This window comes from Polypterus senegalus, chromosome 15 (genome assembly GCF_016835505.1).
Source record: "Polypterus senegalus isolate Bchr_013 chromosome 15, ASM1683550v1, whole genome shotgun sequence".
Taxonomy (NCBI): domain Eukaryota; kingdom Metazoa; phylum Chordata; class Cladistia; order Polypteriformes; family Polypteridae; genus Polypterus; species Polypterus senegalus.
Window position 1 is genome coordinate 26,364,186 of NC_053168.1, and position 219,341 is coordinate 26,583,526.

The following is a 219,341-nucleotide window of genomic DNA, read 5'->3' on the forward strand; positions in this document are numbered from 1 at the left end:
CAAGTCCTTTATGATGCTGGATGTCTGCCACAGACTTCGAGAGGTGTAGATGTTCTCCAAGTTAGGAAAAGTTGCGTTAGTAATTTTCTCTCCTGTTTTTATGAATCTCTGCAGAGAAATTTTTGTCAGCTGCTGAGCTGTTCTTGTACCATACACGTATCCTATGAGTGAAGACACTGTTAATGGAACAAAGATAGAAAGACACCAGAAGCTTTTGTGACAGATCAACCTTCCTCAGATTTCTCAGGAAGTAAAGTCGCTGTTGTACTTTTTAACCAGTCACTTTGTGTTTATTGACCATGTGAGATCGTCTGAGAACTTCTGAGGTACTCAAGAACCTAAAACCAGAGACTTTGTCCACTCTGTCACCGTTTTTATACAGTGGCCGGTGTTCATCCTGCTTTTTCCTGAAATCAATGATACGTTCTTTCATTTGTTTTGGTGTTAATTATTAAGTTATTTTCTATGCACCTGTTCCATTTACTCTCATTTCTCAAAAGCATGTAGGTCAGTGTAACTGGTGACTCCATGCTGTGAGTTGGACTTTTCATGTGAGTGTTCCCTGCAATGGACAGGTCCCCTCTCCAGGGTTATTTTCTGTCTTATATCCAGTGATACTGGGTTAAGTATACTCCCTGCAGTTAAGGTACTCCCTGCAGTTCTGTATTGAGCCAAGCAAGATAAGAATGTTAATGAATGGAGGGAGTAAAACATTTTTTTTGCCTACAATGTATTGTAATAGTGTGGTTTTTACAATGACCCTACATCTTACTTTCTTTGCTGTGTGGGAGCATAGACAGTAGAAACTCGGTTCACGACCATAATTCGTTCCAAAACTCTGGTCGTAAACCGATTTGGTTGTGAACCGAAGCAATTTCCCCCATAGGATTGTATGTAAATACAATAAATCCGTTCCAGACCATACAAACTGTATGTAAATATATATATATTTTTAGGTTTTTAAGCACAAATATAGTTAATCAAACCATTGAATGCACAGCTTAATAGTAAACTAAATGTATGATGTAAATATATACTAAATGTATGTAAATGAACAATACAATAGTTTGCGCTACAATGCTACCAACCGCTGGCTAAAAGCACTTTTTTTAATGAGTTTTAAGCACAGGGAAAAAAATGAACATTTGAAAAAATCAGTAATTTAATAAACCACCAAGAAAAATAACATTGCATCAATGCACGCTACGAACCGATCGCTGGAAACAGAAGTGAAAAAAAAATCAAGCCCAGTGCATTCTTTAACTGCCTTCCTACCTTAATGCATCAAGCTCTCTCTCACATTGCCTGTGTGTCTGTGTCTCTCTCTCGCGCTGCCTCTGTGTGTGTGTGTCGCACTCTCTCTCGTGCTGCCTGTGTGTGTGTCGCGCTCTCTCGCTCTCTTTCTCGTGCTCGCTGCAAAGGAAATGCACAGGGAGAGACTGAACATGTACAAACCGAAAGGGAAAGTGGCTTGTTCGTATACCGAGTGTGTGGTCGTGAACTGAGGCAAAAGTATGGCAAACTTTTTGGTCATAAACCAAGTTGTACGTGTACCAAGACGTTCGAGAACCGAGGTTCCACTGTAGTCCAAACTATAGCTACATAAGGCGCTTTGACCTGGACAGGATTGTTAGCCACAGTAATAAGATTCAACTACGTACAAATCATCTCTTGTTCATATTTCATCATACTAGACTTGAGGATCTTTAGCCATAGGGTACCTACTAGGCAGCTGGGGTTTCAGCCACTAAGGTTTATCCTTACCTACAGTGCTGTTTCACTGAATACTACACCACTCACAGACTGTCGGTATCATGTTCACGTTTCTACTTACCATTCTTGAGCATCATTAGCCATAGCATGCCCACTAGGAAGCTGGCGTTTCAGTCTCTAGGGTACATCCTTACCTACAGTGCTGTTTTGCCCAAGACTACACCATGCACAGACCACCCGTATCATTTTCATGTTTCTGCTTAGCAGACATAGCATGCCCTTTTGGAAGCATGAGGTTTTCCTGGGTTGATTGGCATCTCCAATATAAGTGTATGTTCTCTGTGATGGACTGGCCTGCCTCTGTATTGAGGTGAATTTGACTGGGATGTATAATGGAATAAAACATGATCTAGAAAAGAATGATTTGTTATTATAATCTACATTTGGCTAATGCTGTTATGGCAGGTGACTTGCAGGTTTAAGAAACATACACTTTTTAGAATTGAAGAATGGGTGGGTTAAAGGATAAACAGGGGGTCACACTGCAACCTTGTGTTTTAAAGTCCATTGTCTTAGCCAATACACCACCTGCCTGTTGATTTACCAGAAGATTATGTAATTGTGTTAACGCCCATTACAGACTTTCAAGGGTATGAAAAATAATGGGTGCTCCACACATTATACAATGCCTAAGAATAGAGGAAAATGGGTTTTTGTAGAAAAAAATGTAAGATGAGGCAGTGACATAAGGTGATGACTTCACTAGTACAATATTTTCATTGAGCTCCATACAGCTGGCAACATGGTATATTTACAAGTTGGAATGAAAAAGAAACATAGAGGCACACACACATAAAATAGCTTACAAAGACACACTGGAATCACCTTCCATTGTAAGATAGCTGGCACAGACTGAGTAGTATATGACTCACGCCTGAATCAGAAAAGAATACATGCCAAATCTCTCTGACTTAAGGCTTTGAAGCAGTTTTTTTCACATTAACTAAGTCTGGAGGAAAGATTTTAGGAATATCCTGAAAGATAAATATAGAAATTTTATATAACTAAATGTTTTAAATTAATTAATTATGTCTTCCAGTGACAGGGGAAAATTGGCTCTATTAGAGAGTTCTTACTTGCTGAGCATGAAGAAGATTAACATTTTTTTATAACACATAAGGAAACCTCTAGTTTTGAACCTTATGTCTTTATTCCCTCTACCTTACTACTTTTAGATAGCTAGATAGATAGATAGATAGATAGATAGATAGATAGATAGATAGATAGATAGATAGATAGATAAAGGAGCTATATTTTTAACTAATAGCCAAGCTGTCCCAGTAACTCATTCAGATTTTTGTTACAGGTTGTCAAGCTTTCTGCTTCAACTCCATGTCTCGGTAGTTTGTTACAGAGTCACACAACTCTTTGCACAAAGAACTACTTCCTGGCTTCAGTCCTAAATGCACTTCCCCTTAATTTCTACTGATTCCCTTTGAGTAAGTGATTTACCCTCAATCTGAAAGAATGGTGCTGGATCTACTCCATCAAAGCCTTTGAGAATTTTGAAGACCTGGAATAGGTTCTCACGCAGTCTCCTGTGCACAAGAATTAACAAGTTTAATTTTCTAGGTCTGTCAGTGCAGGACATGTCCCAAAGTCCTGGGATGAGGCTGGTTGTTCATCTCTGCAGTTTCAAATGCTGTTGTATCTACCTTGTACTGTGATGACCAGAACAGCACACAATACACCAGATGTGGTCTTATTAGTGCATTATTTAGTTTGAGCATAATCCCTTCACTTCAACTTTTTATAATATAACCTAACATTTTATTTGCCCCTTTATTGGCTTCAGCACATTGCTTAGACAATGAAAATGTTGGGTCAACATGAAACTCTAAATCCTTTTCAGAGGTTGCTTCCTGTATGACATTGTCTCCCATCTTGCTTTTTTAACTGATCTTCCTTTTACCCAAATGTTGAACTTTGCAGTTTTGATAGTGTTTAGATGCCGATAGATAGATAGATAGATAGATAGATAGATAGATAGATAGATAGATAGATAGATAGATAGATAGATAGATAGATAGATAGCACTTTATTTGTCATCGGTGTGAAATATAGATTTTTTTACAGAATCTCCATAAATAAATAAAAAGTCTGAATTAGTGTAAGCCACCCTAATTGAGAGTGTTCATAAGAAACTTAATGACTTACTTCATGAGGTAGACGTATGGTACATAATTAACAAGAATAGTTGTGGCAGATGTTTGAAATATTAAAATGTGAGCTTCAGTTTAAATGTTTAAAGTCAAATATTTTTAATTTTAATATAAATGTGTCATTTTTCACTCTTTGATCGAAGTCCATAGTGAGCTAGATACCTAGTAAAAGATCAATAATAAAAAATAACATCATATTCATAATCACTGATCCTGAAATAGTTTAAAACGATACCCTCACATGTATCATCGCAATGTGTCTTTATTAACCTTCTAGTAGTGGCTCTTAAAGGGCTAGGACCACTGGTATAGAATCACATATTTTAAATATTATTATATTCATGATCTGAAACCTCAAAATAGCATAAAATGCCACTCCACAGGCCTTTCTTACCAATTCTCATTTTTTTAAGGGTGAAATTCCCTGCACAAAATTTGGGTTTAAAAAGAGCTTTTTGGGTCTAGAGTGTCTAAAACAGGGAGAAATCCCAAAAAATTCAACTTCTTGCATTATTAGACATCAGTACGAGATAAAAGGTATATTATAATAATCAGACAAAAAAACTAAAGTGATTTCAACGTGTTCATAAGTAATTCTTACAAATTTATTATATTATAACAAACAACAGCCCTTCTCTCAAATATACACCTGAATAACTAAAAAGAAAGAAAAACTTATGACTTGGCTAAAGACAAAGAAAGCAGTAAGAATCATCTATTTCTGGACAAATCTCAGGCAATAAACAACACTTAACACATTTTACTTTATAATTATTTAAACCAATGAGCTATTGTGGTATTTGGCATGAAAGATAACAGTTTCGTAACTAAAAATAGAAAATAAAATATTCTTTGTTGAAATTGTTAAATGGGTCACATTGCTCTTTGTTTTTAGTGTAGTTCCATCTTTAGGTTGTCTGCTTTTTATCTCTTAGACCATGCTTTGGGGTGCTCTAAAGGGAAATAAGTTGCGTGCTGAAAAAGCAGAGTGACAAAATTGTGCAATTATGTGAAAAAACAAGAGGATACTTGAAAGAAAGGCCATCGATGAAGAAGATTTTCTACACTCCTCTGATCTAATGAGGTTGAAATAAAAGGTCCAAAAGAAGTCCAACACCCTCACCATACTTCGTCCCTGACTCTTTCCATCCATTAATAAGAAATCTGATTGTTGCGAAAAATACTTCTAGTAAATAAAAAAAGTCTTGAGCCATTATCATAAAGGAAATCCAAAAATAAATATACCAACTGGTGGAGTCCCCCATGCTCTCGTTTAATGTAACATAGCAGGCTGAAAAAATATACCAAAAAGCTTCCTTTAGTCAGCTAGGTTCATTTACATATAATGGCCATAAAGCATTTCAGTTACATCAATCAGCATACAGATAAATGGTATATGCTTGATCAGTGGTTCTTAAACTTTTTTCCCATAACCCAACTTTGCCTTTTTTGCGTCTTTGTGTCACACAATCGATGCCAGTGGATCCATCTCCCTTTTTTAATTGCCGTGGTGCAAACCCTTGGAGAAATGCTGCCAATCAATGCCCCAGTGGTGGTGGCGGGGTGCCTCACCTGGAGAATCACTGCTAGTTGTCCTCACAGAGTGGGGGGATTGGGGGACGGTATTACCTTGCCTGTGGCGACCGCTGCAAGGCATTCCACAAACTGTTTGCATCCCTTTACCTTTCACTACTATTGTGATTCACGACTCACCACGACCCCTAGTTTAAGAAAAACTGCTCTAGATACACCTCATGCCATTAAGTATTATTTAAAATCCCAAAATAGATGAATATTAAGAGTCATTGTTAAAAGAAATAAGACTTATATGTAAACAGTTATCAAAATGAAAAACAAAATATACAGTTAAACAACAAAATAAAATATAAAGTTAAATATTATTTATGATCTTATTTTCTAATTTAAATGTGCTGGTACAAATTAAGTGAGGATGTCTAGTTTAACAGGCAGGCAGTTTGAAACACTTTTTTTCTTTTCTCTAACATTATTTAATGTTGGAATAGTTAATAAAAACATAAATTAAAACAAAAAAGTAATTATCCAAATTTAACAGGCAACCCTAACACAACCAACAAATTATTATGAGTTCCACAGCTTTAAGAATTTTACATATAAGCTACATGAATAGACAGCTCAGACAAAAACAAAATAGGCCAGTTTAATTTAACGATGGCAGGAGTGGTTTGTGAATGAACTGGCAAAGCAGGTGTAAACGTTTGCAACTCCCCGACATGCAAAACTAGTACAGGTTTATTGTTGGGGAGGTCCCGTTCATTGCTGTTTGAAAACGGTCCTTATCTTGCTTCTCCATCTGCTCACTGAACACACCGATTGAGAAGGCCACCTCTCCCTGTGTGAACCTCTTCACCGATGATCAGCCATTCTTTTAGGGACAGTTGCTACAAGGACCTGTCAGTATTCATCGTTTTCATTATACATTAAATAATATATGTTAATGGTGTGAATCTTCGATGTATTTTCTTTCTTCATTTTGTTGATTGTTCTATAACCCTTTTAAAAGACTGTCAGTGGCAGAAAAAATGGTGACCATAGCAACACTTAACATCTACCTTGGGAACAGTCATTGAGATAGGCTGTCATTAGGACCTCTACTATCCCATACAATTATCAGATAACATCGAAATAATGAAGCAAGATGACAGTACAGGCAGCAGAAAATCAAACTTAGCTGATTGTATGTATTGGTATCCATAAAAAGGAAGAAAATAAGGCTGCATACAATATTCTATTTTAACCCCTCTTACATTTTGCTAGGATGGAATTTCCTATTTATTAGATATGCTTTCAGCTTAAGTTGACTGTACTATCAATGACTGCATCAATATGTATTTGAAGACAGAGCTGTTTTAAGCACATACCGTGAAAACAATCATTTGTACGCTGGTGAATAGCAGGGCTAAAAAATGAAGCAGTTTTCAACGTGGCAAAGTAGTAGGTGTTAAACACGCCAGCAGGCCATTCAAAGCACATGTGGTCATCGTGGGAGATTGCATAATAAGAGACTGAATGAAAGGGGCTGAGAATACTTAACATGACTTCACTTAACTCACAGCTGAGTACCACAAGGAGAGCCAAATGGGGCATAAAACTCAATGTACCTTGCTACAGTTAGGATTTAGCGGTTGACTAACAAAATTCTATTTCTGTCAATGCAAAACAATATTCTACTTATGGTTAGACCAGGAAGTAGAAGAAATAAAAAAGAAAAGAGTTCATGCCTAGTTATCAGAAACATTGGCTGGTTGTGGGAGTGCAATGGTGCTTTCGTGACCATGTTGAGAACAGATTAAAGTCCATAATACAGTAATCCCTCGCTAAGCGCTTCGACTCTTACAGCTTCACTCCATCGCGGATTTTAAATGTAAGCATATCTAAATATATATCACGGATTTTTCACTGGTTCGCGGATTTCTGTGGACAATGGGTCTTTTAATTTATGGTACATGCTTCCTCAGTTTGTTTGCCCAGTTGATTTCATACAAGGGATGCTATTGGCGGATGGCTTAGAAGCTACCCAATGAGAGCATGTATTACATATTAACTAAAACTCTTCAATGCTATAAGATATGCTTCCCGCGCGGTGCTTGATTGTTTGCTTTTCTCTGTCTCTCTCACTCTCTCTGACATGCTCTGCGCCTGACGGAGGGGGTGTGAGCAGAGGGGCTGTTTGCACAGAGGCTGTTTGCCTAGAGGATACGGACGCTCCTCTACAAAATGCTGCTTTATCCCGGTGCTTCGGCATACTTAAAAGCACGTATTGATTTTTTGATTGTTTGCTTTTATCTCGCTGTCTCTCTCTGACATTCTCTGCTCCTGACGGCGCTCCTCTGAAGAGAAGATATGTTTGGATTCTTTAAATTTTGAGAAAGAACTGTCATCTCTGTCATGTCATGGAGCACAGTTTAAACTTTTGACTAAAGGGTGTTATTTCATGTCTAGAGGGCTCTAGTAATGTTAACAGTGTGGGAGAGTTTATAAGGGCTTAAAATATATAAAAATAACCATACAAACATATGGTTTATACTTCACGGATTTTCATCTATTGCGGGGGGTTCTGGAACGCAACCCCCGCGATCAAGGAGGGATTACTGTATTTGCACTGTTTCTAAAGTATCATACCCTGTTAATATGTGTGTGTCCAGATTGTTTGAGTACTACATACTGTAAATGATCTGGATAAGAATATAATAAATAAGTTGGTTAATTTTGCAGATGACACCAAACTAGGTGGATAGACATATAATGTAGAGTCTGCTAAATTGTTACAGGGGGACCTGGATAGCAAATAGACTTTGGAGTAGATGAAATTTAATGTAAGCAAATGTTATGTATTACATGTAGGAAGAAGAAATGTTAGATATGAATTCACAATGGGAAGTTTGAAACTTGAAAGTAGACCTTTTGAGAAGGACCTTGGAGTAATAGACTCATTGCTGTCTGCATCCAGAAAGAGTACAGAATTAGAATTAGAATTAGAACAATCTAGACGAGAACAGGCCAACAAAGCTCGCCAGTCCTATCCACTTGTTTCCTCCAAGAAAACATCAAGTCGAGTTTTGAAAGTCCCTAATGTCTTACTGTCTACCACACTACTTGGTAGCTTATTCCAAGTGTCTATCGTTCTTTGTGTAAAGAAAAACTTCCTAATGTTTGTGCGAAATTTACCCTTAACAAGTTTCCAACTGTGTCCCCGTGTTCGTGATGAGCTCATTTTAAAATACAAGTCTCGATCCACTGTACTAATTCCCTTCATAATTTTAAACACTTCTATACAGCACTTATATAGCCTTATATGTTGAAAAATTAATAACTTTAACTTTTTAAGCATGCCAAATTAGGAATGTGCCCCTTAGTTCAGGTTGATGTACTATTCACTACCATATCCATAAGCAATCAAGAAGGCTAACAGGATGATAGGTTATACAGTATATCATGATATGTGGAGTAAATGTCAAAGAGGTTATGCTTAAAAGGTCATATACAACGATGGGTGGTATACAAAATTAAGTTATGTAACGTATTAGTGAGGCTTCACCTGGAGTATATTTTTGGTATCCATTTTAGGATCCCCTAATGGAAGGATGGAGTAACTGGGGGGCAATACCCGGCCAGGACACCATATTATTTCTGTCCTGTGGCAATGCTTCTCATATAGAGTCCCAGTTTGGACACCTGCAGGGCTGCATGCGAGTCCGGAAGTGCAGCCCTGTAGGGATCCCTGGGGGACAACAAAGGGACCTGCCTGGGGAGGATCTCCTTGGTTTGTATATAACGTGGAAGTACTTACAACAGGCCACATTACATCACTGGAAGTACTCCCAGGTTCATTTTAAAGGGAGCCCCCTACCATGGCTTGGGGAGTCAGAGTTAGAAGGCAGTGGGCGAAATTCAAAGGAGGTGGAGAAGGAGGAAGGATTGTTTTGATTTAGCATTTATTTTATTGTTGTGGCTTGTGATTGGGAGAGAATTGAGAACATGCCTGGGAGAAGAATAAAAAAGCATTTATTTTATTCTATTTACATGTGGTGAATTGGTGGATCTGTGGTTTGGGGCTCTCTGGTGCCCTCGTGTGGTCACACCATATTACAAAAACTGACATAGCAGCTCAACAGAAAGTCCTAAGTGAATAAGAAGGATGAGCTTGCCATTAATGAATTGTCATAATTGTTCTAATGTTTTAGACACATGCTTAATTATTTATGCAGCTCACTAGTGAGTCTTCACCTGGAGTAGTATGCATACTTTTTGTCTTCATATTACAAAAAAAGACATAGCAGCACTAGAGAAAGTCTAGTTATGAGCAACCTAGGTTGACTCCAGACCGAGAGCTATGCGTTGAACTTTTTCATTTTAAGCAAACAGAGATTAAGAGGTGACATGAATGAAATCAATATAATTATGAAAGGAATTGGTACAGTGGATCATAGTTGTTAGTTTAAAATAAACTCTTTAACAAAAACATGTGGACATGGAGACTTAAGAGCAGATTTATCACAGTTTTTCTTCCACAAAGAATTATATGCACATGTAACAAATTACCAAATGGTGTGGAAAAGACTAGGGGTCTCATGCATAACGGCATGCGTAGAATTCACAATATGACATGGCGTACGGACAAAAATGGAAATGTGCTTACGCACAAAAAAATCCAGATGCATAAATCTGTGTGAATGCCAACTTCCACATTCTTTCGCTACATAAATCTCGGTGGGCATGAAAAGTAAAGCATTTGCACACGCCTGCTGCCTCACCCCAACTCCTCCCAAAATTATGCCTCTTTGAATATGCAAATCAACATAAATAGCCCTTAAGCTCAGTGTTCTGTGAAAAGGCAATGGCAAAAGCATAGGGGCAAATAGAAGAATTTCAGCGAATACCAAGTGGAGGAAAGGAAAAACGTAGTATTTGTTGGTTTAAACAGTGATATAAACAACAAAAGGAAGTTGATCATGTGACAGAGTGTCGGAGAAACTCAAAAGCTCAAGTTCACAAAGTCGCACAGTGCCTGAAATAAAAAAGAATTTGTCAGATATGAAAGTCACAGTGAGAAGGCGAGTCGTAGCCCACCATCTGAGAGTCATATGGAAGCTTATTAGGGTACAGAAAAAAGAATAGGGAAAAAAGCACAAAATGTCAACTTTAATCTCGAAATTTCCACTTTAATCACATAGTTTATTTTGTGAATAAAGTAGAACATCATAAACTTCATCCTTAAATCGTTTAATTTACTAGTTTCTCAAATCCCATCGTAACAAAAGTAGCATGTTAAATGCTTTGTTTTATATTTGATCTTCTACGTGCTCTATGTGTGTGAATCACTATGTGCTTCTTAAACTGGCCTTCTCTTCCTCCAACAGGACACAGAATCCATTACATTCATGATATTACAGCTCTCTGAATAATTAAAATACTGAGATGTATACTTGATATCATTTTCATGATGAAAGGAGTTAAAGCATGTTATTAAACATGGGAACATGGTGGCACCGTGATTGTTCATGCCTCACGCAAGATGCTTGCTGCGCCGTGTGCGACCTTCAATGAAATAATTTATTTCAGCAGTACTGTCTCTTTCAAATGTACTAACCTCCAATTCCTGTCCTTACCGTTCTTTCTCCAAATATCCAATCGCCACACAATCAGTTCTGTAATAGACATTAAGCCATCTGTAAGCTTAGAACACTGATTCTTCAAAAACCTTTAAGGAACATTAAAATATCTTCATAGTACGTGTTTAATTATTCTACCCATCTATCTTTCCAGTGTTGCGCCAGCCCCAGTAAGAATACAGTGCGAGGCAGGAACAATCCATGAATGGAGCGCCAGCTCCTTGCTAGCTCTGCGGCATCCTTGTCCTCAAATGTTTAATTATTAACAATATAGATTATTTAAATGAAATTAAAGTTTTATCTGTATAATATAATAAACATATTTTGCTGCATTTCATCTTAAAAATAATATTGTCATCATATGTAAATATGCGCTTTATAAAGTGGCTCAGATTGTACAATATTATAACTGTATCTCAAGTTTACATTGAGGTAATTGTACTTATAAGTACAAAGCATTCTACAAGGAGCACTTGATGGCCTGATTGAGTGCATTTATAGTTCTGGGGATGAAACTGTTTCTGAACCGCGAGGAAAGGCTCTGAAGCGTTTGCCGTATGAGATCAGATCAATAGACAGTATGGCTGAGGCAGTGTGTGCTTGATGCAGTATACCGATAATTCTCTTTCCAGTCAGCTGCTGTAGAGCTGTGATTCCCCACTCAGATACAGTGATATAAATACTCTGAGTGGTGCAGTGAGAGTAATATGGAAAAAGATGATCCGCTTTGGCAACCCCTAACGGAAGCAGCTGAAAGAAGAAGAAGGTGCAGTGAGAGTAACAACGCTAAAGCAGCTATTGTATTTAGAACAGTTAGAACATTCTGTGGACTATTATATTGTTACAGGTTAATTACAATCAGATGCATTCAACTAGTAAACAATATGCAGTTAACTTCAGTGTATTTATAAATCTGTGTCAGGAATGTGGATCTAAAAAAGAAAGGGAAACCACACTGGAACAGTAGTACTGCTTTGACGCTGGGTGCCACCAGTTTGCAAAACCAAGCGGAGAACTTGCGTATGCCAGGGTTGGAGCTACCGTGAAAATATCTGTGGCTTTACACCAAGTTTAGGTTTTATACATTGTGATTTGAGCATGGAAACGTTCATTTACAACATTTTTGTCCGTATTCACTGTTTATACATGAGGCCTCAGGCCTTTAAGGACCTTCAAATCTCATGATGTTATTTTGGACAATCTAAGTGATAAAGAAGGACCAGGTTGTCATTGATGAATTACCTGTTTTCACCATAATTGTTCTAATGTTTTAGACACAAGTTTAATGATTTATAAGAATTTATAAAGTAATTCTTTTCTCCGGAAACATTTCATGTTTGTCAGTATATCATTACATTAGCATTTCCTTGGACGCCAGATGTAGTGGTAAAGTAAGTTAGCCCTGATATTTTACATTTACAGGAATGACAGAAATGAACAAGTCTGTTATTAAATTTTATCATTGTAGCTATCTATTGATTTATATGACCCGGTGTTGTTGTGTTTAAAGTTGAAAAAGACATCATGTGCTACTAGAGAAACACATCCAATGATGAACCAAGGGCACCATATCCACTATACACTATTAGGATGGTAATGTGAGGATATGTGAATTTGTAATTTTGTAGCTTTCACAGTCACTCTTGCTATAATTATATCAACAGCCTGGAAGCTCATAATAACCCCTGTAGTCCTCTGAGTTTCTACAGCTGTTCAAAGATATGTAGGAGCAGTGAAGTGAGAATGAGTAAATGACTGTGTTTCCAGTGAAGAAGTGTGTGATTTAAAAGATCATTGTTATAGTTATAGTTACCTCATTGGTTATATCCATCCATCCATTATTCAACCCGCTATATCTTAATTACAGGGTCACGGGGGTCTGCTGGAGCCATTCCCAGCCAACACAGGGTGCAAGGCGCCAGCCCACCGCAGGGCACATACACACACACCAAGCACACACTAGGGACAATTTAGGATCACCAATGCACCTAACCTGTATGTCTTTGGACTGTGGGAGGAAACCCATTGGTTATATGTACTTGTTTTTCTTTGGTGGCAAATCCAGGCGATCATCTGTGGGGGTTTACAGCAAATGGTAAAATGTTCCACAGGCATACTCCCTGAGGACAACCTCACAGTCTGTCTAACTCTAACAAAACAAATTCTTGTGGGGACTCCGGTTAAAAAATCTTGGCTTGCAGTCAGAATTCCTTCTCTTCCCTCTCCAAATCAAACTTTACAAGACTCTAACCTTAAGTTTGCCTGCTAAATGTAGAAGAATGCTATTCAGGATCATCCCCAGAAGGGTGCTGTTTGGAGCTACTCAGTCAGGGTTGTGGACCCTTATTATTATTAAGATATTAATTTCAGTTTCAGATAAACTTGCCCTTCAACAGTAGAAATATTTGGAATTTGTCCCTTTTAATCATTATTTATCAAGAAAACCAACATTTTGGGGTTTGATGGGAATGGAAGTACAGGGTAAGAGAAAGTGAGGGCAGCCAAGGAGGAAATAGATAGAGAAAGTAAAAGGGTTTGATAGGGAGGAGTTGCAGGACCGAGTTTGGAGAAGGATGTTCAAGTGTTTTAAACCTCCCATAGAATTGGGAAAAGATGAAGAGGAGTAAGAAGAAGATTAAATGATGAAATGCTATCAGAAGATTATGGCTCAATAAAATATCAGTATCATGTATACAATTTGTGAAACGTATTTCTGAGAACCCCAGCAGATTATTTTCAATTATTTTAATTGTTATCATTTCAATTATTTAAAATTCTATTTTTGTAACTTTCCAAATTTTCACTACAGTGAATTCTGCTATTAAAGTATCATAACCCAAGTGTTCTGATTCTTATTATAAATAGAGGTTATGGCCAATCCATTCAGTCTCTCCTGAGAGGTAGTTTTCCTGAAAAAATTTAAACTAACAGAATTCCCTTAATTTGAACACAGATATCCCTTATTGCGAAAAGCTCATGAAAATGATAGTGGCCTAACATGACTTAACCATTTACCAAGCCTGTTAAACATCACATCCTGTCCTTTCCAGTGCAAAACAAGTGAGAGTGTGTCAGATTTGCCAGTGAACTTGATTAGGATGGACAAATATCAAATGAAATTAAAATGTGGACTGTTATCTTACAAAGGGAACTGATCAGTAGTGATAAGCAAAATGGTGTTTTTTTGCAACAAAATTTGCAAAACAAAGTGCGTTTTGCTTCCAGTGAAATTCATGCTACTGACTCAAGAAGATTCATGTTTAGTTCCTGTCTGGAAGTATTTACATGCATTAATTCCACATGTTTCTACCCATCTTTTAGTATAAAAAAAAGATCTCTAGTATGAAAAAAATCACCAGACACAATTTGTGTCACATGTAGACAATTTATTGAGCAGCCAGAAGTCTTCTGTCAATTATGTCGACAATCTTGGCAGACACAATCCTAAAGATGCATCAGAGACTGAAAAACAACTTGAAGCTCCATGGCAACTGGAGAGTTCTTATCATCAACCTCTTCTGCACAAATCAAAAAACAGGAAAGGGTTGCTGTTAGGTAATGGTGAACTCGGGGTTAGGATGGGGTTGGGGGATTGAGGTGGCTTCGTGTTTACTGAGATTTTCCTGTGGAGAAATCAAATTAATGTGCATGATCGTGGTGTATCTTTATGTAGAAAATATGCAGTACATCAAATCTTTGAAAATTGCACTGTGATCTTCCATGGTGATGTGAATGAGTGGCATTGGATTGCTGCAATTCTCCTTTAAATGGTCTTCAAGCCCCAAATATTAAAATATAAAATTTGTTGAAAAGGTTACCCTACGAGAATTGATTCAGACCAAATTCAGTTAACACATCACTCTTTGCCTGACTCGATTTTATGTCCCATACTAAATTTTAACTCTTGTTACCTAGTTTTTAGCTTGTGACACCTCAGCTGTCACTGGGTAACTCATATCCATTTGTCTGTCATCAGATATCCTCTGATGGTGGTTTTCTTGTTATCCCATAGCTCTGTTTTACAACTTTCAGTGAATCTCCACATAGCTTTAGGAATTTTAATCTGGAGTGCTTGCCACGGCTTCATCGATGTTTGTGACTGTCAAGGTGACTGTACCTATATTGTCCCAGCTGAGTTTCCCTGCCTGCAGAACTTACGCTGCATGCTCTGCTGTTTAACATCTCCAAGTATAAACCCATCTCTGTGGGCCAATATCTTTATTAATTTATATGTTGTGTTGACATTTGTAGACTTTTCCCAGTTTTAATTATTATTCTGTGTTTAAATTACTTTACCTCATATTATACTTTATTACCTTAGAATTGTATTTTTTACATGCTTTGTGTGTTACAATGGCTCACTTGGTGAAAGATACTGTTTAAAACAAATCAATCGCTATCTCTTGCTGAATGATGACACTAAATTCTTACATTTTTTGACTAATAAATACAGTAAAGCATACAGTAGCTAGATAAAGCTTTTTTTTTTATTAGGGAATGAAAAAAATGTAGCACAGGCTATGCTATGATTAACACTGATGCCTTACAACTTAGGGTTCTGAGTTTACATCCTTCCTCTGTCTCTGTTTATACAGTGGATTGTATGAAGCATTCAGAACTTTATTGTGATTTAGATTTCATTTCAAATGGATACGTTTGCCTTTTTTTACCCATGAAATCTCTTCTTTATATAAGTATCCAAACCCCTTTGACTTCTATACATTTTATTGTTTTGCAGATATAATTTAAAATGTCTGTGGTGGGCTGGCGCCCTGCCCGGGGTTTGTTTCCTGCCTTGCGCCCTGTGTTGGCTGGGATTGGCTCCTGCAGACCCTCATTGACCCTGTATTTAGGATATAGCGGGTTGGATAATGGATGGATGGACAGAATTTAAAATACATAAATTTGCCATTTTTCCCATCAATTTACACTCAATAACCCAAAATGACAGGGTGAAAACATGTTTTCAAATTTATTAAAAATCAAAAACTGAAATTACTGACTTATATAAGTATTCAAACCTTATCTATAAGTATTCAGACCCTTTGCTGTGGCACTGCATATTGTGGTCAGGTGTATCCTGTTTGCTTTAATTTGCCTTGGGATGTGTCTAGAACTTGACTGGAGTCCACCTCTGGCAAACTGATTTGAATGAACATCCTTTAGAAAGGCACACATGTACCATTGCACGCCCAGCCTACCTGGAAGGGTGTCTCTGTCTGAATTGGCCTTCGCAAAATTTCTTCCATTTTGTTTTTCCTTACAAGGGTTTTGTTTTTGGAGGGGATGTTTTCCTTGTCTTCTTAGGGAGTCAAGGTGGGGGGCTGTCAAAAAACAAGGCCTATTAAAGTCCATTGTGGCATTTCTTGTGTGATTTTGGGCTACACAAGAAATAAATCATTGATGTTGTTCTTGTAAGGTATGTAAGGTCCCACAATTCACACTGCACAAAAACCAAGCCACAAAGTTCAAGGAACTCTCTGTAGATGTCCACAATAAAAGTAAAGTGAGGAATATAAATATAGATTAGGTCAGGGGGAGAACACCATTTCTGAAGGTTTGAATGTTCCTAGGAGCACAGTGGCCTTGATAATTGTGAAACACAAGAAGTCTGAAACCACCAGGACTCTTCAGCAAATGGGTAAGAAGGGTCTTGGTCAGGAAGGTGATCAAGAAACCAATGGTCATTATAACAGAGCTTCAGAAATCCTCTACTGAAATGGGAGAACCTATCGGGAGATTGACCATTTCAGCAGCACACCATCAATCAGGCATTTGTGGTCAAGTGTGTAGGTGGAGGCCATTCTTGAGTAAAAGGCATATGACAGCCCATTTGAAGTTTGCCAAATGGCATTTAAAGATTAATTATTAATAGCACTGTCTCTATACAGTGCCCATACAAAGTGTTCGCCCCTCAATGGAAGATTTCACATTTTATTGTTATACAACATAGAATTACATTTGGCTTTGTTGACACTAATCGGCGGTGACATTAATGTCTCTGGTGACTTTTCCTATGAAGTCAGTAGATGGTTTGGGAGAGCACGTGGGTTCATGAGGTTACAGGAAAGGGGTGTGTGATGCTCCCAATTTCTTTGCAATTAGATGAAGGTCCAAGTCTTCCTTTTTTGCTATATGGTTTGCGAGACATGGACGCTAACCTGAGACAAAGACTCAATTCCTTCGCTACATTGTCTTTTCAGAGAATCCTTGGGTATCGGTGGTTTGAGTTTGTGTCGAATGAGCGGTTGCTCACGGAGTCCCGAATGAGGCAAATTACCTGCGTTGTGAGGGAATGTCAGTTACGGCACTACACCCATGTGACGAGATTTCCTGAGGGTGATCCAGTTCACACGATCCTCATTGTTGAGGACAAGAGTGGCTGGACCAGGCCAAGGAAATGCCCACATAACACCTGGCTGTGGCAGATAGATGCTTAATTCCCAAGGGTGAGACTTGGGAAATGCCAACCTGGAATACACAGGAATAGCTTCAAAACAACAATGTTAATGTCCTGCAGTTGCTCAATCAGAGTCCAGATCTAAATCCAATTGAGAATTTATGGCTAGACTCAAAGAAGTCTGTTCATTCCCAATCAATATGCAACCTGAACTGCTTCAGCAGTTTTGTAAAGAAGAATGGGGGAAAATGGTAGATGTGCAAAACAGATAAGAATCTGTACACAAAGACTCAAGGCTGTCAAAGGTGCAGCAGCTAAATGCTGACTTGCAGGGGATGAATACTTATGTGATCAGTTATATTATGTTTTATATCGGTAATTAATTCAGACCACGTTGCAGAGCTCTGTTTTTACTTTGACATTAGCCTTTTTATACTGATAAGTGTCAAAACTCCACATGAACTCCCCTGCTCACCCTCATGGGTCTACTCAGGATAATACTCCAATGACTGCAAATGATCTGTGGTTAGCCTCAATGAAGGATGGCTGTGCTAACTTTTCTTGTCCAATACCACTATAAAGTTCTCCGCAGAAGCATGACATTCCTCTCGCACACTTACACTCGCGTTATCTGAGCTGCTCGATTTTAGTAAAATACTTGCACATGCTCTGATCTGCCACCGACCCTGGATAGGCTACACCATTTGGTCCCATGTATGGAAGTGTTGGGGAATCTCCACCGATTAAATGACCTCACTGGTGACCTTTGGGAGTGTGTAATTCTTGGTCTGCTAGTTGGGTTTCACCCCGAGAAAGAACATAACAGGGCACAAGGGGCTGCTTGTTCATTTCCCCAGGTTTCCCTTGTCATGGCTCTGACAACACAATTAGTGAACTGTGATAAAACATATAATATACTATATACACGTGTAATATATATTTTTTTGTATGCATTGCATGTAGTTTATATATTTGTTTTTTAACATTACTTTCTGTGTTTACGCCATTTCATTTTTCATATTCTACTGTATAATATTGTATAGCACCCTGGACTCATAGATCAAAGTCTTAAACTGTATAACAATAAATTGATGTGACTGAAATGGATACAGACAGTGACCTGCAATAATGCAGAGTTTTCAATGCCTGGATCTTTTTGAGAACAATTTCACACTTGTAATCAATAGCATATTATTATTACCTTATTAAGTTAGGAACAACTGCATATGAGGAAATCATTTTATGAAATTCTGCTTGATAAGAGTACTAACTGGTATAATTTATTAGAAAATAATTATAAATAATTTAAAATACTATTTACATTTATGATGGAATTGAAATTTTTAATAAACTTATTTATGGCTATCACGAGCTGGGAAGCATAAAGGAATTTTTCAAAGCTATCCTTTATAAAGCACAACTTTTGGTCTACCATGACTGAAGAGTGATTGAATTCTTCATGCATATTGTCTCTAGAAAATGACATTGCAAGAAGGCTCTCATATGACAAAACTGTACATGATATACTGCTATAAAAAAAAAGAAAAAAGAGTTTTTTGTAAAATGTTCTTCATGCAGTATACATTCTCATAGATGTCTGAAATGAAATCTATTCACTGTGGTCTTTTCTATTATTTATTTAATCATTTTATGATGCATCATGCATGTAGATAACATTTGCCTAATTTTCATCCCTCCATAACTATCACGCATAAGGAATGTTTATTCACACCAGCAACTTTGACATTTGAGATAATCCAGTACAGTATTCAAAATCTGAGATGTAGTGGTTAAATTCTACAAATATTTATGGTGATCTGCCATGGAACAGAAACAAAGCAAAACTGAGTGCCATTGTGAAAGATGCTGCACATCCTCTCTGTGAAACACCAGCACTGGGGACTTTCAGCCAATGAACTGTTCAGCAGACCTGTATCAAGAAACACAGAAGGGGGCTCATTTATACCAGCAGCAATACATCTGAATAAAGCCTCACTATGACTGGGACTGCCAAGTCGGAGTGTATTTGTTATTCATTCTATTTCTGTATTTATTTATTTAAAGAGCTTCAGTAGAAAGACAAATTTCCTTCTGAGGACACATAAAGTTCTATCTATCTATCATATAGTGCATTTCATATCTATCTATCTATCTATCTATCTATCTATCTATCTATCTATCTATCTATCTATCATTTTGAACCCAGGATGCTGTATAGATGAGATGGAAGTGATACCCACTGGTGACACCACACAGCCCTTTCTTTTTATTTTGAGCATTTCAGATTATTAAATAAACATCTTTTTGTTTTCAGTACAAACACTAGCAACCTTTTGTGCATTGATTACATATTAATATATTCAAAGTCTTCTCAGAAATAGTATATGCTGCGTGAAGAAGCTTTTATGTGGAGAATTTATTTTATTGTCTGTGAAATTTAATGGCTAAATTTACTGAGCTGTTTTACACTTTAAAGTGTTCCCTCCTGTATAAAACACTAGTTATTGCTAAGTATAAATATTTTAAGGCTATTAATTAGGCTTCCACTAGAAGAAGATTGAATTCCCTAAAGATCTAATTATGATTTTTTTGTGCCTTAAAATACCCCGTTCCTTGTTAACATTGATAATGCAAAAATATTAGATACTGGTGAATAAAAGCAAGTACTCAACCAAATATAGGATAGCCTGAAACGTATTTCCTTTAAAAAAGAATAAAATCTACAGCATAATGATAATTACAAAGCCATCCAATGTTTTGTTGTGTTTTTAAATGAAAAATAAACGTTGATGACATTTAAATATTTTATGCTATCCCTCAATGTAATGTCTACTTTCAGTTTCATCTTAATCTGTCAGTGACTTTGTGCACATGAGGAACATCCACCTTCCTAGCCTTGCTGAGGTAAGAGATTCCACTCCAGGATGAAAGGTGGCACTGTGGCAAACCGTAAGTCTCTTTTTCACCCACAGTTCTGAGAAGATGCCCATGGAGGATGCTTAGCCCCTCCCATAGTGCTCAGCACAGGCTCCGCCCCATCACTCAGACACTGTAAATGCAGGAGGTCCATGGTAGGCAGCAATTCATTTGGACCATATAAGAGAGAACCTAAGTGGGTTGATTAGAGCCCCACATTTATTTCATACTAGCAAAATACCCGCGCTTTGCAGCGGAGAAGTAGTGTGTTAAATAAGCAATGAAAAAGAAAAGGAAACATTTTGAAAATAACGTAACATGATTGTCAATGTAATTGTTTTGTCACTGTTGTGAGTGATGAGTGTTGTTGTCATATATATATATATATATATATATATTTACACACACACATAAACATATATATATATACATATCTATACATATACACATATATACATACATATATATCTACATATATACACATACATATACACACACACATAAATCCATACATACACACAAATACATATATATATACATACATACACACACACATATATAAACATATATACATATACATACATATCTACATATATACACACACAGCTATTTCAGATCAGTGCAATACGCTGCATTTGTTAAAACGGATGACTCCCGCCTTACGCAAGTCTGCGTGGATATTATGAACTATCGATTTGTTCAAGTTCTATTTAAATTTTAAATAGAAGGAATTTTTATTTAGTCGACAGAAATATCTTTGGTAGGAATGGTAAAACAGACAGGAATATTATTCGTGAATAAATCAACTCAAACCTTAAACAACTTATAATATTTTGCTCTCCATAAAAATATATCCTGTCTAAATTATACAAGTTAGAAATAAAGTAAACGTTAAAAGAACAAACATTCAAATTTCTTTACTCTTATGTAATTTTATATAAAAATAAACTTAGATTTTAAATATCCCAAAAGATTTTGCTCTCCATAAAAATATATCCTGTCAAAATTATACAAATTCAAATATGAACATGCTGCATAACAAAACCTGGAAATATAAATAAAATGTGTTCCTTTCAGCAATAACAAATCAAATCATTCAGTTGTCTTTGCTCATATGTCATTTTAGAGCTGGACGCCTGGCATCTTTTTGGCACAAGTTCGTTTCTGTTTGGTGTGAGGTTCTGTGTTGTGGAGATTCTCAGGATGGATTGCAGGTGCTCATCAGTGAGGCGACTCCTGTGTGCTGTTTTGTTAGTCTTTATCACTGAGAAGAGCTTCTCACACAGATATGTGCTACCTATCATGCACAAGGTTCGAGCCGCATGTAGACGGACTTTTTGTTCTTCAAAGCTGCAAACTCAGTGCGCCAGTTTATCAGCAAAGTGCGATTTGGGAACACCGTAGTGACGACTTGGTTTAACATTACTTGGCAACAGGGAAAGTGGGGCAAGGTGCACTGGTGCATTTGTGTCTCCCATAAAAGCAGCTTCACTTGAAATCACTTTGTGATTGTGCACGGGTTAAAACGTCCGCTGAAGTGTCAGATTCTTATTTAATTATGCTGCTTTCTGTATCTTCTGCATTGCATTCAGGTTACCCTGATGTTTTATCTCATAGTGCCGCCTTAGATTAAATTCTGTAATTACAGCCACATTAGCTCCACAAATGAGACACACGGGTTCAGTAAACATATACTCAGCCTCCCATCGGTTTTAAAGGCTCTATTTTCAGAATCAACTTTTCTTCAGCATCGTGTGAGCTAGCTTCGCAATAACTTGTTCGGCAAGGCAGCTGAAGCGCTGCATTATGGGATCTGTAGTTTATTGTGTTACCAGCGCTTCATATACCCGGCTTTAATAACAATAATACAGTATATAAAATGATCTCGGGCCGGATATAATTACACGCCGGGTGGATGTGGCCCCTTGAGTTTGACACATATGGACTAAATAGAACTTGAAAAGATATATTTTTTCAAATGTGATCGCAATTCAGATAGAGTTGACGCCAAGACTGCAGCCTGCATCCTCCCTCGCTGTTACTTTTTACCGCTCATCTAATGAATACACTGAGTATGGCTTTACCAAAACAATCATTGATGGTGAATAAAGTATCCATTATTCGAGTATGTAGATCGGATATATATATATATATATATATATATACCCGCTGATCGCAGCGAGAAGTAGTGTGTTAAAAAGCTAGAAAAGAAAAGGGAACATTTTAAAAATAACGAACATGACTGTCAATATACAGTATTTGTTTTGTGAGTGTTACTGAGTGTTGCTGTCATCAAGGATTTGATTATCATTATTTCTTTCAATCAGGTTCGTATTTGTAGGATGTGTTGTGTTCAAGTTACATTCCGTGTTTGTCAATCGCTGTAAAATGACAGGTTTCATTCATCGATTCGCTTCTTACTGCATCAATAAACAGCTCGCCTTCTTCTTTATCTGAGACCTGACACACTGCATGCACGGTTTTTTTACACTGTCTTCCTTTAGCGGACATTGACTTTTTCCAACCGTGTGCTTTGTTTCCGCAGTAGCTGGATTTATGAATATGCTTATCAGACGCTTCATATTTTTTGCTGCCTTTTCAATTGTGTAATTCGGTTTTTGTTCAGCGCTCTTTGGAACTGTTGCTTTTATCTGTGCACTGCGCCAGTTCACGGAGCCGCCGTGTACATGCATCGAAGGTTCCCAGCTGTGCTGGTGCCATCTCGCTATGTCCATGGCTGTATTTAATGTTACCTTAGTCCTGGCACTTAAAACTTTCTCTCGCAGTTTCGCTGAGTTTGTGTCAAACACCACCCTGACCATCTCATCTTCCTCTCCATAAGCACAGTCCTTCACCCGTGAATATTTAGTGGGAGTTTGCTATTGGATTGCCGCTGATGGACGGCCTTATATGGGCAGGCACTAAATTACAAACGCCAGCGCAGCCTGTCTATGAACTTAATTTAAAGTGTAGGTTTACATCGCTTTGTTTCAAGTAGCAGAACTCATGAATATGGTTGTATATGTCACCGCCGCTTCTTATTGTTTCGCTGCCTTCTCAATTATATAATGCATGTTTTCTTCAGCGCTTTTTCGAGGTCTTCCTGGTTTTCTATGTACTGCGTGATTACGTGGGAGGTGATGATGTCACACGAAACTCCGCCCACGGCGTTGAAGCTCATCTCCATTACAGTAAATGGAGAAAACAGCTTCCAGTTATGACCATTACGCATAGAATTTCGATATAAAACCTGCCCAACTTTTGTAAGGAAGCTGTAAGGAATGAACCTGCCAAATTTCAGCCTTCCACCCACACGGGAAGTTGGAGAATTAGTGATGAGTCAGTGAGTGAGTGAGTGAGTGAGTGAGTGAGGGCTTTGCCTTTTATTAGTATAGATATATTTGTATCTCCACAGCTGAATATTGTGCTTTGCCATGAATTAACAGCACATGTGATGAAGATTGGTGCTCAATTAAATCTATACTAATAAAAGGCAAAGCCCTCACTGACTGACTCACTCACTGACTCATCACTAATTCTCCAAGTTCCCGTGTAGGTCGAAAGCTGAAATTTGGCAGGCTCATTCCTTACAGCTTCTTACAAAAGTTGGTAGGTTTCATTTCGAAATTCTACGCCTAATGGTCATAACTGGAAGGTATTTTTCCATTTACTGTAATGGAGTTGAGCTCGAAAGCTGTGGGGGGCGGAGTTTTGTGTGACATCATCACGCCTCCCACGTAATCACCTGAACTGACTGTCAACACAGTGCGCAGAAAACCAGGAAGAGCTCCAAAAAGCGCTGAAGAAAACATGCATTATATAATTGAGAAGGCAGCAAAACAATAAGAAGCGAGCGAGTGACATATACAACCATATTCATGAGTGCTGCTACTTCGGAAACAAAGCACGGTGTAAACCTAAAGTTTGAATTAAGTTCATTGACAGGCTGCCGTCATGCCCACGGGTAATGCAGGATACAAGTTTAATGAGAGGACGCAGGATATAAACGAGAGTTTTGATCACTTTGTAACTAAGTTAAAATTGCAGGTGAGGGGCTGTGCTTATGCAAATTCCGAGAGACTGTGTTTGTGGGGATTGACAGTTAAGGCGGGTGGGGGAGTCACGTCACATCTCCTCCCATTTACCTCATTTCGCTCTGAGCTGAGCTCCGCAGCTAACGCACGCAGTGTTACGGAAGCGACTTTGTGACGCTGCCACCAAATACTCACAGAAAAATCCACAAGTTAATACACACGCTGTCTCTACAGTTTCTCCACACTGAATCCTCCAGGCACTAATTACAAAAGGTTACATTGACAATCATGTTACGTTATTTTTAAAATCTTTCCTTTTCTTAGCACAAGCACAGCTGAGAAGCTTCAATGCATGTGCTCCATAACGCGTTAAAAAATCACGCATTTAATCACACTTTGCAATACAAGCAAAGGGGAACTTCTGTCAATGCATGATTTCCTGGTTCACCGATTACATTGATCAGCGCTTCCCGATTCATTTTACCCTCGCACCCTCTTGGTTTGAGAAGAAGTATGACAAAATATGAGGTTAACACAGAAAAACAGATCACCAATTGAAGCTTTATGAATAATCGATTTGCCATCAATAATTGTTTTGGTAAAGCCATACTCAGTGTAATCCTCCTTCCATTTTATAATTTTTCCGGCACTAGCCATGATTAAATGAACGGTAAAAAAGTAACAGCGAAGCAAGGGTGACTTATTTAGGCAGGCAGGTGACGGCTCAATAGCTCGAATTTGGATATAAGTAGGTTCTATTTAGTCGCCAGAAATATTTTTGTTAGGAATGGAAGTTGAATTTAGTCTTTAAATTTCTATGGTAAAGAAAAAGTTATGCAATGATGACTAAATTTAACTATATAAAGTCAAAAGTTTTATATATAAAGTCATTCCCGAATATATAAAGTCAAACCTTGATTATATAAAGTCACTGTCGGAATAAATAGTCAAAACTTGAATATATAAAGTCAGCGCTGGAATATATAAAGTCAAAACTTGAATATATCAAGTCATTCCCAAATATATAAAGTCAAAACCTGAGTATATAAAGACAACGTTGGAATATTTCTGAATATATAAAGTCAGCATCGGAATAAAGTCAGCGCTTTATATATTCTGACACTGACTTTATATATTCAAGTTTTCACTTTATATATTCCAGAGATGACTTTATACATTCAAGTTTTGACTTTATAGATTCCAGCACTGGCTTTATGTATACCAACGCTGACTTTATATATTCAAGCTTTATATATTCTGACTTTATATATTCAAGTTTTGACTTTATATATTCAAGTTTTGACTTTATATATTCGGGAATGACTTTATATATTCAAGTTTTGACTTTATATATTCTGACGCTGGCTTTATATATTGACAAAATCAATGTATTTGCCTGTTTAGCACCCCATAGTATATGTGTTTGTGTGTATATATGTAGTTGACAACATGTATAGGATTTTTGGTAGACAGTATATATATATATATATATATATATATATATATATATATATATATATATATATAGATATATATATATGCCCAGTCTCTTTCTTATGGTGGAGTCGTGAACACTCATGACAATGACAAAACAATTACATTGTCAATCATGTTATGTTATTATTAAAATGTTTCCTTTTCTTTGTTCCTGAATTTCTTTGGATCTTTCTAGCTTTTGCTTTTGGTCTAAGCAGCTCCTATTTAAGTGGATATTTTCAGGCCTGGGGTGGCTACGGAAATATATATATATACAGTGGAACCTCAGTTTCTAATGGTTAAATGTGTTTGATGATCAGAGCATAATTGTTCCGTCAATCATGTTATGTTATTATTAAAATGTTTCCTTTTCTTTTACTTCTCCGCTGCCAAAAGTGCTCATAATTAATCCAAAGCACTAGTATATCAAAGCGAATTTTCCATTAAGAAATAATGGAAACTCAGATGATTCGTTCCACAACCCAAAACTATTCATATAAAAATGATTAATACAAAATATAAAGTAAAATACATAATACAAATTAACCTGCACTTTAAGAATCATGGCTGGTGTAAGTTTCTAAACTCATGTGGGATTCCACCCAAAGGGACGACACGCGGAAGAGCGTCCCAAAGCAATCGCAGTCTCCCAGCGCTGTAGCAGTTCGCCGTATAAGCGCATCCAAAAAGATTGCAGACATGCTATAAGCGCCTGTCGTCAATGGGTCATACAAGGAACATTATAAAGATCCCGTACAATAAATAACAGCGCTGTTGCTGTTTCAAGCTGAATAAAGCTGGTGTTAAAGTACTGAGACTCAGCTTCGTGTTTTGGGGAGCAAGATGCGGACTCGCACTTCACATCGCACACACACACAGTCACAATGCTGTAGTAAACAGTATACGCTCGTACAGATGTTGATTATATGAGTGAGGCACACAGACTCAGAAAGAGAATAGGAGACGATTGCCAGAGAGAGAGAGAGAGAGACGCTGGGCGGCGAGATAAGAGAGAGAGAGATGCGCTGGGCGAGCTAGATAAGGAGAGAGAGAGAGACGCGCTGGGCGAGCAAGATAAGGAGAGAGAGAGCTCAGTTGTGATCCCATGACACTCAGCAGACAAAGTGTATCCATACTCCTCGTATTGCAAGACATTGCTCGTTTATCATGTCAAAATTTATTCAAAATTTTTGCTTGTCTTGCAAAACACTCGTAAACCAAGTTACTCGTAACTAAGGTTCCACTGTATATATATATATATATATATATAGATAGATAGATAGATATGAGAACAACACTCATATCAATGACAAACCAATTACATTAACAATCATGTTATGTTATTTTTAAAATTTTTCCTTTTCTTTTTCATAACTTCTTTAACACACTACTTCTCCGCTGCGAAGCGCAGGTATTCTGCTAGTAGGATAATAAAGATGGTCACTGGCACAGGAAAGTGCACCTCTCTACACTGGCTACATATGGACATAAGAAAATTTGACAAACTAGAGGAGATTATTCAGTCCATCAAGCTTATTTGTTACCCAAAGAGGTAAGCTGTGCCAGTATCTTATCCTGATACCTCTTAAAGGTTGTCGAGGTTTTTGATTGAACTTCATGTCTCGGGAGTCTCTTTAAAAAATGTCTTCTGGCTTTGGTCCTACATTGAGTAACATTGCTCCTTTCTATCTTAGAAGACAAAATGCTTTGGTATGATTATATAACAAAATAATAGATAATGTGGGTCTAACAATTCATATGGATACCAAGAATTCACAAATCCAGCAGCCAAGAATACACTCGAGATACCCAGCAATATCTAGCAGACAGGGATGGCAACCAACTAAGATGGAATGGTGATTGGTTGGCAAACGCCCTGCTGGAATGGCACTTAAGAAAACAAGACTCAAACCCAGCTGGTTTTGACCTGGCTTGACATTCCTGTTGCAGTTTAAATCAGATCAGAACACACCATGGGCGATGTGTAGACTCTGGGGTGAAGTGGGGTACACCATGGTAACAACTGAATATGACTGTGGAGCACAGCTACAAACCATCCACCACATAGCATTTTTATGCCCTTTGTGAAGACAAAGGTGATTTTATCAGCCCAACTCTAAAACTAATTGAACGGTTGAGAGACCTGGAAATGAAACACTAGCAAATTAACTAATGTGCAATAAGTTGAACTTTATACATTGCATTGTATATTTTTATACTAAATTATTGTATATATGCACATGATATTTTGTACTGAAATTCCCTACACTAAAAACCATATTGATTGACTGCCTACAGTTTCTGCTTTGTTGTAAACTTGTCTCACCATAAGTTGTGATCATCCGAATGCATAAAGATGAACTGCTCTTATAAATAAAATAAGCTAATTGCCACCTTTCTTGCAAATCAGAGGTGTTACTTCTTCAGAAAGTGCATTAAGTCGCAGTCATCACACTGACTGACAAATGAAGCTCATTTAGTTTGCTGCACATTGCTGTAGCAAAGTACAACGAGAAGTTTAATACATACAGAATTGTGTTCGTTTAAACAAGCTTTTCCATTTATTATTTCATAAAATAACTTTTCTTTTAATTTAATAAAAATTCTGAGTGGGGGTATACTTTTGATTGTTCAGATGAAACAGCGATCTTCTGTCTGAAAAGCTTGAAAACAATTCTGGTTTATCTCAAGCTATTGACAGGTAATCCACGGGCGAATCTGCATGTTTATCGCATATGTTTTCCAGATGGTGGTTTCTGTGAAGATTTGATCTTCTCTCTTTATATGAGGCGCTTACTGATTTTAATTTCATGTATTTAGCTAATGAAATGCATAATGACACATTAATATTAATATGGCTGAAAACAATATACCAAGGTGCATTCATTTATTTTATTTTGGAATATGTTAAAAACTCTGAGTGATCTGAGGCAGCATAGTCTAACTAATTGAAGTCTTTCATAATCACCTTTTCCATTTCTCGACAAAGTAGCTTTCCTTATTGACAGTCGAATGGGTGCGCCTTGTTATATACAGTAAGACTGCAGGTCAAAAGGAGCTGACTACTATCTCAGGTTCTTCCAATATTGTTCATATTTGTACCGTCTTTTAAGTATAGAAACACCTCAGTTGGCTGTTTCTGAGTCAGCTCTGAGTAAGTAGCTGCTAGCTTGGAGCCAAGTCATTAACATTCCTTTTGTGTTACAGATCCATAAAAACTACAGTGGGGTTGAAGTGCTTGTCAAGAATTCTGAAGGTCAGTAATGTATCTCCCAGTAACCTGATTAACAGATCACGGATTTCCATAGAATGTCCACTAACAGTGTTGTTTTTGTATGCAGCAAGTGGGCATTGCCTAGTGAGGTAATTTTCTCATCTGTTGTTACTATAGGAGCTATACTGTAGTGCCAGGCAGGCGCTCGCAGGTGTCAAGTGCCAGTTGATTATTGCTCTTTACATTGCTCTTTCACGTAGCTCACTATCACTAGTTGGAATTCATATGCAAACACGATGGAAGGTCTGAAAATTGAAAGTAAACTTTACGAGAAGGATTTAGGAGTTGTAGTGAACTTGTCTCTATCAACTGCCAAATAGTGGTCAGAAGCCATTAGGAAGGCTAACAGAATGTAAGGTTATATAGCGTCCTGATGTGTGGAGTACAAGTCCAAGGAGGTTCTGCTCAAGCTTTATAACACACTGGTGAGGCCTCATCTGGAGTACTGTGTGTAGTTTTGGTCTCCAGGCTACAAAAAGGACATAGCAGCACAGGAAAATGTCCAGAGAAGAGTGACTAGGCTGATTCCAGGGCTATAGGGGTTGAGTTATGAGGAAAGATTAAAATACCTGAGCCATTTCAATTTAAGCTAAAGGAGATTAAGAGGAGACATGATTGAAATGTTTAAAATTATGAAGAAAATTGTACTGAGACTGAAAATTGTACTGAGACTGTTCATTTAAAATGAGTTCTGATGCTAACCCTAACCCCCCATGATGTGTGTTTGTGAGTTTGTATTTGCATTTATTCTACCATGGACTGGCCCCCTGTTCAGGTGTTCTTTCTGTCTTGTACCCAATGCCTGCTGGGATAGGCTCCAGCTTTCCCTTGACCATGCTCTGAATATATGGGCTTGGAAAACAGTATTATTAGTAGTTAGTAATAGTAGTTAGTATTATAAAAGTATTATTTCAAATATTAGTAACATTTGTAGGAGACGTATGCTTGAAAGGAAACAGAAACTTACCTATTAATGGTTCTGTTGTCAGCATGGCAATAATTCTCTTGGGTGACAATATGGTACTGATTTTCTAATTTGGGTCCTCAGATTTAAACATTTGGGAAACATAGATTTAAAAGAATCAGAAAGAAAAAAAAAACAAACTTCAGAATTGATTAAATAACCCTCAAAATTGTGTAAGGAGATGAAAATCATGGAAAACCCTCCATTAATTATGACACTATCTATCTATCTATCTATCTATCTATCTATCTATCTATCTATCTATCTATCTATCTATCTATCTATCTATCTATCTGATATCAAATATATAATATAGCATCCATTCATCACCAAAGCCATTTAATCAATTTTAAGAGTACAGGACCACCAGCATCAGGTGTAAGGAAGAAAGGAAACAATCCTTGACCTATTAGCACTGCCACACTGACACACAGTGCTGCGATTTCCTCTCATTAGCAAATCTATCACTCATATTGTTGTAAAGAATACTGGTGGACCTACAGAAACCAAGGAAGAACATGCAGACTGACACAGACAGTGGTGATCAGGTGAGAAATTGATTCAGGTCCTTAAAGAATTGAGACAACAATATTAAAAAATACTTGTTATTATCATTTTTTTTTAATAAAGATTTTAAATAATTTGACATTTTACATAGTATTGTTAATACAGGAGTATGAGGAATCTGCAAAACGAGAAGCAAGGTTTGTTCAATTTAATAAAATGACTTTGGGATTTACAGCAGAAGTTAATCTGCAGCCATACTCCAACAAACAGATTAACAAAGCACCTAAGGTCGTAATAATTATAATGGACTAAATTTTCTGCAACAGCTGTTATCCGATACAGCAGTATAGTAGCGGCACGGTGACCAGGCAATTAATAGAAAAATTGATGTCATTATCATTTATGACAATGTGTCAGAAATTAATCAAGTGTGCGCAGTTCAGGTGAAATGTTGACTAAAGGGGGCTCCCCAGTGGCTTAGTCTGGAAAGGCACCTTCTACTCAAGTAGTGCATGGCACAATTAAATTACAGACCCTCATTATCCCACTGCCTGGCTGCAAAATACAGAAATCTTTTCAGCCTCGGCTGCAACAACCTCAGGAAGAGCTGTAGTTAAATGTAAACTTGCTAAAGATGAAAAGATGTGAATGCATTTGTTGATGAAAAGTACTCGTGGATCTGGTTCATTGATGTTATTTAATTCAACTATGGCATGCTGTACAGTAAATTAAATGAAACATTAAAGATAAATGCTTTTGCTGAATGTTACTGATTAGAAAAAGTACAATGTGTTGTGTTTAAGGTGTTGGAGTTCTTAGTGCTGCTGTCTCACAGATGCACATCCTTGGTTTGAATCCTATGCCCAGTTACCGTCTATGTCGAATCTGCATGCTCTCCCTTCTTCTAAAAGGGGTTTACTTCTCCCCATCCCAAAGATGGGTGTGTTAAGTTATTTATTTATTTACTCACTAGCCGTCCCCTACATAGTAGTGAAACAGGACAGTGTGGAGGGCCCTGCCCAGCTCCCCACTCCTGACATCACGCTTCCCCCTCCCCTCAGCCTGCAGCCTCCATCTTGGATTAGCGCAAATATATCGCTGTTGCACGTGATCCATGATTCTTAGTGCAATGACAGAAGTCACAAAATAAACTGGAATGTTCAAGAAAATTATAGAAAAAAACCTGACCTAAATCCGTTAAATAGTTCTCTCGTTTGCTAGCTAAGCGTAGGTAAGGTACACACCGAGGCTGGCATATGAGTGAGGAGGGTCCCATCCCCCTCCCCTCGGCCTGCTGCATGTCTCTAAGATGCACGCAAATAAGTCGGTACCACAAGCAAACTATGATACTTAGTGCGATGAGAGAGGTCACAAAATCACCAGAATGTTCAAGCAAATAATAGAAAAAACCCGATCTAGTAGTTCTCTTGTGAAAAGCAAACAGACATACAGATGCTGGATTTTCAATACTGTATATAGAGATGTGGGTTAATGTGTGAGTGGACCCTGCAATGGACTAGGACCTCATCCAGGACATTTCCTGGATATTGTTAGCCACCTTTACTCCCTAGGGGTTCCTGACAAGTTTATGCGCAAAAACTAATTCTGAATTTTGTTTTCTTGCTAATACTTTCAGATCTATAATTTCTTGCATATGTGAGGACACAAACAATGATAAAGAGCTGGGGCACCAACTTATAGGTATAAAGGTATAAATCAAATAGAAAAATGCAACAATTGTGGTAACATTTTTAGAGATGCAAGTTCATAACACAACTGACTCAAGATGGCTGATTTCCAGGATGAAACTGAAGCACTAGAACATTAGAACACTCTAGACGAGAACAGGCCATTCAGCCCAACAAAGCTCGCCAGTCCTATCCACTTGTTTCCTCCAAGAAAACATCGTCAAGTTTTGAAAGTCCCTAATGTCTTACTGTCTAAGGTAAGTAAGTAAGCAAGTAAGGACTCCCAAATATCGCAGCTCCCTCTGGCGGACCCCATAGGACCCAACAGTGTTGTTCCCTGGGACCACAATACCCAGAATTCCTTGTGGGCACCCATATAGGGAGCCCATCCTGTGTTGGCTGCCATGTAGCATCCTGGGGAGACAAAGTGTAAGCTGTCTCCCACCTGTCTTTCCAGGTTGAGTGCATCCCGGCTGGGCAAGGATGCTGCCCATCCCTTACACTACTTAGAAAAAAACTGATAACATAAAAAAATGTTTGTGATAATTACTACAAATATGTTTAGCATTTCAAGACTATTTGGGGCTCTGAGTGGCATATCTGTGTTGGTTCCACAATGCCACCAAACACTAGCTACAACACCCAACAAAAAGTCTTCTGCTAATGAAAATGTCATTGAATTTACTGATAACACTTTATAAATGTCTTTGTTTTTCTATAATAAACCTTTACAAGCCTTCACAATGCATGAATTGTTGCAACTTTTACTTTGGTACCGAGAAAAGACAGATAACTAATGAATAAATACTTTTTAAGGTATTTTTATGTAATGGCTGTTAATGACTAAAACGACTTTTATTAATAAAAGCATTACCAATACATGAATTTTCAATTAAAGACATTTACAATTTTTAAAACATGCCCAAATTCATAAGCTGTTATTGTTTGTTAATTATTTATTAATGTTAGTAGGGTAATGCAAGCCTTGCAGAGAAATGTTGCGGTGCCAACCGGTCATCCACATTTATTTCAGTCCAGGAAAAAATAGCAGCTGTGCAAATCAGTACAAGTAACAAAAAAAATAAATAAAATAAAATAAAATAGGAAATCTGTCAGGCTATAATAATAATAATAATAATAATAATAATAATAGGTTTTGAGGAGCTCTGTCCTATGGTGCAGTCTGCCTAAAACTGACCGCCCCCTTCCAGCAGCTTCAGGCTTTATAGGTGGGGAACCAGAAGGGGTGGAGTCAATTACCCTCACTTGGCATCTTCTTGGCACTGCAGAGTGAAGAAAAATGCAGAAGGTTAGTGTGAGTGCCCCCTTCTCGACCCTGGGTGGTAGTTAGTTCCTACTTCCAAAGAGTCCAGAGGGTGATCCACAGACATGCATGTGTGACAACTTATATAAAATGTTATCAATATGTTAATGATCAAATAATGACATTTACAATAGTATAAATACTGTGTGTCTGAACCAATGGACTGTTAATGTTTGTTACTTTGTGTTACCAACACATGAATTATCAATTAAAGTCATTTATAATTGTCTGAATAGGCCTGAAGTAATAATCTGTCAAAGACTGTTAAAGACTTGTATTTATGAAAGTCATATAAAGTTTTAACAACACAATAATTATTGACAATTGAGTAAATATGCCTAAATCGATAATTGGTTAATGTTTGTTAATTACTTATTAATGAAGATTATTATTAAGTGTTGCATTCTTCCCAAAAGCATAATAAATGCATCATAGCTACTGTACTGTAAGATTTTCTCCAAGATATAAAGTAACAACACAATGCATTATTGTTAAAACACCATTTTCTGTGCAGATTGAGGACCAGATGATTATTTCAACAAAAGGAGGATATGCAAAGTCCATGCCGACAAAGAAATGTGTTGAGAAGTGAACTCGGGTCCTTAGAGCTGAGAGGTAGCCAGTCCATCACACTGTTTCCCTGCTGCTTAAGTTCATACAGAACTTGAAACGGTGAGCACAATGTGGACAGGTAGAATTAAGTGTGGCAAATTTTGAAAGTTATTTTGTTTTTAGCTAAAAATTCAATCTACATTGTTACATACAGTATGTGAGAATGTTATGTTATTATTAATATTTACTCAGGCAGAAATTGGGAGTAAACAGGCATCACATTATTTACTTTGAAAACTGCATGGCAAATTTAATACTAAACACATCAAAAAACTTATCAGAATTACAACTTAAGGCAGGTTTTCAGCTAGCTAACTTAAACATGTAACGAATTACTTAAACCTTGTAAATGCATACCTTTACAGCCAACCACCATTAATTGTATTAATCGCCTCTGAGGACATTTTAATGAAACACCATAATTAGTGTTTTTTTTTTTTACAAAATACCAAGAATTTGGAGCTTCTAAAAGTCATAAAATAAAACTACCACCCTTGTAATTCCTCTGGCCAATCAGAAGTCTCTGCCAGTGCAAGCTCTGCAAAAAAAAAAGTGTGCCTGCATTTCTTAAAACTTGTGTCATCCCCTGAGTTGGTGCTTTCAGCCTTTAGACACCATGCAGACTAGTTAGAATTGGGATATCCCCGGTTTTCATCTTCTGCCCTGGCTTCCTTGATTGCATATTTTTCTCTGAAGGATTAAACTTGGAAAAAAACAGAAATGTGTTTAAGATCTAGGTAAGCCTTTCAATGGACAGTTGTTGAAATGGTAACTTATTTCTTTAAATACCTGATTTAATTTCTTTCAGTTTTATTTTTGGTCATATTGTTTATAATGGATATGTTTTTATGTATTTGTAAAAAGAAAGGTTTCAATAATGTTTCAAGTTCAAATTTCAAAGTTGCTGATTTATGCGAGATGAAGTACCTTGACCACTTTTCTCGCTTTGATGAATAACAAATCCTACATTGAAAGTTTGCTGTCTGTGGAATTTATTTCAAAGCAATGAAACTCAAAATTAGAAATATTTTTATGATGTCATTTAATGTTAGAAAAAAAAAAACTTAAAAAGAAGGTAAAAACAAATGTGATGTGTGTCGAAGTATTCATCCCCACCCTTTATAATATCTTGCAGAGGCGTCTTTTGGGTTTACTATCCCCCAGCTTTGCACATTCAGTGCTTGGGACCCCATCGCTCCAGGCAGATTTTATATTAAGGTTAGTCAGATGATGCTTGTGCACCACAATTTTCAAATTGTGTGACACAAGCACCACAAAGTAACAATTAATTATAAAACAATTTAAGGATGAGTTATTCAGTAAAATGAGTGAGTTAGTCAAAGGGCTGAATACGTAGGAAGGCACTTTATTTTATTTAAATAGGGCATTTAGACCAGGTAAGTACATTTTCATTACCTCTTTGTAAAAAACTAACATCTTTAGAAGTGCACCATATTAACTTTCTTGACATTTTTTTTTAATTTTAAGATTACTTTGTCAAAATAGCATTCCTTAAGAGTGTCAATGCCACTTACATTAAAAAGACCTAATTACCACAATTTATTATTACAGTGACTAAAGCTGTCATTAAAATGAGGATATACTTTATTTAACCACTTTTCTTTATTTCTTATCTTCTTTTTGTGATATTGTGATGTGAGTGAGCAATTTGAAATGAGGCAGGGGTTCAAGTAATGTATTCTTCTATCAGACTTTGAATGACTTTTCTTGAGTTTTAGGCAATTACATTCAGCCCAAATAAAAAGTCTCTGAGTTAGCACATTTGCTGTGGAGTGCTAAATGCATAATATAAAAATGAATCTCTTTTTCCTATTTTAAAATAAAATGAATAAAGAAAAAGCATGTTAATGCAGTTTTTAGTGCTGCCGACTCCCAGTTGTCCGTGTGGAGTTCTCAGACGTGTCGATTCGGCTGACTGACTATGCGAAATTTGCCCTCTGCGAGTGTTTGTGTGTGCAAGTGTGTGTGAGTATGTGTGTGTAAGTGTGCCCCGTGATGGACTGGAGACCTGGGCTGTTCCCTGCCTTGTGCTCAGTGCTGCCAGAATAGAATTAAGTAGTTTGAGAATATATAAAAGAATTAATAACGAAGTTATGAACTGCATAATTTAATTACAAATTATGTAATTCAATAACAATATAACTGACAGACAAAATACAATTGAATTACAAATATAATATGCAACCTGATCAGTTCTTTTACCTGCAGATTAAGACACTTTTCTCATTCATTGCCAGTTGCTTGTACAGGTAGTCCCCAGGTTACGGACATCCGACCTACGACTTACGAATGAGGCCACAGCTGCGACGCATGCCTCTCAGTAACTGCCGCTCCGTCATCTTCAGCCTGGGGATGCTGCAAGTGGTGGCTGGAGGGGGGCAATTTCGCTGCTCGCGCGGTGTAGTGTCCCTCAGGCGGCTCTCGTCGGCAAGCGGTGACCTGTGGTCCATAGTCACTGGGGCCACAGCTATCGCTCGTGTGCAGGTCGATGGCTCGCTGCCCACCCACTACGCCACCACAGCTACTGCTCTTGACTGGACGCAGGCTGGATGGAGAGGAGGGGCCGTTTCACTGCCCACCCAGCACATGGCTGCTAATGCTGCAAGCGCTGACTCGGTTGTGGCTGAACGAAGGCCATTGAGTGTGAACGGGGCAGCAGGGTTAGCATTGTAGTGTGCCTCGGATGGCTGCCTGTTGAATTGGGGTAGGGTGATTCACTACCCGCCTTTGGCCGCACCGTCTTCGTTCTTGGTGGGTGGACACTGCAGGCAGCATACTGTAGTGGAGGTGACTGTGTGGTGGGTGAGTGATGAACCCGCCCTTGCTGCCCCGAGTCATTCTCAATAGCAAACCTGCTTGTACTATTACGTACATAACAGGAAGTTGTCTCTTTTCAGTACATCAGACGTGTTGATGACGGGTGCCTTCCTACTGTGATAGCGTGTACTGTATAGCGCTGTGCAGAAGAGCTCATCTTAACCTTTTGTCTTCACCCTTCAAGAATGTCTCTGAAACACAAATCTGATATAAGTGCTGGTGATATAGTAAAGAAGAGAAAAACCATCACCATGGAAAATAAAGTAGAAATAATGAAAAGGTCAGAGAGGTGAAACTCCATCATTCGTTGGCAGAGCACTTGGTTGCAGTCAGTCAACAATAGCATTTATTAAAATAATGTACCTGTTCCGACTTACATACAAATTCAATTTAAGTACAAACCTACAGTCCCTATCTCGTACGTAACCCAGGGACTGCCTGTATTATACTGCTGCCACTAGACTGTGGGAGACATGCAAGGGAGAATTGTACTGTACTGCGTGTACATAATAATAATCTTGAACCTGAAAGTTTATTTTAAACAATATTCAATTGTCATTTCAGATGCTTCGCTTTTTGTTTCAAAACTATCATTTGGCTTTACGTAGTTTGGTACATTTGCACAGCTAGTAACGTTGGGTTCTTTATAGCCTTTTTAACTTGGTGTCATTACTATGAGTAGAACTTCTTGTGTTTCCGGGGCTTCCTCCAGCAATCTAAACTCATTCAGTCACTTTGATTGGGAATTTTAAATTAACGTGGCATGAGTGAGCGCGGGTGCGTACGTGAGTGGATTGCCATTGGCTTTTGACTTGGACATTATAGTAGGATAAGATCTGACACTCTGCAACCCTCAACAAGGTTAAAGTCAATTCAGAAAATGTAAAAATAAATCAAAAAGCTGCTGGTTTAGCCTATGCCACTAATTTCACTGTCTCAACTGGAGCAATTCACCTAACCTGCCATAAGCTGGCTCTGGCATCCGTGACCCCAAACTGGACAAAGTGGATGAGAAAACAGATTGCTGAATGGACTTCATAAAAATGTCATACCTTGAAATAAATATTTTAAAACTTGTCAAAATCAAAATGTATGTGCCGCTTGCCATTGTGCTGCTTCAATTATCAACAAATTAAAAAAAAAGGTTCTTTATGCAAAATATGGAAAAGTCATGTACCTAAAACTTATTTTAAATTAAATCAACCTAATTCAAATGTGTGTAGGGGAAATGAGAATACCATGTTTTGATTATTAAATTTGTGTTAGATATTTGAGTAAAGAACATCTCCCTAAGGCTGATTACACTTCTGTATAAATACTAATAATTTAATAGTTTTGTTTTAACATCATTTAATTGTATTAATGTGACATCTAAGAAAATTTATATCATGTCATTTCCTAACTCATTTAATCCAGACCAGGATCTCATGGAGTGCTGGAGCCTATCCCAGTTTACATAGGACCAAAGAGTGGAACAAACCCTGGATGGGACGCCAGTCGATCCTAGGGTGACACCAAATGCACACTTTGCATTGCCAACTCACCCTAACCTGCATGTCTTTGGACTTTGGGAAGAAACCCATGCAGACACGGAGAGAACATGCAAACTTCACACAGGGATGACCTGGGACATGACCCCTGGTCTCCTTACTTTGCTGCCCATTTGAGAAAATCACGTCAAAACAACTAGAAAAAGCTATGTAATATCAGCAAACATAATTATTTTAGGGTAAATTAACCTAAATTAGATACATAAAGTAAACAACCCATTAATTCATTTTTTTGAGTGTATTTGTTATCAAGTTAAAAAAATCCTAGTCCTGATCACATAAGACTATAATGCTACAGTTGTAAGAATAAGCCACTTCTTCAAAAAGGTAAGAAGAATCATCAGGGTAATATAAAGAAATAGAAGAGTCTCTGTCATATTAAATGTGACTGGGCGGCATACTGGTGCAATGGTAAGATTTGCAGACTCCGCAGCTCTAGAGCCACCAAGTGTCTGAGCCCGAGGTCAATCACTATCTGAATGGTGTCTGCCCATTTTTCCCAGGTTCATGGGGCTTTTCTTTGGCATTCTGCTTTCCTGCCACATGTTATGTGCATGTAAGGCTAGTTGTTCTGTCTAATTGGCATTATATAATTGAATGTATGTGTGTCAGAGTGGGCCCTGATCTATAACGTGTTAAAAAATATGTTTCAAGATACACACATGTATATATATATATATATATATATATATATATATATATATATATATATATATATATATATATATATATATATATATATATATGGTGGTGCAGTGGCTAGCACTGCTTCTTAATGGATTCAGTTTCCTGGATTCAAATCCGTTGCCCTATGTTGCTCTATACGGAGTTGGTAAGTTCTCCCTGTGTCCCAGTTCTCCTCTTGGTATTCTGGTTTTACTCTGAACTTTTAACAGACATACAGGTCAATTTAACTGGCCATTTTACATCTCCTATGTCAAGTGTAAAAGATAGCCGGGCCACAGACAGACACGACACCAAATGTCCACAACACACGGTTTATTTTACCTTTAAATCCTGCTCACAACACAACGACAGTGCACAAAACCCCACACTAAACTCAGTCCTTTCCTCTCTTCAGCCGCCTTCACTCCTCTCTCACATGCGCTCTTTGAAGGGAGTGAGGCGGACCCTTTTACCATGCCCCAAATGTGCTCCAGTTGCTCGGTGATGGTCTTCCGGCAGCACCTCCTAGTGTGGTGAAAGTGCTGTCCTCCAGGGCTCTAGGACCGTCCAGGCGGCCCCTGTTGGTGGCCACGGGTCCCCTCAGGGTTGAGCTCCCCAGCTCCATTTCCGTGGCCCTGATGGAATTCAGGGGGGCTGCCCTCTTGCGCCCAGGGAAAAACAGTGCCCCTCCCGTGGTCCAACCCGCTTCCAGGTGTCCCAGTGGGGCAAGATCCCTGGTCTTCTGCCACACAAGTCAAATCAAGTATGTTATTGTCATACCATCCATACATTGTATTGCCGCAAACCGTGGTATGAAATAACACGGTGCAACATATACATAACCACAGGGCAAGTGCAAGACAGGTAAAGAACTATACTATACTACAAATAGCTAGCAATAACTTGAAATAGATAATTAATATAATTAATAATAAAAGAAAATAACAGGTTTAGCAATGTCTTGCATATAAATAAACTACTAGGAGCAGATCTGAGGGCGGGGGGGGGAGTGGGGGGAATAGCACAGAGTTCGGACAGCTAGGGGGTAAAGGCTGTTGCATAACCAGGCAGAACTGGTTCAGATGAGAGTGTAATGTGGTTTCACATGCTAGTGGGCTCCCCAATGGACTGGCAACCCATTTACTGTTGGTTCCTACTCTACATCCAATCCTGCTCAACCCAGGACCCTGAAATGGACTAGGTGGGTTTGAGAACATTAGGTTCCATAGATATTATCATATTGTACCAAATCATAGAGAATATTTTGTATGCTGACAATGTTTAGGTGAGCATTGTTTTTGGAATTTTCAATGAGTCAGTAATCTGAATTAATCTTCACTTAAACTAGGGGGCTTTGCCCCTGCTCGCTTCACTCGCCAACCCCCGCCTTCACTATGTGTCAGCAACTTCATGTCTCTGCCACATGCATATGTGGATTTTACTTTCACCAAACAACAAAACTTTTAATTCTCACGGATACGCCTCTTCATTGAGAAGAAACACTACTTTTCGCTGAAGGCAACACAAATTAGACAATCTACAAGTCTCCGACTTATAGTTTAAAGCCAAACAATATCTACACACTTCTGTTATATCACCTATGTCCATATATTCAATCTCGTTTCGCTTTTACCTTTTCATTAATATTGCATTGAATTTTGTTTCTGTGTTTGGAATTACATCGTGAGAACACAACATATAACTGCCCGTGAGTGAATATCGGACTTTTCCAAATCTCTTTGCATAAGCTCTTGTCTCACGGGGCTTGAAATTTTCTCTCGCGGGATTTCACTTTCACCAAACAACAAATCTTTTAATTGTCATGAATATGCCTCTTCATTGGGAAGAAACACTACTTTTCCCTGATGGCAACACGAATTATACGATCAACAAGTCTCCAACTTAAAAGTTTAAATCCGAACAATATATTCGATCTCTTTTCATTGTTTCATTGTTTCACTGAGTAATAATTTCCATTTGTTTGCGGTAATGCGATCTTTACTACCATTTTTTTGAGACTTTCGAATTTTTGTACTTCCATTATTTCTAACCTGATATGCATGTGTACCGTGCCAACATTTTTGAATTCTTTATGACATTCTACTTTATCATCTACTTTTTGTCTTTTATTTCCAGCCCCGGGCATGATTAAATCTCTTGGCACAATGTCTCGTCTCACGGGATGTGAAAGTGTCTCTCTGAGAAAATCACGTCTCGTCTCCTTCCAAGATTTCTTTTTATAATCAAGAAATAATTTAATTGAATGAAGAGTAATTGAAGTATTTTTGGGACAGCTTAGCTGATAGCTATACCAATGAGCTTGGTGGACTGAATGGACTTCTCTTGCTTATCAGACTTCTTATGTTCTTATGTAAATATACATACATACCATTGAATCACTGAATCAATCTGATTGCCATAAACTAATGCATATTCTAAAGTATCCATTCATCCAGACAGCAAACCCTTTAATTCAGTTTTAGTGTCAAAAGCCAGGCTCATCCATACTGGGCACAACACATGAAACACACATTTAAGCCACTTGTGTGTCTATTCCATGGCAAATGTGAGAGTAAGAAGGCCCATCAGTCGAAACTCCCACTCCAGTTTTCTGATTCTAAAACAGGACCACTAAAATAGTCACAATCATTTTTGACATTTATGCAAAATATATATACATATATAATTTTCCTGACTATTCAAATCAGATAACAACATAATTTTAAAATAAAAAAAAAGAATATTTAAACATTCAAAGCAGCTTGCTCTTTTCTAAAATGCGATTAGGGTTGACATAAATGCAGCTAAGTTATATCAAAACATGATAACTCTAAAAATAATGGGCATACTGTAATGAAAAACGTTTACATTTAAAATAAAGTGAAAAAAAAATCTTTTCCAAGGGTAAAATCAATTTGTCTGTGAGTCATGAGGCCCATGTGCTGGAAATTCTGATGTGATGACACAAATGCCCAATATATCTTAATTCTGCAATGTCATCAATAGCTATGGGGCTGAAAATGTAAATTGTGACCTTACATCCTGGGCAAATGATTGTATACAGCACTGTGGATTTATATTAAAATAGTTGCGTATTTGTGGTTCTAATCGATACTGTAGAAAACTAAATTGATATATAAATACTATACAGATGCTACATTTTAATTTAACAGCTAAGGATTTTAAAATGTTATCATATCACAATAATTCATTGAAATTGTTACTATATATACAGTGTAGCTGGTTACCACTTCACACCTTTTGTACCTTAGTTATATTCTAAGTGGGTTTGTATCTTCTGCCCATGTTATAACCGTCATGTACTTACATCAATTGCAAATCTATTTATTGGGAGCAAGGGTTGGGGTACCAGACTGGCAATCCCCCCGGTTGCTTTCTTTCAAAGTAACAATGTATACTGAGCAGAGGAGCTCCATCTCTCTCTTAGTCAGGTACCTTCAACGAACACGCTCTTCTAGGTAATGAGCTGACTATATAATAACTGTCCTGGAAGGGTTGGGGCTCTGGGATGGGGGTGTGGTTATGGATCTTGTGGCATTTGCTTTTTAGAGCTGCAGGAAAAAAGGAAGCAGTGGTTAGTGACAGCGTCCCCTGTCGTCCTGGGGTGGAACTGCATATCTTTAAAAATCATTGACAATGCCCCCTAAGCATACAAAATGGACAAAGCCGCTTTAGAAAAAGTCCAGAGATGGATGAATAGGCTGATTCCAGGGCTACAGGGGACGAATTATGAGGAAAGATTAAAAGAGCTGAGCGTTTTCAGTTTAAGCAAAAGGAAATAAAGAAGAGACATGATTAAAGTGTTTAAAATTATGAACGGAATTAGTCCAGTGGATCGAGACTGTTATTTTAAAATTAGTTCATTAAAAACACAGTGACACAGTTGGAAACTTGTTAAGGGTAAATTTCACTCAAACATTAGAAGGTTTTTCTTCACACAGAGAAACACAGGCACTTGGAATAAGCTACCAAGTAGCGTAGTCGATAGTAGGACTTTAGGGACCTTCAAAACTAGACTTGATGTGTTTTTAGAAGAATTAAGTGATTAGGACTGGCGAGCTTTGTTGGGCTGAATGGCCTGTTCTCGTCTAATGTTCCACACATGTGACACTATTTATCTATGTTCTTCAATTAACGCCCATTTCTAGGTAATGAGCCAGATATACAGTAACTGTCCTGGAAGGGTTGGGGCTTTGTAAGCCCAGACAGGGGTTTGGTTATGGATTCTCCAGCACTTGATCTTCAGTGCTGCAGTAACAAAGGAGGCAGTGGTTAGCTACAGTGTGGGGTGAAACTGCTTATCCTAAAAAAATCATTGAAGTTGCCTCCAAGCTCACATGTGTGACATCCTCTAGCTATCTATGTATAGATCTTTCATGTTTATTTCATTTAGAACTAAATTCTTTCTCCATTTATTTTCTGCACCTTTCATTTCCCAGCATTGCCATAGCCTGCACTGGCATTACAGAGAGCAGGTCAAGGACCAAATCTAGGCAGGACACCAGTGTGTTGCAGTGCACTGATCATGGCAGCCCACTTTACACTAACCAATTAACAAAACATGCAAATCTTTGGGATGAGAGAGAAGAATGGAGTACCCTGAAAATAAATTATACAGACACTGAGAAAACATGCAAACTACACTCAAAAAATTGCCTGCATTAGTTTAGATTGGAACTGAGCCGTCACTGTACCAATACTGGTACTTTAAATGAAACTTAACAACAAATTTTGGGTATTATGTGTAAAAAATGTAGTTAGTAAAACATGCGCCTCTTATTCTTTAAATGTTGCTTGCTTTCAAACACTTAATCAATGCAAGAAGGTCACACGTGTTTTACCATGTGAATAAAATGCTATAACCACAGGCCATTAAGAAAAACAAAATCAAAGCCATCTTTAACTGTCAGAACATTTCCTGCTGTTTGCTGAATTCCTCTGCAGGTAGTAATTACTCCGCTGCATGATACAGCTAGTACATTAGACATCCCCATCCCAATAATTTAAAGGAAATGTATAGGCTTGGATTAGCCTAAAGACACAACCTCATTCTTGAAAACAGTCCTATATTGCATCACACGTCTCTCTCTCTCTCTCTCTGTATATATATATATATATATATATATATAGATATATTTTCATATATATATATATATATTTTTTTAATTTTCATGACTTCTTCTCTGGCATGATGTAATGAAATGGTTCTGTTTTTAAGCATTAAGTGTTCATTTGCGGAGTTTGAAAAGTCATTCAATAATTCTAAATACTTTTAAATTCAAGACAAAGTGCTCGACAATTAAAGGCCTAAAGCAATATGCATTAAATAGTTCAGCTCCCCACTGCTAAACTATATGGTGACTTTTTTCATTAATACTTACACATTTTAAAGCCTCAGGTAAACTGAAAGATTGTTAATGCTTTTATATTAGATTTTAATAGCATAATACAGTTGTCCAAGACACCAAAATAACAATATCCATTTTATACTGTGTACTTTTAGAATCTAAAAGTAAACATTTTCAAAAGAACATTTTTTAATTAGATGATTTAAGACCAGCTGGTGGCAGCCACCCCCCCTTCAGTTTTATTAATTTAGGATCTCTCTGTTATTATTGTCTTCACAGGATTGCCAACTCTGACACCCAAAGGAAACAAAGCGTAGGAACAGTTCATTAGACATGCAGTATAAAAAAAGAACATGCACACAAATGACAATATGTCTTTGGCAGTATTTCCATTAAACAAATTGATTTTAAAAATAAAATACAAGAAAAGTTCCTTTTACCCAGGTGAGAGGCTTGGGGATGTGAAGACATGCAACAGTAAAATGAAGGCGAGCCGTACGAAGCCGCATGTAACCTTTGGTTGCCAAGTGACAGAATGCAGCATACTGTGCATGATGATCTGTACCTAAAATTTATTTGGAGGCGTGGTTAGATAAATTTAGAAATTAAATAATAAACATTTTAGTTTACTTAGTTTATGCATAAATGGATGTAATAAGGAGTTATACTTTTAAAATAATATATACACACATTAAAACCAATATGGTAAGGTTCCATTTTTTCTAACAGGTATGATTCTTTTCTGAAATACAGTATGATTAGGCATGAATTTCAACTTTTCTTTGAAAGCAAAGGCAACAATTTATTTCCTGTCTAGCCCAAAATCACACAAGTTATGCCCCAATGGGCTCTAACAGGCCCCCAGCCTCAACTCTCTAAGAGGATGAGAAAAAACTCGCAACAAAAACCTTTATAAGAAGAAATCTTAGGAAGGGAAATTCAGAGAAAGACCCCCTTCCAGGTAGGATAGACATGCAATGGATGTCAAAAAACGTGGTAAATACAATACACAAAATAGAACACAAGTGATCCTCTTCATAGAGCTAGAAGGTCAGTCTATCATGGCCACTTCAGAAATACAATACAACAATTAAACAATAATTTATTCTTGCACAGCAGTCCTCACCAAGTGCAGATGCAGAGCACCACAACTCCCAAGACAAAATACAAGAATAGACTAAACAACTCACTAAATAAAACAAAAAAAAACTATCACATATTAAAATACAGATTTGTTCAAACAACAAAATCTGTCTATCAGCTAATTTTAGAACCACGGCCAGATTGTAGAAAAGGAGTCAGACAAACCAGACACAGTCAGAATCCTGGAGATCTCAGGCAACTAGACCCCCTCTCCACTATTGGCCATTCTACAGCTGAGTCAGCACTGGGCCAGCCAATCAAATGAAAGGACCCTTCTACTCCATGGTTCCTGTGCTCCTTTATCTGAGATGATGTTTTCATTGGCAGGCAAAAACAATTATATTGTCTATTCTATAGTCATGTTTTAACTGATGCTGATTCTGTGGAAAGGTTAAGCAACATACAGACATTATAGAGATGCTAGATTTTAATGTAATACTTTAGCTAAAGTTTATATATATATATACTGTATATATATATATCCATCCATCCTCTTCCGCTTATCCGAGGTTGGGTCGCGGGGGCAGCAGCTTAAACAGAGAAGCCCAGACTTCCCTCTCCCTGGCCACTTCTTCCAGCTCTTCCGGGAGAATCCCAAAGCGTTCCCAGGCCAGCCGGGAGACATAGTCCCTCCAGCGTGTCCTGGGTCTTCCCTGGGGCCTCCTCCCGGTAGGACGTGCCCGGAACACCTCACCAGGGAGGCGTCCAGGAGGCATCCTGATCAGATGCCCGAGCCACCTCATCTGACTCCTCTCGATGCGGAGGAGAAGCGGCTCTACTCTGAGCCCCTCCTGGATGACTGAGCTTCTCACCCTATCTTTAAGGGAAAGCCCAGACACCCTGCGGAGGAAACTCATTTCAGCCGCTTGTATTTGCGATCTTGTTCTTACGGTCACTACCCATAGCTCAGTAGCTCACTCACCATAGCTCAGCGTAGATCGACTGGTAAATTGAGAGCTTTGCCTTATGCCTCAGCTCCTATTTCACCACGACAGACCAATATATATATATATATATATATATATATATATATATATATATATATATATATATATATTTAACAATTAATACAAATTGTCACCATTAGACAGTGAAGCCATTGGGGGTGAGATTAGATTTGCCAGTTCACATCTCTTGGACTTTAGTTACATTCTCACTCTCAGATTGGTTTCTTCTCCACATGTTTGAGAGGATTTGTTCTTGGGGTATTTTTTTCTTTTTTCTTAAACAAATAATGTTACTAGATTTATTGAACACTAAATTAATTAAGGGCGAGGATATTTCAGAATGTGCCGTACAATGTACTGGTATTCATTAGCGATGGGCATTTTGATTCAGTGTATTGATTCAATTTTTTTAAACTACCTGTTTTTAATGAACTGATTCATTCAATTCATCAACAGGATGCAGGACCTGCAGCATTACAAAACCCTTTCTGGTTCCTCTCTGAATAAATCACTAGATTGCTGATAATTCACATTGTACAACACTGTCCTGTTTGAAAGCACAAAGCATGACAACATAGTTTAAATCCATAGTTTAAATAAGGAGACACAAATTTAATAAATGAGAATTGTGGGCTTCCTTCTCCAGGTTATGATTCAGTTCACAAATCAAATGAATGAGAATCATGTGCCTTGTTCTCGGGTAATCATTCAGTTCATAAGTCAAATCAACCAAAATCTTGTCTCATGTTCTCGATAAATGATTCAGTCAATGATATGTACCTGGTGTAGTCAATGAGCCAGTAAAATTGGTGTTAAAGTTGAAATTATATAATGGTTAGAAATTTGAACATTATTTTTTTAACATTTAATTTGACATGACTAATCTGTTGAACGTGTTAAAGGACAAATCCAACAACAAATTATACAAAATAAATAATTAATACATTCTAATATAAATGTGTTTTTGCTGTAGTGTACTTGCAAGATGAAAAAAAAGAATCAGTGACAATCGGGGGGGAAAAAATGACATTTTCAGTAAATCTAGATTCTACTTGTATGATGTTCAAAACATCGACAATAGTATCGTTGGAAAATTAAAACTGGCAATTTCAGAAAATGATGTAGGTTATTACATTCTGTAGAGCTCCTTGATGACTATAACCTAGAAAAGATACAAAAATTTAGAAAAGTGCTTTTCAAGGACCTGAATGCGGAGTCTAATGTACGCAATAACAAGTTGCATCATATTTGTCTTGTTACAGGCTCCAGGCCAATTGTTGTTGGTTGAGTTTGATCCATTACATATCCCCATATCTTTAAAAACATTTTTACTAATGATAACTGGAGTAGATTTGTTTGAAATCTGTTCTCTTTAGCTGTGGGCCCAGGCCTATTGATTTGTAACATTTTTGCACAAGTACTTTTTGAGACACATAATTTATTTAAATTCTAGCTACGCTGCCTGTCAAAGACAAAGAGAGATAATAGAATGATTAAAATAATATTTGCTATCTCTTGTCCTTGCTCTTTCAGCTATTTCCTCAATATTCACACGTTTGTGAATGTTTCTTCGTTGGTGCTCCCCCCCTCTTGAGTGCATTCCTGCTTTTCAGACTCTGTCATTATCTTTAAGGTAGCTTTCTTACATTTTGTTTATTTTTATACTGGCCGACTTTGAAGGTAACTCTCTGTATGCTTCCCATGCCATTTCTCCTCCTCGTGTATCTCACACCCACACTTTCTCTTTTGTTGTGTCACCAAAGCCAAACTGACCAATCAGATTGCTCAGAGGGACTAGATGCACAGATGTTAGTGTTTTATTATATAGTAGATATATATACTTATGCATAGAGACACACGCATGTACAGTGACACACGCAAGCACATGCGCACATGCTCATTCACTCAAGGAAATTTACACATGAAAACAACTGAGAGCTTGTTTGTCATATCAGAGCACATGCAGGATGATAAAGAGAAAGAGATGAACACAAGCAAAGGTCGATGTGGATGGAGGCATTAAGCCACCCTGGACTAATCTATCCAGCTTGTTTAGTTCATTTGACCCAATGTTTTTAGTATCAAATTAAAGGTATTGTTCGTTTACATTATAAATATCATATAAATTAATGTACTTGATTATATTGCACAGTGCAATGGATTGCACTGTATTGTAAAATCTTCCACTAAGCAATTCCTGCGGGATTTGTGAAGTGTAATTTACCTTGAAGTACTGCATAAACCATTCCATACTTGATTTTATAAACTAGTAAAGACTAAATTGTAAAATATTTTCCTACTGTTGTTTGCATAAGGCTGGTGTCTGAACTGCCAGTAAAAGTCAATAGGATGATAAAAATTTTTAAAGATTAAATATAAATGGACAAATACATACCGTTCAGAATTTTTTTCAAAAATGAACCCCAAGGGGTAACAAAAATAGTAAAGGTCAGCAATCAGGAATAAAAAAAAAACAAGGAACAAAATTTCTTTCATAGCTCTGCCAAGCATAATCCCTGTATATCTCTAGGAATAAAGGCACTTTTTTTTGCTACTACATGAAAAGTTATGCATACAAAACAATTAGTGATAAATATGTGATCACTTACTTATTTCTGACACTTGATAAGTAGATGGTCCTGCTTTCTGGGGAGTTCTTCTCCCTTTTTAACCCTATTTGCATTTTTGTATCTTTCACAATTGTAGTCATCCTTCATGTTTTCTGATACTTGGAATCTTCCTATCATTATCACCAATGTTTCCTCACAATGATCAGATTTCCTAGGTTTTGCCGTGGACTCAGAACATGGGTCATCTCAGTAAGCAGATTTGAACTCTGAAAACTGTCAGTGGCCAACAGTGGACCCCCAAGGTCTGAATTACAACAACCGAATTAACTGGAGAACACCTGTGCTCTTATGAGCAGGAACTGTTTCTGAACACCCTGTAACTGGAAAGCTTCCTGGTGACAGCTGAGGTCTCTCTCTCAGATCCCAGCATTTTGCACTGCACCGCATCACAATCCAGTCCTCCATAGAGCACAGGCTGTTGACTATGCCAAGTGTTTGGTTGTGGACTAACATTACCAGATATCTTAGTTGACACATCTGCACCATCGAAAGCCATGCCATGAACCCACAACCTCTGGATTACAACAGCCCTCGGAGCCGTCTCTTACCAGCCTGAGCTAATGGGATAGCTCCTTGCCTCGGCTCTGCAGAAACTACTTCTGAACGCTGCGAGCAGAGTACTTCTTGGTGACAGCAGGTGAACTCTTTCAGCCCCCACCATTTTCTCCTCTACACCCAGCTATATCACCTTCTGTGTGGACTTTCTATGTTTGTGTCTTTCTCTAGTGACTCTCTTTACCTTTTACAGACAGTTTTATTGGGAACTCCAAATTGCTACCAAAGTAGCATGTGCTCTTGATAAACGACTTGAGGTCCATTAATGTGATTTGGAGGTAGAAGTGCAAATTAGAATTTGCATGTTTTACACAAATTTGTTTCATTTTTCAGGTTGTTACATTGATTGATGAATCTAAATGATCCCTTTGTGAATTTGTTGTGTGCCTCAGAGCGTGAAAATGGAAGTCCCAACAAGGTATACATTGTTGCTTTCAAGAACCTTGTTCCTATGTAATGTTAAAATGGGTTCAGAAAATAATGGATGATGTGAACACAAAACCAAAGTTACATAGGTTTTAATCCTAATAAATAAGATTAGAATTTCCCTAACCCGGCTCGGAGGAGCAAAAAAACTGTTCCAACAGATAATATTCAATTTAATTCAATGCTCATTTCTATGATTAAATGCTACTAGAAGCTGTAATATTTGCACTGTATACTAAAAATGTGCTCGGAGAAGAAACTAATATTCTGTTTTTTCAATCATGATAGTGTGAACAGAGTTGGCAGTGAATCAGTAAGATGAAATATGTAGTGGTTCTTCAGAATGATGCTATAGGGGAGCCATTTTGGGTTCCCAAAGGACCCATTCCAATGAAGGTTCCAGAGAGAAACTTTATTGATTTAGATCTGTAACAGGCTCCATATAGTTATAACCATGATGGTAACAAATTAGTGAAATACTAATGGGTCATAATTCTAAAGGGCTCTTGCTGCATACAATACAACAGGTTAAGTGCAGGTTTTAAGCTGTTAGTGTCCTATTTAGTAGCCTACCATACATTGAAGATTTATGCTTTTTTTTACATATTAGAACATTTTTCAAAGCAAAAAGAACCAACTTCTCATGCAGAGAAAACGTCCCAGAATGAAATGGTGCCTTTTCAAGTAAAGGTTCAAGAAGTAACCACACAACCCATTAAAAAACAGTAAAGAGACATTAACCTCCGTAGCGTTAGACCCGAGAGTCACTCAGGCTGTAAAAACAGTTCTAAAAGCATGACACTTGGGCAATGGTATAGACGCATCTCGCGTAAGACACGGGGATTACTCGGGCTGTAAAAGTGCCAACAGCGTTTGTGTCAAGCATTACTCGGGCATCGGTATAAGAGTGTTTTGCATAAATGTCAAGCCTGAGCGTTACCTGGGCAACAGTGTAGACACATCTTCTCCTAGCCTCAAAATGGCGTCTCGTAAGAAACGCCTCTCATCAGCAGTGATGACAAAGTGAATCTCTCTTCTGGCAGTCAGAAACTGAAACAGTCAGTGAAACCGAAAGGGATTCTGGGAATCTGAAAGTGACACTTACGTTACTTGCACATGTACAGTGTGCTGTTCACATTATTATTATCATTAGTCATCATCATTATTATTAGTTCTATCTTTATCATACTTTCTACAATTCTGACTTTGTGCTTTTAGTGTTTTGCATGTTTTAAGGTAGAAAGATGAGATTTAATAAAAATGCCATTTTTCAAGCCAACAAATGCAATGAAATGGTTTTTTGAGAAAAAATGTAAATCTAAACAGGTTAAAGAACCATTATTTTTAAGAGTATGATTAGTGTGAAATGTACACCATTGTGCTGATAATGTCACTTGCTAAGTAATGGCTCCTCAAAATGGCAGTGCCTGCCATAACCAAGATGGCGTCAAAAAAGACACAAAAATACTTCAATTAATTTAAATAAAATTCAAGTGAGAAAAATGGTTAGAAAATCAAAATCTGCATTTTCAAAAAGCTCTCCAAAACACAATAGGAGAGCAGAAAAATATTAAATTGTAAGAATATTATAATACATTAGCAGTGCTTTTACATTTTTTTAATTAACTAAAATTATCCAAAGACCTGTCTGCATTTTGCTTTTTTATGTGTTATATTCAGACAATATTAATACATAGATTAGTGAATGTTTTAACAGTTTACTACTCTAATAAAGAAAATTGTATTCATATTGCAGCCTGAATGGCTGTACATCTTTGATTTAGAAAGAACAGGTATGGCTGACTTTTTATTTTAGCTAACATTTTATGACAACCAGACCGGTGCTGCATGAGTCACTTTTAATGAAACCACAGAGGAATAATTTCAGTGCATTCCAAGTGCACCCAGGGATCTGCCAGTTGGAAACAATAAATGATTATTATTTCTACTCAGACCTTAGTGTTGAAAAGTGGAGACAATTGGAAGAATTTAACAGGTGTATGATAAATTGACTTTTCCATTGGTTAACAAGGAGGCTGGCAATTAACTGCACAGCTTACATCTTGTGAAGTGTTGGGCATTCTGACGTCACAACCCAAAAATAGAGCCACCACAGTGGAGTGAGCCATGCAGATCATGGAACAAAGCATATTGTCTTTAAAATGGCAAAAGTAATCCCCTAGAATGCTAAAGCTCTAATAAATCAAAAGGATGAATTCAGCTCAGACATGGTGCAATTAGGTAGACATATGATGAGAGAGGAAGGTGAAGCAGTGCAAATGAATAACTTTCAGGGTTATAGGCAGTCTCTCAGTCTGTAATGTCTGCAGTGTGAGATAACACTGTCTGCTTGAGGCTGTAAAAAATTATATATGTATGGCTAGAGGCGTGAACACAGAGATAGCACTCTCAACCAAAAAAAAATGAATCTGAGATTTCTGAAGACGTTAAATAGAAGGTTATAGTAGTTCACTTTAATATCTCCTATTAAAGATTTTACTTGCAAAAGCTTTGTAATATAAACTCCTAGTGTTGAATTTGGGCTGCCATCAGTCTGAGGGTAACAGCCCTGACTTGCTTTGTTTAGAAGGATCGGTACATCAGAATCAGAATCATATTATTGGCCAAGTATGTACGCATACAAGAAATTAGACTCACGTTTTGGTGACTCTCCAAGTATTAAGTTACATAATTGACATACACACAACTGTTAATCACACACCTGATATAAAAAACAAGACAGAGAATATAAATATATACAGTATATGCATACAAAAAAATGCAGATTGCAACTCAGTACAAGAAATGCTGAAATAAACACTGAAAAACAAATATTAACAATATGTAAACAGTATTGCAAGACCCAGGGTGGCCTCGGCCTGATTAAGCTGAATTAACCACTTGTGAGCGTGATGGCCTGTGGGTAGAACTGTTCTTATAACTGCTTGTTTGGGGCATATATTAGTCTATAACAACCGTGGCCTGGACTCTAGAATATTACAGGTTCGAACGCAACGCACAGTATCAGTGTTCCTGTAAGGTGGGCAGACTGGCACCAGTGATATTTTTGGTAGACCTGACTATTTATTTTAGCCTGTTTTTGTCATGTTTAGTTACTGATTTCATCCACATGGTTATGAATGAACTGAAAACAGACTCAATGACTGCTGTGTAGAACTGAATCACAAGATCCTGTGGATGATTGGACCTCCTCAGCTGCTGGATGAAGTACATTTGCTGTTGTGCCTTTTTAATAATCGACCGTACTTTGGTCTTCCATTTCAAGTCATGGGAGATTATGGATCCCAGAAACGTGAAAGTTTTCACAACTGTCATAGCAGTATTAAGTATGGAGAGGGGGGATAATATCATAGGATCTCTCCTAAAGTCCATTGTGATCTCCTGTATGCAGACTCATCACCATTCCTGATGAGCCTAATGATGGTTATGTCATCCACATGAAATACATCATTAAAGGCATTCACTGCCCTTTCAAGGACCAATGGGTTTGCTGAACATTTCTAATGAACTCATAGAACTTACAAAACACTGAAAATATATACAGTAACTGTCTACCAGTCGTTGACATCGACTGAGAGAGTTTTCCCCACTCTTCTATGCAGAACTCTTTCAGTTGAGATGTTTGAGGTGCATCTTGTGCACTCAGCCTGTTTCAAATCCCCCAACAGTATCTCAATGGGGCTCAGATCCAGGCTTTGACTTGACCATTCCAGAACTCTCCATTTCTTTCTTTTCAGCCATTCCTTACTGCATTTACTGATGTGATTAGGGTCATTGTCATGGGGCCAGGTCAACTTTCACTTGAGTTTCAAACACCTGACAGATGTTCTTTCATAATCCTCAAGCACATCTGGGGCAATGAGGAGTTCATAGTGGATTCTTGTGTTGGTGAACTTCCCAGGCCCTGATGCAGCAAAGAAGCCCCAAGCATAGAATTTCCACTGCCATGCTTTACAGTTGGTATCAGGTTCCTCTGGTTAAATGTTGTTTTTTGGCTTTACAAATGTGTATTCTGGTACGGTGGCCAAATAACTTCTTTTTTGCTTTATATGTCCAGAACACATTGTTCAAATAGTCCTGCTCTTTGTCTAGGGGTTCATGAGAAAAGTTCAGTCTTGCACAGATGTTCTTTCTGGATAGCAGAGGTTTCCTCCTGGCACACCTCCCATGCAGATCTAATCAACAGAACAAGAGTTACCTGTAGGTCCTGTGGTGTAATTCTGGGGTTCTCAGAGTCTTCCTTCATTATCTTGGGTTCCGTTCTCAAACTCAACTTGTTGGGAAGGCCAAGCACAGACAACATGGCCATTGTTTGAAATGTCCTCCACTTGTTGATGAACTTCTAGATTTTTAATTATTTGGAGTTATTTTAAAATCCCTTTCCAGACTCATAGGCATCTATAACATAATACATAATTTTTTTTTACATTACAGATTTTACCATCTGAAATGACCTTTTATTGGCTAACTAAAAAGATTACAATATGCAAGCTTTCGAGGCAACTCAGGCTTGCATATTGTAATCTTTTTAGTTAGCCAATAAAAGGTGTCATTTTGCTTGGCTTTTCTCTACATTCATAATGGCTAACACGGTACAACAACCTAGTACTACCATCTGAAATACAAATGTTCACCTTCAACAGAGTTTAAAACATCATTAATTCATCATTTTTCTTGAAATTCTTCAAGTTGATTCATCATTTTATAATAAGCAAATTCCCCTTTTCATTAGTGTCTCATTTCAGACCTGACTGCAGTAATGAATGCTAAAGAGAGAGAGAAAGTGCGTCCCTGAAAGAGCACAGATTCAAGGGAACAGTCCAAGAAAAGAGCACTAACTAACATGTTTTCTTAATACATTTTTCTTTTTTATGTTGGAATTAAATGAGGTTTTGCCCAGTTGGCAACCAATACATTTTTTTTGCCCTTATATACACTTGCGTTAATGAGGATTGCCTTTTTATCAACTATGTGGACAACATAACCATCATAAGTTATGTGGTACCACCCCAGTACGAGAGGGGGCAATGTCACTAACAGTGTTGTCTCCCGGTTTACCTTACAGCCTGGAGAAACCAACACTTGAGGGGCTCAGAGCCAAAGAAGCCCCACTCCTTCTGGTCCGACTGGTATAAAGGAGAGATACTCCTAGGAGGTGGCATCTCAAATTGGACCTGACATGCTATGTGGAAGGTCACAGAGAGACCTCGAAGCTTTACACATAACTGCAACTTGACGATCTTTGCAGCGCCACTTAGTACATATTTTTGCTAAAGATTTACTTTTTAGTTCTTTGAGGCAACACATTAAAAGGGGTTTTGCCTAGATGTCACCCCAACTATTTTTGGTCTCACTTTGTGTCATCCCTCTCCATGCTACAATACATAGATAGATAAGACAAAACACTGTTACCAGTATAAGGGACTAGCTGTTCCCCATGGCTCCGCCCACCTAGTAGTGAAACAGGACAATCTTTAAAAATCAATAAACAAGCAGGTATCGCTAGCTAGGCAGAGGCAAGTTATGCTCCAAAATGTGGTGAAAGGTAGACTGACTCGAGCAGTGGCTGGTGCATGAATGAGGAGAGCCCCGCCCAGCTCCCCACTACTGACATCCCACTTAGTGAAACAGGACAAACTTTACAAATCAATAAACAAGCAGGTATCACTAGCTAAGTGGAGGCAAGTTATGCTCCAACACATCGCGAGAGGTAGACTTACTCGAACGGAGGCTGGCGCATGAGTGAGGAGAGCTCCGCTTAGCTCCCCACTCCTGATGTCCCGCATAGTATTGAGACAGGAAAAACTTTAAAAACCAATAAACAAATAGGTATCGTTAGGTAAGTGGAGGTAATGTATGCTCCAAAATGTAGTGACAAGTAGACCAACTCAAACGGAGGCTGGCACGTGAGTGATGAGGTCCCCATCTAGCTCCCCACTCCTGACGTCACACTTCCCCCTCCCATCAGCCCGCAGTCTCTGACTCAGATTAGTGTGAATAAATCGCTCCTGCAAGCAAACTATGATACTCTGTGCGATAAGAAAAGTTGAAAAATCAACTGGAATGTTCAAGCAACTTATAGAAAAAAATCAGATCTAAATCCGTTAAGTAGATCTCTCGTGAAAAGCAGACAGACAGACATTGGATATTATATATAGAGATGTATTCAAATTCAGGCTTTCAACAGTCTTCCTCATTAGTAAGCATTCCTAGGCACAATTTGAATGATGAACTCTTGTGCAATTGTCCATATGTCTGTGACACACATAATTAATGGACCAATCTTGAAGACTATTAATGAAATGAAATCAGAGCAAAATCAGAATTTTCAAAAAAAGTCAGAACTTTGAGCTTACTACAATCAATTTCCATTTATTCATTTGAATTGACAACATTCTTCTTCTTGTTTCGGCTGGTCCTCTTAGAGGTTGCCACGGCCGATCATCTTTTTCCTAAAGAAAATATTTCAGATAAAAAAGAATTCATAGAATCAAAAAATCTACAAATACCATTTAAAGCCTGTTTAGTGTTTCCTACCATTGTAATTTACTGTCATTTAACTTTTGCCTCTGAGGAAAGAGCTGGCATTTATTTCACTTGGGATTTCTTTATTTGAGAAAAAATGTTCCAAATTGAAACAGTCAAAAACTGTCTGAATCTAAAAAATAGATTAAATATAAAAAGATTATATTTTTTTAAATCTCAACTGTTTCTAAGCAATAAAAAAAAATCAAAAACAACTGGTAAGAAGACCGAATGTGGCCACTTGGTGATATACTGTACTGTTCATTTCTCCCTTCTACAAAGTAAACATTTATACCGTGTTTACTTCTCAGGTGAGCACCAACGTTGGTTTTAGGAGTTTATAGGTTTGGATCATAGAGTGCAGCTCTTGAGACAGTTAACATAATCATAGTTTATAAAATGTTTTGTGAACCCTGGGCCAATGTTTTTTCTGTGTGACGATAACAATAATATATTTTGTTGCATAATACAGTATGTGTAAAATAATAATAATCATTCATTATTAAATTGCAAGTTATTTAATTAACTCCAAATAAACAAAGTGATTTCAATTAGTATGACAAATTCTCAGTTTTAAAGTGACGTTGCAAGAATAGAAAGACATAAAGACAAAGTATAATTGATTAAGAACTGCAGTTTGGATTTATTTTTAAGAACCTGCACTTGATATTAATGCTGCAGCATTCATTGTTTGCACAGGCTGGCAGCTCTCTGGAAATAATAACCTTTGCCAGGCTGCAGCAGTCTTCTTTGAATTACAGACTGGTATCTCCTTGAGAAACAACAGGCTTCCATACAGTTTGATGCTGCATCCCCAGGGAAAGACTCTGATGACTAACCTATTAGTCACTGCTTGAGCTCTCCCACCTAAGAGCGCTGTGATGTAGGCCCCGTGAACTCTCTGATGACAGATGTATTTCTCATTATTAGGGTGAAAAGGTAGGCAGCACACTGATATCACCAGCTGCATCAAAACAAAAATACAATGTGTGTAGACATGAGAAAACAGAAGAAATAGAATTTATATTTTACTTTAGTAATAATAATAAGGCTGTGGCAAAGTCTTTTGGAAATTAGTTAATAGGCCCTTTTAACTAATTAGGCCCTAGCCTAAAGTCATTCGATTGTTTACCTCTTTTGTGAGTTGCTTTGGATTAAAGCGTCTGCTAAGCAAATAAATGTAAATGTAAATGTAATATGAGTCAGGCATGAAGGTAAATTTCATTTCATTTGATGCCTGGGCCTTTGTAATATACTGTATCTATTCCATATGCATTTGTAATGTGAATTCTTATTTGAAAAGGAAAGCAGATTCAGCCTAAGTGAGCTTATTCAATTTCAATCCAATTTAATTTATTTTGTTCTTTTCTAAGTGTAGGCTCAACTATACAACTTTAATACAAGTAAAATAGAATTTAGATTCATAAAAACACAAATCAGTTTAAACACACAGTGAAACAGAAAATCCAGTTTGGTTAGCATGACCATCATGACAATATACACTTGTGGCCAAAAGTTTTAAAAGTGACATAAGTGTTGGTTTTCACAAAGTCTGCTGCTTCAGTGTTTTTAGATCTTTTTGTCAGATGTTTCTATGGTAAATTGAAGTATAATTACAAGCTTTTCATAAATTTCAAAGGCTTTTATTGACAATTTCATTTATACAAAGAGTCAACATTTGCAGTGTTGGCCCTTCTTTTTCAAGACCTCTGCAATTCGCCCTGGCATGCTGTCAATCAACTTCTGGGCCAAATCCTGACTGATGGCAGCCCGTTCTTACATAATCAATGCTTGGGGTTTGTCAGAATTTGTGACTTTTTGTTTGTCCACCCAGCTCTTGAGGATTCACCACAAGTTCTGAATGGGATTAAGGTTTGAGGAGTTTCCTGGCCATGGACCCAAAATCTCGATGTTTTATTCCCCAAGCCACTTAGATCTCACTTTTGGCTTATGGCACCGTGCTCCAGCATGCTGGAAAAGGCATTGTTGGTCACCACCCTGTTCTTGGATGGTTGGGAGAAGTTGCTGTCGGGCAGATGTTGATTGACAGCATGCCAGGGCGAATTGCAGAGGTCTTGAAAAACATTGCAAATATTGACTCTTTGTATAAACTTAATGTAATTGTCAATAAAACCCTTTGAAACTTATGAAATACAGTATTTGTACATATACTTCAGTTTACCATAGAAACATCTGACAAAAAGACCTAAAAACAATGAAGCAGCAAACTTTGTGAAAACCACTAATTGTGTCATCCTCAAAACTTTTGGCCACGACTGTACAATCATTCTCAGTTTTAGGATGAAATGGCAGAAAAAGAATGACCACAAATGAATGAACCACTGGAGGTGAGAGGTACACTGTCAGTTGTAAAAGAAAAAGTCCCAGACAAAGTCTGATGACCTCGGCCAACTGTCTGCTTGACCCCTGCTGGGCATTCTATGTATAATTTTATAAAAAGAAGATTAAACACTTACATCCTTGGATTCCCAAACTCCTGGTATCCCTGGTGTCTGTATTTTGATGGACAGAAGGGAGTATGAACTTACAGTTTTGATTCTGTTTATTGCACTTCATGTAGGGTAATTGAAGAGCTGAGTTGCAAAATCAGCTAAGTACAGGAGACAACTTTTTGTGAAAAGGAGAAAAATAATTTTTAAGTATTTGAAATGATATTTTTTAAATTCTTTTTGCAGAATGTTGGTTGTTACATTACTGAAGGTCAATTGCTGGACATCTCAGAAATCTGAATATTTTACATTTTTGTAAAAAATAGGAAAAAAACATACTTTGCAGGTTTTGACGCTAAATCAATGCTATTCCATAAACCTATAAGTAGAAACTTTTATCAAAAGTGCTCTGGATCTTGAAATATTTTTATTATATAACAAAAGAAATTCAGAGCTTTTAGTCTCTAAACTATTTAGCTAAAAAGTAATGCTAAAAGTCATGAATTCCTGTTAAGCATTGTTTAAGTAGTAAATTAAACAAGTTATAAGCAATCTCTAGAATGTCAATATTCTACATCGTCTTCATCATATATTTCAGTATCACTGTCTGCCATTGGTTTAGTGTTTTTGTTGGCTGTTCCAATGACTGGGAGGTAGAACTCTTTAACGTTTTCTGATTGCGGATTGTCCATATTGACTCCCATTTTGCTAAGCAACATTTCGACATCCTTTGCTTTTACTGGATTAACAAAACAATTCAGTGGAAGTGGGTCAGCTGACACGTTTTTTATTTTGCTGCCATGTTTCACAATACTGTGACTGCAAAAGTCGCCCGAATACGTGGTCTTTATATTTATGTTACTTCTTGTTATTTCCACCACTTGAACTTTTGTCAAGTGAAATGGGAGCTTTTTTTTGCAGACTTTTGCAGTTGCAGACTTGTAGTTAAGCACCTGCCAGTCTCTTCCTAAAACTCACAGTGTGGCATATTGAGATGATTGGCTGGTGTACTTAGCAGCTTTTGGAACTAAGGTGGTTATGTATTTAACAGGTTTTGGAACTCACATCAAAATTTATAGGACTATATTTTGGTACTTAGCAGGTTTTGAAGCCCACTTCAATGCCAAGCACATAGCCAACCCTTTGATGAGTCACAACCATGCTTCACCTAAAGTTCGCCAAAAAATGTACTTAGCAGGTTTTGGAACTCACCCCTTGAATTTGTTATTTTTCCTATTGAACTAAAATGCCACATTTCATACATTTATGATCTTTCATGTAACAGAGTAAAACACATACAACATGTAACCAGTCAGAAACAATTCACATACAGTATGTAGCGCTCTTACCAATGCTCCTATTCAAAATAGAACTTAGTTACTCTTCTCTCCTGTTTCATTGAGTTAGGGTTAAAAAAAAACCTGGATTGAATAAGCATTTAAGAATTAAATAAATACATAGCACCCACATTCTCATGCATATAAAAGAATACAATGTACCCCAACTTTACATCCACCTTCTCATGTAACATGAAGCTTCATCAATAAACAAAAACATACACGCTTATCATTCGTTATTCATCAGGCATTCCATTCTTAAATCTAGACGAATAAAATAAACATGCGCTATTCCTTGTAGCACTTTAAATTCTGTAAAGTCCATTGCCCAGATGTGAATATTCAAGATCTGTTTAAGAAGCTCTTCTTTTTTGACTCTAACAGAACAGGCCAACCGTCACTTCTTCGTCACTTCTTCAACAATGCCAAATCCCAAATACGTCTTCAAAATGGCTAACTAACATGTTCGAAACTTCCATGTCTTGCTGACATCCCACATCTGTCATCTCTTTTCTTACTCATTTATTATTATTATTCTCGTTCTTTTTCATTTATCCTGACCTGAGAAGAAAAAAAAAAGTAATAACAACACACCTGTAAACACCACCAAATTCGCCTGCTCCATGTCCCCTCAACTGTTTTATTTTACAATGTTCATGATTACCATTTGTTTTTACATCATTGTGTTGCCTCATCGTCATGTCATTAGTTAACTTGCCAAGGGTGAGTTCACATGGGTTATGACCTCGACATAAAGTTTAGAAAAATTTTAAACAGGTCTAACCAAGATTGCAAATACATTCCTAAAAGACTCATCACATTTACATTGCTAACAAAGAAACATTATATACAGTATACATGTAAAATAATGACTAAACAAAATAGCATTCAAAACATGATTAATCTAATGATAAAAAACATCATTAATAACATAATATACACAAAAATATGTGTTTTGTGGGTGGTTCTACAGGAGGTGGGGGCCATCTGCCAACTACAGGAACTGCCCTCTGCCCTATAAAACCAGAGAGTCTTCCACAGTTCCTGGCAGTTCATTGTGAATTTGCTCTGGAGTTGGCAAGTTATCTGTATTTTGCTCTTCTGGTGCCCTTTGTATATTTTGAAATTTTGATCTTCTGGCTGCTTATTTGACCACTCCATTTGGATTCTGTACTGGGAATAAATGTTTTATTTTATAAAGATTTGGTGCTTGCCCTTAGTACTATCTGGGGTATGACTGTGATATTACCCTCAAGTGAGAATTATTGGAAGTGTTTGGGACTACGTGCTCTGGAACTCTTTAGTGCTTTGGGTCTCCTAGTTCACAACCGGTTGGTTTAATGGTCTGACCTCATGATAACTGTTATGATTTATTTATAACATGTTATCTTTTTAGGATTACGTAACGATGCCATCATCAGCTCCACCATTTTGACTTTTGGTTGCTATGAAGCTGCAAGTCACTAAAGACATGATTTACATACACGTGCATATGTGTTACGTCATGACAGTCATCTTATTTAAGGAAAAAGTGTGGTCAATTATTAAGTGAAAACTTTAACAAAGAAAAAAGCTTTATTTTATGGAAAAGGAGTCTCTCTGCCATTTTGTTTGAAGAGGTCTTGCTTTCCTTTGTACTTCCAGACCATCCTTTTCTATTGATATGAGAGCTGATATGAATTTTGGAATGATTGTAATATTTTCAACAGCATACTTATGATTATTATTATATTATATTATTATATAATTATTATGCAGCCTGATCACTGACTTCAAACATAAAACCAAAAACAAACATTGAAAATCAAATGAAATATGGGGTCAGAAACCTGTTAATGGTTATCTTATTTTGCCCACTTTCATCCAGGTGTGGTACCACATACTCTCAGTTAATTTGCAGTCAACCTAAGAAATAATCTTTTTCACTAATAAATTAATCTCATGATTTAGAGCCACCCCCATAAAAAGAAAACACCCTCAATGAGGCTAGCAAGTCAGTGGCATCATGGCTTGAGCCCTGCATGTATCCTTTTTATTTTATTTTTTTTTTATCTTATTTGTGTTTCATATACAAACACATATGCAGGAGAATAATTTTCAACATTATACAAGTTACATGAAAAATTTTTATTACTATAAAATCTTTTAGCATATGATAAATAATGTCCCAAATTGTTCTAAAATATTTAGGACATACACATAGTTCAGTTGTACTTTGTACACATTTCTTATGGCTTAAGATGTGCAATTATTTTATATTATTTTATTATCTAGAAGCATAACAATATCTCTTGACCTTTGAATTTTCCATTGCTGTATTCTGATTATATTACAAATGTCCCTTAAATAATGACGTGCTGTGCTTGCGCCATTTTGAACAACTAAGCTGAATTCTGTAATATTGTAGAGAAACAAAGTGCCAGTATGCTTGTCTCATTTGGACTGAAGCTCTTTTTTCATGGCTGTTTTTATTGTTAATTTTCCTGACAAAGATATGCTTACCCAGTAATTAGAACTAGACTGACAATTGTCCATTTGCTTACTTTTGTAAGGTGCACCTGTGCAGGATTTTGATGGCTATTACATTTATATAATGATTACCAAATTACTGCTATGATTTTTTCTACTCAAATGGCACAGCTTTTGTTCTTGCTCTCACTGACACAGTTGCCAGTGTTATCGTTAAAATTTTGTCTACCTATATATGTGTATATATATATTAATATATAAACATCTATGCATGGAAGTGTGTGTGTCTGTCTGTCTGGCTACAGCATGAAGCTCAAAGAAAGCCACTCTGTTACCAAAGTGAAACCACCGAGAGGAAAGAAACTCGCTTAGCCTCTAATACACAACTGAGGCGAGCACATTGGCAAAATGAAACGTCGCTTAACCGCTGAAAGACCGGGGAGTAGGGGGCAAACATGTCAACAAACCGAAACCGCAGATGAAAGAGAACCACAGACTACTAGGAGCCCGAGCTTTTTATAGCATACTGTATATATATATATATACAGCATATATATTATATATATATATATATATTTATATATATATATATATATACTCAGCAAAAAAGAAACGTCCCTTTTCAGGACTGTGTATTTCAACAATAATGTTTTAAAAATCCAAATAACTTTACAGATCTTCATTGTAAAGGGTTTAAACAATGTTTTCCATGCATGTTCAATTAACCATAATCAATTAATTAACATGCACCTGTGGAATGGTCGTTAAGACCTTAACAGCTTACAGAAAGTAGGCATTTAAGGTCACAGTTCTAAAAACGCAGGACACTAAAGAGACTTGTCTACCGACTGTGAAAAACACCCAAAGAAAGATGCCCAGGGTCCCTGCTCATCTGCGTGAACGTGCATTAGGCATGCTGCAGGGAGGCATGAGGACTGCTGATGTGGCTAGGGCAATAAATTGCCATGTCCGCACTGTGAGACGCCTAAGACAGCGCTACAGGGAGACAGGAAGGACAGCTGATCATCCTCGCAGTGGAAGACCACGTGTAACAACAGGATCGGTACATCCGAATATCACACCTGCGTGACAGGTACAGGATGGCCACAACAACTGCCCGAGTCACACCAGGAACACACAATCCCTCCATCAGTGCTCAGACTGTCCGCAATAGGCTGAGAGAGGCTTGACTGAGGGCTTGTAGGCCTGTTGTAAGGCAGGTCCTTACCAGACATCACCAGCAACAACGCCGCCTATGGGCACAAACCCACCTTCGCTGGACCAGACAGGAGTGGCAAAACTGATGAGTCACGGTTTTGTCTCACCAGGGGTGATGGACGGATTCGTGTTTATCGTCGAAGAAATTGAGCACGTCTGGGACCTGTTGGATCGCAGGGTGAGGGCTAGGGCCATTCCCCCCAGAAATGTCCAGGAACTTGCAGGTGCCTTGGTGGAAGAGTGGGGTAACATCTCACAGCAAGAACTGACAAATCTGGTCCAGTCCATGAGGAGGAGATGCACTGCAGTACTTCAAGCAGCTGGTGGCCACACCAGATACTGACTGGTACTTTTGATTTTGAGCCTCCCTTCATTCAGGGACACATTGTGAAACATTTTTAGTTTATGTCTTATGGCGTTGACTCTTTTAGTGTTCATGCAAATATTTACACATTAAGTTTACTGAAAGTAAAAACAGTTGAAAGTCAGAGGACGTTTCTTTTTTTGCTGAGTATATATAGTGAAAATAAACCATCTTGGCACAGGAAAAGGTTTGGTGTAGCCACCTGTATACTTGAATAAGGCTGCAAAGTGGAAGAATTGGTAGTACCTTAGTGTACACACTGAGTTCAAAAAAGGAGCTGAGAACTGAAGGAGGATGTCTGGCTTTTAAGGCACGCCAACGGAAGTGACATCATAAAGGCCGGAACTGGAAGTGGCGTCATCATGGCCCAGGCAGAATTTTCCTTGTTTGGTCTGCAGGAATAACAGAGAAAGGTTTACTGCACCCAGGCCTAGCATGGAATTACCTTCTTTAGGTCCTTCTAGTTGCCTCCCATGCACAAGTGTGTGACAATATATACTGTATATAAGACTATGCATTAGGATGTGCCAGAATGTTGTTAAACAGAATTTCTTGTCATGTTTATGGTCCATCCATTTGAATGGGGCCTGCATCAAATGCCCAACCTGCCCACCTGCAGGCTCCAACACTGATTAGTTCACAATTCTGACTTGCTGTGGCTTAATTATCTGTCCTTGAAGTTTAAATTAATCACTCCTGTCCATAAGCGCATCATTAGTATTCTATAGATTATTATTATCCAAGTTAGTAGTATTAGGGTGTTGTACCATGTTAGCCATTATGAATGTAGAGAAAAGCCAAGCAAAATGACACCTTTTATTGGCTAACTAAAAAATTACAATATGCCTGAAGAAGGGGCCTGAGTTGCCTCGAAAGCTTGCATATTGTAATCTCTTTAGTTAGCCAATAAAAGGTGTCATTTTGCTTGGCTTTTCTCTATATTATCCAAGTTAAAATCCCAAATTTCACAGAGGTAAAACCCTTTGCGTGTTTTTATTGCTCACACAGTCCTTCTCAGGAATCTGGCACACTTCAGTCACAGCCTATTGCATCTTTGATCCACCAAGTAGGTCTGAACTGCACTGAACTCTCATGGTGCCTTGCCCTTCTGTGGGAGACAATGGGATGAGCTCCTTCCCTAGATGTTGCCTGCCATCCAACCCCATCTCTTAGACACTTTCAAACCACAATTCATAAGGTTGCCACAGTTTCAAGGGTTCCTTGTCCATCTCAGGATGATGGTATGCTTAAGCATCCCACCTTCTCACTCCTTGGGCAGTCTACCACTCTGCTGATGATGAAATGGCCATGCCATAGAAACTCTCCTCAATACTCAGTCCAGCTCTCTGGTAAGTCACCAGCTCAACTGACGCTGCTCTTTCTGTTGTTATACCCCATCTATGACCGGCAATCATTTTGGCCTGAATTCCAGCTGAACACAAATACCACCTTGTCTACCGGTAACCCATTTTTACTTATATCCATTGGCTCTTGTAACAGCTGGTGCCTGCTGATTACCACGCATCCTACCCAAACATCTGTCTAACTACATCACAATGAAAAGGGAACAGCAATGAAAGACACAACAAAAAATGGGTAAATGTGTAATGTCCATCTTGATAATGAAGAAACAACAAATCAACCCACGTCCCCTGAGTTACAAGATGGCAGCGGTAAGCAGTGTACAACTGAGCCACTCCCACAGGGGAACAAGTACATTTACTTAAATTAATTAAATGGTAAATTGAAAACAGAAGGCATAACATCTCTGAGGAGTGAAGTTAGCCAGAAGGGATTATGTCTGTATAGTCTTCTGTATTTCACTGGTAAGCCTCTTGCATATTCTCTGACGTGATATAAAGTATGGGTTTTTGTTACATACAATATATTCTATTGTGATAAATTACACGACTCATAAGAAGTAGTGAAAACAACAAAATACATTTATATGATTTCTATAGGCAAATTAGATGCAAGAACTCCAACAAGTGTGTTAAAGTGCTTCTCTAGAGAGAGACATCTTATTGCATCACAGGATTAGGATATGAACACCGACAATGAAAGAAGAGAAGGCTTGGAAGCGGTTCTTACCTTGGGGTGCAATGCGAGTGCTTTGTCAGTGAGATACCTAAGGGATGATTGAGGTGTTAGGTAAAATTGATTAAGGCTCTTAGCTGTCTCCTAGAAGCAGAGAGTATATTTGAGACTGCCTTACATCTGCATCAGATATCAGCTTTGGGAAACAAACACACATACATTTTATATAAATTAGAAAATGAGACCCAAAAATTACTATAACATGATTTATAACAGACACATGCTGTCACTTTAAGGTACTATATAAAAGTCAAACTGGAACTACAAGATGATATAAATGTAACCCCCTTGTACGTCCTTTCCTTCTTAAGCAGTGTGCAGGGCCTGGAGGTCTTTAGTTTGGTGTCACCACCCAATAGTTAAATTTACTTTCAACCATTTAGCTCATTTAACTCGTAACAAATCACACCTTTCACTCAGTTTAAAGAACACAAAATGTTCTCTTTACTTGAAACCAAGAAACAGACGACCAAACATTTGCATATTATAACTATGTACAGTATGAAAAAAAACAAAAGAATGATAAGCTGTTTACAAAACTATACGCCGTCCTTTCAACACTACTGGTGAGCTCACTGTTAGTATCTACTGTATATCGTTTTAGAGCAATTAGTCACTCCATTGGGGGCCCCAAATGCAGCTTGGGTGTGTAATGGCCAACAAACAAAACTGTACTGACCCCTTCATTTGAGCTTTAGCTCAAGCCACAAAAATCAAACAAATAATAAAAAAAAAAAAATACACACACACGCAGACCTTGGGTGGATGAACTCTTCCTCCTTGTGTCCATCCTTTGGTCTTTTGTCTCACCCCTGTCTGGTATCAGGAAAAATTCACCAGTGGGTTGCACACGTGTCCTACCGACTTTCTCCTCGTTTATTTCCTGCACACTCCGGTCACCCCTGCTGGACACATTTTATCCGATAGTGCCTGTTAGGGAATGGCGTTCACTTTTGTCCCACTAAATTGTTTAACAGCTTCAGTTTTCTACTCCTCCCTCTCTTACTCTCTCAAAAAACCATTTTGCCATACGTTTCTTTTTTTCTTTTTCGTTTCTACATTTCAATATAGTATAGATTTATCGTCCTCGTCAGCGTTATGCTTCTACTTCTCTTCTACTAGTTAGGCGTTTTGCTAAAGCTGTCTCCTTAAAGCTGTGTCTCACTTCAGCGTTCCGCTTAAGTTATCCTTCCTCTCCTAACAGTGTTCAACTCTACTCCAAGTGTGTCCCCTCTTTTACTTCTGTGTTCCTCCAGTCCTCTCTTTTTCCTCCAATCCCATCCCTGTATCTACCTGACACAGCCTGAGGATGGACCAATGAGGGAGCACTAACAGGTGTTAAGCTAGGCTTTATGCCCCTGCTCTGTTTTGAGTTACAATTCGCAACCACACTTATTTTAATTATGACATTATCTTTATTAACAAAATACATTCTGCAAAATCTACCCTGGTTAAATAAAGTTCACATTTGCTTTTACTTTACCTTGCACACACACACGCACACACACATGCATAAACTTTGACAAGATAACTGGATGCTTAAAGTAATTTCCCCCCTACTAGTAATTCTTAAATAGATACTAGTCACACTCTAATTTAAACAAGTGGTCCAAATTTAAAGAGGTTCAGCACCAATGTCTTTTTGCCATATGGCATCTGTGAGGACTCAGTTGGCACAAAAGACAAAAATGCAAGGCGTGCCACTGAATCTAACCGTTTTGCTACGATAGAAAAATATACAGTGGATTCAGCAAGTATTCAGACCCCTTTACTTTTCTCTCATTTTGTTATGTTGCAACCTTGTGCTAATACCATTGGAATTCATTTTTCCCCAACATTAAGCAACACACAATACCCCAGAATAGCAAAGTGAAAACAGGACTTTTTTTAAATAATTGCAAATTTGTTAAAAATAAAAATCACCAGAGGAAAAAAGGATCAAGAGAAGAGATATTGTCAAGAAACATACAAAGATAGTAAACAGGAGATCAAAAGTACAAGCACCAAAACTGTGAGATGAATTTTAGAGATCAAAGTCAAAAGGAGAGGCAAAATTTGTTACCAAAGTACAAAGAAAGGATCAAAGGTTGTTGTCCACAATCTCAGATAGAGATCTGACCTTAAAGATGACCTTTTATCCCATTATCTCAATGACATCATGGGCCACATGCCTCTGGGTCGTTACCAAGGAAAACCAAAAACAAATGGCGTTGAGAACCAGTAAACAAAATAACAACAGATAAAATAAATAAAAATAAAAAAATCTTGCAAAAGCCAGCATAATAAATGGAATCCTTATATTCCAATATGTAATTAGGGAAAGAAAAATACAAGTAAATACTGTGTGAAAAGGCCAGAATAAATTAAATATGGAACACCTATGTTACGTGTATATACTTAATATAGCAGCACTACATGGTGAATCCTCTCATACTCCAAAACTAACAAAAATAAAAGAAAAATCAAAACCTAAACTAAGGTTAAGTACACATTATGTTAAGGGATCATTTGAACACCCCTAAATCTGTGGATTCACTGCATCAAAAATTGGGAACCAAACACAAACGCACAAAAAGAAAAACCTTGCTAAAAACACAAGCCACACACAAATGGAGTAAATCACTAGAAAGCTGTAGAGTCAACAAACATCACAAAGACAGCATTTGGGTAATTAAAGAAATCAGAAAAGGGAACAACTTACCTGTGTCTCTGAACACCCGTGATGTCACAGCATATCAATTACTGATTTGTGTTTATTACACCATGTTGAAATAGCTGAACTACATATTGACACAGTAGTCAACAATTCTCCCTCACAGATCCAGACACCTAGGATACATTCTTAACCCGGTCACTGTTTGTGTGGAATTAATAAATTCTCTCCCTGTTCATTAGATTAGCTATACATTATTAATCCCATGGGGATTCAAAATGAAATTTTCTTTTTTGTTTCTTTTGTTAAGAGGGGTTTTTCTTTTGTTAGGCTGATTGGAATTCTAAATTAGTGAAGATAACTGCATATGGATGCACGTGTGAGTGTGCATTGTGGCATATCATCCAGGACTGGTTCCTGCATTTTGCCTGAGGCAACTCTGATAGACTCTGCCAGTGGTGTAATTACAGGCAGTTGAACTGCTATCCATGGGGCTTGGGGGTCCAGAGTGACTTTCATCTCACATGAGAGTGGAGTAAATTCTTTTTTACACTGGTGCCCATCAAGTTCTAGTTAGGTCTATACTGCTCTCCTTGTTTGGAATAATTAGGTTTAAAAATGGATGGATGAAGACATGATTTAATTTAATATTAATGGGAGATTTCAGCAATTGACAGCCTTTTTGATGAGTATCATTAACTATCTGACTGTTCTGACACACTCTGCTTAAAACTACAGTATTTCAGAGTATGGAGTTCTAAACAGTTTTACATTAGTGTTTATTTTAATGTAAAATTAAACTACTTACTGATTATTAAATGTCAAATTAGCTTCAAGTAAAAATCTTTTTTTTTTTTTTTAATTTATCGTAAAAAGTTGTCTTTAAAAATGGATACCCAAGGAAAGGAAAGCATGTCAACTATTTAAAGGAATAATTTTCTGATTATGATAATTTGCCTGTCTATCCTTTACCCTTTATATTTGACTTAAGTGAATACATAAGTTAATAATATTTTTTAATTGTTTCTTATTAGAAAAAAACTTTGGCAGCTATCAAGTTCCATCATTCTTCTCTCAGCTCTGTGGACTCTTGGTTTATCTCGTAAGTAGCTCTATTATCATCTCATCTTATTCTCAAACCCACTTAATACAATTCAGAGTCACATGTGGTGTGTGCCCTATCCTGGCACCACTGGGCACAATGAAACAGCCAAGGGCACATACACACACATGTTCATAGGAATCAATTTGGAATTGCTGATTAACCTAACGACATTTGGGATGGTGGCCCACACACACACACACAGAGTGATTATGCAAAATCCACATGGAAATTGTTCAGGCACAGGACTCAAACCTGGGATGTTGGATCTGTGAGAAGCCAGCAATAACCAAACTAATTATGAAAAATTATAATAAACTCAAATAAATATTAAGAAAAATCTATAAATTACCAGCAAATGACAATCGTTCTCTGCTGAATCATAAGACTCAATTATTGCTGGGATTTCTGTTAACATACCACACATTTTAAAGACACTTAGGATCATTCGTAACATAAATTAATAATACATGTTCGGTAAGCAACTCTGGTGCAGGAGGAACATGATGACTCCAAGTTTTCATTTCTTCCAGTTTCTTAATTAGAATACAGCATTTTTGCGCTCAATGGTGCATGTCGTTTAATTGCATAGTTTGATCCATTTTTCATTCTGCAGTGACAGAAATTCCTCCAGTCAGGACTTTATAGTTGTTGGCAAATTTGGCATCTTGCAGTTATTTATATCTCCCCACAGAACAATAAACTCATTTTAGTCATGCCCATTGAGTTAGAGGAGTAGGCCTACTCGCCAAGTCTGATTTACTGTTAACTTTTTAAGTGAGGACATGGTGTCAGTCATTACTTCTACATTCTACAAAATTGCTCATTTGAGTCCTGTCACATGCATATGCTTTCTTTTTCTGAAAAAAAAAAAAAGTTTTATGAACTGAACTTCACAAGTACTCCGCTCTCCTGATTTCGTTCAAAATAATGGAGTAGTGTAAATGCTGACAACTGTCTATTAATTTTCATTCTAAAATATTTACACTTCATTGTTAACTTTCTGCTTGTTGGTTCAGGAAAATTAAACCTATTATACAGCAGATTAACATGGCATGCTGGCACAGTGGTTACTTCTGGACCAGGTCACCACACTTTTGTGTAGGTACTCCACATGGCAGCAGTTTTTAAATAATGGAAGGTCGGAGAAAGCAAGCTAAACTCATAACTCATTAGAATTTACATTCCAGACATAGTTTGTTAAGAAAGAAGAAAGACAGAGTAATCCATGTAATTGGGCCACAACAAAAAACATAAATCAGGAATAGAAAAGATTTCGAAACCGAGGAGCCTTTCAAATGAACAAACCAACAGATAGCTTCGTCTTTTTAGTGAATACAAACTTGGAAAACCAGGGCCACAATGCTGAACTTTATAGCCCTTGACTTGTGATGTCATGCTGTCAGTGACCCTTGACATTACTCCTAGCAACCATATAGCAACTGTCAACACTAAAGTCCCAAAACAACAACACCAACAACAACATGTATTCATATTGCATGTTTTTGTACAAATGATGTAGCTCAGAGTGCTTTACAAGGTGAAGAAAGAAAAAAGAAAAATTTAAAAATAAAATTAGGTAATGCTAAGTAAGAAAGAATAAAGTAAGGTCCGATGGCCAGGAGGACAGAAAAAGGGTGGTGCCCATAAAAAACAAAATGGAGTATTGGGATAAAGCCAATTGACATAAGAAATGATGCAATGAAACAAAAAATAAACGTGACCACTGGATTCCAACATTGCATACGTTATACTGTATTTACAGCCCAAGGAACCATTAAGAAAAATCAGAATCAAATCGTCACACTTTGTGGAGTTTGCACTTTCTCACTGTGTCTGTGTGAGTTTTCTCACGGGTTCTGTTATACTAGCAAGGACTTGCAAAAATATTTTTTGAGCAGGATCAGGAGATAAGACATAGTCAGAAGTCAAAAAAGGGTTAAAACTGTGAGATTGAGTAATCAGAAATCAGAATTGAAATGAAATTGAAATGAGGAGCAAAAACTGAAGTCAAAATATTTGCAAGCAAAGTGTCAGCACCAAAAACACTACTGAGTTTAGAGAATATGCTCATCAAGAAGGGTTTTGTAACTGTAAAAACCTGGATTAGAAAGTGCTCAAAATAGCAATCTTTTAACCTTTAATATTGTAATCAAGAGTTCATGACCTTTGAGCAAACACCCCTAACGATGTGGATTCTCATCTAACAATGGCTGACAATAATTCACAACACAGCACAAAAAGTAAGCAGTGTTTCAGTAAACTGACCTCAATATTGGATTCCTTGCCATGAAAAATCCAGAATGGAGTGTTAGGCCATACCTTTGAATACACAAACACTCATGAAATATTTTGAACAATCCAACTCATGACATGTTTGCTGTTGATTCTGAATTCTGGTTGGTTGTGCGACTGGGCCATACAATCGATTGGCAGCCTGTCCAGAGTTGATTCTTGGCCTGTGCCTGACGCTCTTGGCTGTAACCCCCCCATGGTACTGAATTAGATGAAGCAGGTTATGTGATGTAATGCCATCTTATGTTGCAGCATGTTAACAGGCAGAGCTATTTTGTCCCAGCATACATTTAAAAATATCAGTCCACATGTGACTCTTGTAACCTTCAACTTTATCAGCAGTAGCTTTACATACAGTACAGAAATCTTTAAATGAGCTGTCATGTCTACTTAATTTCCCAAAGTCATAGACAAAATAGTGCTGTAATAAGAAATATCATTTTTGCTGCAAGTTTATAATGTGATTAGATCTGTCAAAGAATGGTAAATGTATCCCTGTTTTTTCAAGTAAACTGCTTTTTGGTGTTGAGACTCACCTCACTAACCTTACCTTTACCTTCCCTCAGAAACAAAAATTGAATTCAACCCTAACAGTTTAGATGACAGTACCGTGTGTCCGAAGATACGAGTTGGGCAAGATGACCTCCCAGGTAATAACACTAAATTACTATGACTATATACTGCTGTGAAAATATTAAACATAAAAGCATAAGGCTGTTTAATAGCCAAGGTATACAGGCCATTTAAGGTGTTACAAGAATTAGGGTATGCACAGGGAGTCTGAAAGGGGTCTCTGTCAGCTCTTGGTTCCATAATGAACGTCTACTTTTCTGTCCAAGTAGGTCCTTATAGTGGAAGGAACAGAAGGAGTGAAGCTAGAGATATTACTTCAGCTGTTCTTTTCAGTCTTCAGTTCTAGAAATGGGAAAGGAAGATATGTTAGTAGCTGCGTTACATTAAAATCCATTCTTGGTGGTGCATCCTTAAAGTCCGTCTCTGTAAATTTCACATTGTACCCTCTTATTAGACAATATATATGTGACAGCATAAATTATATATATACTCAGCAAAAAAAGAAACGTCCTCTGACTTTCAACTGTTTTTACTTTCAGTAAACTTAATGTGTAAATATTTGTATGAACACTAAAAGAGTCAACACCGTAAGACATAAACTAAAAATGTTTCACAATGTGTCCCTGAATGAAGGGAGGCTCAAAATCAAAAGTACCCGTCAGTATGTGGTGTGGCCACCAGCTGCTTGAAGTACTGCAGTGCATCTCCTCCTCATGGACTGGACCAGATTTGTCAGTTCTTGCTGTGAGATGTTACCCCACTCTTCCACCAAGGCACCTGCAAGTTTCTGGACATTTCTGGGGGGAATGGCCCTAGCCATCGATCCAAATCGATCCCGCTCCAGGGTACAGGCCTCGGTGTAACGCTCATTCCTTCGACGATAAACACAAATCCGTCTATCACCCCTGGTGAGACAAAACCGTGACTCATCAGTGAAGAGCACTTTTTGCCACTCCTGTCTAGTCCAGCGAAGGTGGGTTTGTGCCCATAGGTGGCGTTGTTGCTGGTGATGTTTGGTAAGGACCTGCCTTACAACAGGCCTACAAGCCCTCAGTCCAGCCTCTCTCAGCCTATTGCGGACAGTCTGAGCACTGATGGAGGGATTGTGTGTTCCTGGTGTGACTCGGGCAGTTGTTGTGGCCATCCTGTACCTGTCACGCAGGTGTGATATTCGGATGTACCGATCCTGTGCAGGTGTTGTTACACGTGGTCTTCCACTGCGAGGATGATCAGCTGACCTTCCTGTCTCCCTGTAGCGCTGTCTTAGGCGTCTCACAGTGCGGACATGGCAATTTATTGCCCTAGCCACATCAGCAGTCCTCATGCCTCCCTGCAGCATGCCTAATGCACGTTCACGCAGATGAGCAGGGACCCTGGGCATCTTTCTTTGGGTGTTTTTCACAGTCGGTAGACAAGTCTCTTTAGTGTCCTGCGTTTTTAGAACTGTGACCTTAAATGCCTACTTTCTGTAAGCTGTTAAGGTCTTAACGACCATTCCACAGGTGCATGTTAATTAATTGATTATGGTTAATTGAACATGCATGGAAAACATTGTTTAAACCCTTTACAATGAAGATCTGTAAAGTTATTTGGATTTTTAAAACATTATTGTTGAAATACACAGTCCTGAAAAAGTGAAGTTTCTTTTTTTGCTGAGTATATATATATATACACTGTATATAATTTTATATATATATATATATATATAGTATATATATATATATATATACAGTATATATATATATATATATATATATATATATATATATATATATATATATATATATATATATACACTGCTGCTGGAGCTGTAAATGACCTCAGAGATTCAATAAAACATCTATCTACTATATCTATTGTAAAGAAAAGGAGAGACAACTTCAAAGTTTTGAGTGACCTTGCGGCCAACCCCATATAATTATAATGAAAAGGTTTAAAAAAAAAATACAAAAAAAAAATTGTGTAAAATGCAAAAGATCGATTCATCTAGATTGTTCTCTGAGACAGACTGCCCAAGATGGCGGTCTTCTCCAGATTTCATGGATTCTGGGAGGAAGAGGCGGGTCCAGGTGGACAGACCCTGGAAGTGACGGCAGAGATGGAATGGTGTCAATTAGAACACAGTGCCACCTCCAGTCTTGGTGGAGTATTACCATCACCTAAGCCTTCAAGCTGTTTCCTATGCGCATGTGCGTGACACTATCCATATAATATGGCTGCTGCAAGGCCTTCCTTATACATCTGAGGGCGCTAAACCCAAAACTGGCAACAGAACTGCTCTATTGCATCCAGTTTTGGAGAGATGAAGATTTAAAACAAAAATACAATTTTTAGAAAATTATAAATTACACATATAATTGTTTAAGATATAATTATTACTTTAAAATAGCCACTTGGTAGGCTCTCTTTCTTATAACCCTCTGAAGGTGTTTCATGGTGGAATGACCAACAGGTATCAGCTCACATAGACTCACTCCACTTTCCACACTACCATCTCTACATTTGAGCGACACTCCGGTGAAACCTGTCTCCATGTTCTTCAGAGACCACTCAGATGTTCTCGGGGAAAAATTACAAATGAGAGTGTAGGAAATGGGTTTTTAAAGACATGTTGCATCCAAGTACATTTGAACAACAGCTTTTTCTGTGCTGGACAATCAAAATTATTTTTATAATGTTCTAAATATGAATTGCTGGTTATTTTGAAGTATTGAAAAGGAAAATAGTAAAATACTCAATGAGAGCAATAATGTGTAGCAAATACTTGATTGTGGGTTGTTTCCAACGCAACTGACATTACAAATGAGGAAAACTGCCATTTATCAGCTCAAACCTTACTTCAAATGATATTGTGAACATTAAGAATACTTATAACATTAAAAACTTATTTTTTTAAAAAAAGGAACGTTTTCAAAATTCAGAGTCAGAGATCTCACAGAAATGGTTTGTAGTCACGAAATTCCACCACAGTATGTGAATGCACAAGAATACCTCACTTCAGACTACAGAACTACCCTGCTGACTTCTGTGAGGACAATGTCCGAACTTAACATCAGTTCTAAGAGTTAATGAGACTGCGCATCACCCATATCCAGCCCCGCCCCAAACATCTAGATCCAACCCATTCTGCAGGCTGCAATGAATGGTATTAAGATGAATGGTTAGATGACACGGTTTTATTGTCAGTGGCACATTTCTGAAAATCATCCCAGATTCATCTTATAATTTTTCTAAAGTGGTGGAAGTCTACATGTTAGTTAACTGACTGAGTAAACCATTGTGTTTGTGTAGCCCTTTTGTTTTTTGGTTTAATACTGCAGCAACAAGTGTCTAGCAAAATACATCAGAGTAAAAGTGGTCATTTGCATTTGAAAATCTAGTGAAGTAAATACACAGAAAATTTTATACCCCGGTAAAATAGAAATATTCTCAAAATACAATCAAGTACAGTAACAAAGTATATCTACTGTACATTGTTACTTTAAAGCACTGGTGAATGACATACTCAAAACTGTGCAAAAAGCAATGGAATTTCTGAATGAAAGATCCTAACAGTAACCTTTTTCCACCCACTCAAACAAATGCAGTTTTCAATGCCTGGAAAACATTTGGGATTAAATCACTTAGAGATCTGTACATAGACGTCTTTGCATCCTACGAACAATTACACTCCAAATTGAACTTTCCAGCAACACATTTCTTTCACTACCTTCAAATTTGAAACTTTGTGAAATAGAACCTGCCCAATTTTCCTCACCTCCCACCTACCTCTATGCTGGATGAAATATTGCTAATTCTGGAGGACTCAGACGGCATTTCTGTATTATATTAAACCATATTACAGTCCCATCCTTTCAAAGATCCAAGAAAACAGTGGGAAAACGATCTCTCACTCAACATCTCAGAAAAGGAGTGGAAAGTAGAAATACACAGAATTCACTTAAGCTTCATATGCGCAAAGCACTGAATTATTCAACTCATAATTATATGTTGAGCGCATCTCTCTCGTTTAAAATTGTCCAAAATGTTTCCAGGGCAAGATCCAAACTGCGAACGCTGCAATCAAGTTCCAGCCTCACTGAGTCACATGTTTTGGGCCTGCACCAAATTAACATCATTCTGGACAAAAATCTTTAAAAACCTCTCGGACAGACTTGGTGTCACAATCCCTCCTAATCCATTAACAGCTGTGTTTGGTGGACTCCCAGATGAGCTTAAAGCCGAGAAGGACAAGTAAACTGTGATTGCCTTTACTACACTACTCGCACGTAGACATATCTTGCTCAACTGGAAGAATCCTAACTCTCCTATTCTAACTCAGTGGGTAACCAATGTTATATATTATTTGATACTGGAAAAAATCGAATTCTTAATTACAGGATTCTGCACAAAACTTTTTCAAAATCTGACCGGATCTAATCAATAATATGTTAGAATAAGCATTTAAATTGAAAAAGAAGGTTCTCTCCCCTCTTTCAATCCATTTATCTTTATTCATTTATTAATTTATCTATTTACTTATTTTTACTAGCTTAAAATTTTACTCTGCTGGCCTAGCTCTCTTTCTCAGGGGTGGGGGATGATTTGTTTTGAACTTTTTTTTTTTTTGTGAAACTTGAGTTACAGTATTTGTATTATTTATATGGAATGTTATTTGATTTTAACAAAATCAATAAAATTAAAAAAAAAGATCCTAACAGTAAGTTTTACCATGGCTTATATTTTTCAAACCACCTCACATAATTAATACTTACAGTTTCTCCAGAGTCTGTGAATGTAGTAGGTACCACTGCTCAGATGCTTGCCTGTTCCTGTTTGAATATGGATGCTTCTTATAGATAATCAATTTATTTTTTTTCTCTCTCTCTTTGAAACGTGTGTGCGACTTACTGCAGGTAGAATCATTACCCATTGATGATACAGTGCTTGGACCAGACACAGAAATATAATTTTCCGGTGTGAATTAATTATATATAGAGATAAAGAACAGTCATACAGTTATTAGCTCTAACATTTTATTCTACTTAATTTAGTGTAAAATACTTGACATGGTGAAGTCTCTCTTGTCCCAAGTGTTTAATGCTTTCAGTGAGAAGTTCAGAGATAGAAACTGAGCAATTGCTGCGGTACTGCAGGCCCGTTTGACAAGGATATTAACTCACCATATACTCTTAAAAATAATTTTTTGGTTCTTTTCTGGGTTGTATGGTTCCACATGCTTGACAAAGCACCATTTCATCATGGGAGGGTTCTTTGCATATGAAGTTGTTTCTTTGTGATTTGAAAAACTGCCTAATATGTAGAAAAAAATCTTTGATGTATGGTAGGCTACCTAGATGACATCAAGAGATTAAGAAAATGGGGATTTAACCTTTGTTATTGTACAGTATGCAGCAAGAGTCCTTTTAAAATCATGACCAATTGGCATTTCACAAATCTGTTACCATCTACTGCGCTGGGCTGGCGCCCTGCCCGGTGTTCGTTTCCTGCCTTGCATCCTGTGTTGGCTGGGATTGGCTCCTGCAGACCCCCGTGACCCTGTAGTTAGGATATAGCGGGTTGGTAATGGATGGATGGATGTTACCATCTATTCATGGTAAGTTTTGCATGGATATAAATAAATGGTTCTTTCTGGAGTCTTCATGTGAATGGGTCTTTTGGGAGCCAAAAATGGTTCCACAATTACATCACTACTCTGTCACCTTTATTTTTAAGAATGTATGGCAGTGTTGTGTCAAATGCTGCCTATTCTCTCCATGATGGGTTGTCCTTAAGCATCCTTATATACCTCATTCCACTACTAAGAGATGCTTCTGGGATTTGCATTTTACTTATTGCTGTAGTCATCGGACTGTACTTCTTCCCATTGCTCTCATTTTCACACTCGTCAATTATAACAGACATGTTGCCATTAGTGTGTAATGTAGTAGGATTTCCTTTATACATATCCATTATTTATTTATCCCCAAATTGTCCACCAACCAACATCCGTATTTCAGTTAACACCAATTCCTTTGCGGTGTTTGGCATACAAACAAAAAAAAAAATGTCTAAACCAAAATATATTTATATGTTGTGCAAGAAAGTAAACTTTCTTAAAAGTCATTCCGAGCCCACTGTATCCAAGGGGTCAATGATGACATGGTTTGTTCAGTTGTTTCTATTAAGCACTTAGATATTTCAGTGCCTATCCTATCCTGTCTATATAAAGCAGCTCCTCGCCATTTAAGGTGCATGCAAGGCCAGACTTCTGCATGGGTTAACCAGAGCTTGGCTACTGTGGCCCCGAAATTAATGCTTTATGAACAAAACGTGTTCTGGCCAATCCAGTCCTATTTAACCACTTTCCCGTGATAACTCGGCCACCATTAATCTCATCCCTCAGTTTACACGCTACAAGTGAACTTTAGCTAGCGGTAAGCACCTATTAGGCAGCATAAGCAGCAACAGGAGAGTTGAATATGGGCTGTCGGAATGGAAAGTGAGCAAAGATCAAAGCTGTTTGTCGTGTTATAAAAGTGTTAGTTAATAACAATGGCCAGTGACAGCATTAAAGATTCTACTGGTCAAACTCGTATGAAGGTGATGATTTTGCATAGCCACTTCTAAATAGGCATTTGTATCAGGCGTTTTGGGAGATTTTCAAAGCTGTAGTTAACTTTCCAGGACACAAGTCAGATTTTTCAGATGCAGGTGATCCTTTTCAGTTCATTTTTATGTGACAAAATATTACCTTTAGTTGTTACTGACTTAAAAAACAAACATTCACAGCAGCCCATCCAGCTCTGCACGCTGAGACTAAATTACAGATGCTTATGTAGCCTGCCGCCAGTTACGATGAGCTGCTGGCTTTCTTTGCACTTACATAATAACTGAAAAGCCTAATGTTGAAATGTGCTGATTCAACAAAAAATGTTTTTATTAATGCCGTATGGACCATCCTGGATATGGATCATGAGTTAGAAATGTTTCAGCTTATTTGACAGGTGTTTGCCTTTTGTTAACAACACCTTACCACCTGTGACTTCTCAGACAAGTGAAAAGTTCATTTTGAAAATAAAATCATTCTCTGCACTTTACATACCTGAGCTAAATTCTATGGTTAGCAAATCACATTGTCTTGAAAGGCAGCTCGACAATGAAGCAACAAAAACTGTACCTCGCGCAATTACTCAGTTGACAGTGTTTCTATTGAACAAAAGATAAAGTTTATTGGTATATGGATAACAATTTCCAGAGTCTTCAAACTGGTGAAAAAGTAAACCTGGTACTGTGTTTCTACTTTTATTTTTTATATAATGTTATCATAGCCTCCTTAGTATTATGCTTACCCATTGAAAAATGAGCCAAAAACTTTTAATTTTTTTCAGCAACAAAAATGGTATTATGTGTAACAGAAACATGTAAATAGCAAAATGCCACCATAAATATAGTGTGAAAGTGTGTCTAGTATCCACTGCTATGCTGATGCAGATTTAGCACACATCCTTCGTGTGATATGCTTTGAAACAGTCACTGACGCACATCCTAATGATGCAGTCAGGACAGTAGAAGCATGTTTCTTTGCACACTTTTCTTATAATATCTTTACTGTTGCTTGCACACAAGAAAGTAGAATGTCAGTGCCTGAGCTGCATGATCGACACATGCCTTCTGTTATTGTCAGCTACCACAGCACAAGGCTCAGTGACTTCCGTATTTTCCCGGTACAAAAATTGACAGTGGTGCTTTGTGAACTGTGTTTAGGTGGCCAATATCGTTCTTGTTCTTCCACTTGATTTCGATCATTTTACCTTTTTGTCATGCACAACAGTGAACCTCAACACAATCGAATTCATCAGACATATCATGGCCATTCGGTCATACAATTGCCATAGGCATCAGTTTCACTATCCGTTTTAACTTCAAATGACAAATTCTCATCGCTATCACTATTGCTTGATTCAAATAAGGATTCTGTTTCAGTTTGTTCTAAAAAAAGGATTTACAGCTTTCCATTAACATGCCAATGTGTATTTTGGCTGAAGGCTCCAGCCCAACTCATGAACATAATTGAGCTACAACAGAGTGGTAAAACACATGGAAATATTCATAATTTTTTTGCAGTACAGTAATCCCTCCTCGATCGCGGGGGTTGCGTTCCAGAACCCCCCGCGATAGGTGAAAATCCGCGAAGTAGAAACCATATGTTTGTATGATTATTTTTATATATTTTAAGCCCTTAGAAACTCTCCCACACTGTTTATAAATATTCTCCGCACAGTTTTACAGTAAACCCTTGTTTATCGCGGTTAATCCGCTCCAGACAGATAAATGAATTTCCACGAAGTAGGATTCTTTATTTATAAATCTAATATTTTCTCAGTTAGAGCATAGAAAACCTGTTTACGACCTTCTAAATACGTTTTTTAACATTATTAGAGCCCTCTAGACATGAAATAACACCCTTTAGTCAAAAGTTTAAACTGTGCTCCATGACAAGACAGAGATGACAGTTCTTTCTCACAATTAAAAGAATGCAAACATATCTTCCTCTTCAAAGTGCGCGTAAGGAGCGGAGAATGTCAGAGAGAGAGTAAAGTAAATAATGAAAAATCAATAGGGCTGTTGCGCTTTTAAGTATGCAAGCACCGCGATAAAGCAGCGGCAATGAAGAGATCAATGTGAAGGTAGCCTTTCAGCATTTTTTACAGGAGCGTCCGTATCTTCTAAGCAAACAGCCTCTGTGCAAAAAGCCCCTCTGCTCACATCTCCTCTGTCAAGCGCAGAGAACGTCAGAGAGAGAGAAAGAGAGCTTGAGATTAAAGCAAACAATCAAAAAATCAATAAGTGTGCTTTTGGACGCACCTCGATAAAGCGGCATTTCTTAGAGGAGCGTCCGTATCCACTAGGCAAATAGCTTCTGTGCAAACAGCACCTCTGCTCACACCCCCTCCGTCAGGCGCAGAGAATGTCAGAGTGGTGAGATAGAGGCAGAGACAAGCAAACAATCGAGCACCGCGCAGGAGGCATATCTTATAGCATTGAGCAGTTTTAGTTAATATGTAATACGTGCTCCGATTGGGTAGCTTCTAAGCCATCCGCCAATAGCGTCCCTTGTATGAAATCAACTGGGCAAACAAACTGAGGAAGCATGTACCATAAATTAAAAGAGCCATTGTCCGCAGAAATCCGCGAATCAGCGAAAAATCCGCAATATACATTTACATATGCTTACATATAAAATCCGCGATAGAGCAAAACCGCGAAAGTCAAAGCGCGATACAGCAAGGGATCACTGTATTATGTTATTTTCTCCACTAGATGGCAGCAGAGTACCATCCCAGGCGCTGTTCGGACCGTATGCTGTCATTGGATCATAACAGCTTATCCTGACAGACATTCAGAGTTAACCGTTTTTACATGAAATTCCAAGCCTGAGAGGGGCTCTGGTTTAATGCCAAGGAGGTTACAGCTGAAAATACCTGATCTTGTGAAAATAACAACAGGTGCCAGAATATTTTTTCCTGTCCATCTCAAAGTAGAAGTGTTTTTAATATTTGACATGACATACTGTGCTCCGATGGTGATCAAGTATAACTCTAAGCTTCGGCATCCTTTAATCTTCTCATGCTCCCTCTCTCTCTATATATATATCAATGATAAACTCAGATGCTGTTTCTTTGGTTTTAGCTGCCTAACAAGTTTTTACACCAGTGGTTCTCAACCTGTGGGGCGGGCTCCCCTAGGCGGATGCAAAGTAACAAAAAGGGGGGCACGAAGATGTGAAAAAAAGAAATAAAAAATATGAAAAAAACATCTGTTGAAACCAAGACAAATTAACTTAAACTACATTTTGATACTAGAACAATAAATATAGAGTTAGATAAATGTCGATAAAAGTTAAGTAGGTTTAATAAAATATGCATCTACATTTCAAAAAAATGTTAGGGGCGGCGCGATTAAAACTGTTATGAAAATTTGGGTCGCAAATACTTAAAGGTTGAGAAACGCTGTCTTACACTATCGTATATACTCACGTTTAAATCGGGTCTTGAAACCCGAAAAATAAATCATAAAATCAAACCGACTTACACGCCCGTTCAAAAATGCAAAACTAACATTTTTTTAAAACATCTTCTTGCCTTCTCCAATCTTGCATTAGTTTCTCAGACACATTGAATTTTGTTGCAGCAGCGCAGTTACCAATTTCCTTTGCTACTTCAATGATGTTTAATTTAAAACCAGCTTCATATTTTCTTCTGATTGAAGTTCTGACATTACATATCAGTTATTCTGTGGTTCCCTCAGAACACCTACACAGGGCCCAAACAATAATTCAAACCCAGAGGTCACCTCTGTCCTTAGTTTGCCATTGAAAATGTGGTTTGCTGGAGTGATGGGTATTATACAAATGTATTATAGTGATGTGTCATGAAATCATGTCAGTCTGTATAAACTAGCTCTCCCTGTATCTGGTCAGCATTTGTCATAGTGGACTCAGGGTGTTTGTTTTCTGGATGCTCCATCAGATCCATTGTAATAAAGGAATGACCACTGGAAACACTGCTGTGGGGATCTCTTTTGTTATTTTAAGGAAAATTCCCAAACAGGAAACAATTTCTGCCTCTAAGTTACTACATTAGGATGCTTCCTTTCCCTAATGAATTTCCCTCAAGCTCCTCTGCGAATAAACTTTGATGGCACTATGTTAATGTAATTAAACTCACTGCCTAGTAGTGGCATCCTGTTGTCCACACTAGCGTCCCATACGGCTCCCTGTAAAGTACAGGGCTCCCCAGACTCTCTCAGAAAATGGACCACCTTCTGTACTGGCAAGGTGGCAGTTCCTGACGGTTGTAGCAAGCACAAGTAATACCAGCTAACAAGATTTAGACAGAAAGTCATAATTTATAATTGGTTTTCCGTTCAAGGTTAGTTCCCTTTTGGCACCATATGCACCCCATCACCCATAAGCAGGATTAATTGAGGTCACATAATAAAAAACTGACTGATTAAATAATATTTTTAATTAATAACAAACTGACTTCACTACTGGAATAACATACTAATGAACCCAACAGTAGTGGAAGAAGCCAGAAATCACAATGGAACAAAACAAATCCAGTAAGCCCTCTATATATCAATGCTAATTGCCTCTGGTTCAGATACTGTTCATTAGGACTTTTTTTTTTTTTATTGCAGATCTACCACTGCCATTTATTTCTGGCGTTCAGATTTTGTTTTCTCCCTGCAGTGGCTATGCTGCAAAATTTTAAAAGGCTCCTGCAGTGATTTTTTGAAAGTCATTATTTCTGTTAGCCTATTTTTATGCTGCCAAGTGAGTTTAAAAATTACTTTCCTCTAATAGATCATTATTTTCACAAATTGCACACCCCTGCTCCTCTAAGAACTGCTGAAACAGCACACTACAAAGGAACCAATAAAGTGAACCCAAACAGATGTTTTCCTTTTCATTCTGCTCTGCTAAAACATTATCTTTGCCAAGTGCTTCCCTCCATCAAAGACGGCAGCTTAAAGGAAGTTTACTATTTATTTCAATTAGAGTTAATATGAAATTTTATAATCAGAAAAATAGACAGGCTTTATGAGAAAATCAGCTGGATATTAATATTGTTACACTAAAGGCAATTCATGTCTTTTTATTTGGCTAATTAAGGCTCCTAAAAATAGATTATTTGATGACTTTCTAACAGATTTGTGGCACAATTTTTAAAAGAGCATTTGTCTTTGTTTCGTAGAAATGGGAACGGAGGATTTTTTTTTTTCGATGCTTGTTTTAAATCAGGAGGGTGGGGGGCATAGGGACTGTAGTTTATGTCTGCCACCAAATTTTCTGCTAACAAAACATGTTTTTTTTAAAAAACTATATGGCTTTCTAATGCTGTAATTCTACCAAGTTAGACAATTCTAAAATATACAGTTTTATGAGAGAATTAATGTTTTGTGGAAAGGAGCAAATTACTTTTTTCTCATTTATTATTTTTTTTTCTTCTAGCTCTTTTATTGAAATGAACAGTTTATGATGAACGTGGTTAGTTTCACATAACCCAAGGTCATGTGTTAGCTGTTGATTTCCCTAATTTTTGTATTTAAGCTTTAAATGGCATCTGGTTAAGAAAAAAGAAGCAATTATGGGTTCTGAATCTTAATTAGCATGTAGGCTAAATTAAACCTGAAAATAAAATTGTTTCAGTGGCAGCCATAATTTCCTTATAATTAAGACATTTGCTGAAACTAAAACTTGCAACCACGGCACTGCAGACTAATCAGGTTGCTTACTTATCATATTACATATTCACATTTTAGTATTAAAAAAAACAAAAACGTAATGTATATAAAGTATTATAAAATTTTAACTCAAAATCTTTGGAAATTCTCAAAACCTTTAAGAAAAGAAACGTAAAACAATATGAGAAAAAATTTTACAGAGCTTAGATTTAGGTCATTATTACCTGGACATGTGTTAGGATGTTGCAGGTTTTTAAATTTTATTTCACAGCTAATCCCACATCTTTCAGGTCTTTTTTTCTAAATGGCTCAGAATTTGGAAATGTGCAGAATTTAAATATGTGTTTTTTAGTTTGTGTTTTGTTTTTTTTAGATATTGATATTTCTAAATCTTATATTGGGGCTTCTTCTGAAAGTAAACTCCTAAAACCAAGATGGAATCAGATATATGGCTGCAGATATGCAGTCTGTCAATGTTGTCAGTCTGTCTGTCATCTATACTAATAAAAGGCAAAGCCCTCACTCACTCACTCACTCACTCACTCACTCACTGACTCATCACTAATTCTCCAACTTCCCGTGTGGGTGGAAGGCTGAAATTTGGCAGGTTCATTCCTTACAGCTTCCTTACAAAAGTTGGGCAAGTTTTATATCGAAATTCTACGCGTAATGGTCATAACTGGAAGCAGTTTTTCTCCATTTACTGTAATGGAGATGAGCTTCAACGCCGTGGGGGCGGAGTTTCGTGTGACATCATCACGCCTCCCACGTAATCACGCAGTACATAGAAAACCAGGAAGACCTCAAAAAAGCGCTCAAGAAAACATGCATTATATAATTGAGAAGGCAGCGAAACAATAAGAAGCGAGCGAATGACATATACAACCATATTCATGAGTTCTGCTACTTTGGAAACAAAGCACGATGTAAACCTACACTTTAAATTAAGTTCATAGACAGACTGCCGCTGGCGTTTGTAATTTAGTGCCTGCCCATATAAGGCCGTCCGTCAGCGGCAATCCAATAGCAAACTGCCACGGGTAAATATTCACGGGTGAAGGACTGTGCTTATGGAGAGGAAGATGAGATGGTCAGGGTGGTGTTTGACACAAACTCAGCGAAACTGCGAGAGAAAGTTTTAAGTGCCAGGACTAAGGTAACATTAAATAAAGCTATGGACATAGCACGAGATGGCACCAGCACAGCTGGGAACCTTCGATGCAAGTACACCGAGTGGCTCACGTGAACTGGCGCAGTGCACAGATAAAAGCAACAGTTCCAAAGAGCTGAACAAAACCGAATTACACAATTGAAAAGGCAGCAAAAATATGAAGCGTCTGATAAGCATATTCATAAATGCAGCTACTGTGGAAACAAAGCACACGGTGGAAAAAGTCAATGTCCGCTAAAGGAAGACAGTGTAAAAAACCCGTGCATGCAGTGTGTCAGGTCTCAGATAAAGAAGAAGACGAGCTGTTTATTGATGCAGTAAGAAACGAATCGATGAATGAAACCTGTCATCTTTACAACGATTGACAAACACGGAATGTAACTTGAACACAACACATCCTACAAATACGAACCTGATTGAAAGAAATAATGATAATCAAATCCTTGATGACAGCAACACTCAGTAACACTCACAAAACAAATACTGTATATTGACAGTCATGTTACGTTATTTTTAAAATGTTCCCTTTTCTTTTCTACCTTTTTAACACACTACTTCTCCGCTGCGATACACGGGTATATATATATGTATATATATATATATATCCCGCTCTACATACTCGAATAATGGATACTTTATTCGCCATCAATGATTGTTTTGGTAAAGCCATACTCAGTGTATTCATTAGATGAGCGGTAAAAAGTAAGAGCGAGGGAGGATGACTCATTGAGGCATGCAGGCTGTAGTCTTGCGTCAACTCTATCTGAATTGCGCGATCACATTTGAAAAATATATCTTTTCAAGTTCTATTTAGTCCATATGTGTCAAACTCAAGGGCGGGCCACATCCGCCCGCGTGTAATTATATCCGCCCGAGATCATTTTATATACTGTATTATTGTTATTAAAGCCCGGGTATATGAAGCGCTGGTAACACAATAAACTACAGATCCCATAATGCAGTGCTTCAGCTGCCTTGCCGAACACTTACCGCTTACTAGAGTTATTGCGCACTGAGTTTGCACGGCGCTTTGGTGACTTTGAAGAACAAAAAAAGTCCGTCTACATGCGGCTCGAACCTTGTGCATGTTTGGTAGCACATATCTGTGTGAGAAGCTCTTCTCAGTGATAAAGACTAACAAAACAGCACACAGGAGTCGCCTCACTGATGAGCACCTGCAATCCATCCTGAGAATCTCCACAACACAGAACCTCACACCAAACAGAAACGAACTTGTGGCCAAAAAAGATGCCAGGCGTCCAGCTCTAAAATGACATATGAGCAAAGACAACTGAATGATTTGATTTGTTATTGCACGTAAGAGCGGAGTCAACCGTTTTAACAAACAGCGTATTGCACTGATCTGAAATAGCTGTGTGTGTATATATGTAGATATGTATGTATATGTATATATATGTTTATATATGTGTGTGTGTATGTATATGTATATATATATATATATATATATGTATTTGTGTGTATATATGTGTGTGTATATATGTAGATATATATGTATGTATATATGTGTATATGTATAGATATGCATATATATATATGTTTATGTGTGTGTGTGTAAATATCTATATATATATATATATGTATATATATATATATATATATATATATATATATATATATATATATGACAACAACACTCATCACTCACAACAGTTACAAAACAATTACATTGACAATCAGGTTACGTTATTTTCAAAATGTTTCCTTTTCTATTCATTGCTTCTTTAACACACTACTTCTCCGCTGCGAAGCGCGGGTATTTTGCTAGTTATTTAATAAAACACACAATTTAAACTCATTAAAAACTAATACAATCATCTTTAACATATTATAGAGGACATTTCCAAAAATATGTGAAAATCTCCCAAATATTTCAGGTTTATACCTCAGCAATACACCACTATTGCAGCCCGACTTGAAATAATACAAGTAAAGCGTAGTAGCCATAGTAAAGTGATCCACAAAACAGTGAAGTCTGACCAAAGTCAAAACTTGAGGTAAAGGCCCATTGCAGCACTTTGCGCACTCTTTTGTAATCATGATTCAGGGAAGACATTGGTCTCTACACCAATACTAAAAAACTATTTAAAAAACTGTGGCCAGTTTTGAATTGCACTTGTGAAGCAAAACAATTTAAGTTCAAAAATTACAAAAGCACAGTAAAATATAGTTTTGTATTTGCAAGATTTTTTAGAAGATTGTAAATAATCAATAAAAAAAAATCGATTCTTGTACTGGAGAAAGGAAAGAGTATTCTCTCTGTCATCAATGTACCATTGATTGCAGACTAGCAAAATACCCGCGCTTCGCAGCGGCGAAGTACTGCCTTAAAATTTTTATTAAGAAGAAAATTAAACCTTTTTAAACTGAAGGAAAATATACCAATAATTATTTGTTAAGGATCTCTTTGTATACCACATTCTGAGTTCGGCCCTCCGGTTGTAATATGACCAAGCTGTGCGCTGAGCTTACTCTTGAGCATGCAACGTACAGTTGGCCATGAGAACAGTAATCTTGTTTCAAATCTCACAGCTTGGATTGCTGCTGTCATCGGTTTGAGTTTCATGGTTTGTTTCAATTACGACAGTATTTGTAGGACTTGTGTTGAAGAGACATTCGGCATCTGTCAAGCGTTGTAATTATACAACTGGTTTCATCGATAACTTTACATCCAGCTTTTGAGAGTTTAAACATTCATAAACATCAAAGTGTCCACTACTGAAATCGTCACCTGTCAATCTAAGATGTTTAAGAGGCATTGGCGGTTGTCAAAAGGTGTAAAATATTTGGCCATTTCGGTATACTTGAAAGCGACAACCGAACAGTTCACCGGCAGCCACTTATCTCACATGCAGATGCATAGGTGAAGGGCTTAAGCATTTCACTCTTATAGTGCTCCTGTGTAGAATAATTATCTCCTGTACTGTCATCAGTTCACACCTTGAACCTGTCCCAGTCATTCAATACATAAGACACAATGTTCCTCCGGATATCAAGAGTGAGCCTGATATGGCCGTGCAATATGTAACAAGGAGAATGGAAAAGGTAGGTGCCATCTCTGGGCATGGAAACCCCTCGGTAATTGACAGTTCTTTGATCGATGGTGATCACCTCGATAGACATGTTAATGGGGGTACGGTTGGAATGATAAAGGAAATGGGTACCTGAACAATGTAAAGTAAGTCTAAAATACCTAAACAATAACTATAATCGTAATAAATGAACAATAAAACAGTGGAGAAGCTATGGATTAAATAAAAAGGCTATAGTTATCAGCAGGAAGATGTGAATCCCGTGGCGAAGCAAGGAAGGGAATGTAGAGACTGGAGCGACGGATGGCCTTATATAGGCAGGCAGCCAACAACGTGGGAGGCGTTGGGATGGGGGACCCAACGCCACCTCACACGGTGACCGAGCTGCGGGCTATGGACGTATATATGTACGTAAGTAGGATTCAGTTAGCGTTGGGAACCTGCGTACAAAATTTCTTGAAGATGGGCCCATAAGTAACAAAGACTGTTGAAAAGTTCAATATGGCGGCCGACAGTGGCATCATACCACCGAAATAAGTACCAAATTTCAGCCTTCAACCTACACGGGAAGTTGGAAAAATAGTGACATTGGAAAGTTCAATATGGCGGCTGACAGTGGAGTCATACCACCGAAATAAGTACGTATATTGGTTTCGGTTAGTGCAGGGAAGCCGACTACCAAATTTCGTGAAGATGGGGCCATGATTAAGAAAGTTCAACATGGCGGACGTTGTTGACCGTTATGACCGTAACGCGTAGAATTTCTAAATGAAACCTGCGTAACTTTTATAAGTAAGCTGTAAGGAATGAGCCTGCCACATTTCAGCCTTCTACCTACACGGGAAGTTGAGAATTAGTGACGTTGGAAAGTTCAATATGGCGGCCGACAGTGGCGTCATACCACCGAAATAAGTACGTACATCGGTTTCGGTTAGCGCAGGGAAGCTGCCTACCAAATTTCGTGAAGATGGGGCCATAAATAAGAAAGTTCAACATGGCGGAAGTTGTCGACCGTTATGACCGTTACGTGTAGAATTTCGAAATGAAACCTGCTTAACTATTGTAAGTAAGCTGTAAGGAATACGCCTGCCAAATTTCAGCCTTCTACCTACACGGGAAGTTGGAGAATTAGTGATCAGTCAGTCAGTCAGTGAGGGCTTTGCCTTTTATTTAGTATAGATTTCAGTTGTGCATGCAGTGAAAGGTACAGATTTGTTCTAAATACTGTGAATTTTTAAACAACTGATACAAGTTGGATTATGAGCACGCATGCTTCAGTAAGAAAGCCAACAAACATAGAGAAGTTACATAAAACAAGGTCCCAAGGACAAACAGGTCGAGAACCACTCCTTTTGATCATTCCATGTTTTATTTATGTGTACTACAGATGGACAACAGACTGAAATAAACATACACATAAAATCTGCCCCAGAGTATGTATTTCTGTAGTATTTGCCAGAACAAAGGTGGTAAAAAGTGACTATGCAGGATGGCTGAGGTTCTCAGCCAACCTATCCTCTTCTGGGTTTTCCATAGTGGAGTCTGTGCTGCCCATCCAGTCTGATGAGAGACTCTTTCCATCCGATGACTCCAACATTCCTTTATGTGAATTGACTTTTCTTTTTGCAGGAAAGCAGGCTAGTAGTAGAGCAGTGGTACCAAGTGCTACATCCAGATACCAAGAAGAGAAACAAGAGAGAGGAGGGTTACTAACAGTTTAAAAATGTTTTCATACTTATATTTCCGTACAAATGTCTAACAAGCAGAAATGCAGTGTTCACAGCTATATCAGCAGCTCTAATCAGGGTATGCTAGAGTAAAATCATGATCATTCCACAGCTCCAGGACCCTGTAACTAAAAGCTCAACCTCCCACGGTTTTGTTAATCCTTGGAATCTTGAGTAAGCTGGCATGTTCAGATCTCAATTTGCACTCTGGTTTTTAATTAATGATAAGTTCAGATAAGTAAGCAGGGTCTTGGCCATTTAAGGGTTTTAAATTTAAAAGGAGGATTTTGAAATCAGCTGTAAGCTTAACTGGGAACCAGTGTAAAGACTTGAGAACTGGAGTTATGTGTTTGTATTTTCTGGCTAGTGTAATAATTCTTGCAGCAGCATTTTGAGTTACCAAAAAACAAACAATTTGGGTAGTCAGTGAATAACGCACTGCAGTAGAAATAAATGAATTAATTTATCAGTATCTTGCATATTTACAAAATATCTTCAAATATTTTTCAGATGAGAGAAAAAAGAAAACATGTCTTGGACAGTTTTGTAATGTGTGTTTTAAATGAGGGTGGCACGGTGGTGCAGTGGGTAGCGCTGCTGCCTCGCAGTTAGGAGACCCGGGTTCACTTCCTGGGTATTCCCTGCGTGGAGTTTGCATGTCCTCCCCGTGTTTGCGTGGGTTTCCTCCCACAATCCAAAGACATGCAGGTTAGGTGCATTGGAGATTCTACATTGTCCCTACTGTGTGTGTGTGTGTGTGTGTGTGTGTGTGTTTGTGGGCTGGCGCCCTGCCCGGAGTTTGTTTCCTGCCTTGCGCCCTGTGCCCAGCAGACCCCCGTGACCCTGTAGTTAGGATATAGCGGGTTGGAAAATGGATGGATGGATGTTTTAAATGACTGGCTTTGTAAAAAAAAAAAACCTCCTAAATTGTGTGCCGATTCAGTAAAACTAATGGCAATTTCAACTTTGTTAAAGAGTGGCAAGAGTTCTCATCATTCCCTCCAATAAATAACATTTCTGTTTTTTTCTGTATTCAGAGACAAGGTGTTCTCATTCATCTACTCCTCTAACTCACAATTAATTAAGAACAGCATCGGGGAAATGGCATTTGGTCTAAAAGAAAGGTGTAATTGGGTGTCATCTGCGTACAAGTGAAAATTGATGCCATGTTTTCTAATGATAGTCTCCCATGGAAGCATGTAAAGTGAAAACAGTGAAGGCCCGAGTACTGAGCGTTGTGGAACAACATATTTAACTTCTATATATAATGGAATACCGTCAGTGTAGTGTTTGAGCACAAAACCCCAGAATGTTGTGGCAGACTCCGGCCGCGATTCCCCTTCTGTATATAATCCGGGGGAACGGACATGGACTGCACAATACCTCCCCCAGGTTGCTAGATGGCAGCCCCCCGGATGGCAGTGGTGCCTCAGATTCCCGCAGGGCTCTATGGGAAATGGAGTTCTCCACAGTCCTGTGGGGACCCGGGGTGGCCACCAGGGGGTGCTGTAGGGCTACCTGAGTCCGTCTGGGTAGTTCTTCAGCCACTCCCAGAAGTGTAACCAGAAATGGGTGATCAAGCACCTGGAGCACTTCCGGGTGGACTATAAAAAGGTGCCAGCAGCCACCACTCTGGGAGCCACAGTTGTGAGAAGGGAGACAAAGCTGCTGGGAGGGGTGGAGGAAAGGAGAAGAATAGATTTGTGTGTTGCCTTTAGTGCTTATGGGACTGTGTTGTACTCGAGGGACATGGGGAAGACGTGGCCCCCAGGTGAAGAAAACTAAAAAGTTTTTTAATTTTACGTGTGCCTCCGGTGTTAGTCTGTGTCGGGTCGGCACTCATATAGCGCCTTTTATCACAATGCAAATATTTATTTTATGATTGGTCTAAAAAGTGGGATTGGAACTTTTCTTTTTTAATGTGTGATACATCCTGGGTTTTCTCAGAAAAAAAGAGAGAATGAGAAAAATAGAAGAGTGAGCATCTCTGAGGTTTGATAGAAATAAAAGTTTGTTTGTTGAAATTAAAAGTCTGCCGTCCATGTCTTGGCCATCAAACTGTTAGAACCACCACCCCCTCGGCAAAGAAAGATAGGACAGTTAGCCCATTTCTTTACATAGTGGTAATGATTTCATAAATAACTAAACCAGACAAGCACAGTGCATGTGAGCCATTAAAAACAGTCATTAAACCTAACGTCTGGACAAACTTGTTAAGAAGGCAGGCTCTATTGTAGGAGTAAAGTTGGACAGTTGAACATCTGTGGCAGAGCGACGGGCATTAAGCAAACTCCTGTCAATCATGGAGAATCCACTGCATCCACTGAACAGTGTCATCTCCAGGCAGAGGAGTAGCTTCAGTGACAGACTGCTGTCACCGTCCTGCTCCACAGACAGACTGAGGAGATCGTTCCTCCCCCACACTATGCGACTCTTCAATTCCACCCGGGGGAGTAAATGCTAACATTACTCAAAGTTATTGTCTGCTTTTACATGCATTTCTATTACTATTTAATTTAATGTTGTTTTTTGTATCAGTATACTGCTGCTGGATTATGTGAATTTCCCCTTGGGATTAATAAAGTATCTATCTATCTATCTATCTATCTAAACAGAGAATCGTCAATGGTGTCAAATGCTGCGCTTAAGTCTAACAACATAAATTACAGTGGGATTTCCTTCAGACAATATCAGTGTCATTTTCAACATGGGTACTAGGACAAGTGCAGAAGCCAGACTGGAATTTAGCAAATAAGTTGTGATGTATAAGGGGAGACCGAAGCTGCATGGTGACTACTTTTTCAAGAATTTTAGAGATAATGGGTTTATAATTATTAAGTGTATATTGGTAGTGGCTTGATATCTGACACTTTTAGTTTATCAGGAACTGCTCCATTCAACAATGAATTATTGATAATGCTAAGAATGACCTTCTCCACCGCAAGACATCTCATCATTGTTGGTGATCGGGCCTAGGATGTGGCATTATGAACCAATTTAATGATGGACTTTGGAATGTCATCTGTCCATGCTTTTCCAGCTGAATAAGGAGAACAGAAGGGGCTTCAGCTCATTCCTTTGTGGAGTTCCTGTGTTGAGGATGAGAGCTGAAGAAATGATGCTGCCAATCCTCACATAATGAGGTCTACCATTTAAGAATATGAAAACCCCAGTGTGCAGAAAGTGCTGCTAAGTCCCAGGGAGACTGGTGATGAAATCTGAAGGTTCCACATTTTTAAATGCTGAGCTGCATGTTTCAGGATGGGGTGAACTGCAAGGGATATTTCAAACCAGAGGTGGTCCACATCTAGAATATGCTGTTTAGTGTGTTGCAATGGGAGTGACTACCACCAGTTGGTAATTATGAAGACTATTCACTTTGGTTTTATTTGATACAAATACACTGATGTGATTTTAAATCCTCTATTGTAATTTGTATGCGTGTAATAGAATATGCAATAAATCACAGTGAAAGGAATTGTCTTTTTTTTTAGGATTTGACCTCATCAGTCAGTTTCAATTGGATAATGCACCAGTGAAGGGCGTGAGACGAGTCGAAGGCTCAACACCACTGCAAGTCGCGTACAGACTTGATAAAGAGGCAAAATATCAAATTCCCACAAGGTAAGGGTAAAGCGAGCAGATGTTTTTCCTTCTCTACTACAGTAGCAGGTGTCGCCGTACATGCATAACAGCTTATTAGTTGCTAAGATGTGAGTTCACACTGTTTAATTTACCTTCACCCGCGCACTGGGAGGAACTTGTACTGTATATCTCATTGGTATGCCACCTTAGTGCAGGTGGTGCGCAGGCGACATCCCAGCTTTAGCCTTAGGTGACTTACTGAGGTATGATTAAAAGTATCAAAACATGTATGATTATGGCTCTCTGTTTTATTATGATTTTTGTAAAGATACAACCCAGTGCAAAATAGTTTCAAATTTGATTACATTAGAAGGTTACTGACAGATGCTTCCCAATTAGACACCGAGGGAGAAGAAAGAAAAGACAAATGAAAACTGTTTGAAGTGTTTACATTCTTATATTTTTCTATCACCCAAAAATATTCTTTATATTAATGGGAGCTTCTTAGTATTGGCTAATTGCTTCAGATTGAATATTGCTGAAATGTAACTTTTCAAGGTATAATGGTAAAGATTGTTGAAGTATTTTAAAATGATTTTGCTTATTTCATTAGCCTACAGGAAACTTTGGATTTATTGCAATACCTTGATCCTTTTACAAGTTGCTGAAAACTGGCTGCAGCTTGTCTACATAAAAACACCACCCATGAAGGCTTTGAGACTGCCATAAAACAGCACGAGGCCCCGTACAAGAGGCGAACAGATAAAAACACCCGTTGACATGAAATAGTTCATGTAAAAAGTTTGCAAGCAGGCATCGATGGTGATCGCCTCTAGCAATTATATTTTTTATTATCCCATATGTACATGACAACTGGTACTACATACAGCAGCAGGTCATGAGGTTACAATGTTAAAAATGTATATTTTATATTTTATCAGACAAGCTTGAGCTGCCATTAAGGAATTTTTCCAGAAATGAATACTACTGCTAAGAGCAGTCAGATCTCAGATTTGAAATTAGCTGTGTTTCTACAAGTACTCATATGCACAAGGAATTTTTTATGGTGTGTTCAGTCCAACACAGCTATGCTCATATTTTGCGATAAATTGCATTCCACATAAATAGCATGCGACATAAGTTCATTCAAGGAGTAAATGTAAAACATACAGTGCAGTGCGGACACAAGACTTTTATATTCAGAAGGACAATGTCAGGAGATCAGTCTTGATTGCGCTAAGCGATATTGTGCTTCTTATCATCATATATAAGAAAATCATATGTCTGTCTGCATGTTATGCGACTACAGGCAAACTATTGGGGCTAGAACCTTGGTCTTGTTTTTAATCGCAAGCTCAGGACGTGATAGGCTCTGAAAATTCAAAAATTGTTACATAGCAGCAACCTCGACAAAGTTATCTGTAGTCGTATACACATTATGGCCAACTGAGCACACAACCAAGTTACATGTAGTAAAGACAAAAAACAGCAGAAACATCTGTTGACCATCAAGTAAATTGCAGAAGCTGTTTGCATGATGAAGAACAAAATAATGATAAGAAAAAGTACAGCAACGGCACCTGCTGACCATCAAGCACATCAATGATGCAGAATAAGAAAGAATAATCAGACAAGACGCAAAACCAAACTCACAAGCAAGTAGTAATCCTGAATATACACCAATGGAGCAGCAGGCAAGCGCAGTGGCTCATGGGCATGCAAGACAAATTCCAGGATACAGAATGTAAGAATGCCCCAGAGATAGAAATGGCGAAAATGGAGACGATCAAATGTAGCCTTTGGTACTATTTACAAAATAAGAAGTATCAACAGCTTTAACTTTTCATTTGCCTTTTATCTTTTGACCATACAGTAGGTCTGTGTGTTTCACTAGTTATTATTATTATTATTATTATTATTATTATTATTATTATGTAGTAAATTAGGTTTACTGCCATAGAAAAAAGGCAGAAAAAAAATAAATTTCAGATAGAATAGTTAGCAGTTTAGCATAGCCCACTTTCTTTTTCCCTGCAACAAAAAGAAGCTGACAAAAAGGGATCAGGAGATGGGTGATAACCTTGAAAATAGCAAAAGTTAAAAGCGGAACATTAAGTGATCTATGATGATCTTTGAATCATCTTAAACCAATGGTCACTGAACTTGATTTTTTCCTAATCTACAAATAATCATCATAATAACAGTAATCTGGACATAATCAGTTTAACCGAAATTTGACAAACATGCTTTAAATTGATCTAATTCTAGAGTAGAATTCAATATATACTGTATTTTAAGTAAGCACACTACTGCCATTATTTTAGCAGATGCTTTGTTCCAACGTTACTTACAACAATATAAATGTAATAATATGAAAGTTAACAAGCAACAAAGTTTTAGAAACATTATAAAAGTGTTTAAAAGATGAGCCTGTGATGGTTTTATAATTCTGCTGCTCCCAAACAAGTACAAAACTGTGGACCCTGGTTGATTAGCTTAACTGTATTATGCCGTTTCTGAGGTTATTTGTAACTTGAATAATAGAAAATAAATCACTAGGAAACTCTGAGAAGTACAATGGATTTAGAAAGTAGTCAGAGACTCTTCACTTTCTGCACACTTTATTGTAAATTCAATTTAATTGCATTTGCCATTCCTTAGATCCCAAAATGTGTGATGTAGCAGTCTTAAATGGGGGCAGGCAGTTGGCAAATATTGAATAAGAGCAAATTATATTAAAATGTCAGTGAAAAAATCTCACATTCTGCAAAATCAGTATGTCTGTTATCCAGTTGTAAGCTCACAATGTTCGGCACACATGCATTTTTGCTAAAATGTTATTAAATGAATACTTTTAGAAATGTAGAGTTATCAATGAACAGGAAGCACATTCAGTCAGCAGCCCAGAAACAAAAAAGACTTCAGAAACAATGGTGTCGGTCCACTTTTTAGAACTCAAGAATGCTGGATTGGAAAGCTGCAACATTATAGCAGCTCGAAGTAACCCATTTGGTTTACATTTTTATGTGCATTTGGGTGACTTACCATAACAGATAATTGAAGAAAAGGCACTGCACGTTGGAGTGACACCTGTAAGATTTCATTGCTAACTAAATGTGTTTTTATTTAATTTGTTGTTGTTACTCACTTGTGCCGACTGGCATTTAGCTACAATCTGTACAACAAACGAAACCATGGTATTAACATGTGGTACACACAAAAAAAGAAATTATATTGATTTAATTGGCTATGTTGACCACTAGTGGCGAGGACATAAACTGCTCGTCTAATTTACTGTACAGTACAGTAAATCTGTAAATATACATTATTGCATTCTTCCTGTTTTTCATTTTACTTTTATTTTACATCAACTTTTCCACTTTAAACATATTGTATAGTCCTTCATGCTGATAATATTGCTTATTGACTTTACTGTTTACAGAACCATGCCATTAGGTGCTGGGGCACAAGGCAGGAGCAATCCTTGAGCAGGGCACAAGTCCATCACCCTGGTGAACACACACCACACACAGAGTAGGGTTAATTTAGCATCACCAGTCCACATAACCTTCATGTCTTTGGACTGTGGGTGGACATCTATGCGGACATGGGGTGAACATTCAAATACCACGCAGAGAGAACTCAGGGCATAAACCCTGGACTCCTTACTGTGAGGCAGCAGCACTACCACTGCACCACCATGCCTTGTCTGTTTATAACAGTATTAATTAACCTCCTTCGCATTAAATGCTAGAATGGTTAACCACAAGTCAGACTCTGGTTGATGTGGAATGATCTGCTTTACCTTATTAAATATGAATGGCTTTCCAGACAGTATTCTGCTGCCATCTATTGGATAAAATAATATGCTGTTAAAAATCAATATTTCTATGTTTTCTACAACTTTATTGTAACTCTAAGTTAACTCATCAATATGTATGAGTGGTTCGGAGCCACAAATGATAAACACAATGGCAAATGGAAAGCTATAAAGGCAGTTTTAGAAAAAAATAAAACTGAACTGTTGCTGGAATCCAGCAATAGTGATGATGATGATGAATAGGTCATCAGATGTTGACTGTGATATGCCCAGTGAATTTGGTCATGTGAAGTTTCATCGTGGTGCAGTGAAACAGCAGCTACGTGACAAAAAGGCAGTAAGTGCAAGGCTAAGCAGGAGGTTAGACCCGCTAAGCACTGTTTACAGTGTGGCAGCTGTCCATGTTTTGTCAGAGGAAATGTGGAAGTCACCAAGTCTTGTGCTGTGGTAGTGTACAGTAAGTAGCACAATAGGCAAGTCGATCAATTGGATCAGACACTAAGCATCTATCCTACCCACAAAAACATAAGGAAGGTGCTTATAGAAACACACTTCTACTCTCCCGATTGCAAACACGGGCTGTGGGTTTGAGACGGTGTCAAAGTATATCAAATGAATGAAGTGTACATCAGTACAGCAGTGGACGATGGACATTCCTACTGTATTTATGGCCATCCAGCCTGATGAGAGAATATTTCCATCTGATGACTCAACACTCCTTTATCCAAGATGAATTTTCTGTTTAGGTAGTTGGGTAGTGCCTGGGTTAGGCACTAGGAGCTGCCAGGATCACACTCCCCTGACTGATGGAGGTTCCAACTGAGCCTGAAGTGCCTCTTGGTGGATATGTTGTTGCACTGGAAGGATTCCAGGTTACAGGTTGAAAAGGAACTGCTCCACATCCCCCAGGAGCATCATAGTCGGGAGAGGAGGGCGACAACTCTCACCTGGGAGGACTGAAGGAGGAGAAAAGAAGGATAGGAAAAGAAACAAAAGACAAGAATTGTATTGTGTTTTGTGGAAGAAGGGGTCTAGTTGAAGATAATTTGTCAAATAAAAATATTCAGACCTGAGTGGATGAAGTTGTATGTGGGGTTTGGGGCTCTGGTAAGCCCCCGACAGGTCACAAGGTTTATAAAACACTTGTATGCAGACCAGACAACTGTCATATTCAGAAGAATTACAGTCAAACTTGAACTCAATGCAAACAGGGAGTGGGCCTTGAATATATCAAACACACTGGAGCTACTACACCTATCAATTATGTACCAGGGATGTTCAAAAAGTTTCTGTTCTGTTATATTTTCGTTGGAAACGGTGAAGGCAGGAGGAGTAGTAATTAGGCATTAAAAAGTTGGTACGACACTGGGAAAATTACATCGCAAATGAAGGCGACTATGTAGAAAGGTGATGTAATTTGTTTTTGAAATTCTTAATAAATAGAGTTAAAAAAACTGCAGAAAGTTTTTGAACATCCCTCTATAACACAACACGGCATTCTGAAGCCTGGCTAATCGATTTAAGGGTAACTGTGTTTTGGGCAAAGCTTATTCTAGTATTGTCAGGCAAAAGTAGAAGTGGCACCAGTCTACTCAAGCATACACCCAGTTTAGATCTGTCAAATAACGTACTCATCTTTTTTTAAACCTTGTTTTTATTGATATTTCACATTCTTTTGGTCGGGACTTGATGACATGAATGGCTTCCTTATTGTAATGCTGTGGTAAGCACACCTGCCAGTCAGTGAAATAATGGGCACCAGAGTATTGAAAAGTGAGAGGTCACAGTGGCTCCTTTTGGGGACTTTGCCTTAAAATAAAGACATGGCTAATGACATTCAGGATTAAGATTTCCATTTATGCACTCTCACATTAGGTTTTTTGTCTTGTTTCTTTTAAGACTGTTTGTCTGGTCCTCACTAAATTGTTTGGCTTTTAATGTCTGTCTATTTAACATTCTAAACATCTGCCAGTCTGATTCATTAGAAAATAATTACCAGCGAAGCATTCTTCCTTACAATGTATTCTCATTGGTAGCACCTAGTAATTATTTTACAATTATTTTAATAATTTGGGCTAACAATGCTTGCGTACATACAATTCATTCTTTTTTTTTATTTATTATATCTTTAAATAAAGAAAAGGCTTTATCACAAATAAGTATGGCAATCTTTTTTGTTTGTTGAAATTTTTAGGTTTAAAGTTTCATTTTTATCACGTTTCTCATTATCATTTTTGTCTTGATTCTTTTAAAACTGATCATCTGGCCCTTCTAATGTTTTGGATTTTATTTTCTATTTAACATATTAAACATCTGTTGATCTGGTGCAGTATAAAATAATTACTAGCGAACCATTCTTCCTTACAAAGCATTCTCACTGGTCACACAGTAATTTTTTAATACTCCCTTGAATACTAAAAAGTAATTTTTGTGCTTATAATTGCATATATTTTTGTAAAGCTAGTATTGATTCTAGGACTTCTTTAATATTGTGGCCCAACAGTGCTTACTTAGGTACAATTCAATCACTTCTTATTCCTTTGCCCAGAGGGAACTGGGCGGTCTCATGGTCTGGAATCCCTACAGATTTTATTTTTTCTCCAGCCGTCTGGAGTTTTTTTGTTTTTTCTGTCCCCCCTGGCCATTGAACCTTACTCTTATTCAATGTTAATGTTGATTTATTTTGTTTTATAATTATGTCTTTCATTTTTCTATTCTTTAATATGTAAAGCACTTTGAGCTACTGTTTGTATGAAAATGTGCTATATAAATAAATGTTGTTGTTGTTGTTTTCAAATTTTACCTTATAATAAAGAAAAGACTTTTTCCCAAATAAGTATGAAAAAGTCTTGCTTGTTAAATTTCCAGGTTTTTGATTTAAACACTTTCACATTACGATTTTCGTCTTGCTTCTTTCAAGACTATTAAATGTTTTAAACATCTGTCAATTCAATTTAATAGAAATTAATTATTAGCGAACCATTCTTCCTTACAAAGCATTCTCATTGATCACACACAGTAATTATTTAATACTTCCTTGTATAGCTAAAACCTTTTTCTTGCTTATTAATTTATATTACTTTATATTTTCGTAAAGCTATTATTGATTCTAGGACTTGTTTAGTGTTGTGGACTAACAATGCTCATTTATGTACAATTTGTTCACTTTAAAAAATTTTTTTTTAAAACTTCACGGTAAAATGGAGAAAAGACTTTACCACAATTAACAATTAAAAAAGCTTTTGTTTAAGATTTTTAGGTTCACGATTTCATTTCTAACACTTTCACATTATCAATTTGTATTGATTCTTTTAAGGCCTCGCTAATCTTTTGATCTTTATTGTGCTTAACATTGTCGCAGTAGGGGGCAGTAGTGCTCCCTTGAACCCTCAGGTACCACGCCAAACACCTGGTAAAATTGCCACAATAATTATATTATAATAATGTGCACCAAGCACCCTCCACAAAACTATATTCATAAAGCACAATAACAATAATAAACCAATAATCAACAATCCTCCACTCCCAGACGCGTTGCCCTCCTACCACCCAGCTCAGCTTGTTGTCTGGGAGTTCCCAGAGTCCTTTTATTCCTCCTGACCCGGAAGTCTTTCTGCCCAACAGTTCCACAAGTCCTTATTCCTTCTGGGTCAGGGTAAACAGTACTTTTCTTCACCCTGGAAGCCCGTCGCTCTTCCTGTGACGAACTTCCAAGTCATGGTGCCCAAATGAGTCCATTGGCCTCCCGACAGCGACTCCCAGCGGCCCCCAAGGTATCCAGCAGGGCTGTGTATAAAAACTACATAGTCCATGAGGCCCTGCTGGAATTCGGGGCCCATATATGCTCTCGGGAGAGCTCCTCCTAGCGGCCAGGGGGTGAGGGCCGGAGTAAAATGCCGGCAATCCACCACAACATCTTAAACATTTGTCAATATGGTTCAAAAGAAAATAGCTACCAGTGAAACAATTACATAATCTTCTTCTTCTAAAGCTTTTCCCCTTTTCATGCAGGGTCGCTATATTACACCAGCCTCCTCCATTTTTGTCTGTTGTACACTTCCTTTCTCCCCTAGATACCCTTGACACCCTTTTAACTGCGCAGGTTTCTTATCCATACAACAATGCTGGTCTGACGGGTGTTAAATAATCTTTACCCTTCACTCCTTTGTCGACTCTTTGGTCACATGACCCCCGATACCCTTTTCCAACCTGACTGCATTGTATGGTCAATTTCTAGGTCTAGCTTGGTGTGTAGGCACCCTCTTACATATCCTTACCTATCATTACATCCTTTTCTGTTACCTAACCCTAACCCTTCTCTCTCATACATCCCCACATTACTTGCCAGGGATTCTATCACATGTCTTCTTTAATTTCATAAATTCCATGTCTAGTCCTTTCTATTTCTCATACTCTTTTTAGCCCCCAAGAGCAAACCGATGTCTTTTCTATGTTTAACAGACTGATTTACCCAGGTGGCTTCCCCGAAGAATACTCATTTGTGGTCACATTTCGCATGGTCAGAAGTACAACTGGCAAGGTGTGGAATGTGTGGCAGTTAGTGGATGAGGAAGGCTACAAGCAAGTGGGACTACGGCTTAATGGAGATCAGCAAGCAGTGGAGTTCTTTCTCGTGGGTCAAGATGGCAATCTTCAAGTTGTCACCTTTCCTGGGGTATCACAGCTTTTCAACACAGCATGGCACAAAGTGCTGGTGGGCGTTGAGCGGGACGAGGTGACTCTTTACATAGACTGTCAGCCTATTGGTGTTAAGCCAATTAAGGCTAAGGGAAATGTCAATACAGAAGGACCAACCCTCATTGGAAGACTGGATTCAGATCCTAATACATCAGTTGTGGTTTGTATCTACCAAAATTTGTCTTTATATATCTTGTGGTTTAATACACAAAGTATTGTCACTGCATCTGAAGGCCCCATTAGGTTGAACAGTTAATTCAGAAAGTATTCAGATCCTTTCATTTTTGTCATATTTTGCTGTATTGCAGCTTTGTTGTAAAAACACAATAGGTATGAAGTGGAATTAACTATTCAATGACAACTCTTTATTTTTAATAAATATATTTTGATAATCTTTATTATTACTTTATTTTTCAGTTTGAGTTGCAATGGATGCTGATACACTGTGATCCCCACAGAGCACAGAGAGATTCCTGCTCAGAGTTACCTATTCAGGAGGTATGATTTATATACCTGTGTTTGTGTTAACAGTATAGGTGATGAATGAAGCACTTAAGAAGAAAGAAAAAACCAATAGCAGACTGAGCGATGTTATGGACACAATCCATCATATTGTAATGCAGTGCTAAATATGTACTGACATCATTTAAATAGGGAAGTATTTCCAATGAACAAGCTAAGCCAATTTGATATTTCTCTCTTTTATTAACCTTCCTAGCAGTACTATGTATGCAGATTAGCTGTCTTTACAAAATTCTCTTCCATTATGAAATGAAATGTATTTTCTGAAAGAAAAGAACACATCTTTAGTGTTGACGGTATAACATGTGATTCCTTTAAAAATCACATTCAAGTGATTTTTTTTTATTTTCATTGTCTTTTTTTCTTAGTTTTGGAGATTTTGATTTAGCAGAATCAATTTTTGTCATTTGAAAAAAATAAAAATATATTGAAAAGGATGGAAGGACAACCGGAGTCGCAAAGAAAAGTTGGGGTGCTATCCAGGCCACCTCGGTTAAGGCAATAGTTCAGAAATCTGGAAGAAAATAAGCGCTCAGTGGGGCAAGAGAAACAAGGTTTTTTTAATTGCCTCCTCAGTCAACTTGGCTCTCTTTTAGAAATAGCTTGTTTCAATTGGTCTGTCACAGGGAGTTGTGTCATGTAGATGCGTTTCCCTGAAGTGAGACAACCTCATCTGGGAGCATCTCAGTTTTATAGTATCATAGGTGGAAAGGGCGGGGCTTCTAGGAGGCTGGGGGCGGGGTCCAGTGGCTCTCCTAAGGAGTCCTCTTGGCGCCATAGGCAAAGAAAGAGGCAACACAGTTAGTGACTACACCCCCCCCCTCGCTCCAGGGGGGAACTACATACTTTATCAGAGTCCGGAAGGTCATCCTCAGATGCTCATGCATGACTATACATAAATAATTAAATATACAGTATATGTATGTTATTTTTGTTTCACATCTTTTTTAACGCCATATTAAGTTACATGGCTATTGCCATTTTGTTTCCATGGGATTGGTATGACCAGAAATGTGTGCCGTTTGACATCTCCATCATGATGGGTAAAAGGTCAGCACTTCCTGGTCATCCAAAAATACAGCAATCAAAACAAATCCCTGCTTACTGATGTGAGATTTTGCATTCTGACTGCTCTTGTTAAACGAATTCTTGCTCTTCTCATTTTTGACCGCAATTTCTGGTTATTGGTTTGGCTTACACGAAAGATAGGACAGACTTTAGGTTACTGAAATTAATCTTAGTTTTTCTACACTCGTTTTATTGTCTTGTTGATACCCTCTCTAAGTAGAGGGCGGAGTGGTAGGTCTGAGGCTAGGGATCTGTGCTAGCAATCGGAAGGTTGCCGGTTTGAATGCTGTAAATGCCAGAAGTGACTCTACTTGCTCTGTTGGGCCCCTGAGCAAGGCCCTTAACCTGCAATTGCTTTGACATTAATCTGCATCCAGCCCTGTAAGCATATCCTCCAATTTACAGGGAAAACCTGGGGGTTGGTGGCAGGATTGGCACTTCACCCACCATCAAAAACTTCAAACTGTTCCAGCGTGGTGCCGAGGTGTCACCCGCTGCACTTGGGTCCCAATCCAGGTAGTCTGTCATGTTGCACTATCAGTGCACGCTCCCAACCTTTCCTCTATCCTCTCTAAAGTCTATCTCTGATAAATAGTGTAGTAATCAAGTGTTATTTGATTCTCTCATAGTGTAGCTTTGAAAACACTAAACAGAAATTAAGTCAAGCTAAGGTTAATAAACTGAGTTTAGACCCAATGTTCCTCATGGTTTTCTGAAAAAGTATAAACATACTAGCAGTGCTGTCTAAGGTAGGTTGAAATCTAAGTAATCTACATAGACTTCAGCATGCACCATGACGTGCATATGTCTCTGTTACATGCCATTTGATTTGGGATTTGTAAAAGCAATGTTAATGTTTGTCCTGAGCTATCTGTTGGAATGGAAAACGCAACACATTTCATTGCTAAAAATGTCTGTAAAAGTTGCAACTTTAAGGCTAACTTAGTGAATATTTGTTATTATCATCGGTAATTTGAGCTTGTCAGTTTAAGATTATTATTTTAGAATTTCTGTATGACGGCCTTTGCGCAATTGTTTTCAAGGTGCTTCACATGACTGATCAGACTTTGTTATTACTTTCGCCACTCCAGAATTTGCCACTGAATTGGACAGCGATGATTACACAGAACTGAAGGCTGCATCACATTCACCCCTGTACCATCCAAAAATTTGTCATTAATACTTTCATTACATTTGACACATTTGAGTTGTCATAATTCGATTTTATAAGCACAATGAACATAAATATAGTGTTTGCTGATTCAATTTCAACAATTTAATATTCTGCTTTAGCTGTCCGGCTGACTGCACAACTCCAAGATTATGAGCTTCCATTAAGGCTTTACAGGTTGTATCATTAGAGATTTTTCCAGGTGCTGCAAAGCTTTATGAGCTGACATGCACAAAGGTTTTGGTAATATAGTCAAGTCATTTTGAAATATGAAAGAAGTTTCATTTTACAATAAACACAGGCAGAAGCTGATTTTGTTGCTGTTGTAGATGGACATGTGCAAAAGCGTCACCCTATCCAACTTCACCTGCCCTGTGCCTAGTGAAGGCCGTGAATTGGATACTTTTGTTATAATATGGATGATGGGGGTAGTTAGACAGACAACTGTAGCCATGCTCATTACAATCACAAGATAATGTCTTGCTTACTTTATCATTGTGCTCTATGAAAAGTTGATTAATCGGCCCTTCATTTTAACTCCCTAATTCAAGTGTGTGGCTCTGCAAGTTAAGACGACTTCAACTGACATCTGATTAGCAATGTTCCCTCTAAGGAGTAGCATATAGTGAGCAAAAAACATTGTTTATGAGCGCCATTTTGTTTAAGCCAAAAATTTATGAGCACCAATTTTCGCGATAAGTATGAGCGACGCCGTCGGAATGAGCGATCGTGCGGGAAGTATGAGCGACGCTCTGAATTCGTGTGAGCGATCGCTGACGCGCTCAGCTTAGAGGGAACATTTCTGAATAGTCACATCATTATGCCACATTTTTGTGTATCAAATATTTTTATTTATTTTATTTATATTTACGAAAATATTACATAAATGAATGAAAATGTTATGAAAAACTTTTTTTGTTGAAAGCATTGAAGGACTTTTATGCTTCTGAAGGTGGAATTGGAACTGCGGCAGCTTCTCTCTCTGCTTTCATTTGTGCTTACCACTCCTGATTTTTTATTTTTTTTGTGTTCCCTCATTTACCACCCAATAACTCTGCACATATCACAAATGCAGAACCACTGCTTTAGATCAGCCTCCTGTAAATTGATACTGTGCATGGACAAAAATATTTTCCTTTTGAGTACATATTAGTAATTAAGTATGCAATTTTCATAACTGATTTTGGTTTTCTGAAGCTGGGTTTTTTGCTTCACCTGCATAATAAAGAATATTTTAAATGTCTGACAGTACTGGTGTTAACTACAAGTGTGTTGGGTTAAACGTTTTACAAAGCTGTTGGGTCTATACTTACAGAGGATTGTTAACCATAACTGTTTTGTAAATCTTCCTTTTTGTTGGGGCTTTTCCTTGGTTAAAGGGGACTGTTCCACTAATTCATCTTTTTTTTCTTTGTCTTCTTTGTTTTCCTCAGAGAGTTATTCCCAATGCAGAGGTATTTCTTTTTTACTTCTTAATACAGTCTATGTCAGTTACCAGAGAGTTTCTTTTTTCCAGGGGTCTGCAAAGTCAGAGGCTGCAGGTTTCTGTTCCAACCCAATTTTGTTTTATTTAGAATTTGATTATTTGCTGTTGAATCACTTATTGCTCAGGCATCAGTTTGATGTTTCATTTTACTTGTCTCGATTGTTAAGATTATCCATCTTTAATGAATTACATTAGTTACAAACAGCAGAAGTCACCATTTTCTGTTTATTTGCAATAAGATGCAAATAACAAAGGAAACAGCTATTCTCCATCTGCCTTGTTTCCATTTAGACCTGTTTGCATTTGTTGTGAACTGCAGTATGTGGTTTAATAAGATATTTATAAAAAAACTGAAGGACTGAGATTTACTCAGCTGCTTCTGGCTACAAATCATTATGTTTTACTCACCAAGTTTCATTACAGCCTTGTGTTTGCTAACCAACAACGGAACAGGAGTGTAAGCCATTAATCTGACTCTGATTTGCTGCTTTTAGTCCAAAGGCCAATTTTATGATATACAATAGTTATACGTTACTGTAATATTTGAGTTAGCTTGACTTCCTATTGCTTGAAATGCTTTAGTTGAGTGACGATAGTCACTTTCTATCGGTAACCTCAGAAGATAAGCATTATTCAACTAGTGTGTGCTTTATAGCTTTCTTAGCGTGGGTCACATAAATATTTCATATACAACCCCAGAGGCTAAGCATCACTCCTTAGTGTGTATTTCAGAATAAAACCTCAGAGGCTAGTCAGCTTCACTAGACGTGTATTACATTTAATTCCAGGCCTAACTATTAAAGAATACTCACTAATAGTGAATATTCAGACTGCAAACCTTAGAGGTTAAATTCTAGCATGTGCCCACAATGATGCTATAGCTTTTTAACATTAATTACAATATGAGGTGAGACACAAAAATAACTAGATTGGTAAAAAAAAATGTATTGCTAAATTCCAGCATTCTAAACATTGTCACCTTCTATATACTCCCCCTCCCGATCCAATCTCTACGCCGCTCCATATGTATCTTTCTTTGATTGAAACAGTGCTGGAAGTCTTCTTGCTTGAGGCTCTTCAGCAGGCTTGTCGTTTTTTGTCTTCACGTCATCCATTGAAGAAAAATGTTTTCCCTTCAGGTCACTTTTGATTTTCGGGAAAAGTGAAAATCGCAAGGAGCTAAATTGGACGAATAGGGAGGATGATCGAGGACAGGAATGTGTTTGTCAGTCAAAAACTGCTTTACGGAAAAAGAGAAAATTCGCAAAAAATTTGATGTTGATTCACTGTTCGATTTTTTCACCCGACATTATCGCGGCAACTTGTGTAGTGATTGTTGTGCAAATACTGACTGGGCTATTATTAAATTTGCATACAGTAACAGAATAGAATAAACTGACAAAAATAGTGAAATAAAAAATACTAAAAACATATGGACATGCATTCCAGAAGACATAGATACTCATCTTCCCTTTGTTCATCCAAACGTATCCTTCTTAAACAAAGTGAAATTGCTCCTGAGAAATACAAAGAGAGGGGAAATTGAGTTTGAACACTGAACGTTATAAAACCCACAGCTTTACCTTGAGAAAGCATAATTGGTATCCACTGCATTAATATACATAATTATAGAAAGATTTATCAGAGATGCAATAACAGAAACAGCCCACAAAGATTCATCATAACATATAGAATTTCTTAAATTCATTCCAGTGAACTATGAAGACATAAAACTAGTTGAATGTCCATTTTCCCAGCTGCTGGAAGACTTTCAACAGCTGTGATCTTAGGAAGAGAGCCCATCTTCTCCTAAAGTAAAACAGTTCTTGCAACATTAAAGGAACTCTTAGTTTTCTGTGGACAAACTGAGATTTATTTTGGATTCAAATGTTATTTCTCTTTGCCACATGCTCCAGTTTCCTACAATTTGGAGGATATTTTTGGAAAGGAGCAAACCTACAATATAAGTATGACCTGACATGGTAGAATAAAACACTAACAAGCCATAAAATTAAATATGATCTATCATTGGCAAGGATTGGTTTCTAATTAAGCAATCAGGTTGGAATAAATCCCTGCAGCCACTAAGGCCCTCCAGGATGGACCTTTCAGATCTCTGCTTTATATTATTAACATTATAAGCATATGCAGCATCTACAATATTAAAATGAAAATAAATCTAGAAGGAAAAGTGTTTGAAGCTTGAGAAGTGCTAGTTATTCTATTTTCAGCCACAGACAAAAAAACGGGTAGCCTACCTACCATAATACTGCAATGGCAACTGTCTTTCTTTATTCATTTTACTTCTGTTATCGTCTGCACTACTTAAAAGAAAATGACAAATTTAACATTCCTCATTCCTGTGTCTTCACAGCTATGATTAAATATTCTGAGTTAAAACATCCGTAGCTCTTTTGTATGAACTTTCAGTTCATCAACTGCAAGTCATTTTGATTGGCAGAAATCTTGTAATATTAATATTTATAATAAGCGGCAGACATTTAATTCAGACAGCGCTTTATTTTTGGTGTTTCATTTTACTATCTGATGATGCTGTATACTGTAAAATGGTGATCTGTGCTAATTGAAGTATACTGTATACATTTTCACTTTATGTAAATGCATATGCTATTTATAAGACATAACCTGTTTAAGTTAGTATAAAATGTCCAACTTAAGTAGATTTATTCCTTTAATTATAAGAAGGATATCTTCTGTTTCATTTTTATTATTATGAACCCCTAAATTAAAGATAAAGATAGTATGAAACTTAAATTACCATTAATTGGAATTGCTTTTTCACATTTTAGCTTGACAAAGATGTGCGTTCTGACGAGTGTATGTGTCATCTCATGACTGGTTATTTAAATTTTCCTAATCTACTCTACTCTGTATACTTCAGTTACAAATACACAATATTTTATATAATGTATTGAGGACACAAGTCTTGGCATACTGTCATATACCATCTGTCACCAGCACTCATTCTTTTTGTTTTTTGTTCTCTCCAACATCCATGTTCCTATCCCTTCAAACTTGCTTGGTCCAATTCAGGGATGCAGAGGACCAGAGCTTATCTGGTATGCATCGAGTGAAAGGAGGCAAAGTGGCATAGTGGTTAACACTCTTGACTCAAGAATTACTTATTTCAGTACATTAGGATGTACTTAGCCATTACATCTGAATAAATATGCAACCATCGTAACCAGAAGTGTTAATAAAAAAGTGTGGATTTGTGGCTAGTAAAACTACCTGCTTATTACCTGATAAATAACCATGGATCACTTGTGACATCCAATGAAGGCTTACGGTGACAATGCCAATATGATAACATACAAGAAATGCAGGTACAAGCTCACCAATGCAATTAAAATTGCTAAAAGTCGATATCGGGATAAACTGGAGACAGCACTTATGATTCATGTAAAAAATGGCAAGGAATACAGAGGCTTAGGCATTACAGACTAAAGACTAATTTAATCAGATTCATCCCGTCTCTCCTTAATACGCCTAACACCTTCAGAGTCCTCCCATGTGAATGCCTTCAGCACAGCATGATTTGTCCTTCTCATGATTCTTTAGATGACATAAGGTGGACTTTTAAAAGACTCAAAGTCCATAATGTATTCAGATTGAATTTCAAAATGCATTTTAAAAACCTGTACTAAACAGGAAATTGTTAATGCCTCTCTAAGACAATCAATGGTCAACGCCTTTGAAAACACAATAGCGTCCTGTGTGAAAGAAAGTAAAAATCTCAGTAACTATAGACACTCGCTTCCATTGCGATCTATGTGGATTTTAGTGGAAAACACTAAACAGGACATTCTAGAAAGATGGCCGACCTCCATGTTGCATATCCCCTTAAACTTCAACATTGAAGCATACTTCGGTTTACAAAAGAGTGGTGCCAAAGTACTGTTTATAGACTAGTTGTACAGTCATCAGTGGTCACTGAGCTCCTTTTGGGCTTTCTAACTGACAGACACCAACACTGTCTAGTGTGGCAGCATTTAGTCCTCCATAATGACCCTCAAAACAGATACCCCACTGGGCCTCCTGCTTTACACAAAGGTTAACAGAATGACAAGTAACCAAGTGTAATGGCTAGGAAGGTTATGTTGTATGCAAATCGGTTTATGGTTATTGTTTCAATTCAGTTTTAAGAAAAAAAAGTGCACATTTTACGTGCTTATCTTACTCATCAGAAGTGCATACATTTAAGTTTTCTCTGTCCACAGCATTAGGAATGCAAGGTGAAATGTGTTTCTGTACACCGTATGTGTTTCCACTTTTCAGACAATGCTCTTGAAGAAGGTGCCTACATAGGATTATTCAGTAAAAGGTTTACAGATTTATTGTGTCGTACTGTAGATAGAAATTTAATGTCTGCCTGCACGTTGTTAGCCGGTTAGTTTGCCTCTTGACTCCAATTTACAGACACACATTTTCTAATGAACTGATTACCTAAGTCTTACAGTTAATTACTAAACCTTTGAGAAATTAGAATAAACAAACATATTTCTGGAATTCCAATTGATATTTAATGCTAGTAACAGAATATGCAAAGAGAAACTGCTTAGTGATCTGAATAATTAGTAGGCTGATAATCTATTTGTCTGAAGTGTCTTAAAGGTAGATTTGAATTTTTGAATTCTACTTGGCAATAACTTGATGATTTCTCCCACTGCTCATAAGTAACTGTCGTAATTAACAAATTATATAATGTTTGAGGCAAATACTGCAGGCATTTCTATTTCAAAATACTTTCATTTAAAACATTTGTCCAAAAATGACACAATCATTTGTCATAGATGGTGAAAAAATTCTCAGAGGTATTGTTCAGACTCACTGCCACACAAAAAAGTAATATTGTTTGCTGGAAGCATGACATGTGCTGCCAATTGTTCTCCAAAATAATATGACCAGCGGATGAAGCAGGAATACTAGTCCTGGGGTAAAACCATTCAGCCTTGCTGGCTAACAAAGCTGCAAGCCCTGTGGATGAGATGACAAGAGCTTCATTTGCTCATCCAAATCTGTGAAACAGAAATTAGCCCCTAAGTGAACTAAGTCTTAGTCAAGTCTGTTGTCATAAAATGACAAAACTCTTACTTCTACACCTCCTTAAAACAGTTGACAATAAAACACTACAAAAGTAAAGAAAGTATAAACAGCAAGATATATATATTATAATAAGGCGCTATATAGCGCCCGACCCCGCACAGACTGACGCAGAGGCACGTACAAAATAAACAGACTTTATTTCTTTCTTCAGCCGTGGGACACGTCTTCCCCGTGTCACACAGCCCAACACAGTCCCAAAGCAAAACACAACACCAACAAAACACTCTCTTCGTCCACCACTCCTCCTCATCAAGCTTAGTCCTCCTCCTCCCGACTCTGGCTCTCAAGTGGTGGTGGCTGGCCCCTTTTATAGCCCACCCGGAAGCGTTCCAGGTGCTTGACCACCTGGTCCCAATTGTACTTCCGGGTAGGGCTGAAGACTTGTCCAGCCAGGCTGTTGACTCCTTGCGGCACCCCGTAGCGGCCATCCCAGCTCCCAACCAGGCAGTGGAGGACTCCATCTCCCATGGAGGCAGGCGGGAGGCTGGGGAATCATCGTCGGCCCAGGAGGCTGCCACCAAGCATCCTGGGGGAGGTATTGAGCTGTCCATGGTTGCTCCCCCGGAACATATGCTGCAGGGGCGTCCTGGCCGGGCATGGGACCCAGCCTTCCATCACAATATATATACACATACATATATACACACACACACACACACATATATATATATATACAGTATATATATATATATATATATATATATGTATATATATATATAGTATATATATATATATATATATATTTTACTTTGTTCTGCAAGTTTGGCAGGGTGAGTGTCAGTAAGAAAGCCTTTCCTTAAAGGACAAAGTAAGGCCTTGAAATACTGGCTGTGGACTTCTGCAGACTGGACTGAGTCTCCTCTTAACAGTAGAAACTGAGACTTCTTTATTTCGACCTGCACTGTTAAGCTGTGCTTGAAGCTCTTGTGTTGTGAGGCGCCTGTGATCACACAAGCTGGTGACCCTTAGAAACTTGTCTTCTGATTGGGTTGTGGCTTTGACCCTGACGGATCTCTTCCTAACATAGCTTCTTTCAGTTTCCAATTGCTTTTGGATTGTGTAGGCCACCACATTTTCTGACATTTTGATTTTTTTTTTTTGCAATTTCTCAAAATGAATGGCATACACTTCAAAGGGTACTAATGCTCTGCCTCATTTCTTTTGTTAATTTCCGTTTTCTTGCCATTATCAGTGGAACTTTCTACAATGTAATATTGTCCAAGTAGTAACACAGTTTTTTCCAACTCTGCTTTAAGACACACACAGAAGGTTTTTAAGTAATCAACAGAAGTTAGGACACCTGTGCAAATTGTTTGCTTCAACTTGCTAGGCTTCATTTACTTAAATTGCTGCTGAGCATGTGTAGGCTGTAATCTATTAGTTGTTCCCTGAAGGAGGCCTATCTGTAATATTTGGATATTTCCCTTTTTCCAGTTTTTGCTAACCTAAACCTTACCATTTCACCAATTAATTGCTTTTCAACTGATTAAATCTAAAAAAACCTGGACAAACTCAGGTATTGTAATACTTTTCACCAGTAGTGTATACACATTACACACACACACACACACACAAACATACATATACTATGAATAAACATTAAGGAAACAAAAGAAGAGCTGGTGCTCCTGGTTTTTGGAAGGAAAAGTCAGTTTAGTTGAATAAAGGATAAACGTTATAGCTGACATATGGTAAGCTGCTGTAGCTGTAGAGTAGCTTCCAGGTGCATGGAGATCCTTCCTCTTCAGAAGTTAGGTCCACAATGAATGGCTACTTCCTGTCAGGCAACTGTTTAAGTAGCAGAAGACACATAAGAGCGGGGCTAATGATGTCCACACCAAAATTCTCCCACGTAGAAAACTCCTAATGCTATTGTGTATGTAATATTGCCAAAAGTGTGTGGACACCACTTCAAATTATTGAGTTTAGGTGTTTCTTTGTTAACAAGTGTATAAAATCAAGCACATAGTCATGCAATCTCCATTGACAAACACAAGCATTAGAATAGGCCATAATGAAGAGCTCAGTGACTTTAAATGTGGCACTGTCATAGGATGCCAATTTGCCACAAGTTGATATGTGAAATTTCTGCTCTGCTAGGTCTGCTTTGGTCAGCTGTAATTGTTGTTATTGTGAAGTGGAAACATCAAGGTGCCACAAAGAGGTACACCATGCAAACTCAGAAAGTGGAGCTGCTGAGTGCTAGAGCATGTAAAAATAATGTATGCTGTAGTTCATCACTCACAACAGAGTTCCAAACAACATCAGCATAAGAACTTTGGTTTTGGAGCTCCATGAAGGAGGTTTCCATGGCCAAACAGCTCCACCCAAACCTAAGATCACTATGTGTAATGCAAAGTGTCAGCTGGTGTGGTGTAAAGCATATCACCATTGGACTCTGGAGCAGTGAAAGTGTGTGATGAATCACACTTCACTGTTTAGTATTCTGATGGGTGAATCTGGGTTTGACCGATGCCAAGAGATGTCTGCTTTTTGGACTGCACTGTAAATTTTGGTGGAGAATGGATATTTGGTACTGTTTTTCAGGGTTTGGGGCTGGGACCCTTGGTTTCAGTGAAGGCTGCTAATAATGCTACAGCACACAAAAAATTTTACATATATGTAGGCTTTCAACCTTGTGGCAGAACTTTGAGGAAGGTCTTTTTTGTTCTGGCATGACTGCTTCTGTTCACAAAGCCAGGTTCATAAAGACATGGAGGAGCTTTAGTGGCATGCACAAAGCTTTGATCTCAATCCTATTGAAGACCTTTGGAATGAATTAAAATGATGATTGTGAGCCAGGTCTTGTAATTCATTAGTACCTGATCTCACAAATGCTCCTTTGGTTGAATGGGCTCAAATTTCCACAGACACACTCCAAAATCTTGTGTAAAGCCTTCCCAGAAGAGTAAATGTTGCTGTTGCAACTTCATATTAATGCTCATGGCTTTAGAAATGGAATTCTAACAAGCTCATATAGTGATGGTCAGTTGTCCACAGACCTTTGTCAAGAATATACAGTATATATGTAGTATATGAAGATATAAGAGAAAAATCTAATAGGTAGAGAGAAAGCAGGAGTGCAGTCACAAACGGCAAGTCAACAATGCACATTAATCGGCTGAAAAACTTGACATGATAACATAAACGTCTAGAGACAACCTTGGAAAGTTCATCAAAAATAAACATATGTCAAAAAATGCTTTTTTTTCAATCTCCATTTATAACTTTCTTTCAAAATGTAATCTTTAAGGTCACTACTACTTAAAGAAAGAAATTACATTCAGTAAAGAGAGAGTGTTTTGTGAATGATTCTGTTCAAAATCAGAAGATGTCCAGCAATTTAGGAGTTTACAGTAAAACTACCACATTTGACGGCAATACGCTTTTTACATCCCAGAATCATGTATGTCACAGACACATGCACACACATTATGCATGACGCTGGTAATTATCAAATCATACTCAAAGATGCCTAAAAGCTCTAAATCCATCAAAGCTTAAAAGCTGAAAATTTGAACCTCAGTATTTTTATAGCTCCACATATACAGTACTACCTATCAACAAAATGTATTTTTAAAAATTTATCATGTCAAACTTTTTAGAATTATCTGCCCCTATATTCCGGCTTCATAACAGAGATACAAAGTTTGTTTTTGAATTTTTCCATTTATTCTTTCTAAATCCTTCATCATTTTTTTTCATCCTCTCTTTACAATAACAATTCCATTGTCTAAATCCATTCTATATTTCAAATGTTTCACTCCATATCCTTTTATTATATAATCGTTTCCTCGTCATATTTCAACAATATTGATTGTGTTAAATAACAATAACAGTGACTAAGCATTACTTTCTTGTCCACCACATATGTACAGGAACAGTCAAAGGTGTGTTTGCATACAAATAAAATTGTTGGTCGTGTATGGATTCTTGGCATCAGTATCCAGTATCCATCCACCAAAAAAAAGTCTTATTGTACTATAATTTCCATTTAGTGTCTCATTACTGTGATTTACCATCTCATAATTACAAATGTTGGGTGCGTGAATGGGTATACTGTGTAATGGACTGGTCTCCCATTCAAGATTGGGTTAAGAATATTCAGAAAATAAACAATGCAGGGAGATAATTGTAATTAAAAATATGCATGGTACACTAGCGTCAAAGTAAAGATTATAGTGGGGAGAAATATATTTTTCTTTACATTATTAGTTAAGTAATTTCACACTTTCTTATATTTAGGTACCCAGTGTGTGATTCAATGCACTTTCACATATTGCACCATCGTATGCAGAATAAAAAGAGACGTTATTTTAAATTAAACTTGTATTGTAACATATTCAATATTTTTATTATGTTTCAATGAGAACATGTATATTCATATTTCTTAACATTTCTACTGTTTGCTCTCTGTAGCCTGACATACGGGGACCAGTTCCAGGTCCTGAAGGTCCTCAAGGTCCCCCTGGCCCCCAGGGGCCACCAGGAGATGATGGCAAACCAGGACGCGATGTAAGTATCTCTGTTTCAACAACAGTTTTATAATTCAATACTTAATCATTGGAACAACAGCTAACAATTAACTAGATATCAATTCAGAAAACTCCAAGCTAGTCAATTGATGAAAACTCTAAATAATTGAGAATTATTATTCCAGTATTTAAGAAATTAACAACTCATTGTGTATTTTGCAGAAAACAACCCCATTTTTTTTTTTAAAAATGATTTTTTCTCTCACTGCCTACTGCCAGCCTAAAACACACCTCAGATGTAGCAACAAAACACTCAGACATTAAAGAAAAACAACTTATTTAAAATTTTAATGTTAGTTTAAACTTTTTTACACAAGTCGCTTCTCTCACCCGTTTCCTTCTGGGGCGCACTACACGCCAGCCACTTCGTGTTTGGGCTGAACGCACGCTAAGGAAATGCGGTCAAATCAGCTGCTGGCTTGCTGCTGCCACCGAGCTGCGTGTTCTGCTTGTTGCGCTGCTCATCGATCATTTAAAAGCCTGTACAGTAGCTGTCCTCTTGCCACTTGAGTTTCTGCTGCTTGCATTGTGTGGGTTGGGTGCTGAATGTATGCTAAGGAGATGCAGTCGGATCAGCTGCTGGCTTACTGCTGCCTTGTCTCACGGGACGTTAAAGTGTGTCCGAGAAAATCATGTATCTCCTTTCAAGCCTTCCAAGATTTTTTTTTATAATAGAGAGAAATGCTGTTGAAGTACTGAAGTACTAATACATGAAACAAAAAATAAATCTGTTTTGTTATCACAATCTTTCTTAGAGGATGCCTGTTGAAAATGAAAGAAAAAGGTTCCAAAGCAGCAGTTCAGAAAGGTCTAGGCGATGTAGTTGCCAGGTTCAGTAATAGCATCCTTGAGGTCTGACCCCTATTGGAGCTGGAATCACTTTGAATCCCGACTTCGAGTCCATTTTGTGGTTATATAGACGGGCAGGCGGAAGAAGCAGAGTCAGAATTGTTCTTCCAGAAAGGACTTCATAAATCTTCTGACTGGTGTTCCACCATATTAAAGGCAGAAACAGACAAGTAGTTATTTCCTAAGTTACACCCTTATCCTTCTCCCTTTAATCCCATGTCAGGTACCTGTTAACACTCCCAAAGATGATGTTCCCCACAGTTTGTAAATCTATATACTGTGTATGGTGTAATTCACTGTGAGGTTTTGATTATATTTAATACATACTACACATTGCATCATTAGTTACAGGTGTAGAAAGGATGCAGTATATTAACTGCCACTAATTATATTTAGTAAGAAAGGCACAACAGCAACAGCTTAGTTCTGCTACAACATGCCACACAGCTAAATGTTGAAACACAGTACCAATCCTTATATGCCTACATTTATAATGTAATATTTATGTGTGGTGCCCTTGGACTCATTAAATAACATGCTAGAACAACATTTATTTATTTAGCACATTTCATACAACAACGTACAGTAGCTCAAAGTACTTTACATGATAACAGAAAGAAAGTAACAAGAAAAGAAAAACAAGTAGGATTAGTCAATAATATTAAAGAATAAGTAACAACAAAACAAGGGAAGGTCAGTTGGATGGGAGGACAGAAAAAAACAAAATCTGCAGGGGCTCCACTGGGCATTCTACCTAACATAAATGATCCTAAATCAAACTTCTTAGTTTTCATGCTTCACATGATTGTATTTAATTAAGTTGGTCTTGCCAAGACTTTGGATCGGAGAGCCAAGAACGTCAGGGTCCTCAGGCACAGTAGATAAATAGAACTGTGTGGCCAGCATGCTCCCTCTATTCTTCATCTTGCCATAGAAACATTCCTTAATTATGAAAAGCAAAAAACAATCCTGATAAAGAAATAGATGACAGAGGGACAGACAGACAGAAGGATGGAGTGTCTGAATATTTGAGATACAGTATATGCACACACACCATTCATCATCAACAAATAATTCTGAATACTTCGATTTTTGTAAGATGTGGTGGCACAGACCGATGAATGCAAAGCCATCAGCTAATACAGAAAGTAAAGAAGCTATAAAAAGATTTAATTTTTTAATTGCAATCAATTGTAAAAATCTCATTAAATTAGCCTTGTTTGATCGCCTGTACTGTCAAAGTGCTTTTGGTTGCTCATTGATGCCCAGTCGTCTCATGTGAATTTCACTGCTTTACAACTTTTTAGCTGCTCAAACTGTGAAGACTTCTTTCATATGAATCGTCTATACATGACATAATTTTCCAATGTAAAGTTAATATTTAAGAATTGTCCAAATTTATTATCTGAATGATGTCTCTCGACACTTTATCATCAACTACATTTTGAGGTCTGCAGTCTGATTCAGTCAATTTCTGAATACTGGTCATTAATGCTTCAGATTTTGTTTTTTTTTTCATAGACATGGATCCATTCACAGATTGTAGCTTGGCATGGATTTTACTAATTAAATGTTATTTTATTTATTTTTTTAAACACTGGCATGTTTTGCCATAAGGTTATAGGTTAATACTTTTAACTTTAGAATTTTAAATGCTAAATTAACATAATCAACTATTGCTGAAGCCATTGTAAAGTCAAATAGCTCATTTTTTACCCATACCCTACAAATAAATGGTGTTCATTTTGCACAGCTTTTTATTTTTACTAAATATAGCCTGACTGCTGAACTGCACATGCTAACATTGCTCACACTCTTGTTTCTTAATGAATGCCCTGCCTTAGTTTACAGTAGTATGTGCCTTAACAGCACCATTTGAATTCAAATTTTGCTTTCGATGGGAAGAAATGAAAAGACTTCTCCATCTCCAAAAACATTATCCTTAACAAAGCCCATGGGAAAAATAAATAAAGCTGGAGTCTGTGCAAATCTGACAGCTAAAGGCTATATCACATTAGATGACTTTTCTAGTGATGTTATTTGTGGCCTTAATTTACCTACTCTTAGCGAGTTTGGAGGTAGTCTGCAGCACACTCCTGAGAAGCTGACCAGGTAATGTGACATAGCCAGCGCCTCAGTCCAATTAGTCTACAACTCATTCTGATAAAATCAAACTGGTCTTTATTGATAGGCATGAGAGCCGACAACCAATGAATGCTTATCTTGAAGTACAAGTGCATAGACTGCAGCAACAAGGAAAAAGGAACATGGAAACTTTGCACTTCACAAACAGAACAGAAGCCCATCTGTCTGATGAACTGATACGTAAAACACAAGACACACAATGAAAAATAGAAAGAAAAACCTTCAGTACCTACATACATCTTAAAATAGCTGGAATGAAGTTAAGACCAACTTACCAGTATTTTGGCCAATAATATTTACCTTTTGTACTGTATATGTAACTCAATGCCAGTTTTATCTGCACATGAAAGGTTTTAGAGTTGTGTGACTAAAACCAGGGGTGTATTTGCATCATAGACAAGTGTACTGCGTGGTCAACTAATGTCTGCTTTTGTTTTCCTTTAGGGTGTACCCGGTCTTCCTGGCACCCCTGGCCATCCAGTGAGTTTAAGCAACATCTTTCTTTATTTATGTATTTTTTGTTGTTAGCTACAGTATAAAAGTTCATTATTTCAATACAAAATAAGCACATATGCATATTTGTATATAAAACGCATCCTCATAAGAAAACAGTAAAGAGTTGAAAAGGAACATGTCAACAACCACATTATGTCCTTTTGTTAAATCTTGTTAAGTTATTCAATTAGTTATTATATATCAAATATTTTTTAATTCTATAAATGACTTTTCTTGATATTTATAAATACATATTATTTTTATTGTTTTTTGATAGCATAGTATATAGATGCACAGTCATTGAAGTTGAGCAACTTCCACGTCACTTGCAGAAATTCTCAGATGACTCTGCAGTTATGGGTTATATTTATAAAGAGGATGAGACAAAAGAGAGGTGTCAGGGGGAGAAGTTTGTTTCTTGATGCATAGAATTGTCTGCATCTTAACATCAGTAAAGCCAAGGAACTGGTTATTGACTTGACTTTCGCCAAACCAAAGAACCCTTATGCCTGGTCACTATTCAAGAAGTGGATGTAGAGTTGGTGCACTCCTACAAGTATTTGGGGGTCCACATCAATGACAGATTGGACTGGTCTCGGAACACAGAGACACTATATAAGTAAGGGCAGAGCAGGCATTTTTCCTTAGGAGATTGCATCCTTCACATCTTCTATAATTCTGTGATGGCCAGTGCAATTTTTTTTTAATCTGTGGCATGTTGGGCTGGTAACATCACATCAAGTGAGGCCCACTAAATCAACAAGCTAATTAAAATGAAAAGCTGAATTATGTTCCCCCTAGAGGTCATAGTGAAGGAAAAAATTAAAAAAAAACTGAGTGCCATTATGAACAATGCTGCACATCCTCTCTCTGACACACCAACACTGAGGACGTTCAGCAAATGAATTATTTAGCAGAAGTGTGTCAAGAAATGCTACAGGGGCTCCTTTATATCAACAGCAATACATGTGCGTAATGCCTCACTGTGAATGGGACAGCCAAGTCAGAACTTTTCTTTTTTTTTATTTTTTTTGCTTTATAGTCATGCCAGTGTGTGTTCAGACCAATGTGTATGTATATTTATTTACTTACTTATTTATCTAAAGAGCTTCTGTATAAAGCCGAATTTCCCCATGGGGTCAATTAAAGTTCTATTTATCTATCTATGCATTTCACTACATAACATACTGTATGTAAAATGTGTATGTAACAAATAAAACTCAATGTGATTTGAGAAATGATAGAATGATTACAAACTATACTATGATTCAAGCATAGTTTGCTCTTAACATTTATGAGGGATCCTAAGACAGGGTTGATGTGGGCTGCATAGTCCAGGTACTCATTTGGGTCTCAAAAAATGATATGGGAGCAGTTGAACGATAAGTTTGAAGAAGCACGTATTACTTGATGGAAATTTAAAAACTGTTAAATAGGTACAAAAAATGCATACAGTATATGAAACTTGGATAGAAATGCCTGTTTTGTATGTATGTGGTAAGCACTTATTTTGTCATTTGTAATTTTGTAAAAGAACTTTGCAGTTACAGGAGATCTTAAGTATTTTCTGGAAACATAATAGCTTACTTAATACAGCATATAAGCAGTACAGAAGACACTCTATGTCTGGATTCAAATCCCAGCCTAGTCACTGCTGCATATTTTCATATATTCTGTAGTATTACAGGGTTCAGCGAAAAGACATAAATGAAGACGTTAAAAGTGTAGGGTCTTGAGGGAAACATTGTTCACGGCCAAAAGGCAAAGCTGGAGATCAAACACAAAAAAATAAAAGGATTATTGTCTTAGGACAGCACATTCTAGAATTAAGGTTGCTACTTCATCCTTGAAGGTGGTCATAAAATAACAACCCCATCACGGTGGTTGTGATTGACCAGAATGAGCAGGGATAGCGGCCACTTAATAATGAGGCCATAACCAGCTGCCAGGTGTTTAGTTCTCCACACTGAGAAGGGAACCAGAGATTGCATTAGTGACTGTGCCCATTTCCTCCCCCTGCTCTTTTTTGTGGTGGTCACAGAGAAATCCCATCATGGCCTGGTTAGTAATAGTAGAAGTAAGTTAATTAGTTAATTAAATTACTAATGTGCCTGTGTTTATCGGTATGACCTGCGCTGGACAGACGTCTCATCCAGGGATGTGTCCTGGCTTTCACGCAAAGTTGCCAAGTTAGGCTCCAGCATCCAACAACTGGGTGTGTTAAATACATAGATAGATAATTTAAAAAAAATAACATAAACGAATGTCAATGGTACCTATGACAGTTTCAGAATATTTTACATAGACCTAAAATGAATATGTTCAGTAACTCTGAATTTTATGATTTTATTTCAGGGTCCTAAAGGAGAAAAAGGAGAAATTGGACTTCCAGGACAAAGAGGATTGCCAGGCCTTCCTGGAATTGATGTAAACATTTTTGAACTAATAGTTAATGTTTAATTTAGATTGTTTTCTAAACAATTTCAACAGTTTATTGCTTATGATGTCAATATACAGTAATTATATGCGGTACACAGTGATTACATTAGCTACTCCAAAGGACTGAGTTAAAATCCTGGAGGGAAACTATGTGTGCATGGAGTTTGCTTCTTCTCCCCGTGTCCTTTAACACAATGCTTTATTTTTCAACATTTCAAAGATGTGTTGTATTCAAAATGAGTGAGTGTTCGCTGCAATAGAATGGTGCTGGTTCAGACCTAGAGTGACCTCAGATCTATATCGAGCCTGGTCAATGCTTGTATGTTCTCTCTTTGTCCACATGATTTTTTATTTTTTTTGCCCAAGGTCTAGCAATTTCAATGAAAAAAATCTAAAAATGTGTGTGTTAATATAACTGGCACCTCTAAGCTGACTTATTATGAATGAATAAAGATATGTGCTTGAGTGTACCCTGTAATGGGCTGCTGTCCAGTGTTGAATTCGTTTGCACCTCCATGCTGCTTGGACATATTCAGCTCCATTTTGCTACTGAAAAAAATATCTGCAGCCTTAAACACAAATGATATAAACCATCATACTCATATTTGTATATTTATTTGATTTACAGGGTTTACAGGGGCCATTAGGACCTCGGGGTGAACGTGTAAGTTTTCTTTTCTGTCTTTTTTTGTTGTTTTTCTACATATGGTTTATTTTCAAATAATACTGTAGGTTGTTTTTACTTGGTCTGTTTTGAAAGACTACAGTGTTTGCTATCTGATGGAGCTTTAGTTACTCCTTTCCATATTTTTATGTGTTGTTTTTCTATTTTTAATACCACAGTTATCTTAGATAAATGTCAGGGTCTAAACTATACAGCTACCACTGATTACACTGTCATCATTAAGAAATAAAATACAAAATTGTAAAGCTTTTATGGCTCCTTTATTTTACCTTGTGCTTCTGAGACACACTAAGTCTTCCCAAACCCAGAGAGCTGCTTATAATGTTGTAGGTAAAAAGAAATACAGGACTTTTTTGAAGGAATTGCATCCCACCCATGGATGGCTCCTGGATTGTACCCAAGTGCTGCTGGTATATGCTCTGACTTTCCAAGACTCACAAATTGGTTAAATGGATGCATGGATCGAAGCTTGTAGGCCTATAATGAAACAAATGTGTCCCTTTGAGATGGAATGAAGCGCTTAATGATGTTCCTTCTTACTTTGTGCCCATTAACCGATTATTAGCAAAAAAAAAAAAAAACAGTTTTCCAAAAATGGATGGATGGGAAAAGCAGATACCTGAAGTAACAAGTGTCAGCTTTTATTTTATTAAAGGATCTGGAGTTCTCTTCAGTGTTTGACTCTCACATTAATTTTGAACTTTATTTCTTTAAAATTCAACAGCTGGTGTTCTTTGTGTACACTTGTATGCCTGACATTTGCTAGAAGTTTACAAATGATCACAAAGAAATAGGAGCACGCTGTTAAAAAACATTGGAGGTCAAGAGAATGCATTCATCCAGATCAGTGAAGGGACACGTACTTCAGCAGTTTAGATTAAAAGCAAACAAGAAACTGATTACATGTGGTGACTCACCTCATCAAATATATTTACCCAACTGTCCGAAGACAAACTGACAAAAAAAAAAAAAAGATTATATTTTTTAATTAGCACTTGCATATGTTTATTTGATATTGTACACAGCTAACAAGGACCATCCAGCAACACAATGATCAAATGAGCAACTCCACAATATACTAAATGTAATTTGAAGTTTAAACCAATTCTTTAAATACAGCACACGTAAAATCTGACCATGGGCATTTTGTTTTGTAAAAAAAGATACAGCACTGCATAAAAAACTAATAATAATTAAAAATATAGAATAGTTTGCTTAGTATGTTGTTTGGGCACGGTTGCATTAACTTCTCTAATGGAAAGACAGGTAATAGAATAATTAAAAAATATTTGTGATCTCTTGCCATACGTGTACCTTCAGTGCCTTTCCTTCAAATTTGCGTGTGTGTGAACACTTCTTCACTGACGCTCCCTCTCCTGAGTGCGCTTCTGTACAAACTGCACCTCATACTGTGTTGCCTGTAGGGTTTTATACTTGCCATCTTTGTAGGCTCATACGCTTTTACTCCTCCTCGTGAGTCTCACACTCTCACTTCCTCTCCCACTAAAACCAAACTGAACAATCACATCAATACCAAACTGGCCAATCAGATTGCTCTGAGGAACTGGACACACAGACCCAAGTGTTTTATTATGTAGTAGATATACATACATACATCACACATACATAATATTGTACGCTATGTGTACCTAATTATTTTTGTGTTTTATTATTGTCATGTCTCTATAGGAACTACTTTTATTTCTACTACTGCTGCTACTAGATACTAACCTGTTTATATATTACATTCATTTTTAATTATCTGTGTTTGAAATGTTTTTCACAGGGACCACCTGGCTTACCCGGCACTTCTGGCACTCCTGTAAGTTTTTCTTTTTGTTTTACTTTCTCGTATATGAAGTATAGGGAAAGTATTGGAATCGTCCAAAAATTCGATTTAGAGATTTTGATGAATATCGAAATTTTAGACCTCCGAGTCTGAAAGTACCATTTTTGGAATTATGTCTGTGTGTGTATATATATAAACACAACAACCTGAGTATGCTTTCACTTAGGTCAACCAAATTTTGCATACAAGTCTTAGGTGCAAAACGTAAATGTTTATCAACTTTCAGCTATTTCCGCTAACCGGAAGTGGTACTACTTTATTGATGCAGCTGCAGAGTCCGATTTATTATTTTAAGTAAATGTTTTCATATGTATTAAAACAAACAAACCAGGAGTACTTTAACTTAGCTTATCTTTTTTGTTAAATGGCTGAGCCACTTTCTTAGAGTAATCTGCAAGTAATAATAATCAGTTCAATCTTCTCAGACACTTCCTGGCGGGAATACACAATAGAAGTTTGCCATTAGCCCAATCTATGATGGTAAAAATAAATTAATAAATGGGTCCAGGAATTGGATGGATGGATAACTTATAATCAAACATGAAACATATCATTTTTATGATACTTATTTATCAAAAATTAACCTCTTATTTTAGTCATAATTAATATGCTGTCTTATCTAAGAAACATATACAGGCTGGTCCAATTCTAATTATGCAGATCCAGATTGTCTAGATGACTTTGATTTATGCGGGGATGATTCCAGTTCGTCGCGAAGGCGATTCTTCATGTCGTCAGTTTGCACACTTCTCGATGGTGCGGGATTTTTTGGGTGATTTTCTATGTAATAAACTTAATAAGTTAGTGTAATGAAAATTGCATAATTAGATCTGGACCATCCTATACATTGGTATGCTGCATTATGTGCTCACATATAATATGTGTTAAATAATAGTAGCTTCAAACCCTTATAAACCGTAATGAGAAGTCACAATGCCCAGTCACTCTAATGTAATATTTGTATAGCTCTTATTAGGTTTATGAAATGGTGTCTTCAGTTATTTAGCACTCTGAATGTTTGAAAGATGTGACTTTGTTTCAAAACTAAAAGACCAAATCCAGTTTTAGTCATTGGAACTTTTTTTTTTCATTAAATGTTTTTTTTAGTTGTTCTTTTTCATTTACTTTGCTTGGTGTTTTGTTTGTTTTGGTGGAGTCGTTCATGCAGCTACTCCATGGTTTGTAGGTGCTGTTATTTGGAGTCACAGACATGGCGAAAGGAGTGTGAAGTCTCCGTAAAACTCTGTAAGCAGGCCCAAACTCTGATAGACCTACCCGGCAATGGCCTTTCTACCAACCTGATTGATGGCTTTGGCCTGCTCAGTCCCAAAATGAGAAGCTGGCTTTCAAAGTTCAAAAAGATTTTAAATGTTCAAAAATACATCAGAAATGCCTTACATGTGTGATGGTAACCATACATCTCTGGTTTGTAGACAAACCAAAACAAATAATTTTTATAAAATGAATTTTCTAAATATTAATAAAAAAAAATAATAGCAAAAAGGATTTGCTTTGATCAACATAAAGGCAGAAGGAGGTCTCAGCAGCAGTGATGTCAGGATGGCCCCGCCTCCTGGGGCTTCACCCACAAGATACAAGGAATGGTGGAACATTTAAAGACACTATGCACAAATAACAAATAAAAAGTAAACCTAACAGAAATTATATAAAGACTTAAAAACAAAAATTATTAAAGAATATCAGTAAAACAGAAAATACACATGAACCACTGGATACATCATGGTGGCTGAAACACAGTAGGAATCCTTGCTGGTAACCGTTTCCTTAGGCCCGTTGCTGTAATAGGCCTTGGTGTTTTTCAATAATCAGTCATGGAAAGAAAGGCCATAGTGTTACTTGAGACTCTTAACCAGACGTATGTTTTAGTGTGCCATTGTAGTTTGGTCTTCTGCTTGTGTCTTAGCTTTAGTGCATATTTGTTCTAGCTTTTTATGTGTTTATTTTTTCCACTTACAGGAGCCGAATATCATTGCCAAGCATCTAATTCCAGGTTACATAGATGACTTAAGCTCTTGCAGTCTCTCCTATAGGATAGAGATGTAGTTCCTTTTTGGTTTTTTTGGAGGAGTAAATAGGGACCTGCTAGGGTGGGACATTACTGTTTTGCTTTAGTACTTCTAGAGTGAATGAAGTCCTTTGCTCACCACAAAATGATCCAACCCCACCTTGTCCAGTATGATCATTACTAAGGTGTTTGTGTTAAGGATATTTTAATGGAGCCCTGGGTTATTGTGAGCAGATCGAGAATAACTGCTGGGTGAGTGTGACAATCAAAAACCGTTATCAGGAACAGCTAAGGGTCAGAACCAGGAAGACAAAAACCACAGGCAAATAAAGTTCAAGGAAAGCTATAATAAAACTAATACTAAGACCTACTTGATTTAAAAAGCTAGCTGACAATAAGGATGGTTGTAGAATATTTTATCTACCAAGAAATGAGAAAGGAATAGCCTGGCAGCCATATTTATACTATAATGTCCTGTGATGTCATGAATTAAGGTCACATGGTCGAATCTAACAGGGCTGCGTGTAATAAAGAAAAGATCAGAATTATTTACCTTTTACATGACAACTCCAAAAATTACACAAACACAGGAAATAGATTCCTCAAATACAAACAAACCTGAAGACAAAATTCACAAATTATGTCAGTGTGTAACTAATGTTCTGTACTTTTCTTTTTTTTTTTTTCTCCTCTCTGGTGGAGGTTGAACTCTGTTTTGTTGTGTTTTGTCATCTCTGTTTCTATTTTATTTTTTAATATTCTGACTTTTTTTTCCTAGTTTGGCTTGGTTATATGCAATGAAATTTTCTTGATATAAAATGAATAAAAAAAAATACTAGTAAATAACAAAAGAAGCGAGAAAGTTACAAAATTCAAAAAATACATGAAGAAATGTTACAAATGAGAAGTGATGTTTACAACTTAAAAGAATATAGGCTGATCCCCAAAAACATAAGGCTTCTTACAGCATATAAAGAAGTTGTAAAAATGAATTTAAAAAGCTTGAAAATATCTGTTTTACTGGAAAATTTTGAATGAATATTCTACATCTTTAAAGTGGTTAAGGCTAAACCTGGGTTAAGGTTAATTCATAAAGTTCTAATATTTCTTTATATACCATTAAAGTTCTGGTAAATGGGCCTATTTATTTCTGAAGAATGAAATAAAATGTTATAAATTTGATCTTTCTTTTTATACAGCTTTTTAATGGTAATTTGTAAGTGATCAGATATTAAGATTTAAGCTAACTGAGTTTAAGAGGGGATTATGATTGAAGTGTTTAAAATTATCAAAGCAGATCCAGGCTGTTATTTTAAAATTAATTCTGCTAAAAGAATACAGGGACACAGGTTGGGAACTTGTTGACGGCAGATTTCACACAAATATTTGAAATTTGTTATTTACGTAACAAACCACAGACTCGTGTACCAAACTACCTAGGAGTGCGGTCAATTGTGGGACTTTCAGGACCTTCAGATCTCAGCTTTGCACTATTTTGGACAATTTAGATGAATATTTTTTGGCCTAAATAGTCTGTTTTTGACACAACTGTTCTACTGTTGTAATTTAGTAAAATACTTTTAAAATAAAAAAATTAAGATTTTTAGCTTCACTTAGTTTTTACTGTAGTTTTATTGTAATTCCAATGTTGGCTACAATAATTTTTTGTTCTGACAGGATGATATGTGCTATACAGATAATATGGCTGTTTTGCAGATTTAAAAAGTGCTTTCAAGTTCCACAAAATAAGAGAAAAATGTACACTTACTGTACAATGTTGCCATTCAAATAATCATAACTCCCAATCCAGGCCATTTCTTCATTAAAAAAAAAGAATTTAATATATAAACATTTTTGGTCACAATATAACTTTCTCAAAAACCTTTCAATGTTATGTATTTTTCCACAAACAAATTCTGCACTCAAATAATTGTTTTTACCTTTTATTTCTTTTAGGGAGTAGGACAAGAAGGACCGCCTGTAAGTATTTAAATTGAAAACAATATTTTAAAGGTTGCAAATTATGAGATCACAATAATTGGTCAAGTGATGAAAAGACAAATAAGCACCAAAATGGAGAAAGTAAAGGATAAAGACAGATGATAGTGTATATAGCTGACCACACCAAGGAAAGAACTTGTAATGTATAAAGTTTGTGAAGTTGGCTGCTCTGTTTGTTCTCAGCACATTCCACAATGATGGAAGTGGCCGTAATTCGTATTACAGACAGACCAGTTCTCCTTCACTTCTGGTTTTAGCCGTCCACAAAACATTTTTGAACTACCTGACTGACCACACCTGAATATGCTCATATCACTACATTCTATTGAAAACTGATTATTGTGGAGTCCCTGGCATAACTGAGCAAAATTCAGCTCCATCTTCAGAAATATTCTGGATTGTATCAAAAGAATCCATCATTATTCTAAAAATATTGGTGTTGATGTTAGAAAGAACATTAATTTTTAGTCCTATTTCCTGATATTTTATCCTGCCACATTGTCATCTGCACCCTGTGCTCATTGTCTTTTATTATATCTCCTGTTATAACTACTGTAGCTTCCAGCGTATTAACTTACATATACCTGTAAGGGTTCCACTGACATAGGAAAAAGAAAAAGGTTTTACTGTGTAACAAAATGGCGCTATATCAAAGCCTGACCCGACACAGACAGACACGGGAGGCACACTTTTTAAACAAATAAATGTTTTTTATTTATTCTTCACCACGTGGGAATCGCCTTCCCTGTTTCCCACAGTAACAACACAGTCCCAATAAGCACTGAAAAACACACACTTTTCTTCCTTTCCTTTCCTTTCCCTTCCCTTCCCTTCCCTTCCCTTTCCTTTCCTTTCCTTTCTCCTCTACGGCAAACATACTCACTCTCCTCATGACTCTGGAGTGGTGTCTGCTGCTCCCTCATATACAGTAGTTCACACGGAAATGCTCCAGGTGTTTGATTAAGCATTTCTGGCAGCACTTCCGGGTGTGGCAGAAGAACTGCCCATAAGGACTCAGCAACTCTTGCTGTAGCACCCCCTGGCGGTGCCTGCAGATCCCAACAGGGCTGTATTGAACTCCAACTCCCATGAAACCCTGCAGGAGTCTGCAGCACTGCTATAACCCAGGGGGGTTGCCATTTACCGTCCCAAGGGAGGTAACACTCCGTCCACGCTTGTTAACTACTGGAAGAACAAGATCCACTGTTGAACTTTCCGAAAAATAGGATCAGAGAGATTTAGCATGAAAACCGCTCATGGTGCAATATTCAGCCTTAAACAACAAATCATAAAAAATACGTTGGCACAAAAGGCTTATTTCTGAATATTCAAAAGCTGAATTACATCTACAAAGAGCCAAAAATGACCACTTGCCTGACTTGCTCCAGCCATTGTCAGAGTAAAATAAAAAGTACACCATGATGCATAAAATAATCGAGGAGCCAAACTACAGGTTAAGGAAATAAAACTACAAAGATGGTGTAAAGTCTCGAAAAGACCAGAAAAACCTGAGATGTTTTGTATTTGTACACCTCTGCTGTTTTTATTTGGATAAAGTGTTAGGATGTCATTTAATATTTCATTTATTTTAACGTTTTCTGCACAGATTTCCTAGTATTTTCTCACCCTTTCTGGATGCTACAGTATAAGGATTTGATTTATTATGTTGTTTTTGGTATCGACTCTTCTTTAGCATTTTTGAATTATTATTTTGTTTTGCCGCTGCCATTTTTGTGTACTTATGGCTGCCAAAATTTGTGTATATATTTCTTTGGTTACAACCTGGATGTACTTGGTTTGTAACATCTTCAGGGTGACAAAATAAAAGGTCATTGCTTGGGTCACATCTTCATCTGAGATAACTTTGTTATTTTTTACAGTTGTTTACAAGTTTTCGTTCTACTTAAGTTATCAATTTTTGGCTCTTTTCTAATAATCAGAAGGTTGCCGGTTCAAATCCCGTAAATGTCAGAAGTGACTGTAATCCGTTGGGCCTTTTGAAGGCCCTTAACCTGCAATTACAGGGAAAACCTGGGGGTTGGTGGCAGGATTGGCACTCTAGCCATCATAAAAAAACCTCACTTTGATCCAGTGTGGTACTGAGGTGTCACCCACCACACTCGTGTCCCAATCTAGGTGGTTCGTTTTGTGGTGGATGCGGCAATGTGCTGTAATCAGCCATTGCTCCCAATCATTCTCTACTACGACTTTTAGCTATTTGAAAGTTTAGTGATTCGAATTTTTTTGATCTTTCGGTATCAATCCTTGCTTGTTTCCTGACTGTCTCTTTTTCTAATCCTTTTCTCTTCTCATATCCTAATTGTGATCTTTCTATAACAGAGTCACTAATTAATATGTGTCGCCACAGGTACTTATGCTTGATAAGCAAAGTGGTGACCTTTGTAGTAATGTCAGAGCAGCATGAATATCTAGAGAAGACCGCAGGTAGCCCAGTCAGCAAAAAACCTGCAAATACTATGAAACCTGACCATACTACTGTATTCTGATGACATAAGCAACTAAACCTCTGGTATTAACTTACAAAGTGGTGATAGTCACCACCAAGCAGCATACTGCTTACCTGTATACCTATGAGACAGCTTAGATCTTCAGATACTGGGGTTCATTCTGTCTAAAGGCTTCACAATGGCAATATCATATAACAATATCAAGTTGTGGCTCTGCAAATAGATGCTTCTCTACTACAGAACCCTTAAGAAAGTTCTTATTAGGTGCAACAATCCACCAAGACCTCTTCATTAGGTTCCAGTACTTACAATTGTTAAATCAAGACTAAAAAAATCTCTTTTTCACTTTTCACCTAAGATATTGTCCAGCCTGCTGTCATTACCTTAAATTAACCTTTCTCTTTGACTGTAAATGAATTTTCTGTTTGGAAGTGCATTATTCTCTGTTCTTAATTTCATGTTCTTTCAGTGATTCTCTTGGTGTTTTTTTTTCCTGTACTGTTGGTGCTACGGTTTTTACTTTACTTTAGTCATAAGTTGACAGTTTAACACTGTGTTTTACTGTCATTTTGCTCTGTATAGCATTTTCTCCTCTCAATGAATTTAGGTATCCAGAAATGAGATATAATGAAATTTGAAGACACCTGTAATAAAACACCGGTAACACATTGCTTTACGTACTACAAAAATGCCTCAATTACTCATTTACTCTTAAGTATCAAGATGTTAACAATCACTTCTTTTGGTCTTCATAACACTCACAAAGCATCAGTAAAGTGTTTATTCATTCCTGCAATGTGACCTGCTAACAAAACATCATTATGGAGCGGTCTGAGGGGGCTCAATTAAGACATATTTCTCTTGATATTACATATTTAGTGTAAGACCTGTGAATCCTTTGTGGAAGGTAGCCCGGACACCAACACAGACAGACACAGGAAGTCCCGAACACACACATTTATTTATATTAAAAGTCCCGCACACAACACAGTGCCCCTGCACTAGGGAATCCATTCCCGGGAATTCGGGAATCCCGCATTTCATTCCCGGGAATCGTGGGCTCCCGGGGATGACACAGTGCACGGGCATCTTACATGTGAACGGTTTTAGAACAACACTTATTTTTAATAAAACTACTGCAATATGTTGACACAAATAAAAGACTAACCTTATCTACATGCAGTTCATGCTGTCATATAAGTACATATATCTTTAGTTGCGGTAATAAGAGTGTAGAAAGCACAACGTCCTCATTAGTAGCGCAGTCGTAGTGCTGCTGCTTTCCAATAAGGAGAGTGTGGAAGATTGTGGGTTCCTCCCTCTGTGGATAGCGCTTTGAGTACTGAGAAAAGTGCTATATAAATGTAATGAATTATTATTATTAACGTGTCCAGCGTGCGGTCATCCAGTCAAGAGTGCACCTTTGTGCAGAAGTATGCCAGCCGCTGGGAAAGCACGCTCTGCCTCCACTGAAGTAGGCGGCACAATCATCAGATACTGATACACTTGTTCTAAACAACACCCGCGCTTGCCGTTGCTCTGAAACACCGCCATTTCAGCTTTTACTCATGCATCCAGTTTCTTGTCATCATTCAGTGATGGCAAGTTTCTTGGCACAGATAATGTGGATGCAACAAACTGACGCATTGCAATTTCAAGTTGCTGTTCAAAGCTATTGTCTGATGAAATGCAAGCTGCAGCAATGGCGCCACCTTAATTATTTTCAACTATAACTCTGTTATTTCTTGATCGACTTTTACACTTTTACACGCTATTTATGCAAGCTTGGCCATTCCCGTTTTCCCAGGAATTACAGCAGTTTCATTCCTGGGAATGCGGGAATGAAAAATGTCTGGGAATCCCAGGCTCCCGGTAATCGGGATCCCAGGAATGGATTTCCTACCCTGCACCAAACACCCTTTCAAAGTCCGGGCCTCTTTCTGGTCCTTCTTCCACCGACCTCTACTCCTCTTCTCTGAGCTTTGTCTTCTTCCTCCCGACTCCGGCTAATGACTGGAGGAAGGCGGTTTCTTTTTATATCCACCCGGATGTGCTCCAGGTGCCCTCTGAGGATCTTACTGCGGCACTTCCTGGTGTGGCTGAAGTGCTGCATGTGCACCCGGAAGCACTCTGGGTGTCCCTGGTATTGCTTCCGGCAGCACTTCCGGGTGTGGCAGAAGTGCTTCAATCCAGGGCTCCTCAATCCTCCGGACGCCCACTTGTGGTGGCCACGGGCCCCAATAGGGTTGAGCTTCCATGCTCGGTTCCCGTGGCCCCCATACAGACCAGGGTGGCTGCCCTCTCATGGCCCAGGGGAGGTATAATCTCCCTCCCAGTCCTTCCAGGTGTCCCGGCTGGACATAAGCCCCCAACCGACCGCCACACCTTCATATTAACAAGACGTGTTACCATCATGTCAATATGCCACACTGCACAGAGATGAATGACCTTTCTACTGGTATTTTATAAGTGTATAAAGACCAAAAGAAGCCTTTGATAAGGTCTTGTTACAGAACATTAAATAAGTGATAGATACATTTTTGCAGTTCCTAAACTAAAATGTTACCAGAACACCTCATTATGTCATTAGAGTTGTTTGCTAGAATATGTCAGAGCACATTTTGTTATGGAGTATTAACTGAGACCTGTAGTATATTTTGAAGTCCGATTTTGATGTCCTAAAATAATAATAATTATATTACATAGTAATTCCTAGCTATCATATCAGAGTTAAGTGAAAGAATGATAAAGATCCCTGAATTTCTTAGTGTGTGGCACAGATCACAGTAGCCAGCTACAGATGTTTACTGCCTTATTTTGCAAAGTTATTGATTGCTTACTGATGTTATCATTGCAGTGACAGATTAAGTAGACTTTCTTCCAGCATATACATGGACTGAGTGTGTAACAGCAGACATTGTTTTATACACTGATATCAGAAGTGTGTCATTAAGCATGCTCAATTGCCAATATATGTTTTATTTTGTTATGTGTTGTTTAATTGAATTCACCCAGTTTAGGCATACAGGGAGCTACCCAAGTTTTGTATCATATGTTGCTTATTAAGTGAATGATCTGAGATGTTCTGTATTTGATGCAAATAAAATGCCTGCAGAAATGCACTATGTACATGGAAAAACCTTAATGTATAATTCTGCTATTACTGTTATTAATGCAGTTCAAGGATTGACTTCATCAGTATTTCAAAAAATAACCAAAGTAAGAATTCCCTGAAATAATATAAAGTTTGGAAATGGGTAGATAATATTCAGTCAGCATCAGGAAATATCAAAAGTATTTACAAATTATGACTGCATGTATCTCAGACATAAAATTGAAAGCATTTTTGAAACTAAAAAATCATTTGCTTAAACTTATCACAGGTTAAAGTAATAAATGACACCATAGCATAGTATATATTTGATTCTTGCATTTTTGATTATACTCGAAATTTTGAACTGTCACATTATTGTTCTTTCACAGGCAGTAAACTTGTATTTAGTATATTGATGGGTACAACATGAATGATAAAAAATGTAACAAATATAAAGAAAACTGCATTTTTAGACTCTGCAAAACAGGGTCCATGTGGACATTTTGGTGAGTAAAACAAAACTAATAAAATGTGACGAAAACTTAAAGTTAATTGCTGAAAAGCTAACACTGATAAAGAATGAAAAACTAATACTAAAAAATGGTGAAAAACTAAATAAAAAAATAATCAAAAACTAAATAAATATCTTAAAAATAGAAAAATCAACATTTGTCCCATGTAATGTCTGAGTCACTAACTTGGCTCTCCATTGTACATGGACCTTTCTATTGAACATTAATACCTTTAACATGACTTTTTTTTATCAATTCTGCTGAAAGTTGTCATTGCTTGTTCACTTAAATGTGACAGAAGCATTCCTAGAAAATGGATTTAAATATTGATTTTCTCCTTTTTATATGGTGAAATAAATGCTGCTAAACTTCTTGGCATTAACAGTAAGCATCTCTCGGGCTTGGGTTTTCTATGTAAATACGGTTATTCCAAAGTCCTGCTTGAATAAAGAGATATGGAGCAGTGAGCCTGAATACTGCTCAGGACTGTGTTCTGTTGTGGTGTGAAGCCTTAAACTTAACATGCACACGTACCGGTCCCGGTACATAACGACGATTGGACGACGTCACAGCCATGTCACAGCCATGTGTGCATGCCCCTCTGTCATGCACCTCGACATACTACACATCAAATGAAAATTCAGAGTCTCGTCTTTCTGATGATATAAACCATTTTGACACACAACAACCACAGCACTGACACTAAATCCTTTTTTACAGAGAAGTAAATACTTTTAAGAGCTGACTTTTCCTACCTTTGACTACCTTTGAAGGCTCTCTGCAAGTCAAACATCAATATTTCCAAGCAATATTGATCTCATTCTGTCCGTAAGGCTCCAGGGAATATAATCCAGTAAAACGATTAGGTCCAAAACACACGATAGATCCACAAAGGGACAAAAACTCCAGAAAACGTTTCTTAACTTGAAACTAGCTCCGACATTTTTTTTCATTTCAATTGGTCATATCAGACGTAATTTGTTTCTGTCAGCAATAACCATGCTAAAGCATGTTACACGAAAGTGTTAGCTTCTGATTGACACCTAAGTTGGCCAATTACGAGGGGTCTGGGGGCTGACTGGCAGCTCGTATAGCCAACGAGTGTCACAGACAGCTGAATAATGACGCACAACTCCAAACCCTGGTAGAATCTACCAGTTTGATTGGACGCTTTGAGTGACACTCCAAACTTACAGCCAATGAGCAGCTGAGCACGCCGATATGCAACTTGCTATACCAACTTGTAAACAAAACCGATCGGAGCTGCGCGAAGCTGGCATTTGTGCCAGTCTGCAGACTTGGTGCATGGTTGTTTATTGTGATTTCACCTAGTTTTTTCGCATTTTAAATATGGATAAACGTACAGATAAACGTAAATACACTCTCGATTAAGTCGTAGAGGCATGTAGGCGGCGTCACAGTGATCAATCGGACAATGGATATGTCTGAGGCAGAGAGCGACGTGTGACACGCCCTTGTGCTTTCTGCCTCCTAACGATTGCTACAATCAGTGGCACATGGAAAAATGCTGAGCTGTGTTGTAACAGTTTGTAAAAAATGTATATAGTTTGTGTGCATTTTATTAAAAAGAAAAGTAAAAAATAAAATATATATTTTTTTTTGGCCCATAAGACTTGTTTTGACTATTTTTATATTGAAATGTGTATTTTTTATTGTTTTTAGTATGGAAAATGAATTCCCATAACTAATAGAGTGACACTGTATGTAGATATAGATTCCTTTAGGTGTAAGCTTTCAGTAGAGCCCTCATTGATATACGTGGGTTGAAGCATTCAAAAGTTATTACACTTTTTCCATACGTTCCAAAATGTGGATAATGGATAAACCATAGGTCCCTCTAAAAAGCACCTGGACATGCCCACATAAAAACTGGTGTAAAAATGTCATTTTTACAGGTATTCTTTTCAAATTTGAAATGTGAGTAGTCAACAAGTTATTCTGTTGGTACATAGTGTGTTTTTGTCCCCACCTACCTACTGCAGCTATAGAGGCCTTTATTTTCACAATAAAACTTAGGCGAGAACAAAAAAATTAATTTTTTCTGTGAGTTCTAATGTGCATAACTTTTGATCAGTCACACCTACAGTGATTCTGAAACTAGAGAATGTTACCTTTACAAAGGGACCAAACATGTGTTTATACTCCAGATAGTTCAATAACAGCAATGATTCTAATTTGGAGAGGTCAAATTACAAGCGATTTAGCAAAAATGACCCCGCTTGCTAAGGGGTTATGCCAAAACATACAGTGGTGTGTTAATGAGAAGCTGTAAATCCAGTTTTAGAACAAACTAAAAACTTAACTATTATTTGAATCAAGTGACAGTGATGACAATGTGAATTAATTATCAGACATTGACAAAGATAGTAAAACGATTGCATATGGCACTGTATGATCGAACCACCATGATATGCCTGGTGAGTTGGGTCGCATGAAGGTTCATTGTAGTGCAAGTAGCTCCGTGGCAAAAAGGCAAAATGACTGCAATCAAATAGAAGGACAAGAAAGATGTGAATTCCCTAAACACTGTTTACAATGCAGTAACTGTGAATGCTTACATCAGGGGACATATTTAAATCACTTAACCTTGCACTGTGCGGAACAGACACTGACGTTCTCTCCTCCCATTTGCAAGCAAAAGAAAAAAATATCATAAGAAAAGTATGCAAAGAAACACGCTTCTACTTTACTGGCTGTGCCAAACCATATCACACAAAGAACATGGACTAAATCAATACTGCATCAATACAACAGTGGACACTAGACATGCCTTTCCTACTGTACTTCTGTTAATGTTTTGGTATTTACATGTTTCTGTTACACATAATAACATTTTCTCTTGTTGAAAAAAATACAGCGTTTTTGGCTTGTTTTCCTAGAGAAATATATAATGCCAAGGAGACTACTAATGTTTAAAAATGAAATCAATAAAATTTATTAATTTTGATTTTAGGGACCTCCTGGTAGTCCTGGCCCAGCTGGAGATCCTGGAAATTTAGGCCCTGAGGTAAAAGAATGAACAAACAATTCTTCAGACGATTAATATTGTACGTGTTATATCAATGTACTGTTTTTGTCAAGGCAAAGAGGCCTGTATTACTGTTCTTACTTTTCTTAATCTAAGTCAAATTATTAAATTATTGCAAATTATCATGTAAAGCAAAATATTTGTGATAGCTCAATGCAAAACCTTGTTTTCATGCAACTTCTGAACAATAAGTGATTTATAAATTTTGTGATAGGGTCCAGCGGGTCCACGTGGTCCTCCAGGCACACCAGGTCTTCAAGGTCCTCCTGTAAGTGTGTTTTTGTTTTTTCCCATAGTTTAAAAGTATTTAAAAACATTCATTATGTTATTGGGGTTGAAAATCTACTAGCTTGTGCACTGTTTTATACATAATATGTAAAATCAAGAATTTTAATCAATTAACATTAACCTTTTAGTATTGCTGTTACTAGGTACTGCCCATAAGAGAATGAAGGGTAAAAAGTAACTAAAAAGTACATATTACTCAAATTTCATTATCTTTAAACTTGTTCCGTTAAATAACTGTTGTTTGAACTGGAAGAATCTTTGGGTAGAATGTTTTTATCTTTTTCTTCTGGTGTAATGGATGTCAAATTGTAAAAAATACACGTACTCCAGAAGCAATGTGGCTCCCCTAGGTGTGGCATAGTGCTAATACAAAAACAGTGAAGGAAAAGCCTAATTAAAGAATAAGTTAAACGTAATGGTCAGGAATCTAATCAAAATTTTTCTTTTGAAAGCTAAGCATTCTAACAATCAAACCACCACCACAACTTGCATGGGGGTGCATTTCTCTTCATAGGTCGATCATGCTGTATTACTCCTCCCTGTAACTCTGACACAAAGGCAAACAACACTGAATGCTGAAAGGCTGCAGCTACCTTGGCGTCAGACCCTTCCGCATGGTCTTTAGTAAATAACATCCAAAATATGCAGAACACTTTGAAAAACACAATGATGACAATGTTGATAAAAACCCTAAATTGATTTACCATATATACTTGCATATAAGTCGGATCTTGAAACCCAAAAAATCGATCATAAAAATCAGTCCCCGACTTATGAGTCTGTTCAAAAATACGACACTTAATTTCTTTTTTTACATCTTCTTGCCTTCTCCAATCTCGCGCCAGTATCTCAGACACATTCGATTTTGTTGAAGCAGCGCTGTTACCAATTTCTTTCGCCACTTCAATGACTTTTAATTTAAAACCAGCTTCATATTTTCTTCTGATCAAACGCTCCATCATAGATATGGGATGCTCTACGATAAAGGTGTATGAGGGTGTAAGATACAAAGACACAAAACAGTGCAAACATCGCTTCAGAATAGTTTGGGTATTACCATGTGGTCACGTTGGCACATTACATATAAAAAATGGCAGTGTGTTCCGTGGTCACTTTCTCAGGTGGGCGTTAGCATATCATAATCTCTTGGACCAATAGTGTGAGTTTTCCGCATTCGACTTATACAACCAATATTATAAAATACTGGAAATTATACTGTAAAATCAAGCTCCGACTTATCCGTGGGAGAATTTAAACGCAAGTATATACTTGTAACATACATTCCAGTGCCCAGTTTTGACATTCCTGGAGTTAAGTGTTTAATCATTCTGTGTCATTTGTCCTGGTGTCCACCTCTTTGAATGTCAACTGCCATTGCTGGAACACAATTAATGGTGTAAACTCCATAAAAAGAGCAAATTACAAGGAAAATGGCACAAGAGTTATGTTAGAGATACGGCGAAAGTAAGAATATTTCTACATTTATAATGAATGAAAATCTCACACTACTACTATGCAGAACCGGAAAAAAATAAGATAATAAAACAGTGAGATTAATTAGAGGTAAAATGACTCACTGATTTTCAAAGTGGTTCGAACAAAACCTGCAACAATAGGGAATCGTTTGGACTTAACTTGGAGACCACTGCTTTAGATACAGTATATTGAAATTACCAGTATAGATGTTCCAAGTTACCTTCATGTCTAGTTTCCTCTGAGTATTTTCTCCTTTGTTATATTACTGTCTCAGATTGGTACATTAGTAATAAAATTTGAAGATGTTAAAAATAATGTTGGTAATAAAAGCAAATAGTATAATACAAATATAACAGATGAAGTAATAAAGATAAAATACTAATATTATTATTAATGATATTGATAGAAATCATAATTTTGAAAGTAAATATACGAGGGTAAATGAAAAGGCAATTTGAAAATTACGCAGTAACCACAATGAATAGACGCTGATGCAATACAACACATCGCGATGACTTATGGAGAGTTCAAACACATACAGCGCAGCTTAGAAAACATATTTTGTTGTTTATTTGTTGTTTCAGAGAGATGTTGTCTTACCTGTCTGTCTGTAACATCGGTACAAGATGCAATATGTAATTTAATATTTGAATAATAACTGCATTGTTATTAACTTAATGAGTCCCTTAACTTGATGATATCTGCCACAGTTCATTCTCTTAAGCAGTCATTTCTGTAAATTCAACTGCAAAAAGCTGAGTACAACATTAGAAAATTACACACATAGGGTGTACTGAAGTTGTGTTATTTTGTATTTATCCGCCTAGTTTATGATTTTGCTTGATCACAGCTCACTTTGGTTTACTTACAGTGATTTGATACAAAAGCCTTGTGTGTATAACTCTTGAGAATATATCAGAAACATTGTGATCGTTCAATATGTTGCAGGACTACAGTGTAATTTATCACAAAATAAAATGGGTCTCAAATATTGTTATACACAAAGGGAAATCAAGGATGTTGTTCCAAATTGTCAAAGAAACAACCCATTGTCCTCAAGCAAAAGAGTTTGCAGGATTGGAATCTGGCAGGATTTCTTTATTAGCATTTATTCACTACCTGATTGGATACGACAATCAAACATGCCTATGAAGTTCAAAACATTATGCATTCATTTCATATTGCATATTTCAAGGTGAAAATAAAGATTTCTGGAGGACGATGCAAGATTGTAATTGTAAATTAGTACTGGCTTGATAGCTGCATTGTTCTTCTATACATTTTCAACTATACAGCTAGAAGGTTTATTAGTAGATGACGGTAACACAACTGAGCTGCCATATTTCATTTCAGGGTCCACCTGGTACCTTTGCTGGAGATGGAAGTGGAGAATTGGTAAGAATTAAAAATCTTTAATCATGATGGACATCTTGTTATGGGCAGATTTATAAGATATGTCAAATTTGGTCAAACTGTAAAAATCAAGGCTTGTTTTGTTTGATTAAGCTTTGTTTTTTTCTTGAATCTTTTACAATTTCTACTTTAACATAGCTAATTGTTTTACATCACACAAATAAGAGGAAAAAAATTCAATACCATCAAATAATTGTTTATACAAATTTTTGGGTCAAATAGCACAGTGTATTACATAATGCACAGAATCATATTATACCTTGAATGTAATTTTAAAATGCTGAAAAGTTACATAATTTTGTTATAGAAAATCAAGCAACTTACAGAACTAGTTCATCGTCAAACATGAACAGATTTTGTGTCTTTTTTTTATTATGATTATTTATTTATTTATTTTTTATCAGTGCCCAACATCCTGTCCAGCGGGTCCTCAAGGAAATCCCGGCCTACCAGGACTTAAGGTTTTCTTCTTTTCACATATTCTACAATTGTAATCTTGCAGAAGCATGAAAGTGAAAGCAACACAAAACAAAAAAATCAGTTAATAGCTGGTAATGTTAATACGCTGTACTTGCCCTTTCCCACTTTTCCATGTTTCCTCACAGTCAGTCTTCCATTCAGTTTTAATGGACTCAGTGTAACTATTATAAATGTACAATATGTACTTTGATAATACCTGCTTTACACTGTTTGCATTTTCAATAAGTTAAACCAGTATATCTCCTGTGCACATTAACTGTACTGAACCAACACGAGTGAATATGTTCAAAGTTCAAATTAAGGCTAAGATCCAGAAATGAAGAAAGTTCATGTAGTTTCATATCCCTGGTACATGATTTTCAATAAACACATACATTTGTGTCTTAAAGTCAAACCCATGGGACAAATAAATAGCAATGTCACATTTCATTAAGAGCAAGTAAAAATGACAGTAAGGAGACCAGGGTTTGTGTCCTGGGACCTTCTTGCTTGCAGTTTGCATGTTCCCCTCGTGTCTGTGTGAGTTTTCTCTGGGTGCTGACCAAAGACACGCAAAATAAGTGAACTGATGACGCTAAATTGGTCCTAGTGTGAGTTTGGTGTGTGTATTCACCCTGCGGTGGACTGGCACCTGGTCTCGAGTTTGTTTCTGCCTTGCACCCTAAGCTGGCTGGGATGAACTCCAGCAAACTCCAGGGTCCCCACACGTAAACCTGGTCTGGATTTAGCAGGTTAGAGAATGAACTACGTTTCCTTCACTATTTTTTTCATTTATTAAACACACTTATTTCAGTACAGGACCATGGTTAGCAAGCCAGCAAGCATCCTATAATAAAACCCCCACAGGCACTAAGAGTACATGCAAAATCCACACAGATAGTGACCAGACTTGACATCGAACATCCTGCTCAATAGACAAACAGTAAATAAAATGACACGAGGATGGAGTGTCTGTGCCATTGACGGAGAATACAGGCACTGAAAAGGCTACAAGACAGCTGAAAACAAAAGTCCTTTAGTTATTAAACAATATGTTGTTTCTACCATGACTCCACCCAGAGTACATAGTTATGAAAAATGAGAGACTGGATGAATAGATACTTTCTGAAATAAGTGAAGCTGTTGACCATCAGGTAATCCAGATTTGAACTCAGTTTTGTGAAATGTTCTGAACAATATATCTTTCTTACTACGTATTCATTGTCTCTCTTTTTTTAAACCTACCAGGGGCACAAAGGCAAGCAGGGTGAAAAAGGAGAGCCAGGAAAAGATGGGCAAAAGGTAAGGTTTGTCTTTTGTTAGACTTTCTTTTTGTACATCGTATCATGTCCAAGAATTCTGATAATGTAACAGTACCTTTAAATTCAAATGTCATGTAGAGCTTTTTGCATACATCTGTCACAAGTGGAGAAATGCATCAAAAGGAAAAAATGTTATCCATTTTAGATTCTAGCTTTGGGTAGCCACAGAACGAATGACATGAAACATGGCATTTTAAACTAGGAGCTATGCGGCATTTGATGGTTTCAAGCCAGGAAAGAGCACCACAGATGTGATGTTTGCTCTGAGGGTGTTGATGGAGAAGTTTAGAGAAGGCCTGAAGGAGTTACATCATGTCTTTGCGCACCTGGAGAAAGCATATGATAGGGTGCCTCGAGAGGAGCTGTGGTATTGAATGAGGAAGTCGGAAGTGGCAGAGAAGTATGTAAGAGTTGTACAGGATATGTTTGAGGGAGGTGTGACTGTGGTGAAGTCTGCGGTAGGAGTGGCAGATGCATTCAAGGTGGAGGTAGGATTACATCAGGTATCGGCTCTGAGCCCTTTCTTATTTGCAATGGAGATGGACAGGTTGACAGATGAGATTAGACAGGAGTCCCTGTGGACTGTGATGTTTGCTGATGACATTGTGATCTGTAGTAAGAGTAGGAAGCAGGTTGAGTATACCCTGGAGAGGTGGAGATATGCTCTAGAGAGGAGAGGAATGAAGGTCAGTAGGAACAAGACAGAATACATGTGTGTAAATGAGAGGGAGGTCAGTGGAATGGTGAGGATGCAAGGAGTTGGCGAAGGTGGATAAGTTTAAATACTTGGGTTCAACAGTACAGAATAATGGGGATTGTGGAAGGAGAAGTGAAAAAGAGAGTGCAGGCAGGGTGGAATGGGTGGAGAAAAGTGCCAGGAGTGATTTGTGACAGACGGATATCTGCAAGAGTGAAAGGGAAGATCTACAGGACGGTACTAAGACCAGCTATATTATATGGGTTGGAGATGGTGGCACTGACCAGAAAGCAGGAGTCAGAGCTGGAGGTGGCAGAGTTACAGATGCTAAGATTTGCATTGGGTATGATAAGGATGGACAGGATTAGAAATGAGTACATTAGAGGGTGAGCTCAAGTTGGACGGTTGGGAGACAAAGTCAGAGAGGCGAGATTGCATTGGTTTGGACATGTGCAGAGGAGAGATGCTGAGTATATTGGGAGAAGGATGCTAAGGATAGAGCTGCCAGGCAACAGAAAAAGAGGAAGGCCTAAGAGAAGGTTTATGGATGTGGTGAGAGAGGACATGCAGGTAATGGGTGTAACAGAACAAGATACAGAGGACAGAAAGATATGGCAGAAGGATGATCCGCTATGGCGACCCCTAACGGGAGCAGCCAAAAGAAGAAGAACTATGAGCTCTTGTTTAAACTAAGGATTTGGTGCCAATAAGTTAAATATTTAAATACTTGGAGAGACAAAAAAACAAAAAAATACAAATCAGTACTTCAGAATTCTTTTCCTAACTTGTTGTTTAATCAGTTTATTTATGATGTCTGCTTTGGCGACTGCTTGGATCCAGTTATGGTTCCAATATGAATATCCACTTTAGCTGTATTGTATTTAAAAAGCTGCTTTGCTGTTTGCTTTTTCCATTATTAAAGTGACACCTCATTTTGATTTACTAATTAAATAACAGCACAAGATATCTTAGCAATGCTTTCTTAATTGAATATGTTGCTGCGTTTTCCCAAAATTACCAAAGTTCTGCAGCTTCAACTCAAAAAAATGGGATTCAACAAAAGCCTGACACGCAGAAATGATTCCACAGACAAAATATCTTGGTTTTTGAAAGTTTAGTTAAGTTTCTAAGTTCTAAGCTTAATCTTGTTACATCTCAAATCGTTACTTCTTACTTAACATTTCTGAACCATTTCAAAACGGTCAGAAAACTGTATGCTTATCCCATTTCTAAGCTTAAAATGGGTCTTTCAAGTCCCTCTTTACTGGGACCTGTTCCAAACAAACAGAGCTTATTATCATACTGTTACTCAGTTATAGTAAGAAGGTTCTATCTCTTGCTAACTTATAGGGGGAAAAGACTATACCATAAGCTATGACTATGAAAGGAACTTATATTCTATACAAATTAAGCAAACATTAATATGAGTTTAACTCAAAACTTTAACTTTCTAAGATTGGCTCTTACAGAATATTTTCAATGTAACTGAAATATGATACTTTCAATAATATTTAAAGTTAACTGATTCCATGTGTTTATTAAATTTGTTTGAATTTTCCTTTTAACAAGTTTCCAGTTGTGCTTTCATGTCCTTGCAGATGCACCAAACCTAGTTATTCTCTTCAGAATTTTTAAATGAAGTTAAGCTTTAATTTGCAGTAAGTTAGGTGGGTAGTTGAATTAACTTCTGAGATTTGTGCTGACACTTATGCCATTTAAAGCCAATTGATAGAACTGCTGGGGACACCATAACTATTAGCTATTCACACACTCTTGAAGGACTGAACTATCTCATTTTATTTGTTAATGTTTTAAACTGTAATAATATTCAGGATGTTACTTCATCCAGTCTATATGTGCCTTATCATTTTTCTGAGGTTAAAAATGACATACTGAGTAACTCTTGTATCTTGGATTCTGCCATGGCTCAGATATGTGTGCAGCAGAAATGTATCAACTATTATACAAATAAACATAATTAAAAACATACAATCTATTGATTCATTTTGATGACATACTAGTTTGTTTAATGACCCTGACCAGATAAATAAGGAAAATCCACCTTTGACAAAACAAGTGTAAATCAATATGGCACAACAATTTCCCAATTTTCTAGCATCTGAAAACTACCCTGGCTCCCTGAATACATAAGTAGAAGAATGCAAGTATGGAAAACTGACGGAACCTAAAATTGTTCTTGGGCACAACTGTGCTGCTAGTATAACTAGTATTTGTATGTTCTCCTCATGGCCAAATTTGTTTTTTTTTTCAGCAATTTTATTTTCTTCCCATATAAGAGTGGCATTATTTATTGACACTGAAGGTGGCCCTGTGTGAGTGAGCTTTGGTGTGTTTCTCAGCACGTGCAGTAATGGACCTGTCTCTCATACATCATTGGCTCCGGCCTTGTTCAAAATGGAAAATAATGTTCTCGATCGATGATTGTGCTTACTATGAAATGTTCTAAAAATATTGACTGAAGTATTATCAAACATAATCATAATAAAATGATTTTGAACGTTTTCTATTTTTTTAGGGTGCACCAGGGGCTTCAGGACCACAAGGCCCTCCTGGAGTTGCTGGAGATCAGGTTAGAATATCTATTTTAATTTTGAAAAACATATTGCTATGATACAATATTATTTTACTTTCTGAGTATGAAATAAACCGTCAAATTAACACATTTAACACTACAAGGCATACAAGCACTCATGAGTCAAATATTAAAAGTAATAATAATAATATGCTAAAACACTATATTAGATCAAAGCTTTCATTTGAAACCATGACGTGTTGCCATTGCTTTGCCATTTCTGCAAGAATAAGTTTGGTATGTTTCAAGTCAAAGTTATTTCCTCACTAACATACATGCAATACATGCATTTGCAATGCAAAATTGTGTCCTAAAATTAATTGCTTTCTATAAATGAAAGAAAATATTTTGCCCGCACTGGCACTTTATATTGTAGTCAATGGGGCATGGAGGTAAAGCTTAAACACTTTACAAACACATCCATTGTTCAAGCTAAGACAGTTGTCTAGTATTAATCTTCATCTTGTGATTGCATACACATTGTTTGTGACAACAAAAAGCATCTGCAAATAATCATTTTCAAAATGGTGAAATGGGTGGCACGGTGGCGCAGTGGTAGCGCTGCTGCCTCGCAGTTAGGAGACCCGGGTTCGCTTCCCAGGTCCTCCCTGCGTGGAGTTTGCATGTTCTCCCTGTGTCTGCGTGGGTTTCCTCCGGGCACTCCGGTTTCCTCCCACAATCCAAAGGCATGCAGGTTAGGTGGATTGGCGATTCTGAATTGGCCTTAGTGTGTGCTTGGTGTGTGGGTGTGTTTGTGTGTGTCCTGCGGTGGGTTGGCACCCTGCCCAGGATTGGTTCCTGCCTTGTGCCCTGTGTTGGCTGGGATTGGCTCCAGCAGACCCCCAAATATAAGTATTCAGTAGAAAATTGATCTTGGTGAATCAAAAGTGGTTCTGCATTTCATTGATGCATAACAGAGTTAGACGCGTAAAGGCAAGATGACAACAATAAATTGTTCAACAACACTTAATTTGCTTTTTCATAATGTATAAATTGACTTTTCTACATAATCCTTTGCTATGTAATAAAAATATATGTTAAGTTTTATTAGCTAGCCCTTATTCCATCCATCATTACTTACAGAAGTACCTCAGGTAAGCTGATTTGTATTTTCTACAAATTAAAATGATGCCATTTCAAGACATTCTTGTTTATCATGGCGTGAAGAACTGGTGACAAGCCGCAGTTTGAATTTTACCATACATATGACAATAATACTACCTCTACTGACCTTTTTTAAGAAAAATGTATATTCAACAAAACTGGGTGTGAGAGGACACAAATGTGTGCAGTTCCCTTCTATATATTGACTGGCGGCAGACACAAGACCCAGCATAGCAATCAGAGGACCTGAACAACCCAAATGTAGTTCAGCTAATTAAAAGCTCATCTAAACCCTACGATCTGAACACATCTTAATTAGGTTAATTACTTTATCTTAATGAGAACAGCATAACACCTGAAATAAAATGTTTTTATTCTTTATCGAATGGACCAATTGAATAAGGATACACTAAAGGCAAGTTAATTAACACAAAAGATCCTAAAACAAGATAAAACAGTACACATGGATTTAACAACTAAAAAGGGAGTTAACGGGACTATAGAGGAAGGAAACTAAAAAAAGAAAAAAAAAAACACTTCAATAATCAAATAAATCCTGAAAACCTTTCAAAACAAAGCAAGAAAAGAAAAGTAGAAATTAAAGAAATGCTAAGCTGTATATTTAACACCAGTGACGTGCAATGAGGTTCATGGCTGGTGAGGCACTGACTCCTTCTTGTCTGATTTACAAATATATGAACCAAAAAGAGTGGCTTATTCACTGACTGCAGGCTTCTTGACAAATGTTTCATGCCACAATATCCCGTGTGAGTCCATACATTGTCACAAGTTGAGAACAGAAGGCATGGAAAGCAGTTAAGGCGGTTTCTTGTAGGACAGCCACACAGCCAGTCTTTTCAGGAGTACCACTCTGTTTGAAATAATTGAGTTGTCTTTTGTCCCTTAGTTTGAAGCAAATCTTTTAGCTCCAGCGTTGGTCTTCTGTTATTTGTCACTTCCTGTTTTGACTGAAAGTCCAGTTTTGAGAAATTTTTAAGCTTAGATATATAATCTTCCATTTTGGTAGTCAGTAACAACAGAAAATAAAAATAAATCAGTACACTTTATTTCCTGATATCACTAACGTATTGGCGCCCAGAGCCTCTGCATAGAAGAACAGCAACAAGCAGTGCTCCCTAAAGTGTGACACGGCACTGTCTGCCTCACATTGTGCCTTTTCACTGTGGTTTTATGTCCGATCAGCAGGACTAGATATGTCACACATTTTCATTAAAGATATTAGCCAGACTGTGGAAAGTCAGGGTGTATAATAAACGTGTCTGCAAAAATTATATTGGCGATATATAGAGAGACAACAACAGGCACTTGCCAATTGCATGCATCGACCCAGTGTGTGAGGGAGAGCACAGTCCAAGGAGGGGTTCGGCTTGTTGCTGACACACCTCTCGTTTCTCCCATGTGTTTGAACCGGAAATTAGGAAATTCAGTGATTTTGACTATAAAAAAGATCAAAAATATTGGTATCATACAGAAAACAAATTTATAGCACAGACCAGTGGACAAATTTATTTTATGTTATCATTATTAGTTTTTTTTACTTTTCATGGAGCCTCACCTGCCTCTCCTGATCACACGTCCCTGTTTAACACAGAGCACTTTAACAGAACTGATACAGAAAGAGTCCCAATTCCAAATGTAAATCACTGTTGCTGTTATTAATATTGTCATAGTCAGCATTGTCACCCTAGAGATGGGTGGGGTCTGGACAGGTGATTGACAGCAGGATATTCACAGGTGTCCATTCCAGGAACCCCTAGAACTTTCTCGTTACACCTTACAAGTCCTGGAAGTTTCAAGAAGGCAGGTAGAGACCCCCTGGGCATTTTTAATACAGCTTTGAAGATAATAAAGGTAGGGCAGAAAGGGACACCACACGTGATGGTGGTTGACGATTTGGAACCCTGTTAAGAGTGGAATAGCATCTAGTTCAGTGACTGTCATTTTTATCGGGCACTTTCCCACAGCTTTAACAGTGAAAGGTGATTCTGCTAGGAGTACTACTGTGAATACTGTTATTGGGCTTAGCTCCCATTCCGTGTGTGTCTCAGTCTTTTCATCTATGTGCTTGTTACAATATTATTATTTTACAGAGTTTTAAATTACTGTATTTGATTTAATGACCCTTTATACATTATAGATCAGTAAGACATATATTTTATTCAGTTCAAATAATAATAATCACTAATTATGTCACTGGAGAGTGGCAATTTGTTCCATGTTGATTAGCACATAGAAGTAAATATTTTGCTGTATTCTGTACATGTGACAATAAAGACCTTATAAACATGTAATGCTCTGTAATCCAAACAGAATAAACAGTAATAAATTGTTTATCCAGAGGGAAAAACAAAAATATCAAGAGCAAACTGTCAGAGTACCAGAGTCTGAACACAATCAGTAGTGAACTTTTTCTTGTTAAATTTATTTGGTGGCTCAAAGCTGCCTACTGTGGCAGGAATGAATGCTACGACAGTGCCCTTTATTGCCCAGACGTTAATGGTCTCACCTGGGACTTAGCCTGGGCAGGGACACTAAGGGCCATTGAGGAGATCCATGTAGTCACTTCAAGAGATGAATCATAATGAATGGAGCCCAAACTAGAATTCAGAACTAAGTTGGCAAAGCCATGACTGAAAAAGCCAAACAGGAAGAACCACAGGCAGAGCCCCCATTACATTATAACACTTCATTCTTTACAAAAAGAAAAAGACTGAGTGCTAATTTTTAATCCTTGAGAACTGACTCATTTCTATAATACTAGGATACTATGCTTGAGGACACCCACTCTTAAGAAGACCATTTGCAGAGAGGCAGTTAGAGTAACATGACTGAGTGTCACAGTAATTCACATAAGGTTAACAAATGAAGGAACAAATAAGTTACATTTTCTGTTGAACTTAGCCAATTAACTACTGTATGTCAATATGTATTCCTTTAATGGAAGGAATATCCAATAGTTTAATTTCATGATGCTTTCAAGATATGACCAAAATATTGCAAACACAACATTGACATTATTATTATATTTATGTCAAGCTATCCTCTTTTTCCATTTGATATACTGTATGTATGTATATGTGTATATATATATATATATATATAGAGAGAGAGAGAGAGAGAGAGAGAGAGAGAGAGAGAGAGAGTGAGGTTTCTAAATGCTTTTAGGACTCCCTACAATGGAACGACACGCCAAACAACGTCCCGAAGTGCGATCACTGCATCTGTGCAAGACTGTTTATCTGTTGCCGGGACATCCACAGGCTCACAGTGCTGCAACGGCTATCTGCAGGAGCAACTACGAAAAGATTGTGGTCATGCTATAAGCCTGTCGTCGATGGGTGATGCAAGGAACATTATAACTTATGAACATTATTACTTGGCCACAACCCTACCTGACTGCTGTGTCTGTGTATAGTACAGTGGTAGATCCCACTACAATAAATAACCGTGCTGTTCCTGTTTCAAGCTGAATAAAGCTGGTTTTACTAAAGTACTGAGACCCGGCCTTGTGTTTTGGGGTGCAGTGACTCACACGTCACAATATATATCAGAATGCCTCATATGCCTTTTCTCCTCCTTGTGTGTCTCACGCTCTCACTTCGTTTTTCATCGCATCACCAAGCCATACTGACCAATCACCCCAATGCCACCCTGATCAATCAGATTGATCAGTGAGACTGGACACATAGACCTTGGTGTTTTATTACTTATTATATACATTTAACATCCCAGGACAGAAGTTGCTACAGTGTCCCTGTATTAGAATAAGTAGAGTGAAAATGCCGTGGATGATAACTCTTTATTTGAAATTAGAGACTCATGATGTTATTACACATTGTACAAAGCAAAATGACTAAAATATTTAATAGAAAAAGCATTGAAAAATTAAGATTAAAAGTGGACAGTTTTTAATGAATAAATACTAATGAAAATGGAAATGTATCAAATCTTTGAAAGTTGGGAAAACTGAAAGCTATGGAGGTTAATAAAATGAAAGAAAAGCAACGTAATAATGGTTACTGGAAAATTATAAGGTGATAATCACTGATCACATGACAATTGTGTCACCACTGTTAGCTAAACTCTTTTATAGTTTTTTCTTCTCCCTGAATCATCAGTATAGATTAGATTAGATCTTTATTAATCCCATGGGGAACTTCAGATGCATACAGTGGTAGAAGCATAAAAAACAAGAATACAGACTTACAGGACAAATAATACAGCTAATCAATTAATAGATGAAAAAAAAAAAATAAATGTATATTGTATTAATCAGATATTTCAAAAGCAATTTACCGAGTACATTGGGAGTTGCCTGATAGCAGGGTGCAGAAAAGACTCTCAGAGGCACTTCTTAGCACACCTTGATGAAATGAGTGGCTAAAATTGCTCCAAGAGAGCACCTGCAGGAGGGGATTTTTCATGATGGTATCCGATTTTGCCACCATCCTCTTTTCCAGGGTTTTCTCTGTGATGGAGTAGGCTTTCCTGTTAGGGTTTTTCAAACAGTTTGCTTCTTTTGAGCTCAATTTGCTTCCCTAGGAGATTGCAGTGTAGAAGACAACAATCAATTACTCACTATTATTATTATTATTATTATTATTATTTGTAATTATTATTATTATTAACCTGATTTGCCTTATTACCAAAAACACAAGGAAACAGATACAGTATATGGAGTCATGTTCCAAGTTCAAATACAGTGTCATCTCTTAAAAAACAGGCAGAAGGGAAAAATTTCTTGCTTATTGAAGTAAAGATGAAAGGATTTTAAAATAGCAAGTAATCAATAAGATTAACAAGTAAAAAATACATTACAAGTCCTTGCAGTGAACTTCATTTAATTCATCTAATATTCTAGGGCCCAAAAGGGACAAGAGGTTTTCCAGGTGCTGCTGGGGACAAGGGAGACAAAGTAAGTTGACTCAAATAAGATTTTTTTTCTTTTTTTCTTTCTTTCTTTCTTTCTTTCTTTTCTTTCTTTCTTTCTTTCTTTCTTTCTTTCTTTCGTTGACATGCAATATCTGTGAAAAAACTCCTAACAGTCCAATATGGGTAGATAGACTTAAAATAATGCAGTTCTTCATTTTCTTTGGCAACATTAACAAAAGCAACACACTGAAAATCAAGTAACCTGTTCTGTAGAACAAATTATTGAGTCAAGCAGTTGAAGCTGAAACCATGACAGCTTTTAAAGAGCACAGATTCACTACTGGCTAACCAGACAAAGGTTGATGAGCCAAATAGTCTTCTCCCCTTTGTCTTGTGTTCTTATATCTATTATTTTAATTAGTATCATATTGTTTACTCTGCTTCCTGCTATCTGTGCTCTGTTTGTTTCAGTTGATATAAGAATATAGTAAGGATAAAACTCAACACTGGCATCATGGTGGCAAGGTGGTTAGTGCTTCTTCTCAGTGATTAAATGCCTGGTCATTTTTCGGTGTGTTGAGTTTCCATGTTCTCCTCATGTCTGCGTAGATTTTTCTGTGGGTTTCCTGCATTATCCTAAAGACATACATGTGCTAGTGCTTTGTCCAAGACTGAGTCCAACCTTGCACCTAATACTGCCAGGCAGGTACCGTCGACCTTTGATCATTAATTGGACCAAGAAAGGTCATGTTATTTGTTTTTATTAATAGGTTGCTCATTATATTTATTAAAAAAAAAACAAAAAACGTTGCAATAGTTTGCTGGTTTATTATTTGGGACGAATTATGATGTTTAGCAACATTCAGAAAAGTTAGAAAGTTGTATAAATTGTTTCTATTATCCTTAAGGTTCTTTGCATTTACATTTCAAATTTACATGATGTTTTCATTCCGTGATGCAGGGCCCTCCAGGATTTAATGGCATTCCAGGACCTCCTGGTCCATCAGGTCCCCTGGTGAGTTATCAATTGTGTTGTGTACATTGTGTGGAGTTTGCATGCGTTCTCCTTGTCTGTGGAAGGTTTGGTTAATTGATGACGCTAAACTGGGTTTTGAATGAGTGAATGTGGAGGAGTGCATAGGTGTGTCCTGCAAAGAATGGACATCTCTGGCTCTGACACTGTTGGGAGCTGAATGAAAAAAAAGCTAAAAAATTATAGATGGATGGAAGAGGAATGGATAAAATAATCTGGAAGCAAAACAAATGCAACATTTACTGTATACTATATTAATGCTAATATCTACAGCTCAATTGTAATGGATGGAATAATTGAAGAAAATACTGTAGCTGTTATTCATTTTAAAAGTAATTTTATGTTACACGTTCTGTGATCATAAATAGTTTGCTATGTATTCATTGTTTAGGACACCAGATACGAACACCACTGATCTATACCAGGGGTCGGGAACCTTTTTGGCTGAGAGAGCCATGAACGCCACATATTTTAAAATGTAATTCCGTGAGAGCCATACAATATGTTTAAAACTAAATACAAGTAAATGTGCGCATTTAATGTAAGACCAACACTTTTAAAGTACAATAAGTCTCTGAATTCTTTTTAATAACGTTGTTATGCAGTTGCTAAACAATGATGAAAAAAGTACTTCTTACCATTAATGTGACTTCTGGTGCTGCATGGTTTTGCTGATGGCTTTGTAGTCTGCTTGATACGTGGTGAGGTTAAGCTTCATGCAGACGTTGAGACTTCCATCCGTTAAATGTGATCGTAGGTTGGTCTTAATGTTCATACGTAGAGCCAAACATTATCAGTACGGCAATACTCACACGCTGCAGTGTGTGTTATGTGATGGGAAGCGCGTTTTAAGTTTTGACAATCAGCTGGTCCGCAGGTTGAAGTTTTTTTAATTTCTCCCCACTTGTGTTTGCTCGCCAACTCTGCTTGCTGTCGTGCAAGTCTTTCCAAATCTTTATTTGGTGACTTGAACTTATTCACCCACATGTCTGAGGCCTTCAGGTCAGCAGCTTGTAGCTCAAAATCTCTGACAGAGACACTGGGGATGTAACTCAGCAACCATGAACATGAGCGATAGGAAATGAATGGATTGAAATACCTGAGAGTGTTTTATATTTTTAACGTTTTTATTTTTTTATTAAAGATTTGTCTGCGAGCCAGATGCAGCCATCAAAAGAGCCACATCTGGCTCGCGAGCCATAGGTTCCCGACCTCTGATCTATACCATTAATTATACTGTAATATATTATTTAATGTATATTAGTTATATTTGTACCGTATTAATAAATTTGTAAAAGCTCTGGAGCAGTCCAGTTTACAGAAACATGTAGAATTTAATATAATGTTTTAAACTTCCAGCAGCAAGCCTTAATTTCTTGTTGTTGTCATGTGCTGTTTAAACAATTTGTTTTTTTTGCTTAAGGGACAACAAGGCCCAAGAGGACATGAAGGAATACAAGGACCAAAAGGAGACAAAGTAATTCAGTTTTCTTTACTTAATCACAATTTTGTATGCAGTGGTTAGTGCTGTTGCCTTACAGCTTTAGGACCATAGGTTCTATTGTTACCTTATTCTCTGTTTCTGATGATTCTGTCTGATTTCCCTGTGTTCTTGGTCATATCATCCTATGTCAAAAATATTTGAAGATTTGATTAACTTAATATGAGTACATCCTCATATTTATCCATAACTATATGAGTACATCCTCTTATGAAGATTGATTTTCACATAGCACCCAATATCCAGTGGATTCAGAACGTAATCAAACCCCTTCACCTTCATCACATGTTATTGTGTTGTAGATTTAATTTTAAATAGATACATTTGTCTTCACTTCAGCACCTATTGAGCCTTAATGTCTTATCAGTTAAGTAATGGAAGGGCCAAAGGGACACCATTGACAGACTGTTCTTAGGGCATCACTTGGCTTTAATCAAGCCTCGTATTTAGTACTGGATAATTTTGCCTCTAGAACAGTTGCTGAACTCCTCTAGTCAGGAATTCAACAACGTGTAGGACACATTCCTTGGGGAAATTAATCCATGCTTACTTGATAGCATCATGCGGCTTCTGCTAATGTTTCAGTAGGCCACAGTATGTTCATGCTACAAACCTCGTGTCCCACCCCATCCAATGGTGCTCTTTTGAGACTGCGTTGTGTGGAGTGTGCGGTAACTGATGTCATAAAACCAGCTTGAGACCACAACGGACATTGATGCACTACATTTGCAACACAAATTGTAATGGCTTCTGGGCAATTCAAACAAGCACAGTGTAGCACTCTACTGTTAGTCTAGTTGAAGCCCAAGGTGAAAGGAACATTGGCACTCAGCTGTGGGATTGCACCATTGCTGAGCAACACGCTGAAGTAGACTTTGTTTGGGCAGAGGGATTGGAACCTGGTGAAATTCACCGAAGGGTGTTGGCACAGTATGGAAGTGACTCAACAAAAAGTTTATGAATGGGTAGAAAGGTTCAGAGTGAGAAAAGCAAGTGTAACTGATGAACTACATCGACATTAGCAATGCCTTCATTAGAGAACACCGACAAATTACATTGTCTGCTGTTGTTGCACATTTGGATATCAGCTATGGATCAGCACATTCTGTAGTGCATGATGACCTGGGGTACTTTAAAGTTTGTGCAAGATAGATGCCCAAACAGTTTACAGATCTGATCAACACAAGCCAACATTCATCAGTGAATTTCAGCTGGTTTTACTCACTCTGTCCAAAGCAATCTCACTTAACAATGGTGCAATCCTGCAGTGGAGCGTCCATGTTCATTTGACCTTGGCTCAAATCGACCAATAGCAAGTGCTCTGCTGTGGGTGTTCAAACTCCCCATTAGCTATGGTGATTGTCTTGTGTTCCACATAATACCTCAACTACCACCTCTGACCACCTCTTAGTTTCCCTATGCCTCAAGCACTTGGTGACACTTAAAAGGTGAAACCCTAAAGTTGTTCCCCAGCTACTCATTTAATTAAGAGAACAGCACAGTCTCATCCATTTTCCATTTTATCCATTTGAATATTCTTTGAGCTACTTTGATGCCTGTCTCTTCTCTGAGGCAAATAGGTCCTTCTCTTATCAGGCAGGAACCCACAATCCTATATATAGCTCTGGAGGTTTTTTGTCACATGTTGTCAGCCATGCTTAGTCTCAGTCACCCTTCATGGGTAGCTCTAACATAACTTGTCAGCTCTTGGTTGCACCCCATCTTCCCAAAATATCATCTTGAGATGTCTTTTTATTAACTATGTCCACCCTTCTCTCTCTTAGCTGAGAAGGTTCATTGTGGGATTTTTCACTTCCCGATGCCATCACAATGCAGCCCAAACATTACAGTATGTGCATGTTTGCATAACATCCTGTGATACGTTGTCATAGAAGTAACAGTGTTTTTGCGATTTTTTTTTATTTAGGGTCCTGTAGGTTTAAGAGGAGAGGATGGTCTTCCAGGACCAAAAGGTGACCCTGTAAGTAAAACACTGCATACTAAAATATGAAGCAAAGTGGCAACCTGAAATCTCTCGCTAAATGCACTGTCATAAAATGGGAAACCTAATGGTGGTCTACTATGTTGTAAAGATATGCATGTTAGATCAGTTGGAGATCTTCTATGAGTGAATATTGGTGTGTGAGTGATAGTGCCTTGTTACAGACTGGCACCCACTTGCCATGACCCTAAACTGGAAAAAATGGATGAACACATGACTACGTAACTATGAAGCTGAGAACAGAGCAACAATTGTTAATACCACTGTACAGTGAAACAGCATTTCTTTTACTGAGTTTTGAAAGTTTTTCCGAACTAATCATACAGTATTCTTGTTTTAAGGGTGCACCTGGTAAACATGGAAATGACGGACAACATGGGAAAGATGGAAGCAAGGTATACCCAATTTGGTGATGGCTTATGTTGCATGCTATAATTAGGAGAGGGACAGTAAGCTAACATTTATTATAATAATGTTTTGCAGATACAAATATTAATTTGCTCTTTTATTTCCCTCATGATTCACATATAATATTTCAGATATTTTGGAAGGTTTAAACAAAGCTTTCTACTGTACATTCTACTCTGTAAAGATTTCAATTCCTGGTGTTTTTATGTGTTCCAGTAAATGTAGCTCATTAGTTTGCTTTGATAAAGTTGCTCTTGTTTGTGCAGACTGCACATCATTACTGTAATCGGATGGCTTAGTTAAGGATTATAAGGATATGGGATCTTTCTTAGTTAATCCATGCTTAAATACATTTCAGAATATCTTCATTTTAGGGTGATCCTGGAGAGCCTGGAAATGTGGGGGTTAGAGGTCTTGTTGGTATTCCTGTAAGTACAGTTATATCTTCTACATGTTGGATGAAGCATAGCTATGCAATTATTATTCTGAATTTTACATTTTATACTTAATGGATTTTAATGTCACAAATAGTGAAACAAAAAGAGATTTAAGACTCAAAATAACTTTTGTTTTCACATTCAACTCCAAACTATGGTACTCATGTCAGGGCCACACTCTAAACAATGTTGCTTGAGTAAAGGAACTTTATATCATATGCTCTCCCCAAATATCATTATTTAGGCATGAAAATTATATATTTAATTCACATATTACAAAAGAAGTTGTTAAAAAACTTGATTATAAAACTTATAGTAATTCCCTTTCAGCCAGCTTCAAAATCCTCTGCTTAGATGCAATGCACTTGTCCCAACACACCTCCCATTCTTGTTAACATTTCCTGGACTTATCTTTTGCTGCCATGTCTAAAGATACCAATGTTTTTTTCATGTATTTCTTCTGCTGTAGCAAGTCATTTTCACCTTAGTTTAAGTTTTACTTTTTGGGAACAAAACCTGGTATAAGATCTGGGGAATATGGGAGGATGCAGAACACCAACTCCATTGTTTTGGGTGAAAAACTCTTTGACTGTCAATGTGGAGTGTGCAGGTGCATTTTCAGGATGCCAAATCCTATTTTGCATGCACCACTTCCTGGGATGTTTTTGTTTTTTCCTGATGCTTCCAATAGAAACCTCAGCAGTTCAATATAATGTCACTGATTAACAGCCTGTCCATGAGGAACAAATTCTTTAAGAACACGTTTGCCAATGTCGGAAAATGCAATCATTATAATTTCTTGAAAATATGCCATGGTGATGCAGAGAAAAAAAAAATACTCAAGTCACTTGCATGATTGCACAATAAATGCCAAAAATATTTACTCAATCAACTCAGCATGCTCAGGTCTGTTCAACCAAACTTTTGGCACACGATATGTAGTGGCGCACTACACCCTACTCTCATGCCATGGACCAATTCAGAAAATGGAAACTTTTTAAAAGGATACCGGCACTGCAATACAATATTTCCCTGATACTATGCATCCTTGTAACAATGGACGAAATAAGTAACTTATATTTGGGAAAAGATTATCTTTAAAACAATAAAGCATGGAAAATTCAGACACTAAAACAATAAAACTATATGCATTCCTTACCCTCCCCCAAATATTTTTATTCAGTTTTGCAACTGCAAAATGTATTCCAAAGAGAAACTTTGCTTATTCTGCATGCTTCTCTACCCTGTGCTGTCCTTCTTAACTCTTTCAGGGCTGATGTCGACTTTTGTCGAAAGGAGGAGTTGACGATGGTAATCAACTGTAAACTGTGACAAAACCAACCGTTATGTTTTAGTTGGACCCTCGTTGCTAGAAGGAAAGTTAGCTTCATTGGTTTGATTGATTTCCTGCGCTCGTGTGAGTAGTAAGGCGCAAACAACGGCAAAAATGGCACTGACATAATGGTGAGAGATCAAAGTGAATGTGTAAAGCAAAATACTCTGTGGACGAAGTTTTGCCTATTCTCTCTGAACTGGACTATGACTTTTTGGACTCCGATTTTGATACAAGTGATTGAAAACGAGCGTGAGGTTTCAGCTTCAGCTGACTGGTCCCTAGCTAATTGTGGTGCTGAACAGATTCATGCAACTGACATGCCTACGGCAATGTTCGCCAGGAGGACTGCCACTTCACAATGATAAGAGGTAGAAACCAGATTGAAAGGTACAGCGACCAGTGAAGACAGCCTGGCAGCAAGCCTGCCGCACATTCTTGGCAAACTGGCAGCCACAGTATGCAGCAACAAACGTTTTATGTTGATTTCTGTGTGAAACCATTGCTTTTCAGTAACTATGTTTTTTGGAAAAAATATTCAGGCCTCAAAGAGTTAACTAAACATTTTTTGCAAACATAAGAAACATTTAATAGACATTTTACATAAAACTGGCACCATATGAAATTTCTAGAAATTAACAAAATTTTACAAAATGAAATAAGCAATATATACCCAATACGATATGTGAAAATAAAGAAAACGAATGTCAGTATTGAGCACTGCCATGTAGCTTTGAAATGTGCGTGTGCTTTCTTAGCTTTTGAAAGCTCATGGTGTGACAAGGCTTGTAAACTGTGTTATTAGAAATCTGAAAATTTTTAAATAAAAAAATATATCTTTAACAGTCTTTGAAGTTAGTATATATGTAAGGAACTGGATGTGTATGTAATTGTTAAGATTCAAAATTGACATTGATTTTCTATTTATTCCTTCATAATCTTAAAAGAAAACTGTTGCATGAAAATGCCTCTGTGACCAAAGTGCCACCTAAGGTGAGCATCTCATTGCCTCGCCCCACACGCAGCACTACTCATATTGACAAGATGCCATCGGAAAACTTACTGGAGTCTTTTCTTGCGGATACGTTTGCATACAAAGTTGTTCAAATCCGTGGTGATCGCATGTTATATTATATTAATGCCACTTCCCTTGAAAAACATCCTCATGGTTTCTTTGTCTTTTTATTTTTTCCTACAATTTATTTCAATTATACTTTCGTGCTTACAGTTTATGGAAAGTAACATCTGATAATTAGGCTTTCGTAATTATTGTGTTTTCAGTGCAAATGGATGTAATTTTTTCAACTATTTTAAGCACAGTTTGTATAAACATTTTAAATTTCTCTTTAATCAGGTGTTGGAGTGGCTGCAGGTTTTCATTTGACCTTTAATTCTTATTAAGAAACCAAATATGAGGTTCTCTTAAACAGCATTCTCTTGGACAGGGGCACTCTTATCCTGTCTTGGAGGGCACTGCAGTTTTACTTAAGAAATCAAATTTAGTTTATGAAACATGTTTAGATAAACCTGTATTTGTACCTGAGTGTATTCGTCTAAGAGGTAAACTCTGACCAGTTGATATTTCCATTTTCTGAGAAAATACAAAAATAAAATCAGGATCAGGCATTCTCCTGTCATCATTTTCACAAATGATTTTATTTAAAACAGCTATTGAATGGTGAATACTTATATTGGGAAAAGTCTCAAATTTAGCTGACCTGTCATTTTCTACCCTATAACCAATTTGAAAATGACAAGCAAATGAAATATAATGAAACAAAAGGAAAAAAGTGCCTTCTGTGTGAATAAAGTCATGGGAACAGTAAGTGTCTTCCAAATTTTGAGAGAGAAGTAGTAGTAATCTTTTTATAGATTGGCAGCCACATGCAATTCAGAAGAGGACATCCACCTGAAGCTAAGCATGTTTGGGCCCGGCCAGTTCTTGGATAGTTGACCAACCATGGAAAAGCTTGGTTTGCTGCCGGAAGAGGTGTTGGTGAGGCCAGCAGGAGACACTAAACCTATGGTCTATGTGAGGAGCTCAATGTCTCAGTTCAGTGACGAGGACACTGTGCTGTTAAAATGGTGACATCCTTCGGATAAGACATAAAATCAAGGTCTTGACTCTCTGTTGGCATTAAAGATCCTCAGCATCCTTTGTAAGAGTACGGTTTTTCCTGATATCCTGGCTAAATTTACAACCATGGCCTGGTCATTCTGTCTCCAAATCATCCCCTGTCTCTAACTGGCTAACTAAGTCTCATCCCTTCACCTTGAAACATCTAATGTGTGGTCAGCATTCTGGTGCAAGAATGGCTGCCATTGCATCATCCAGGTGGATGCTGCACATTAGTGGTGGTCACTATGTAAAGTGCTTTGAGTAATGAGAAAATTTTAATATAAACGTAAAGAATTGTTGTTATTATTATTAATTCTGAGATCACAAATTAAATAAGGAGTTGTGTTAAAAAGAGTGACCATAAATTAAGAAACTGGTCAGAATGAAAACCTGCGGCCAATACAGCTCTGCACTGCAGTTGAGCTCACCAACTTCAGATATTTAGAAGTGTTTTATCAAACTCAGCTTCATTTTTATTGTATCATTTAGGGCTTTCCGGGACAAGTGGGTCCAAAGGGTGAGCCTGGAGACAAGGTATGTTTGTATTTTGTGTTGTTGATGATTAATATAACCTAGAGACTAATAGATTCATCATGTCCAATATATGACCTCACAGCTCCTAACTGGCCTGTGCCTGAACTCTAATGCTTATATTTCAAGCCATATTTTCATTTAGCGACATCTCTCTCGAAATCATTTCAATAACCATTTTTTAGTTATTGCAAGTATACCACCACTTTTCTGTACACAATTACAAATTTAATACTACTTTAAATAAAACATTGAAAAACATACTGTTGAATGCAATATGCACATTATTTTTATTTAAATCTAGAAAGTCTTATTTATCCTTTAGCCTGTCTGAGCAAAATTGATTTAGTTTAGTTAGCAGAACCCAAGGAAGTAAAGTTTCTGTTTTCCTTTTTGTCTGCTGTGTTTTCACAATGCAGGGAGAATCTGGGCCTCAAGGAGAAGCAGGACCTTTGGGCCCTCCAGGTAAAACAGTAAGTATCGCTTGTTTTAATACCTATGCACCCAGTCATTTTATTTAAGTTTCTTTTCAAGAGTCTCAACTGAATTCTGCATTATGTATTTATTTATTGTGATATTAACAGGTTGACCTGTAATACACTTCCCTGTAATACTGTAATCCCCTCGACTTCCTGCTGTGTGTCTTTGTGTGAAGTTATTAAACTTTACTTTTCCCTGTTTCTTTTCCTAACTTTGCACCTCTCTTATTACTTCATTACTTCCAAGTTCACTGCCTATTATTTAACACCTGTGTTGTTGCCATCTTTAACTTTCCTGAGCATGAAGAACTGTTGTACCAAGTATAACCTTTCCTTCTTCCAATCAATCATATTTATTTATAAAGAACATTTAAAAACAACAGAAGTTGTACTAAACTGCTGCACAAAGAAACATGTAAGGCTACTATAAAACACCCAGTTTAATAAAACAGTTAGTAAATACTATTGAATATCTATCCTCTCCCTCTCAACGACTTCACCCACCATAAAAGGTGGAGAACAAGTGGGTTTTTAAAGGTCTTAAAGACCTCAGTAGAAGAAGAAGATCTGATATGGAGTGGCAAAACAATCCAAAGTCTTGGAGCAATAACAGAAAAAGCCCTCTCACCCTTAAATTTTAGCGGTGATCTAGGAACTGCAAAGTGTAATTGAGCAGATGACCTCAAAACTCTGGTTCCCGAGATGGGATGAAGGAGAACTCAGCTGTATTTAGGGGTGACGCCATGCAAGGCCTTATAAACAAACAACAAATCTTTGAAGTCAATCCGAAATTTCACCGGCAACCAGTGGGGCGAGGCCAATACGGGTGAGATGTGCTCTTTTTTACTGGTGCTAGTCTGAAATCTAGCTGCTGCATTCTGAACCAACTGAACAGGGCAGGTTTGGGGAATCCTATATTTAAAGAATTGCAATAATCAAGCCGAGACAATAAAAGCATGAATCAGTGTTGCGAAATCCTTATGTGAAAGGAAGGCTTTTAACTTAGAAATTTGCCTCAGTTGGTAAAAGCTGAATTTTACTATTGCAAAGATTTGACCATCATCATCTAATTCTTCCACGTGAAGTCAGAAAACCATGAGGACTGACTTGAGATCATTGATGTAAGGTAGAATATCCAGTGGCCTTGGATCCCCTGCAGATTTTGTTTTTTACTCCAGCCCTCTGGAGTTTTTTTTTTGTGTGTTTTTTCTGTCCTCCTGGCCATCATACCTTACTTTATTCTTTGTTACATAGTATTATTTATACAGTATATATATATATATATATATATATATATATATATATATATATATTTTTATAAACGTTACTTTCTTCATCTTGTAAAGCACTTTCAGCTACATCGTTTTGTATGAAAACATGCTATTCAAATAAATGTTGTTGTTTGTCAGAACATCTTACTAAGAAAACTTGCTTACTGAATAGCCACTGCTAGTTATTGACATACTCACTTGTCTGTTTCTACTGTCCCTTGCCCCTGATCAGCTCTCCTACATTAAATGCCTGTTTACGTCTACAAAACCCTCTTTCTTTACCAGTTTCAATTCAGTGGTCTACCTCTACTTAAAATAGATGCTTACTACCTTTTGAACTGTATGCCCTGGCTCTCTACTAGTGCTAACGCTTTACTGTACAAATGCTGTATAGTGGTCTGTCCAATTATTCGTTATATACCTTAACTTCTTCTCTTTAAGGAATCACTGTTACTTTTAACAACACTCGTTATTTACTTACAGACTAGCCAGTTTCAGCAAGTGCTTTTTGCCCTGCGCCGTGTCTCATAGATGCTAATTTTGAAATCAAGTAACTTTTCTAAGCGCTTTCCAGACACCTAACTTTGCTCCTGTTCAGTCAAAAAAAAAGCCAAACAACATTTCTAAAAGAAATAAAACCTTTAAAAATTCCCACACAACAAAGTTTTTAGGAGCAAAATGTGGCTGTCTCATAACAGTAAAACAAAACACTGAGCACTCCTTTATCTCTCAAGGATGACATTAGTACATCAGTCTCAGTTACCTATCACTGGGTCTCCTCTCCAATCCTAACATTAATGAGTGAGGGTGGGTGAGTAAGCACTGCGATAAACTGGTAACTTGTGTAGAGTTTCTGCTTGCCTTGCAAATACTCAATCAGATTGCTAGATCAATGCTTGTGCCAGATAAGGTTCTAGGCCAACAAAGCAAGTACTGATCAGTGAGCTGACAAAGAACGTGAAGGATAGGATGGAAGAAGCCCATGAAAGAAAGCTGTGGAAAGTATCACACATTCATTCTCAAATGCCATAAGAGGGGATGTCAGGCCTGGAAACTCTCGGTGGAAGTAGAGGATTTCCAGGTCAGTCATTATGAAGAGCCTTTTCCATTTTCTGGATTAGAGTTTCAGTCTGAAAGAATCTTGTGAGTAAGGTTACCAAAGCAAGTATTGACTTGGCTGAAATGCAATGAAGATCGAAAAAAGTCACTCAACAAAGGAGGCAATGGTTTGTGAGGCCTTCATGGAAAAGAGGGTTGCCCCAGAATGCTGGGGTTCGCTGTTAAAATGCTCTGGAGGTGTTGTTGGCTTAACTTGATAAAAAAAAACCTGAAAAATGTGACAACCTGACGATGGCCCACACTGCAAAGCTATGTCAAGAAGTGGACTTGTGAAGGTTGGTCACTCCTTCATTTTCTAGCCAGCTTAGTTCTGAACAGGGTCTGCTGAAGTCTATCCCAGTTTGCAAGGCAGGAACAAACCCTGTAGAGGGTGCCAGTCCATCACAGGGCAAACACACCCAACCACACAGCAGAGCCAATTTAGGATTGGCAGTTCGCCTGACCTGCATGCCTTTGGACTGTGGGAGGAAACCACAGTACCTCAAGGAAACTCACTCAGGCACACGGGGAACTTGCAAACACCATGAACCCTGGTCTCCTTACTGTGAGACTGCAGGCTACCACTGTGCCACAACTTGTGAATGTGTGATTTGTTAACATCCACCTCATGTAAGGTGCAAGGAATTTCCCTGCTAATTAGATGTTATCAATGAATCCATCACATTACAGATAATAGTACAGTAGTGTAATTTAGGATTCTGAAATAATTATTTTGATTTAAAACTTGTCGGCACATTTTCTATTGCTGCTGCCTCATAGATCCAGCATTTTGGGTTCAACTCCTGGTCCCTTTGGCTTTCTATAAAGTCAGAGCGTTGCCCCCGTGTCTATGCACGTTTTCCTCTGGGTACTCCAATTTTCTTCTCGCTTCTCAAAAGACCTTCATGGTAAGTTATTTGTTGACTCTACATTGGAACAAGTGTAAGAGAGTATGAGTGTGCCATGCAGTGGGATGGCATTCTGCCCAGGGTTGTTTCCTGCCTTGTGCCCAGTGTTGCTGGGATAGGCTCTAGCTCTTTGTATCTTAAATTCATGTAATCTCAAAGTGGTGAACTCCAAATTTACAGTCACAAAGTTGACCTTCCCATTCTGAGAAGATATTTAGGAATAATAGATTCATGCTTAACATTGACTAAAACAATTAAATGATTAATCAAAAGTGTTAATTCACATTTACGCAGTCCACTCAAATGTCAATTGTTTCATCTTCTTTTTGTTTTAAAAAGGGAGAACAAGGAGAGACGGGACAAAATGGAATGCCTGGGCCAAAAGGATCTCCTGTGAGTAAGGATTATGTTATTTAGATATAGAAGTATAGACTTTTTAGTTCTTGCTTTTATACTGGACTAGCTGTGTAAGCCCGTGCTGTAAAACACCTGGGGTCCCAGAAACTATTGAAATCTTCAGAAATAAAATTGAAATGTAGAGATGTCAGGTAATTGAAAGGAACTACTCTGGGCATCTCTCTCCTAGGAGGTTTCATTTTGCCAACGTGCTCACCTCGCTTGTGTATTAGCGGCGGGAGGAAAAGTAAAAGGGATTCTGTTTAGCCGATGTGCTTGTCTCGCTTGCGTAAAAGTTTCTCTCTTTTTTCAGCGGTTTTATTTTGGCAACAGAGTCACTTTCTTCTTCTGACTCGTTAACCTGGGGTCACCTTGCTGGCTGTCTGAGATTCATGCTGTAGTAGCCTCGCACTTCCGGACCGGACAGACAGACACACACACATTTCCACACATAGACGTTTAGTTTTCTGTTTCTTCATTGGTGGATCCCTTACCCTGACTCCATCTCTCACGTCCGGGCCAGACAGACACACATACTTCCACATGGAAATATTTATATATAAGATGCTCTTGTTATACTTTCTGCAATGTGTGTAAATAAGTGACTCTTAACTTTTGATGTACAAATTCTGCCTATTTTATCAAAACAAATACAATACAAAATAAAAGCATATTTGCTATAGTCACTAATTAGCCTGTTTATTTTGATCAATCAATAACACTGTGTAAAGCAGGTAGATAGATGTCAATGAGTTGTGTGTGTGTATGCAATTCAGAACAACAATGGGCTGTAATAAAGATTTCAGAGCTTTTGAATGTAATGTGATATTCAATGACAGAGTGCCGGTATGACATGGCAGGGCTGTGCTAACATCGGCTGGATCGCCCTTACCTGAAATTGGGATCAACTGGAAGCCTCTTGGGCACACCCATCAGCATTGTGTCTGTTTGCGGAGAGAGTGTCAACCACGTCAAGAGCTATACTTACCTCGGCAGTGACATTAATGTCTCTGGCGACTCTGATAGCCACATGTGTGCTGGTGTGCTGCTGTTTTCCCAAGTTACAATATATTGGGTGCTTGTGCCCACTCTGTCTTTAATTTATGCAAAAGTGGCTATTTTTCTTCATGAGAAGAAATATTTGTGTTCATGGTTCATTCAGGTGTTCTTCTCAGTTTTGTAAGAATAGGCTCTTGCCCCCATGACTGTGAACATTATTTGAGAAAAAAAATGCTATTAATCTGCTAAATAAGTTCAATTTTATTACAGATCACAAACATCAGGTTGTATACCCTTTAAGCCCTTCAACAGGCACACCCCACCTGTACACATATTTGAGTATCGCAACTAAACCTGCTGAAGGAAAAAATAATACTGAATATCTCTGAGATCTTTTTACAATGATATACAAAATAATTGTGATTTAATTGTCATAATAAAGTTTTGCTTGTGCCAATAAAACATTCTATAGAAAGCCACCTCACTGAGAAGATTGTTTGCATTTCACTTAATATATTTTAGGGAGAACATGGAAAACCAGGAGCAGTTGGGCCAACAGGACTTACAGGAGAGACAGTGAGTAAATAACTATATTGTAATCATAATCTAATATATTTACAATGCCTTATTCTCAGATAGATATAAGATTTCGCCTGGAGTTTCATATAGCATAGTAAGAATGACACTTGAAACATCATTGATGTTTGAAGCCTCTTTTTTGCATATATGGCTTTTTAATCTATGACACTATCTAACAGGGTGAAAAAGGTGACAAAGGAGAACCTGGATTACGAGGAATTAAAGGTCATACAGGAGAAAAAGGAGAAAAGGTATTTATCTATGGCATCAGTGAGTGTTGGTGTAGGCATGAATGACTGGCAAGCAAGATAGGGTTGAGTTTTTGTCTATCACTTGATGTTAGGATATCTGTGTCTGGCTCACGCAATTATTCAAATGGAAATGGGAGTCCAGAAAATAGTTGGATGGGTGGTAATTACTGAGCATCAACTGTTTTGAGTTTCACTGGGATACATTTTACCCTCAGCATTAAAATCCTATCTATCTATCTATCTATCTATCTATCTATCTATCTATCTATCTATCTATCTATCTATCTATCTATCTATCTATCATGAATTATAATTTGCAGGTCATAATACTATTTTAAAATCTCACATGAGTTTCTGTTTTTCTACTATACTTGGCCTGCTTTATAATCACTAAGAAAAATGTTTTGAATGAGGCTTTTAATTTTTGACTTTGAATTCATGTAAGCTATTTTATCCAGCAATACTCTTGATACACTAATTATTCTTTTTTTGTATGTACTAGATCTAATAATATTATGTGAACATTTAAAGAAAGTGGGAGGACATTTTTTTAATTATTTCACTATGGCAAGATAACTGGTTGTGCACTTGTACCCAGTCATTATGAGAATTATCAAATAAGGATACAAAGGAATGTCAGTACAAGAAAATTATTAAGAATAAAGTATAGTAATACATATCAAAACAGGTTTCAAATTAAGAACTTTACAATGCTTCATCATGAGAAAAGTATAATTATTATATGTAATTAGAAGCAAAACTTAAATAAATAATTTTCTAAACTTTGGTATTTGCACATGGTCTTTTGTATGTCCTGTGTTCAAATTATTCCTGTCTATGTATTGGTGAAGTTGTAATAAAAGTATAATTTAATTTCTTTTTATTTCTAAGGGTCCTGCTGGGCCACCAGGTCTAAAAGGAAATCAGGTAACTAATTAATTCCACATTTTATATGATAATGTAAAAATCCAAGTGTTTTTCTCCTTAATGCACCAGTTTTAAAACAGGAATGAGCTTCAGACTTTGAGACCCTAAACTGGATTATTTGAAATGGAATATCAGACAATGGAAGGATGGATACACAGACTTGAATTGTATTCCTCAGACCAAAAGTGTTTTTCCCAGGCCCTATTCAAATATACAGACTCACATGACAATCAATGAATTAATCAATCAATCTTTAAAAAATTAAGTATTGTGCAGATATTTCAAAATGAATTTAAGGCATACAGTGTTTCATAATTTTCCTGTTCAGAAAGTAAATTTTTCTTGTATTCTGTTGCTGACAGTCAGTGTGCGTAATCAGGTTAAGGTGAAGACAGGAATCTAATTTCTTAAAAATCCCCATTTACACGCTAAAGTAATATTCTGGAGTTCTCCTTTGGTGAAACACGCTGACGTCATTAAACTGCACAAAAAAAGAATTAAACGTTCTCATCAGCCACCGTGAATCTGAAAACCAGCATGAAGCACTTTACAATTTTCTTGTATATTTAAAATATGTTTAGTCACACTGGCACTTTATTAATGTTTCTTTCATTGCACGCTGCACTCTCTTTTCTTCTTGCGAGTTACTGAGCCCTGCCAAGGAGCAGCACACCAGTACGTGTGCTTCTTGCTTTACACCCAGTGCTGCAGGGATAATAATAATGCAGGTATTTTTACTTCAATAAAATAAGTATTGCTTTAGGTAACTCATTACTTTAAAATGTAATCAGACTTACTTTACGTACGTTACTTTTAATGTGTCATCCTACTGCTTTCGAGGTTGCTTTGCTGAGTTTAGCACCGTTTGTTCTGCTCATCAGCACAAATTTAGCAATTTTTGAAATACTGACACAGATTATTTCAACCAAGAGATGGAAAAATGTGACCACTCGAGCATTTGCCTTTGTTATTTATTGATGACGTCTTCTACTTGTGACAGCTGGAAATGCACAGACTTCAAAACCACTAAACCAGTGTTGTGCAAAAACTACTAGTTCAAAAGAGTACGTTCATTAAACAAGCTCATTCTTCTAAGAACAGAGAAATTAACGTAACTTATTTGCAAGTGAAGAACTTGAAGGTGAGCTAGTTCAGTTTTATGTGACATTCTCGATCTGGTTTAGGTCCAGGTTAAATGTTTTGCCTTACCCTGTAATGTAGGGATGGAGTCGAATCCAAATACGGTATTCGGATATGCACAAATGGTGGATTTTTACGAATATTTATTTTGTACGAATGTTTTGCCATTTATTTGTATTCGGAAAAAAAAAAACGTAAAATCAAATCGGCACTGTCTGTGTCTGCCTTCTTGTGCTTAAACTGCACCCCCGCTGACACGAGCATGCGGTGAAGCTCCGCTTTCGCTTTTAGGAAAACTTTGTACTTCGCGAGGCCACTTTATATTTTTACCCGTTGAACATGCAATATGTGATGCGAATTTTGACGGGTAACAGGTTAGTTCACCTAAATGCTGGTTCCACAGTCACGATGTGTGTCACAACAGAGCAGTAATTTATATGTATAGCCTACTGGCATCTATTTAATTTCTTTTTTGACCGGGAGGATATTAGCATATATGGTTATACATTAATAAAAAAGTCTTCATAATAATTGTTTTTTGTTCAAGAACACTGTAATAACTAAATATAAGGGCATACAAAATTGAAAAAAGTAAACTCATCGGTCATTTATTTTCACTCCTTAAAAAATACAAATTGAACTGGACATGAACTACTTCAAAATTGAAATGGTGAACTGTGAACGTGAATTTATTCATTTTATTCTGTGTGAACTGAACTTTGAGCGAGTTCTTGTGAGGTGTGAACTTGCACAACACGGCCCCTAACTGCTTTAACAACTTACAGTTTACCTGACCAAATAACCAAGTTATTTGCGTGGGAATTTATGTGTATTCACCAGGTTCATAAGAGACCAATATCTTAGTTTCTCTAACCAGAATAAAATAAGGTGACCAGAATTTTTTGGGTCAATCCGGGGACATGGGTATGGCTAGAGGAACGTAGAATCTACAGGTCGCGAGTAGGGACTTTAAATACTACAGAGTACAAAGCGAAAGCTTATCACGTGATTTCTCGCCAAAACACCGTGCATGTGCGTCGAGTTCAAAGTATCGTGGTGATGAGATACATTCAAAAAAGTGAACCAGCTGAAACCGGGGACAAAACGGGGACATGTTTTTGAGTGGGGACAGTTGTCCGAAAAAGGGGACTGTCCCCGAAAAATGGGGACGGATGGTCAGCTTAAATAAAAGCTTACATGGCCTTTTAGACAGTAGGTTTCTGTAGATAATCTGTTTTTTAAAGCGCCAAGTGAATGCACTGAATAACACAAAGATCAAGATGTTAGATCAAGTTGTGCTAAAAAATACACCATAGCCCCTTTTTTCTGAACTGTAAGTATGTGGCATATTTCACCTTGTTTAATAACTGGTTATACCTTTTATGAGAGTACAAACATTTCTATTAAAAAAGCATTCATTTTGATTGTGTATCCAAAGCTAAACATCCAGCTGATTTTTCCGATTAATATTGTTCTAAAAGGTATCACAAAGACTTGCTCCCTAAAAATAACTTCCAAAATAAGGTTTGGTGTCAAAATATGTTTGCAAAAAAAAAAGAAAAATATGAATAATTAGTAAATCTCAATTATGGATAAAAGTGCTGGAGGGACTGTTCTAATGTTTTATAGCATAATTTAATTTCTATACTGTTGTGCAACTAGGGATTCTTAAACAAACTGTGCTATGAATTTCACCCTCTAGGCACTTCTAAAACGTAGCACAAAAAAGTGTTCAGTAAAAATCTCAGCTAATTTTTCTTCCTAATTATTAGCAAAGTCACTTCTTGCAGTGCTATATTTATCATGCAATTTTTTGACAAAACACTCATCCTATCTGTATTTATTTTCTAGGGAATACAAGGAGCTGCGGGAACTTCTGGAAACAAAGGCGATATGGTATGTTTGTTGTACAGCAGAAAGATTACGCTTTAAATTCAGAATTTATTAACTTCATAATATAATCAGGAAAAAAATATCTGGTTGTACATTATTTTCAGTGGCTGCAGTCTGTAGAAAATCTTCCATAGACACAGAGATAATCTGCAACTTCTGAACTGCAAATCCACATATGAAAAGCAGGAGCCAGTTATGCTGCCTCTTAAATGCTATGCTGGGTAGAAATTGTGTTTTATTCTTTATACTGTGCATACACTGGATTCAGAAAACATTCAGACCCTTTCACTTTCTGTACACTTTAAATGTCAATAACCCACAATACAAAGTGAAAACATGTTCTATATAAATGTAATGAATGGATTATTATTATTATTATTATTTTTTCAGAAAGGTCTGTAAATTTATTAAAAATCACAAATTGAAATTTCTCCTCTACTTAATATTCAGCCCACTTTGTCGTGTCATTCCAAATCGTGATCAGGTGATTTCCTGCTTGCTTTTATTATCCTTGAGATGTTTCTAGAACTTGATTGGAGTCCATTTGTGGTGAAGTGTATTGATTGGACATAATTGGAACGGCACACACCTATGGATATGACATCCCATAATGTCCACTGCATGATGGGACAAAAACAAAGCCATGAAGTTCTATGAAGTCTTTGTAGATGTTCACGATTAAATTGTGGTGAGGCATAGATCAGGGCATGAGGATAAAACCATTTCTAGAGTTTTGAGTGTTGCCAGGAGCACAGTGGCCATAATAACAGTGAAATGGAAGAAGTTTGAAACCATAGGGGACTCTTGCTAGAGTTTGCTTTTACCCAGCCAAACTGTGTAATTGGGTAAGAAGGGTCTTGTTTGGGAAGTCATAAGAGCTTCTGAAGTCCTCAGCCATCTCAGCAGCACTTCATCAATCAGGCATTTATGGTAGAGTGGCTAGACAGAAAAGAGGCATACAGTAGAGGGTTAGGGTTAATCATATTCTTTGGGCAGAACTCCAAGCATTATGTCTGGTGAAGACCAAGGACTGCTCATCACCTGCCTAATAGCCTTCTTGTTGTAAAGACTGTGGTGGCAGCATCATGCTATGGAGTGCTTCTCAGCATCAGGGACAGGGAGACTGGGCAGAATTAAGGGAAGGATGAATGCACCCAAATACAGAGAGGCCCATGAATAAAACCTACTCTAGCCTGCACAGGACGGTTTACCTTTCATCATGACAATGAAAAAAAGTATACAGCCAGGACAATAGTGACCTGACTTAAGAAGAAGTCAAAGCCCAGATTGAAACTATGGAGTAAAATCACTGTCAAAAACAACTCGTAATAATTTAAGTCAAATTTACATTTCACATATGTCAATTATGCTTGTGCTTCTGAAAATTATGTTTGCTTCTAAAAAATATGCTTGCACTTCTGAAGGTCAAACTTGCTTCTGAAAATTACGAGTACAATTCTCAAGCGTGAACAAACTGCCAAAAATTTGTCATTGGACACACGAGGCATCCTCTATTGAAGAAGAAACAATCATTTTTGTTTACTACGTATGTGCTACAATGGTGGAAAGATATAGTTATTTTTGACAGTGAAAAAATATAATTTTCAGAAGCACAAGTGTAATTGACACGTGTGAAATGTAAATTTGGCTTGAATTATTACGAGTTATTTTTGACAGCGATCTTACTCCATATGAAACCCCATAGAACATCTATGGAGAGACCTGAAGATGGCAGTTTACAAATGCTTGCCATCCAATCTATTGGAGCTTGACAAGCTCTGCCAGGCATAATGTGATAAACTGGCCAAATCCAAGTGTGCTAAACATTTAGAGATTTACCCAAGAATACTTGAAGCTGTAATTGCTGCCAAGGAGGTTTCTACAAAATACCAAAATAATGGCCTGGGTACTTTAATGAAAGAGAAATGTTCGTTTTTGATTTTTAGGAAATTTGCTATCATTTATGAAAACATATTTCTCTTTGTCATTATTGGTTACTTACGGTGGCACAGTGGCAGCGCTGCTGCCTCGCAGTAAGGAGACCTGGGTTCGCTTCCCGGGTCCTCCCTGCATGGAGTTTGCATGTTCTCCCAGTGTCTGCGTGGGTTTTCTCCCACAGTCCAAAGACATGCAGGTTAGGTGGATTGGCAATCCTAAATTGTTCATGGTGTGTGGGTGTGTGTGTGTCCTGCGGTGGGCTGGCGCCCTGCCCAGGGTTTGTTTCCTGCCTTGCGCCCTGTGTTGGCTGGGATTGGCTCCAGCAGACCCCGTGACCCTGTGTTAGGATATAGCAGGTTGGATAATGACTGACTGACTGATTATTGGTTACTGAGTGTAGATTGAGGGTAAAAAAATCCAATTTATCCATAAAATGAAATTTGCAATACAATAAAATGTGCAGAAAGTACAGGTATATGCTATGCTATTGACTCTTAACAGTGAACAGAAGTCATTTGGCTTTCTATATTACAGCATCTGACTTCAATGTAGGATCTGGTCATCCCCACAACTGGAGGTGAAGCCATGTTCTAAGAGGACAAGTGTTTGAATTCAGGCCTGTTTAGATCACCACTCATGGTTGTATATCTGTTGCTTGTGTTTTTGATGTTCTAAATTTTCTTTCAAAATACTTATTTTCAAAGTGACCTAAAATGTAAAAATCTTACCAATTTACATGCATATTAACAATGTTTTTCATTTAGGCATTAAATTGCCAAAAATTGTTTTGTAAATGTGAAAATACCCTTAAGAGAACAAGGGGGACCTAATGTGAAAATTCACATTTAATTTCACTCAACCAGCCAATTTTAAGCTGTGCATAGAGGCAGTGCCTAAGGCCTTTATCATACATTAATCTTTGAAATTGTTTATGGGCCTGTCCATTTGCCCTTCTGGATTATTAGCTTCTTTGGTGATGATATGGAACTCTTTTCTGCTGACAGAGTTGGGCTGAGCCAGGTTGGTATAATAATTCTTCTTCCAGATTGACAACTCAAGATGCGGTGCATTATATCGTCTGAGCCTAAAGCCCAAAGTCCCTTGGTTTATGTTCAGTTTTAAAGATATAACCTAACATTTTAATTTTTTAATCACCCCTGTGCATTGGTGAAATGATGAAAATGTTGTGTCAACATAAACCCTTAATTACTTTTCAGATGTTACTTCCTATAGGACAGTGTCTCCCATCTTGTATCTATAATTGATGCTCCCTCTGCCCCTGTGCTGCCCTTTGCACTTTTCTACATTAAACTGCATTTTCCAAATGTTTTTCCAGTTCTGAAACTTGTCCAAGTCTTTTTGAATTCTTTTTGTGGCCCCCTCAGTGTCTGACATTTCTTCAATGTTAGCATCGCCTGCAGATTTCACAAGTTTGCAAACAATACCGGAATCAATGTCATTAATGTAGATTAGAAATATTAACAGTCCAAGGACAGAACCCACAGAATCTCCACTGATGACCTCACTCCACGTAGAGCATTCTCTTCTTATCTTCAACTCTTTGTCACATTCCGGATAAGCTACTTGGGATGCATTTTTGAATCTCCCCTCTGATGCCTACAGCTTCTAGTTTTAGAAATAGTCTTCAGTGTAGCAGATATTAACTGATTTAAAAAGCACCGTCTTCGGCCATTTTTTTTCCCTTACACACAGAAGGTCAGACAGAAGCATCATTAACTGCTAGTCTTAAAGGCAAAATACACAAAGAAAACCGATAGAGGGCAACCCGCCAGCTCTGTATACGATGCCTATATTTGACGTCATGCATTGATGCTGCATTACTTAGTACATTTCATCCATCCATTTTCTAACCCGCTGAATCTGAATACAGGGTCACGGGGGTCTGCTGGAGCCAATCACAGCCAACACAGGGCACAAGGCAGGAACCAATCCCGGGCAGGGTGCCAATCCACTGCAGTACTTAGTACATTTCAAAGTGAAAATATGAGTACAATTTGAACTACTGAAATAACTCATGAGAAGCCTGCTGTCAGCACTTTGATTCACAAGGGCTATTTTAGCCTTGGGAAACAGTGGAGTGTTTTTATAAGGCATGTAAAACAAGATCTGATAGTCAGTGTTCCTCTTTGGGGAGATCAAAGAAGGAACATTTAGCTACTGTAGCTAAACTTTTTTTTGTATGATCAAAGGATGTATGGCTGGCTAAATTAAATGCATAATGGTGTAATATTTTAAGCTTTGATCCCTAATCCTTATTCTATAAAGGTAAATGATGACATTTGTCATGAATTCTGTAAATCCGCTATTCTCTGACTGCTCTCCCAGGCCATAAATAGAACGGGAAATGAGCAAACTCTCTTTTATGTGTAGATGTTTAAACCACTGGTACCATATTGGTTTCCTTTTTTAATTTTTTTTCATATTTGAAACAGCTTCAAATTCCCACAGTTACCTATTTCTAGCAACACTCAGGTGAAAGCATTAATTCGTAGTGCCCATTGACTGACTAAGAGCTTGATTAAAAAAAGAAAGTGTTTTTTATTGCTCTTTAAGTGCATCATTTAAGTATATAATGACTGAAACTGGAACTCAGCACTAATGTTTTTAACTGATAAAAATATTATTTTTCTTAGGGTCTTCCAGGTGTTCCAGGGATTAAAGGAGAGGTATTATTTTATATTATAAATTTGGTAAATTAACAGTGAAAATGTGGTTAATTTTTGCAAAATATTTATGGTTATGTTTTCATTATAACATGTATCAAGTGATACACTTGAACATATTATCACTGGCAGTACCTGGGGTCCTCATGAGTTTTGGGCCTTTCAGCATCATACATCCTCACTCAGGAGACCCAACCCAGAGTGATTAGTAATCCAACAGCCATCACAAAGATTTCTCCTCTTCCTCTGCTGGTTTTCTGATGTCTTCTTTTCTCTGTGCATGGGTGATATTTAAAAGGCTGTAAGCCTTGCAGAGAGACTGACCAGCAAAGCTTCTGCTGCCTACGTCTATGGGCAAACACACTGTACACTCTACCCCTGTCTATGATACTTCTCTGCTACACTTGACTTTCTTCCTCTCATTGCCTTGTCAATCCACTCCTCTCAAAGAACAATGAGCTCCAACACGGATGACTCCTTGATGTCTCAGAGAACAGTACAATATCTGGTCTTCAGAAAGTCTCTGCAATGGGAGTCTCTGGGAATCTGAGCTGTTTTCCCAGGTCCAGCTTGATCTCCCAGCTAGATGCTGTTCTAAATAGCAGTTTTGAAGTTTTGGCTTCTCTCCTGGTCCAATGAAGGTGATGGCCTGACTTGCTGGTTGAAAGGCACCTGGTCTCAGCTAGGGCACTACAGGTAGCTTCAGCAGTGACGTCCAGCATCTGGTCATGGCACCAGTCATAGGGACCTTCAAGCAGTTCTCTAAGATAACAGCTGATGGTGTACTCAAGTGTTCCTCTTTTGGGGCACAAGAGAAATGCTGGTGAGTCGCCTTGCCACGACAGATGTAGTTGAATGGGCTAAGTAGAACATAATACACAGACTAAGGTGAGGAAATTAATGCAGTATGGTTCATCTTGCCACAACTGGAAACAGAAGATCTGATGGTCTGCTGTCTGTTCCCATCTCATGAATACATCTTGTTGTTGTATCCCCACCATCTGCTTCAAACGCAGCTCTTCACCACCTTTTGAAATAGTCAGCATCAATCTTTTGCCCTGGGCTTTGTCTTGTCAAGGTTCTGGGATGCTCCCTAACTCTGCTTGACTCACTACCTCTGACCCCACCAGCATACTCTAAAGTACATCTGACTACATCATAACGAGGCAAATCTTTGATCTACTCTCTATACAGGTGCCGGTCATAAAATTAGAATATCATGACAAAGTTGATTTATTTCAGTAATTCCATTCAAAAAGTGAAACTTGTATATTCGATTCATTCATTACACACAAACTGATGTATTTCAAATGTTTATTTATTTTAATTTTGATGATTACAACTGACAACTAATGAAAGTCCCAAATTCAGTATCTCGGAAAATTAGAATATAAATTAAGACCAATGCAAAAAAAGGATTTTTAAAAATGTTGGCCAACTGAAAGGTATGAACATGAAAAGTATGAGCATGTACAGCACTCAATATTTAGTCGGGGCTCCTTTGGCCTGGATTACTGCAGTAATGCAGCATGGCATGGAGTCGATCAGTCTGTGGCACTGCTCAGGTGTTATGAGAGCCCATGTTGCTCTGATAGTGGCCTTCAGCTCTTCTGAATTGTTGGGTCTGGCATATTGCATCTTCCTCTTCACAATACCCCATAGATTTTCTATGGGGTTAAGGTCAGGCGATTTTGCTGGCCAATCAAGAACAGGGATACCATGGTCCTTAAACCAGGTACTGGTAGTTTTGGCACTTTGTGCAGGTGCCAGGTCCTGTTGGAAAATGAAATCTGCATCTCCATAAAGTTTGTCAGCAGCAGGAAGCATGAAGTGCTCTAAAACTTCCTGGTAGACGGCTGCGTTGACCTTGGACCTCAGAAAACACAATGGACCAACACCAGCAGATGACATGGCACCCCAAACCATCACTGACTGTGGAAACTTTACACTGGACCTCAAGCAACGTGGATTCTGTGCCTCTCCTCTCTTCCTCCAGACTCTGGGACCTTGATTTCCAAAGGAAATGCAAAATTTACTTTCATCAGAGAACATAACTTTGGACCACACAGCAGCAGTCCAGTCGAGACGCTTCTGACGCTGTCTCTTGTTCAAGAGTGGCTTGACACAAGGAATGCGACAGCTGAAACCCATGTCTTGCATACGTCTGTGCATGGTGGTTCTTGAAGCACTGACTCCAGCTGCAGTCCACTCTTTGTGAATCTCCCCCACAGTTTTGAATGGGTTTTGTTTCACAATCCTCTCCAGGGTGCAGTTATCCCTATTGCTTGTACACTTTTTTCTATGACATCTTGTCCTTCCCTTCGCCTCTCTATTAATGTGCTTGGACACAGAGCTCTGTGAACAGCCAGCCTCTTTAGCAATGACCTTTTGTGTCTTGCCCTCCTTGTGCAAGGTGTCAATGGTCGTCTTTTGGACAACTGTCAAGTCAGCAGTCTTCCCCATGATTGTGTAGCCTACAGAACTGGACTGAGAGACCATTTAAAGGCTTTTGCAGGTGTTTTGAGTTAATCAGCTGATTAGAGTGTGGCACCAGGTGTCTTCAATATTGAACGTTTTCACAATATTCAAATTTTCCGAGATACTGAATTTGGGACTTTCATTAGTTGTCAGTTATAATCATCAAAATTAAAAGAAATAAACATTTGAAATATATCAGTCTGTGTGTAATGAATGAATATAATATACAAGTTTCACTTTTGGAATGGAATTACTGAAATAAATCAACTTTGTCATCATATTCTAATTTTATGACCGGCACCTGTATATAAAATCCTACACCTAAAAGTGCATTTTGTGCAATAATTTTATGTGACATTTTTATGTCACGTTGTTTGTCACGCTTTAAATTGGGCTTATTTTAAAACCTACATGCAGTATATATGTTTAGTACCATTCTTTTCCGAATTTATTGAACTTTAATGTGATGTTGTTAGATTTTCAGATTCTTATTCCACTTTTAAATTATAAACTAAAAAATATCAAGAATTCATGTCCCACAAGACGAGAGTTTGTGCCAAAAGATTTAACCACACCCGGGACCAGAAATAAAAGACAGAGTAGGACAGCTGCTGTACATGTTTTTAAACGTTTGAAGCACTTTGCAAGATGCAGATCACGCGGCATGGTAGCAGCAGCAATCTAGCAGCTGATCGAGTAAAGAGGAGGTAAAAAAACACTGTATTTGTTTCCCATTTTATCACTGTTTAAGAGGGGAATTCTGAGGAGAGACCGCGTCTCTTTGGGGTGCGTTCAGCTGCCCTGTTCACAAAGTGGCTGGCACGTAGTGCAGGCCGGGGGAGGTTGGCGAGCGAAGCATTATATAGTTATTATATATTGGTCTGATGGTTTGTCTAAGGCGACTGACAAGGTCAGAGTAGATTACAACTGTTCACAGATATTTTTTATAGTTGTAAGTGACTTTTTCAGGGTCACACAGGATGACATGAACTGCACCAGCAGCTTTATGATTTTAAGATTTAGTGCTTTAGCTTTTATTAAAACAAAGTGTACAATTTAACTAAGGATTGTATTCTCAATTATTAATAAAAACACCTAGCAATATAATGTAATTTACTGTAGAATGCATTTAAATTTGATCTTTTGATAAAAAAGTTCATTCTTTTTTTATCAAAATAGCATCCTTACTTAATGCTCATTAATGTGAAAATAATAAAATAATTTAAGCCAATTATATTTTACTTAAAATATATTTTCTTGCATGAAGAAAAATATTTATACCACTGCACAATTGCATTAGAATTACATTAGAATTAGAAATCTTATTTTGGCTCTATAAAGTTAATGCAACAAACACTAATAATTATTCATAAAATAATTATTGCATCACAGATTACAATGTGTACTTGATGTTATTTTTCCTTTATACCCTAATCTTTTTCTTTTCTTTTTTTCTTTAATAATTCAGGCAGGAGTTAAAGGTGACAAAGGTGAACGTGGCACTGATGGGCACCGTGGATTACCCGGTCATGATGGTCCATCTGGCCCCCCAGGCTCTCGTGGGTTAGATGGAGACAGAGGTGTCCCTGGCCCACCAGGGCCACGAGGTGAACCGGTAAAGACCTCTATAATCTTAATTAGAACATAGGATATAATAATTAGAATGAACTTTAATAATGCTAAAATCAAGATGATAAAGGACAAAAGTAAAATAATTATTTAGAAAAAAGCAATTAATTAGCTCTGTGTTAGGGACTATTTCCTTCCTTGCACCTAGTGTTGCTGCTCAGCGAAACCAGAATTAAGCAGATTAACAATATTATTAGTATTATTTTTTAAGATTTGTAATGTCAGAAAAAAATGGAATTTTAAAATTTAGAATATTGAAAAAGAAACTTTAATGAGACAAATCTAGATATGACCCTTCATGGTTTGAAAGAGGCTGCATTTTTGTCCTTCTCTGAGTAGTTATCTTTTTTCTTTCCATATTCCATCTTACACTTTAAAAATATACAATTAAGTCAGCTTCTGCAAATGACTCCTTAGGGCTGAAAAGGTCAACAAAAAATAATAGCTTGCAAAAGAGTTTTATTTCATGGTATAGAAATAAATGGCCAAAAGAAGTGTATAAGAAACCCGTGTGGTGTATCTCCACTTAAAGAAATTATTGCAAACTATACTTCAAAAAAAAAAAAAAAAGACAGTCGAGTTTGACCTTGATGTGACAGTAAGAAGACCAGGATGACAGGGCATTTCACTCTGGAGGAATTATACTCAGCTAAAACAGGAACATCTTTGTTCACCCAGCCACCATTCTAGGTTTGACTGCATCAGCCCAATTATTTGAAAAGAACAGAAAACATACCTTCAGCAGCTGAAGAGGAAACTAATAATGCCATATACTATTTAAAATTAGAGAAAAGTACATTTGTACTAAAAGAAACATTTCACTTTTTTAGCATGTGGCAGCCCATCATTAACCTCCTTGGATTTAACCCTGAGTGTGACTGAATGTACTGTAAGTACGGTAAAGCCTGAGTCCGACACAGGGTGATGTGTAATGATCTGTTTTACAGTGTTGATCCCAAATAACTCTTGGGGCAGTTTATTGCTGTCATCTAGTGGATAAAATAGCATGAGTGGGGTGGACTCTTTAACCAAAAACACAATGGCAAACATAAAGCCAGCTGTACATCAAACTGAAACTGAACCATTGTTTAAACTGAGTGAACATGAGTAAGTTGATAATGTGGTGGGCCACTCTTGACATTTTGTTACTCGCCCAACACACAACAGCTTATAAAATGCTATCCAGAGAAACTGCATAGAAACCTTGAAATTTAACATAAACAAAACCAAGGCACTGGAACACTGTACCAAACAGACTTTATGCCCAGGCGCTATTCAGGGAGTAGATGTGGAGGTGGTGCATTGCTACAGATATTTGAGGGTTCACTTCAATGGCAGGCTGGACTGTTGTCATAACACAAGATAAGTAAATAAGAAAGAGCAGAACTGGTGTCTTTTCAATGTGGGTAGTCAAATACTTTACAACTCCTTGATGGCCAGTGCAGTTTTCTGTACTATGGTGTGCTGGGCCAGTAACATCACCTCAAGAGAATCAACAACCTGATTAAGAAGGGCAGGCTCAATTATCAGACACACTCGACCCATTGGCAGTAGTAGTGGAGAGAAGAATAAAGACAAAACTGAGCGCCATTATGAAAAATGCTGCACATCCCCTCTGTGACACAAACACTGAGGTCTTTCAGCCAATAAATTACTCAAAATATTTGTGTCAAGAAGCGGTACTGGTGCTCCTTTATACCATCCACAACAGCAACATTTATTTCTATAGCACATTTTCATACCAACTGATGTAGCTCAAAGTGCTTTACAAGATGAGGAAAGAAAAGTGTGTAAAAATAGAAATATAAAAATATGATTAGGCAATACTAAATAACAAAGAGTAAAGTAAGGTCTGATGGCCTGAAATACAGAAAAAAAAAAAAAAAAACTCCAGAGGGCTGAAGAAAAAAAAAATCTGCAGGTGTTCTGAGGCCACAAGACCACCCAACCATCACTGGGCATTCTACCTAACATCAATGATCTCAATCAGTCCTCATGGTTTTCATTCTTCACGTGAAAGAATCTAATGATGACAATAGGCCTTTAAAATGATTCACTGTGATTGTAACTGCCATGTCAGAAGTGTTTTTAATTTTTGTTCTTCTGGTGTATATTTGAGGGAGGTTGTTGTTTGTTATTTCTTGAGCTCCTGTAGAAAGCAAATTTCCTCTTTGGTACAAATAAAGCTGAATTATGCTGAAAGAGTAGCACATTTTTGCCCCATCAATAAGGCCAGAGCTGTTAATAACTAAAAATGAGTTTTTGAGTTTCTAATTCTATCATATATGAATATTAAATGGGACTGCAGTTTATGAAGATTATTTGATGAGCGTTCATTAAGATAATTTTCTTATTATTGTTTCACATAAGTCTGTCCACACCCAGGTGACAATAACGGACAATAAGGCTGGCAAGATAGATAGAATATGATAGTAAAATGTATTTTTTTCATTTATGAAGTATAAACAAATTTGTCTAGTATGCTAAAACACAGTATGGAGTATAGTGTTTTATTTATTTATTTATTTGCGTTTGTATTTTTTAAGTGCAAACATGTACTTTGATTGTTATGCCAATTTATTAACTACTACATTGCCATACAGGGAGCAGAAGCAAATGAGCAGAGAATCCGAGAGATCTGCAGCAGTATAATTCAAGGTTAGTGTTTCTAAAAGTGCACAATTTCAAGTTAAATTTCAGTTCTTTAGGTCTGTAGTGGGTGGCACGGTGGTAGCGCTGCTGCCTTGCAGTAAGGAGACCCGGGTTTGCTTCCCAGGTCCTCCCTGCGTGGAGTTTGCATGTTCTCCCCGTGTCCTGGTGGGTTTCCTCTGAGTGCTCCGGTTTCCTCCCACGGTCCAAAGACATGCAGTTTATGTGCATTGGCGATCCTAAATTGTCCCTAGTGTGTGCTTGGTGTGTGTGTGTGTGTCCTGCAGTGGGCTGGCGCCCTGCCCGGGGTTTGTTCCTGTTCTTGTGCCCTGTGCTGGCTGAGATTTGCCCCAGCAGACCCCCGTGACCCTGTGTTAGGATATAGCGGGTTGGATAATGGATGGATAGATGGATAGGTCTGTAGTAGTAGGATGCTGTACATTGTTAACCATCATGGATGCAAGGAGAAGTGAATCAAAATGACACCTTTTATTGACTAACTGAACAGATTACAATATGCAAGCTTTCACTGCAGCTCAGGCCACTTCTTCAGGCAGTTTGCAATACAGAAACTGGAGTTCCCTGTGTTTATTATACTAAGAAAGAAACAAAACCTTTAAGTGTGTCATCTTCCATCTCAAATATTAACAGACCTCTCCAGCCTAATTTTCATTCAGCAGGAGAGGAGAACAATGTTTAGTTAATAAAACTGTCCAGTAAAGTCTTTTAAAGTTTGTGTTGAGTTTTCCTTACAATGTGGACCTATAATCAAAGTGTGTTGGTCAGACAGCGAGATATAAATAGTCCTCATATCTGTTGTGACGGACAGCCGGGTCCCATGCCCGGCCAGGACGCCCCTGCTGCATATGTTCCGGGGGAGCCACCATGGACAGCCAAATACCTCCCCCGGGACGCTTGGTGGCAACCTCCTCGGCCGTTATTCGTTTCCCAGTCTCCCACGTGGCTCCATGGGACATGGAGTCCTCCACAGCCTGGTTGGGAGATGGGGTGGCCGCTAGGGGGTGCTGCCAGGAGCCAACAACCCGGTTGGACGAGTTATCAGCCCCAGGGCTATAAAACGGGCCTGCCTCCTTTCATTCGAGGCCAGAATCGGGAGGAAGAGGGCGAGGTTGCCTGGGAGGAGTGGTGGTGTCAGGAAGGGTTGTTTGAGCTGTGTTTTGTGCTTTTGGAACTGTGTTGGGCCTGTGGAACACGGGGAAGACGTGCCCCACGGCTGAAGAAAAACTAATAAAAGCCTGTTTGTTTTACACGTGCCTCTGCATAAGTCTGTGCTGGGTCAGGCGCTATATAGCGCCTTTTACACTGTTCATAAAACTCCTGTCCCTATTTACAGTAAACCATGTTATAATGTGTTCAATTTTAACATCAGTTTAACTTCCCAATCCTTACTTTCTTGTTGTGTCTTGAAGTTGCCCTTAAGCCCTGTGACTTTAAAATCCTTCCCATGGTGTCCATTGCTGCTAAAACGAGCTGCTACAGGAACATCTCTTTTGCCCTGTTTAATGTGGAACCTGTGTAAATTCAGGTTGGCAGAGTGTTTGTCCAGTTTCTCCCACATAGAGTGTCGTATTAGGACTTTTAACAAACAGAATAAGGTAGACCACATTAGATGATCTTTATGTGATGTTCATGGCGGCAGTGTGGTATACGTGGTAGATCTGTAATAGGAATCAAACATATCTGTTCAACTGCTCTTAATGTCATGAATTATACAATAAAACTGAAATGTCATTCTAATGACTGAGTTTTGGAACAATAATCTCATTCTGCTCTTTAATTGTGTTAATATTTTCATTTATTTAGATTATATTACCATTTATTTAAAACAATCTCAGTAGTCAAAACAGAGAAAAGAGTGGAATTATGTTTTGTTGAATAAACAATAAAAAGTTAAATAATTAAAATTCCCAGGATTACGTCCGACATGCCAGTATAATATATCGCTTTGTCATTTCTCTTTTAGATCACATTGCTGAGCTAATGGCAGCCCTGAATAAACCTGCAGCGCAGGGAGCCCCTGGCCGCCCTGGTGTAGCCGGACCCCCTGGACCTCCAGGCCCTTCTGGTTCTGAGGGACATCCTGGACCCAGAGGTGCCCCAGGCCCTCAGGGACCCCAAGGGTTTGATGGCGAGCCAGGTCCAAAAGGTACTGCTGGTTTTAGGTATTATGGTTATATTTATTTACCAAGTAAACTGTGAAGATCTGAATTTGTTGGTTTCATGTTTTTAGTGTATTATGAAGAACTGTCTTTGAAGTATCAGCTAATAATACACGAGCAATGTTGCAAAATCCCCGCAGAGTGCATAATTTACATGTCAAAAGACAAGCACTGTGTAAGAATTTCTCTGTGTTTCTCTTCACAGTAACAGGTCTGAGTTAAGCCAGGCTCTACAACAGCACACATTGTATTTGAGCTTCAAGCGTGACTGAAATTTAAACAGTAACACAGTTAGGGAAAGGTTCTGTTCCATTGTTTGCATTGTCATTTTAATTATTAATAATTTCTCCTTACAAATAGAACCTTTAATTTACCCACGCTTCCACAAGAAACAAACAGTCACATACGTCATTCCTCATTTCTCATTCTTAAGAAAATAAAGGTTATTCTGACCCCATGCAGTACAAAATAGAAATATTTGTAATATAATAATAATAATATTTGTATCAGTTAAGTTATAATTGTGTGTTACTGTATCATATTGAATAGTGTAGGATTTTAGTCTGAAAATCCAAAAAGTTTTTCTTATTTTATATCTGAACACGTACCTGTCCAGAAATCTGTATTGATCATCTTCAATTATCTGTTTCTTGGAATTATAAAGACTGAACTGCAAAGGCAGGCATGCATTATGCTGGTAATGAGTTGGTGGCAGCACTCCTGATCATTAAGGTCCTTGATGTTGAGTATAATTTGTGAAATAGGAACTCATTTTGGATTATATCCTACAGCAAAGAGCCACTTAGACACACACATTTGTTTAACTGAGTATGTAAAAAGTTGGCTTAATGAATGAGTACCGTGCAGTATGTTTGTTCATGATCTTTACAAATCTGTGATATTGTATAAAATTGAACCTTTAAATCGCCAAGCACAGCAAACAAGAAAACTGCAACTTATTGGTATTATAATAAAAAATTAAAAATGGAGGTAAAATGAAGTCTGATTTAGGAATGTACTTTGCACTGATGTCAAGTATCTTTCTTGCAGTACAGAATATATAATAGACTTTCATATTATTTATTTTTAAAAGTCTGCGTAATCCTGCATACTCTTGTGGTAAGACAGATCCTATCTAAACAGCATCAGATTGGAAAACACCCTTGGACGCGATGGTGTCTAATTCAAAGCACACTCGTCCACACACAGAAACTCACCCATACTGCGCCAGTTTAGGGTCACTGATCAAATTTGATGCCAAATTTGGACATCTTTAGGACAAGGGAGGAATCCGTAGTATCCAGGGAAAACCCATTCAGATGCAGGAAGAACGTGTAAACTCCATACAAGAGGCAATCGGGCTTGGCTTTAAATGCTTGGAAGTGTCACTTGATTTAATCGCAATACCCCCATGCTAACCTACACTTTAAATTGTATTTTATCAAAATAAAAAAAATGAATTAGCCTAAGCATGGAAAAAGTGATTAATCTATACTAATAAAAGGCAAAGCCCTCAATCACTCACTCACTCACTCACTCATTCACTCACTCACTCACTCACTCATCACTAATTCTCCAACTTCCCGTGTAGGTAGAAGGCTGAAATTTGGCAGGCTCATTCCTTACAGCTTACTTACAAAAGTTAAGTGGTTTCATTTCGAAATTCTACATGTAACGGTCATAACAGTCGATAACAGTCGACAAGGTCCGCCATGTTGAACTTTCTTATTTATGGCCCCATCTTCACGAAATTTGGTAGGTGGCTTCCCTGCGTTAACCGAAACCGATGTACGTACTTATTTCGATGATATGATGCCACTGTCGGCCGCCATATTGAACTTTCCAACATCACTAATTTTCCAACTTCCTGTATAGGTAGAAGGCTGACCCCATCTTCACGAAATTTGGTACGTGGCTTCCCTGAGCTAACCAAAACTGATGTACGTACTTATTTTGGTGGTATGACACCACTGTCGGCCGCCATATTAAATTTTCCAAATGTCACTAATTCTGCAACTTCCCGTGTAGGTAGAAGGCTGAAATTTGGCAGACTCATTCCTTACAGCTTACTTACAAAAGTTAAGCAGGTTTCATTTCAAAATTCTACGCTTAACGGTCATAACGGTCAACAACGTCCGCCATGTTGAACTTTCTAATTTATGGCCCCATCTTCACGAAATTTGGTAGGCGGCTTCCCTGCGCTAACCGAAACCAATGTACGTACTTATTTCGGTGGTATGACGCCACTGTCAGCCGCCGTATTGAACTTTCCAATGTTACTAATTCTCCAAATTCCCGTGTAGGTAGAAGGCTGAAATTTGGTACTTATTTCGGTGGTATGATGCCACTGTCGGCCACCATATTGAACTTTTCAACAGTCTTTGTTACTTATGGGCCCATCTTCAAGAAATTTGGTACGCGGGTTCGCAATGCTAACTGAATCCTACTTACGTACATATATACGTCCATAGCCTGCAGCTCAGTCACCGTGTGAGGCGGCATTGGGTCCCCCATCCCAACGCCTCTCATGTTGTTGACTGCCTGCCTATATAAGGCCGTCCGTCGCTCCAGTCTCTAGATTTCCTTCCTTGCTTCGCCACGGGATTCACGTCTCCCTGCTGATAACTACAGCCTTTTTATTTAATCCACGGCTTCACCGCTGTTTTATTGTTCATTTATTACGATTATAGTTATTGTGTAGGTATTTTAGACTTACTTTACATAGTTCAGGTACCCAATTTCTTTATCATTCCAACAGTACCCACATTAACATGTCTATCGAGGTGATCACCATCGATCAAAGAACTGTCACTTACCGAGTGGTTTCCATGCCCGGAGATGGCACCTACCTTTTCCATTCTCTTTGTTACATATTGCACGGCCATATCAAGCTCACTCTTGATATCCAGAGGAACATTGTGTCTTATGTATTGAATGACTGGGACAGGTTCAAGGTGTGGATAGATGACGGTACAGGAGATAATTATACTACACAGGAGCACTAGAAGAGTGAAATGCTTAAGCCCTTCACCTATGCATCTGCATGTGAGTTGATGGCTGCCGCTGAATTGTTCGGTTGTCGCTTTCAAGTGTACCAAAACGGCCAAATATTTTACACCTTTTGACAACCGCCAGTGCCTCTTAAACATCTTAGATTAACAGGTGACAATTTCAGTAGTGGACACTTTGATGTTTATGAATGTTTAAACTCTCAAAAGCTGGATGTGAAGTTAGCGATGAAACTGGTTGTATACTTACAACGCTTGACAGATGCCGAATGTCTCTTCAACACAAGTCCTACAAATACTGCCGTATTACAATTACTCCTCGTAATTGAAACAAACCATGAAACTCAAACCGATTATGACAGCAGCAATCCAAGCTGTGAGATTTGAAACAAGATTACTGTTCATATGGCCAACTGTACTTTGCATGCTTAAGAGTAAGCTCAGCGCACAGCTTGGTCATATTACAACCGGAGGGCCAAACTCACAATGTGGTATACAAAGAGATCCTTAACAAATAATTATTGGTATATTTTCCCTCAGTTTAAAAAGGTTTAATTTTCTTCTTAATAAAACTTGTAAGGCAGTACTTCGCCGCTGTGAAGCTCGGGTATTTTGCTATATATATATATATATATATATATATATATATATATATAGATATAGATATATAGATATATATAATGTGTGTGTGTGTGTGTATATATATATATAGATATATAGATATACAGATATATATATATATATATATATATATATATATATATATATATATATATATATACTGTATATAATGTGTGTGAAAAGGTATATATTTTTTATAAGCTACTTACCAAATGTAGTTTGTAGTGTTGGCATGACAACAGTAAATAATATCAAAAATCTCACGTTACTCTTGTCATATAATCTACATGTCAAGTCATCCAGTCAAATGCTCACTAAGTTCAAAATGCATACATTTTTTGCTAAAATATTGTTAAATAAATAACTCCGGAAAATGAATGTAGTTCACAGATTTGTTTCCCAACAAATTTCAGACGCCCTATTTGGCGCCAGACTTGATATTTCTGATGGTAGTAGAATACTGGATTACCAAAGTAGATGCCTATGCAAACATGGGGAGTCCATGAAACCTTTTCACAGACAGTGTACAGTACAGGTCAGGATTCATGCCCAGGTTTCTACATGTATGAGGTAAAATCTCTACAAAGTTTCACCACCTTAACACCCTAAAGACTATATATCTGTTTAAATAAAAGTATAATTTGAAAACAGGAAAGGTTGAAATCTGCAAGCAGTGCAATGACTCTAAGTTCCTCAGACTGATGATATCTGGCCCAGATAAAGCCATACACAGCACTTAGGCCTTGTTCATACGGGCGTTACATTTTTGGATAAACGAACTTGCTCTGAACGTCCTAGACGTTTATGTTGCATTTTGTGGTGGCGATCGATTGACTTCTACACCGGCGTTCATTTGTCTCTGTCTAACGCCAGCCTGCAGCCCAAATTGTAGTTTGTGTGTTAACCTGTGGAGGCAGTGTCGGGAACTGGATATGAAAGCCCTTGTCGTTTAATTTGAGGAGCCTCCTTTCAATATGGACCATTTTGCTATGTTAGATATTAATCTTCTTGTTTTAAAAATACTCGTAATATGGCGACATAGAGAGAGAAAAAATCGCCGCCGCTACTGGGTTCATCCTCTGACTGCACAACGTCGGGTTAAAGGATCAACCTCTTTCGACATTTTATTTGTCTTTTTTCCCTCATTTCCCTATGTATAGCATGTAGGATCATGGGATATATCCGGTCCTCCAAAGCGTAAAATAAACGCGCAGAAAACGAACTAGAAGCGGTTTCCTTGCGTTCGTTGGGTTTTGAACGCCAAGAAAAAGCTGCATGCAACATTTTTTTGATGCCGTATAAACACGCTGCCGGACAAACGCACGTCACCAAAGCCCGTGTGAACACTCTCATTGACTCCTACGTAGAAAACACTTGGCACTTGATCCGTGCTCACCGGACGCTACGAACGCAAAAAAAACGCTCGATTTTAACGCCCGTGTGAACAAGGCTTTAGACTACATATGCTACTCCCATACTACGACATTTTAATTTACAAATGACACTTTTAAATAAAAATTATCTCTGTCCACATTAGCATTTTCGTATTATTTATGAAGGTATTGCCACCCACACTAAAAAAAATTGAAAAAGCATATGACTTAGGTGTTCACCTACATGGCGCATGCACACATCAGTGGAAAAAAGCCTCGAAGGGGATCTGTTAAAAAAAACGTAGAGAATTGTAAATTAATTGCCTTTTTTACAAGTATGCACATGTATGTCTGGGCTTGCTAATGCCCAGGATAAAAACCAAGATCCAGGCCTTTAATGACCTTTTGGGCACAGCCATCAGCAATGTGTCTGTTTGCAGAGAGAGTGTTGACCTTGTCAAGAGGTTTACTTACCTTGGCAGTGACATTCGTGTCTCTGGTGACTCTTTCTATGAAGTCAGTAGACGGATTGGAAGGGCATGGGGGTGTCATGAGGTCGCTGGAAAGGGGTGTGTGGTGCTCCCAATATCTGTGCAAAAGTACAAAGGTCCAATCTTCACAGTCGTGGTGCTTCCTGTTTTGCTATATGGTTGTGAGACATGGATGCTATCCAGTGACCTGAGACGAAGACTGGACTCCTTTTGTACTGTGTCTCTTCAGGGAATCTTTGAGTACCGCTGGTTTGACTTTGTGTCGTATGAGCGGTTACTCACGGACTCCTGAATGAGGCACAATATCTACATTGTGAGGGAGCATCAGTTACGGTACTGCAGCAAAGTGGTATGATTCCCCGAGGGTGATCCAACTGGCAGGATCCTTATTGTTGAGGGCCCAAGGGACCAGGCCAAGGGGACACCCATGTAACACCAGGCTGTGGCAGATAGATGGTCATTTTGAGAGGGTGGGACTGGACGACGAGTCTGTCTGGGGGCTTGCCAATCGGGATCCCGAGCTGTTTCACCATGTGATGGGTGTGGCAATGTGCTTTACCAGTGCATGCTCCCCAGCCTGATCTAACAAGTATGCAGCACTCAGACTGTACAAAATGCAATATAGATGCAGGCTGGAAAGCAACACTAGAAGAACCATGGAAAGCAATTCCTCTCTGTTTGCTATGCTCCATTTACAAAACGTAACATTTTCACCAATCCATACTGTAACACAGTATACTGCTATGGAGGACATTCTCAAAAGTTAAACAAAATCAGGGTAGTGTGGACAAAAGATGAAAACAGTGACTAATGTCTGTGTTTTTAAATGAAAATACCATATTGTGGACATAGTCGTAGAGACAATAAGGACTGAAGGATTTAGTAGTCATAGTGCATTTGTCACTGTCAACTGCCATACAGTGTTCAGAAGCCAGAAAGAAGGCCAACAGAATGTCAGGTTATATAGCGCCTTGATGTGTGAGTACAAATCAAAGGAGGTTATACCTACGTTTTAGTGAGGCCTCACCTGGAGTACTGTGTGCAGTTTTGGTCTCCAGGCTACAAAAAAGACATAACAGCACAAGAGAAAGTCCAGAGAAGAGTGACTAGGCTGATTCCAGGGCTACAGGGGATGAGTTATGAGGAAAGATTAAAAGAGCTGAACCTTTACAGTTTAAGTAAAAGAAGATTAAGAGGAGACATGACTGAGGTGTTTAAAATTATAAAGGGAATTCAACCAATGGATCGAGACTGTTATTTTAAAATGAGTTCATCAAGAACACGGGGGCACAGATGGAAACTTGTGAAGGGTAAATTTCGCACAAACAATAGGAAGTTTTTCTTTACACAGAGAAACATAGACACTTGGAATAAGCTGCCAAGTAATGTGGTAAACAGTAGGACTTTAGGGATATTCAGAACTTGACTTGATGTTATTTTAGAAGAATTAAGTGGATAGCAATACTGAGCTTTGTTGTGCTGAATGGTCTGTTCTCGTCTAGATTGTTCTAATGTTTTAATAAGCTTTTCATAAATTGAGTTTTTACTTTGAAAGGATTATTTCTTCAGAGTTCAGTCAAGCATAATGCAAATCATATTTCCACAGTGTTGTTCAAGAATAAAATAAGAAGGAGGCAATAAACAACTGAAAAGAAATATAAGAAAGCATATTTTGAAAGTCAGCCTTGATACTTGGCCACTTAATCAAGAGAAGGATATAAAAATATGTTTTATGCAGTTAAAAGACATACTAAACCAACCAACACATAACAATGAACACAAAGGTGAATATTATAAGGTGATGCGTTTGGTTTGTTTTAAATTTCTTAAACATGAACATTGTGCAAAATAATGGAAGGTGTAAGATGTGATTTGTTTTAGAAGAATGTTAAAAATTTCACAGACAGTTAAAGTAACAAATAAAGAAGTATTAAGGAGAGCATAGGTAAAAAAGACAATTAAAATATTTAGGTCCCATCCTGGGAGCTTAAGACATTGAAAGTGTTGCATCACTTGGTAAAATCAATGGAAAGAGAGCAAGAGAAAGGCAGAGAAACACCATGAGTGGTGCTGCAATGAGATTTTTAGTGTCTCAAGAAAAGGAGGCTCGTGGAAGACCATGACCTCCAATGCCTGCATCAGACTCAGCCATATATTGGCTTATCTGCTTATTACAGGAATTTTAAACAAGAATGTAAATGTTTAATTGCTATTCAAAAATTATTACAACAGGTGACAGTGGAGAAAAAGGTGAAAAGGGAGACCCTGGAATTGGTGTTCGTGGGAGTCAAGGGCTGCCAGGCCCTCCAGGTATGAATTTCTTTGCTATCAGCATAAAGTAAAACAAAAAAAAATCACTTCATCTTACAGCAGAAGTGTTACTATACTGTATTACCATTTGTAGAAGTTAATTTAACATTGTCCATTTCCTTGTTCATAACTTTTTCATATTTTCCACATTGATTTTTATATATTTTACTAAATATATATATATATATATATATATATATATATATATATATATATATAATTGTGCTAATATTATAATTAAGCATTTTTCCAGTTATATCAAGAGACTGATAAGGGAAGACATACTGTATTTCGAAGTGTTATCTGCGTGCTCTAATTCTGAAATTTTCAAGACAAGCATGGATTTTTCACCACAAAGCACTTTCTTTTAATTGTTGAAGATAAGCTCTAAACAGAACATATTACAGCTCCTGTTATCACTAAGGTTCATTTACATATAATAGAGAGTAAAAATTTCAATCCCACCAATGAACACTCTGATAAAATGTACATTCTAGAAACACCTTGTGTTCTTAGATGAAGCACTGTTGGCTCCTTTGTCGTTTACATCTTATTGCTAACAAGGAGCCATTAAAAACACAGAATGCAGCTGTTTTAAGATTGAAATAAGCAATTAAGGGTGGGGACCCTTAACAAACGAGATAACTAAAATGAAGTATCAAAATGTCACTTAATCAATAAGAGCTTCAACAGCAATAATTGACTTTTCATTACGAAACTGCATTGGAGCAAAAACCTGCAGCCACTGTGGCCCTCCAGGACCGACATTGACCACCCCTGTCCTAGCATATCAGGCAGGTAATTTCAGGCACTGTTTTACTTTTCCCTTACAAATACATCATACATTTTGCATTTTAATTATTAAATGTGCTCTGAGACTCAGACTTGACTATTAGATTTATTCATTACAGAAATGGGAGGGTGCACATAAACATTTCTATGCTTTCTATTAACTCGTGATATGTTCAATGTTTTTGCAGGAGAACCTGGCCTGCCTGGTATTGGTAAGCCTGGACGTGATGGCGCAAAAGGAGAGCCAGGACTAGCAGGACAAAGTGGCTATCCAGGCTCTCGTGGTCTCAGAGGCCCACCTGGATTATGTGATCCTTCAAACTGCATTGGTGCCAACCCACTTTTCATACCAATGGGTGGAAAAAAATCTAATATGAAGGGGCCTTAAAGAAAGTGAAAATAATTTTAGAAATAAATGACTTCAAGAGTACAGAATGCTTTCCATTTTTAATTAAATTATTGGAGGACTGTCAGCTGTGGTCATCAGTTTCTGGCCTTTTAGACATTTGATTTGGGTTGTGTCACATATTTTTATAACTATTACCTTCTGTTACAGTAGATGCTAAAGCATTTAAACATATGACATTCAGATGTAAAAATACCAAAGGTATACCTGTGACTAAGCATTTCCACAATCCTGTAAATAAGAGATTTTGTTGCATGTGTGTTCGTTCATTTGCATAATACATGAGATTATTATCTAGAGGAAATGCCCACATTTACAATGTTGAGACTCATTTTATTTCCATTTTATGTATTTAAATATCTAATTCAGTGTTCAGTCAATTACAAAAATGTATTCATTTTTAGATGATTTATACAAAAGGTTTTATGTACTATTGTCAGTCTCTTTCTGTTCTCCCCATGAATAATAATGTAAAATCAGTTGTTTTATCCATTTTGTATAATGTTTTATTGCAAAAACACAAACGTATCGGTCCTTTCCTTTTCGTTTAGGGGTTGGCTTTCCTAATGAAACATTAGTCTTACGACATTCAGATTACATCGTGTCAAAAACTACTATCAGAGTATCGTAAATGTTCAGTTTGTAAAGATAATACACTAATGAACAACTTGTGTATCAAAGAATACATTTTTATCGTGCTCTTGATAACTAAATTTAAATGGACTGTAGAAAAATGATTTACAGACCTTAAATTCTTCTAAAAACTTTGTGGATTAGAATGATTTTGGTTTATATGGAAGGTCCTTAACGACAACATTTTTATCACATGACATTACATGAAATTCGCTGTGTCCAGCAGCACACCAACATAATGCTTGCGTAGTGCACGTAATATAGATGTGCACTAGTGTTACATTCATTAAAATAGTCAATATATATTATACTAACAAAAATGATTTAATCTAACATGAATTTTTAATTATTTTTAAATCTAATTTTAATACATCTTTAATGATTATAACATTTTTTAAAGTAACATTTTTTGCAGCATGTATTAAAGATACACTAAACAGAGGTTCACATTTAATGATATCACTAACATTTGGGAAAAATGACCCCAATCGTGGACACCAACAAAGAATTATTGTGCACGTCTACAGTCCTTCATCCTCAATTGCAAAATTCAAAAAACTGAAAATTTTTTCCAGTGGTGTTTTGACTCCACATATGAGCCAACACCTGTAACACTCGGTGTTGTTACACTTTCAGTCTTTGTATGTGTGATGGGATGAATATTGTGAAAACACACTCTTTTTAAGGTCATTTTCAGAAAGGAGTTTCAGTTTAGCTCTTTCAGAAGATAAAACTATTTTCATCCCGTTGAAGAAATTAAATTTAAATAGATTATTACATTTTCTTTTCACTTTAACTCCTAGATATCTGAACTGTGATGAGACAATCAACAGAGAGTGATTTCATTTACTCAGGGCCGGTGTATTAAATAAGAACATCTGAGGCAAGGTACGTCTTTGCCGCTTACCCCAAACCCATATACAGTCACGTAAAAAAGTAGGTGCATCCCATTGAAATTATTGAAATTTTCGACATGCATGAATGGGCAAGCATTAGACCTTATTGCAAAGTGTTTATACTCAAGTGATATACTTGAATAAATGTCACATAGACATCATATTTATTCTTATAATCTAAATTAACAAAAATGTACATTTGTCATTTAGAGAATGCAAGTACACCCCTACATTTATTACCACTTCAGATCCATCAAATTAGAATCAGGTGGTTTCAGATTGAGTACCAATGGTTAGAACCTCCTTATGGAGTATTCAGGCGGACCCTGTCTTATTTAAACTACAGATATCAAGGGTCTGGCATTCTCTTGTTTATCGATGTGTGGGGTGTCATCATACCAAGATCAAAAGATCTCTAAGGCCCTCAGAAAAAAAATATGTGGAGTCCTAGGAGTCTGGCAAGGGATTTAATAAGATTGCCAAATTGTTTGAAATCAGTGATTCCAGTGTAAGGAAACTAATCTACCAGTGGTGTAGATATCTAAGAACTGTTAATTTGTCCAGGACTGGGCAGCTCAGCAAATTCAGCCCAAGACCTAACCATATGATAGTAAAAGAAGTCTCCAAGTAAACCCAAATCATCATGGGATGTTCTATATGCCTTTTACTCAAGAGTGGCGTCCATCTGATTGATGGAGTGCCGCTGAGATGGTCATCCTTCTGACAGGTTCCCAGCAGAGGACTTCTGAATGCCTTTTAGAGTGACCACTAGGCTCAAGTTCCTCCCTGATCAAGACTCTTCTTTCATGTTTACCCATCAGCCAGACAGCCCACTCTAGGAAGAGTCCTGGTGGTTCCAAACGTCTTCCATTGAGAACAGAGAGGCAGAAATTTAATTTGCTGTTAATTGGTAACTCCACATTAGTAGTGTGTATTTGAGTGGACTTGTGGGATTTCCCTGACCTGCACCCAATTATAGGATATTCCCCCCCAACAGACTATAGATTAAATTAAGGTTGTCTGGAAATGTTATTCTAAGTATAAATTCACAAAAGTTTTCTCAAATTATTTTAGTTAAAATTATTTTTCAATTCTCACAAGATGTTATTTTTGCTTAACACTACTTAGTCTGTGATCTAATTACATTTCTCACTTGATACTTCATTTTAGTTAAAGATTTATTAGAGACGTTATTTTTAATCTTCCTCTTAGAAATTCAAATATGAATATCAACAACACTAAAATGTTCCACAGCTAAAAAAAAGAAAAAAACACCTCTGACACATATAAAAAAAACAAAAACAAACATTTTTTTCAAGGAAGGTTGCACAAACAACGAGGAGGCATGAAAGGTCAATCTTTAGACTCTATAGGAGGCTGTTATTTTTAAATACCTTTGCTGTCTTTCAATCACTTTTTATAGAAAGAGCATACATTATCAAATAATAAGTCAGCCTGCTTGGCTTTTAATGCACCCAGGCAATTTTCACCCATCCATTTTTATAATTTATTTAGTCACTGGGCCAATTTAATACATAGTAATCTAATTTAATTAAACATTGTACTATTTTTCATTTCTTTTTTCTTTTCATTTTGTATTTAGCACTACTGTCATAGATCAGTACAGGTAGTCCCCAGGTTACGGACATCCGACCTACGACATACGAACGGGGCCGCAGCTGCGACGCATGCGCCTCAGTAACTGCCGCTCCGTCATCTTTGGTCTGGGGACGCTGCAAGCGGTGGCTGGACAGAGGCTGGAGGGGGGCAATTTGGCTGCTCACGCAGTGTAGTGTCCCTCGGCCGGCTCCCGGTGTCAAGCGGTTTCACTGCCTGCCCCATTCGTTCTAGGTGGGCGGCTGGTAATGCTGCAAGCAGTGACCCAGTTGTGGCTGAACTAAGGCCATTGATGGTGAAAGGGGTGGTGGGGGTAGCATTATAGTGTGCCTCGGATGGCTGCGTGTTGAATGGGGACGGCGGTGTTGCAGACGCTGCAGGCAGTATACTGTAGTGGAGGTGACTGTGAGGTGGGCTGGTGAAGAACTGCCCGTCATTGCCCCCATTCATTCTCAATAGCAAGCCTGCTTGTACTGTTACGGACATAGCAGGAAGTTGTCTCTTGTCCGTACAGGGTGGCCCAGATCAAATTATGCAGATCCAGATCGTCTGGATGACTTTGATTTATGCAGGGACGATTCCAGTTCGGCGCGAAGACGATTCTTCATGTCGTCAGTTCGCACATTTCTCAATGGTCCGGGATTTTTCGGGTGATTTTCTATGTAATAAACTGAATAAGTTATAGCGTAATGAAAATTGCATAATTATATCTGGCCCACCCTATAAATCAGATGTGCTGACAACGGGTGCCTTCCTGCAGTGTTACCTGTATAGCGCTGTGCAGAAGAGCTCATCTTAACCTTTTGTCTTCACCCTTCAAGAATGTCTCTGAAACACAAATCTGATGCAAGTGCTGGTGATACAGCAAAGAAGAGAAAAACCATCACCATTGAAAATAAAGTAGGAATAATAAAAAGGTCAGAAAGACGAGAGGTGAAACTCCATCATTCATTGGCAGAGCACTTGGTTACAGTCGGTCAAAAATAGCATTTATTAAAATAATGTACCTGTTCATTACATACAAACTCAACTTAAGAACAAACCTACAGTCCCTATCTCGTACATAACCCGGGGACTGCCTGTATTATATATAGTACAGCATTTCATACTAGTGCCCAAAGGCTTAGTGACTGTCTGTGCAGAGTGTTCATGTCATTCGGCTTCTCCTCACATTCTAAATCTGATTTTTGTATTAGATTATTTGGGAACTCTAAATTTTAATGTGAATGAGTGTGTTATTCCACAGATAGAAAAACAAAGAAAGAGTTATTCTTGAAAAAAGCAGGAGATGAGAGAGAAAAAAACTCATGGATCAAAATTATCAGGAAGTCAAAATAAAACCGAAACAAGAAAGCCAGAACACAAAACACAAGTCAAAAAGGACACTCAGAAAGTCTTCTGTTGTGTTCCAGCCACACAAAAATGTTATAAATGATTTTAAAAACCCAAAAGCCATACCTGCACTGAACAGACTAAAAGAGCAGGCCTCACCACCTCAAACATGGGGCTAAGACTTTTAAGCAGTAGAAGTCTCAAAATCTCCCAAAGTGGAGAAAAGGAAAACTGTACAGTTCTGGAACAAGAGAAGCCAAAAAAGTTCCCAATGAATTTAAAGATGTATTGAAGATGATTCTAAAACACTGCAAAACAGAGTAAAGAGAAAATAAAAGGATCAAAAATAGGTTTTGCTAAAAATAAAGAAATCCAATAATTACAATTCAAAAACAATACCTTCCAAAAAGAGCAAGGGTCAAACTCCAGGAAATACAAAAATCATCAAAAATGAATAAAGCACAAGATTTAAAAACAGAGGAGCTGCATTATCAGGTGGCCCCAACCCCTTAGGTTCTACATAAAGGGGACAAGGCAGAAACTAATATATACTGTATATATATATATAAATATACACTGTGACAGATGGCTGTAGCACCTGCTCGGCCAGGAGGTCGATATACCAGAAGAACTGAGGGAGCGGGGCCGGGGAAGCAGATGTGCACAGGACACTGCCTCCCCCAGATCGCTAAAGGGTTGCTGTGGCTCCACGGATTCCCACAGGGCTTCATGGGAGTTGGAGTTCAAGACACCCTTGTTGGGTTTCATTGGGGCTGCCAGGAGGAGCTGCAGAGCCCTACATTGGGCTTCCACCACACCTGGGAGTGATTCCAGATCTGGCTAACAAGTGACCTGGAGCACTCCCAGGAGCATCATAAAAGAAGCCTCCTCACTTCACTCGAGGTGCCAAAGTCAAGTGGAAGAGGATGAAGATTGCCAAAGGAGGGGTGGAAGTGGAACAAGGGTGAGAAAGAGAAGGAAAAAGTAGTGTGTTTTACTTGTATTGGTGCTCGGACTGTTTGGAACTGTGCTGCGATGGGAAGCAAGGGAAAAGCACTTCCCCAATACAATAAACGTGTGCAGTGTGGCATGGCAAAACTTGTGTCTGCATCTGTCTGTGTCAGGGTTTGGGCAGTTGGAGCGCCCTCTGGTGGCCACAATGTATATATATATATATATGTATTGACCACAAGGTGGTGCCAGAGAGCCCCAAAACCAAGACACGCTATTACACAAGATGTTATACAAATAAAATGGTTAATTTATTCTGAAAGGAACTTCTCCACAACAATTTGCCACAAAATCACTATAAATCAAATAATGAGTAACAATTCTTCCTTCTCTTTACCTCTGCTGGGTGTTGCCAACTTCCCCTCGACTCTGACTCATCCATGTGTGGCAAAGGGCTCCTTTTTAAGCTGGACCCGAGAATGCTTCCGGTGTCATTCTGTACCTTCCGGGAAGCACTTTTGGGTCATGAAGAAAGTATGGAGGTCCTCCCCGACAGTGCCCTGTATTGGTACCTGTGGGAACAGGTCTTTATTTCCAAATTCAATCTCACAAGCACCCCAGCATTACAATATATATATTGTAAGATTTTTGAGCTCTTATGAGACGCTCCCCAATGGTGCTGCACAATGAACCACTGAGGCAACTGTAAGTTCACAGCCTCCCCGTGTAGCATGTCTGTCGCCAGATTGGTAATGCAGGGAACATTCTAACCCGACCATTGACCTGCTCCAGCAACTGCTTGCTTCCTGTGTCTGTGTGTATTGAAGTGGTAGCTCCCATTAAGATATTCCCATATATACACTGCTCAAAAAAATAAAGGAACACTTTTTAATCAGAGTATAGCATCAAGTCAATGAAACGTCTGGACTATTGATCTGGTCAGTTAAGTAGCAGAGGGGGTTGTTCATCAGTTTCAGCTGCTTTGCTGCTAATGAAATGAACAACTGGTGCCCTAGGGAGGCAACAATGAGACGACCCCCAAAACACAAATGGTTTAACAGGTGGAGGCCACTGACATTTTTCCCTCCTCATCAGTTTTTTCACTAGTTTTGCATTTGGCTACGGTCACTGCCACTACTGACAGCATGAGGCCATACCTGAACCCTAGAGAGGTTGCACAGGTAGTCCAACTTCTCCAGAATGGCACATCAATATGTGCCATTGACAGAAGATTTTCTGTGTCTCCCAGCACAGTCTCAGGGCATGGAGGAGATTCCAGGAGACAGGCAGTTACTCTAGGAGAGCGGGACAGGGCCATAGAAGGTCCTTAACTCATCAGCAGGACTGGTATCTGCTCCATTGGACAAGTAGGAACAAGATGGGCACTGCCAGAGCCTTACAAAATGACCTCCAGCAGGCAGGCCACTGTTGTGAATGTCTCTGACCAAACAACCAGAAAAAGACTTCATTAGGGTGGCCTGAGGGTCCGCGTCCTCTAGTGGTCCCTATGCTCACTGCCCGGCACTGCACAGCTCTATTGGCATTTACCATAGAATACCAGAATTGGCAGGTCCACCATTGGTACCATGCACTTTTCATAGATGAGAGCAGGTTCACCCTGAGTACATGTGACAGACGTGAAAGGGTCTGAAGAAACTGTGGAGAATGTTATGCTGCCTGTAACATCGTTCAAAATGATCCGTTTGGTGGTGGGTCAGTGATGGTATGGAGGGGCATATCCATGGAGGGACACACAGACCTCTACAGGCTAGACAACAGTACCTTGACTGCCATTAGGTATCAGGATGAAATCCTTGGACCCATTGTCAGACCCTATGCTGGTGCAGTGGGTCCTGGGTTCCTCCTGGTGCACGACAATGCCCAGCCTCATGTGGCGAGAATATGCAGGAAGTTCCTGGAGGATGAAGGAATTGATACCATTGACTAGCCCCCACGCTTGCCTGACCTCAATCCAATAGAACACCTCTGGGACATTATGTTGCGGTCCATCTGACGCCGCCTGGTTGCACCTCAGACTGTCCAGGAGCTCAATGATGCCCTGGTACAGATCTGGGAGGAGATCCCCCAGGACACCATCCGTTGTCTCATTAGGAGCAGATACCACCCGACATTGTGAGGCATGCATACAATCACATGGGGGTCCATAAAAACTACTGAGTATGATTTTGAGTTGCTACAATTAATTTCAGCAAAATGGACTAGCTTGCTGCATCATTTGTTCACTTTAATTTTTGGGGTGTCTTTGAATTCAGCCCTCTGTAGGTTGATAAGTTTCATTTCCATCAAATGATGATGTGTTTTATTATTTCAACAGATAAAATGTGTTAATACAGATGTTTATAATGACAGATGTGATGTGTTGGAATGACAGAGACAGAGCAACCGGACTGACACACAGATATACAGTACAAACACACACTCATTCTTTTATTAACGTGGATGCATTACAAAATACATTCCAATAGATGATGCACTGCAAACATTAATGTAGAGGTCTACATTGATTACTTAGATTTTAACCTGTCTTAGACTGGTAGCACAGCTAGTCCACCTTATTAAAAAAATAAGTGTCTGTGTGTCTGTTACCCCATCTGATTGCTTTTTCACTGTAATTCCAACATATGGCTTAACACAAACATTTACATATCTTTTACGAATTCCAAATGACATATAAAAGGTACTTAGGCACTGCATTTGTCATTCCAACAGGTGGTGCATCACAAACTTTGTAGTACGACATTTTATTACTGTTTGTGATGTGCCAACTGTTGGAATGACAAATGCAATACATTTTTTTAAACACACATTACAAAACATATTCCAGTAGATGGTGCACTGCAAACATTAACGTTGAGGTCTACATTGATTACTTAGATTTCAACCAGTCTTAGATGTGTAGAACTGCTAGTACCATATAAAATGCTAAGGTCTGTCCGTCTGTCACAGGATTACCAGTGGGTACAGAACTTTGATCTTGGTCTTAATCAAAACCTTATGATGTGTTAAATTCTGGATTCAAAATAAATAGCCTTCAGCTAGTGTGCATGCTTGTTAACTTGTTTTGAAAAATGGGCAGCATGGTGGTGCAATGGTAAGGAGACCTGGGTTCACTTCCCGGGTCCTCCCTGCAAGGAGTTTGCATGTTCTCCCTGTGTCTGTGTGGGTTTCCTCCGGGTGCTCCGGTTTCCTCTCACATTCCAAAGACTAGATGCATTGGCGATTCTAAAATTGGCCCTAGTGTGTGCTTGGTGTGTGTGTGTGTGTGTGTCCTGCGGTGGGCTGGTGCCCTGCCCGAGATTTGTTCCTGCCTTGCACCTTGTGTTGGTTGGGATTGGCTCCAGCAGACCCCCGTGCCCCTGTGTTAGGATATAGCAGGTTGAAGAATGACTGACTGACTGTTTTAAAAACTAACTAGCTAAATTATTTAAAAAACAAAGTGCTTATTTTTCCATAGCTACAATATGTAGGAAAATAAACAAAAATAAACACCATTAATGAACTTTTGCATTTTTTTCATAATTTCTATATTTTAGATCAGCTAAATAGAGTAAGTTTATGTTACAAACAACATATGACATCTGACTTGGGATGTCATGTAACAGAACACAACTCACTCACCCTAGGCCGATTCAGAGCCACTGAGAAACCAAATACTGTATGTATATTTTTATAATAATGGGGGAAAAGCAGAGTATGTGGAGTAAAACCCTTGAACACCTGAGAAGAACAGGTAATACCAACAAAAAAACTGTGTGCTTGGTGAAACATCCATGAGCTGTGAGGTACTGTATTAGTGCTCTAATTGTGCCGCAGTGTCACTCCAGTTTGAACCATGATATCATCACTTGGACTTTTAAAAACTTAAAAATTAAAAGACATTTAAAGTAGCATGTATTTTTGCAAGCAGCTATGCAGTTATCGATTATGAAAGGTTATTTCAAAAAGCAAGACATTAACAAAAGAATAATTAGTATATTGCATCTATTATATGAATACTGTACAAGGTATTATTACTAAAAATAAAGGAGTTTATGCATAGTAACACATAATCATAAAATGCATCATTTATTTTTTAACTCTACGAAGTAAAGGTTTTCATGTTTCTAAAGCTTCATTCGTTTGCTTACAATGAATGAATTTAGTATTCTTCATCCCTCCATCCTGAAAAGTAATTTTTGATCCCTTTAATGCCGCTCCTGCATACTGCTATGGGTGGGTGTTCAAGTGGGTTTTCTTCAAAATTTGAAGAGCACTGCTCATCTCTCCATTCCAGTTTCACAAGGTCCCCAAATCGTCTAGGAAGACGTCTTATTTTGTTTTTTCCCAGCCACAAAGTACGAAGATTCCTAAGGTTGCAGAATGTATCTGGTAACATTTCTAACCTGTTAAAAAACAAGAGGAGAGTCTCCAGCTTTGCTAAGTTCTGAATATGGTGAGGAATCACTTTAATTTTGTTGTCACTTGCATCCAGAAATATGAGATTCTTCAACTGGCAAATCTGGAGTGGAAGTTCCCTGAAATGGTTATTAGCCATGTGTAAACTGGTGAGCTTCTGCAGCCTGCTTATTTCCTTGGGAAGAAAGCTTAGGAAATTGTTACTTAATGTAAGCCTTTCCAGCTTTTCCAAGAGACCAATCTCAGCTGGGATGACTTTCAGCTCATTGGTATCCAGGTTTAGGACGCACAGGTTCCTCAGTTGCCCAATTTCTCTGGGAACGAATTCCATTCTGTATGTCAGGCAGCTCTCTCTTTCAGGGGTCATTTCCAAAACCTCCAGTTCTTCCATGTCAAAGATGTTCAGAGGTACGGCCAGAAGCTCCTTCCCCTGCAGTTTCAGCTTTCTTTTTCCTTCCTCTCTTGAGTCGCGCTCGATTCTGTACTTCCAATTTGTGTCTCCATTTGAGAGCAAAGAGAGATGAGAACGAGCAGCTTTCATTGTAAAATGTCTCTTCTGACGTTCTTCAGACAACACCCAAGCCAATGCCAGGTGGACAGCTGCACCACTGAAGCACTTGTTTCTGAAATGCTTTACTTGAAAATACACCCGATATATAAGCCATTCTCTGAAAGAAGTCTGTGTTATTAAAATCGTATTTAAAATCCTTTCCAATCTTAAGCACGAATGTCGCTCACTTAATCTCTCCTTCAAGGCCTTGAGCTGATAAAACATTAGATAGTGTGTAGCTTGGAGACCAAAAGTGTAAACACACTAACCTTTGTACCATTCCTGAATAGAATTTTAATATGACTTATACACACAAAAAAATGCACAGGCAGTTTGAATGAATGTGCGCTGTATTGTGGTAATAAAAGGACTGGCTCAGATTACAAAGAGCACAAGTTATAATGTACTGTAATGCTTCATTTCGTCATCTTTGGTATTTCAGTTTCAGCCCCGAGCTGTAATCTGAGACACCTGTGAATGTTGGTCTTTACTCTTTTCCAGCAGTAATAGGCCAGGAGTGCCCCTGGAATGCCTACATTTGGACATTTGCTCCTGACCCTCTGAAGTTCCATCCAGGAGATATTTACTCCACTTAACAAACTGAGACTTTGCTGTTGTTACCCTGCCTGTCCCTTATGAAGTGTCTATAAAGTGTCTTAATATTATTAACATTCAATCACAGCAGCTTTAGTTTGGCTATTTTAACACTGATCAACAGAAAAACTTAATTAGAAATTGTCAATGAATGAATAATTTCTCGTAGGGTCTCAACTGTGTTGGGGTGCCAACGGGATCACCCCTTTTAATTCTCAAATAAAACAACTCAAAACCAGTGCCCTAGGAAACAAAACAGAAACAAAAATAAGTATCCTTCCTGCTTTCGAGAAGATGTTTTGGATCTTGAGAGCACTCCTGTCACAGGAAGCTCCATCCCTTCACCAAATCAAGGTTCAATTATAGATGCCGACATCAGTAGTCATCGGATCTTTATTGCCCTGTGGCTGGAAGGAGCATGGTTATTTTCCCCTCAAGGGATTTTTGTTGCTGCTACAGAGAAGGAGAAAAAAAAACCCAAGGCTATTAGCGACAGCACCCCCTCTTGCCTCAATGGGGTATTGCATACCTGTGATGAGTCAAGAAGGTGTTCCTCAAACACACATGTGTGACAAAATATAAAACACAAAACAATTGTATAAGTTAGTATGATCAGCTGCACCTTTGGCAGCACTGACAGCTTTGAGTCTGTGTGCATAAGTCTACCTCTGTTAGCTTTGTAGATCTCCAAACTGTCATTCTTCTCCATTCTTCTTTGCAAAGCTGCTCAAACTCTGTCAGGTTGCATTGAGATCACGAGTGAACAGCCTATTCAAGTCTAGCCAGAAATTCTCAATTGAATTGAGATGTGGACTCTGAAGCCTACTTATAATCCTGGCCCACCCTAAATCCCTTCGCACCTCTCCATCAGCGTCTTTTGTTTTGTAAATGTGTCAATCAGCACAAGCAGCAAGCAGCCTGCTGTCCCATCTCCCACCTTGACAGAGCTCAGTTTGCGGGCAAAAAGTTCTTCCAGCTTAAGCAAAGGATTCTTATCTGCATGTGAGGTTACTGGAGTTGTACAGGGTAAATAATACAGTATATTGTTATTTGGAATACATGCATTTCATGTGTGTTCCATGTCTACAAAGATCTGGGCAAGTGTAGGATGAAAAAGCAGAAACTTTTTCCATGTTATACTAATAATGACGTGAAGTGTATAATGTGTGAAGACTTTAGTCCAAATATCAAATAAACATCTGCGCTTTTATTCAAGAATATAACCAAAGAAAAAAAAAAAGCATTCGATTTACATGTGGCTGTCAATGAGTTAAAAACTCAAGCTCAAATGTCAATCGACAAAAACTGTTGCCTTATAACACGAATTTCCTGGGTTCAAAGCCAGGCGCTCTGTGTTTTGAGTAGTGAGCTGCGAATATTATTATTATTTCTACAATATAATCAAAACATACATTTGATTTGAGTATGTAAATTTTGGATACTTGTAAAAGTTAGCACTTGTTTTTTTATCATTCAATTTTATTCTCTCAGTGATATTCACGTGGTACAACGAACTTGCCTCTCCTTCTCTGAGTAGATGGCATTTATCTCCATTCTTTTTACAAGAGCAGTGCTGTGACTGATGTCTGCTCAGAACTATTTGTTGTACCGGCAATCAAAGATATGATGTCCCATGACCGCTATCAGACTGGTCGAAGGCAGGAGCATAGCAACAGACAGCTTCTTCACAGCACTTTCACTGGCAAATACACTGCTCTGCACCACAACGCAACTCTGCTTGGCACCCATAAGCAAAATGGGACTTCCACCTGCAGCTAAGGTCACTTCAGTATGCGAGCAATTCGCCACGCTAGTGTTTAGATCTGAAAGCACTGTGCTGACGGTGTATGCGCCCAAACTTTACACCGGCTGTTACAGACTGAAATCAAAGGCTTCTTCTTTTTGGACATTGTTGTTTTTAACCTTTACATTTGGGATTGTTGTCTTGCAGGAAAAAAAATATCTTTTGCCAAAGCATTGGTTTCTTGTAGTCTGCATCAGGTTTTCCTCCAGTGCTCTGTTACATTTGTTTTACCCTCAACCCTCACCAGTGTTCCAGGGTCTGCTGCAGAAAAACATCCCCAGAGCCTGATGTGGCCACCACCATACTTTACAGTGAGGATGGTGTGTTTGTGATAAGGCCAGTATTTGGCTTACACCAAACAGGACATTCAAACACTGACTGGTGGCCCATTTATCATGCAGTATTGGTCTATGGATATATGATAAATAATGAACTCTTATCAGACTGTAAAAAGTGTATTAGAAAGCAACAGTTTTATTATCAATAGTAACTCTGTCAAAAATGTAAAGAAACTGTGAAGTGCCTTATTTCGACTAGCAACATGACCAAAAGTCTTCAATTGAATGAGAGTTCTTGAAGGATATCACCATGCAGAGTGTGGGCTTAGAAGAACATCTTCCATAAATACAAGGTGGCAAAGGGAAATGGGAAATTTTCGATTGACGTTCAATGCACTGATAAACACATTACAAAATACATTTAATGATGAAAAATACATTTAATGATGAAATGTATTGTAGAGAATAAGCAATTACTGATGGTAATCAATATTCATTCATTTTATGTTTTGCAGAAAACCTCATGAAGGTGTTGTCCATTTCTCCGTACACATTCTCTGACAGCCTGTTGTGGAAATTCCGCATTGTTCGACATGTCAAGAGGAATTCCAGCGATTTCCTCTTCAGTCCTCCTTTTTAGTTCAGCAATGGTTGCAGGATCTGGGGATTTCAGAGGCCATGGAATGTCACCATTGTGTGAAATGACAGGCCTTCCAAACAATCGTCGAATAGCTGCCATTGATTGTCGGGCAGTATGCTAAGTGGCTCCACCCAGGGACTTCTTTTTTAAGGCTGAACCCATTTTGTCAAAATTACGCACCCATGTTGTAATCGCATGAGCAGACAGGACATGATCATAACGTCCTAACTGGTAATTGAAATTCCCCTTGTGCAGCAGTCATACTATCAGCATTCTTATAAAAGTCTTTCACAGTGAACCCTCATTACGCAACCACTCCACTGCACCATTGTAACTAATGGCAAGGGGTTCTAAACAAGGTCACATTTGTCCCAATCAACTGCCAACACCACAGGGTCGCTAACACCTAGTTCCAAAATTTCCCATTTCCCTGAACCACCCCCTGGTATACCATATGTGATGTCCACACTTGTTTTTCAAAAAACATTTGGTAGTCGGTGAATGTTTGCGCTCAGTGGGTGACAGAATATCCATGTACTGCTGTCCTGAGTATTGTGACAAGCCAGCCAGATGCCTTATAATGAAGAAACGCCTTCGGGGCAGCTATCCACATCAGTGCCAGAGATACAAGTTCCACATCATCCAAATGATTGTCGCTATGTCGACTACTGTCATTATCATTAAAACAGACATCTTGCAACAAATCTAGCGGTTGAAAAAAAATGAGCAGCTTTATACATTTTTTGCAAGAACATAACTACACTAGGCGGCACGGTGGCGCAGTGGTAGCGCTGCTGCCTCGCAGTTAAGGGACCCGGGTTCGCTTCCCAGGTCCTCCCTGTGTGGAGTTTGCATGTTCTCCCCGTGTCTGCGTGGGTTTCCTCCGGGCGCTCCGGTTTCCTCCCACAATCCAAAGACATGCAGGTTAGGTAGACTGGTGATTCTAAATTGGCCCTAGTGTGTGCTTGGTGTGTTTGTGTGTGTCCTGCGGTGGGTTGACGCCCTGCCCAGGATTGGTTCCTGCCTTGTGCCCTGTGTTGGCTGGGATTGGCTCCAGCAGACTCCCGTGACCCTGTATCCGGATTCAGCGGGTTGGAAACTGGATGGATAACTACACTATTTATAGTATTATTTTCCGCAAGCTTTTGCGTCTTAAAAAAGAAAAACATTCTATGGCTATCCATTAGATGGCAGCACCATATATATATACAGTATATACCAGATAAATGAGACATGGCAGAAAAACTTGCCAGCTAGCTGGCTGCATCAACAGTGGCTGTATACTGAGATACGAGTTATCTGGTACAGTATTTTGCGTCTTGATGGGCTCAATAAGATACGATTTAACTTGCAACTCACATTCAATGTATTAATCTGATGGCAATAAAAGCTTAGTTTTGGTCTCATCAGACCATAGAAATTTTCTCCAGCTGACGTTAGAGTCTCCCAAGTGCCTTCTGGCAAACTCCAGGCAAGATGTCATGTGGGTTTTTTTTAACAGTGCCTTTCTCTTTGCCCCTCTCCCAGAAAGCTGTGGCCAGTAAAGCACCTGGTCAACATTTATTGTCAGCTTTGTGTCCCCAGCCTCAAGGTGGTCTTTCTCACTAATCTTCTTCCTGCACAATCCTTGATTTTTTTGTGGATGGCGTGTTCTAGCAGATTTACAGCTCTACCATACTCTACATTTCTTAAGACTGATTTAACTGGACTTCAAGGAGTATTCAGTGAATTGGATATTTTCTTTTGTCCATCCCTGACTTGTGCTTTTTAATAACCCTTTTACAGAGTTGCTTGGTATGTTCTTTTGTCTTAATTGCATCGGTTAGACCACCATACTGGCTCAACACAAGATGGCCCTTTCACATACAGGTACATTTATACTACAGTCAACTGAAACCCAGACTGTGATCTTCATTGAACTCAATCTATGACTTGTAAAACCTACTGGCTATACCACTGATTTAGATGTGTTGTATTCACATTCTGGGTCTTAACCCAAAGCACCACTCAGGCTCGGAATTCTATGTAATTACAGTTATTCCTGAGTCAGACTCAGTGTATTATGGAATGATATCCTTAATTGTTGTTTTAAGCCCAATTAACTCTCAGGACAGTATTTTTCAGCCATTTAGTGGATGAATTAACATCATGCTGCAAAAATCATGAATACTTCTGTGTGTTTTGCCTCTCTAAGATTAGTTATCAATATTGTAGCCTCCCAGCCAGGGTGAAGCCTGGAGGAAAAAGGACTGTCGAGTCTAGCAAGGAGGGCGGAAAGCAGCAGGGAGGACTGCCGCAGGTAATATAATTGATAAAGGAAAAGAAGAGGTAGTGCCCTGAGCGGAGGGACTAGGGAATGGAGGTGGGAATTTCAGAATAGTTTGGAGGAATCTGTGGATGGCCAGGTTATTTCCGTGTTTCTTTGTTTTGTCAGGGCCATGACACAGAGGGGTTTATAGAGGATTGTAAATAGCTCTAGTTCTGTAAGAGCCATTTGCTACTTATTTAAGTTATATAAATGTTTCCCTATATATTAGTGCATAGTCTATATGGGTTTCCTACAAGCCCTATAAGTTGAATTGAATTAGTATATTCTAACTATTTCTAGTCTCTCTGACTATACATTATACTCAGTTTTGTGACCTGCCTTGCCATGTGTAAGGTGTTGAGGGCACATGGTTTTAAACCGTGACTTACGTGCCAAGTAACATGAATGACAAGGTGCTCTAGTGAATGTGCAGTGCATTACGTTTAAAGTGTACTGAAGATGAAGTAAAGCATCTTTAGGTATAGAAACAACTAAAGTTTGACAAGTAAAGCTAAGTTTAGAGAATATACATTTTTTGTAACTTTTTGCCTTCTACGTGTGTAACAAACTTTCTTCTTTATTCTTGTGTGGACTATTTGCTTTGAATTTTCAGCAAATCTTTTAACATTAACTTTTGGACTGCGAGATTTCTTTTGCCGCACGTTTTACCTGTGCTTGAAAATGCCTTACACACCCGCAGCTACAAGTTCAGTTTTGTTTGTATTGTTTTTCATTCGTGTATTCATTTCAGACTATTACAAGTAAATTGTTCTTCAATCATTTTTTGTCATATGCGTCTTCCTTTTTGAATCTGTTACAGTAAGATTGCTACAATATTAATGAATGAGGTGGAGCCATTGATCAAAACTCAATGGTGCGTAATAAAGAAGCTGTAAAGCCAGTTTTAGAACAAACTGAAACTCTCAGGGGAAAAGGACATGTTCCCTTCTTGTTTTTTTTTAAACTGTTGAATTGAAACGGTTGAATTCTGTTTAGTTGCTTTCCTTTTTTTAACTGATACTTTTTTCTTTTCATTTTTGTTTTCCTAGTTTTACCATGAAGTAATCTGTTGTATAAGTCTGACTTGATTAAATGTCTTGTTGTTTTCTTCAAATAAAATAAAATAAGTTAATACCAAATAAATCATAAATTATTACAAATTAATTATAATTTAATACAAATAATTAATTAATGAAACTGAACCAATAGTTGAATCAAGTGATAGTGATGACAACGTGTAGTGGTCATCAGATTTTGACATTGATAGTGAAGCTGGATGCATATGGCACTACATGACCAAACCGCCGTGATATGCCTGATGACTTCAGTCATGTAATGCCGGTGCGGAATGCAAGTAGGTGGGAGGCAAAAAGGAAAAATGATTGTTATGACATTGAAGGACAAGAAAGGCATTGACCCCTCCTAAGCACTGTTCAAAATGCAGCAACTGTCAATGTTTGTGTTGAGGAAATGTGGAAGTCATTAGGTCATGCAGATGAGACACGTTCTACCCTCTCATGTGCAAGCCTCAGAAAAAATATTATAAGAAAAGTACACAAAAAAATATACTTCTGCAGTCCTGATTGTGACGTTAGGCTGTGCGTTTGTAAATGTTTCAATACGTATCACACGAAGGATGAGTGCCAAATCTTTATCAGTACAGCAGTGAACATTGGTAATACCTTTCCTGCTGTGTTTATTTTCACATTTTATTACTTACATGCTTCTTACATGTAGTAACATTTTTTATAATAGAAAAAAGGTCCTTGTTTTTTCACTAAAGAGGTTACAGGGAATGAATGCTTTCAATCAGTTATTGTATGCTTTATATTTTTAATTAATTCAAGCCTTTTTGCACAGATTTGTTTTCATTTTGACACTAAAGAGTTATTTCCTGTTGATCAATGTCAAAAAAGCCAAACTAAATCCACTGTGATTCAATTTTGTATAACAATAAAACATAAAAACTTTTAGGGGTTGCGGTTGGCTGGCGCCCTGCCCAGGGTTTGTTTCCTGCCTTGAGCCCTGTGTTGGCTGGGATTGGCTTCAGCGGACCCCCGTGACCCTGTAGTTAGGATATAGCGTGTTGGATAATGGATGGATGGAACTTTTAGGGGTGAATACATTTTATAGGCAGTGTATGACTGCTTTAACTCCATTGTTCAGCATGCCCTGAAATCAAATTTAATGATTCATAATAGAGATAACTGGGAAACAAATAAAGGTCAGTGCATGTGACAAAAATCATAGTCAAATAGAGAGAACAGGGATTCAAAAAACAAAAAATAAATGAATTAATAAAAAATAACCAAAGCTAAGCCATAAATCTTAAATCACTGTCAAAAATCAGAGCTGGAAATGCTTCAAAATAACAAAGGAATTAAAGTTTTAAGGTTTTGGTTGAATCCAATCAAGGACAACCAGGAAGTCCATGATGTGACCTTTATACTTTTGGCCCAGATATGTTACATGCCACACACTTCTGCTTGATCTTACCTAGCAACAACATAGCAACCATCCAAAAATATGTAAGAAAAACAAAATGGCGTTGTGAGAAAAAGCTATTTATTTTCAACTTTGGGAAAAATGTATCAAGCACTAAACAAGGCCTAAACAAGTTTTAGAGGTCAGGGAACATGTATAAAAATCAGAAACAAGAACCTACATTATTACATCCATGTCAGAATCCTTAAACTAACAAATATCTCATTACGTCCCTATAAATAAAACACTGCAAATCTGTCCAAAATAATTTTCAAACCATGCAGCGAACAAACAGGTGCACCACTTTGAGTCCCCATCAGCAGTATAAAGACATTAGCAGAAGTTATCCTGCTCTTGTTTAAACTTAGAAAGTATACATTTAACTGGATAAAACTTATAAAGTAGCTTAAATATTATATCTTTTACCTAATATGTAATTCAATCCCTGTCAGAAGTTGTTCAAACTAATATCTAATATATATTATCAACCAATGCATTCCTAAAAGAAAAACAAGGAGGGATAAAGTGGGGTTTACAAATATTCTTTATTTAAGCATTATTATATTTCTTATCATTGAATTCCAAAATCCTATTGTTTCTAGTTATAGTCAGATTAAGTCAAGTCCTCTTTATTGTCAGCACAGCCATATAAAAAATTAAATAGTGAGATGAAATTGCATGCTTTCAAGCCCAGGTTGTAATCTGCAACAACACAAGACTACATAAAGTGCAACACATTTTACAACAAAAGTGCAGAATACAAGACAATTCAAAATAGGTAACCATACGATAAAACATATTAGACATTATTAGATTAGGTTATTAACTCCAAGCATCCATATAAAAACGGTTAACCCCGAGTGTTTCTTGGGTTAGCTTTTATGATTCAATGTACAGTGTTAACCTGAATAATACTCAGGACAGTATACTGCTGCCATCAAGTGGACAAAATAATATTATGTTGGAAAAAAAATGAGTTGGATGGAGCCTTCAAACAAAACACAATTTCATGGAAAGAAGAAGCAGTAAAGTGTTAGAATAATAGTTGAATCAAACGATAATGATGACAATGAGACTTGGTCATCAGATGCTGGCTGATACTGGATAGTAAAACTGATGCATATGGCAATGTACGACTGAACCTCCATGAAATGTCTGGTAAATTCTGTCACATGAGTCTGATCAAATAGAAGGATAAGAAAGGCGTAAGCCTCCTAAACATTGTGCACAATGTATCAACTGTCAATGTTTGTGTCAGAGGAAATGTGGAAGCCACTATGCCATGCAGTGTGGTAGCCTACAATAAGACAAGGGGCAGCATCAATCATGCAAAATGGGCAGTGACATTCTACTATCTCATGCATTAGCAACAGAAAAAATAGTATAAGAAAAGTACACAAAAAAACACGCCTCCAGTCACCTGATTGCAACATCGGACTCTGCGATGACTGTTTCTATACATATCCCATAAAGCATGTGTACTAAACCTGTATCAGTACAGCAGTAGATACTGGACATACCTTTCCTACTGTTTTTATGTTGGCGTTTTGGTATTAACATGTTTCGGTTACACATTACAACATGTTTTCTTGTTGAAAACAAATTCAACGTTTTTGGCTCATTTGTTCAGGACTAAATATAACACAAATTAAGTAAAGTTATTTCTTTAGAATATTAGGTTATTAAACTAAGTTATTACAGTAGTCACCCTCTCAAACCCTGAATGGCCCGATACTGGGCTGAGTGATTGTTTAAAACTCTTTTGCCATATCATGCAGGTAAACTATGCCACACACCAACCCAAATAATACTTGTAAGTGTAAGTGACGGGTGTTGACTTCATATTCCTAGTAATCACATTGTCACAATATTTACGGTTAACTTTTATTTTGTCAAGAAATCATATGTGTGCTGTTGCATAAAGGTCACAAAAAATGTTTAAAAAAAATTGCAGTAATTATTCTGCAAACGGAATACCCAACTGTTATACATCAATCGAAAAGAAGTCCGGACCAATAGATTTTAACCAATGTGATGAACCCTCCCATCGACTGAGCAAATGTGAGCTCTAGGCTGAAAAGCGGAAATAGTGTTACACTGCTGTTCTGATTTTTCTTGTGCTCTCGTATATTATTTCACAAAACAACAGCAAATATCTACAAGTGACACATCAGTACTTACAGCAGATACTCCTGATCAAAACAAGTCCAATCACATTATTGTACAATGTATCAACTATAAGATGTCCTTCAAATAAGAGGAGTCACGAGGTGACCTTTGGTAAGTACTACCTCACATTTCTGGGTCATTAGCTCTGGCTCAATAGTTCACATACTCGCAAACTTCATACCATTTGATGGCAGCGACTGTGACGTCTTCAACAAAACGTAGAGGTTGTGGCAGTCGGGGGCGCTAGTGCTCCCTTGGACCCTCAGGTACAACTCCAGACACCAGGTAAAAGTCCAAGACTCTTTTATTCTTTTACAAGACAGTGCACCAAGCACCTCCCTCACTACACTATTCATCAACCAATAACTAACTCCTAATAAACTCTCCTCCTCGCCCAGACATTTGCTCCTCTACCTCCCAGCTCAGCTCAGCTCAGTGTCTGGACTGAGCCATTGTCCTTTTATAGCCCCTGACCTGGAGGTGTTCCTGTCTCATCAGTCCACAGTTCCTTATTCCTTCCGGGTCAGGGCAATCAGTCCTTTACTTCAACCCGGGAGCTCGTCGTTCCTTCCCGTCACATGACCATGATGTACTCCCGGGTCATAAGGCATAAAAGAGCCCATAAGCCCCCCCACAGCGACTCCTGGTGGCCCCCAAGGTATCCAACAGGGCTGTGTATAAATACTACAAAGTCCATGAGGCCCTGCTGGACCTCGGGGCACTATCCTGCTGTCAGGAGAGCTCCTCCTGGCGGCCTGGGGGTGAGGACCGGCATGAGAAGCCAGCAGTCCTCCACAATGTCCATATATTGACATAATGAGACACAGCTAACAGTGTGTGTATTGAAAAAATACACTATTTGAAGCAGGAGCAAACACTGTAAATATTTTAATGTAAATGTGTGTGTGGGAGGGGGGTACCTGGGTGTAAGAGTGTATTAGAGGATGGGATTCAGAGTTTTTATATGATTCACTGTTTTAATATGTCTTGATCCCTGATTGGGGAGGTTTTGGGTTGGGAAAGGGGACCCAGGTTGCGAAATGCTGTAACAATTTATTTCTTTGTGCCATAACCATGAAATGTTAGACAGTTACAGCTGACATATTTGGAAACACTTCAGAGGTGAAAAAACTGCCCTTGTACAGTACATGAGATATACTTCATCAGAAAACATACATTTGAAAATATTATTGAGTGCCTGTTTTTGTTTCCTATTTTCTTAGCAGCTTCTAAAAAAAGAAATATTTAAATTTGACATAAACACAGATTCTGTCACATCTGAGAAAGTTTTAGTGAAAAACTGACTGTCCTGCCTTTATTATTAATCTCCCCTCAGGTGGAGATTACTGAAAATTTCCGCATTTTTTATAATTATAATTTAGCCTAGTTCCAACATTTACAGTGGGATGCAAAAGTTTGGGCAACCTTGTTAATAGTCATTATTTTCATGTATAAATCGTTGGTTGTTACGATAAAAAATGTCAGTTAAATATATCATATAGGAGACACACACAGTGATATTTGAGAAGTGAAATGAAGTTTATTGGATTGACAGAAAGTGTGCAATAATTATTCAAACAAAATCAGGCAGGTGCATAAATTTGGGCACCACAAAAAAGAAGTGAAATCAATATTTAGTAGATCTGCCTTTTGCAGAAATTACAGCCTCTAAACGCTTCCTGTAGGTTCCAATGAGAGTCTGGATTGTGGTTGAAGGTATTTTGGACCATTCCTCTTTACAAAACATCACTAGTTCATTCAGGTTTGATGGCTTCCGAGCATGGACAGCTCTCTTTAACTCACACCACAGATTTTCAATTATATTCAGGTCTGGGGACTGAGATGGCCATTCCAGAATGTTGTACTTGTTCCTCTGCATGAATGCCTTAGTAGATTTTGAGCAGTGTTTCGGGTCGTTGTCTTGTTGAAAGATCCAGCCCCGGCGCATTGTGTAAAGTGCGCCGAATGGCTGAACGATGCACAGTGACTCCATCTGCTGCAAGATGATGTTGTAGGTCTTTGGTGCTGGTCTGTGGGTTGACTCTGACTGTTCTCACCATTCGTCGCTTCTGTCTATCAGAAATCTTTCTTGGTCTGCCACTTCGAGCCTTAACTTGAACTGAGCCTGTGGTCTTCCATTTCCTCAATATGTTCCTAACTCTGGAAACAGACAGCTTAAATCTCTGTGACAGCTTTCTGTATCCTTCCCCTAAACCATGATGGTGAACAATCTTTGTCTTCAGGTCATTTGAGAGTTGTTTTGTGACCCCCATGTTGCTACTCTTCAGAGAAAATTAAAGGAGGAGGGAAACCCCCTTGACCCCCTTAAATACTCTTTCTCTTTATAGGATTCACTTGTGTATGTAGGTCAGGGGTCATTGAGCTTACCAAGCCAACTTGAGTTCCAACAATTAGTTCAAAAAGTTTTGGAATCAATAAAATGACAACGGTGTCCAAATTTATGCACCTGCCTGATTTTGTTTGAATAATTATTGCACACTTTCTGTCAATCCAATAAACTTCATTTCACTTCTCAAATATCACTGTGTGTGTCTCCTATATGATATATTTAACTGACATTTTTTATCGTAACAACCAACGATTTATACAGGAAAATAATGACTATTAACAAGGTTGCCCAAACTTTTGCATCCTACTGTAGAATAATAACAAAGTTCTTAGTAAAAAACACTACCGAAGTTCACAGGAGGTGGTAGTGGAAACATCAAGGAGCCTGACAGTCTGGGGTTAAAAGCTGTTAAGAAGTCTTCTTGAGCAAGCATGGACACTTCAGTACCATTTACCAAATGGGGTGAGAAGGACAAAAAATGTAAGCAGGGACAGAGTGGATTTGGCCACAATGCTGGATGCTTTACAGAGGAAGCATTTAATGAAGATGTTGTGGAGGGAAGGCAGATACACACCAGTGATGCTGTCCTCCCAATTCCCTGTAGCACCTTACAGTAATGCTATAGTTCCTGAACCACATAGTAATAGAGCTGGTTAGTGTGCTCTCTATAACATGCCTGTAAAAATGTGGCGAGTTGTGTGCTGAATACTGCACGATTTAACGGTTCTTTCAAAAGTGGACTTACAGTACAGGATCCTTAAAGCATGACATGTTACCTAGATTTGGCAAGAGCACTACAAGAGTACAGTGGAAGGAGTCGCCACAGCAGGATCCCCCCATAAAGGATTTCCATTTTGGTAACTGGAGTGCTTCTGTCCTTGCCAATTTGGCTTGACTG

The 219,341-nt window shown here is 37.8% G+C and overlaps 2 protein-coding genes across 2 annotated transcripts; one reads left to right on the forward strand and one right to left on the reverse strand.

The window, feature by feature from the left end:
- Positions 1–34,876: 34,876 nt before the first annotated feature.
- On the forward strand, positions 34,877–195,909 carry LOC120515855 (collagen alpha-3(IX) chain-like). The gene is made up of 38 exons (XM_039737189.1): positions 34,877–35,018; positions 70,574–70,641; positions 73,503–73,586; positions 95,183–95,312; positions 103,555–103,951; positions 104,209–104,289; positions 107,986–108,006; positions 117,585–117,680; positions 121,139–121,174; positions 123,545–123,616; positions 124,257–124,292; positions 126,100–126,135; positions 130,145–130,168; positions 139,238–139,291; positions 139,527–139,580; positions 142,430–142,471; positions 142,894–142,950; positions 144,197–144,250; positions 147,504–147,557; positions 153,547–153,600; positions 154,519–154,572; positions 156,014–156,067; positions 158,019–158,072; positions 158,435–158,488; positions 158,876–158,929; positions 162,880–162,924; positions 163,341–163,394; positions 167,017–167,070; positions 168,595–168,648; positions 168,831–168,902; positions 169,794–169,829; positions 172,821–172,865; positions 177,455–177,487; positions 181,431–181,577; positions 184,195–184,249; positions 186,225–186,407; positions 194,146–194,223; positions 195,204–195,909. Exons 1-38 carry the CDS (start codon positions 35,002–35,004, stop codon positions 195,401–195,403), a joined length of 2,793 nt encoding a protein of 930 aa, XP_039593123.1. The 5' UTR covers positions 34,877–35,001; the 3' UTR covers positions 195,404–195,909.
- A 9,100-nt stretch (positions 195,910–205,009) lies between these two features.
- Positions 205,010–205,815, reverse strand: LOC120516117 (leucine-rich repeat protein lrrA-like). Its single transcript, XM_039737575.1, has one exon. It carries the CDS (start codon positions 205,805–205,807, stop codon positions 205,010–205,012), a length of 798 nt encoding a protein of 265 aa, XP_039593509.1. The 5' UTR covers positions 205,808–205,815.
- Between the last annotated feature and the right edge of the window lie 13,526 nt (positions 205,816–219,341).

Coding starts and splice junctions, on each gene's coding strand:
- LOC120515855 (XM_039737189.1), top strand. Junction 158,073..158,434: donor CAGGACCAAAAGGTGACCCT/GTAAGTAAAACA, acceptor TCTTGTTTTAAG/GGTGCACCTGGTAAACATGG. Junction 186,408..194,145: donor TGGCGAGCCAGGTCCAAAAG/GTACTGCTGGTT, acceptor TTATTACAACAG/GTGACAGTGGAGAAAAAGGT.
- LOC120516117 (XM_039737575.1), bottom strand. CDS start 205,807: ATGAAAGCTGCTCGTTCTCATCTCTCTTTGCTCTCAAATGGAGACACA.